At 38.0% G+C, this 288,358-nt stretch overlaps 1 protein-coding gene across 1 annotated transcript; it reads left to right on the top strand.

Annotated features, from left to right (window-relative positions):
* Positions 1-44,816: 44,816 nt before the first annotated feature.
* On the top strand, positions 44,817-282,074 carry IL13RA2 (interleukin 13 receptor subunit alpha 2). Its single transcript, XM_053700209.1, has 10 exons — positions 44,817-44,861; positions 104,108-104,248; positions 133,706-133,881; positions 152,821-152,974; positions 157,836-157,956; positions 183,886-184,067; positions 201,965-202,110; positions 243,831-243,963; positions 269,351-269,466; positions 281,451-282,074. Exons 2-10 carry the CDS (start codon positions 104,143-104,145, stop codon positions 281,466-281,468), a joined length of 1,152 nt encoding a protein of 383 aa, XP_053556184.1. The 5' UTR covers positions 44,817-44,861; positions 104,108-104,142; the 3' UTR covers positions 281,469-282,074.
* The last annotated feature ends 6,284 nt before the right edge of the window (positions 282,075-288,358 follow it).

Below are 288,358 nucleotides of genomic sequence, written 5' to 3'. Positions count from 1 at the left end.
TTTGGGCAATGTAAAAGAGCTAAATGCCCTTTTAAGGACAATGCCCATCCAAATGCCCTTTTCAGGGCAATGGGGAGCTTAGGTTTTTTAGGTACTTTTTTGGGGGGTTGATTGTGTGGGTGGTGGGTTTTACTGTTGGGGGGGTGTTTGTATTTTTTTTTACTGGAAAAAGAGCTGATTTCTTTGGGGCAATGCCCCGCAAAAGGCTCTTTTAAGGGCCATTGGCAGTTTAGTGTAAGCTAGGGTTTTTTTATTTGGGTGGGGGGGAGCTTTTTTATTTTAATAGGGCTATTAGATTAGATGTAATTAGTTTAAATATTTGATAATTCTTTTTTTTGTGTAATTTAGTGTTTGCACAAAAGGCAATCCCAATCCTGTACTCGATTGTGCAAAAGGAAGTAACCTTACCATGGGTCCCAGACCGCACGTCTAGTAATTCTCTGTCTGGGAAATTATATATCTATCAAATCTATCTATTTATCTATCAAATCTATCTAACTATCTATCGTATCTATCAAATGTATATTGCATCTATTGATCTTTGTAATCTATGTATCTATCGATCAAATCTATCTATCTCGTGGCCGGATGGTTTTGTGACAGCGACTTGTGTTTCGGCCAAATGTCCGTCGGACAAATGTCCATCGGCTAAAAGTCCGGCAACGATTGCACGCGCAGTGCCCCAAATTTGAAGTAGGAGGACCAATCAAGCATCTTTTTCCATCTCCCGGTTCCTAAAATCCATGCCATATACACGTCTCCTGGCGCCGCAACTGCCTCTGGGAACCTTACCATGGGTCCCAGACCGCACGTCTTGTAATTCTCTGTCTGGGAAATTATATATCTATCAAATCTATCTATTTATCTATCTATCAAATCTATCTAACTATCTATCGTATCTATCAAATGTATATTTCATCTATTGATCTATGTAATCTATGTATCTATCTATCAAATCTATCTATCTCGTGGCCGGACTGTTTTGTGACAGCCACTTGTGTTGCGGCCAAATGTCCGTCAGACAAATGTCCGTCGGCTAAAAGTCTGGCCACGATTGCACGCGCAGTGCCCCAAATTTGAAGTAGGAGGACCGACCAAGCATCTTTTTCCATCTCCTGGTTCCTAAAATCCATGCCATATACACCGCAACTGCCTCTGGGAACCTTACCATGGGTCCCAGACCGCACGTCTTGTAATTCTCTGTCTGGGAAATTATATATCGATCAAATCTATCTATTTATCTATAAAATCTATCTAACTATCTATCGTATCTATCCAATGTATATTGCATCTATAGATCTATGTAATCTATGTATCTATCTATCAAATCTATCTATCTCGTGGCCGGACTGTTTTGTGACAGCCACTTGTGTTTCATCCAAATGTCCGTCGGCCAAATGGCTGTTGGCTAAAAGTCCGGCCACGATTGCACGCGCAGTGCCCCAAATTTGAAGTAGGAGGACTGACCAAGCATCTTTTTCCATCTCCCGGTTCTTAAAATCCATGCCATATACACCTCCCCCGATAGGGGGAGTAACAGGTATTAAACTGATCAGAATAGTACTACTTAACACACCACTCATATCTGGTGGCACAGTAGATTGCACGCGTAGTGCCCCAAATTTGAAGTAGGAGGACCGACAAAGCATCTTTTTCCATCTCCCGGTTCCTAAAATCCATGCCATATACACGTCCCCTGGCGCCGCAACTGCCTCTGGGAACTTTACCATGGGTCCCAGACCGCACGTCTTGTAATTCTCTGTCTGGGAAATTATATATCTATCAAATCTATCTATTTATCTATCAAATCTATCTATCTATCTCTTTATCGTATCTATCAAATGTATATTGCATCTATTGATCTATCTATCTAATCTATGTATCTATCAAATCTATCTATCTCGTGGTTGTGCAAATGGACTGTTTGCGGTTGTTTGCGGTGCGTTAAACGGGGAGTTTGGTCTGTCACTGTGAAGCAGGCGTAACCCTTACACTACCTGATCGATACAACATCATACCTGATGTTTTAAAGCACGTTATTCCAAACAATTTAGGAATGTTAGGTGATTTATGCCCTTTATGGCTTAAAACCAGACTCTGCATCAACTATGTAATTTTCTGTGGGAGTTTTGCCATGGATCCCCCTCCGGCATGCCACAGTCCAGGTGTTAGTCCCCTTGAAACAACTTTTCCATCACTATTGTGGCCAGAAAGAGTCCCTGTGGGTTTTAAAATTCTCCTGCCTATTGAAGTCAATGGCGGTTCGCCCGGTTCGCCCGTTCGCGAACAGTTGCGGAAGTTTGAGTCCGCCGTTCGCGAATGGAAAATTTTAAGTTTGCGACATCACTAATGAAGACTTCTCCCAGCTGGATAAGGATGGATGTCCGATCTTCAAAAACGGTAAGTGGATCTTCGGTGGTTAGTGTTAGTTAGTTTTTTTTTAAGGGTTTATTGGGTGGGTTTTAATTTTAGATTAGGGACTTTGGGCAATGTAAAAGAGCTAAATGCCCTTTTAAGGACAATGCCCATCCAAATGCCCTTTTCAGGGCAATGGGGAGCTTAGGTTTTTTAGGTACTTTTTTGGGGGGGTTGGTTGTGTGGGTGGTGGGTTTTACTGTTGGGGGGGTGTTTGTATTTTTTTTTACTGGTAAAAGAGCTGATTTCTTTGGGGCAATGCCCCGCAAAAGGCTCTTTTAAGGGCCATTGGCAGTTTAGTGTAAGCTAGGGTTTTTTTATTTGGGTGGGGGGGAGCTTTTTTATTTTAATAGGGCTATTTGATTAGATGTAATTAGTTTAAATATTTGATAATTCTTTTTTTTGTGTAATTTAGTGTTTATTATTTTTTTGTAATTTAGATAAATGTATTTTGTTAATTTAATGTAATTAATGTTAGTGTAATGTTAGGTTTTAGTGTAAGACAGGTTAGGTTTTATTTTACAGGTAAGTTTTGTATTTATTTTAACTAGGTAGCTAGTAAATAGTTAATAACTATTTATTAACTAGTCTACCTAGTTAAAATAAATACGAACTTACCTGTAAAATAAAAATAAAACCTAAGATAGTTACAATATAACTATTAGTTATATTGTAGCTAGCTTAGGTTTTATTTTATAGGTAACTATTTAGTCTTAAATTGGTATTATTTAGGTAATAATAGTAATTTGTATTTAGATTGATTTTAAATATATTAAATTTATGGGTGTTAGGGTTAGGTTTAGGGGTTAATAACTTTAGTATAGTGGTGGCGGCGACGTTGGGGGCGGCAGATTAGGGGTTAATAAGTGTAGGTAGGTAGCGACGATGTCGGGGGCGGCAGATTAGGGGTTAATAAGTGTATGTAGGTGGCGACGATGTCGGGGGTGGCAGATTAGGGGTTAATAAGTATAATGTAGGTGGTGGCGATGTCGGGGGCGGCAGATTAGGGGTGTTTAGACTCGGGGTTTATGTTAGGTTTAAACATACATTTTCTTTCCCCACAGGAATCAATGGGGCTGCTTTACGGAGCTTTACGCTCCATTATTGCAGGTGTTAGGCTTTTTTTTAGCCGGCTATCCCCATTGATGTCTATGGGGAAATTGTGCACGAGCACGTAAAACTAGTTCAAAGCAGCACTGGTATTTGTGTGCGGTATAGAGCTCAATGCTGCCATATTGCTCGCAAACACAGGTTTTTGGAAAACCTGTAATAGCAGCGCTATTAAAGGTGAGCGGTGGAAATAACTTGCAAGTTATTACCGAGCCTCTCATAATGCAAAACTCGTAATCTAGCCGAATGTTATTTTTGAGATATTAACTTATATTTTAATTACATTATTTTAAGGTTAAATATAGGTATGTTAGGCTATGTTTAGACTTCATTAAATATTGGTATTAATCTTCATTAGGCTATATTATATAATAAGCCTGCTTTAGGTTATTAAATATAGCATAATAACCTATTTTAAGGCTTTATCATCCAATAATCCTGTATAAGGTTATTATATATGTATATTAGCCAACATTTAGGCTATATTATATGCTAAGCCTTCTTTAGGTCATTAAAGATAGTATTTTAGCCTATATTAAGGATATTTTATATAATAACCTGTGTTTACTTTATTATTTAATCTATCTATTGCGTATTTATAGACCGCAACATATCACCTGAGAGGGTCTCAAGGCACTAAGGAAAGCGGATAGGAGGAGGGGGGGAGGGGATGGGCATTCAGTCGAAGAGCCAGGCTTTGAGGTCCTTTCTGAACTTTGTAAGGGAGGTGGATTGTCTGAGGTGCAGCGGGAGGGTGTTCCATGTCTTTGCTGCCATGTGGGAGAAGGATCTTCCACCTGCTGTGGATTTGCTGATGCAGGGGATGACTGTGAGTGCTTGGTCGGCCGATCAGAGTTGTCTGGCGGGGGTGTAGAAATGTACGTGTTGGTTGATGTATTCGGGTCCGATGTTGTGTATGGCCTTGAACCCATGGGTAAGGAGCTTGAAGGTGATTCTCTTGTTGATGGGGAGCCAGTGAAAGTTCCTTAGGTGTTCGGTGATGTGGCATTGGCGAGGGATGTTGAGGATGAGTCTGGCTGAGGCGTTCTGGATATGTTGGAGTCTCTTTTGGAGTTTGATGGTGGAGCCGGTATAGAGTGCATTGCCGTAGTCCAACCAGCCCCTGACGAGGGTGTGGGTGACTGTTTTCTTGGTTTCAGTAGGGATCCACTTGAAGATTTTTCATAGCAGGTGGAGAATGTGGAAGCATGTTGAGGTGATGGCATTGATTTGTCGGTCCATGAAGAGCGAAGAGTCCAGGGTGAAGCCTAGATTTCGTGCATGGTAGGTTGGGGTTGGAGGGTGACCGAGGGCTGTGAGCCACCAGGAATCGTCCCATGCGGATTTACGGGGTCTGAGGAGGAGGACTTAATTTTTTTCTGTGTTCAGCTTGAGCCGGTTGTCATTCATCCAGGCAGTAACTGCTGTCAGGCCTTCGTGGACATTCTTTTTGTCGGCGGTGGGATCTCAGGTGAGTGAGATGATTAATTGAGTGTCGTCGGCGTAGGGGACGATGTTGAGGTCATGGCGTCGGACGATGGTGGCGAGAGGGGCCATGTAGATGTTGAAGAGGGTGGGGCTCAAGAAGAGCCTTGTGGTACACCGCAGTTGACTGCTGTGGGTTTGGAGGAGAAGGGGGGAGTCTGACTTTCTGGGTCCTGCCCATGAGGTAGGAGGTGATCCATTCCTGGGCTTTGCTGTGGATGCCAGAGTTGTGTAGGCAGGTGCGGAGGGTGTTGTGGTCAACAGTGTTGAATGCTGCTGAGAGGTCTAGGAGGATGAGGGCGGCAGTTTCTCCTCAGTCAAGCATGGCGCGGATGTCATCTGTGGCAGTGAGGATGGCAGTCTCAGTGCTGGGGTTGCTTCTGAATTGGGAGTGGTCCGGGGGGTGTGGTCAATAAGTTGCAAGTTAATAGACTTCTCTATGACTTTGGATGGAAAGGGGAGTAGAGAGATGGGGCGGTAGTTATTCGTGTTCGTGGGGTCTGCCAAGGGTTTCTTCAGCAGGGGTTTCAGTTCTGCATGCTTCCAGACATCTTGGAAGGTGCCGGTTCTGATGGAGCAGTTGATGGTGCGGCGGAGTTCAGGGGCGATGGTGTCGCTTGCTTTTTTGAATATGCGATGGGGGCATGGGTCCGAGGGTGCGCCTGAGTAGATCGATGTCATGATTCTGAGGGTGTCCTCTGTGGTGAGGGGGCTCCAGATAGTCCGTGTGGGGGGTGAATTCGGGTGGGGTGTTGGTGGGTGTAGGGTGGTGGGTGGTGGTTGAGTTATGAGGCTTGAAACTGTCATAGATGTCAAGGATCTTGCAGTGGAAGTGTGCAGCAAGGGTATTGCAGAGTTTCTGGAAGAGTGGGATGTCAGTAGTGTTGCTGTTGGGTTTAGAGAATCCCTTGATGACTGAGAATAACTCCTTGCTGTTGTGTGCGTTAAGAGTTGATTCTGTCTTGGATGGCTGTTTTTTTGGTGGTTTTTATGAGGTGGTGGTGGTGGGTGGTGATTGCTTCCTTACAGGCAGCTTTTTCCAGAAGGGTCTTGATGGATTTCCAGGTTTTTTTTCCAATCATCTGCAGTGGCATTTGGAGTCCTGGAGGGCGGGGGTGAACCAGCTGTCCTTGTTGATGGTTTGGCGGTTTTTGGAGGGGGGGCAAGGGTGTTGGAGCAGTCTATGATCCAGCGGTCGAGGTTGTGGGCAGAGGAGTTGGCATCTTTGGAGGTAGGTGGGGAGGATTTGTTTAGGGTGTGGTGCAGTTGGTCTTGGGTGATGTTGTTCCAGTTTCTGTGGGGTGGGTGGTACTGCCGGAGGTGGGTGGTGGGTTTGTTGAAGTAGAAGTGTATGCAGTGGTGATCAGTCCATAGGAGTTCAGTGATGTGATTAACCGAGATGTGGTTGCCTGCGGAGAAGATCAGTCTAATGTTGCAGCTTTTGCTTTAGACCTTTCAGATATAGCCTCAAACCTAGTCTGGTACGTTATTAGACTAGGTCAATGGTAAGTGTATAAAACCTGTATATGCTATTTCAAATATAAGTATATTCTGTAGCTGGGTGGTTCTTACAAGAGCTTATGCCAGATCTTTTTTATTTAGGTCAGAGGGAATGATCACTGTGGTGTAGTACTTCATACATTTTACTACCCTCTGTTAATCTCTCTGGGGATCTGATCACCCTCCACTAACCTTTAGAGACACTATCTTTGTCTCATTTATTGCAGATACATACTCCTTACATTGATAGGACAATAAAATATAATATCCCCTCTCTGAACAGATATATTTTTCTATATTGTTCGAGGTGGATTTAGCCCTCACGACACACTCCAGTCAAGCGGCTTTGGAAGGCCTTACGACCCTCTCCCGGGTGTCACATTTAGGGGTTCTGTTTTATCTGTTCTACCTACTGCCTTCTTTGTACTCCTCTAATCGTTTTATCTATTCTTGCCCTTATCGTTATTCGACTGACTCCTCCGGTGCTGTGCTGAGAGTTCACACGGATGCGTGCCTGAGCAGTCACTAGCTCTGGTCGGTCATGCAAGCTGCTGCTCAGCATAACACTGGTTCTCGTTGTGGGTTTTATTTTGTTATACTTGCTTAGTTTATGATTTCTTTGGAAATTTCTTTTCCTTGTGTTTCTCTCTTTCTATCCTTTTCTTTCTTTTCAGAGGTATCCTTTTATCCTATGAGACTCGCTCTAACCCTGTCACCCTGACGTCTAATCTATCTATCTATCTATCTATCTATCTATCTAGTTCAATATTAGAGTCTCTTTTTATCCGCACAATTAGCTGGGAAAGACCCTATCTCCGAGTCCCTAGTAGGGGCATATCTCAAGCCCGATGACCGCTAGCCCCTCCCCTGGACTTTTCACATAGGGGTGATTGAACCTCCTCCCCAGAGGTAAAATGAGGTTTAAAGAACCCTCCTCCCCCAGGGTTTTCGAGAAGGGCATCAGAGCTTTGATTCTGGCACATTTTTTAAAAAGTGTTTATTTTATTTGAAATTCTTTTGTAAAATGTAATGTAAAATATGAAGCCTCATGTCTTGTCATAAAATTTTGATTATTATAGCCTATGGTGACTAAATAATCTTGATTTTATTAAAGACAGAAGGAAAATATTTCCCCCCTTCTGTTCCCACCCTTGATGTGTTAATAAAGATTTTGTTTTCTAGAAATTCCAACTAATGATGTTATTGGTGTTGGTATTCCTTACTGGGATTAGTTGTTACTTTTCATTGTTTTTTTTTCTTTCAGTGACTCTGTGGATTTCATTTCCTCATTTATGTAATCTGCTGAGTTTTCCGTTCCTGGGAGTCACTGTTCTTTTCTGGTCTATGATGGATTGTCATTAAGTTGTTTTTCTTCTTGATTGCTTCCGCTGTCCTCCGTCAAAGAAAAGAGGAAGTGCTGGACTTTTTCATTACAGTTTATTAGACTGCTGTGTGCAGATTGGTGCAGCCTTGTTACTATGTTATTATTTTTGTTGTCTCTGTATGTTTTCTTTGCTGCTGTTTGTATTCAGTAAAGATTTGATGCAAAATAGCTGCCTCCTGTCTTTAATAAAATCAAGATTATTTAGTCACCATAGGCTATAATAATCCGAATTGTCACTGCCATCTTAAGTACTGGTAAAAAGTCTGCCAGTATAAAAATAAAGGTGTTTTTTTATTTATTTATTTTATTTTTGTTTTATATATTTTATATGAAGTGTAGGATTCCCTAAGATCCCCCATTACCCCCCAATCTCCCTTATCCCCTCCAAACAGCTCTCTGCCAGTACCAAGTTTACTAACAAATTTGCCTTTTTTTCTAAAAAAATATAACCCCCTATTTTCTGTAGTGTAGCTTCCCCCCTCAATAGCCTCCCCCTCCTGGATACCTTTCCAAAAAATGTTTCCCTCTCCCTTTCCCCTCTCCCTCCTTCAGCTGAACATTGATGACCCCCCTCCTCGCACGCTCACGTACAGGATCCGGAACTTGCACTGATGATGGGCCGCCCACCTGCCTCCCTGCTATGGCTCCCACCCACCAACAATCGGCACCAACGCTCTCCAATGCAGAGAGGGCCACAGAGTGGCCCTCTCTGCATCAGTAACTCTGCAAATTTATTTCTGCAGTGCCCCACTCATGGGGCATTCAGAAATAGTGCGATCTCTAGGTCGTTGGTCCTTAAGGGCATAACAACCTGCATTGTGCAGGGTTTGGCGCTGGTCGTTAAGGGGTTAAGAAAATAAGTTATTGACTTTAATGCAGTATCATGATTGATAAAATAAGCAGCTTCTATGTGCAGGAAGGTTTTTTTTTGTTTGTTTTTTTGCAGCAGGAAGTTTGAAATCGTTTTCTGTATGTTACTGTTCCTAATTGTGTTTAAATTCTGGGACTGGTAACCTGTTGCATTTCCTGAAGCCAAGCCGATCTGTGCTCACCTGAGCTTGGAACCCACTGCATCCAGATTTTTTAAGAAAACGGTATCAGCGAGCTGGAGCGCTGTGAAGACTCCAGTCTGCCTCTAATAACACAACTGGGTGCTCCTACTTTTGTGAGTATATCGAGATCGAGCGATACCTGTTGTGATTTGCCTGTTTGAATATAGCCGATACGCACAAGGAAGCGCCTCTTTTTTTCTGTCTTTCAGACTGATGTTTCTATGTGCAGGAATGGTCCAATGGGCATTGTCAATGTTAAACCATTAAATGCTATGCATTTCAGCCTTCTCTCTCATCAAGAGGTGAACCATAATCCTAAACCTAATTATTTAAAATCCTAACATGCAGACTTTACATTAGATACAGGTCAGTGGCGGCTTATGAATTATGAAGATGGAGGTGCACTTGGCCCCTCCCCTGACCACACCCCTTGAAATAAAGCCCCGCCCCTCAGATTGCTCATATATATATATATATATATATATATAAATACACACACACACACACATATATATATATATATATATATATATATATAGCAGTATCAGTTATAGTGCACTCACTGTTCCTTACGATATCCGCCGGGGTGCTGCGTGGAAGGTATGTAGTGTTACGATCAACCCCAAGTAAAGAAGAAACAGACGCTTCACTCTCCGGTCTTTTTGTATTAATTTTTAATCCTCACAAAATGTATCACAGCATTCCCAAATGTTTCAACACCAATTGGTGTCTTTTTCAATGGGTGTTTGCCAAAATTCTTTGTCCCAAGAAAAGCTCCACACACACACACATATATACACACACTAGTTCCACTTTTATTTAAAAAAATAAATAAATAAAGGGAACTTGTCATACATATTTCCAGTGATTTGCTTTTTGTTTTTTTTGCATGAGCATGCCATGATTCTGCATTAGTTGTTAAAAGAAAAATATTCCATGTGTTCATTAATTAACTAATAGAGTTATGTCTTATTTTAAACAAATATTAGTCTGAATGCCACATAACATACTGCTCTCTCTGTCTCTTTCCAGATCATACACATCTGATCTCCCTGACTACATCAAACACACTACTCTGTCTACACAGCCTATAGGGACAACCACCTATCTAACTAAAAATAAATCAGATGCTGTTTGGAGTCAGCATTTTCATGCACACAGCAGCCCTTCATGACACTAAACCAAAATCTACTCCTCCACAAGCTCCCACTTAATAGCTGCTTGCTATTCAGAATTCACAAATCCCCATTCCCTTTACATGAGATGCATCATGCTGGCAACAAAGAATAATATAATCATAGCCAAAAGCATTAGAAACCTTTTAAATAAATATACATCCTACAAAAACAAAAATACTTCAATCACCCTACCTGATTATTTGACACGCACAGCTATAGTATGTACATAGTTGTAACTGCAATAATCCAACATACCCATTTTACTATACAGAGAATGCTCCCAGATACATCTTCTCTTGTTTTTTCCCAAATAGACCTCCTGTTCTGTTGATGAGACGCCATCAGGAGGACCCGACCAGTGTAATGAGCTTGCTTCCTGTTCCTGCCTGGCTTGTGCAGTCCATTATCACAGACAGCAAAAAAAAAAAAAGAAAACTTGAAAAAAAAGTGCTCCCTCTGCTGGCCGCCCATACAAATAGCCCAATTCGCACACTAAATAGTGTGCGATTAAGAGAGGTATAGGCTCAGTTATGGGCTGCACTGCAAGCATAGAGGAAAAATACCGCACGTGCGGTAGAGAAGTATAATAGAGCATAGAGGTATATAAAAGTTTTTTTTTTTTTTAAATAAAACTTGACAGTCTAGACTAGAAAATTTTTGGCTGAATAAATATAATTTTTCCAATAGGAGAAATTATATTTATTCATCCAAATAAATTATTTTCTTTCTTTTTTCCCTTTTATTTGGGTGTTCATGTGCGGGAGTGCTCAAATAGAGGAGCCTCCACTGATACAGGTTGTTTTCAATGGAATTCTTGCACAGCAATGCCATGGGTGAGGAGATCATGGCATAATTGAGATCTGAACCGCTTCTGAATATGTCCCTGAATATCACTTCAGACTGTAGGTCCCAGCCAATGTACAAGCTTTTCTGTGCACTACTTAGAGAATACTTGTAGATTAAAGGGATACTAAAAAGATTTTTTTCTTTAATGTTCAGAAAGAGCATGCATTTTTAAGCAACATTCTAATTTACTCTTATTATCAATTTTTTCTTTGTTCTCTTGCTATATTTATTGAAAAGCAGGAATGTAAAGCTTAGGAGCTGGCATATTATTGGTTCAGAACCTGGGTTACTCTTGCTTATAGGTGGCTAAATGTAGTTACCAATAAGCCAGCGCCATCCAGGATGCTGAACCTAAAATGTGCTTGCTCCTAAACTTTACATTTAGGTAAATTTGTTAAATAAATAATTTTGGGTCGGCATATTCGTTATGTTTAATGAAATTGTTTTTCGGATCCATTCATTATTTCATATCTATTTGTTATTCATATTCATTCTATCTAAACCGCCACCCCCCCCCACATTGCCAACACTATAAATAAAGCTATTAACCCCTAAACCTGCCGTCGCCCCACATTGCCAAAACAAAATAAACTTATTAACAAGCAAGCCAAAAGTTAAAGCACACCATCCCAATGATGTTCCATATGAAAAGATAAAATCCAAATTCTTTATTGCACACATAAAATCAAACAAAGGTGTGTTCAGGTCATCTGCAAATGCGTTTCGTGTGCATGTACACTTGGTCACTGCATCTAAATAAACTTATTAACCTCTAAAATGCCATCCCCCCACATCACCAACACTAAAAGCTATTAACCCCTAAACCGCTGCCCCCCATCATCAACACTAAATAAATCTATGAACCTCTAAACCACCCCCCACATCTCCAACACTAAATAAAGCTATTAACCCCTAATCCTTCATCCCCCCACATGACACGGAGGTCCTCTTCATGCGATCATCAGGGTACCTTGCATTCAATTTTGAAATTCAAATCAGCTAATAGGATGAAAGCTGCTTACATCCTATTGGCTGATTTGATGTAATGATAGCGGGTATTTGGTTTATTTTATTGGCAAAAGAGCTGTTCTAACTCTAGGGCAATATCCTAGAAAAGACCCAAAAGGGCTATTGGTAGTTGATTTATAGAATATTTTTTTTTTTTTGTGGTGTGTTTTGTTTTGTTTTTTAAACGGGGGTATTAGAATATTTTTTATTATTTTGGATCATTTTGTTTGTTATTATTTGTAAATGTAGTTTTTTTTTTGTAATGTTAGGTTTTATTATTTTTAGTAATGTTAGGTGTATTTTAATTATGTTAAAGTTAGGGGGTGTTAGGTTTAGGGGTTAATAGTTTCATTTAGGTTGTTGCGATGTGGGGTAATGGCGCTTTAGAGGTTAATAGGTTTATTTAGTGTTGGCGATGTGGGGGGGACGGCGGTTTAGAGGTTAATACGTTTATTTAGTGTTGCGATGTGGGGGGACGGTGGTTTAGAGGTTAAAAGCTGTAGTGTTGGCGATGTGGGGGGATGGCGGATTAGAGGTTCATAGGTTCATTTAGTGTTGGCGATGTGGGAGGGATGGTGGTTTAGGGGTTAATAGCTTTATTTAGTGTTGGCTATGTGGGGGGGGGCGGTTTAGAGGCTAATAGGTTTATTTAGTGTTGGCGATGTGGGGGGACAGCGGTTTAGAGGTTAATAGGTTTATTTAGTGTTGGCAATGTGGGGGGGGGGGCGGTTTATAGGTTAATAGGTTTATTTAGAGTTGGTGATATGGGGGACAGCAGTTTAAGGGTTAATAGCTTTATTTAGTGTTGGCGACATTGGGGGATAGCGGTTTTAAGGTTAATAGGTTTATTTAGTGTTGGCGATGTTAAGGGATGACAGTTTAGGTGTTAATACTTTAATTAGGTGTTTGCGACGTGGGGGGTGACGGAATATGAGTTAATAATTTTTTTAGTGATTGCGATGTGGGGGGACGGCAGTTTAGTGGTTATTAGCATTAATTAGTGTTGGCGATGTGGGGGGAGGCAGCAGTTTAGGAGTTAATAGCTTTATTTAGTTTTGGTGATGTGGGGGATGGATGGTGGTTTGGAGGTTTATAGGTTTATTTAGTGTTGGCGATGGGGGGGCGGTTTAGATTAGAATGAATAATTATGAATATGAATAAAGAATGGATCAGAAATAACGAATAGATCATAAAATTCGGTAACTAATTAATTAGTTTTCGGTATTTTTTCTGTATTTTTTTATTATGTTGCCTATTCGGAAATTTGGATTGAACTGAATCAGCCAAAATTCAGCTGAAAAGAACCGCATGTCTACTATCTATCTATCTATCTATCTATCTATCTATCATCTGTCTATCATATATCTATCCATACATACATAAACATGTCTGTAAAAGAAAAATAAAACCAATATGAATTTCCAGAAAATTAGCACCTGTTGTGAAATCAAAAAGATAGCTCATAAATAATACAGACAATTTTAGCTAGATGGTTTGTCAGCCACTGTGAGTTGAACCAGGATTAGTGGGTTGTTGCTTTGCCAATGAGCTACAGGAGAACTTTAGGTAAAAGCTTATGGAAATTAGCCTTTATGTTTTTCTTTTTATTACTGGCACCACCTACCTGCAGCTGTGACTCCTTTTTGGAATTTAACTCATGCTCTTTAAATCCAGCTTTTTCCTGTATTACCTTACCTGCCCATTTATAGGACTAGTGTCCTGGTAGTGCTGTCTGTCTCTTTTGGAACCTTGTTGCTAACATTTGGGCTGGATCTGTTTTCCCTTTTGTCTGCTGATTTTGTGCTTTGCTGCCTGATCATGTTTGACCCTTGTCTGACTGTTCTTAGTTATTTATATATTTTGTAACTTGTTTGTCTGCCAGTTGCTGAACCTTGCCTGCTTGACATTACCCTACATTTGAACTCTCGGTCTACTACCAATGAGTTCTTTTAGCATCTTGGGGGCTCCATCACCTGACGCCACATATTGGTCAGGAATAGTGGAGGGGATAACCTAGCTGATACAGAAATATGGAGATGCCAACAAAAGTAAGCAGATAATTAGGAAGGCTAAAGGTTATGCAAAATAGAAGTTAGAACAATCAGGGCCAGATTACAAGTGGGTGTGCTAATAAAAGCATGGGCGCAATAACCAATATTGTTTGACCGTGCTACCATTGGCGCTCAACTTTGATATTACAAGTACATGATAAAGTGTGTTAATCAGAGAAGGGTTAGTGTGACTGACTTCACTGGATTGCGGCCTATAGAAGTCTATGGAGAGAAGAAGTTAAAGCCCTGAAGTTAGTGCATCAGTCTTCCCCTTGCGAGCAAACTTTTTACTTTCAATTTGCAATACGCTCTCTAACACGGCTACAATAATTTTTTACTTTGATAGCAGTTAGCGTTCAATCGAAAAAGTTATTTAGTATGCTACTTGTAATATGGCCCTCAATGAATAATGAGGACAAAACCTTCTTTAGATAAATCAGAAAAAGGAGAAAAACAAAGGTAGAGGTAGGAAGACTCAAAATACATACAGTGAAAACGGTGGAAGAAGATAAGCAAATGATGGACTATTTCAATGATTACTTCTGTTCTGTCTTCACAAAAGATTGTAAGGATAGCACAATTACATTAAGCAATACTACTAAAATTTGAAATGGGCTTAGCAATTTTTTTTTTTTTTTCACTGAGGATGAGGTTTTATAAGCATTATCAAAAATAAAAGTAAAAAAAAGTCTGTGGATTCAGATAATATTCATCCAAAGGTTTTAAAGAAACTTCGATCTGTGCCAGGTGTCCCATTAGCGGATCTATTTAATCAATGTTGACAGGGATTGTTCCAGATGATTGGACATTAGCTAATGTAGTACCTTTGCATAAATAGGGTAGTTGGGAAGATTCTGGTAAATACACGCCTGTTAGATTAAGTTCAACAGTAGGGATATTAATGAAAACTCTTTTAAAGGAAATAAATAGGACTTACATAAAGATAAACCAATTAAATTACCAAAAACAGCATGTTTTTACTTCAGGAAGATCATGCCACACTAAAATAATTGATTTATTTGACTGTTTAACTAAAGTAATAGAACAGTGTGGTACAATTGTGTGAGAGCAGGGATTGTCAATTATCGCGGTTGATGATGAGGATGATTTAACTCTTCCACCTTTGGGGTTGGAGTCAAGGCTATGTACATTTCAGGCACATTTGTGTGAGCCTGCAAAACTCCCCAAAGGTGTTTCCTCCTTTTACCATTGCCCTAATCTTAAATGTCTTCATTAACCAAAACAACTTTAACAAAGGCCACCACCACAGGCCTTTTTATGCCAGATTTAATGTTCAATCTACATATTGATTTGGCTAAAAATAAAAGCAATAATGCTCCAATTTTTTTTTTATAATCTTTATCAATTTCTATTAAAATTCCAAGATATTTTAAGTAATAAGCAAACAGATCACAATACTATCCCATTAAAGAGGTCTTACATATTTCAGTATATTTGTCTAAGTTATGTTACCTCCTTGTAATCCAGCCATTAGCTAGTCTGCTCAGTATTAGCTGAAAGTGTGTTTGATTCATGAAATAAACTTCCATTTGTTTATTTAGAAAACACTGAGGAAGACTTCAAGAATGCCCATGAAAAGCATAGAGCAATCCTATGACATAATTAATCTTATACTTAATATAGCACATTTGATGGGTTTATGGTTCTTCAAAATCTATGTTTCTGTATTTCTATAGACCTTAAATTAAAATGTAACCAGGCTGGGGGGTGGAGCCAGCTACTGAACCGGATGGTCACAACTTTTAAGAGCTCTTCACACTTGAGCTCTGATATTTGATAAAGTGGGCTTAAAGCCATCTGCAAACTTTGTATTAAAATTATCCAAATCTGGGACCAAGTGTTCTAGGACGTGAAAAGTGAACTTCAACAACCGACATTTACAGTGACCATTGTTCACCAACTAAATCAAAAGACTCGACACAGCGCATCATTGCTAACCAGCATCAATCAAGGGAACACCCGCTTACATTATCTAGACACCGGAGGGTCGGGGCCCGGCTCCGGGTCTAGTGACTACCTGTTGCTGTGGTGGGGATCTGCCTGCAGGCTGGGGTACATACTCGGATTACCTTTGCTCCATAGCCCTAAACGGAATTTGGAGCTGCTGGCCACAAAGTACCAAGAAGTTTGGAGGACCCGTTGGATTTAGCCCTGTACCATATCTGCCTACCTGCTGAGGTGGGGACTTTACGAGGAGTTGGAATTGACAATTCTCTGGTCCGGTGAGAAGAGCGCTGGGAAGACAGTGCAGGGGCGTGAATGGTGGCCATCTTGCCCAATCCTGGGGCCTGAATTCAAGACTTCAGTAAGTAACCACACACGTATTGCCACATCCCAAGTCACACCGGGTATAGCAGAGGTCACAGACCTACATAGACTTGTTAAGTCAACTTTTATTGAGACAGATCTGTTTAACCAAGTTCCCCCTTGGGTCAAACTGAAGCCGGTGTGGCCTACTGTACTGGACTACCCAAAAGTGAAACCGCACACACGCAGCTTGTAGATCTCCCTGCATAAGGGAAACCCAGTCTCCTACAAGAATTGACAAGTTATTGAGATATCCCCATACCACAACTAAGTGGATCCCCTATTTTAGGCCTATATCTAGACTACATAAACTGCCTCACGCAATATGAGAGTCCTTACACATGGCTAAGCTGCATAGCTAAGAACATTACCTTCTGGGATAAAGGAGGTCACCCATCCTTCCACAACTTGTTGCAGACCACTGAGAGTGGCTTTATTGGTGGTCACTTGTTAATGAACCATAACACCTCTATGAGACTGACACAACAAGTGCATCTAGACACCTTTGATCCCTTGAACTGCTTAAAATGTACCTCTTGTGTAAACAGGGGATATCTTGGAACACTTGCCTGAATTACCAAGCATCCTTATAGTTTGATTGCCTCAGTGTGCAGCTTATCAGCTAATGTCTCCCCTTGTCCTTTCCTGCCCTGTGAGTTAGAGCGGGTCATATCCACAATCCCTTTTCCGTCTCTGTCCAGTGGTGACAACACCCCCGAGGGGAGTCATAATTAGCAGAAGATAAACTCAGATCTCAAACCTGTCTCACTTACAACGCCTTTACTTGTGATGTCAACTGGCTTCAACTTAAGCATAGCCATGGCCTAAACTAACCTGACTATTTATACCCAGGGGGCTATCACAACATCTCAAAATCCAGCAGTATTGTGCGGATATTATGCCACAAGGGGCTAGGAAGAAACAATACTCTGCTGCGATTCCAAGAAAATCTCTCGCAGATCACTTTAAGATTGCAGTGGTGAAAGACAACAACTCTTCTAGTTTGGAGACTGATCCTCATTCGGAGTCCCTGACCACAGCTCTCTCTTCATCCGTAAATACACCTACCACAATGGATGGAACAACTGCATCAGAAATCATAGACACTTTAACAGAGCGAATGAAAACTTTGTAAGAGACTCTAATTAAAACCATCAGAGGGTCTGTTGCTGAGCTGAGGAGAGATATTTGGGCTATTAGTGAGTGCACGGAAGCCCTAAAGTGCAAGCTGGAGGACTTAGCTATTGAACAGGCTAATTTGGTAGCCCACTCTCAGCATATAGCTGATCATGTGGACATAATTGAAGCTAAAGTTGCTGACCTGGAGGACCACTCTAGGCGGAACAATCTCAGGTTTCGAGGTATTCCGGAGGAAGTAGCAAGCAGTGAATTAGAAGATTTCATCCTGGAATATTGTAAACATCTGAAACCACCTACAAGCAAATCTGAGTCCCTGATGGACAGAGTCCACAGATTACCAAGAGGAAGAAATGTTCCTAATGATAAGCCGTGCAACACTATTGTGCACTTCCACTACTAAGCCTACAAGGAACAAATACTTAAAGCAGCTTTCAACACTACTTCACTCTCAGAGGGAGTGCGGCATATACAAGTGTTCGCAGATCTCTTCCAATACACCATGAAAAAGAAAGGATTATTTTGGGACACTACGGCTATTCTGCAGAGAAAAGGAGTAAAATACTGATAGGGATACCTGACTAAGCTACTCATCCACAAAGATGGATCTTTGGTTTCATTTGACACTCCATCTAAAGGAAAGGATCTATTGGAACTATGGTTCCCAACCTCTCAAAAACTTTAAATTCTCCACTGCATGGGCCCTTTGGGATCCAGGATCTTCGAGTACCTGCCCCACAGAGAGGGGGGAGAGACTAAGCCCTACAGCTAGAGAATAGCACCCACTTCCACAAAGACCCCAGCTTCCAACTGCCAAACGGCAAAATCAAGACTTAGGTTCCAGTTCTGATGAAGTGGGCAGAAGCTGATGTGTTCAACTTGAATTTACAAACCACATCCACGTGAGAGACCAGTATCACCTCTCTGTAATGTATATACTATAATGCTTGCTTTCTTTACGTTTAAATTTTAGGCTTGTTGTGTTGAAATGTCGATCAACTTTTATGCATTAGGAAGGACCACTAACTAATGGGATTTCTCCATTTCTATAATCTGGGTCTCCGATGTCCTGGGGCACTGAGTAATCAAAATATTATCCATTCGCCTATGGTTTAACTGTTTGCTGTATGCCATGTTTGGTTAATTCTAGTTTTGTTATGTCATTGTTCTTGCATATTACTTGTATCTTCTTATATCTATACATACTGAGGTTAGCTAAGTGAACTCCCAAGTAAGGTAAACAGTGAATCATTGGTAATCCACAATTAGGACTGCGACAGACTGAAAAGACCCCCTAGCAACCAAGCCAATGTATATGACCTATATTAAACCTTAATGCAATTCTCATTCACAGTGAGGAGAAAGCAGATTCTAATACCCTACTTACTGCCAGATAAAGAATACATTTTCCTGCCATGGTAATTTATGGAGGGGCGCTAGACGAAGTAGACAATAGGCAGCTAAGGAAAGGAGGTTCCTCCACAACTTTAAGCATCTCCTATATAATTTACTACATTTAGTATCACTACTAGCCCTCAAATTCCTTATTACTATTTTGAGACATGAATTGTATACTTATGTTTATATGCTACTATTGCACACATGTTAATCTTTTATAGGTACCTACCTATTGACAAACACTTTGATGTCCTAGGGCACTGAGGAATCAAAGTATTTCTCATTAACCTGTAGTTTGACTGCTTGATGTATGCTATGTTCAGTTAACTATAGTTCTGTTATGTTATTGTTATTGCATATCATGTTTATTTTCTTATATCTGTACACATTGAGGTTAGCTAAGCAAGCACCTAAGTGAAGTAAACAGTAAATCATTGGTAATCTACAATTGGGATTGTGACAGACAGAAAAGACCCCCAACTAACCAAGCCAATGTATATAACCTATACTAATACTCCATGCAATTCCTATTCACAGTGAGGTGAGGTTTTTCCCGCCATAGTATCCTGTGGAGGGGCACTAGGCGAAGTGAATAATAGGGAGTTTAGTAGAGGAGGTTCCTTTACAACTCCAACCTCCTAAAAAATTTATTGTATTTAGTATCAATACTAGCCCGCAAATTTCTTATTATTATTTTGAGACACATAATATATTCTACCGTTTATAAGTATGTGGTACATTATTATCCCCCTGGGGGTTAGGCCCCCTACATTCTTTTCTTGTTTGATCCTATAGAACATACCCTCACCCTTCTGTTACCCACTATTATTCTCCCGGCTAGTGCTGGCTCTGCCTCCCCCCAGAAAAAACCTCTAACACATCCTCTCTGCAACAACAGTCAACTGATATCCAAAATCATGCTGATAATTTGCAGTACCTTAATGACAAGCTGGAAGATATTGATAATAGAGGCCGCAGAAATAATCTGCGTTTCCGGGGTGTCTCAGAGGCTGTCGCCCCACAAAATATTGAGGGCTATCTTCAGGCGTTGTTTAGAATTATCAAAGACTCTCCATCTCCAGAAATCCCAATTGAGAGGGCACATAGGACCCTTAGGCCCAAACCACCTAATAAAGCTCCCCCGCGGGACATTGTCAGATTTCTCAGCTTTAAGGACAAGGAGGAAATCCTTCAGGGAGCCAGGAGAAAGCATCTGATTACTCATGCAGGAGAGGAAATCCTGGTCTTCACAGACTTATCACCCATAACTTTACAAAAGCGTAGAGATCTAAGTCATATCACTTCTGTTCTGCAAAGCAATAAGATTCCTTACAGATGGGGATTCCCAGTATCCATTATTGCTTCCAACAATAATAAAACTGCCATTTTCAGGCCCGGCATGGACTACAGGATCTTTTTTGAGAACTTATCAATCCAGGTCCCTGCCTCCAATAGCTCATACACAGGAGAAGAGTCATCTTCCACTCATCCTTCCAGACATCATTCCGAGGTGGAGATAAATGGGTAAAGTATTGGTTAGCACATGGTGCCAGTGACTTTGTCTCCAACAGATCTTTAAAGACACTCATGCCCATTGTTTATGTTCTTGGACTATCGCCTCTGAATATAATATATGTTAAATTAGCACACTTTGCATTGATAGAAAATTGCTATATGCTGTTGTTCTTACCATTCTGTAATACACCCTCATAGAGTATTAGTTAAAGTTTTGTTCCATCCATGAGAGGGGCACAAAAAGAACCTTAAGCGTTAGCTTGCTCAGGGAATCCCATACAGGGGATAATGCATCAGCAAACATCATACTCACCCTATTTAAAAGACAAAAGTTATCAACAGCTATAGGAGTGTGATTTATTTTATGTTAAGCTATTATAAGTTAACTATCTGCTCACATTATTATGTTCTTGAACTATTGCCTCTGAATATAATGTATGTTTAATTAGCACACTTTGCATGGATAGTAAATTGCTGTATGCTGTAGTTCCTACCACTCTATGCTACACCCTCTTAGAGTATTAGTTAATGTTTTGTTATATCCTTAAGAGAAGCACAAAAAGAACCTTTAGCGTTAGCTTGCCCAGGGAATCCCATTCAGGTGATAAGGCATTAGCAACCATCATACTCACCTTATTTAAAAGACAAAAGTTATATACAGTTATTAGAATGTGATGTATTTTCTGTTAAGCTGTTTTAAGTTAACTATCTGCACACATTATTACTTATGTTTATTACACCAGGAGTTGAGTTGTGTTCAGACCTTACCAGTGGCAGCTGGTGACTTTTGAAGATGGGGGAGCACTAGCCCCGTCCCTCAGATGGCTCCGCCCATTTTAATGTGTGTGTGTGTGTGTGTGTGTGTATATATATATCTATATACACACACACACATACACACAATGCTATATATATTGCCTTCTTATCTATATTGCGCCCTCCATACCACACACAAATTACAGATTAAAAATGTAGTAACAAATGATTGGCGATAATTGGATTTGTGTTAATAAAAAAATGTATTATAGGTTGTCATCCATTTTTTTGACTGAGTTAATAACTTTTGATTTTTAAAATAAATGAGTTTACACAGAATACAACTTTCCTGAAGCATAAATATCCAGCATATTAAATTGAAAAACTATAAATTCCCTACATTCATTGGAGAGGCGTAACTAGAAACCACAGGGCCCAGGTGCAAGAATCCAAGCAGCAGGGCTAAAAGGTTAAACAGAGGGTGTGAATTAAAACTGCAAACAGAAGGAAACTGCTTCCAATGCAGCCCTAGAACATGCATAGCTAGACCGTCTAGCTATGCAATGTAGAGCACTATATATATATCAGGTTTCTTAATGTAAGTAGACTTTAAAGAAATGTTTCCTATTAATGTCGTCTAGATAAATATGAGCAACCATCCATCTATTAAAAAAAAACTAAATTTTATCAAACAGCCCATTGGGAGATAGTGAGCATGAAAACAAGTGCAATTTAAGCATCTTACTTAAAATTACATGAAACCCAATTTTTTTCTTTCATGATTTAGAAAGAGCATGCAATTTTAAACAACTTTCTAATTTACTTCTAGATATGCTCAGTAGCTGCCAATTGGTAGATGCACATAGATGCCTCGTGTGATTGGCTCACACATGTGCATTGCTATTTCTCCAACAAAGGATAACTAAAGAATAAAGCAAATTAGATAATAGAAGTCAATTGGTATGTTATTTGAAATTGTATTCTCTATCTGAATCATGAAAGAAAATGTTTAGGTTTAGTGTCCCTTCAAGACCTGAGAATTGTTACAATGAAAGAGCTCCTGTCTAAATAGATTTCACCCTTATTATTAACAACCTAAACAATTTAAGGGAATCATTACAAAATATATACAGAAACACACACATACTGTGAATACATATCCAAAAGGACTAACTATATGAGTGGGATGTTAACCTTATTACCAGGAACATGGGAAGAAAAAAGATCACATCTTTAACAAACAAAATAAAATAAAATCTTAGAAATACAGGGTGAAGGGAGGTAACACAACACAGTATAAATTAGAAAATCAGCTAAACTTTTCTGCAAACTTTTAATGCACTAGAGACAATTATAGTGACAAGTAAACTGCTGCCCTGTGACAGGTTAACTAGTCTCATTATTTAGTAAAACCTGCAGTGTGTTATTTTCTGTAGCTTCCCACAGTTAGCAGTGCTGATATGTTAAGTCCTCTGGCAGCTGAGGGGTTAAACTGCAGCCATTGTAGCATCTCTTTCATAACTTATAAATGAGAGATGCTACAATGGCTGCAGTTTAACCCCTCAGCTGTCAGAGGACTTAACATTATCAGCACTGCTAACTGTGGGAACTTAGCTACAGAAAATAACACACTGCAGGTTTTACTAGATAATGAGAGCAGTTGACGGCAGCCAGCCTTCTGCATGAAAAAACAAACAAACAGCCAATTATCTTCCCCAGAAAAGATAACAGCCACGTTTGCAGTTAGAGACATAATATAAACAGTTATAAACTTGCACATAAATACTACTTACTACTAGTGATTTATAATGAACTCTGAACCTCTTATCTGTACAACACCGTGTCCGGCTGAATCCTAACTCTGACATAGTGCAGACACCAGTGACTCTCCACTGCTATTGCCGGCAAAGTGTGTAATGCTACAGAGTTCTGACAGGATGGCATGTAAAGCTATAAACAACATGAGAGTCTAGCTAACTAACCCAATGCCTCTTTTAGGTCCCAGGCTCCAGCACCACAAAACTTAGTACCTTCAATTTAGCGCGCTCATTTCCCTGCCAGACTGAGACTCCTCTTACACTTTGCGTGGCTTGTGCTGTTTTAAGCCCAGCCCTGGCAGTCTTTCACACCCTACCCCTGGTAGTTTGCCATGCCGCCCCTAGAAACAACCCTGATGGAGGCATTGCGGCACCCACTTGATACCACAAAAATTTGCTTCACAGCTGGAATTTCTGGAAGTGCCACTGCCAGTATATACTCGGTTTGCTTACTGGTTTTTGCAATCCTAGGAACTAGTGGATTGCATGAACCGGTAAGCAAGCCGGTTGTATGCTGCCACTTCCAGAAAAAAATTCCAGATGTCAAGCTAATTTTTGTGGTGAGCCAGGTGGGTGCCAAGTCGCCGACCGTGCCACAATGCCTCCATATTATGTCTGTGTGTGCTCACTGCTCAGTCATGCAGCCATGCCCATTGCCCAGATGTTGACTGACTCACTGTTCACTTTACATCCGCCGGTCCGATCACGGTCACATTCAGACACAGGCAGCTCTGTTCCATTCTGACTCAGCTCTGTTCCACTCTTCCCGCGCCAGCAGTAGGATGAAGAGTGACGTAAGTCATGTCACGTGAGGTCACTGAGCAGACCTGATTGGCTGAGGGCTCCTGAGGCTGCTTGGAGAAAAGCCTCTATTGGGAGCGTATGAGACGAGACGCGAAGTTGCGAACAGCACCACTGGGTGGTGCTAGGCTCTTGCAGCATAAAACACAAATGAGCAAGGCATCCAATCCATGTTGAGCAATTGGAGGGCAGCTGAACGGCTGACTGCCAGTCTCCATTGCGCAATCGCTCGGGGGGTGTTGAATTTTTTTATTCATAAAAAAGACAATTTTTTTTATTTTTTATAAAATCATTATTAAAACTTTTTTTCCTTTCACTTAACTGTGTACACATAAAAAGGAGCTTTAGTTGGCAGGCTGGTATTTCAAGTCTCCGGCCATATTTGACATTCTTTCAACTAGTCTCTTCTCTAGTCTCTGCCTATTGCCTAAGCCTTAAGCCCGCCCCCTGCCTAAGCTTAAAGTACTAGACTACTACTAATCTACTGGACTCAGACTGTTAGACTATGGCTACTGATGTCAGTTGTCACACTGTCTGACTCACTACACTCACCCGGTCTCATTAGTCTCTAGCCGGCAGTCCGTCCTGGCTCCTCGTTCAGCTCAGCAGGCTTGCCATGCGGGCTTCTTTTACTGCTCTCTGCCCTCAAGACAATGCTCCTCCTCCCACCCCTCCTCCCAGTCCCACACACACACAGCTCTTAGTGTGCGAGTGTCACGTGACAGCTGGCTCCTGCACACTAAGAGCTGTGCTCTTTAAGAAGGCTATGGGCTGGCCTGTAGGTGGAGCTGCAGTCAATGCAGTTTTAAAGTGGAAAGAGCTTTTACCTATACTTCTATCTATCGCACTGCACAGCATGTGCGATAGATAGAAGTATTAGGCAAAAGACCATTCCACTTTCAGCCTAAGGCAGCCTAAATAATTAAAAACAGCAAATTTAAATGTTTTTAGTCAAAAATTGCAGTGTAGCCTGGAGGATTTTTTTATTTAAATAAGCACAAAAGGTTTAAAAATTTAATTATTTTTTTAAATTTTGTACTCTTTTTTTTTTTTTTTTTTCTTCATCAGTGGTCAGGGGGTTCAGGGGTTTCACACAGGGGGTTCACGTGCTCAAGTGCTCCTATAGAGGAGCCTCCACTGGACCTTACACAAACCTTACTTTATTGAATGCTATGTTGAATAATGGCCTGATGCTAGTAATGGCCAGTTTCCAAGGCTCAATATGATATAAATTCTCTTTAACTATACTCTGAGTCTTGGGTTATAGCATAGATCTCCGCTCATATTCGGTGCAATATGACAATTTAGTCCCAATTGGACAGTTTGTTAATCTAAGTATAGATTGTACCATGATGAAAATTTAAATGTAAAACGAGTATACATAAGCTTTTTTCCTTTTTTTTCTAACTTACGTCAGTATAGGGGCTTTTCCCCTAATTCAGTGTTCTCTATCTGTTATAAAATTTATATCAATTTGTTATAAATAAGTGTTCTCGGGTTCTTTTGTGACTCTAGGTAACACTTTAGTTATCCTTTTTTAGGACTAAACATCTAGTGCAGTACTTATTATCCTATAGTTTTCATCCTTCTACTTTTTCTAAGTACTCTTTCCCCTCTATTTGAACCTACCCTTTTTTTTTTTCCTCAGCCATGCAGTGTAGACCCAGTAAATTTGGGGACCATTCAATCAACCTTACTACAATCAACGCTAAGGGTCTAAACGACCCGGGCAAACGCTCCATTGCTTTTAAAGAATTGAACAAACTGCAGAGTCATGTAATTTTCTTACAGGAAACTCACTATCGGAAAGGTAGGGAACCTAGATGGCATAATACCCAGTTTCCCACTGCTTATTTTGCCTCGGGACAAAGCAAAAAAGGAGGAGTGGGCATTGTTTTCCACAAAACAGTACCATTTAATTTGACACATATTGAAAGGGATCCAGATGGGCGCTACATTATTATGGTAGGCACTCTGGGCACTATATCACATTAGCCTCAGTCTACTCTCCTAGTCAGGGTCAAGAGTCATTTTTTAATAATGTTCGCGACCTACTACTAGAACACTCTAGAGGAATCACTTATCTAGCTGGCGATTTTAATATTGTTGCCGATCCACTAGTTGACACTTCTAGGGGGGTCACCTGCACACCATCCTCTATGATAAATCATGTCAATACCTAGCAAACCTTGCTTTACATGATGTCTGGCGCACCCTACACCCCACCCTCTAGAGATTACTCATTCTACTCAATCCCACATAATAGCTACTCTAGGATTGACCACATATATACAGACTCCTGCGGTTTATCCAATACACATCACAGCGACATAGGCCACATTTCTTGGTCTGACCATGCCCCGGTCTCCTGCTCGATCCTGTGGCCAGATATCCCTATTACCCAAAACACATGGAGACTAGATGAAACCTTGTTAGACAATCCATTACTCTACTCTGACATGCAGAAGATAATTCGAGAATATTTCGAGACTAACACTTTTCCTTCCTCTTCTAAAGCTATTATCTGGGAAGCCCATAAAACAGTTATTAGGGGGGGCTCTAATAAAGCATAAGGCATTTCTTAATAGGCAATATAGGGTCAAATACCTCAATCTTCAAACTAGACTAGGTTCTCTAGAAGCTAAACATAAAGATCTCCCATCTTGCATTGAAACTACAACCCAACTAAAAAAAACAAGACTTGAATTTCAAAAACATCTAACAGAATCTCACCAAAAGAAAGCTTTGTACCTCAAACAACATTACTATGAGGGGGGCAATAAGCCGGGCAGAATCTTGGTGAGAACCCTTAAAAGGAGACAGCTCTGCACTTACATACATTCCATTAAATCCAGAGATGGACATATATTCTGCAGTAGCGATCAAATAGCGAGGGTTCCATGGCTATTATCACTCTCTGTATAATATACATGAACCTACTTTAGCGACCTCCCAGGGAGAAACTACACCATCTCAGGAAACCTTAATTAGCTCCTATCTGGAGGACATCGACCTCCCCTCCCTCTCTAGGGAGGATTCCGGTGCTCTGGACTCCCTGATATCTGTAGAAGAACTTTACGAGGCCATCAAGGGCTGCCTAGGAGGCAAGAGCCCAGGTCCCGATGGATTTTCTTCAGTATATTATAAAAAGTTTAAGGAAATCTTGGCAGGCCCTCTATTGGACCTTTTTAATGGTCTTCGTGACGATCCTAATTTATCCAGAGTCCTCCTAGAGGCTCATAAAATGGTCCTACCCAAACGGGAAAAGCTGCAGACTCTCCTAGCCACTTCAGGCCTATTTCTTAAATCAACTCTGATATAAAAATATAGGCAAAAATCCTAGCAAACAGACTCAACAAACATTTGCCTAACCTACGGCTAGATTTAGAGTTTTGTCGGTAACGACCCGCGTAGCTAACGTCGGCTTTTTTCTGGCCGCACCATAAAAATAACTCTGGTATTGAGAGTCCACATAAAGGCTGCGTTAGGCTCCAAGAAAGGAGCGTAGAGCATATTTAACGCAGCTTCAACTCTTGATACCAGAGTTGCTTACACAAGCGGCCAGCCTCAAAAACGTGCTCGTGCACGATTCCCCCATAGAAAACAATGGGGCTGTTTGAGCTGAAAAAAAACCTAACACCTGCAAAAAAGCCGGGTTCAGCTCCTAACGCAGCCCCATTGTTTGCTATGCGGAAACACTTCCTACGTCTGCACCTAACACTCTAACATGTACCCCGAGTCTAAACACCCCTAGCCTTACATTTATTAACCCCTAATCTGCCGCCCCCCCCTATCGCTGACCCCTGCATATTATTATTAACCCCTAATCTGCCGCTCCGTAAACCGCCGCTACTTACCTTATCCCTATGTACCCCTAATCTGCTGCCCTAACATCGCCGACACCTAACTTCAATTATTAACCCCTAATCTGCCGACTGGAGCTCACCGCTATTCTAATAAATGTATTAACCCCTAAAGCTAAGTCTAACCCTAACACTAACACCCCCCTAAGTTAAATATAATTTTAATCTAACGAAATTAATTAACTCTTATTAAATAAATTATTCCTATTTAAAGCTAAATACTTACCTGTAAAATAAATCCTAATATAGCTACAATATAAATTATAATTATATTATATCTATTTTAGGATTAATATTTATTTTAACCAGATACAATAGCTATTAAATAGTTAAGAACTATTTAATAGCTAAAATAGTTAAAATAATTACAAAATTACCTGTAAAATAAATCCTAACCTAAGTTACAATTAAACCTAACACTACACTATCAATAAATTAATTAAATAAAATACCTATAATTATCTACAATTAAACCTAACACTACACCATCAATAAATAAATTAAATACAATACCTACAAATAACTACAATGAAATAATCTAAAGTACAAAAAATAAAAAAGAACTAAGTTACAAAAAATAAAAAAATATTTACAAACATAAGAAAAATATTACAACAATTTTAAACTAATTACACCTACTCTAAGCCCCCTAATAAAATAACAAAGCCCCCCCCCAAAAAAAAATGCCCTACCCGATTCTAAATTACTAAAGTTCAAAGCTCTTTTACCTTACCAGCCCTGAACAGGGCCCTTTGTGGGGCATGCCCCAAGAAGTTCAGCTCTTTTGCCTGTAAAAAAAAACATACAATACCCCCCCCCAACATTACAACCCACCACCCACATACACCTAATCTAACCCAAACCCCCCCTTAAATAAACCTAACACTAAGCCCCTGAAGATCTTCCTACCTTATCTTCACTATACCAGGTTCACCGATCGATCCAGAAGAGCTCCTCCGATGTCCTGATTCAAGCCCAAGCGGGGGGCTGAAGAGGTCCATGATCCGGCTGAAGTCTTCATCCAAGCGGGGCAGAAGAGGTCTTCCATCCGATTGAAGTCTTCATCCAAGCGGGATCTTCTATGGTCATCCATCCGGAGCGGAGCGGCAGGATCCTGAAGACCTCTGACGCGGAACATCCATCCTGGCCGACGACTGAACGACGAATGACTGTTCCTTTAAATGACGTCATCCAAGCCATCCATTAGATTAGGGGTATGTGGGTGGTGGGTTGTAATGTTGGGGGGGGGGTATTGTATGTTTTTTTTTACAGGCAAAAGAGCTGAACTTCTTGGGGCATGCCCCGCAAAGGGCCCTGTTCAGGGCTGGTAAGGTAAAAGAGCTTTGAACTTTAGTAATCTAGAATAGGGTAGGGAATTTTTTTATTTTGGGGGTCTTTGTTATTTTATTAGGGGGCTTAGAGTAGGTGTAATTAGTTTAAAATTGTTGTAATATTTTTCTTATGTTTGTAAATATTTTTTTATTTTTTGTAACTTAGTTCTTTTTTATTTTTTGTACTTTAGTTAGTTTATTTCATTGTAGTTATTTGTAGGTATTTTATGTAATTAATTTATTGATAGTGTAGTGTTAGGTTTAATTGTAACTTAGGTTAGGATTTATTTTACAGGTAAATTTGTAATTATTTTAACTATTTTAGCTATTAAATAGTTCTTAACTATTTAATAGCTATTGTACCTGGTTAAAATAAATACAAAGTTACCTGTAAAATAAATATTAATCCGAAAATAGCTATAATATAATTATAATTTATATTGTAGCTATATTAGGATTTATTTTACAGGTAAGTATTTAGCTTTAAATAGGAATTATTTATTTAATAAGAGATAATTAATTTCGTTAGATGTAAATTATATTTAACTTAGGGGGGTGTTAGTGTTAGGGTTAGACTTAGCTTTAGGGGTTAATACATTTATTAGAATAGCGGTGAGCTCCAGTCGGCAGATTAGGGGTTAATAATTGAAGTTAGGTGTCGGCGATGTTAGGGAGGGCAGATTAGGGGTTAATACTATTTATTATAGGGTTAGTGAGGCGGATTAGGGGTTAATAACTTTATTATAGTAGCGCTCAGGTCCGCTCGGCAGATTAGGGGTTAATAAGTGTAGGTAGCTGGCGGCGACGTTGTGGGGGGCAGGTTAGGGGTTAATAAATATAATATAGGGGTCGGCGGTGTTAGGGGCAGCAGATTAGGGGTACATAAGTATAACGTAGGTGGCGGTCGGCAGATTAGGGGTTAAAAAAATTTAATCGAGTTGCGGCGATGTGGGGGGACCTCGGTTTAGGGGTACATAGGTAGTTTATGGGTGTTAGTGTACTTTAGAGTACAGTAGTTAAGAGCTTTATGAACCGGCGTTAGCCCAGAAAGCTCTTAACTACTGACTTTTTTCCTGCGGCTGGAGTTTTGTCGTTAGATGTCTAACGCTCACTTCAGACACGACTCTAAATACCGGAGTTAGAAAAATCCCATTGAAAACATAGGATACGCAATTGACGTAAGGGGATCTGCGGTATGGAAAAGTCGCGGCTGAAAAGTGAGCGTTAGACCCTTTTTTTAATGACTCCAAATACCGGAGGTAGCCTAAAACCAGCGTTAGGAGCCTCTAACGCTGGTTTTCACGGCTACCGCCCAACTCTAAATCTAGGCCCTAATCTGCATTGACCAGGTAGGTTTTGTCCCGGGCCGTGAGGCAAGGGACAATACTTTCAGAGTCACCCAACTAATAAATCACACCAGGGTTTCCGGATGTCCTCTAATGCTCTTCTCCACCGTCGCGGAGAAGGCCTTTGATAGGGTTAATTGGTCTTTTCTGCGTCGAGTCTTAGAGAAAATGGGGTTTGGGAAAGCCTTTGTGAACACGGTATTAGCACTTTACTCAAAGCCGAGCGCCAAAATTAGAATCAATGGAACACTATCTGATTCATTCAAAATTAGCAATGGGACTCAGCAGGGTTGCCCACTGTCCCTTCTGCTTTTCACTTTAACTATTGAAGTTTTAGCTCATAAAGTGAGACTTAACCGTAACATCAAGGGTATAGTGGCAGGTGACAGGGAGCATAAGCAGGCTTTATATGCCGCCGATGTCCTTTATACGCTAACTAACGCGTCGGAATCTATCCCAGAGCTCCTGAAGGAAATTAGGGCATACGGCGAGGTATCAAACTTCTCCCTTAATTTTAGTAAATCGGAACTCCTAAATATTAATACCAGCCCTGAGGTGGTGCAACAACTACAGCACAACTTCAATATAACCGTGGCAAATAAGAGGCTTAAATATTTAAGCATTTATTTAACTCCTGACCCCTCGGACCTCTTTAAATTTAATTATATCCCTTTGAAGAGCGACATCACGGCCGACCTCTCTTCCTGGAAGTCTAGGCCAATCTCTTGGTTGGGTAGAGTAGGTGTTATCAAGATGAACATTCTTCCCCGAATACTGTACCTCCTCCAAACTTTACCCATTGCACTTTCCAAAAGCTATATCACTCAACTGCAGAATATAATTGAACAATGCGTCTGGGCCAACATTAAACCCAGAATACCCAAACGCACCATGTATTTACCAAGAGATAGGGGGGATTGGGTCTACCAGATATCACCTCATACAAGCAGGTGATAGGCTTGCAAAGAATAGCAGAATAGGCGCAGAACTCATCAACCAAAGCGTGGATCGACTTAGATAGACAGATCTTTAAAATAAACAATATGGGAACTCTCGCCTGGCTTCTGCCCCCGCAGCGCCCCCTCGCAGTCTCTAAATATCATTTGATAGAAGAAACACTCAATGTATGGGACAAGACCATAGCCACTTCTTCACATATATCCACTAGACACTCCCCATTGACACCTATTTTGAAAATCCAGAGAGTCCATACCATAATAGAGGCATATATAAAATTGATCCATATAAAATCAAAGAGGGATCTGTTTTTGGAATAGTAGAAAATGGGAGGGTCGCACCACAGGCAGAACTAGGAAACTCACAACCCACGATTTTCTCCTCCTGGTTGCACTACCGTCAGTTGCTACATTTTATTACAAGCCACAAATATAGACAAGAGATGGGTAGAACACTCACAACTTTTGAGAAACTCTGTGTAACAGATGGGACGCCCAAGCACATGATATCTCTACTATACAAATTGACAATCCTCCAAGACACTGACTTACTGCCGACATACACAAAGCGTTGGATGGATGAGTTAGGCTTAGATTCTGAACCAGAGCCCTGGTTAAGGGTTTTTAGATTAATTAAGAAATCTTCAGTATCATCTATCATTCAAGAAACACACATTAAGTACATGAGTAGGTGGTACCTGACCCCCTTAAGACTCCATAAGATTTTTCCATCCCTGAGCCCTCTATGTTGGATGGGGTGTGGGGAGAGCAGTTCAATCTTACACATTTGGTGGCACTGCCCTTGTCTATCGTCCTTTTGGACGGGTGTTTTGAAAAAGATGAGGGAAACCCTAAACCTTGATATCCCAAACACACCTAACATTTTGTTATTTATCTCCCTACCTAAGACACAGAGCATTGCACATCTCTCCCTCTTGCTAATAATGATTACCAGTGCAAAAAAACTAATCCCAAAGAAATGGAAGTCTCAAAGCCCCCCCACTTTAGAGGAGTGGCATGCTCAGGTCAGGTGGCGGACGTTCTGCTTTTGGAAAGGTATCATTACCTTAAAAACCATAACCTCGAGCTGTATGAATTGGTATTGGCTTTATGGCATGGCACGATCTAAGGCACTCATGTTCATTTCCATCCAGACTGATCTACTGCTGAGTTTTTTTTTCTTCTTCTTCTTCTTCTTCTTCTCCTCTTTCAATCTTTTGCTCCCTACTATGGGCCCCCCTTCTCCTTACCTATTATACCTTTAGTACTGTGCTACAATGATAGAACTTAAGTTTGAAAAACTTACCTACATCTACAATTGCTCATTCCGAGGGTAAGCCCGGCGGTTTGGGCACGATATATTATGAAGTGAAAACATTTTGTATCTATCTTCTTTTGGTTTCATATACATTTACCACAGCTGTTATGAATATTTTGTCTGTTTATCTACTGTACAAGTTCGCAGCTATGTCATTTTTGTATTTATTCACTTCAATAAAGCCTTTTGAAAAAAAAAAAAAAAGATTTTCCAGACCTATTACCACTGACACATTCGCCAACTCTTCTGCCCCCAAAATTCGAGACCTTATATACCAATATCAGCTCTTTGACATATGGAGATCCATGCACCCAACGGATAGAGATTACTCATACTTATCCCCAACGCATAAATCATACTCACACTTGGATTACCTTTTTACTGACTCCTGGACTGTAAATGGAGTCCAAGGCGCCAAAATGTCCTCTGGTTTATGGTTGGATCATGACTCAGTCTCATTTATTTTTCCAGGGAACACGACTCTTTCATCTAGACCGATGTGGAAGTTCCTTCAAACGCTCTGGTCTAAACTACTCTTCCTTAGTTCGCTACAGGAGACAGTTAGGGACTATCTCTTAAACAACTCAAAAGGGGAGACTTCACACCAAATTAGAAGGGCAGCCTTAAAGTCATATATTAGGGGATTTTGTATAAATACTATGGAAAAGATTAAAAGAGAAAGGGGAGCCCCTCTAGGTAAACTAGTATGTGATTTTAGGCAAATGGACAGATTAAATAAATCAAACCCCACACCAACTTTATCTGATAAAATACTCCGCCTCAAATAAATTATTAAAGTTAGAGAACTTCAGAGAGTTCAAGAGGCCGCGACACGATTCAAACAACTAAAGTATTCTAAGAGCAATAAGGCAGATAAACTCCTAGCCAAAAAACTTAGACAGAGAGCAGCAGTCGCGATAATCCCACTTATTACACATAATGGCCAATGGCTATTTGCGGAATATTACACTAAACTTACACTAAACTTTATGACATAAAGGGAAATGAAAACCCTAGGGCATTATCGCCGCAAGAGATTTCTGCCTTTGACAGAATCAGATGGGAATATGTGTGGGAGGTCATTCATTCATTTGGGATACCTGATCCCTTCATCCTAGCTATTAAAGCACTATATTCTGCTCCATACGCTCATGTAAGAGGGTTGGGATTCTGCTCCCCTGAATTTTCAATTTTCAATGGGACAAGTCAGGGGTGTCCACTCTCACCACTTATTTTTGCCTTGGTGATGGAACTGCTTGCAAAAGCAATTAGGCAATCTACAACAATAGAGGGCATTCCTCTCACAACCCCTCATGAGAAAATAGTTTTGTTTGCCGATGATGTCACCCTCCTATTGACAGATCCGCTAAAATCCATGCCAGCAGTCTTCAATTTGATAGATTACTATAAAATGAATTACAAAAAAACTGAGTCATATCCCATTCACATAGAACAGCCCACCTTAAGAAAATTACAGTCCATATATCCATTCACCTGGTCATTACGTCATCTCAAACACTTGGGTATATTCCTAAGTGCAGAGACGGACCACACCCTGCAAAAGAACTATGAGGCCCCGATTGAAGACTTCAAATTACTATTAGAGAAGTGGCACTTCAAAGAACTATCTTGGTTGGGTAGAGTGCCAAAAGTATTATATTTATTCTGGTGCATTCTGCTTAATGTCCCACACTCTACGTTATATGAAATCCATAAATTATTTTCAAATTATATCTGGCAAAATAAAGCACATAGGATTGCTTATAATATTTTACAGAGGCCCTACTCTAAAGGGGGTATTGCGGTCCCTAACATCTTTACTTACTATGAAGCTGGACGGTTATCACATATCACGGAGTGGGGTCTCAAGGGGGATAAACCAGGGTGGTACCTTTTAGAAACTGCTCGTGTACCTGCTGATTTAGGATTAGCTGACATAATTTGGGTCCCCAATATGAAAAATCTCACATCTAATATCCATAACACAATTGTGAAACACAACCTCTTACTATGGCAAAGTCTGAGAAGCCGTTCATTGATCACCCCCCACCCTTCCCCAACCCACCATCTACCAGGCTTATTTTGGGATTTGGCTAACATCCATACAAGAGACTGGAAGCTAAAGGGATTTGAGGTTAATGCCGATTTGTAGGACCAAAGTTCAACACTCACTGCAAACCTGATAGCTCTTAGATTTGACCCAGTTCCTTCTTGGTTGCCATTCAAATGTCTCTGAGTCCTCAGTTTCTTGAAGTCCTGGGGGTTTCCCACAAACTCCACCAGGAAAGACACTCCGTGGGAGAGTCATTGGATAAGTGGATCCAAACTCTCCAATCCTCTTAATGTCCACTATAATTTTCTCTTATCAGATCTCATTCCGGGGCTACCATGGTAATATAGAACATGGAGTAAAGAAATGGGCACCACCTTCTCCAACCAAGATTGGGATAAGGCTGTTTCTCTTACTAAAAAAACTGCATTGTATTTCCATGTTGGAGGTATATCTTAAACTACTATTGAAATGGCATAGAACTCCGACCAGATTAGTTAGAATGTACCAGATGACCTCACCTCTATGTTGGCGGGGATGTGGATCTTTAGGTTCAGACTTACATATATGGTGGGGATGCCCCACACTCGGTCCATTGTGGGAAGATATTGGGAGACTGTGTGAATCCTTAGAGCTTATATCCTCAATATCGCCTTGCAACGCCCTACTACACATTATAGAAAACACGGTTCCCGATGCGTCAAAGAGGCTGTTGATTTGTATATTTACGGCTTCCAAATTATGTATAGCTCGGGTGTGGAAGAAGCCCGACCCTCCACGTCTGATTGAGATTAGTGTAATGGTTGATTACATGGCTACGATAGAAAAATACTTCTTTAACTCCATTGACCAAATGGAAAAAATATTGTCAGATTTGGGACACCTGGCTAAACAAATAGGCGACCCTAATCCTTTGTTTTTTTGGTTTTTTTTTCCCTCTCTTTCCCTCTCATCCTCTCCTGCCCCCATTTGACCCCATACACCCCCTCTCCCTTGCCTGTCGACCTATATTCAGCTTGCAGGTTTTGATTCTTCTATGTTACAGATCTTAGGACATTACTTGATGTCGCACACTTTCAATATCAAATCAGCCTAGGCATATAAAAAAGCGATTTGCCACATCATCATTTTTGGGATGCTTACTCTTTTATTATTAAACACTTAAATTCTTTTGTTGAAAATGTGACATGAGATTGATGTTCATAATATGTTTGTTTTCACTGTAATTAAAATATGTAATTTTACACAAAAAAAAAAAGAAAAAAAAAAGAATGTAACCAGACTGTAAGTTCTCATAATTAAAAGGACTACAACATAAAAATTAAACTTTCATTATTCAGACAGAGTGTGCCATTTTCTCTTTTACTCTTATTATCTAATTTGCTGTATTCTCTTGGCATCCTTTTTTCATAACCATACCCAGGTAGGCTCAGGAGCTGGTCGGTGTTAGTGCATCGATAGCTACTCCTATAACAAAAGGATACCAAAAGAATGAAGCAAATTTAAAAGTTGTTTAAAATTGTATGCACTATGTGAATCATTAAAGACAAAATTGGGTTTCATTTTCCTATAAATAACACCATTTTCTTTCCTAAGATATGGAGAGTCCATGACCTAATCAATTACTAGTGGGAATATCACTCCTGGCCAGCAGGAGGAGGCAAAGATCACCACAGCAAAGCTGTTAAGTATCACTCCCCTTCCCACAATCCCTAGTCATTCTCTTTGCCTTTGACAATGGAGGAGGTGAAGTTTTGGTGTCTGAAGAAAATTGGATTTCTTTTTGCTGCAAGCAAGATTTCTTTGGGTACAGCTGTAGTCCACGTCAATCTTTTCAGTAGAGTAGTGGTGGCTTTAAAGCAGTTAAGAACTTGTAAGGTGGGCCTTGCTGCATTTTCCTAACATTTTGCTGCCCTAGTATAGAAAGCCAGAGTAGGTTTACTCTGTTCTTTCTTTTTTCTACAGGTCTCTGTGAGGTGTATGTGTCCTCTCACACCGCGTAAGCTGTCCTCCTGCCTGATGGCTAGACGTAAGTGCTCCTTGTCTTCTAGGTATGAAGACTGCACTTAAGAAGACAGTTAGCTATATAGAGTGGAGTTCTGGGACTCCCTATAGTTAACTCTGCAAACATTTATTGGGACTTATTAATCCTTTAGGCTATAGGATTATTATGGGTAGGTGCAAGCACTTTTGTATGTGGGACTCACATTATGTAAAAGAGCTGTGTGTGTTTCTACTGGGCGCAGTAGTTATTATGATTCTCTCAAAGACAAGTTGTCAGTGATTTTTAGTGTGTCAATACGGCTGTTGATTAAGCCGTTTTTAGGAAGCCGGTCGCATGTCAGTTAGAGCAGCTGGGATGCGTACAGATGGAATGAGGGAGACTGTTTGTTTATATGACATGTATGGATTTCAGCTATGGCTCTGTGTAATTTCATTTAGACCCTTTTTCCCGGCAGAGAAACACACGTTTTATGCTATACTGTGCAGTTCCTGTTCAGTGTAGGGTTTGCGGTCACATGACACGCATCCCGAATGCTCAGAGGAGCGGCACCATTCCTCCTATCTTCTGTGTCAGTTTGCTGTGGCAAGCCTAGCTACATGTCAAATCTGGTCTTTTGGTCTCCCAGTACATCGGATCTTCTCCTAGTAGTGCCATTAGGCACCTCAGTATATCTGAGGTGTAGAGGTGCTGTAGGAGTTTTAGTTTATTGCCTATATTGCGCATATAACGTATCCATAAATTTAAAGTGAAGTGCTTTTTTTCTACAAATTTGTTTTAATTTGTGGGAAATTTGCTATTAAACTTTTGGTCAGGGAATCTGAAGATATTTCACACAAATGTGTATTGTGCCCATGCAATTTTGCGACTTGTTTAGTTTCAAAACTAAAGTATAAGAATAAAATATTGCCCTCTGAGCCAAATATTTCTCAGCGTGATGCTGTTCAGGCAATGCCACAGCTTTCTCCTTAAAGGTCCCAAGCCTTTATGGCGTCACATACAGTGCCCTGCAGTTTCTCTCAGCCTCCTGGATGAGTTTTATTTGCCTGTAGAAATTGCTGCCCTGGTATCTTCTGCAGTGAAATCTCAGATTCGGACAGTTTAATTCCTTCATCTGATGCTGAAGTAACCTTCAGATTTAAGCTTGAATACCTTTGTGTATTGTTAAAGGAGGTTTTGGCTACTTTGAATGATTCCGATACTCCTGTCGTTGTCAGCCCTAAGAAATCTAGTAAACTTAATAAATACTACGATGTTCCTTCCTCTGTGTAAGTATTTCCTGTTCCAGATCGTGCAACGGACATTTTTGCACAGGAATGGGAGGAGCCAGGGATACCTTTTTCCCCATCTCCTGTATTTAAAAAGATGTTTCCTGTCGCTGACGCCATTAAAGATCATTGTGCACGGTGCCTAAAGTAGAAGGGGCCATTTGTACTCTGGCTAAGATAACTACTGTTCCTATAGAGGATAGCTGCTCTTTTAAGGATCCAATGGACAAAAAAAAAAGCGGAGGCTTATTTGAAGAATATATAGTCTTCCAATGGCAGGTTGTGTTGTCTCTGTGTCAAGTGCGGGATCTTATTGGGGCTATGCCTTGTCTGATTAAATTTTGGTAGAGTCTCCTTTCTCAGGTTGCCCTCTCTCATAAGTCTGATGAGGAGGATACGTCTGTATCCTCTGAGGGTGAAATCTCAGATTCGGACAGTTTAATTCCTTCATCTGATGCTGAAGTAACCTTCAGATTTAAGCTTGAATACCTTTGTGTATTGTTAAGGGAGGTTTTGGCTACTTTGAACGATTCCGATACTCCTGTCGTTGTCAGCCCTAAGAAATCTAGTAAACTTAATAAATGCTACAATGTTCCTTCCTCTGTGGAAGTATTTCCTGTTCCAGATCGTGCAACGGACATTTTTGCACAGGAATGGGAGGAGCCAGGGATACCTTTTTCCCCGTCTCCTGTATTTAAAAAGATGTTTCCTGTTGCTGACGCCATTAAAGATCATGGCGCATGGTGCCTAAAGTAGAAGGGGCCATTTCTACTCTGGCTAAGATAACTACTGTTCCTATAGAGGATAGCTGCTCTTTTAAGTATCCAATGGACAAAAAAAAAAGTGGAGGCTTATTTGAAGAAGATATAGTCTTCCAATGGCAGGTTGTGTTGTCAAGTGCGGGATCTTATTGGGGCGATGCCTTGTCTGATTAAATTTTGGTACAGTCTCCTTTGGAGGAGATTCAAGCTGGATTGAGGCTCTCATACTAGCCAATTCTTTTATTTCTAATGCTCCCATGCAAGTTTTTAGACTGGGAGTCAAGATATCTGACTTCTCTGTCTTAGCCACAGGCTGGTGTGGCTAAAATCTTGTTTTTGGCACTTCCTTACAAGGGTGAGACCTTGTTTGTGTCTGGTCTGGCAGAAATAATTACAGACCTAAGGGACATCATTTTATATCCTTCGTAACTTCAAGGAAATTATTCTACCCAATAAGTCTTGAAACTAGGGGAAGCTATCTTGGGGGGCAGACTGTCTCTGTTTTATCCAGTATGGATATGAGATGTCCCAGATTCCTGGGCTGTGGACATCTCAGGGTTACAGAATAGAATTCACAACTTTTCCTCCCAGGGGCAAGTTTCACCTCTCATGTTTATCTTTAGACCAGATAAAAAGAGAGGCAACAAGTTTATCAGGGTACTATCCTTCAAAATGGAAACCATTTGTTCCATTCTTCCTTTGGTCCAAGAGGGTCAGTTCATGACGACCATAGACTTGAAGGATGTGTATCTTCATGTTCCCATACTAGGGATCATCATAAGTTCCTGAGATTCGTCTTGCTAGACAAACACTTTCAGTTTGTGGCTCTTTTGTTTGGCATTGCCACAGCTCCCAGAAGGGTTCTGGGGGCTCTCTTGGCAGTGATCAGGTCTCGAGGAATTGCAATGGCGCCCTACTAATACTTGGACGACATACTGGTTCAGATGCCATCTTTTCAACAAACAAACTCTCATACAGAGATTGTGTTGTCTTTTCTACGTTTCAAGTGAAAAAGTTATGGAGATTAGGCGCTTAATCTGCAAAGGGATACAGGTGTGTATGGAAGTCGTTAGCTAAATATGTAGAAAAAACTGGACCTTGGACAGAATAAGTGAAAAATTCTTCTACAATTTATTTTCAAAATAAAAACATGTTAATACCAAGATAAAATAAATCACAATCCCTAACTGTTGCAACACTATATCGAGCAATTCATAAAATTTCTAAAATTCAGATATACATTTGTTTCATACACCAATAAAAGGATTTATCTGTTCTTTTGTATCCTTTGTTCAAAGATTTTAGATAGAATGTATTCTTTTATTTCAACACAATTAATAATATTTGTCTCTATTCGATATTTTATATCTATATTTCATCAACTTTAAAATTACAAATATGTAGCAAAAACTAACAATTAGTTAAAACAATTTAAATGCAAGGCTGATTACAAATGGCTGTTTACTTATATTGGTTGTAATTTTGTGTATCTAAAAAGTTCATCAAAGCATTTGTAAGTAAATGGAGATAAATTACTGAGGGCTGTGTTCTTTATCCTTATATTTATGTTGTGATAAATTACGGTTTCACAGTTACCTCTTCGTATCCTCAGTGAGCTTAATTTGTAGAAAAGGAATGTTCCAAGCAGTGTTTAGGGGTGATTTTCTTACCCTCTCTTGTGAGCTATTACTACTCACGGCTTCCCGGCGGTTCCTATGTCTCCTCAGTTTGACTCTCAGACAAGGGGGTTCCGGTAGGTAATTTTCCTTTGTGTTACCTTGTCACTGGTCCTTGTAGGAAGTGTTCTGATTACAGCACCAAACTTTAGACAATCCTTTTGTTTCTGTAACTTGCGCAAGTTAGCTATTCTGTTTGTAGTTCCTCAATCTCCTGCACTTAAGTACTTCTGTACGCAGGAAAAAAACAGGCTTTTTCTTTCTTGGTGTTCACACAGATATCAACATGTTTCGCCAGCAACCCTGGCTTTATCAAGATCTTGATAAAGCCAGGGTTGCTGGCGAAACATTCTGATATCTGTGTGAACACCAAGAAAAAAAAAGCCTGTTTTTTTCCTGTGTACAGAAGTACTTAAGAACTCAGAATTCCATATTCCAGGAGTGGACAACTGTGAAGCAGATTTCCTGAGCATACAGGCATTTCATCCCGGGGAGTGGGCTCTCCATCCGGAAGTGTTCTCCAGGTTAACCCTCAAATTGGGGGTGCTGGAGTTGGATCTGATGGTGTCTCGGCAGAACCCCAAGTTTCTAAGCTATCATTCTAGGTCAAGAGATCCACAGGCCACCCTGATAGATGCTCTGGCGGTTCCTTGGGATTTTAGTCTGGCATATCTGTTTCCTCCGTTTGCTCTCCTTCCATGAGTCATTGCTTGTATCCAACAGGAGAGAGCATTGATAATTCGAATAGCTCCTGCATGGCCTTGCAGGATCTGGTATGCAGACCTAGTGAAGTTGTCTTCTCTTCCTCTTTGGAGGTTGACTCTGAGGAAGGACCTTTTAACTAGGAGACCTTTCCTTTATTCAAATCTCATTTCTCCGAAGCTGACTGCTTGAAGATTAAATGCTTAGTTCTGTCTAAGCGTCATTTTTTCTGAGTCGGTCATTGAGACCATGATTCAGGCTCGCAAGCCTGTTACCAGAAAGTTTTACCATAAGGTGAGGCATAAAACTTTTATTGGTGTGAATATAAGGGCTACTCCTGGAGTAGGATCAGGACTCCTAGGATTTTACCTTTTCTCTAGGAAGGTCTGGAGAAAGGATTATTAGCCACTTCTCTGAAGGGTCAGATTTCTGTATTATGTAATCTTTTTGTCAGGCTCTGGTCAAAATCAGGCCTGGGTTTAATTCTGTTGCTCCTCCTTGGAGCCTTAATCTTATTCTTATGTTTTGCAGTAGGCTCTGTTTGAGCCATTGCATTCCATAGATATTAAGTTGTTATCTTGGAAGTTTTTGTTTCTTATTGCTATTCCTTCTGCTCAGAGAGTATCTGAACTCTCGGCATTGCAGTGTGATTTGTGTTACCTTATATTTCATGCTGATAAGGCGGTTCTTAGTTCTAAGTTGGGTTCTCTTCCTAAAGTTGTTTTGGATAGAAATTTTAATCAGGAACTTGTTGTTCCTTCTCTATGTCCTAAGGAACGTTTGTTGGATGTTGTGCATGCTCTAAGATTTTACCTACAGGAGACTAAGAATTTTCGCCAGTCCTCTGCCCTGTTTGGTCGTTTCTCTGGAAAGTGTAAAGGTCAGAAGGCTACTGTTACTTTCTTTTCCTCTGGTTGTGAAGTATGCTTCGTTATGCATAAGGGCCGGGGCTGCTGGTCAGCAGCCTCCTGAGAGTATTACAGCTCAATCCACGAGGGCCATCTCCTCTTCTTGGGCTTTCAAATATGATGCTTCTGTGGAACAGGTTTGCAAGGCTGCAACTTGATCCTCTCTGCATACTTTTTTCAAAAATTATCAAATTTGATACTTTTGCCTTGGCTGAGTCTTCTTTTGGGAGAAAAGTTCTTCAATCGGTGGTGCCTTCTGTTTAGGTCTGCCTGTCTTGTTCTCCCTCCTCTAGCTTGGGTATTGGTTCCCACTAGTAATTGATGACGTTGTGGACTCTCCATATCTAGGAAAGAAAACAAAAATGTATGCTTACCTGATAAATGTATTTATTTCCAGATAGAGAGTCCACGACCCCACCCTTAAATTTAAGACAGTTATTTTTAACTAAACCTCAGGCACCTCTACACCTTTGTGTTATTCCTTTTTTCCATTTCCCTTCGGTCGAATGACTGTGAATTGTGGGAAGGGGAGTGATACTTAAAGGGACACTGAACCCAAATTTTTTCTTTCATGATTCAGATAGAGCATGAAATTTTAATCAACTTTCCAATGTACTACTATTATCAATTTTTCTTTGTTCTCTTGCTATCTTTATTTTAAAAGCAGGAATGTTAATCTTAGCAGCCAGCCCATTTTAGGTTCAGCACCATGGATAGCGCTTGCTTATTGGAGGCTTACATTTACCTACCAATAAGCAAGCATAACCCAGGTTCTCAACCACACATGGGCCGGCTCCTATGCATCACATTCCTGCTTTTTAAATAAAGATAGCAAAAGAGTGAAGAAAAATAATAGGAGTAAATTAGAAAGTTGCTTAAAATTGCATGCTCTATTTGAATAATGAAATAAAATATATGGGTTTAGTGTCCCTTTAACAGCTTTGCTGTGGTGCCCTTTGCCTCCTCCTGCTGGCCAGGAGTGATATTCCCACTAGTCGTGGACTCTCCATATCCAGAAAGAAATACATTTATCAGGTAAGCATAAATTTTGTTTTTTAACTCATGTAACCTGTTGATCGCCTAGAGAGACACTATATATACATATACATATATATATATATATATATATATATATATATATAAATAAAAAAAATAAAAAAATATATATATATATATATATATATATATATATATATATATAACACACAGAGAAAACCCAGCACTCACTTACAAGCTCTCAGCTAAGATTTAAGAGCAAAAATAGAAAGGTTAGTTACTGCATCTGGCCAAATGGGACAAGCCCAGGTACCTCGTCATGGTCCTTTCCAATACCTGGGACCCTAAAACAGCCACACAATGCAAGCTTTCAAATCCAAACAAACTGGGAACAAGGGAAGGGTGCACAGGCATATGCAATCACCCTAGACATATACAAAACATGGAAGGGAACTGCACTCTCATACCGGACCGGGTACACATCCCATGACCCTGCAACATGCTCAGCCCTGGGTGCCACTGGCACTCACAGGAATCTGTGCTGTCCCCAGAGTCACAAGCAGTTAACCCCAGACAGGTCTGGGTGCAAGAACCATAGGGAAAATTACACTGAGACAGCACAGCTTGCTGTGAGTGCCAGTGGCACCCAGGGCTGAGCATGTTGCAGGGTCATGGGATGTGTACCCGGTCTGGTATGAGAGTGCAGTTCCCTTCTGTGTTTTGTATATGTCTAGGGTGATTACATATGCCTGTGCACCCTTCCCTTATTCCCATTTTGTTTGAATTTGAAAGCTTGCATTGTGTGGCTGTTTTAGGATCCCAGGTATTGGAAAGGACCTTGACGAGGTACCTGGGCTTGTCCCATTTGGCCAGATGCGGTAACTAACCTTTCCATTTTTGCTTTTAAATTTTAGCTGAGAGCTTGTGAGTGCTGGGTTTTCTCTGTGTGTTGTATTAATTTGTTTTGTAATTTTCACTATGGTTCTTGCACCCAGACCTGTCTGGGGTTAACTGCTTGTGACTCTGGGGACAGCACAGCTTCCTGTGAGTGCCAGTGGCACCCAGGGCTGAGCATGTTGCAGGGTCATGGGATGTGTACCCGGTCCGGTATGAGAGTGCAGTTCCCTTCCGTGTTTTGTATATATATATATATATATATATATATATATATATATATATATATATATATATATATATATATATATATATATATATATATATATATATATATATATACACACATACATACACGCATATAGACACACACATATATATACACACACACAAACACATATATAAATGTTTCCTCTGCCTTTAGGGTGTTGTCACTAGTGATTTAGTTAATTCATAGATGATGTATGGTCAATCATGATCTTATCAACAATGTCATATGTAATATCCCATCAGTGATGTCATGCAGTTTAACTTAGTAAATCATTCAAGATTAATAGCATTTATGTTTGAATAATTTGGAAAATTTGCTCCATGAATTATGTCTGACATGCCCTGTTTGAAGGCTGAACAAAATGATGTAACCTGAAAACTTAATAAATAATCACTGACCGTTATAACCATGGCAGAACTGCATTACATCACAATTTATTGAGTAAATCACAAGGCTTCAACTAAAAAATTATAAAGGTGATAAAAATATAGATTATTTTGTAAATAACATATCAGAACAATTCTTATAATATTATTATTTTTTCAAACAATGTGTGCATTTATCCAGTGTTTATTCAGCATGGTCATTTAGCCCCTGTATAGTAATGTTTGTTGTTTATTCTTACAAAGAACTTCCCTTTTTTAGCATAGTTTAGCTCCACCTCCTCTATTTCAGACTATAAATTCAGTGAAACTTTAGTGCCGACAGAGACTGCTAGCAGATACAAGAAAGCATTTGGTAAGTGTTTATGTTTGTATTCATTTGAATAGTAAGTTGCTTTTAAGGCTTATTTAAAAGGGTAAGATAAAAATATTTTCTTAGGAATCTGCAATGTTGGTAACTTTTCATAATTTGCTACACAGTGACACAAGGATTTGTTAATGGAATCTGTGTTGTTAGAATCCTTAAAATATATTAATTTTAGCACAAGGATTTATTTTAAATAGACTATTGTACATTTTCATAGAAAATCCCTCTTTTCTCAAATATTAAAAACGTACCTGTGATAACAAAGATGTATATAACTATTAAACCTGCAAGCACTCTAAATTAGCACATATTTATTTTGTAAGCATTTTTTATTTAAAGTAATACTATATTTCCAAATGACAGGACATAGCTATGTATTAAAAAAAACACTATCATATATATATATACAGTATATATGTGTGTGTGTATATATATATATATATATATATATATATATATATATATATATATATATATATACACAGTATATGTGTGTGTGTGTGTGTATATATATATATATATATATATATATATACAGTATATATGTGTGTGTGTATATATATATATATATATATATATATACAGTATATGTGTGTGTGTGTGTGTATATATATATATATATATATATATATATATAAAATTGTTTTTATTTTTTCAAAAGACACCATGTTTATTATGACATGATTATATCTGTAGTTGCTGTTTCAAGAGGTATTATTAGGATATTTTGCTTACAGTCATCATGAATAATATTTCCATTTGTGTTTATTTCATATGGCAGCAGTGCAACATTTCCAATAAATATATTAGTGACTATACATCAAGTGATGCAGCTCCTGGCTGGAGTTGTCTGACATAGCATATTCAGTTTTACTTCAGTGGTCAGGATATTTATTTGAGAGATCTGACTTATGCATAGTGACCTGTTATGATCCAGATAGACTGAGTATCTTTCTGACCATGCCAGTGTGGATGGCTTATATAGCAGCAAAACGTGGTAAAAAAAAAGTATGTACATTGCATGCTAAGATGCTAGTTATAGGGCATTTAGAAAATTGAGAGAGGAAATCTAAAATGGAGATTACAATCAATGATACAAACATTTCACCTGTTTCTAAAAATCTAGTTCCATGTGCAATGTGATATGAAATGGAAATCTTCAGAAACTTTAAGAGTGAAAATATCTAAAGAAATACAGATCCTATCTAAATATTCCCATTAAAACAATTCTAATGTTTCTAGTCATTTATCTGAGCTCATATGCAGAGATACCCAAATATGGGAAAATGCAAAAAAAACATGAATAAAAATAAAGTAAGTTTGATGTTATCTTCAGCATACAAGCTACAAAACAGCACAAGGGTTATCTTTTCCTAAATACTTGATGTTTTGTTTTCACAATAAGCATCTGTTCAAGTTCAGTCATTTAGTAAAATAAATTTTATTATGTTTGGGCACTTTGCACCAGCTTGCATGTTTTGCAGAAAATAAGTTGGACAAAACGATCTAACTATAAACATTTTATGTATATTTTACACTATTTATTTCTGAATCTCCATATGCATGTGGGTACCTCAGCCTGCTAAAAATAATAATAAAAACAAAATCAAAATATGTGGACCAAAAATCCCCCAATACGTTTATTTCACTAAATTTCTTATTTTTACTTTCAACAAAGTCTCCATTTTTGAATACTTGGATATTATTACCTTAGAAATATAAAAATATATGAAGCCTGATATTAATACTGTAATATAAAAAAAAATGGTGCTAGTGGTTGCTGATATGTGATTGTTATTATTAGGATACTTGACAGCTATAAGGACATGACAATACTCGTTTGAATGATGGAACTTACCTTTTACAAATGAGTCTTATGAAACACTTCTATGGTGAGAGGTTTGGTAAGGGTCATACTTTTGACAATCACCTAATTGTTGGATGTACAAAGGACTACTTATTTAAAACAGGATAATTGTTATTTCATATAAGGGGTCTGCTACATCCCCCTTGTCAAATATGTCTAAAGATATATATAGAGCTAAATATCTCTCTCTCTCTCTCTCTCTCTATATATATATATATATATATATTTATAACGTGTAAATATATATATATATATATATATATATATATATATATATATATAATATTTTATATAATAGCACTATCTAATAAAAATTATTTTAAAAATGCATAAAAATGTTATAAGAGCTCAAAGATAATAAAGACATGCAAAGAGCTTTAACATATATTTTTATATATATATATATATATATATATATATATATATATATATATACACAAAAACACACACACATATATATATGTATACATATATATACACATATACACACACAATATCTCACAAAAGTGAGTACACCCTCACATTTTTGTAAATATTTTATTATATCTTTTCATGTGACAACACTGAAGAAATTACACTTTGCTGCAATGTAACGTAGTGAGTGTACAGCCTGTATAACAGTGTACATTTGCTGTCCCCTCAAAATATCTGAACACACAGCCATTAATGTCTAAACCGTTGGCAACAAAAGTGAGTACACCACTAGGTGGAAATGTCCAAATTGGGCCCAATTAGCCATTTTCCCTTCCCGGTGTCATGTGACTCGTTAGTGTTACAATGTCTCAGGTGGGAATAGGGAGCAGGTGTGTTAAAATTGGTGTTATCGCTCTCACACTCTCTCATAACGGTCACTGGAAGTTCAACATGGCACCTCATGGCAAAGAACTCTCTGAGGATCTGAAAAAAGGAATTGTTGGTCTACATAAAGATGGCCTAGGCTATAAGAAGATTGCAAAGACCCTGAAACTGAGCTGCAGCATGGTGGTCAAGACCATACAGCGGTTTCACAGGACAGGTTCCACTCAGAACAGGCACGCCATGGTCAAACAAAGAAGTTGAGTGCACGTGCTCAGCGGCGTCATATCCAGAGGTTGTCTTTGGGAAATAGACGTATGAGTGCTGCCAGCATTGCTGCAGAGGTTGAAGGGGTGGGGGGGTCATCCTGTCAGTGCTCAGACCATACGCCACACACTGCATCAAATTGGTCTGCATGGCTGTCGTCCCAGAAGGAAGCCTCTTCTAAAGATGATGCACAAGAAAGCCCGCAAACAGTTTGCTGAAGACAAGCAGACTAAGGACATGGATTATTTGGTTCAGATGGTGTCCAACGTGTGGCGGCAACCAGGTGAGGAATACAAAGACAAGTGTGTCTTGCCTACAGTCAAGCATGGTGGTAGGAGTGTCATGGTCTGGGCCTGCGTGAGTGCTGTCAGCACTGGGGAGCTACAGTTAATTTAGGGAACCATGAATGCCAACATGTACTGTGACATACTGAAGCAGAGCATAATCCCCTCCCTTCAGAGACTGTGCTGCAGGGCAGTATTCCAACATGATAAGGACCCCAAACACACCAAGACGACCACTGTCTTGCTAAAGAAGCTGAGGGTAAAGGTGATGGACTGGCCAAGCATGTCTCCAGACCTAAACCCTATTGAGCATCTGTGGGGAATCCTTAAACGGAGGGTGGGGGAGCACAAGGTTTCTAACATCCACCAGTTCCGTGATATCGTCATGGAGGAGTGGAACAGGACTCCAGTGGCAACCTGTGTAGATCTGGTGAACTCCATGCCCAAGAGGGTTAAGGCAGTGCTGGAAAATAATGGTGGCCACACAAAATATTGGCACTTTGGGCCCAATTTGGACACTTAGGGGTGCACTCACTTTTGTTGCCAATGGTTTAGACATTAATGGCTGTGTGTTGAGTTATTTTGAGGGGACAGCAAACTAACACTGTTATACAGGCTTTACATTCACTACTTCACAATGTGTTATTTCTTAAGTGTTGTCACATGGAAAGATATAATAAAATATTTACAAAAATGTGAGGGGTGTACTCACTTTTGTGAGATACTGTGTATGTGTGTATATATATATATATATATATATATATATATATATATACATACATAAATACATAAATACATACACATATACCTAATATACACATAATCATATAGTATTCTATAAGCAAGGAGCACTCTCAACTAACCAGTCTTTGAACACCAGGGTGCAGTAAGAAATAATAAACTTACAAGAAAAATAGCACTCACTGGTTTTGAAAACATACATTATTTTACTTGTGTGACGTTTTGGGTATTCTGAGGAATGGGTGAATACCCCTGAAATGTCACGTGAGTAAAATACTGTTTGTTTTCAAAACCAGTGAGTGCTATTTTTCTTGAAAGTAAGTATATATATATATATAGATACATACACACACAAACAAAAAGGTATTGGCGCACATCCATTTTCTAAAGCACAACATATTTTTTGAACTGCTGCAAAAAATTGCCTGCAAACAGCATCAAGGAACAACTATTCTTTTTAAATAAAATTGGAATCTTAGTCACACAATATGGCCATATTTTGCTTAGCCAGTCACCACTTGCAAGGTGCCCCAATATAGACTGGTCCTAACACTACAGTCCTTTGCCTTAGAGGGCTGAATCATTCCTGCTTTTACTCTTCATAATAGAATGAGACTCCTGGCTTACTATTCACAACTCTATTACACTGTCATGAGCACACCTGAGTTTGGGTGGGGGTGCTTTAACCAATGGGAGATGGTCAGACTCCCTGATTATGTTTTAATAAAAATGCAAAATTTGGTTTAGCACACCTTACAGAAAAGTTTATATACACATCTTTGGGAGTGCTGCCAATATGACCCAGTAATTACACAAACAAAAAGGTATTGGCGCACATACATTTTCTAAAGCGAAAACATCACCAAATTGACTGATTGTTTTCGCTACCAGAGCAGTTATATGACTTAGGGGTTAGCGGAGTTAGGATTGAAATATATCCCCGCTCGTTTGTTTATACTATATCTACCTGCTGCTTCTTTAAGTCCGCATTTTTACTTGCCATATGTGTTGGGGTGGGATCATGATTATGCTAAATGTTTATAAGGTATAAATTATTTGCCTCTGCTGTTGGGGACACCATATGAATAAATGTTATGCATACTTCTATCATTTTGTTTTTATTGCACTTAGAAACTGTCGAGTGGCGTCCGGTTGTCATGACAACTGATGACGCAGTGTTGCACGGCGCGGCTGTCAGACTTCCGGAACGCCACCGACAGGGCTGCACTTGGGAGCTGGTTATGAATAAAAAGGGTGAGTGTTGATTTTATCTGTAATAAGTTGTCTCAGGACGGGGGTAACCCCGAAACGTCACACATTAAATTTTGTTTTTGCTACAAGACCCGGTGAGTGCTTTTTACTTCTGGATGTATATATATATATATATATATATATATATATATGTATATAAGTCAAGAAATATACAGGAGGGACGCAACTGCTTAGAGCTAATACTAAAAGTAAAGTGAAATAGCCAATACAACTATAACAACAGTATCAAGTAAATGGTGGTGCAGACCCTTTCATAATGTGTTATGGAATTAACAACAAGAGAGAACATCCAGGAAAGTAGACCAGGGTGAAAAAAGACAGGGATTTCAACACTCTTTTGAAAAAAAAAATTTAATTGTTAGCTCAAAAAATACAATGTAGTAAGTAACCTGTAATGAGCGCGGAGAAGGCATTCTCCCCCTGCAGTGTGAACATTGAAACAGAGATAAAGTATCAATAGCAACCTATGCACGAAGTAAAAGTACCAAAATAAAAATAGTTACTGTGTCATATAATAGACAATCAAACCTGACCGGTCAGGGATATGTGCGTGTACTTTGAAGAAAAAAGCTATAGCTTATAGAGGTGAAATAGCATAGGTTGCTATTGAAACTTTATCTCTGTTTCAATGTTCACACTGCGGGGGAGAACGCCTTCTCCGCGCTCATTACAGGTTACTTACTACATTGTATTTTTTGAGCTAACAATTAAATTTATGTTTTCAAAAGAGTGCTGAAATCCCTGTCTTTTTTCATCCTGGTCTACTTTCCTGGGTGTTCTCTCTTTTTGTTAATTCCATAACATATATATATATATATATATATATATATATATATAAATATATATATAAATATATATATATATATATAGATAGATAGATAGATAGATAGATAGAAGTAACAAAAACTTGCACTCGCTGGTCTTTTCAAAACACTCTTTTTACTGTGAAAATTAGTGACATTTCAGGGACAAAATATCCCCTTCCTCAGACACAGTGTAATAACATCTCACAGAATATATAGAGCAAACAAACAAACAAACCCCTCCCTCCAATTAGGACCAAAAAAACGCCAAAAAATGGAGTCATGGTAACAACCTTGTGACAATAATAAACACATACTGCTAGATAACGAGTTGTGCGTTAGGGTAAAAAAGCAGCGTTAAGAGGTCCTAACGCTGTTTTTTATGCCCGCTGCTATTACTAGTCTTGCAGGTTTAGGGCCCTGCACACTTCTTTGGCCTTACCGCAAAACGACTTACGTAAACTTCGTAAAGTCTCTTTTCTATGGGACTTCCATAGCGCTGATATTACGAGTCTGTCCTGGGAGGCAAAAAAGTGAGCGGTACACCCTACCCTGTCAAGAGTCCTAACGCAAAAGTCAGTAGTTATGAGTTTTATGGTACAACGCTGTAACATAAAACTCATAACTAAAGTGCTAAAAAGTACACTAACACCCATAAACTACCTATTAACCCCTAAACCGAGGACCTCCCGCATCGCAAATACTAAAATAAAATTTTTAACCTCTAATCTGCTGCTCCGGACACTGCTGCCACCTACATTATATTTATGAACCCTTAATCGGCTGACCCCAACATCGCCAACACCTACATTATATTTATTAACCCCTAATCTGCCGCCCCCAATGTTGCTGCCACCTACCTACACTTATTAACCCCTAATCTGCCGTCCCCAACGTCAACGCCACTATAATAAACATATTAACCCCTAAACCGCCACACTCCCGCCTCACAAACATTAGTTACATTTTATTAACCCCTAATCTGCCGTCCCTAACATCACCGCCACCTACCTACATTTATTAACCAATAATCTGCAGCCCCAACGTCGCCGCCACTATATTAAAGTTATTAACCCCTAAACCTAAGTCTAACCCTAAACCTAACACCCCCTAACTTAAATATTATTTAAATAAATCTAAATAATATTCCTATCATTAACTAAATTATTCCTATTTAAAATTAAATACTTACCTGTAAAATAAACCCTAAGGTAGCTACAATATAACTAATAGTTACATTGTAGCCAGCTTAGGATTTATTTTTATTTTACAGGCAAGTTTATATTTATTTTAACTAGGTAGAATAGTTATTAAATAGTTATTAACTATTTAATAACTACCTAGCTAAAATAAAGACAAATTTATGTGTAAAATAAAACCTAACCTAAGTTACACTAACACCTAACACTACACTATAATTAAATAAATTAACTAAATTAAATACAATTACCTAAATTCAATTAAATTAGCTAAAGTACAAAAAACCCCCACTAAATTACAGAAAATAGTAAACAAATTACAGAAATTTAAACTAATTACACCTAATCTAATAGCCCTATTAAAATAAAAAAGCCCCCCCAAAATAAAAAAACCCTACCCTAAACTAAACTACCAATAGCCCTTAAAAGGGCCTTTTGCGAGGCATTGCCCCAAAGTAACAACCCCCCCAACAGTAAAACCCACCACCCACACAACCAATCCTCCAAATAAAATACTATCTAAAAAAACCTAAGCTCCCCATTGCCCTGAAAAGGGCATTTGGATGGGTGATTACTCACCTTTTAATAGAGATTGGCCAATCACATATTTTATTGTCTGAATTCTTGTATAAGGTTTAATTTATACCTAGGAGATTTTCATCTCATGTTATACATATTTTTATTTTTAGGTTCTTTTTGTGACATTTGTTGAAGAATAAATTATTTTTTATATAAACACTAAATTGCATGCTCTCTTTTTCTTGGGTATATTTTGCCTGTACTGGCGCTTTAGATTTTAATTGTTCTCTGCCATCTTCAAGACATCCGACACGGAGTATCCTCTTCATCCGACGACTAAAACAGAATGAAGGTACCTTTAAGTGACGTCATCCAAGATGGCATCCCTTAGATTCCGATTGGCTGATAGAATTGGCTGATAGAATTAAGGTAGAAAAAATCCTATTGGCTGATGCAATCAGCCAATAGGATTGAGCTTGCATTCTATTAGCTGATTGGAACAGCCAATAGAATGCAAGCTCAATCCTATTAGCTGATTGGATCAGCCAATAGGATTGAACTTCAATCCTATTAGCTGATTGGATCAGCCAATAGGATTGAACTTCAATCCTATTAGCTGATTGGATCAGCCAATAGGATTGAACTTCAATCCTATTAGCTGATTGGATCAGCCAATAGGATTGAACTTCAATCCTATTAGCTGATTGGATCAGCCAATAGGATTGAACTTCAATCCTATTAGCTGATTGGATCAGCCAATAGGATTGAACTTCAATCCTATTAGCTGATTGGATCAGCCAATAGGATTGAACTTCAATCCTATTAGCTGATTGGATCAGCCAATAGGATTGAACTTCAATCCTATTGGCTGATTGGATCAGCCAATAGGATTGAACTTCAATCCTATTGGCTGATTGGATCAGCCAATAGGATTGAACTTCAATCCTATTGGCTGATTGGATCAGCCAATAGGATTGAACTTCAATCCTATTGGCTGATTGGATCAGCCAATAGGATTGAACTTCAATCCTATTGGCTGATTGGATCAGCCAATAGGATTGAACTTCAATCCTATTGGCTGATTGCATCAGCCAATAGGATTGAACTTCAATCCTATTGGCTGATTGCATCAGCCAATAGGATTTTTTCTACCTTAATTCTGATTGGCTGATAGAATTCTATCAGCCAATCGGAATCTAAGGGACGCCATCTTGGATGATGTCACTTAAAGGTACCTTCATTCTGTTTTAGTCGTCGGATGAAGAGGATGCTCCGCGTCGGATGGATGAAGATAGAAGATGCCGTCTGGATGAAGACTTCTGCCCGTCTGGAGGACCACTTCACCCGGCATGGATGAAGACTTCTGCCCGTCTAGAGGACCACTTCACCCGGCTTGGATGAAGACGTCTCCCGGCAAGTCGATCTTCAGGGGGTTATATGTTAGGTTTTTTTAAGCTTGTATTGGGTGGGTTTTATTTTTTAGATTAGGGTTTGAGCAGCAAAATAGCCAACTGCCCTTTTAAGGGCAATTTCCATCCAAATGACCTTTTCAGGGCAATGGGGAGCTTAGTTTTTTTTAGATAGTATTTTATTTGGGGGGTTGGTTGTGTGGGTGGTGGGTTTTACTGTTGGGGGTTGTTTGTATTTTTTTTTACAGGTAAAAGAGCTGATTACTTATTAGTAGTTTAGTTTAGGCTAGGTTTTTTTTATTTTGGGGGGCTTTTTTTATTTTATTAGGGCTATTAGATTAGGTGTAATTAGTTTAAATTTCTGTAATTTGTTTATTATTTTCTGTAATTTTGTGGGGGTTTTTTGTACTTTAGCTAATTTATTTAATTGTTTTTAATTTATGTAATTTATTTAATTATAGTGTAGTGTTAGGTGTTAGTGTAACTTAGGTTAGCTTTTATTTTACACGTAAATTTGTCTTTATTTTAGCTAGGTAGTTATTAAATAGTTAAATAAATTCAAAGTATACACAAAACTCATAGGACTATACTTATACTAGAAATTAATAAATTCTAATAGAAATAAAAATAATAAAAATAACACAGGTGTTAAAGATTCTATAATCCTTCAAACATTTAAAAATGCATTTAGAAAATGGTTAAATAGCGACTGATAATTATACAGAGAGTATATTCAAAAATACATATCAGATGTAATAAATGGGTTGAGATAAGGATAAAAGCTGCTTATTGTTGGAGCGTTCATCAGTCCCAATCTTTCTGTATTCAATAAGCGGTCAGAACAAATATATGATCTGACAATCTAGACGCTTAAACACAATGTATCCATAAACGTAATATTTGTAATGAGTGACACTGTTGCAAAGTTTTGACAATTCTTCCATTTAACAGATCAAGGCACCATATATTAAAGTAATGCCAGATACAATAATTTATTGTCTTGCTGTAAATACTTTTTAATAATCATGGACCAATGCTGCAGGGTCTTTTTTTGAATTAAGTGCGCGCACTATGTTCCTTGATAAATCACAGCGAGAGGAGCCGTGTGAAGGATTTATCAAGGAACATAGTGCGCCCACTTAATTAAAAAAAAGGCCCTGCACCATTGGTCCATGAAACCCATGTGACCGCACAGCTGATCTACCAGCAGTTGGAACGCCAACAGAGAGGAGAGAGGTGTTTTAAGGATTACACCTAAAGGTACTGTGATCTAATTTAACTCCGGATTATTAAAAAGTATTTACAGCAAGACAAGAAATTATTGTATCTGGCATTACGTTAACATATGGTCCCTTGATCTGTTAAACAGAAGAATTGTCAAAACTTTGCAACAGTGTCACTCATTACAAAATATTACGTTTATGGATACATTGTGTTTAAGCGTCTAGATTGTCAGATCATATATTTGTTCTGAGCGCTTATTGAATACAGAAAGATTGGGACTGATAAACGCTCCAACAATAAGCAGCTTTTATCCTTATCTCAACCCAGTTATTACATCTGATATGTATTTTTGAATATACTCTCTGTATAATTATCAGTCGCTATTTAACCATTTTCTAAATGAATTTTTAAATGTTTGAAGTATTATAGAATTTTTAACACCAGTGTTATTTTTATTATTTTTATTTCTATTCGAATTTATTAATTTCTAGTATAAGTATAGACCTATGAGTTTTGTGTATACTTTGAATTTATTTATGTTTATTAAATTAGCTATTTATACCTAATCAATTTTGTATGATATCATTTGATGCCATTTCGGCTTGTTTGTGAATCTTATGAAGTACACACAGTGATAGTACGCAGTCCCAAGGGACCCCTTATTAACGACAGACCCAATATATACTTATAGGATTATCTTAGTTTATTAATTCTCAGACTATTCACTACACCATCAGATTTTAGTATACATTTCAACTTTTTCCTTATTTTTTCTTTTTTTTTTTTCTTCTTCTTTTACAATATATGTTTGAGCACCCAGATATCAATTGATTTAGAACTGGTATTAGGAATCCTATTCACATCCACTACACACCGCTATATTTTATATTTCTATTTTATTACATTTCACACACCTATCTTGATTACACCTACTTAGCTTATATATTTTTTATACTTAGCATTCCCATCCTAAATTAATTCACTATATTTTTGTTCTATTAATTAATTGTCCAACATCCACAGGATGAAACGTTCTAGGAATATTACACGTAGTAAGTTTTAAATACACCTTCACTAATAAGGAATAATATAATCTAATTATCACTTTTTGTAAATATCCAGATTGCTTTTTAGCGCCCCCTTCATACTTTTTCTATTTCTTTAGAGTAGGGTTGGGTGTGTGGGTGGTGGGTTTTAATGTTGGGGGGTATTGTACTTTTTTTCCAGGTAAAAGAGCTGATTACTTTGGGGCAATGCCCCGCAAAAGGCACTTTTAAGGGCTATTTGTAATTTAGTATAGGGTAGGGCTTTTTATTATTTTGGGGGGCTTTTATTTTATTAGGGGGATTAGATTAGGTGTAATTAGTTTAGAAAACTTGTAATTAGTTTATTATTTTCTGTAATTTAGTGGGGGGGGGGGGGGTTTCTTTGTACTTTAGATAATTTCTTTAAATTGTATTTAATTGTATTTAGTTTAGATAATTAATTTAATTATAGTGTAGTGTTAGGTGTAATTGTAACTTAGGTTAGGATTTATTTTACAGGTACATTTGAACTTATTTTAATTAGGTAGTTAATAACTATTTAATAACTATTGTAATAGTGATGTTGTGAATAGTTCGCCGGCGAATAGTTCCCGGCGAACATAGCATGTTCTCATTCGCCGCGGCGGGCGAACATATGCGGTGTTCAGTCCGCCCCCTATTCATCATCATTGAGTAGACTTTGACCCTGTACCTCACAGTCAGCAGACACATTCCAGCCAATCAGCAGCAGACCCTCCCTCCCAGACCCTCCCACCTCCTGGACAGCATCCATTTTAGATTCATTCGGAAGCTGCATTCTTAGTGAGAGGAGGGACAGTGTAGCTGCTGCTGATTTAATAGGGAAATCGATAGCTAGGCTTGTGTATTCAGTGTCCACTACAGTCCTGAAGGACTCATCTGATCTCTGCTGTAAGGACAGCACCCCAAAAAGCCCTTTTTAGGGCTAGAACATCAGTCTGCTTTTTTTTTTTTTTTTCCCTGTGTAATCTAATTGCAGTTGCCTGCCTGCCAGCGTGTGTGTCAGACTCACAGCGTATACTGTGCCCACTTGCCCAGTGCCACCACTCATATCTGGTATAACAGTAGTGTACATTTAAAAAAAAAAAACACTTTTTTGACTGTGAAATAATAGCTGTCAGTTTCCTTCACACGTGTGCATTTCAGTGCCTGCCAGGGCACAGTGTCACACAAGTGCAACTCATATCTGGTGTAACAGTAGTGTACATTAACCCCTTAATGACCACAGCACTTTTCCATTTTCTGTCCGTTTGGGACCAGGGCTATTTTTACATTTCTGCAGTGTTTGTGTTTAGCTGTAATTTTCCTCTTACTCGTTTACTGTACCCACACATATTATATACCGTTTTTTCGCCATTAAATGGAATTTCTAAAGATACCATTATTTTCATCATATCCTATAATTTACTATAAATTTTTTTATAAAATATGAGTAAAAAATGGAAAAAAACACACTTTTTCTAACTTTGACCCCCAAAATCTGTTACTCATCAACAACCACCAAAAAACACCCATGCTAAATAGTTTATAAATTTTGTCCTGAGTTTAGAAATACCCAATGTTTACATGTTCTTTGCTTTTTTTGCAAGTTATAGGTCCATAAATACAAGTAGCACTTTGCTATTTCCAAACCATTTTTTTTTTCAAAATTAGCGCTAGTTACATTGGAACACTGATATCTGTCAGGAATACCTAAATAGCCATAGACATGTATATATTTTTTTTTAGAAGACACCCCAAAGTATCGATCTAGGCCCATTTTGGTATATTTCATGCCACCATTTCACCACCAAATGCGATCAAATAAAAAAAATTGTTAACTTTTTCACACATTTTTTTCACAAACTTTAGGATTCTCACTGAAATTATTTACAAACAGCTTGTGCAATTATGGCATAAATGGTTGTACATTTTTCTCTGGGATCCCCTTTGTTCAGAAATAGCAGACATATATGACTTTGACGTTGCTTTTTGATAATTAGAAGGCCGCTAAATGCCACTGCGCACCACACGTGTATTATGTCCAGCAGTGAAGGGGTTAATTAGGGAGCCTGTAGGGAGCTTTTTGGGGTAATTTTAGCTTTAGTGTAGTGTAGTAGACAACCCAAAGTATTGATCTAGGCCCATCTTGGTATATTTCATGCCACTATTTCACCGCCAAATGCGATCAAATAAAAAAAAAACGTAACATTTTTCCAAATTTTAGGTTTCTCACTGAAATCATTTACAAACATTTTGAGCAATTATGGCACAAATGGTTGTAAATGCTTCTCTGGGATCCCCTTTTTTTCAGAAATAGCAGACATATATGGCTTTGGCATTGCTTTTTGGTAATTAGAAGGCCGCTAAATGCCGCTGCGCACCACACATGTATTATGCTCAGCAGTGCAGGGGTTAATTAGGGAGCTTGTAGGGTTAATTTTAGCTTTAGTGTAGTGTAGTAGACAATCCCAAGTATTGATCTAGGCCCATCTTGGTATATTTCATGCCACCATTTCACCGCCAAATGCGATCAAATAAAAAAAAAAAGTAACATTTTTCCAAATTTTAGGTTTCTCACTGAAATCATTTACAAACATTTTGTGCAATTATAACACAAATGGTTGTAAATGCTTCTCTGGGATCCCCTTTTTTCAGAAATAGCAGACATATATGGCTTTGGCATTGCTTTTTGGTAATTAGAAGGCCGCTAAATGGCGCTGCTCACCACACGTGTATTATGCTCAGCAGTGCAGGGGTTAATTAGGGAGCCTGTAGGGTTAATTTTAGCTTTAGTGTAGTGTAGTAGACAACCCCAAGTATTGATCTAGGCCCATCTTGGTATATTTCATGCCACCATTTCACCGCCAAATGCGATCAAATAAAAAAAAAAAGTTACATTTTTCAAAATTTTAGGTTTCTCACTGAAATCATTTACAAACATTTTGTGCAATTATGGCACAAATAGTTGTAAATGCTTCTCTGGGATCCCCTTTTTTTCAGAAATAGCAGACATATATGGCTTTGGCATTGCTTTTTGGTAGTTAGAAGGCCACTAAATGCAACTGCGCACAACACATGAATGATGCCCAGCAGTGAAGGGGTTAATTAGGTAGCTTGTAGAGAGCTTGCAGAGTTAATTTTAGCTTTAGTGTAGAGATCAGCTTCCCACCTGACACATCAGACCCCCTGATCCCTCCCAAAGAGCTCTCTTCCCTCCCCCACCCCACAATTGTCCCCACCATCTTAAGTACTGGCAGAAAGTCTGCCAGTACTAAAATAAAAGGTATCTTTTTTTTATATATATATTTTTAGCATATTTACATACTCTGTTGTGTAGGATCCCCCTTAGCCCCCAACCTCCCTGATCCCCCCAAAAACAGCTTCCTAACCCTCCCCCTCTGCCTTATTGGGGGCCATATTGGGTACTGGCAGCCGTCTGCCAGTACCCAGTTTGCAAATAAAATGTTTTGTTTTTTTTTTTGTTTTTTTTTCATTTTTCTGTAGTGTAGCTTCCCCCCCCCCCCCAAGACCAATCCACCACCTGCTCCCAGATCACTTAGATTTCCAAGTACTAAATATTTTGCACCCCTTTCTCCCACTTATAAAAACATTTTTTTCTGTAGTGTAGCGGTTCCCACCCGCTCCCTCCCCGTGCACGCGTAACCCTTACACTACCTGATCGATACAACATCATACCTGATGTTTTAAAGCACGTTATTCCAAACAATTTAGGAATGTTAGGTGATTTATGCCCTTTATGGATTAAAACCAGACTCTGCATCAACTATGTAATTTTCCATGGGAGTTTTGCCATGGATCCCCCTCTGGCATGCCACAGTCCAGGTTTTAGTCCCCTTGAAACAGCTTTTCCATCACTATTGTGGCCAGAAAGAGTCCCTGTGGGTTTAAAAATTCGCCAGCCGATTGAAGTCAATGGTGGTTCGCCCGTTCGCAAACATTTGCGGACGTTCGCCGTTCGCGAACCCAAATTTTTATGTTCGCGACATCACTACATTGTACCTAGTTAAAATAAATACAAAGTTGCCTGTAAAATAAAAATAAACCCTAAGCTAGATACAATGTAACTATTAGTTATATTGTAGCTATCTTAGGGTTTATTTTATAGGTAAGTATTTAGTTTTAAATAGGAATAATTTAGTTAATTGTAGTTATTTTATTTAGATTTATTTAAATAATATTTAAGTTAGGGTTAGGGTTAGACTTAGGTTTAGGGGTTAAGAACTTTAATATAGTGGCGGCGACATTGGGGGAGGCAGATTAGGGGTTAATAAGTGTGGATAGGTGGTGGCGACATTGGGGGCGGCAGATTAGGGGTTATTAAATATAATGTAGGTGTCAGCGATGTTGGGGGCAGCAGATTAGGGGTTAAAAAGTATAATGTAGGTGGCAGCATTGACCGGAGCGGCAGATTAGGGGTTTATAATATAATGTAGGTGTCGGCGATGTCGGGTGGCGGATTAGGGGTTAATAAGTGTAAGATTAGGGGTGTTTAGACTCAGGGTTCATGTTAGGGTGTTAGGTGTAGACATAAAATGTATTTCCCCATAGGAATCAATGGGGCTGCGTTAAGAGCTTTACGCTGCTTTTTTGCAGGTGTTAGTTTTTTTTTCAGCCGGCTCTCCCCCATTGATTCCTATGGGGAAATCGTGCACGAGCACGTTTTGCCAGCTCACCGCTACCGTAAGCAGCGCTGGTATTGAGGTGAGATGTGGAGCAAAATTTTGCTCTCCGCTCACTTTTCTGCGGCTAATGCCGGGTTTCTAAAAACCCGTAATACCAGCGTTGTCTGCAAGTGAGCGGTGAGGGAAAACTGCTCATTAGCATCGCACCCCTGTTACCGCAAAACTCGTAATCTAGGTGTCTGTTTTTAGAGCTCCATTTAATATACGATCTTGTGAGGTCTGAGCACTGCTTGATTATTGAGCTTCCACTGTTGGTTATCATGGTAACATACACGCTACTGCCTGGTGTCTTTCTTTTCTGTGCTCCTTCTCTCCACTTCTGGGTTTCTGCCGCGGTGGAGTTCAGTGTGCGGCAGGTATACTATCGATAAGGGGTGACGATGACAGCTCTACTTGCTATTTCAGGTACACATATTAGCTTGCATGGATGGCATCTTAGTGAAGTTATGGTTGTTAATTAATTAGGATAAAAGCAGGGTTCTATGTTGCTATATTGGTTATTTTAAAGTTACCTAGAGTAATCACTTCACACAGTTTTGTATACACTGTTCAGACATGTTAATATTATGATCACAATCGGCTAGATTACGAGTCTTGTGTTAGCCTTAAAAAGCAGCGGTAAGGGGTCCTAACGCTGCTTTTTAACGCCCGCTGGTATTACGAGTCAGGCAGGAGAGGGTCTACCGCTCACTTTTTTCCGCGATTTTAGCTTACCGCAAATCCCCTTACGTCAATTGCGTATCCTATCTTTTTAATGGGATTTGCCTAACGCCGGTATTACGATCGCCTGAAAAAGTGAGCGGTAGACCCTCTCCTGTCCAGACTCCTACCGCATATAAAAGTCAGTAGTTAGGAGTTTTATGGGCTAACGCCGTAACATAAAGCTCTTAACTAAAGTACTAAAAAGTACACTAACACCCATAAACTACCTATTAACCCCTAAACCGAGTCCCCCCCACATCGCAAACACTATAATAAAATTATTTAACCCCTAATCTGCCGACCGGACATCGCCGCCACTTTAATAAATGTATTAACCCCTAAACCGCCGCACTCCCGCCTCGCAAACACTAGTTAAATTTTATTAACCCCAAATCTGCCATCCCTAACATCGCCGACACCTACCTACATTTATTAGCCACTAACCTGCCGCCCCCAACGTCGCCGCTACTATATTAAATTTATTAACCCCTAAATCGAAATCTAACCCTAACTCCCCCAACTTAAATATAATTAAAATAAAACTAAATTAAATTACTACAATTAAATAAATTTAAAACTAAATACTTACCTATAAAATAATCCATAAGATAGCTACAATATAAATAATAATTACATTGTAGCCATCTTAGGGTTTATTTTTATTTTTCAGGCAACTTTGTATTTATTTTAACTAGGTAGAATAGTTATTAAAGGACCAGTAAACACAGCAGATTTGCATAATCAACAAATGCAAGATAACAAGACAATACAATAGCATTTACTCTGAATTTGAAATGAGTAGTAGATTTTATTCTAACAAGTTTCAAAGTTATGTATATTTCCACTCCCCCTGTACCATGTGATAGCAATCAGCCAATCACAAATGCATATACGTATAGTCTGTGAATTCTTGCACATGCTCAGTAGGAGTTGGTGACTCAAAAAGTGTAAATATAAAAGACTGTGCACATTTTTTTTAATGGAAGTAAATTGGAAAGTTGTTTAAAATTACATGCTGTATCTGAATCATGACAATTTAATAAAACCTGAGTGTCCCTTTAACTATTTAATAACTACCTAGCTAAAATAAGTACAAAAGTGCCTGTAAAATAAACCCTAACCTAAGTTACAATTGCACCTAACACTACACTATAATTAAACTAATTACCTAAACTACCTACAATTAATTACAATTAAATTAAATAAACTAAATTATGAAAAAAACCCACTAAATTACAAAAAATAAAAAAAGAATTACAAGAATTTTAAACTAATTACACTTAATCTAATCCCCCTAATAAAATAAAATAGCTCCCCAAAATAATAAAATTCCCTACCCTATACTAAATTACAAATAGCCCTTAAAAGGGCCTTTTGCGGGGCATTGCCCCAAAGTAATCAGCTCTTTCACCTGTAAAAAAAATACAATACCCCCCAACATTAAAACCCACCACCCACACACCCAACCCTACTCTAAAACCCACCCAATCCCCCCTTTAAAAAACCTAACACTACCACCCTGAAGATCACCCTACCTTGAGACGTCTTCACCCAGCCGGGCACAAGTGGTCCTCCAGAGGGTCCGAATTCTTCATCCTATCCGGCCAGAAGAGGACATCCAGACCAGCAGAAGGCTTCATCCAGATGGCATCTTCTATCTTCATCCTTCCAGAGCGGAGCGGGTCGATCTTCAAGACATCCAATGCGGAGCATCCTCTTCATCCGATGGCCGACGACTGAATGACTGGTCCTTTAAATGACGTCTTCCAAGATGGGTCCCTTGAATTCCGATTGGCTGATATAATCCTATCAGCCAATTGGATTTAAGGTAGGTAAAATCCTATTGGCTGATGCAATCAGCCAATAGGATTGCCCTTGCATTCTATTGGCTGATTGGAAGGATGAAGATAGAAGATGCCGCCTGGATGAAGCCTTCTGCCGGTCTGGATGTTCTCTTCTGGCCGAATAGGATGAAGACTTCGGACCCTCTGGAGGACCACTTGTGCCCGGCTGGGTGAAGATGTCTCAAGGTAGGGTGATCTTTAAGGGGGTAGTGTTACTTTTTTTTTAAGGGGGGATTGGGTGGGTTTTAGAGTAGGGTTGGGTGTGTGGGTGGTGGGTTTTAATGTTGGGGGGGTATTTTTTTTTTTTTTTTAGGTAAAAGAGCTGATTACTTTGAGGCAATGCCCCGCAAAAGGCCCTTTTAAGGGCTATTTGTAATTTAGTAAAGGGTAAGGAATTTTATTATTTTGGGGGGCTTTTTTTATTTTATTAGGGGGATTAGATTAGGTGTAATTAGTTTAAAATTCTTTTTTATTTTCTGTAATTTAGTGGGGTTTTTTTTCGTAATTTAGTTTATTTAATTTAATTGTAATTAATTGTAGGTAGTTTAGGTAATTAGTTTAATTATAGTGTAGTGTTAGGTGTAATTGTAACTTAGGTTAGGGTTTATTTTACAGGTAAATTCGTATTTATTTTAACAAGGAAGTTATTAAATAGTTAATAACTATTTAATAACTATTGTACCTAGTTAAAATAAATACAAAGTTGCCTGTAAAATAAATCTAAATCCTAAGCTAGCTACAATGTAACTATTAGTTATATTGTAGCTAGCTTAGGGTTTATTTTATAGGTAAGTATTTAGTTTTAAATAGGAATAATTTATTTAATTTTAGTTAGAGGGGTGTTAGGGTTAGCCTTAGGTTTATGGGTTAATACATTTATTATAGTGGTGGCGAAGTTGGCGGCGGCAGATTAGGGGTTAATAAATTTAATATAGTTGCGGCGACGTTGGGGGGGGGGCAGTTTAGGGGATAATAACTATAATGTAGGTGTCGGCGATGTCCGGAGCGGAACAATTAGGGTTAATAATATAATGTAGGTGTCAGCGATAGCGGGAGCGTCAGATTAGGGTTTAATAATTGTAAGATTAGGGGTGTTTAGACTCGGGGTTCATGTTAGGGTGTTAGGTGCAGACATAAAATTAATTTCCCCATAGGAAACAATGGGGCTGCATTAGGAGCTGAACGCTGCTTTTTGCAGGTGTTAGGAAACAATGGGGCTGAGCTGGCTGAAAAAAACCTATGGGGAAATCGTGCACAAGCATTTTTTGCCAGCTTACCGCTACCGTAAGCAGCGCTGGTATTGAGGTGAGATGTGGAGCTAAATTTTGCATTACGCTCACCTTTTTGTGGCTAATGCCAGGTTTAAAAAAACCTGTAATACCAGCGTTGTCTTAAGGTAGCGTTAGAAAAAAAAAGGCTCGTTAGCAACACACCCCTGTTACCGCAAAACTCGTAATCTCGCTGTATGTGTTTATTATTGTCACAAGGTTGTTACCATGACTCAATTTTTTGGCGTTTTTTGGTCCTAACTGGGGGGAGGGGTTGATTGTGTTTGTTTGCTCTATATATTGTGTGAGATGTTATTACACTGTGTGTGAGGAAGGGGATATTTTGTCCCCAAAACGTCACTAATTTTCACAGCAAAAAGTGTGTTTTGAAAATACCAGCGAGTGCAAGTTTTTGTTACTTCTATTTACCCTATACTAGCAACCTGGCAGTTAAGCTGAGAAGTGAGAGTGCTCTCCTGAGTTCTACTATATATATATATAATTTATCCAAATGTTCCCTAACAACCAAACACACCCGTTCCCTATTTATACCCTAATGTGCCTAGTGTATCCGGATCACAAAGAAAGGGATTCCCAGGCGCCAACTGACGGAGGCTAGGTGTGAATAAAAGGGGAATTTATTGATACAATAAAATGTAATAATACAATAAGCTGCAATAAATACAATATAATCTCATGGATCCATGATTAGGTAACAATACAATATAAGATAGATTAAAATAGACAAAATAATAAAACGATGTAAAGAATCTTATAAACAATAAGAGAATGGTGTACTGTGTGTAATAGTTCACAGAGCAATGTCCTCAAAAATGGTTAACTGAAGTTGATTATCCACTCGGGTGGATTATGGAGGTGAAATCCAAAAATAAAACTTCAAATTAATGGCAAACCAATGTGTGTCCTAGGTGGAGGAAATCCTAGTGATCCAAATACAACAAGTGGAAAGGTGTCTAAAAATGAAAAAATATATTGCTTAAAAAATATATAATGCTCCAAAATAAAGTGCTGAAAAATATGTGTTCAAAAAAATGTTCAAAAAATTATATTGATAAAAAATCCAAATATTGCAAAAGTGAACTGTGCAAAAAAATGATGATAAACAGTATTTAGTAAAAATCCAAAGTGTGTAAAAGGAAGTAGAAATGATACTCTATATATAGTGGGTTGTCTTAAATTGGTGAAAAATCTGCGCACAAAAATAGTTAGCTGAAAAGTAAGGTATTCCAAGTGTTAAATGTCTAGCGTTGTGTGAGGCTTGAGACAAGTGTCTCCTTGGTGCGAGGGATTCACTTCAAATATGGGAAAAAAACGCAAACAATACCTGTGGAAAAAGCAAACAAAACACAATGTGTAGCAGGTTCCAAATTATCAACCTCAAATGAAATCAGACTCACCAGTACAGGTCTACGCGTTTCGGCCCTTGTAGGCCTTTATCAAGACTGGTTTTTCATACTCACTGGCGGCCTTATATAGCGTTTTTCTGTAAGTGCGCGGATGTAGGAAATCCTCAACACTTCCGTTTTTTTTATTTTCATTACGTTATGGATTAATCTTTTCTATAAAGACTTTTAAGTATATCAACTGCTATATTGAAATCGTATGATATTCAAAAATGTTAAAATATCTTATCAATGTTATCAGAAATGGCTTAGGAATATCGATAATAATGTATGGGAATAGCCTCAGTCTGTTTAGTGACGTCACTTCCGGTCGGGTAAAAACTGCCGTAATCTGCAGCTGATTCAAATGTTCTATTTCCTAATCGCAGTACTTCACTAATGGGTACTCCTATCTTAATAAATTACCTTACTTATTCCTAAGTATCCAAAGATAAAAAAGGTTGTCATGCTTCTTTACGAGCATAACCGATTTTTTGATAAGCCCATTGGTCGTGACGTCACTTTTGGCCATAATAGTAATAAGAGTATGTTTTTTCTTAGTTTCTAGAAATGCCCATTCCTTGGAGAAAGAGGAGTTATTTGTGTATGCTCATCGATGTGTTCACTATAATAAAATCGTGAAATTCATAAGATCTGATATTTTCTAACAATACCGTTGTCAACCACATCCTATTGGAGGTGACGTCATCGTCATCCACAATCCTAATAGGCTATGTACAAAGGTGTGTGTTGCTTGATTTCTTACAGTACCTAAGGTAATAGGAGAGAGAGTATATTTCGTGTGTGTTCCATAATTTCTAGGAGTACACATTGCTTAGAAGAAGAGTAGTTATTTGCATGTTGCTATCAGTGTGTTAGATGTCATGTCGTAATAAAATACGTGAGATTTAATTAGTTCTGACAATGTCGATTTTTAACCTATCCTATTGGTCCTGACGTTATCGTCGTCCTTAGTCCTGATAGGATATAAATGGAGGTGTGAAGTCCTAGATTTATTACGGTGCCCAAAATGAGAGAAAAAGAAGTGTTAGGTGTTGTTTTCAATCCTAGGGGTGTTAAATGTTATGTGCTGTTGTCAATCCTAAAGATATTAGTGCTGACAATATATAAAAATAATCAATTCATAAACAAATGAATTAATAAATGATTTAATAAATGATTTGTATAAATTAAATAATGAATAGAACTAATTGTCATATTCGTTTACCCTGAGATGTGTTGGAAATATTATTCTGGTTTATTTTTATCATAATATCAACTAGCGAGAAATATATGAACTGTATCTGTGGATGAGTTAAGCTTGTGAGTGATTCTAGAGACTGTTCTATTATGGACTCTCTACAAATTGTTAGGAAAAACTCTTTTTTATATTGTCTCCTGGCATAGACAAAGCATAGATAAGGGACAACTATTATCAGCCAAGGCATCGGTGAATATTAATGTTGCAGATGCGTACATGACATTACTAATTATGTCATATTGAAGTATAACTCACTTTAACAGACTTAGATGTAGCCTTTAAACTTGTGGTTGATATATTTCCGGGACACATCCAACAACTACATTTCGTGGAGGTTAAACCTATAGGTGTTGCCTTTAATTGAATATTGTTTGGTATGCTTCTAACCTGAGTTCAAAAAAATGGTTTTAGCTCCATAATGGAGAGGTCTAATTAACTTACAAAACCTTTGGATCTAGAAAAGGTAGCCCCTTGCACGGGGGGGGGGGGGGGGTTAAGTGTCCATGAGATCTGATTATAGATCCTTGTGATTGTATTCCTAAGGACATAGACACTAAAAACATACTCAAAAATTTTATTGATAAGAGATGGAATAGAAAGAGGTGATACTTCGGGGAAGGAGTTTATGCTTTGATATAAAGCATTTGATTAAAGTTCTCTGGATCTAGAGATAACGGTGGGTTCTACACTTCACCATATGACTATATATACACTTCGTCATATGACTACAAATGGAGGGGGATATCAACCCTGATTACTGTATTCTACCTGGATAGGGGAGATGGTAATATATTGCTGGATCTCCTTACTAGCATTTTTTATGATTATTCGCGTGTTGGTTTTCTGGGTTTATCAAGCCTTAAAGTTCATTGTTGTGCTTGCTTTCTCATGAGATAATCTATGAGAGATGATGTAATCTGAGCCTAGATCATTTCTGTCTAGACTACCAGTGTTAGACTATAACATTTCAGAGTCGGGATACTAGGAGAGAGAATTCAGTAGGTTTTACAGGATTGGTAAGCCATATAGTTCATTCCTGGTAATTAATACCATCTGGTAATTGAAGTTCAAAGGATGGTTAAATGTAAGTACAGGAAATAGAGGCGATATTTTAGCTCTATAGCTGGTTCTTATAGGTGTCAGGTGATGTTAAATAGATGGGAGAGATCCTCTTTATTATTCAATCCTTTTGGAAAAAGGCAATCAAGATTAAAAATCCATTTAGATTCAATAATGTGCATTTTGTTGGTATAATTTCCGCCTCTCCAGCATTTCGTTACTTTTTGTATACCCATGAAGGATAGTTCTTTTATATTCCCTTGATGTTTGGTTGAGAAATGTCGGTAGAGTGCTGTATCCATGTTCAGTTTCTCAATGAGAAGTAGATGTTTGCGGATTCTATCCTTTAGGGTCCTGGACGTTTGGTCTACATACTGAAGCCCGCAGGTGCATTGTAGCAGGTAGATTACTCCGCTATCCCGGCATCTGATCAAATCGTGGATCCTATATTTTTCATTCGTATGGTGACAACTGAAGGTTGCGGATTTGGTACCATGCTTGCATGCCTTGCATGATGGGCAGGGGAAGAATCCCTTTATCTCATTCCCATGGACATCCTTGACACCTAATTTTTTCTTTCTCTGTAAACTGTGAGCTAGCTTACTTTTTAGATTCCTCGTCTTCCTATAAATTAACCTTGGTTTGGAAGGGAGTTTCTCGCCTATAATATCATCGTCCTTCAACAGTGACCAGTCTTTTTGAAATATCATCTCAATAATATTCTTATTCCCACTGTATTCGGTGATCATATTGATATTGAGGGTATCGTCCTCCAGTGGTTTCTCTTTTCTTTTATATTTTATCAACTCTGTCCTTTCGATATGGCTGATCTCCTGTACTTTTTGTTCTAGTTCATTCTCGTTATATCCTCTATCTACAAACTTATTCTTGATGAGTTGTGCTTGTTGTTCCCATTTCTCGTGGGTAGAACAATTCTTCCTTATTCTTAATAGTTGTCCTGTTGGGATATTACCCTTCCAGGACTTGTGATGACAGCTCATTCTGTGGATGAAATTATTGCTATCCACTTTCTTAAAAAACGTGGAAGTTTCTATTTTGTCATGTTTTATTTCTATTTTGAGATCCAGGAAAACCAATTCGGTCCTGCTCCAGGTGTATGTGAATTTTAGATTCTCAGTACTTCTGTTCATCACTTCAAAGGTATAATCCAGATCTTCCTGTGTCCCCTTCCATATGATGATGATGTCATCTATGTATCGGCGATAGAGGACCAGGTCCGCACTAGCTGGGCATGATTTCCAGAAGATGTGTTCCAACTTGCCCATGTACAGGTTAGCGTAACTCGGTGCGAACCTGGTCCCCATCGTCGTACCACATATCTGTTGGTAGTACTTCCCTTCATCGCAGAAGTAATTATGACTCAAAATATATCGAATCCCCTCCAGGATAAATTAAACAAAAGGAGTTTATCCTGGAGGGGATTCGATATATTTTGAGTCATAATTACTTCTGCGATGAAGGGAAGTACTACCAACAGATATGTGGTACGGCGATGGGGACCAGGTTCGCACCGAGTTATATAATATATATATATCCAGTAATAATTACCATCTCCCCTATCCAGGTAGAATACAGTAATCAGGGTTGATATCCCCCTCCATTTGTAGTCATACGACGAAGTTTATATATAGTCATATGGTGAAGTGTAGAACCCACCGTTATCTCTAGATCCAGAGAACTTTAATCAAATGCTTTATATCAAAGCATAAACTCCTTCCCCGAAGTATCACTCTTATTTTTATAAGTGTTCACCACTTTCTATTCCATCTCTTATCAATAAAATTTTTGAGTATGTTTTTAGTGTCTATGTCCTTAGGAATACAATCACAAGGATCTATAATCAGATCTCATGGACACTTAACCCCCCCGTGCAAGGGGCTACCTTTTCTAGATCCAAAGGTATTGTAAGTTAATTAGACCTCTCCATTATGGAGCTAAAACCATTTTTTTGAACTCAGGTTAGAAGCGTACCAAACAATATTCAATTAAAGGCAACACCTATAGGTTTAACCTCCACGAAATGTAGTTGTTGGATGTGTCCCGGAAATATATCAACCACAAGTTCAAAGGCTACATCTAAGTCTGTTAAAGTGAGTTATACTTCAATATGACATAATTAGTAATGCCATGTACGCATCTGCAACATTAATATTCACCGATGCCTTGGCTGATAATAGTTGTCCCTTATCTATGCTTTGTCTATGCCAGGAGACAATATAAAAAAGAGTTTTTCCTAACAATTTGTAGAGAGTCCATAATAGAACAGTCTCTAGAATCACTCACAAGCTTAACTCATCCACAGATACAGTTCATATATTTCTCGCTAGTTGATATTATGATAAAAATAAACCAGAATAATATTTCCAACACATCTCAGGGTAAACGAATATGACAATTAGTTCTATTCATTATTTAATTTATACAAATCATTTATTAAATCATTTATTAATTCATTTGTTTATGAATTGATTATTTTTATATATTGTCAGCACTAATATCTTTAGGATTGACAACAGCACATAGCATTTAACACCCCTAGGATTGAAAACAACACCTAACACTTCTTTTTCTCTCATTTTGGGCACCGTAATAAATCTAGGACTTCACACCTCCATTTATATCCTATCAGGACTAAGGACGACGATAACGTCAGGACCAATAGGATAGGTTAAAAATCGACATTGTCAGAACTAATTAAATCTCACGTATTTTATTACGACATGACATCTAACACACTGATAGCAACATGCAAATAACTACTCTTCTTCTAAGCAATGTGTACTCCTAGAAATTATGGAACACACACGAAATATACTCTCTCTCCTATTACCTTAGGTACTGTAAGAAATCAAGCAACACACACCTTTGTACATAGCCTATTAGGATTGTGGATGACGATGACGTCACCTCCAATAGGATGTGGTTGACAACGGTATTGTTAGAAAATATCAGATCTTATGAATTTCACGATTTTATTATAGTGAACACATCGATGAGCATACACAAATAACTCCTCTTTCTCCAAGGAATGGGCATTTCTAGAAACTAAGAAAAAACATACTCTTATTACTATTATGGCCAAAAGTGACGTCACGACCAATGGGCTTATCAAAAAATCGGTTATGCTCGTAAAGAAGCATGACAACCTTTTTTATCTTTGGATACTTAGGAATAAGTAAGGTAATTTATTAAGATAGGAGTACCCATTAGTGAAGTACTGCGATTAGGAAATAGAACATTTGAATCAGCTGCAGATTACGGCAGTTTTTACCCGACCGGAAGTAATGTCACTAAACAGACGGAGGCTATTCCCATACATTATTATCGATATACCTAAACCATTTCTGATAACATTGATAAGATATTTTAACATTTTTGAATATCATACGATTTCAATATAGCAGATGATATACTTAAAATCTTTATAGAAAAGATTAATCCATAACGTAATGAAAATAAAAATACCGGAAGTGTTGAGGATTTCCTACATCTGGGCACTTACAGAAAAGCGCTATATAAGGCCGCCAGTGAGTATGAAAAACCAGTCTTGATAAAGGCCTACAAGGGCCGAAACGAGTAGACCTGTACTGGCGAGTCTGATTTCATTTGAGGTTGATAATTTGGAACCTGCTACACATTGTGTTTTGTTTGCTTTTTCCACAGGTATTGTTTGCGTTTTTTTCCCATATTTGAAGTGAATCCCTCGCACCAAGGAGACACTTGTCTCAAGCCTCACACAACGCTAGACATTTAACACTTGGAATACATTGCTTTTCAGCTAACTATTTTTGTGCACAGATTTTTCACCAATTTAAGACAACCCACTATATATAGAGTATCATTTCTACTTCCTTTTACACACTTTGGATTTTTACTAAATACTGTTTATCATCATTTTTTTGCACAGTTCACTTTTGCAATATTTGGATTTTTTATCAATATAATTTTTTGAACATTTTTTTGAACACATATTTTTCAGCACTTTATTTTGGAGCATTATATATTTTTTAAGCAATATATTTTTTCATTTTTGGACACCTTTCCACTTGTTGTATTTGGATCACTAGGATTTCCTCCACCTAGGACACACATTGGTTTGCCATTAATTTGAAGTTTTATTTTTGGATTTCACCTCCATAATCCACCCGAGTAGATAATCAACTTCAGTTAACCATTTTTGAGGACATTGCTCTGTGAACTATTACACACAGTACACCATTCTCTTATTGTTTTTAGATTCTTTACATCGTTTTATTGTTTTATTGTCTATTTTAATCTATTTTATATTGTATTGTTACCTAATCATGGATCCATGAGATTATATTGTATTTATTGCAGCTTATTGTATTATTACAGCTTATTGTATCAATAAATTCCCCTTTTATTCACACCTAGCCTCCGTCAGTTGGCGCCTGGGAATCCCTTTCTTTGTAGTTCATTTTTGGTGAGAGATAGGTTTCACCTTCTCCAGGCTTATAGGTGTTCGTTGGCGCTTCGAGTAGAAACACTGTTTATAAGTGTATCCGGATCAGTCAGACCAATGTGTTAAAACTGCGCATTTCCTGCCATGAATCCTGTATACCAACGCCAAAAACACATGGCTAATTTGCATATCCTCTCCCCCTCGTGATGATTGGCTACTATGTCACTATCAGGATGATTCAGCAGTGAAACACAGAGTTGTGACTTTAGCTATACATACTAAGTACTAAAAAATATTAAAACAATACATGGTAAAAATCTGCATCACACACTAAACTGCAAAAACTTAAAACTATATTAATTGAACTAGAACCTAAGTGTCTTCGTGTCTGAGAAAGCATAAATTTATAAAGGCGGATGACACACTCATTTGTTGAGATCACAAGTACTGTTGTTTCGAAGTTATAGTGAGAGCACCTGGAAGTGGATTTATATATATATATATATATATATATATATATATATATATATATATATATATATATATATATATATATATATATATATATATATATATATATATATATATATATATATAAATAAAACACGGAAGGGAACTGCACTCTCATACTGGACCGGGTACACATCCCATGACCCTGCAACATGCTCAGCCCTGGGTGCCACTGGCACTCACAGGAAGCTGTGCTGTCCCCAGAGCCACAAGCAGTTAACCCCAGACAGGTCTGGGTGCAAGAACCATAGGGAAAATTACAAAACAAATTAATACAACACACAGAGAAAACCCAGCACTCACTTACAAGCTCTCAGCTAAGATTTAAAAGCAAAAATGGAAAGGTTAGTCACCGCATCTGGCGAAATGGGACAAGCTCAGGTATCACGTCAAGGTCCTTTCCAATACCTGAGACCCTAAAACAGCCACACAATGCAAGCTTTCAAATCCAAACAAACTGAAAACAAGGGAAGGGTGCACAGGAATATGTAATCACCCTAGACATATACAAAACACGGAAGGGAACTGCACTCTCATACCGGACCGGGTACACATCCCATGACCCTGCAACATGCTCAGCCCTGGGTGCCACTGGCACTCACAGGAAGCTGTGCTGTCCCCAGAGCCACAAGCAGTTAACCCCAGACAGGTCTGGGTGCAAGAACCATAGGGAAAATTACAAAACAAATTAATACAACACACAGAGAAAACCCAGCACTCACTTGCAAGCTCTCAGCTAAGATTTAAAAGCAAAAATGGAAAGGTTAGTCACCGCATCTGGCCAAATGGGACAAGCTCAGGTACCACGTCAAGGTCCTTTCCAATACCTGAGACCCTAAAACAGCCACACAATGCAAGCTTTAAAATCCAAACAAACTGAAAACAAGGGAAGGGTGCACAGGAATATGTAATCACCCTAGACATATACAAAACACGGAAGGGAACTGCACTCTCATACCGGGCCGGGTACACATCCCATGACCAGTGTTCCCTCTAAGGACAGTTTTGTGTGCAGCCCAGCAGTGAAACAGTTAACGAGAGAACCATACTTTGCCATCTGCATTGTGCAGCGTTTGCTAATTGCAGGGTGTGGTTACCTAATTAACTGTTTCACTGCTGGGCCGCACAGAAAACTGGCCTTAGAGGGAACACTGCCCATGACCCTGCAACATGCTCAGCCCTGGGTGCCACTGGCACTCACAGGAAGCTGTGCTGTCCCCAGAGCCACAAGCAGTTAACCCCAGACAGGTCTGGGTGCAAGAACCATAGGGAAAATTACAAAACAAATTAATACAACACACAGAGAAAACCCAGCACTCACTTACAAGCTCTCAGCTAAGATTTAAAAGCAAAAATGGAAAGGTTAATCACCGCATCTGGCCAAATGGGGCAAGCTCAGGTACCACGTCAAGGTCCTTTCCAATACCTGAGACCCTAAAACAGTCACACAATGCAAGCTTTCAAATCCAAACAAACTGCAAACAAGGGAAGGGTGCACAGGAATATGTAATCACCCTAGACATATACAAAACACGGAAGGGAACTGCACTCTCATACCGGACCGGGTACACATCCCATGACCCTGCAACATGCTCAGCCCTGGGTGCCACTGGCACTCACAGGAAGCTGTGCTGTCCCCAGAGTCACAAGCAGTTAACCCCAGACAGGTCTGGGTGCAAGAACCATAGGGAAAATTACACTGAGACAGCACAGCTTGCTGTGAGTGCCAGTGGTACCCAGGGCTGAGCATGTTGCAGGGTCATGGGATGTGTACCCGGTCCAGTATGAGAGTGCAGTTCCCTTCCGTGTTTTGTATATGTCTAGGGTGATTACATATTCCTGTGCACCCTTCCCTTGTTTTCAGTTTGTTTGGATTTGAAAGCTTGCATTGTGTGGCTGTTTTAGGGTCTCAGGTATTGGAAAGGACCTTGACGTGGTACCTGAGCTTATCCCATTTGGCCAGATGCGGTGACTAACCTTTCCATTTTTGCTTTTAAATCTTAGCTGAGAGCTTGTAAGTGAGTGCTGGGTTTTCTCTGTGTGTTATATATATATATATATATATATATATATTAAAAAAAAAACAGCAATGTGGTTGCACTCTAACCGAGAGGTCAGCATCTGCCAGGGTGTTCAAGGATACAAGATCATGAGCACAAATGAAGCACTCTCTGGGCTTTAGTCATCAGTAAATCCAAGTGAAATTTAATGAAGTGTGACGTTTCTGGGCAAAAAACAAACCTGATGGGCCCTTCTACTACAGTCTTTAAATCAGGAGACAGCGTGTGCAAAAGGTTACAACAGAGCATGTGCAAAAATTGGTAACCAAAGCAGCTTGTAAGCTGATAATAAAGTGATCTAAACATCATGTAGTACATATATTGAATATAAATCAAAATATAGTGGTTCATGAACAATGCCCCTAGAGCTACCAAATTGGAAAAACATCAAACACTGGGTATACTCACAGAAACAACCAAAACAATCAAAAGCTATGGCCGTGAAAGTCATGACCCAATTGGCCACCTAAAATACTCCCACCAGTATCACAGCGATCTGATATGAAGGACATGCCGCACACCACTAAGCAACAATCAATAGTGTGTTTAATCGTCCATCCTGATATTGAAACAAAATTACTGCCAAGAATATCATGAGCACCAACTAATAACCAAAATGCTACCTGATAGAGGGAGAACCTGATCAGATCAGATTTTATTGTCGATATATCGATGACCTGTTCCTAGTTTGGGGCGGGGATGAACAGTTTCTTGCTGCATGGGTCACTGACCTGAATTACATTGACAGCACCATTAGATTCCAACACCATGCCAACAATGAGACCATTGACTTTCTGGATGTTAGGGAGTTCAAAAATGACAATAGATTAGGCACAACACTCTACAGGAAAAGCACCAATAGAAACTCAATCCTTTGGGCTGATAGCTGCCATCCATCGTCACTAATCCATAACATTCTGAAAGCCCAGTTTCAGAGAGTGATCAGAAACAATACTGATCAACAGAAATGTACACTACAATTGGATGAGATGACTGAGAGGTTTAAACAGAGGGGCTATAAACTGACACAACTCAATATATGCAAACAAAGTGCACTCTGGGTGACTGAATCCACCAAGAGTGATGAGCAGAAATGGTTAACCTTTGTTACATCTTACACGCCCGACAAAAGTCGAATTGTTAGGGCTATCCATGATGAATGGAAACTTATCCAGTCTGACCTCAACCTACCATATACCCACTCTCGGGGGACACCAAGAGTTGCAACAGCATGATGACTGGATCCTCTTTCCAACACCCTGATAAGAAAAAGAAATACCAGATCCACATATTCCTCACTTGCACCACTGTATATATCATCTATCTTCTTCATTGGTCATGTGGCAAGTTTTATACTGCAAAAAACTTGTGATGATGCACCAGGGTCGGCTCCAGGGGGGGCATTGGGAGGCAATGCCCGCCCAAATCGAATGCTGTGCCCCCTCAAAAAATGTAAAATGTTTTAAATTTGCCAATAACAGTTAGTGAACCCAGCAGGGGGCGCCGAGAGTGGTAGGTGGATCTGCCTGGTGTGGCTGGAACCGCATGAGGGAAAATGTTGTAAATGCAATTTAATGCGGCTGCCTGTAGTACTAGTGCGCACAGCGATAATCTAATGATGACAATTTAGTTATGTGGGCATGGGGGCCTGTCCACAGATGCCGTTGGACATGTTAAAGTGTGTAGAATTGCTTGCCACTGCGCTGTCACGCAGATAAGTCCCCGCTGCTTACTTTACTACATTGGGTTATGTGGACTATGGCAAGCTTCTATTGCAAACACTATAATTGTGCATGCCATTACAGCCGCATCCACTCCGAGATTCTCAGTGCTCCCTAGAAGTGTTTGTATTTGCGCACTGTTTTCCATTCAGGTGACGTTTGTCAAATCTTAGCCAATCAGCATTGTCTGCTGGTCAGGACAATGGAGGTTAGCTGTCCAATTAGAGCAAGGGAATACTTGACAGTAACCAATCAGTGCCACTTTGGTCTGAGAGTAATGTTACAGATTGGGAGAGTGAAGAGGCTGCATATCGATCCTGTTCTCACAGTCTTGCAGTACATTGAACTCCATAGGCACAGCATTGGGTGAGTACAGCACAGTACGAAGTGTCACTGAATGTGTGTGTATAGAACAAGTGGGTGATTTTGATGACGAGGACACCAATAAGTCACTCATGAAAAAAATAAAATAATTTAAAACAATAAATTAGAAGATAAAAGCGGAGCAGCTAAAAGAAACAGGGATTACAAACAAGATATGACATTATTTACACTTGTTTTAAACAATATAAAATGTATAACTGATTATAATACAAGATGTTTTTTTAATTCCTTGTGAGTCATAGGGGGCTGCAATGCATTGCTTAGTTATGTGTGTCACAGCTCTTACTGGTAAACATGGGCTCAATACAGTAATAAGTCTTCATTTAATGTTTAATTGCTAAATTTGTATTCAACATAGTCATTTTAAAACTTTTAATTCATCATTTAGTAATGTGATGAAATGAGTGAAGTACAGTAGATCAGATGGTGCATGGTGATGGCTACACTTTCCTTGCGAATATGTAGGTCTGCTCTTATTTTGACTTTCATACATGCTTTGTAAATGCGTGCTCTCTCGTGAAAAAAAAAATGCCCCCCCCATTTCATTCGTTCTGGAGCCGACCCTGTGATGCACGCACAAGGATGGCCAATCACTGCTCTACAATACGGCAAGCATTACAATTTCAGAAAGGCAGACCAACCAGTGGCACGGCACTTCCTTAAAGTTAAACGCACCGTGAAGGATCTCAGATTTTGTATTATCGACCATGTTCCCCCTTGCGAAGAGGAAGAAACAGGGAGAAGATACTGCTTCAAAAAGAAACACAATGGATTTTCGAACTTGCCAATTTGTCACCCAAGGGACTGAATATAAATACAGGGTGGAAATGTTACTTATAATATAGAAAAAACAATGTGTACGACTTTATAACCAGTGTGGCTATCCCCTATAAAGAGGCAATATCCCCACCTCTAAAGTTAAAAATAAAAGTAAAAATAAAGAGAAGATGCTCCAAAAAAGGCAGCTGGATGCACACAAATATGATAAAAAAATTGCACAATTTTATTGATCTATATATCAAAGAAAATAAAATTAAAAAAAAAAATTAAATACCACTGCTGGTGTACAATTTTAAAAATCTAATTCATTGTAAAAATCTATAAACAATATAAATTATATCATATAAAATCCAGAGGGATGTACTAAAAAAATAAACTTTTATATTTCAAGTCTCAAGTGAGTTTATAATAAATGGAACTGAATGAAGATTATTGAAACCCTCAATAGGGTAGCTATATGTGTTGGGCACTAGTAGTCTTCTAAACTCCAATGTATCCACTATGTGAGGAGTACAGGGATCACAAATACCCCAAATAGATAAATCTCTGTGTGTGACTTAACAAGTCTGATGATATACACTGTTCAAGTGTTACGGGTGTAAAAATGACTGGATCGTCTTTCCAACACCCTAATAAGAAAAATAAATACCAGATCGACATATTCCAAACAGTCGAAAATTTCTAAAAACCCTAAAAAGTCTAATAGCCTATAAAGTCTAAAAAAAACTCCAAAAAAGTCAAAATGCTTTAGAACTGTTATTCATTATATTATACTGCTTAAGACAGGCAGGTCAGGTTCAATGATTAAACTGGTGATTCTAATAAGAATAGCAGGGGAGTTAAACAGCATTGTTGTGTAATTAATGAATCATAACATTTGTTGGTTTTTAAGTAAATACACACTCCTTTCTTAGCCCTACTTAAGGCTTACTAGTTCACATTTATATGAATATTTTTTATCCATATAGCCAGGGACCCATATACCATATTACATGAAACTGTTCAATGAAATGGTTAATACATGGATTAGTCTTGGCACAATTGTTTTTAATTATGCAATTAACTTGCATAAATAAAAACAAGTCTATTAGTACGGCTCTGCCAAGCTGAAATGTGTCAGCCATGGTTGTTTCTGCCACCACTTTTAGTTTTGGATTACCCTGGCTTGCATGCCGTTTGTTTTTACCTGGCATCAATAAACTTTTAACTTTTACTGGAATACCGTTGGGAATCTTCTCTTTCGTTTTTACTATATATGTTAGTTACCAAGGTCATGGACGATGTAAGGGAGCGTAACCCCGCTTTCATTTACCATTCTTTTTTCAGCGTGAGTCTTTTCTCTGTGCTCTTGTATATGTGCATCTCCATGGTTACGGATGACGTATAGGGGGGAGAGAGAGAGTGAGAGAGAGAGAGAGAGAGAGAGACGGTTTAGGGGTTAATAGGTTTATTTTATTAGTAGCGATACAGGTGTTAATTTTTTCTGATACATTCTCCCCATTAATGTCAGGCCTTGGGTTTTGTGCGGTATGGAGCTTATCGTTCCATACCACACAACAAGAGAAGGTTTTTCAGTAACTTGTAATGGCAGCGCTATGGAAATTGCGATACTGCAATTTTTTTTCCGTTGTTTACGCACCAGTTATAACGCAAAACTTGTAATCTTGGTGTTATTTTGGTACATTAAAAGTATTCTTCCAATACCAAATATGTGCTTAAAAGTATGGGAGGTGATGAGGAGCTTGATGATTTAACCTGCATTAAAGGGTCATAACAATGCGAAAAAAAAATGCTCTAATATATTAGAGCATTTTATAACTGCATTATTGCTTGCACCTAACCATGGCCCAGATTATGAGTTTTGCGTTAGAGGCTGTGCAGTGCTAACGAGCAGTTTTGTCTCACCGCTCACTTACCTGCAGCGCTGGTATTACGGGTTTTCAGAAACCCATCGTTAAAAGACTAGAAGTGAGCGTTGAGCAAAATTTTGCTCATTACCGCACTCCAATACCAGCACTGCTTAAGTCAGCGGTGAGCTGGTCGTACGTGCTTGTGAACAATTTCCCCATAGGAATCAACGGGGAGAGCTAGCTGAGAAAAAGTCTAACACCTGTAAAAAAGCAGCGTAAAACTCCTTAACGCAGCCCCATTGATTCCTATGGGGAAATAAAAGTTATGTCTACACCTAACACCCTAACATGAACCCAGAGTCTAAACACCCCTAATCTTACACTTATTAACCCTAATCTGCCACCCCCGACATCGCTGACAGCTACATTATAATTATTAACCCCTAATCTGCCGCTCCGGACCTTGCCGCCACCTACATTATATATATATTAACCCCTAATCTGCTGCCCCCAACATCGTCGACACCTACATACTATTTATTAATCCCTAATCTGCCGCCCCCAATGTCGCCGCAATTTACCTACATTTATTAACCCCTAATCTGCCGCCCCCAACGTCGCCGCCACTATATTAAAGTTATTAACCCCTAAACCTAAGTCTAACCCTAACCCTAAGACTCCTTAACTTAAATATAATTACAATAAATCTAAATAAAAATTCCTATCATTAACTAAATTATTCCTATTTAAAACTAAATACTTACCTGTAAAATAAACACTAAGATAGCTACAATATAACTAATAGTTACATTGTAGCTATCTTAGGGTTTATTTTTATTTGACAGGCAAGTTTGTATTTATTTTAACTAGGTAGAATAGTTATTAAATAGTTATTAACTATTTAATAACTACCTACCTAAAATAAAGACAAATTTACCTGTAAAATAAAACCTAACCTAAGTTACACTAACACTACACTATAATTAAATAAATTAACTAAATTAAATACAATTACCTAAATTAAATTTAATTAGCTAAAGTACAAACAAAACCACTAAATTACGGAAAATAATAAACAAATTACAGATATTTAAACTAATTACACCTAATCTAATAGCCTTAGTCAAAAAAGCCCCCCCCAAAATAAAAAAAATCCCTAGCCTAAACTAAACTACCAGTAACCCTTAAAATGGACTTTTGCTGGGCATTGCCCCAAAGTAATCAGCTCTTTTACCTGTAAAAAAAAAAATACAAACAACCCCCCCAACAGTAAAACCCACCACCCACACAACCAACCCCCCAAATAAAATACTATCTAAAAAAAACTAAGCTCCCCATTGCCCTGGAAAGGACATTTGGATGGGCATTGCCCTTAAAAGGGCAGTTAGCTCTATTGCAGCCCAAAGTCCCTAACCTAAAAAACCCACCCAATACACCCTTAAAAAAACCTAACACTAACCCCCTGAAGATCGACTTAACGGGAGAAGTCTTCATCCAAGCCGGGCCGAAGTCCTCAATGAAGCCGGGAGAAGTCTTCATCCAAGACGGGCGAAGTAGTCCTCCAGACGGGCAGAAGTCTTCATCCAGACGGCATCTTCTATCTTCATCCATCCAGCGCTGAGTGGGTCCATCTTCAAGACATCCAACGCAAAGCATCCTCTTCATCCGACGACTAAAGTTGAATGAAGGTACCTTTAAGTGACATCATCCAAGATGTTTTTTTAAGGGTGCATTGGGTGGGTTTTATTTTTAGGTTAGGGACTTTGGGCTGCAATAGAGCTAACTGCCCTTTTAAGGGCAATGCCTATCCAAATGCCCTTTTCAGGGCAATGGGGAGCTTAGGTTTTTTTAGATAGTATTTTATTTGGGGGGTTGGTTGTGTGGGTGGTGGGTTTTTCTGTTGGGGGGGTTGTTTGTATTTTTTTTACAGGTAAAAGAGCTGATTACTTTGGGGCAATGCCCCGCAAAAGGCCCTTTTAAGGGCTATTGGTAGTTTAGTTTAGGGTAGTTTTTTTTATTTTGGGGGGCTTTTTTATTTTAATAGGGCTATTAGAGTAGGTGTAATTAGTTTAAATATCTGTAATTTGTTTATTATGTTCTGTAATTTAGTGGGGGGTTTTGTACTTTAGCTAATTTAATTTAATTTAGGTAATTGTATTTAATTTATTTAATTATAGTGTAGTGTTAGGTGTTAGTGTAACTTAGGTTAGGTTTTATTTTACAGGTAAATTTGTCTTTATTTTAGCTAGGTAGTTATTAAATAGTTAATAACTATTTAATAACTATTCTACCTAGTTAAAATAAATACAAACTTGCCTGTAAAATAAAAATAAAGCCTAAGCAAGCTACAATGTAACTATTAATTATAGTGTAGCTATCTTAGGGTTCATTTTATAGGTAAGTATTTAGTTTTAAATAGGAATAATTTAGTTAATGATAGTAATATTTATTTAGATTTATTGTAATTATACTTAAGTTAAGGGGTATTAGGGTTAGGGTTAGACTTAGGTTTAGGGGTTAATAACTTTAATACAGTGGCGGTGACATTGGGGGGGGGGCAGATTAGGGGTTAATAAATAGTATGTAGGTGTCGGTGATGTTGGGGGCAGCAGATTAAGGGTTAATACATATCATGTAGGTGGCGGCGGTGTCTGGAGTGACAGATTAGGTGTTAATAATTATAATATAGGTATCGGCGATGTCAGGGGTGGCAGATTAGGGGTTAATAAATATAATGTAGGTGTCGGCGATGTTGGGGGCAGCAGATTAGGGGTTCATAAATATAATGTAGGTGGCGGCGTTGTCCGGAGCGGCAGATTAGGGGTTAAAATTTTTATTATAGTGTTTGCGATGCGAGAGGGCATCGGTTTAGGGGTTAATAGGTAGTTTATGGGTGTTAGTGTACTTTTTAGCACTTTAGTTATGAGTTTTATGTTACGGCGTTGTACCATAAAACTCATAACTACTGACTATTAAACGCGTTAGGACTCTTGACAGGGTAGGGTGTACCGCTCACTTTTTGGCCTCCCAGGACAGACTCGTAATACCGATGCTATGGAAGTTCCATAGGAAAAAGACTTTACAAAGTTTACGTAAGTCGTTTTGCGGTAAGGCCAAAGAAGTGTGCGGTGACCCTAAACCTTCAAGACTTGTAATACCAGTGGGCGTAAAAAAGCAGCATTCAGACCCCTTAACGCTGCTTTTTTACCCTAACGCACAACTCGTAATCTAGCCGCATATGTTTACCCCTGCCAAAGGATTACAACACATAATTGAAGGCAGTTCCAGAGCAGCAATGCTCTACCGGAAACTACCCAAAACACATCTGGTTAGACAAATGTGTGAAGCTACCAATCATCATGAGGCTCCCAGCAGTGCATTTCTGCTGCTGCGGATATGTACATATCTTTTTCAACAAAGGTACCCAATAGAACAAAGTCAAATTGATAATAGAAGTGAATTTAAAAATTATATGCTTTATCTGAATCATGAAAGTTTAATTTTGACTTTCCTATCCGTTTAAAGGGACACTGTACTCAAAAATTTTCTTTCGTGATTCAGATTGAGCATGAAATTTTAAGCAACTTTCTAATTTACTCCTATTATCAAATTTTCTTTATTCTCTTGGTATCTTTATTTGAAATGAAAGAATGTAAGTTTAGATGCCGGCCCATTTTTGGTGAACAACCTGGGTTGTCCTTGCTGATTGGTGGATAAATTCATCCAGCAATAAAAAAGTGCTGTCCAGAGTACTGAAACCAAAAAAAAGCTTAGATGCCTTCTTTTTCAAATAATGATAGCAAGAGAACGAAGAAAAAATGTTAATAGGAGTAAATTAGAAAGTTGCTTAAAATTGCATGCTCTTTCTGAATTACAAAAGAAAAAAATTGGGTTCAGTGTCCCTTTAAGCAATCAATATAACTAAATTATACTATTAATCTGTATGTGCCTATTTTGTGTAAATTGGAATGGGCGGGGCATATATGGGTGTGGCTCTGCTACAACATTTCCCTGGAAATATTTTTCAAATGTTAACAACTATGATATATATACACATCTTTGATCCTAGTCAGACACATACACACACATATATATATATATACACACACACACACATATGTATATGTGTGTGCGTAATACATCATTTTAATGTTTTTCATGTGTTTTGTAAATCTTTTATTTTAGACCTAACACACTATTACAGGACACGCTAATTCTTCTAGCACTATTTTGGGTTTTGCTTAACCCCTTAACGACCAACGACGTATGGGGTACGTCCTGCAAAAAAATGCAGTTAACCCTACACTATGGAACAAATACTCAGTGTTAAAGGACTCAGTGGGAGAGACTCAGTGGGACAAATAAATAAAATTATTAATCTGGGAGAGGGTTGGGGGTTGTGGGGGGGCAGCTACACTACAGAAAATAGTTGTTTTTTTTTAATAAAAATAACCAAAACGTTTTTAATTTGAAACTGGGTACTGGCAGACAGCTGCCAGTACCCAATATGGCGCTCAATAAGGCAGGGGGGGGGTTAGAGAGCTGTTTGGGGGGGGGATCAGGGAGGTTGGGGGCTAAGGGGGGATCCTACATAGCAGCATATGTAAATATGCTCAAAAAAAATAAAAAAAATAATAAAAGATAGCTTTTATTTTAGTACTGGCAGACTTTCTGCCAGTACTTAAGATGGCGGGGACAATTGTGGGTTTGGGGATGGAAGAGAGCTGTTTGGGAGGGATCAGGGGGTGTGATGTGTCAGGTGGGAGGCTGATCTCTACACTAAAGCTAAAATTAACCCTGCAAACTCCCTACAAGCTACCTAATTAACCCCTTCACTGCTAGCCATAATACTCGTGTGATGCGCAGCGGCATTTAGCGGCCTTCTAATTACCAAAAAGCAACGCCAAAGCCATATATGTCTGCTATTTCTGAACAAAGGGGATCCCAGAGAAGCATTTACAACCATTTGTGCCATAATTGCACAAGCTGTTTGTAAATAATTTCAGTGAGAAACCTAAAATTGTGAAAAATTTAATTTTTTTTTAATTTGATCGCATTTGGCGGTGAAATGGTGGCATGAAATATACCAAAATTGGCCTAGATCAATACTTGGGGTTGTCTACTACACTACACTAAAGCTAAAATTATCCCTAAAAGTTCCCTACATGCTCCATAATTAACCCCTTCACTGCTGGCCATAATACACGTGTAGTGCGCAGTGGCATTTAGCAGCCTTCTAATTACTAAAAAGCAACACCAAAGCCATATATGTCTGCTATTTCTGAACAAAGGGGATCCCAGAGAAGAATTTACAACCATTTGTGCCATAATTGCAGAAGCTGTTTGTAAATAATTTCAGTGAGAAACCAAAAGTTTGTGAAAAAATTAGTAAAAAAGTGAACAATTTTTTGTATTTAATCGCATTTGGCAGTGAAATGGTGGCATGAAATATACCAAAATGGGCCTAGATGAATACTTTGGGATGTCTACTAAAAAAAAATATATACATGTCAATGGATATTCAGAGATTCCTGAAAGATATTAGTGTTCTAATGTAACTAGCGCTAATTTTGAAAAATAATGGTTTGGAAATAGCAAAGTGCTACTTGTACTTATTGCCCTATAAATTACAAAAAAAGCAAAGAACATGTAAACATTGGGAATTTCTAAACTCAGGACAAAATTTAGAAACTATTTAGCACGGGTGTTTTTTGGTGGTTGTAGATGTGTAACAGATTTTGGGGGTCAAAGTTAGAAAAAGTGTGTTTTTTTTCAATTTTTTCCTCATATTTTATAATTTTTTTTATAGTAAATTATAAGATATGATGAAAATAATGGTATCTTTAGAAAGTCCATTTAATGGCGAGAAAAACGGTATATAATATGTGTGGGTACAGTAAATGAGTAAGAGGAAAATTACAGCTAAACACAAACACCGCAGAAATGTAAAAATAGCCTTGGTCCCAAACGGACAGAAAATGGAAAAGTGCTGTGGTCATTAAGGGGTTAAGCACAAACTATATCTTTTAACTTGTAATATCAGCAATATTTAGCGCAGTTGGTATCTCCATTAAAAGTATAGGGATTTTGTTGTCAAAGTGGATTACAGTGTTATCCTTCACATTAATTTTCAGCTAATATATAATTAGATGCTATCAACCATTTACTCAAGATTTAAAAAAATATATAAAAACATGACTTCAGGAAAATCATAGAGCAATATACAAAATTATTTGTTTATTAAATTTCACATACAGTACAAGATAACCGTCCAACACTCTACTAATTTTGTATTGTGCAGTCACAATAATACTTGACCATCATCTTTAAAGGACCATTAAATTATGATTGCATAATCAAAGACAATACAATAGCCCCTACTCTAAATTTCGAATTTGTTTCTGACAAATTTCAACATTCCTTTAAATTTTACTGGCAGCCACCAGCGAATCACAGACTCATATGTATATACTGTGAACCCTTGCATATGCATATTAAACACTGGTACAATTCATAACAAAGCCCAAATGGTCACACACCATTAATTATAATATTCACATTCTTTTATTGTATTCTTGTTTAGTTATTTTTTTTGCATGTTTTTTTTTCACTTAATAGCATACATACTAGTGCTTATACATGATTTGAGCTATATGTTAGTCACCTTGCCTATATGAAGATATGTAGCACCAGAAAATTGGAATAATATATGATGGGATTTGTACTCCCAACAATTTAGGGTAAAAACATATAGCGCTTTGGTTCATTTGAGCACATTTACAATGGGCAGTCTATGATACCACATGAAACAAAAAAACTAAATTTATGAAAATGTTTACATATACTATGATAAATAATTAGACAAACATATACCATAACAGATAATTAAAGTATCAGTAAACAATGTTTTTTTAACTGTAAATATACATGTATTGATGTTCAGTAATTCCAAATATGGTTATATCTTGGTAAGCTTTTCTTTGTATTAACTTTATATTTCAAGATCAATTATGCATCCGTCAGATGGCCGCCCCCAAGGCTGCACCTACTGAGTGTTTGGAGCAAACTGTCCAGCTCTTCAAAGATTGCTTATGAGCTTGTCTCGGTAGTCAAATTTCAGCTTGGCAAAGCCAGGAAAAAAAAAATGAACGTTCATAACAGGACACTGCATTTTTAACCCCTTTGCTCCTAGAGATGATGGGCTGCTTAAATGTGAGTATGGGCTAGATTTATCAAAGCTGAGACATACAGGGGCACGTATACGCGCCCCTGTACGCCTCAGCTCGCCTGTGGCGGGGCAAATTACCCACAAGTATTCACCATTGCACACGAGCGCAATTTTGTGCTCACGTGCAATCCTGCCCCCTGCCCACGCACAGCCAATCATGCGCAGGCAGGAGCTGTCAATCTCCTCAGTCGGAGATTGAATTTCGCCACCTTAGAGGTGGCAAAGAGGTTAGGGAAGCGGCGGTCTGGTGACCGCTGCTTGTTAAATTACGGCGAGGTAAGTTATTATGAGAACTTGCAGCCGTAAGGCTTTAATAAATCGAGCCCATATATGTATTCTCTGTTTTAGGCTCTGTTCAAATGTGTGACGTGGAAAAAAAATCTCTCTTTTCTTTTTTCTCCACTCTCCCTCTTTTTTTCTTTTCTCCTCCTCAATCTCATCTCTACATTATTTCACCGTCTCCACTCATTTATCTCTCCCTCCTCACTCCTGTCTATCTATCCCATTCCCCGCTTCACTCTCTATCTTCTCTCTCTATTGTTTTCCCTCTTTCTCCTTTACTTCACTCTTTCATTCTATTTTTTTTTTAAAATCAGTCTCTTTCCACTCTGCCTTCTTATCTCCTTTCTCTGATCTCCTTTCTCCTACTCTTCATTTTCACTCTGTGTCCTTTATCTATCCTCTCTCCCCCTTTTTTTCTCCCACTTTCCCTTGTCTCTCTCTCTCATCTCCTCCCTTTCGCCCCTCTCTCTTTCATCTCTCCCCCTCCTCTCTCTCCACTCTTCACCTAATTTCTCTCTTCCGCCTCTGTCTCTTCTCTTTTTCCCTCCTCTCACTCTCTCCCCCTCCTCTCTCTCTCCCCCTCCTCTCTCTATCTCTCTCTCTTCACTCTTTCCCTCATTTCTCTCTCCCGCCTCTATTTCTTCTCTTTATCCATCCTTTCACTCTCTCCCCCTCCTCTCTCTCTTCTCTATCACCCTCATATATCTTTCCTCTCTCCCCTCCTCTCCCCTCCTAAAACAAAATTATTTTGTTTTTAATTTTTGTCCTTGAGTGACCTAGTTTTATATGAAAATGTTGGTTTGAGTTATTTGCAGGCCTTAGCAATAAATAAATAAATAAATAAAATAAAAATAAAGGATTACTTATAATGTTAATTTCCTACTGACCATTTCAATATGTTTCACAATTCACATTCCCATTTCAAAACAAACAAACATCTGGTCTCAATTTGAAATGATCTGTTAATAATTATTCCCTTACTATATAAAAAAGGCTTTTCTGTGTTTTTTTCTATCTAGAATCCCCACCATACCACATTGATGCTAAAAACTGTTTTATATAAACTGATCAATTATGTCATCAACTAAAGTCAAAATAAAACCTTCATGATTTAGGTACCGAGAGAACAAACATACTTGGTAATAGAAGTAAATTGGAAACCTGTTTAAAATATCATACTCTATCCAAACCATTTCAGTTTACTTTTGACTATACTTTCGCTTTAATTATTTTGCCTGCTTTTTCTGTCATTTAAAATTATAGTGTTTCCACTCCCCCCAGAGAGACCGTAGAGTATTCTGTAGAATGCAGAACCCTGACATTTCTATATGATGCACATGATGTTATTGCAGATATCCCAACCTGCAAAAACTCATTTCAGGGAGGTGGCTTCACCCGCTACTGTGCTGCCACCCCCACCCCTCCCAGTTATATATTGGGCACCTTGAAACCCTAAATAAGATAGAGACTTATTAAAGTAGCTTCCCACTTAAGTCACATTAAAAAAAGTACCTTTATTGCACAACCACTTACAACAAACCTATTTTCCAGTGATCGTACGCTTGTTGAATGCTTAAATATTTTAAAATATGAAGTTTAATTACGTGCAGTAAATAAGGTAGTATTTGTGTTTTATTTTATTAGAATCAGTGGGGGCTTTTTGGTTACTGATGCATGCTTTGAGGGATCTATAACGTCCCAGCAACTAAAGGCATTCCTTAAAGAAACACTTTTCCGGATTTCGGCCACATTGGATCATGGTACTTGGAGTTTCAGGGAGATTGCATTCCATTTGCTGGCATCAGGGAGCCGCTATTACAATCAGGGAGACTCCCTGAACTTCAGGGAGAGTTGGGATGTCTGTTATTGATTTATATGTGCAGCAGTGTGTTTACATCTTCTAATTGGTCACATCAAAGGAAGGAAGATAAACAATTATAAAGTAGATTTCAAGGGTATATGTTATAGGACTGCAAAACAATGCATATTTTCTATTTTTATGTCTATTTAGGTAGATAACTAAATTAGAGTTTTATTCCATTTTATTCTTGTATTTGTTTTTAATTTTTCTATTTGATTTTGTTTCTGTACATAAATCATTATAAAGTTAAACATGAAATATAGCAATGAGTTAAGCCATTTGGCAACATGTTGAAAATGCACATTTATGATCAGTTTGTGGTATGGTGTATCAATATTGAATCATTAATCATTTAATTGATGAAAAATCAGTAGAAAAACCTTCAGGTAGAAATAAATTACTTACTAAGGGTCAGATTACAAACGGAGTACTAAATATCACTTTCATGAAATCGATATTAGCGCTCCACGTTGTAATACCAGCGCACGCTAATGTGCACTGTTATTTCAAGTAACCAGCAATGTGAACGTGAGCTTGCATTCACATTGCTTTGAAGCATTGCGCTCATGAGAGATTGCTTTTATAGGCTTCAATGTGAGCCTCGTTCTGATGCCGTAATAGACGGCATCAGAACCTCGCGCAGCAAAGGGGGTAAGTCGCACAGCGATGAGCAGAAAATCTAGATATATATGTATATGCTGATATACACATATATTTATGTGTATATCAGCATATACATTTTACCTTTTCTTTTTAATAAAAAACTACAATTTCCTCTATTTTGACGGCATTTGGGGCACTTTTAGAAAATTAACCAGAGATCTGATCTCCGGTTAATTTTCGGAGTGCTAATTGCTACTGCGAGCTTGCGGTAGCAATAATCAACCACTTGTAATAGATGTTAAATTATTGTGCGCTTGCAAATTTAACGCTCCACTTGTAATCTAGCCCTTAAAGGATTACTTTCTGTTATAATTTTTAAGCTAAACAACTAACATATTAAAGTTAATAAACATTAATTAAAACCTACTGACCTATATTTTCTCCAAAACGAAGTTTCATAACGTTCTAAAAGTTATATCTTTTATTTGCCGATGATGTCACTTTATCCTGCCCACTATTTTCAGCACTGCATGATCAAAATACTTAAACCAATAACTTTGTGTTTAAAGCGCCATTTTGAAACCTAGGTATTGTAAACGGATTGGTACAGAGCAAAGGATACCCAAGGAGTGGGTTTGGAAAACAATTACATTTGCAGACAAGATTTCTGATATACGGTAGAGATATGTTAATGAAATGCTATTGATAAAAAGCGTATTTGGGGTAGTTAGTTAGTAACAGGCATAGAAAATATTTACTTACAGTGGCCCTTTAAGGTTTTAAAAAAAAATGTGTGTCAGTTGGTAAGAGTGAGGAGAATTGTTTCTCATCCTGAAGCTTTTTCTGTGCTTGGCTCATATTCACCTAGATTACGAGTTTTGCTGTGCGGTGCTAACGAGCAATTTATGCTCACCGCTCACTTACAGACAGCACTGGTATTACGGGTTTTTACAAACCAGACAAGAAGTGAGCATTGAGCAAAATTTTGTTCATTACCACACTCCAATACCAGCGCTGCTTACATTAGCGGTGAGCGGGTGTAACGTGCTTGTGCACGATTTCCCCATAGAAATCAAAGTCTAACACCTGCAAAAAAGCAGCCCCATTGTTTCCTATGGGGAAATAAAATGTATGTCTACACCTAACACCCTAACATGAACCCCGAGTCTAAACACCCCTAATCTTACACTTATTTACCCCTAATCTGCCTCCCCCGACATCGTCGACACCTGCATTATATTATTAACCCCTAATCTGCCGCTCCGGACACCGCCGCCACCTACATTATACTTATGAACCCCTAATCTGCTGCCCCCAACATCGCCGACACCTACATTATATTTAATAACCCCTAATCTGCCTTCCCCAATGTCGCCACAACCTACCTACACTTCTTAACCCCTAATCTGCCACCCCCAACGTCGCCACCACTATAATAAACATATTAACCCCTAAACCGCCGCACTCCTGCCTCGCAAACATTAGTTAAATATTATTAACCCCTAATCTGCCGTCCTAACATCGCCGCCACCTACCTACATTTATTAACCCCTAATCTGCCGCACCCAACGTCGCCGCCACTATATTAACATAGTTATTAACCCCTAAACCTAAGTCTAACCCTAAACCTAACACCCACTAACTTAAATATAATTACAATAAATCTAAATAAAAATTAATATTATTAGCTAAATAATTCCTATTTAAAACTAAATACTTACCTATAAAGTAAACCCTAAGCTAGCTACAATATAACTAATAGTTACATTGTATCTAGCTTAAGGTTTATTTTTATTTTACAGGCAAGTTTGTATTTATTTTAACTAGGTAGAATAGTTATTAAATAGTTATTAACTATTTAATAACTACCTACCTAAAATAAAGACAAATTTACCTGTAAAATAAAACCTAACCTAAGTTACACTAACACCTAACACTACACTATAATTAAATAAATTAACTAAATTAAATACAATTACCTAAATTAAATTAAATTAGATAAAGTACAAACAAAACCACTAAATTACAGAAAATAATAAACCAATTACAGATATTTAAACTAATTACACCTAATCTAATAGCCCTATTAAAATAAAAAAGCCCCCCAAAATAAAAAAAAATCCCTAGCCTAAACTAAACTACCAATAACCCTTAAAATGGCCTTTTGCTGGGCATTGCCCCAAAGTAATCAGACACATTTACCTGTAAAATAAAACCTAACCTAAATTACAGTAACACCTAACACTACACTATAATTAAATTAATTCCCTAAATTAAATACAATTAAATAAAATTATCTTAAGTACAAAAAAACACTAAATTACAGAAAATAATAAACAAATTACAAGATTTTTAAACTAATTACACCAAATCTAATCCCCCTAACAAAATAAAAAAGCCCCCCCAAAATAAAAAAGCCCTACCCTACACTAAACTACAAATAGCCCTTCAAAGGGCCTTTTGCGGGGCATTGCCCCAAAGTAATCAGCTCTTTTACCTGTAAAAAAAAAAATTACAAATCCCCCACAACATTAAAACCCACCACCCACACAACCAACCCTACTCTAAAACCCACCCAATACCCCCTTAAAAAAAACCTAACACTAACCCTTTGAAGATCACCTTACCGGGAGAAGTCTTCATCCAAGCCGGGCGAAGTGGTCCTCCAGACGTGCAGAAGTCTTCATCCAGACGGCATCTTCTATCTTCATCCATACGGTGCAGAGCAGGTCCATCTTCAAGACATCCGGTGAGGAGCATCCTCTTCCAACAAAGTCTTCTTACTAAATGACTGTTCTTTTAAGTGACATCATCCAATATGGCGTCCCTTCATTTCCGATTGGCTGATAGAATTCTATCAGACAATCGGAATTAAGGTAGAAAAAATCCTATTGGCTGATGCAATCAGCCAATAGGATTGAAGTTCAATCCTATTGGCTGATCCAATCAGCCAATAGGATTGAGCTGGCATTCTATTGGCTTTTCCAATCAACCAATAGAATGCCTGCTCAATCCTATTGGCTTATTGCATCAGCCAATAGGATTTTTTCTACCTTCATTCCGATTGGCTGATAGAATTCTATCAGCCAATCGGAATTGAAGGGATGCCATCTTGGATGACTTCACTTAAAAGAACCGTCATTTAGTAAGAAGACTTCAATGGAAGAGGATGCTCCGTGCCGGATGGATGAAGATAGAAGATGCCACCTGGATGAAGACTTCTGCCCGTCTGGAGGACCACTTTGCCCGGCTTGGATGAAGACTTCTCCCAGTAAGGTAATCTTCAAGGGGTTAGTGTTAGGTTTTTTTTTAAGGGGGTATTGGGTGGGTTTTAGAGTAGGGTTGGTTGTGTGGGTGGTGGGTTTTAATGTTGGGGGGGGGGATTTGTAATTTTTTTTTTACAGGTAAAAGAGCTGATTACTTTGGGCCAATGCCAAGCAAAAGGCCCTTTTAAGGGCTATTTGTAATTTAGTGTAGGGTAGGGCTTTTTTATTTTGGGGGGTCTTTTTTATTTTGTTAGGGGGATTAGATTAGGTGTAATTAGTTTAAAAATCTTGTATTTTGTTTATTATTTTCTGTAATTTAGTGGGGTTTTTTTGTACTTTAGATCATTTTATTTAATTGTATTTAATTTAGGGAATTATTTAATCATAGTGTAGTGTTAGGTGTTAGTGTAATTTAGGTTAGGTTTCATTTTACAGGTAAATTTGTCTTTTTAACTAGGTAGTTATTAAATAGTTAATAACTATTTAGTAACTATTCTACCGAGTTAAAATAAATACAAACTTGCCTGTAAAATAAAAATAAACCATAAGCTAGATACAATGTAACTATTAGTTATATTGTAGCTAGCTTAGGGTTTATTTTATAGGTAAGTATTTCATTTTAAATAGGAATAATTTAGTTAATGATATTTATATTTATTTAGATTTATTTAAATTATAAGTTAGTGTGATATACCTTTAAGGTATATCCCGCCTACCTTTCCTCCACCCTATATCAGGCACACCTGAACAATCATTCCTTGCCTGAAAATTGTTTTCTCTTTGGAGCTTTTCTGATCGCATTCCTCATGTTGTGATTCCTATTATTGAGTATTACTAACTTGCTTCAATGTTATACTTTCTCTCAGAACATCAGTTGTAAAGTGAGGATTTCTAGCTTATCACTTAACTTTCAAAAGTATTTCATTATTTCTCCATTTCTACCGGAATCCATTATACTTCAATCCGGATCAAGGAGCCACCGGATCTACTTGCAGCGTTCCGGAAGCCGCACTCACACCAATGCCGTATACCGGTCACAGAGGTAAACTGTTCTCCTCAAATCTAAGGTAATACTTAATCCACTTTTAAAGGATCTATTACTTACCTTGTCTCTCTCTGGAAAGCATCCGCATTATCCTTGCTAATATCCTCTGCTGAATATTCTACCGGTAACTACTAAAGTCTGACTGTGTTGTATATATTTTATGTATGAGTGTGTGAGTGCGTGAAGACGTTCCTGGGAATTGTTACAATAAGGATACAACTACTGATGTTATATTAAGTATACCAAAAGACACATTTATTCTATCAGATCTCTGAACTGTTTGCTTTAAGTTTCATACCAATATTGCAACATTTGTTTCTACTCATTTATTCCTTGCTTCTGCCTGGCATCTACGAAGTTTTCTTTCAGTAAAAGTCTCACCAGTGATTTAACAGGTAGTTCAAACCATACTGCCTGTTTTATTCATTTAAAGAGCAACAAACCCTTACTTTAAAAACACTGCATAAGTTCCTGTACAAAACAGGACATCACATAATTTTCAGGCCACAGTGTTCTAAGGGTTTGTTACTGGTAAATAAAACTTTGTTATTATGGATGCAAATGAAATTAAAAATGAGTTCTCTAACATACAACGAAAATTAGATTATCTTGCACAATGCTTAACAGAAGTTCAAGCAGATAATACCGCATTAAAAGCTATTGTTAATGAATACATGTCTCCCAAAAGTACTGATGTACCTGAACCCCATATACAATACCCCCAACCTTTCACTGGTAAAAGACAGGAATTCAGAGATTTCAAGACTGCTTGTAATCTTCTTTTTTCCATGAGACCCCGCACGTATTATTCAGACCGTATCAGGGTTTGCACCACTATTTCATTTTTACAGGGAGAGCCCAGAACCTGGGCTAACAGGTTTTATGAAAATAATGACCCAATTTTGGATTCATTACAGAATTTCTTTAAGGCTATGTCTAATCTATATGAAGATACAGATACGCAAATAACTGCAGAATCTAAACTATGCACACTCAAACAGGGTAAGTGCACGGTGGAGGAGTACACAACTGAATTTCAAATGTGGGCAACAGACTCACTATGGAACCAAGTTAGCCTTAAGAATCAGTTTAGGCTGGGGTTATCTGAAAACCTTAAGGATGAACTTTCTCGCCAGGAAATACCTGATACTCTTCCAGCACTTATTAAATTAAGCACATCCATAGATAGAAGACTCAGGGAACTCGATATAGGTTATATCAATATAATGTCATGCCTTTTGGATTGAGCAATGCCCCAGCTACTTTCCAGCACTTTATTAATGAAATCTTCCGAGATCTAATGGATATCTGTGTTATAGTGTATCTAGATGATATTCTAATTTATTCCAAGACAGAACAAGAACACGAAAGACATGTACGTTGGGTCTTAATGCGCTTAAAGGAACACAAGTTATATGCCAAACAAGAAAAGTGTTTATTTCATGTAAACAGGATTAAATTCCTTGGATACATAATAACTCCTAACAGGATCCAAATGGACCCAGATAAAGTTTCATCAGTACTAGAATGGCCTACACCAAAATCGGTTCGTGCCCTACAACGTTTTATTGGTTTTGCCAATTACTATCGAAAGTTTATCAAAAACTTTTCTGATATAGTAAAGCCCTTAACTCAGTTGACTAGTAAGAAACAAAGATATAAATGGACCGAACAGGCCCAATTAGCCTTTGACTACTTAAAGGGGCAATTCTCCAAAGCCCCCATCTTACATATGCCAGATCCTAAGCTACAATATGTGTTAGAGGTAGACGCCTCAAGTTCAGGTATAGGGGCAGTTCTATCTCAACAAGCAGAAAACAAATCAGAACTATTTCCTGTGGCTTATTACTCAAGAAGATTCACACCTGCAGAAAATAATTATAGTATAGGAGATAAAGAACTCCTTGCTATAAAAGTATCCCTTGAACAATGGAGGCACTTACTGGAAGGTACACACGAACCATTTAAAATCTTCACAGATCATAAGAATCTGGAATATTTGAAGAAAAGCAAAACTCTAACTTACAGACAAGTAAGGTGGTCATTATTCTTAGATAGATTCAATTTCTTGATCACATACCGACCAGGAAGCCTGAATACCAAGGCTGATGTATTGTCCAGAGTACAGGAAATGACACCTCAAGAGACCATGACTCCAATAGTACCAATCGATAAATTTATTGGAGTATTAACACCTTTTGAGGAAGAGATTAAAAGGGCACAAGGAAAAGAAACCAATACAACAAAATCCTGTCACAAAAAACTAATTACTGGTTTAATAAACCATAAAGATCAATTATACATACCCTGTTCCTTAAGAAAACAAATATTGAAACACACTCACGATGAACCTTTATCCGGTCATACCGGAATACAAAAAACCATTGAAAAAACAAGAAGAAACTATTGGTGGCCCCAAATGAATCAAACCATCCAAGATTATGTCAATTCCTGTGACACTTGTGCTAGAAATAAAATAGATCATAAAGGGCCCATCGGATTGTTGACCCCATTGCCAGTTCCGGATAAACCCTGGTCCATGATCTCGATGGACTTTATTGTAGAGCTACCAAAATCACGAAACTTATAACACTATATTAGTTGTCATTGATCATCTAACAAAATTGGGACATTTTATACCCCTAAAAGGGTTACCCTCCGCATTCACTACAGCAAATGTTTTCCTTAACCACATAGTGAAACTCCACGGACTACCCACTGATATAATAACAGATAGAGGTACACAATTCACCTCATCATTTTGGAGATCATTATGCAAAATGTTAAAAATCACACCAAGATATTCAAAAGCCTTCCATCCCCAAACCAATGGGATGACTGAGAAACTAAACCAAACATTAGAACAATATCTTCGTTGTTACATCTCCCATTTGCAGGATGATTGGATAGATTATTTATCGATGGCGGAATTCTCTTACAATAATTCGGTGTCATCCTCAACAAAAATGACACCGTTTTATGTAACCTATGGCTATTATCCGACTACTTTGGCACTATCTAGAACTGACGTAAACTCACCAGCTGCTAAAGACTATTCTTTACAACTTGAGGCAAGACTAGCCCTAGTCAAAAAACACTTATCTGATGCAAAAAATTATCAGAAAGCTTATTATGATAAACGTCACAGACCCAGTCCAGTCTATAAGGTGGGTGACAAAGTGTTGCTATCTGTAAAGAATCTAAAACTACATGTACCCTCTAAGAAATTGGCGAACCAATACATCGGACCTTTTGTAATCAATAAAATTTTGAACCCTATGACGGTATGTTTAACTCTTCCTACAGCTTATAGGATTCACCCCACTATACATGTGTCTCTGATAAAACCTTATATTTCTTCTATGCAAACCAACCTTCAGACTCCATCTACGTTACAAATAGATGACCACGACGAGTTTGAGGTGGACCGTATTCTAGATTCTAGAATCAAGAACCGTCACCTAGAGTACTTGCTAAAATGGAAAGGTTTTGGTCCTGAGGACAATTCTTGGCATCGTAGCACTGACATTTCTGCTCCCCGTCTGATTAGATCTTTTCATCGCAGGTATCCTTTGAAGCCATCCCTCTCGTCGTTTGGGGGACCCCTTAGCGGGGGGAATATGTGTGATATACCTTTAAGGTATATCCCGCCTACCTTTCCCCCACCCTATATCAGGCACACCTGAACAATCATTCCTTGCCTGAAAATTGTTTTTCTCTTTGGAGCTTTTCTGATCGCATTCCTCATGTTGTGATTCCTATTCTTGAGTATTACTAACTTGCTTCAATGTTATACTTTCTCTCAGAACATCAGTTGTAAAGTGAGGATTTCTAGCTTATCACTTAACTTTCAAAAGTATTTCATTATTTCTCCATTTCTACCGGAATCCATTATACTTCAATCCGGATCAAGGAACCACCGGATCTACTTGCAGCGTTCCGGAAGCCGCACTCACACCAACGCTGTATACTGGTCACAGAGGTAAACTGTTCTCCTCAAATCTAAGGTAATACTTAATCCACTTTTAAAGGATCTATTACTTACCTTGTCTCTCTCTGGAAAGCATCCGCATTATCCTTGCTAATATCCTCTGCTGAATATTCTACCGTTAACTACTAAAGTCTGACTGTGTTGTATATATTTTATGTATGAGTGTGTGAGTGCGTGAAGACGTTCCTGGGAATTGTTACAATAAGGATACAACTACTGAAGTTATATTAAGTATACCAAAAGACACATTTATTCTATCAGATCTCTGAACTGTTTGCTTTAAGTTTCATACCAATATTGCAACATTTGTTTCTACTCATTTATTCCTTGCTTCTGCCTGGCATCTACGAAGTTTTCTTTCAGTAAAAGTCTCACCAGTGATTTAACAGGTAGTTCAAACCATACTGCCTGTTTTATTCATTTAAAGAGCAACAAACCCTTACTTTAAAAACACTGCATAAGTTCCTGTACGAAACAGGACATCACAGTTAGGGGGTGTTAGGGTTAGACTTAGATTTAGGGGTTAATAACTTTAATATAGTGACGGCGATGTTGGGGGCGGCAGATTAGGGGTTAATAAATGTAGGTAGGTGTCGGCGATGTTAGGGTCGGCAGATTAGGGGTTAATAATATTTAACTAGTGTTTGCGATGTGGGAGTGCGGCAGTTTAGGGGTTAATATATTTATTATAGTGGCGGCGATGTCCGGTTCGGCAGATTAGGGGTTAAACTATTTATTTTAGTGTTTGCAATGTGGGGGGGGGGGGCTCGGTTTAGGGGTTAATAGGTAGTTATGGGTGTAAGTGTACTTTATAGCACTGTAGTTAAGAGTTTTATGCTACAGTGTTGTAGTGTAAAACTCTTAACTACTTACTTTAAAATGCGGTACCAGTCTTGACAGGAGAGGGTCTACTGCTCACTTTTTGTCAGACTCGTAATACTGGCGCTATGCAAGTCCCATGAAAAAAGAGGATACATAATTTACGTAAGTGGATTTGCGGTATTTCCAAGTCTGGCCAAAAAAGTGAGCAGTACACCCGTACCTGCAAGACTCGTAATACCAACGGGCGTTAAAAAGCAGCATTAGGACCGGCCAACGCTGCTTTTTAAGCCTAACGCACAACTCGTAATCTAGCCAATTTTTTTTTAATAATATGCGTTTATCTCACTTCAGTTCACATATTAATAAACATGATCACTTTCTATCTTAATAAAATGTTACAAATATAGCTAAAATTTCACTTTTAAACCCAAATTCTCAGAATGTTTATGTTTACTTATGATTGTAATTAGGTTTTTAGATGTTTACAATATTTTATGGCTGAGGAGGGATTATCATTGGAGCTCAAGTATATAGTACATGCTCAATTATAAGGGTTAGTAACAGCTCAGAAGGAATAAGCATGATATTCGGGAGTAGTAAGAGACGGGTGTGGAGAGAGCTAAAATAATTTTTCATGCGCCGAAGACTTTGGTCTTTTTGAGAACATTGAAACTCCCTATCTATACACTTTTTTGTAATGACATCATAGTTTCTTTCTTGTGTATCTGAGATGAAACCATACAATTATTTGTGCAGAGGATATATAAACATTGTAGTTAAGCATATATAGGTATTTTGGTGTAGCATAATATTGTTTATTTAAAGAATAGATGATCTGGGACATGTTTAATTGCACCATCTTATCATGGTATTTCATTAAAATATTTGTCTAGCTGTTTATTACTGATTGTTCATCTGAGCAAAATGTTATATGAATGTAAGTCAGTATGGCCCTTGTAGTTAACCACATACATCACAATTCACAAACTGCTTATTTATATTTTATATATGATGTCTTTACTCTTAAAAAAAAAGGGGAAAAAAAAGATTACAAATAAGAGATGAGGAAGAAATGGAGCAAATATATAACTAAAATGTGTAATAAATTATTGTGTATGTACAGTTTGATACCACATAGCCTACGTGCATATTAATTGTTTTATACGGTTTTATTATGTCTAACTAATAATCTCTGTTTAAATGATGTAGCCAATATTTGTAAGGGATTTTTGTCGGTACACATTAAAGGCGAGCTAACATTTGAATTATTTAACATTAGGAATGGAACAATTTATCAAAAGTACAATCTGTTCAGTCAAATGAATAGTCCTGTGGACATTAATTTTGGACAAACAAATGTTGATAAGACAAAAAACCCTTATAATTTAACAAATGTTATTTCGGATTTTTGAATATTATTTGTGTTTACGAATGTTCATAATTAGATTGAATATCCACATTTGAAATTTTGAATGTAACATTTGATTTAACAAATACTATTCAGATTTTCAATAGTTCATGTGGGAGGGAATTTAGTAAATTGATACATAATAGATACAAATATATTGATTTAAATTTTTCTAATTCAAATATTGCATAATTTGAATATTACTTTTAAAGATGGCATTAGAATTATAATTTGATTCCAATTTACTTCCATTATCAAATTTACCAGTCTTTCAATAGTCACACTTTGTGGGGAACAAGCTTCTACTGAGCATGTGCACAAGCTTACAGTGTATATTTATACTAGTCTGATTGGCTGATGTCCGTCACACGATACAGGGGGCCGGAAAATGGGAGAAAAAATTAATTTGTCAGAAAATATCTACTGCTTATTTGTAATTAAGAGTATAGGTCGATGTATTGTCTTTTTATTATGCACTTTTTTAAATATGCAATTATACTGTATTGAGTGGTCCTTTTAGCTACCTATTATCTTAGTACACATGTGCTGTTTTTTGTTAAATTTTATTGTTATTTTATTGTTATGTATAAAACTGTAGCTGTTTCTAATTAGATACAGATGTCACTTTGCTACAAACTTCAAATTTGACATCTGGTCAGGATGACTTTCGGGAGATAACATTTTAGGATCAATGTGACAAATTTAAATAAAAGGCTAAATATTTACATTTCTACTAAAAATATCGAATGTGGTTTAGACAATTTACTCACACCTAGATTACGAGTCTTGCGTTAGCCTTAAAAAGCAGCGTTGAGAGGTCCCAACGCTGCTTTTTAACGCCCGCTGGTATTACAAGTCTGGCAGGTACAGGTGTACTGCTCACTTTTTTTCCGCGACTCGAGCATACCACAAATCCACTTAAGTCAATTGCGTATCCTATCTTTTCAATGGGATTTGCCTAACGCCGGTATTACGAGTCTTGGAAAAAGTGAGCGGTACACCCTCTCCTGTCAAGACTCGTACCGCATTTAAAAGTCAGTAGTTAAGAGTTTTATGGATTAACGCCATAACATAAAACTCTTAACTAAAGTGCTAAAAAGTACACTAACACCCATAAACTACCTATTAACCCCCCCACATCGCAAACACTTAAATAAAGTTTTTAACCCCTAATCTGCCAACCGGACATCGCCGCCACTTAAATAAATATATTAACCCCTAAACCGCTGCAATCCCGCCTCGCAAACACTAGTTAAATTTTATTAAGACCTAATCTGCCGTCCCTAACATCGCCGACACCTACCTATGTTTATTAACCCCTAATCTGCTGCCCCCAACGTCGCCGCTAATATATTAAATGTATTAACCCCTAAACCTAAGTCTAACCCTAAACCTAACCCCCCCTAACTTAAATATAATTTAAATAAAACGAAATAAAATTACTACAATTAAATAAATTATTCCTAAAACTAAATACTTACCTATAAAATAAACCCTAAGATAGCTACAATATAACTAATAGTTACATTGTAGCTAGCTTAGTATTTATTTTTATTTTACAGGCAACTTTGTATTTATTTTAACTAGGTTATTAACTATTTAATATCTACCTACCTAAAATACAGACAAATTTACCTGTAAAATAAACCCTAACCTAAGTTACAATTACACCCAACACTACACTATAATTAAATTAATTACCTAAACTAACTACAAAGAATTACAATTAAATTAAATAAACTAAAGTACGAAAAAAACCACTAAATTACAGAAAATAATAAAATAATTACAAGAATTTTAAACTAATTACACCTAATCTAATCCCCCTAATAAAATAAAAAAGCCCCCCAAAATAATAAAAATCCCTACCCTATACTAAATTACAAATAGCCCTTAAAAGGGCCTTTTGCGGGCATTGCCCCAAAGTAATCAGCTCTTTTACCTGTAAAAAAAAAAAATACAATACCCCCCAACATTAAAACCCACCACCCACACACCCAACCCTACTCTAAAACCCACCCATTCCCCCCTTAATAAAACCTAACACTACCCCCTTGAAGATCACCCTACCTTGAGACGTCTTCACCCTTGAGACGTCTTCACGTCTTCACAAGTGATCCTCCAGACGGCCAGAAGTCTTCATCCAGACAGCATCTTCTATCTTCATCCATCCGGAGCGGAGCGGGTCCATCTTCAATCCAGCTGACGCGGAGCATCCTTTTTAAACTAAGTCCAACTGAAGAATGAAGGTTCCTTTAAATGATGTCATCAAAGATGGCGTCCCTTCAATTCCGATTGGCTGATAGAATTCGATCAGCCAATCGGAATTAAGGTAGGAAAAATCCTATTGGCTGATGCAATCAGCCAATAGAATTGAGCTTGCATTCTATTGGCTGATTAGAACAGCCAATAGAATGCAAGCTTAATTCTATTGGCTGATTGCATTTTTGTATAAAAAAATAAAAAATATTTGCAAGTTTGTCATAAATTTGTTTTTCATAATAATGTAAAACTATGCAATCATTTTATCTCTTCAGTTATACTGCATGCCCTCACTCAGCTTTGTGTTATATATATATATATATATATATATATATATATATATACACACACACACACACATACATACACATATACACACCGAGAGAAGTGCACTGACAGGAACAAATAACCAGCTCAATACCATTGTTAGCCTGCTCTATGGCGATTTACCTCCTGGGTGCAATTTCTTTTAGCCCTGTAATGATTTTCACAGAGTAGAACTTTCCTGTAGTATATCAGTCTGATCCCGCCTATTACGGTCAGTCCAGCGGTAAGTCTCCCTACGGGAAAAAGGGGAAACCAGACGTGGACTCCTTTTTTTCTCAGTGTGCTTAGAGGAATATGGCTACACCTCACTGAGGAGGCCCAATGAAGGCCAAAAAGATTGTCTGGGGTTGCTGTGTTCCTTGTTCAGAGAGGAATTGCCTGGTATTTCGGCACTGGACTGACCTTAATAGGCGGGATCAGACTGATATACTACAGGAAAGTTCTACTCTGTGAAAGGCATTACTGGGCTAAAAGAAGCTGCACCCAGGTGGTAAATCTCCAGAGAACAGACTAACAATAGTATTGAGCTGGTTGTTCGCTCCAGTGAGTGTGCTTCTCTTATATATATATATATATATATATATATATATATATATATATATATATATATATATATATATATATATATATATATATATATTCATATCCAGTGTTCAGTAAATCGTTGTTTTGTCCTTAATCTAACATTTTTTATTTATTTATATTTATTTTTCTCTGCTTTCAGGTTTCTCAAAAACTTCCCTAGAGGTTAAAGATAAAATGAGGAATGCCAAATGGATCATTGGCAGTACAAGTGGTCTTCAGACTTTATACAGAGTAATTCTACAATCAACAGTGTGTCTTATATGTTTGAATGCTACAATGAGTGAGTTATTTATAATTATGTACATTGTGCATGATACTTTCTATAATGTTTTTTTTTTATATTTGTTTCAGAGTCAGCTAAAATATGTAGTTTAAAGAACAGTGATCAGTGCAAGGCTTTAAGGAGACATTTAATACAAACTGAAAGACACCATGCAATGCAGCTTTTTGCAATGGATAATAGGACTGTCTTTCCAAGAGAGAATATTTGTGCTTTAACTTGTCTTCCCAAAACTATAGCACCCTTTCTAAGAAGCCACAACCTTGAATATGTGGTATGAATGTGCATTGTTGCTCACACATGTATATTATATAAACATTCATTTGTATATGATGCATTCATAATCATATCCTTATAGGCTCACAGTCTACAGATGCTTTAACACAGCCTATTGTAAGTTATTGTATAAGCACATACTGCTGGTTTTGGTTCTATAATACCCACACATAAACTACTTAGTATCCTTACTGATATTGCAAATATTGATTTTATCTGTTCTAAGCAAAAATATTAATAATACACCAGTTGTAAGAGTTTTATTAACAAAACACTTTAGGGGGGGGATTACATTTTTTAAATGTTTAATGTCACTTACATATAAATGTATCTCCAGTGCACACAAATTGGGACCTTTGGGATATAGCTTAATTTGAGATTGTTGTTACTCGTTTACTAATACCTGTTATTGTTCAGCAAAATATAGTTATCATTTAAGTAATAATACATTTTGCTGTTTATTAGATATGTACATTCGTTCTTTTTGTTGCTTTACCGAAAACTAAAATCGTCAGAAAAAGAAAAAAATTAAAAAAGAAAAGAAAAATGCCTTATTTTCTTTTACATTTTCTGTTGGGGTATGTTGTTTTTATGACGCAAGCAATGACAGCCTGTCAGTGGAAGCCTTTGATGTTTTCTACCCAACCATCATTCTCAGGGGCAGGGAAGGAAGTGAAAGGGCAATTTTAAAATTGAAAGCAGACTGCTCAGAGGCTCAGATCGGTGATATTCTTTACTGTGTTAGCAGCATAGCAATCGCAGTTGCCAGTTACTGTGTGACTGTACCCCCCAGTTAAACGATTTTTACTTATTGGACTTAAATATAGTATACCTTAGTATAGTACATTACTTATCTTATTTGTCTGCATTAAAATACAAAGTTGTTTGTTTAAAATTATTTAAGTCAGTAGTTTTAATTTTAAAAAAATGTATTAACCCTTTTGTTGCATAGCTAAGTGGATGCTGGCTTTGCACTTAGTATATACGTTTTATTATACATTTTCATAGTATTAAAAACCAGTTGTTTACCGAGTCTGTTTGTTCTGACGCAGCACTCATTTTTTTTTTTATACAAGTACAGTTTTACTAAAAAAAGTTTACTTATTGGAGTTAAATAATAAATAAATTATAGTTTTACCAAAAATGCAGTGCACAAAAATTAGATGTATAAATTAAAGAATAAGTTTAAGAATTACACAGAATAACAAAATTAAAGCTAATATACAGCAGCTGATTACAGATTCAGATAAAGAAAAATGGCAAAAATCTGCACTGTAGCTCAAAACAAATATTTTAGTTTGAAACAAAAATTTTAAACGAAATGTGTCTGAAACTAACATGACCATGAACGAAAACGAACTAAAGCATATCTCTACTGTTTGCTTTGGTCCATTATTATTATACTTTATTTATGAAGCGCCATCATATTCCGCAGCGCTGTCCATGGATACAGATCATTTAAATAAAACAATAGTATAAAACCTCTAAGACTAAGAGACAGGACAGAATTTACAAACACATACAGGAGGAATCGAGGGCCCTATTCCCGTGGGAACTTACAATCTAGAAGGTGAGGAGGTTGGGAAACAGGAGGTGAGGACTGCAAGATTGAGAAAGATGTTAATGCAGAGTTAGAGGAGGGAAATGTTGTTAGGTAAAAGGAATATTATTGAGTTGGGTGGTAGGCTTCTCTGAACAGAAAAGTCTTCAGGGTTTATTTAAAGGAAGAAAGATTAGGGCAAAACCTGACAGCACGAGGGAGAGTGTTCCAGAGGGTAGGTGCTGCACGACAGAAGTTCTGCAGTCTAGCATGAGAAGAGGTGATAGTCGCAGAAGCAAGGAGCAGGTCATTTTTGGATCTTAGTGGAAGGGCTGGAGTATACTTGTTGATTAGAGAGGATAGGTAGAGGGGAGCAGAGTTGGTGAGTGCTTTGTATGCAAGGGTGAGAATTTTGAATTTAATTCTGCTGTGTATGGGGAGCCAATGAAGGGACTCACAGAGAGGTGCAGCAGATACAGAGTGATGGGAAAGGTGGATCAGTCTGGCAGAGGCATTTAGGATGGATTGAAGAGGGGAGAGGCGGGAAAGAGGAAGGCCAGTAAGTAGGTTATTGCAGTAGTCAAGTCGGGAAATAACAAGGGAGTGGATTATTTGCTTTGTGGTGTTAGCGCACAGAAAAGGTTGAATCTTGAAATGTTGCATAGATGGTTGCGGCAGGATGTAGAAAGCGATTGGATACAGGGGGGTGAAGGATAGATTTGAGTCAAGTGTAACTCAGAGGCAGCGGACTTGGGGCGATGGGGAAATGGTGATGCCGTCAACAGGGATAGAGAAGTCACAGGTCAGCGTAGAGCTTGAGGGGGGGATAAGAAGGAGCTCAGTCTTGGACATGTTAATCTTTAGGTGGTGAGAGGCCATCCAGGAAGAAATACCATATAAGCAGTCGCTGACATGAGAAAGGTCAGAGGGAGAGAGAGCAGGGGTGGAGAGGTAGATCTGGGTGTCATCAGCATAGAGGTGATATTTGAAGCCATAACTGTTGATAAGTTTACCCAGTGAAGAAGTATAAATGGAGAAGAGTAGAGGATCCAGAACAGATCCTTGAGGTACTCCAACAGACAGAGGCATTAGAGAGGAGGAGTCATTGGCAAATGACACAGAAAAAGACCTGTGAGAAAGATAAGAGTGAAATCAGGAAAGAGCAGTGCTACAGAGGCCAAAAGAGCTAAGGGTCTGTAGGAGGAGGGGGTGGTCAACTATGTCAAAGGCAGCTGAGAGGTCAAGTAGGATGAGTATGGAGTAGTGGCCAATATTTTTAGCAGAGAGAAGATCATTTGTAACCTTGGTAAGGGCAGTCTCAGTTGAGTGTTTGGGGCAGAATCCAGATTGCAGGGGGTCAAGCAAGGAGTTGGCGGGCAGGAAGTGGGTTAGGTGATTATAAACTAGTTTTTCAAGGAGTTTTGATGTTAGTGGGAGTAGTGATATTGGGCGGTAGCTTTCAGGAGAATTAGGGTCAAGGGAGGGTTTTTTGAGTATGGGAGTGACTATTGCATGTTTGAAAGAAGATGGGAATGAGCCGGTAGAAAGAGATAGGTTGAAGATGTGGGTAAGAGCAGGAGTGAGGGTAGAAGAGAGGGAGGGTATTAGATGGGAAGGTATAGGGTCGAGTGGGCAGGTAGTGAGGCATGAGGAAGATAGCAAGGAGGAAACTTCATTCTCAGTGGCTGGATGGAGGATGCAGAGGGTGGCAGAGGGAGTGGCAGGGCCTGCTGATGGATTATTGCAAGTTGGTGTTGGGATGTTGCTCCGGATAGAATTTGTTTTGTTTAAAAAGTAGTCTGCCAAGTCTTGAGCACTAAAGACAGATGAGGGGGGTGGAGCAGGAGGGTAGAGGAGAGAGTTAAATGTGGAGTTTGGGAAAGAGTAGATATAAGGGAGAATAAGTAGGTTTGCTTGGCTAAGTGAAGGGCACAAGTGTATGAATAAAGCATAAACTTATAGTGTATGAAGTCAGGTTCAGAGTGAGTTTTCCTCCAGACACGCTCAGCAGTACGGGAGCATTTTTGCAAATAGCGTGTTTGCTGAGAGTGCCAGGGCTGCAACTGACGACGTGATGTTTTGCGCAGCTGGGGAGGGGCAAGTGTGTCTAGTGCAGAGGAGAGAGTTTTGTTATAGTGGGATGTTGTGAGATCAGGGCAGGTTATAGTGGAAGTGTGAGGGAGGAGATCTTGAATAGTATTTGAAAATTGGAGCGGATCCACAGCATGCAGATTTCTACAGCTGCGGAGGTGGGATGGAGGAGTTGGTTTAGCTGTTGCATTAATATTATAGGTGACCAGGTGATGGTCTGAGATGGGAAAAGGGCGACAGCTCAGGTCAGATATAGAACAGAGGTAGGAAATTACCAGGTCGATGGAGTGTCCATCACGGTGGGTAGGGAATAGGGTGGATTGTGAGAGACCGAAGGAGGATGTAAGTGAAAGAAGTTTAGAGGTAGCAGGGGCAGATGGGTTAATACAGACATTTTAATGTTTATATTTTCTATATCAATAATGTATTTTGTTGCCTATGCCTATCATTTTTTTTGTGTTATTGCATTTTCTTTACAATAAAAATAAGTTAGCACAATTTGAACTTATAAAAATAGATAAGGTAAGACATAGCACTGTGCACTAAAATATACCACAGTCCTTTTTTAGGTAAAGGGATCTGTTGATAAAGTTTTTTTTTCTCTCAAATGCAAGTCTTGTATCCTAGATGTAAACAGAGTGTCAAAACAAAGCAGGGTGCTGTTACAATAACAATAAAATGATAATGTGAAACATTAGTCACACAAGTGGTAGCTTTATTACCTCAAAAGTAAGCACATAAATCTAAAAGGGAAGGATCTTCAAACATTAAGCTTATTTTCTTTGCCATAAAAAAGTATATAAAAGTCACTTGGGGTACACATAAACCTGTTACAAGATCAGAGACAGTGTTATCCACATAGTTCTCTAGATAACAGAGCAGGGAAGGACCATACACTTTTCAAACGTAGATTTTGAAACATAGTAACATCGATTTTTAAAGCCCAGTCACAAAGGCATGGTTTATTTTGAGAACCGGTCACAAAGGGCCTTTAATACTGTTGGAAAGAAGTTAAGGAATTCCAGTTGGCTACAACATGAAGATGATTGAGAGAATGCCAATAGTGTGTAAAGCTGTTGTTCAAAGGACATGAAACCCCAACAAATGTGTTCATGAATAAGATAGAGCATACAATTTAAAAAAAACAAAAACAAAATAAAAACTTTCTAATTACTTCTATTATCTAATTTGCTTTGTTCTTTTGGTATCATTTGTTTAAAAGCATACCTAGGTAGGCTCAGGAGTTGGGAAATTTCTGCTGATTGGTGGCATATATACCTAAATTAAGCTAATTTGATAATAGACATAAATTGGAAAGATTTTTTAAAATGATGTGCTCTGTCTGAATCATGAAAGAAAAATATTGGGTTTCATGTCCCTTTAAGGCAGAGGGTGGCTGCTTTGAAGAATCTAAAATATAAAATAGTTTTAATTTGTTTAACATTTTTGGGGGTCAAATTCCTCAAATTCCATTTGTGTTATTTTAAAGTTTTGTTGACTTTAATATTATTCTAAGATGTGCAAAATAGTATTAATACATTTTTTTATAAAGTATGTGTGTCCAAACATTTCATTGGTACTGCATATTTTTTTACATTTTTAAACATTTCCAATATTAATGTAAAAAGTATCATTAAAGTATACACATATATTGGTTAATCTAGTTATATTTTCCTTTTTAGTGTAGTATATTACAGAAACAATTATTTAAATAAAGGTCATTTTTCACATTACTGCACAGTTTTATTTTCTATAAATCTCAGTGTATAACGAAGATATAATAAAACACTGAGGCCTAAATTACAAGTGGAGCAATATTTTGCTCAAGATTTCGAATGTAAATCGTATTTATGTTGTAGTATTACAAGTTGAAAGTAAAGTTTTCCCATTTAACCCTGTAAATATTAACGAAAGCGGTAAAGTCATTATGACTTATCATTCACTCATGCAAAAGAGTGTAACGTGTCTTCAGATCAATAATACAAATAATTTAGTCAACTCTATAAAATTTGAAAAATATATAAAAATATAAAAATAGAGGTGCACTCAACTTATCTAATGCGTAACCTTTAGTGCTCGCAGTTCCAAGAAATGATGCAAAAAGTAGTAAAAGAATGGACAAAACACTCAATAAGTGTAAAGTCAAAATAGGACCAAAGGCTGCACAAAAGGTATAACAACGCTTTATTACTACAATAGTTGTGGTTGGCTTTAAACAGGTGGGACATCTATCCTCCACCCATTTTCCATCAGGTAAACACACTTACAAAATTGTAAATAGCCTTAAAAAACACAAAAAGCTGTGTGGTACCGCTCAGATAACATGCATAAATCTTACCAAAGATGCTATAAATAAAACGTTAGCAATGTAGTTGCAACACCTATACTTATACTTTAAGCAGAGATATAGCCTATAGGCAAATAACAAATGCTGTAAAGAGTTTAACAAGTCCAAAACTTCAGAAATTTATATGATAGCAAGATAGCTGTGAGGCCCCATGAGAAAAAAGGTAGAGACTAAAAGGTACTGGAGAGTCCATATAGTTACTTAAAGACCAGGCACTCAAGTGTTAAAAAACACACTCTGGTTTCATAGGAACAGATATCACTGGTAACAACTCCTCTGGAAATCCACTTTATGCTTCTATGTTAAGCAGCATATGGTTAGGCATGTGTATGCACAGTCCCGTATCCAACTATTGAATTAAATTGTGCGGGGTTGCAAGACTTTAAACAGCCGTATCTCACCTCTGGCTCGAGTGCCTGCTTTTCCGCTATAAGGGATTGTTCAATGCCTAATTCTTCTGCGGTTTCTAAGCACGGGTAGATCTGACCTCAGGCACAGAGTACAAATGTGTCAGCTCACACTATACATTGCCATCTGAATGAAAAGGGACACTATGGTAGGAGACCCAGGAGGACACCACTGCTGACACAGAAACATAAAAAAAAACAGATTGAAGTTTGCCAAAACTTACCTGAGGAAGACAAAATACTTTTGGGAGAATGTGCTGTGGACAGCTTTTTGGTAAAGCCCAACATTCTACTGGTTTCAGAAAAAGAAATGAGGCTTTAAAAGAAAAGAACACAGGCCCTACAATCAAACATGTTGGAGGTTCACTGATTTTTTGGTGTTGCTTTGCTACTTCAGGCACTGGATGTCTTGACTGTGTGCATAGAAGAAAAGACTGTAGCACTTCTGTATAATCAGCACACTGTCACGGTTGTGTTTGCCATGTGCTGCTGGCAGCCATTTTACTCACCTTTCTTCCTGACTATGGTGCATTGTGGGGGATGCTGCTCACTTCCTGCACTTCCTTTTATGGCCAGACTGGTGTGCATCATCCATGTGCGACAGGATGCAATCTCAGAATTGTGATGTCATCACTTATTATTTAAAGGGCCTCTGTTCAGTATGCTTTGCCTTTGCGTTGTCTCAGACCTGTTTGTGAGAGTTCATTTGTATTACCTGGCTGCCTGACGTCCTTCCTGGTTACTGATCCCTGGCTTGTTCCTGACTCTGCTGTTTTCCTTGTTCCTGATTCCGGCTCGTCTGACTATTCGCTTTGGCTTCTGACTCGGCTCATCTGACTACCAGCTCTGGTTTTGACTCCTGGCTTGTTATTTGACTTGTGGACTTTTTATTATTTTTTGCGATTATTAAAGGTGTGATTATTTTTGCACTTCTCATCTCAGTCTGATTCCTGGCTCCCTGACACACACAAATTGCTCTTTATTAGGGTGGCATCCCTAAAAGAAAACAATAACATTTTGGATCACACAAGACCCTTAATCATGCTTACAAACAGCATATGTGAGTTACCTATATAACACTCTAATACCTTTCATCTATTTTGTTGTTCATAGCAACCATTAAACAATTTTTTTCAGTATCACATCTCAAGTGTGACACCTACTGGTCACAAATTCAAAGTTATATTTTCTAATCCTAAAGCTATTGTACCTATACATAAATAAATGCATACATAACTAATGTTTTGTTTTTTTGTTTTTTGAAATATTAATTTTTATTGAACATTTTCATTACAAAACAAAAAACATAATCATCATTACAGTTGACTGAAGCGGCAATACATTTTTGCCGGGTGGAAGCTTAGAGGACGCTAAGAGAGAGAAAAGTCTAGAAAGGGGGAAAGATAACAGAGGGAGGAGAGAGGGACGGGACTGGAAAAGAGTGGGGGTATGATTAACGATGCTATGGTCTAGGTGGGTTTATGGTTTCCCAATAAAATTTAACATTGTGGTAGTGGGTTAGTTTATTATTCTTGAAATAGTAGTATTCCTCTAATTGTATTAGTTCTTGCGTTCGGGCCTTCCAAGTTTCAATTGTGGGTATAGTAGCCGTCTTCCAGGATCTAGCTATCAGTGATTTTGCTCCGTTTAAGCATATCTGGAGGAGATGCGACCGTAGTTTACAAGAATGTTTAGGTTTATCATTAAATAACACCATCAGAGGCGTAAGTTTGAATGATAGATTAAATAGTGGAGCTATAAATTGCTGTAGTGCTATCCAGAAAGGTTGCAACTTAAAGCACGACCACCAGATATGCGTCATGGTGCCAACGGCACTGCAGCCCCTCCAGCACATGGGGGTGGTATTAGGGTATATACACTTTAATCTCACCAGTGTTAGGTACCATCTGGAGATGATTTTATAGTTTATCTCCAGAATTTGGGTGGATGTGGACGAACCGTGAGTATATTGATATAATCGCTCCCATATCTCAGTAGAGATTCCAAGGTCCAACTCATTCGACCAATTCTGTGTAGATTTAGGTAGTTGTATATATAAGCAAGTGTCTAAAATTCTCTTGGACACGGCCAATGTACCCTTTAGGGCCTTCCCATGTCTACAGATGGATTAAAAATGTGTGAGGGGATGAAGGAGAGATTGTTTGTGGGGTGAAGTAGCCAGCAAGTGTCTTAATTGAGAATACTTAAGCCAATGTGTGAAAGTGCCATTTAGTATGTCTGATAGGTCGAGAGCGGGTTTTAGGGTGCCCAAGTGAAGGAACTCACAGATTGGAGAAGAAGAGCCTAATTCAGAAAGTCGAGTATACCTATCCGTTGTGTGCATGTTCTGTAGTACTGTGTTTTGAAAAATCGGGGAAATAGGTGAGAAGGGGGGCGAGATTCCCGACAAGCGTTTCAAAATAGTGTCCCACGTGTAAAAGATATGTTTATACAAGGGCAATACTTTCACTGCTAATGGTCGGTAGGCAGGTGGGAGCCAGCAGAGGGGACCAAATTGTGGGGTCTGAATCTAAGGATATCCACGCTTTATCTAAGTGTCCCGAATGCCAATCTAGAACGCGCTGCAGGGTGCTCACCTGATAATACTGAATTATACAAGGGACAGCCAAACCGACCCTTATCTTTGGACGATATAGAGTGCGCCTTGCTACCCTAGGTCTTCTACCTCCCCAAATTAATTTATTAAGAAGTGATTGGAGCTGAGCTATGTATGTTTGAGGGAGGTTGATTGGAACTGTCTGTAGTGTATACAGGATATGAGGTAAGATAGACATTGACCACTTGTATTCTGCCCCACCATGAGAATGGCTTAGACTGCCACTTTTGACTGTCAGTTTGAATTCTTTTAATTAGCAGAACATAATTGGCCCGGAAGAGTGAGCTGATCTTAGGGGTAAGTCTCTACATAGCCGGTACCCAATGTTTTTTTTATACACACATACATTGGTAATATGAAATACATTAAAATACTTTATATTTACAAAGAATCAATTCACATTATAAAAATAGATGTAAATCATATTCCCTATTCAGGCCTTTAGGGGCCAGGATACCTAGTCTGTTAATCCAACCTACTTCTTTTCAGGACAAACTCCCTATCACCTCCTCATCTTAAGACCTGATCAATCACCTGGAATCTTAGTTGGCTTATATTGTGGCCCCTTTTCAACAAAATGTTGTGACACAGGTTGAGTACAATTCATTGTCCTAATGGCTGATTAATGTACAGTTAAATGTTCTCTGACAGACCTAGTCATTTCTCCAATGCAGCAAAGCCCACATGGACACTTCAATAGATCAATGGCATATTCTGTTTTACAGGTATATAGACCAATAATTACCATCTGTCTATGTCCACACATTTGTAGAAGTTTTTTTTTTCCTTTTATCATTGCATTGCAGTGTGAGCAATTTAAGCACGTGTAACATCCTTTATTTTCATCTGTTTAATAATGTATTGTTCTCTTTTTATTAGTACCCAAATCTGCTTTTACTAGTTGGTCTATTAGATTCCTCACACGTTTAAAAGAAGCCATGGGATATGTTTCAAATTCTTTCACTAATGGATTTGATTTTTCCAATAGTTACTAATTTTTCTTAATAACTTTGAATATCTGTTCACTTAGATTACTATACTCAGACACAAATAACAACTTTTTTTGTTTTTTATTTCTAAAAAAATCCCTTAACTTGGGCAAAAAGAGAGTCCATTATTAAGCACAGCTTCCACAACCACAATGTGACTTGTTTGACGACCTCTTGAGGATTATCCTCTATAATTAGTTTCTTTTCCAGGATACTTATTACCTTCAACCTAAGGGTACAGCCATGTCGTCAAGGGTGGCCCCCTCCTACGCCAATTTATTTATGAGCACTATTGAGAACAATGTTTTGGTTTACAATGGTTTAGATTTATTGATGATATATTTGGCATATGAAGGGGACCTCTAGATACCCTATTACTGTTTACAAAGTCAATTAATGGGATTATGCCTGAATTGAAATTTACATTGACATATTCAAGGGATTATATACAGCTATTGGATACCAATGTTAAAAAAAATAGATGGTGAATTGACTACTGATCTATATGTGAAGGAGGCTGATAGTAATACATTACACTAGTTTTCACCCAGAAAGATTTTTTTTTTAATCAGTGCCTAAGAGGCAGCTAATGAGAGTAAAGAGAATAGTTAAAGGGTATTCTGACTTGAGAATACGTATTGTAGAGATGAGCAATAAGTTCTTAAAAACAAGGTTATCCATTGGATATCTTAAATGATAAAAAAGAAGAAGTATTTAATAGTAGACAATTAACAGGAACACAAATTAGAAATAAAAATTAAAAGAGGTTGGTATTTGTGTCTGAGTATAGTAAGAAAAATTGGTACCTATTGGAAAAATCAAATACATTAGTGGAAGAATTTAAAACATATCCCATGACTTCTTTTAAATGTGTGAGGAATTTGAGAGACCAACTAGTAAAAGCAGATGTGGGTACTGTAATCCTCGTGGGATACTTCTCTATCTGTCATACTCTGCAAAAGAGCAGGTTCAGGAGTAGGGAGCTGTTGTGCAGAGGTGTCAGGTTCTGGGGTTAAAGTTGTGTTTTGTTTGCGTGAGTCTTTCCTTTTCGGCATAATTAAACAGGTACAAGGTTTTAGGAAATAAAGGTGATGTTTTTATTGATAGGATATTAGCAATGCAGAGATATGCAATTTAGATAAGGCAAAGTCTATAGGCTGTAGACTGGAACTCTGTAGTATCAGGCAGGAATGCAGGTCTTTGTAATAACAGGCAGGATACTTGCATATGCTGTAAACTGGAACTATAGGCTGTAGACTGGAACCATATGGTGTAGACTGAAACTCTGTAGTAAAAGGCAGGAATGCAGATCCTTGTAATAACAGACAGGATACTTGCATATGCTGTAGACTGGAACTATATGCTGTAGACTGGAACTCTGTAGTAACAGACAGGAATGCAGATCTTTGTAATAACAGGCCGGATACTTGCATATGCTGTAGACTGGAACTCTGTAGTAACAGACAGGAATGCAGATCCTTGTAATAACAGACAGGATACTTGCATATGCTATAGACTGGAACTCTGTAATAACAGGCAGGAATGCAGGTCTTTGTAATAACAGGCAGGAAACTTGCATATGCTGTAGACTGGAACTCTGTAGTAACAGGCAGGAATGTAGATCCTTGTAATAACAGACAGGATACTTGCATATGCTGTAGACTGGAACTCTGTAGTATCAGGTAACAAGCAAGCAAAAGTACCCGAGTCAGTCCTTCGGAAATATCAGGGGATTAGCCAAGATCAATTTCCAGGTAATCAGTCCAAAACAAACATAGTGCCAAGGGAATATCAAGAAGAGTAGTCACAAAATGAAGCAGAAATCAGGCACCAGGAAATCCAACAAATCTGTATTTCACTCAGGAAACAGGACCAGAGGGTCTGTCAGAGTATAACACTCAATGTCAAGGCCCAGAACTGCAAGCAAACCTCCCAGATATAGCAGGCTGCTGATTAAATGATTTGTTTCAGCTGGTAAGCAGGTGGAGCAAGAGAGCCAAAGTTGCAGCAAACAGAAAAACCCAATATTCTTAGCCTGGGATCAAGCCATCTGGTGGCAAAGAGGTAAGACAACAGGCTGGGGAAGAACAGCAACAGAAATAGAGACAGGTCCCAGGTTCAATTCTAGGCTGGATCATGACACTATCAGACCAAACTCGACCAATAGTCTTGTTATCCCAGTGTCGAGCCGGAATAATAGGGAATATCCCAGAGCAGAGAAAGTTAGTAAGATGAGGAGGGCAGCAATCCCCACAGGCAGGACAGTCCCCAGCGGCAACAGAAGAGCAGTCCAAGGGCACACCACTAGAATGGTCAGGCAGGCAGGGTTCGGCAACAAAGAGGCAATCCAGAACAGGGGTTAATAAGCAGCGAGTCAGACAGGCAGAGTTCAGCAGCAGTATATCAATCCAGCAATTCAGGGGTATAGCAGGCAAAGTATTAGAATAATTTTTAAAAGTCAGCACCTCTCACACAATATGTTGGGGCACAGAAAAGGGGATTAGCCAGGTCCCAATATCATATTCAAAAATTCAAAAGGATTTCCAGCCTCCAAGTCATAATTTTAAAGACCTTTATTGTTTCATGCAGGGTCCATAAAAAAAAAAAAAAAAAAATGTTTCAAACCAGCAATTGGTTCTTAGTCATGTCAAAGTACCTATGTACAGGTGTGCCTTTTATACCCAACAAACAATTGTCAGCTTAATCAACACTGCCATCTTGTGGATGTTTTGCAGAACACATGTGTTAAAACACAATACAAATAAAGATATTTTTCACAGAATTTGTGTATTTTTGAAAACATATTTACTTTAAAACCATATTAAAATAGAACAAACCCATACATAAAATTAAATCTCAGAATCATGCACGGTTGATATAAAACAGGTTTACTTAAAGGAACAGTGACCAATCAAAGTCTTTGTTAAGACCTTTGGGTTGTAAAGCATTCAATTTTCTTATACAAAACATTTCTCTTCTTTTTAATATCAGTTCCCTATCACCTCCCCTCCTGGGCCTAGCAACATGTTCTATTACTTGTAATAGAACATGTTGCTAGGCCCAGAAGGGCGGTTGAAGGCGGTCTTCAATTTGTGGCCTGGAAAGATATTAATCAGATTGTATGCCCACGTAAGTCCAATTTGGTGAAAAAGCGAGAATCCTGGAGAGAGTCATACAGTTCAGTGATCAATGGTATGGGATAGCGATTCTTGATGGTTATGTTGTTCAAGGAAACCTTTAGCTAGGTTCTCTTGGATGTATTTCTCCATGGATTTGGTTTCAGGTTTGGAGAGTGGATAAGTCCTCCCTTTAGGAAGTGGGGCTCTGGGAAAGAGGTCGATCTTGCCATCATAAGGACAATGGGGTGGCAGCGCGTCAGCTATTTTTTTCTCAAACACATCCGCAAAGTCCATGTATACTGAAGGAAGGTTAGAAGGAGTCTGTATACTGGCTATGGGGATGTGGAGTGACTTTAGCAAGGCAGGAGTGGAAACAGGGGGTACCCCAGGAAGCCAGTTGTCCCTCTGCCCAGTCAAACTGTGGATTGTGTACCTGAAGCCACGGAAGAACAAGGATGACAGGCTGTGCAGGGGGATGAATTGCCTCACACTGCAGCTGTTCCGTGTGAAGGACCCCCACAGTCAGGGTCAGGGGTGCTGACTCAAAATGAATCAGGCCAGAACCAAGGGGGGTGCCATCCAGAGTAGTTATTTTGAGACTGTCTTTCTGCAGAAGAGGCAAGCCAGCTTGAATCATAAAACAGTGATCCAGGAAGTTTCCAGCTGCTCCTGAATCAATGAAGGCTTGAGTGTGGACAGTATTCTGAAGGAAGGTAAGGGTAACAGGTACCAGGATCCGAGAGCAGTAAGGGGATTTAGTAGAGATCATGCTTAGATGTACCCCTGTGTTATCCCCTAAGTATTGGCTTTTTTCCGGCCGAATGTCACAGTCCTTTAGTTGGTGGGTGTTGGACCCACAATAAAAGCATAGTCTCAATCTCCTTCTTCTCTGTCTTTAAGACTCTGAAGGTTTGAAGGAGGAGAGATCCATGGGTTCCTCCACTGAGGTAACGAGCTGCTGAAGGGGTAGTGGATGCTGCCAGACCTGGGTGAGCAGGAGGACGGGAGGGAAGGAATTTCCTTGTTCTGTTTCTCTCGGGCTTGTCTTTCCTGAAGTGAGAGTCCAGACTGATACAAAGCATTTTAAAGTCATCCAAAGAAGAAGGAATATCATGATAAGTGAGTTCATCTTTGATGCGTTCATGTAGACCCCTCCTAAAGGCTGCCTTGAGAGCACAGCCATCCCAAGTGGCTTCAAGTGCCAAGGTGTGAAACTCGATGGCAAATTGTGCCAAAGTTCTATTGGCGGAGATCCAGGAGAGAATATTCTGCGGCAGAGATACGGCCATAAGCCCCAAACACAGAAGATAAAGCAGAAATGAACTCATCAGCATCATACAGGAGTGTAGTAATCTGTTCCAAAAGGGGAGAGACCCAGGCTAGGGCCTTGTCTTTCAGTAAGGAAATGATAAAGGTTACCTTGACTGGTGAGACTGAAAGGTGTAAGGATCATTGAGGAAGTGCAGCCTGCATTAGTTTAGAAAGCCCCTGCAATCAGTAGTACCTTCATACTTGTCAGGCAATGGTATCCGGGATATACAGGGAGTGCAGAATTATTAGGCAAGTTGTATTTTTGAGGATTAATTTTATTATTGAACAACAACCATGTTCTCAATGAACCCAAAAAACTCATTAATATCAAAGCTGAATAGTTTTGGAAGTAGTTTTTATTTTGTTTTTAGTTATAGCTATTTTAGGGGGATATCTGTGTGTACAGGTGACTATTACTGTGCATAATTATTAGGCAACTTAACAAAAAACAAGTATATACCCATTTCAATTATTTATTTTTACCAGTGAATCCAATATAACACCTCAACATTCACAAATATACATTTCTGACATTCAAAAACAAAACAAAAACAAATCAGTGACCAATATAGCCACCTTTCTTTGCAAGGACACTCAAAAGCCTGCCATCCATGGATTCTGTCAGTGTTTTGATCTGTTCACCATCAACATTGCGTGCAGCAGCAACCACAGCCTCCCAGACACTGTTCAGAGAGGTGTACTGTTTTCCCTCCTTGTAAATCTCACATTTGATGATGGACCACAGGTTCTCAATGGGGTTCAGATCAGGTGAACAAGGAGGCCATGTCATTAGATTTTCTTCTTTTATACCCTTTCTTACCAGCCACGCTGTGGAGTACTTGGACGCGTGTGATGGAGCATTGTCCTGCATGAAAATCATGTTTTTCTTGAAGGATGCAGACTTCTTCCTGTACCACTGCTTGAAGAAGGTGTCTTCCAGAAACTGGCAGTAGGACTGGGAGTTGAGCTTGACTCCATCTTCAACCCGAAAAGGCCCCACAAGCTCATCTTTGATGATACCAGCCCAAACCAGTACTCCACCTCCACCTTGCTGGCGTCTGAGTCGGACTGAAGCTCTCTGCCCTTTACCAATCCAGCCACGGGCCCATCCATCTGGCCCATCAAGACTCACTCTCATTTCATCAGTCCATAAAACCTTAGAAAAATCAGTCTTGAGATATTTCTTGGCCCAGTCTTGACGTTTCAGCTTGTGTGTCTTGTTCAGTGGTGGTCGTCTTTCAGCCTTTCTTACCTTGGCCATGTCTCTGAGTATGGCACACCTTGTGCTTTTGGGCACTCCAGTGATGTTGCAGCTCTGAAATATGGCCAAACTGGTGGCAAGTGGCATCTTGGCAGCTGCACGCTTGACTTTTCTCAGTTCATGGGCAGTTATTTTGCGCCTTGGTTTTTCCACACGCTTCTTGCGACCCTGTTGACTATTTTTAATGAAACGCTTGATTGTTCAATGATCACGCTTCAGAAGCTTTGTAATTTTAAGAGTGCTGCATCCCTCTGCAAGATATCTCACTATTTTTGACTTTTCTGAGCCTGTCAAGTCCTTCTTTTGACCCATTTTGCCAAAGGAAAGGAAGTTGCCTAATAATTATGCACACCTGATATAGGGTGTTGATGTCATTAGACCACACCCCTTCTCATTACAGAGATGCACATCACCTAATATGCTTAATTGGTAGTAGGCTTTCGAGCCTATACAGCTTGGAGTAAGACAACATGCATAAAGAGGATGATGTGGTCAAAATACTCATTTGCCTAATAATTCTGCACTCCCTGTACTTCCAGAAGCAGAGGAAGAAATCCCAGTACTAGGAGTAGGGGCTAGTGGTGAAACATAAGGAGCTGTATCCCTCACTGTAACTAGTAAGGAGAGCTAAGTGGTAATAGCCTGTAGCTTGGAATCCATATTCTGCAACTGTGTTGTATGGGTTCCTAACATCCGTCCCTGAAGATAAACAGCTTGTGCCACCTCATCTGGCTGCATGACCCAAGTATAATGTAATGCTCGTGGGATACTCCTCTATCAGACCGAATTCGGCCAGTAGTCTTATTATCCTGGCGTCGCAGTAGTCTTGTTATCCTGGCATCGAGCCGGAATGATAGTGAATATCCCAAAACAAAAAGTTAGTAAGATGAGGAGGGCGGCACTCGCCACAGGCAGGACAGTGCCCAACGGCAACAAAAGAGCAGTCCAAGGGCACACCACTAGAATGGTCAGGAAGGCAGGGTTTGGCAACAGTAAAGCAGTCCAAGGGCACACCACTAGAATGGTCAGGCAGGCAGGGTTCGACAACAAAGAGGCAATTCAGAACAACAAGGGTTAATAAGCAGAGTAGTCAGACAGGCAGGGATCAGCAGCAGTATATCAGTCCAGCAATTTAGGGGTTAAACGGGCAGAGTAGACAGACAGGCAGGGTTCAAACACATTAAGGCCGTACTGCAGTAACGTTCTATCACACCCAGGAGCACACAAAGTAACACCTATACTTGGGCAGGTATAGACCGTCATAGAGGGACTTACATTGGCGCAGGATTGGCTCCACATGAATCCAGAACCAGAAACTTTAGAGAGAGGAGTGTGCAGTGATGATGGTAGCGTCACACTCATTTGGACCCAACACAGCGCCTGGCAACGAGCAGAAAAGGAAACACCGCGCCCCTATTAATGGCTAGAGCAGCACGGCGTGAGAGGTACTAATAAAAAGAGAAACATTATTTAACAACTGAAAATAAAGGATGTTACCCATGCTTAAATTGCTCACACTGCAATTCAATGATAAAAGCAAAACCTGGTACAAACGTGTGGACGCAGACAGATGTTAATTGATGGTCTATATTCCAGTAAAACAGAATATGCCATTTATTTATTGAAGTGTGCGTGTGGGCTTTGCTACATTGGAGAGACGACTAGGTCTGTCAGAGAACATTTAACTGAACTTTAATCAGCCATTAGGACAATGGATTGTACTCAACCTGTGTCACAACATTTTGTTGAAAAAGGCCACAATATAAGCCAACTAATATTCTAGGTGATTGATCATGTGCCCACCTTAAGGAGAGGAGGTGATAGGGAATTTGTCCTAAAAAGAAAATAAGTAGTTTGGATTAACAGACTAGGTACCCTGGCCCCTAAAGGCCTGAATAGGGACTATGATTTACATCTATTTTTATAATGTGAATTGATGCTTTGTAAATATAAGTATTTTAATGTATTTCATATTACTAATGTATGTGTGTATAAAAAAAAACATTGGGTATGTATTTATTTATGTATAAGTACTATAGCTTTAAGATTAGAAAATATAATTTTGAAAAAAACATGTTATTACAATTTGTGACCAATTTGTGTCACACTGAGATGTGATACTGAAAAAGTTGTTTAATGGTTGCTATGGACTACATAACTGATGAATGGTATTAAGGTGCTATAAAGGTAACTCCTATATGTTGTTTGTTAGCATGATTAAGGGTCTAGTGTCACCGGAAACATTGATTTTTTTTCTTGTGGGGATGTCACCCTAATAAAGAGCAACTTGTGCTGATTATACAGAAGTGCTGCAGTCTTTTCTTCTATGCATATTTGAGCTGGGATGAGCAGAAAGTCCTTTTCTTTTCTTTTTTATCATTGGAGATAAACAATTTAAGTAACAAATATAGTGATCAGCTGTATACAACCAGCTTAATCAGTTACTACACAAACATTTAACAAATATGGTGATGAGCTATCTATTACCTTTGTCTCAGTAAAACTAGAACATGTAAGAAAAAGTATGCGAGCATAGATGTAGAGGCCAAATCAATCCAACAAATCAGAAATGTAAGCCTTCAAATAAACATAGTAACATAGTAGATGAGGTTGAAAAAAGACCAAAGTCCATTGAGTTCAACCTATACAAATCTAAAATGTATACAAAAAGCTCCAGTTAAGATTAAATAATCCCACTAAAAGGTGACCCTTTTAATACTAGCAATCATAACCATGAATTTTGTTTATAGACAGAAATGTATCCAAATAATGTTTAAATGTATCTAGGGTATTGGCATTCACTACCTCCTTTGGTAATGAGTTTCAAAATGTTATTGCTTTTACATTGAAAAAACTTTTCCGTTGCTGGAGATTAAATCGCCTTTCCTCCAACCTTAAATTGTGACCTCTGGTCACAAACAATTTTCTTGGAATAAACAGTGCTTCTGCCATCTCTGTATATGGGCCTTGAATATATTTATATAAAGTAATAATGTCACCTCTTAAGCACCTTTTTGCTAAAGAAAACAGATCCAGTTTGGTTAGCCTCTCCTCATAGGTTAAATTCTCCAATCCCCTTATTAGCTTTGTGGCCCTTCTCTGAACTTTTTCTAGTTCTGCAATATCTTTTTTTGCAATCGGTCCCCAGAACTGCACTCCATACTCAAGTTGAAGTCTTACCAGGGCTTTATATAGTGACAGAATAATGCTTTCCTCCCTTGAGTCAATGGCTCTTTTAATACATGCTAGTATCTTATTAGCCTTTGAAGCTGCTGCCCTGCATTGTGCACCCATCTTTAGCTTGTTATCCATTACTACTCCCAAATCCCTTTCCTCCTGTGTTTGGCTTGTCTTGTCCCATTTAAATAATACGTTGCCTGCTTATTTTTACTTCCAAAATGTAGAACCTTGCATTTTCCCGTATTAAATCTCATTTTCCATTTACCTGCCCATACTTCTAATTTTTGCAGGTCCCTTTGTAATGAAAATTCATCCTGCTCTGACCTAATGACCTTACTTAACATAGTATCATCTACAAAAATAGAGATGTCGCTATTTAATCCTAGCTCCAAGTAATTTATATAAATATTAAAAAGAATAGGGCCCAGCACTGATGCCTGGGGTACTCCACTGATTACCTTTGTCCAATCTGAGTATGATCCATTTACTACTACTCATTGCTCCCTATCTTTAATCCAATTATTTATCCACAAACTAACATTTTCAGCTATTCCCAGTCCCTTTATTTTGCGCATTAATCTCTCATGTGGCACTGTATCAAACGCCTTTGCAAAATCTAAGTATATCACATCAACTGATTCCCCTTTATCTATATTTTTACTTACTTCCTCATAGAATCTAATTAGATTAGTTTGACATGATCTATTTCTCATAAAACCATGCTGATTAGAACTCATAATCTTGTTTACATGAATATGCTCATCAATATAATCCCTTATAATCCCTTCAAATATCTTCCCCACTATTGATGTCAGACTAACTGGTCTATAGCTTCCTGGATCATCCCTACTTCCCTTTTTGAAGAGTGGCACCACATCAGCTTTACGCCAATCCTTGGGTACCATGCCTGAGGATAATGAAAAATTAAGAGTAGAGGTTTGTCTATAACAGTGCTTAGTTCCCTCAACACCCTTGGGTGTATTCCATCTGGGCCTGGAGTTTTATTTACCTTAATATTATCCAATTTGTTCCTGATATCCTCTATACATAACCCAATTAATGGTATGGGCTGGCATGTTCTATTTTGTTCCAAAGTATCATCCAATGGTTCCTCTCTTGTGTATACTGAAGAAAAAAACTGGTTTAGTATCTCAGCCTTCTCCCTGTCAAGATCTTATTTTAAAAAATACATATATTGTGTAGACCCCTTTTAAAACTAAAATCCGTAGGGATCATTTTTAACAATATATAACAATATTTTAGTAAAGTTTTGGCATCCTATCAGAACTGGTAGTGATGAATGCATTAAGGCAATTCAAGAATATCTCCATTGTTCCCCTGCATAATGTATACAAAAATAACCCTGCACATGCTAGACATAGCTAGTACCTTAAAGCTCACTCGGCCCTTTGGGTAATGTGGTCAGTCTAAAAATGGTAGATTTCTAATGTGTTAGATATATGTTTAGTGTAATAAATGTGCGTGTATGAGAGGGGCTGACCCTCTCTCTAAGTTAAAATAAACCCATGTATCCATGAGATCACTTTCAAATGAGGGGTCATTTGACCGTCTAGATAAGGATTTCTGTTCCATCCCTCAAATGAACCCTAACAGGGCAGATTTCAAGTGTTCTTGAGCTGTTCAGCAGCTAAACTATTTCAACAGTCTCAGCTGCACTCAATCATGGAAATCATATAAATTTATTCTGTTAAGGTTCCATGGGACAGGATTTAAAAGGGATAGTCAAGTCAATATTAAACTTTCATGATTCAAATAGAGCATGCAATTACAAACAACTTTCAATTGTACTCTCATAATTTGCTTTGTTTTCTTGGCATTCCTTTTTTGAAAGATAATCCTAGGAGGCTCAAACTGATTTCTAAACTGTTGAAGGACGTCTCTTATCTCAGTGCATTTTGACAATTTTTCACAGTTACACAGTGTTAGTTTATGTGTGTCATAAAGATAACATTGTGCTCACTCTTGTGGAGTTATTTATGAGTCAGCACTAGGGATGGGCGAATGTTGCTAAAAATTCGAAATTTAAAATGAATTTTAATACATGTGTTCGTTCGAATCGAATTTCGAATGTTTATTTAACATTCTAACATTCTATTTTCGAATTTTCGTTTTCAAATTTTTCAATAAAATTTGAAAATATTTGTTTGAATAATAGAATGTTTAGCTATGTATTCATTCAATTTTGAAATGTAATATTCGGATTTGAATGTGACATTCGAATGTGACATTCAAATTTGAAATAGTATTTCTAGTCTACAACTGTGTTTAATAAATGTAATATTCAAATTTGAATGTCACATTCGAAATTTAAATAGTATTTCTAGTCTAATACTGTGTTTTAAATGTGATATTCAAATCAAATGTGACATTCGAATTTGAAATAGTATTTCTAGTCTAATACTGTGTTTTATAAATGTAATATTCAAATTCGAATGTGAAATTCTATTCGAATGTGATATTCGATTTGAATGTGACAATCGAAATAGTGTTTCTAGACTACAATTAAACTAGGCAAAGGGGGGGAGGGTCAATTAGAACAAAATAGAACAGAGAGATCAGTCTCTGAATATGTCACTCCCTTAATATCTCAAGGAAGGGATGACTTAAGAAATGTCACATTAGAAAGTATAGAGGAAAGTACACCAAGTATCAGCAGAAAGCACATGAAAATTAAATGTATGACAACAAATGCAAGAAGCATGACAGGTAAAATGGGGGAGCTGACACTCTTAGTTGCAGAAGAGGACTATGATGTTATCAGTATAACTGAAACTTGGTGGGATGATTCACATGACTGGGCAGTTAACTTAGAGGGGTATACATTATTTAGGAGGGACAGGAATAATAAAAGGGGTGGAGGAATTTGCATGTATATTAAACCTGACCTTAAACCTACAATAAGGGAAGATATTTATGATACAAGTGACAATGTAGAGACCCTGTGGGTTGAAATAAAGAGTGGGGGGAAAAATCCTAAAAAAATATTACTAGGAACATGCTACAAGCCTCCCAACATTAGTGACCCGGAGGAAACTCAAATACTTATCCAAATAGGTAAGGCTGCTAATAACAGTGCTGTAATTATAGGAGATTTTAACTACCCTGATATAAACTGGGCCAATGAAACTAGTAATTCAGCTAAGGGGGATAGATTTTTAAATGTTCTCAGGGATAACTTCTTGTCACAATTAATAGAGGAGCCAACTAGGAGTAAAGCTATATTGGATTTAGTGCTATCAAACAATACAGATATAATATCAAACATAGAAGTTAAAGAACATTTGGGTAACAGTGATCATAACATGGTCACATTTGAAATCTCTTTTCATATGCAGTGTTTTAAAGGCTTAACTAAGACTTTTAATTTCAAGAAAGCAAAATTCAACAATTTAAGGAAATCATTAAATAATATAAATTGGGACAATGCATTTTCTAATAAAAATACAGAGGATAAATGGATAATATTTAAAAATGTGTTAAATAAATATACATATCAATACATACCATATGGTTATAAAAATAAAAATAAAAAAACTAAGCCGTTATGGCTAAATAAAAATGTGTTAAGAGAAATTAGGAAAAAACGTAGGGCATTTAAATTATTAAAAGAAAATAGTACAGACTCAGCATACAATATTTATAAGGAATGTAACAAAGCATGCAAAAAAGCAATCAAATTAGCCAAAATTGAAAATGAAAAATTAATTGCCAAGGATTCTAAGTCTAACCCTAAAAGGTTCTTTAAGTACATAAATAGCAAAAAATCTAAGAAGGATAATATAGGTACATTAAAATGTGTGGAGGGTAGCATGATAAATAATGACAGGGAGAAGGCTGAGGTACTAAACCAGTTTTTTTCTTCAGTATACACAAGAGAGGAACCATTGAATGATACTTTGGAACAGAATAGAACATGCCAGTCCATACCACTAACTGGGTTTTGTTTAGAGGATATCAGGAAAAAACTAAAAAATATTAAGGTAAATAAAACTCCAGGCCCAGATGGAATACACCCAAGGGTGTTAAGTGAACTTAGCACTGTTATAGACAAACCTTTACTCTTAATGTTTCAAGACTCATTATCCTCAGGCATGGTACCCCAGGATTGGCGTAAAGCTGATGTGGTGCCACTCTTCAAAAAGGGAAGCAGGGATGATCCAGGAAGCTATAGACCAGTTAGTCTGACATCAATAGTGGGGAAGATATTTGAAGGGATTATAAGGGATTATATTGATGAGCATATTCGTGTAAACAAGATTATGAGTTCTAATCAGCATGGCTTTAGGAGAAATAGATCATGTCAAACTAATCTAATTAGATTCTACGAGGAAGTAAGTAAAAATATAGATAAAGGGGAATCAGTTGATGTGATATACTTAGATTTTGCAAAGGCATTTGATACAGTGCCACATGAGAGATTAATGCACAAAATTAAGGGACTGGGAATAGCTGAAAATGTTAGCTCATAGATAAATAACTGGATAAAAGATAGGGAGCAACGAGTAGTAGTAAATGGATCATACTCAGATTGGACAAAGGTAATCAGTGGCGTCCCCCAGGGATCAGTACTGGGCCCTGTTCTTTTTAATATTTTTATAAATGACTTGGAGCAAGGATTAAATAGCGACATCTCTATTTTTGCAGATGATACTAAGTTAAGTAAGGTCATTAGGTCAGAGCAGGACGAACTCTCTTTACAAAGGGATTTGCTAAAATTAGAACTATGGGCAAGTGAATGGAAAATGAGATTTAATACGGAAAAATGTAAGGTTCTACATTTTGGAAGTAAAAATAAGCAGGCTACGTATTTTTTAAATGGGACAAGACTTAGCCAAACACAGGAGGAAAGGGATTTGGGAGTAGTAATAGATAACAAGCTAAAGATGAGTGCACAATGCAGGGCAGCGGCTTCAAAGGCTAATAAGATACTAGCATGTATTAAAAGAGGCATTGATTCAAGGGAGGAAAGCATAATTCTGTCATTATATAAAGCCCTGGTAAGACCTCACCTTGAGTTTGGAGTGCAGTTCTGGGGACCGATTGCTAAAAAAGATATTGCAGAACTAGAAAAAGTTCAGAGAAGGGCCACAAAGCTAATAAGGGGATTGGAGAAATTAACCTATGAGGAGAGGCTAGCCAAACTGGGTCTGTTCTCTTTAGTAAAAAGGCGCTTGAGAGGTGACATGATTACTTTATATAAATATATTCAAGGCCCATATACAGAGATGGCAGAAGCTCTTTTTATTCCAAGAAAATTGTTTCTGATAAGAGGTCATAATTTAAGGTTGGAGGAAAGGAGATTTAATCTCCTGCAACGGAAACGTTTTTTCACTGTAAGAGCAATAAAATTGTGGAACTCATTACCAAAGGAGGTAGTGAATGACAATACCATAGATACATTTAAAAATAGTCTGGATAAATTTCTGTATATAAACAAAATTCATGGATAGGATTGCTAGTATTAAATGGGTCACATTTTAATGGGGTTATTTAAGCTTAACTGGAGCTTTTTGTAAGTATTTTAGATTTGTATAGGTTGAACTCGATGGACTTCAGTCTTTTTTCAACCTTATCTACTATGTTACTATGTATGTATGTTACAATTGTGTTTTAAAAATGTAATATTCAAATTCGAATGTGATATTCGAATGTAACATTCGAATTCGAATGTAGCATACGAATTTGAATGTGACATTCGAAAACTGTAAATAAAATTCGAAAATCGAATTTTTAAGAATAGTCGTTCTTATCAACATTCTATTATGTAAATCGAATTTCTACAATAACATTCGTTCTAACATTTGAATTTGGATATAAACACATTCGCCCATCCCTAGTCAGCACTGATTGGCTAAAATGCAAGTCTGTCGAAAGAACCGATCTAAGGGGGCAGTCCCCAGAGGCCCAGACACAAGGCAATCACAGAGGTAAAATTTGTATTAACACATGTGTTGGACATGCAAAACTGAGGAATTAGCAATAAAGGGACTAGCCATCCTTTCAAAACAACAAAAACATTCAAGTAGACTGTTTGTAGATTATGCATGGGTGTATCTTAACCCATTATACACCAGGTTTAGACTCCCTCTTCCTCAGCAATAATTTAAACCATACATACATGAAACTGATATTAAAGAGATACTCATCTCAAACAAGAGGTAACATGACCTTGTAGATATAGGATTGAGGGAAAAATTGTGAATGTTTAATTCTCTAAGTTCCAACTACAGATAGATAAAATGGATTGTTCAGAGATAAGATGCTGTATCACCCTCTCTACCAAAAATAAACTAAACACAGTAAAAGCATCACATTAAATGGAGCAGCAAATATCTGATAATAAGCGCTCTGTAGAGATTGGACCTGTAATCTGTCTGTCCCAGTCTGCCTTGTCTTTACTGCAACTGCAGAATCTGTTGGAGCATTGAAAACAAAGATTAGAATACTGTAATGATGATGCTACAATACCTAACCCTCTAATTATATGGTTGATACAAAATACCAGTGACCACTTGAATATTGAATCTCTTCTATTAAACTCACTTGACCCTTTAGTTAGCACCTGGTCTATGAGTTTCAAGGGGTACAGCTTTGATTTGCAAAACATAGCAAATTTCTATATATTTTTTTTTCTTTTTCATTTGTAAATATATCATATTTGTAATCCCACATATTATCCCATTTCCATTACAAGGTAATATGCAAAATATACAGCGCAATAACACGGGGCAAGGCATACTCTCCATTTTGTGAAACGCCATATAAAAGGTATATAATAAGATGCTTGTAATAGTGTTTAGTATATGTTGGGGGGAAAAGAAACACTGTCACTGAAATGCAAAAAACTTGAACAATATATCATATATCAACATTAAAATTAATGCTGTAAGTAAACTGTATAGCAAAGAAATACCTCTGACATCAAACTTAAAAAAGCATAATTAGAGGCTTCAATGGGCAACAAGTCGGCGTGTTATATATCTGAGGTCTGATATCTGAGACTTTGTAAGATCTATCTAAGCCTGCCGGACCCTATGCAAACCCCACAGAGAATAACAGGCCTCTAGAGTTAATCCGATGCCTACTTTAGTCCCACAAGTTGTTAGGAAACAGTCTGTTTCTTGTACCGGGTGGTTGAATGGGTAAATGAGTAGTGGCATCCGCTTTTTGTCTGGAGGTCTGACTGAATAAAGAACCCTGATGACTCGTAGCCGTGCTGGAGATGAAACCGTGGGAAGATGACATCCAAGCTGTGCAGAATTAGATCCCAATAGGATTAGTGTCTGTGGTGCTGCATGTCCAAACCTCTGAAGAGGAACTTCAACTTGGGATTTCTGTAGGTCTGGGTGGCAATTCATCTAGAGTCAACGTGAAGGAAAAGAGGCCCGCAGCTGGAGAGCTTTTTGCATCCGTTATGGACATATGAAGTCCCGCAATATTCTCTACAATCTCGGCTGCAGCCTCTCAACGTTCCACCTCAGGTTCCACCAAACCAGCCTCTGCCATGGGTCCAGTGTAGGTGAGTAGCGAACACTGGGGCACAAAGCGCCACCACTCCCCTGCTGTAATAAGGGTGATTCTATTGGAGTAGAATGGTCTGAAGCACGGCCACCGCTGCTATTAGGTTCCCTGCGCAGTGCCACTTCAAATGCGGTTAGGTAGCCATCTAACAGGCAGCGTAGTTCATCGAGAATAACTGTAGTAGTCTCCATAGCAATATTTTACAGGAGGTATAACAGCCCACGTTGGGTGCTGCGCAACAGTGGAAACCAGAAGGTAAGCCACTGGGTGTTTTGAATAGGCCTCAGCCTCGAACTAGTTCAGGAAAACAAAAGAGCTGAACGATCCTGAGGAGGACTTCAAATGAAAGACGGACCTTTGAAAGTCATGAATATGCAAATTTGAAGCCCAGATGATGGCTATATCGTGAGATATTCTGTAAATACAGCAGGAAGGTGTGAGCAGCTCACAGTTTCGCGTCCATAAATGGCCGCCGCCCGGAAGTTCCCCCCCAGAAAGCCCTTTTTGATGTGCAGGCACTCTGGTCAAATTAAACAGAACTTTTTCTTAAAATGTGCTGCACGCACTACTTTTGTTTTTGACAGTGTGCATGGCACTATGAAATCTGAAGACTGCCAAAGAATTTTGTGGTGCAATGTAAAAAATAAGGATGCACCACTTTCCTCTCACTTCCACTCCATGGGTCATAACATTAGACAACTTAGGTTCCAAGTGATTGATCATGTCAATAAAACCCAGGAGGGGAGGTGATAGGGAACTATTGCTCAAAAAGAAGTAAATGTTCTGGATAAAAAAAAAAAATTGACTCCCTTATACTAAAATGATTAAATAAAGATTTTGACTGGTCTCTGTTTATATAAATAGACTGCTACAAAAACAAATATCTGCAATATTCTGATATCATTGTAACATTTGTTTGTGTATGGGTTTGGTGTATAGGCTTGTTTTTTTATTGTATTTTAAATTGCATTTTGTATATTCTTGAGCTGCTTATGTGGTAATAATGAAGGTAAAACTGTATACATGCATACTACAAAATGACCACATGATGGCAGTACAATTTAGCTTGTAATTAATGAGAAGTGCACAGGTATAAAAGAAGCACACCTGTACATAATTGAGATGATATGACTAAGAACCCATTGCAGGCTTGAAACATTGTTGGTTTGTTTTTTATACTTATGGACCCTGCCTAAGAAAATAATGGTCTTTTTAAAAGAAATTTGTGATTGTTTGCAGTGCAATGTAGGGCCCAGTGTCAGAAAGTTGGGTCTCCATTAGAGGTCATGGGTCTTACAGCAGGGCAATTACTGTAAGCACTGGAGAGTACTGAACTGGCCAGCAATGAGTCTAGATCTCAATCCCATAGAGCACCTGTGGAGAGATCTCAAAACAACAGTTGGTAAAAGGAACCCTTCCAATCTGAGAGACCTGGAGTAGTAAGCGAAAAAAGAGAGGTCCAAAATTCCAAAAGAGAGGTGTAGGAAACTCATTGATGGTTACAGGAAGCAATTGATTTCAGTTATTTTTCCAAGGGGTGTGCTACTAAATATTAAATTGAGGGTGCCAATAATTTTGTCAAGTCCATTTTTTGAGTTTTGTGTGGAAAGTGTCAGATTTGGCTTTTTTTCTCTCTACTTTTTTGTGTCATACCAATACAAACAAAATAAATAAACATGAGAAAGCCTAAAAATTTGTAATTGTGACAATTTTCTGGTCGAAGTGGTGCATTATCTGACAAAAATGCAGGGGGGCCAAAATTTTTGGCCATGACTGTATGTGTATATATGTTTACAAATGTACGTGCACAAATCTTTGAACCCTTCCCAGCCAAACATCTTGTCATATAAAATATCAATACTTTAAATAGCTTTGTTCTTCACTTAAAAAACAACAACAAATAAATAAATAAAATTATCACACACACACACACAATTCAAAATTAGGGGGAGGTAAAAAATGGGTTTAAAATCCTCCACTACGCACAAAATATAGAGAAAATAACTCATTGTGTAGTTCATTAACAAATCTAGACAGGCCAGAAGGCTTGTTTTTTTCCACAGAAAACCTCTGAATTACATTGTTTCCAATGCAGCAAAGAATTCTGGGTAATATATGCAAATGAGGTTTACAATGACACACCAAAAAGTGCGTCATTGTGAACCTGATTTGCATATCCTACCCAGAATCCTTTGCTGCATTGTAAGCAATGTAATTCAGAGGTTTTCTATGGGAAAAACAAGCCTTTTGGCCTGTCTAGATTTGTTAATGAACTACACAATTAGTTATTTTCGATATATATATATATATATCATCTTCTTCTAAGTGACTTTGTGCTCCACTTGTAATCTAGTACAGTATGCCTAGACAAAATTTGTAGCTATTGGTAAAACAAAAACACCTCTATAATACTACAGTATACATATTGCAAGCTGGGAAAGATTTATTTTGTCACAAACAAAAAACAAGTATATTGTGAAAACACGTCCTAACTTGCTACCATACACAATGCTTTTTTAAAGGTTTGCAATATAGTGCCAAAAGGGCTTTATACAAGTTTGAAATCCTTTGTTGAAAAGGGACAACAGGGACACCACCTTACACTTTGAATTCCCCCTAAAAAAGCAACAAACAACTTTACTAGTAATCGTTTTAGTTTTACAGTTAAGAATAATACAAAGAGAAATGCATTTACTCTAATATATTGCTTTTTAATTAATATGTATTTTACTCTAATTAAAGTATTGTGCAAATAGATATCTTGTTTATTTATTTAGAAGCCTCAGCACATTCAATTTCAGTTGATCCACCATCAAATCTGACAATTAGTGATCCTGGATTTTTAGGAGTTTTGGACATAAAATGGAACCCTCCAAACACAGCAGCTACCTCAATCCAATGCAAAGTCCTGTATGAATTAGTTTACAAAAATGTTGCTACAAACCACTGGAAGGTAAGCACACATTTATTTATATCTGGTAAATCTAAATTAGAATATATTTTGGGTTACAGCAAATTAACCAGAAAAAGAAAATAATTGAAAATAAGAAACAGACCATCAATCAGTTTACTTTACAATTGTCTCCTTTTGTATGATATCTCCCTACCTTACATCAGACATCCCAACATGAAATAACTAATTTCAGGGAGGTGCCCCCCCCCAACTGCCCCCCCCCCCTGTCCCAATTCAGAATTCCTTAGTGCTTTGATTATGAAATAGTTGAAAATGTTATCACAAAAAGTATGTGGGGGGAAAAAACACTCATCTAAAGACAAGATGAACTTTGCATGTATAAATATCTATAGCTATAAAGTATGGGAGTCTGGCACAATATACAGCATGGAAGTCTGGCACAATATACAGCATGAGAGTCTGCACATCTCACCTGTATACCTGTATCAGGTCTGCTATGTCTCGCACCCAACCTGAAAGAACTCATTTCAGGGAGGTGCCCCCCCTCAACAGCCCCCCCAACTGTTCCCCCCTGTCCCAATTTAGCATTCCTCAGTGCTCTGATTATGATATAGTTGAAAATGTTATCACAAAGAGTAGGTTGGGGAAAAAACACCCATCTAAAGACAAGATGAACCTTGCATGTATAAATATCTATATAACCAGTGTATAGCTATAAAGTATGGGAGTCTGGCACAATATACAGCATGGGAGTCTGCACATTTCACCTGTATCAGGTCTGCTATGTTTCGCAACTCACTAGAGATCAGGAAGGGGGGGAGAAAGTCCAGAGATGAATGCAGTAACTATTTACTTTGAGATATAACAGAACAGTGACACCTACAGGTAGAAATGAAAAGTGCAGGCACAAATTTTATTTTCTCTGGCACTGCTCTTTCCGGGATCTTGTGTTTAATTTGCGGGTGTCAGGGAGTCACTATTTCAATGTGGGAGACTCCCAGAACTTCCAGGAGAGTTGGGATGTCTGCTTACATATTCCTCAGAGCCTCCTTATTTATTAAGATTTGTTAAAGCTGCTTACTTTGCCTGTGACACATCTCCACAGTTTAAGGCTATTGTTCATATAACAAATTTAATCGTATTCATGTTGGAAAGATATACATTTTATTCCCTAAATATCTTATTTTATGGTAATTTTCTTAATGTTTTTGTATACGACTTTTAACAGGGTATGTTTATTTCAAATATGTATGTTACATTTTTTTCATTAGCTAATTATATCCCTAAAGTTAACCCCCCCAACTATTCCTTATATTTTTTATGATCTTTCAAGTTAATTTTATAGGAGAAGAAGTCAAAGGGTGGTAGATCAGATGAAATTTGAGAGAAGTATCAGAGGAAGATGGAAGAGTTTGAAGAAAAAGGGTGTGAGGGACAGAGAGTAGTCATTGGATGGGACAGGAAGGGGTGAGAAGAAGTAACACCAGAATAAGTAAATGAGAGATGGGTCATGGCATTAAAGAGGGGTCAGAAGAAGAAAAGACAGAATAAGTAAATGAGAGATGGGTCATGGAATGCTGAGAAGGGACCAATTAGTGATAAGAGAGAGGCTAATGTATGATAAAAAAGGAACAGTGGAAGGGGAAAAGGGTCAGATGGAGAGGAGAAAAATACATTAAGAGAAAATGTGGTAGTAGCTAGGTGCAAGGATTCAGATGGAAGAACAGTAGTCCCAGAGTTAGGAAATCTAAGGTCAAATGGAAATAGAGAGAGATGTCAGTGAATGATAGAGAGATGTTGATATAGAGAGATGTTGATATAGTGAAGTGTACCCCGCGCAATTGAGGATACATCTAGCTCTCCTCAGTGAGTTCCCTAGTGAACCCCAAAAATTCTGAACAGTAAAAAGAGTGAGGGGAGCGCCAAAAAGGCTGAGGTAGATAAGTAAAATATACACTTTAATAAATAATACCTAGCACATAAAATAAAATGTAGCACTGTTATCAATAATACCTAGTACATAGATACCTAGTACATATAATCAATAATATCTAGTGCATAAATACCTAGTACAGATAATAAATAATACATTAATGTATGGCTATGGCTAAAACAGTGGTAATACAGCTAAAAACAATGATAGTACAGATTAAGGTAAACAATTGATATGAGGAAAATCGAAATATGTACAATAAAAATGCACAAAAAATAGCTGATATGAAGAAAATCGAAATATGCACAATAAAAATATGCACAATAGAAGTACACACAATAAAAATAACAGTGGGCTGGCGTAGTTCGTTCGTTATAGGGGTCAAAGTCAATCCTGGAAAAAATATGTAGTTCAATGTGTCAGTGTCAATATCACATCATCCAAGAGTATAAGTAAAAAAATCAAATGTGTTAGTGTTGATACTAGTAATTCCAAAATAACATGTGTGAAAAAAATGATGAAAAAAATATAAAAATAGGTGGATAAGTGAAAAAAGTGAAAAAATCTCTGTGTTCAAAAAATATACTCAGTGTTCAAAATAGTAATCAGTCATCATATATAAAGGTGAAGTGAGTTCCAAGTCCCTTTAGATAACCATGTAGCACCAGTGAATGGAAGAGAGTACAATAGTATAAAAACAAAATAGAAATAAAAAACCTGTGGAAAAAAAAAGAAAAAGACAAAATTGCAGAGTATATCAACTGTTAAGTAAATATATAGGTAATGTGCTTACTTTGATTCTGTCGACGCGTTTCGGCCTAAAACTAGGCCTTTATCAAGACTCTTTTTACTGTTCACAATGATAGAGAGATGATAGAGAGTGGGCCAGAAGAGGGGGGGGGCAGTACAGCTCCATCTTATTGCCTCTTACGTCCATGGGATCCCCCCACTGAATTCAGCTGATAACTTTCCCTGTGTGGAGAAGTGGGTTTACTTATTTCCATTAGTCATCTGTCCATGACATCCGTTAAGGAGAGGTAATATAACCGGCTATTGTAGCTACTGGAGGAGGTGGTAGCTCCTGCTGACAGTGACTTACTCTCCCATACTACGAACAATATACGCTCATGTGGATACCCCACACAGGGCTACAGCAAACTTTAAGTGCTTTCTTGAGTGCCTTTTCCTGCATGCACTTTAAATGACTGTCTCCTTATGTGCCTACTGTTCCACTTGCTTGTTTTGTTACATTTGTAGGACATCATCTGCTGTTCAGATTGCCATTATTATACATTTGTGACATGACAAGCACAGAGGTTATACTACACCATAACGGCATTGACTTTTTTGCTGCTTATATAGTGCACAATTAATGACTTTCCCAGCTGGCTAGGTCACTCTTTCTTGTGTGTGAGGGGCCCATGTGTTGTTTTGTGTGTCTATGTGTCGATCTATGTGCTTTATGTTTATCGATTCATTATTTTATAAATAATGTTTTACTTTGCATATTAACCGTTGTTTCCTTGTGATCATTTAATGAGAAGGTGCTTATCTCCTGGTCTTTTGGATACACCTCATACTGGCATATCCACTTTTCTATTTTACTGTGTTTAAATTAAATGTTACTGACTAGGGATTTAAATCAAATTGTTCAGGGGAGGAGAACTCTAAACACATCAACTCCAGCAAACTGTACCTAGTGCTGGCAGCTCTGGGGAAGATATAGGGAACTTACAGATCCAATAAGCCAAGTGGTTTGAAAGAGAAAAACACAAAGTACTAAGAAAAGGAAATGGAGAAACATGAAAGTAGAGAGGTAAAGCTTAGTGTTGAGACGACAACGAAAAATGGGTATGGAGGAATTGAATATTGTTGATAATTCCGTGAAATGAGTAGCAGAAAATGTGTAGTTGAGAGGCCGTGTCCTTAACTTATAAGTGGTATAAGTTAAGTAAAAAAAGTAGTTTAAAAACAAGTTGAACTACACATATGTACTACACATGTGTAGTTCAACTTGTTTTTAAACTACTTTTTTTACTTAACTTATACCACTTATAATTATTTTTGCTGCATTAACTGTTGCCTTATGCTACCCCTGGCACCTGAAGCCGACTGTTCCTGATATCGGCCTGGAATACAGGGGGGTGACATGATAGCAGCAGTGCAGTAATTGTGGTGTACCTTTAGGTAATATATCTGTGTGGGTAATGATAGGTGATGTTTATCACCTAAGTCATTAATTTTTAAATAAATTCCTTAATAAAGATTATAGGTTTTAATACCAGTATATACATTTATTATTCGCTAGCAGATATTTCATGCTGTAATTTTACAGCTTATTACAAGTGATAGGTATAAGAGTGCTTAATATCCCCTCTATACTCTCCCATTTCCATTTCCTATTTTTTGATATGCTCAGATACATCACTAGATGCAGTCTCAACTGATAGTGATGTATCTGTGGCTGCTAGCCCCCCTGCTACCCCTCTGCCAGAAGGAGGCGTGTTGCTGCCATTGCTGCTGAAGAGTGGGTAATGCCTCATCTCCAGAGGCTAGATATCCCACCCTTCACAGCAAATTCTGGCATAAATATAGATGTGACAAGTATTAGCCCCCAACAGTTTCTGGAAGTGTTTCTGGTCGATGATGTATTGGGGAACATTGTCGCCCAAACTAATTAATATGCTTATCAGTTCCGTGCTGCAAAGCCTGGAACATATTTGGCAAAGAAGCAATGGGCCCCCATCAATGTGCCAGAATTCAAAAATTTCTGGGCATTGACTATGCTGATGGGCATCATAAAGAAACCTTCTATTCGCTCCTACTGGAGCAGTAGCCCCATCTGCTCTACCCCCATTTTCTCCCAGACTATGTCGAGGAAGAGGTATGAAATGATTCTGCATTTCATGCACTTCAACTTCAACAGCCTGTGCCCCCTTAGGGAGCATCCCCAATTTGACAGGCTGTATAAAATCCGCCCCGTGATTACCCACTTTTCTGCCAGGTTTGCAGAGGCTTATACACCTGGAAGGAATATATGCGTTGATGAATCCCTAATGAAGTATAAGGGAAGGCTGGGATTCAAGCAGTATATTCCTTCCAAGCACTCCAGATATGGGGTAAAGGTGTATAAGCTCTGTGAGAGCGAGACTGGGTATACTCAGGCCTTCCGGGTGTATGAGGGAAAGGATAGCCACCTTGACCCTCCAGGTTGCCCAGAACATATGGGAACCACTGGCAAGATTGTCTGGGACCTGATATTACCCCTAATGAACAAAGGGTATCACTTGTACTTGGACAATTTTTATACAAGTGTCCTTTTGTTCAAGCTACTGTATTTCTTTGATACAGTAGCTTGCGGTACAATTAAAAAGAACCGCGCAGGTTTCCCAGGACAACTTGTACGCACCCGACTACGAAGGGGGGGCGGAGACCTCAGCTCTGCGCCAAGAGGAGCTGTTGGCACTTAAGTACAGAGACAAGAAGGATGTATACCTTCTTACCACCATCCACACAGAGAGGATGGTGGCGGTTTCTGTACGTGGCAGAGCTGAGATCATAAGGAAGCCAGTGTGCATCAAGTCTTATAACCAGCATATGGGTGGGGTTGATCTGGCAGATAAGCTGCTGCAGCCCTACCTAATTATGCGGAAGACAAGGGCCTGGTACAAAAAGGTTGCAATTTACCTAATGCAGATTGCAACCCACAACGCTTTTTTGTTGTTCAAAAAAAGCAAACCCCAGAGGGCGGTGAAGGGAGAGAGCAGAGTTGGGGCTACCCATTTTATTTTTAAAATCCCCCCTACTGCTGCAAAGCAGAAACCATAAAAAAAATGCAGAGTCTGTACCAAGAGGGGGAAGAGAAGGGACACCATATATGACTGTCCTGATTGCCCTGGACAGCCTGCACTTTGCATTGGGGACTGCTTCAAGCGGTACCATAAAATGGTCAATTTTTAAAAATAAATAAATACATTTGCTGTTATTTTATTTTTTTGGTTATGTTTACTGTTAGATGTTTTTGTACTTTTACTGTGCCAGATTTTTACATTTCACTACTACTTTTTTCTAAAATTGGGCCTGTTTTTTTTTTTTAACCAAAACCCCTGTCAAACCTATGCATGGGGGACATAGGTGTTCTCAGGGTGCCTTGCAGAAAACAACCTGAAGTATGTTTTTGTAATAACTTACAACAGTCTCTCCTAAATCATAGTCAAAAAGCAATGTGTCTGTAAAAATGAAAATTGAAAAAATTACCACCATACACTTTCTCCAATTTTTTGGGCTAAAATGGTTGTTTCAAAGGCATCAAAGCACACCATATACAATACCTTGTGGTGTCAACATTTCAAAAATATACACTTTCATGGCAATAAATAAAAGTGGGATATGCAATAGGCCCCAAACTAAAGATAGGCCTATTAGAAGAAATACTCTCATTTCTTTCATGTAATTGGCAAGAGTCCATGAGCTAGTGACCTATGGGATATACATTCCTACCAGGAGTGGCAAAGTTTCCCAAACCTCAAAATGCCTACAAATACAACCCCCACCACACCCACAATTCAGTTTTACAAACTTTGAATCCTATGGAGGTGGTGAAGTAAGTTTGTGCTAGATTTCTACGTTGATATGTGCTTCTCAGCATGCTGAAGCCTGGTTCCTCTCAGAGTGCAGTGAATGACAAAGGGATGTGAAGGGAGTATTACCTATTGAATATAATGGTCATCCTAACGGGGATCTATTTCATATGTTCTCTGTTATCGGTCGTAGAGATTCATCTCCTACCTCCCTTTTCATATTGACTATATACTCTTATATACCATTACCTCTACTGATTCTTGTTTCAGTACTGGTTTGGCTATCTACTTTATGTAGATGAGTGTCTTTTGGTAAGTATGTTTTCTTTAATTTAAGACACTCTCAGCTATGGTTTGGCACTTTATATGTAAAGTTCTAAATATATGTTTTGTACTTATATTTGCCATGATTCAGGTTAATCAGTATATTTCCTTCTTGCAGACTGTCAGTTTCATTTTGGGAAATGCCTATAAAAAAAAAAAAAAAAATTCTTACCTGAAATTTTCAAATTGACTCTCTTTTCTAAATTGCGGGCTGTTCGCGGCAGCGCAAAATGCTATAATTTATTGCATCGTTCTTGGCGTGAGACTTTTTTGGCGCGAGAATTACGTTTGTTGATGTATTTTCGGCATTTTCGGCATTTCCGGCGTCTTAGTTGGCGCCGGGAGTTTTCACGTAGTTGCATCTTCTATGACGCTCGTGTTTTTTGCAGACGTTCTTGGCGCCAAAAAATATTTTGGCAGTTGTGGGCGTCATACTTGGCGCCAGATTTTTGACATTATTTAAGTCCTTATTTCATTTTGCTTCTGGTTTCCAGAGGCTTATTTTGTTTGCATGTTTTCCCATTCCTGAAACTGTCATATATGGAAATTGATCATTTTGCTTTATATGTTATTTTTTCTATTACATATTGCAAGATGTCTCAATCTGACCCTGTCTCAGAATCTACTATTGGAATCCTGCTACCTGATGTTGGTTCTACCAAAGCTAAGTGCATTTGTTGTAAACTTGTGGTAACTGTTCCTCCGGCTGTAGTTTGTGTTAATTGTCATGATAAACTTTCAAATGAAGACAATATTTCCATTAGTAATAATCCATTACCTGTTGTTGTTCCTTCAACATCTAATGCTCAGGATATTCCTGTTAATGTGAGAGAATTTGTTTCTAATCCCATTCAGAAGGCTTTGTCTGTCATGCCACCTTCTAATAAACGTAAAAGGTCTTTTAAAACTTCTCATAAATCTATATAAGGATCTATCTGGTTTAGAAGATTTTGCCTCAGATATTGACACTGACAAATCTTCATACTTATTTAAAATGGAGTATATTCGTTCCTTATTAAAGGAGGTGTTGATTGCATTAGATATGGAGGAGACTAGTCCTCTTGATATTAAAACCAGTAAACGTTTACATTTGGTTTTTAAACCTCATGTAGTTATTCCAGAGGTTTTTCCAGTTCCTGATGCTATTTCAGATGTAATTTCTAGGAAATGGAATAGACTGGGTACTTCTTTTACTCCTTCTTCAAGGTTTAAGAAACTGTATCCTTTGCAGAATGATAGATTGGAGTTTTAGGAAAAGATCCCCAAAGTTGATGGGGCCATCTCTACTCTTGCTAAACATACTACTATTCCTACGGCAGATAGTACTTCTTTTAAAGATCCTTTAGATAGGAAACTTGAATATTATCTAAGGAAGGCTTATTTATGTTCAGGTCATCTTCTTAGGCCTGCTATTTCTTTGGCTGATGTTGCTGCTGCTTCAACTTTTTGGTTGGAAACTTTAGCACAACAAGTACCAGATCATAATGTGTATAGCATTGTTAAGCTAATTCAACATGCTAATAATTTCATTTCTGATGCCATTTTTGATATCATTAGAATTGATGTCAGATATATGTCTTTAGCTATATTAGCTAGAAGAGCTTTATGGCTTAAATCTTGGAATGCTGATATGACTTCTAAATCAGCGTTGTTATCTCTCTCTTTCCAAGGTAATAAATTATTTGGTTTTCAGTTGGATTCTATTATTTCAACTGTTACTGGAGGGAAGGGAGCTTTTTTGCCTCAGGATAAAAAATCTAAGGGTAAATTTAAGGCTGCTAACCGTTTTCGTTCCTTTCGTCAAAATAAGGAACAGAAACCCGACCCTTCCCCTAAGGGAATGGTTTCCAATTGGAAGCCTTCTCCAGTCTGGATTAAATCCAAGCCATTTAAAAGATCTAAATCAGCCCCCAAGTCCGCATGAAGGTGCGGCCCTCATTCCAGCGCAGCTGGTAGGGGGCAGACTAAGATTTTACAAGGATGTTTGGATCAATTCAATCCAAAATCATTGGATTCAGAACATTGAAACCTATTCTGTACCCTTGAGAAACAAAGTAAGACTGCCTGTGAGAAGTTTCTTTCTCTCACGCATTCCAGTGAACCCAGTAAAGGCTCAGGCTTTCCTGAAGTGTGTTTCAGACCTGGAGTTATCTGGGGTAATTGTGCCAGTTCCTTTTCAGGAACGGGGTCTGAGGTTTTATTCAAATCTGTTCATTGTTCCAAAGAAGGAGAATTCTTTCAGACCAGTTCTGGATCTAAACATTTTGAATCGTTATGTAAGAATACCTACATTCAAAATGGTGACTATAAGGACTATTCTGCCTTTTGTTCAGCAAGGGCATTATATGTCTACAATAGACTTACAGGATGCATATCTTCATATTCTGATTCATCCAGATCACTATCAGTTCCTGAGATTCTCTTTTCTAGACAAGCATTACCAGTTTGTTGCTCTTCCTTTTGGCCTAGCAACAGCTCCAAGGATCTTTTCAAAGGTTCTCGGTGCCCTACTCTCTGTAATCAGAGAGCGGGGTATTGCGGTGTGTCCTTATTTGGATTATATCTTGGTACTTGCTCTGCAGAATCTCACACAAATCAACTAGTGTTGTTTCTTCAAAGACATGGTTGGAGGTTCAATTTACCAAAAAGTTATTTGATTCTTCAGACAAGGGTAACCTTTTTTAGGTTTCCAAATAGATTCAGTATCCCTGACTTTGTCTCTAACAGACAAGAGACATCTGAAATTAGTTACAGCTTGTCGAAACCTTCAGTCTCAATCATTCCCTTCAGTAGCTATGTGCATAGAGGTTTTAGGTCTCATGACTGCAGCATCGGACGCGATCCCCTTTGCTCATTTTCACATGAGACCTCTTCATCTTTGTATGCTGAACCAATGGTGCAGGGATTATACAAATATATCACAATTAATATCCTTAAATCCCAATGTTCGACTATCTCTGACTTGGTGGTTAGAGCACCATCGTTTAGTTCAAGGGGCCTCTTTTGTTCGTCCAGCCTGGACTGTGATCTGAACAGATGCGAGTCTTTCAGGTTGGAGAGCTGTCTGGGGATCTCTGACAGCGCAGGGGGTTTGGAAATCTCAAGAGGTGAGATTACCAATCAATATTTTTGAACTCCGTGCGATTCTCAGAGCTCTTCAGTTTTGAGCTCTTCTGAAGAGAGAACCATTTATTTGTTTTCAGACAGACAATGTCACAACTGTGGCGTATGTCAATCATAAAGGTGGGACTCACAGTCCTCAAGCTATAAAAGAAGTATCTTGAATACTTGCATGGGTGGAATCCAGCTCCTGTCTAATTTCTGCGGTCCATATCCCAGGTATAGACAATTGGGAAGCGGATTATCTCAGTCGCCAGACTCTACATCCAGGAGAGTGGTCTCTTCACCCAGATGTGTTTTTTCAGATTGTTCAGATGTGGGGGCTTCCAGAAATATATCTGATGGCTTCTCATCTAAACAGGAAACATCCCAGGTATCTGTCCAGGTCCAGGGATCCTCAGGCGGAAGCAGTGGATGCGTTGACACTTCCTTGGAGTTATTAACTTGCTTATATCTTTCCGCCTCTAGTTCTTCTTCCAAGAGTGATTTCCAAAATCATAATGGAGCGTTCGTTTGTACTGCTGGTGGCCCCAGCATGGCCACACAGGTTTTGGTATGCGGATCTCGTTCCGATGTCCAGTTGCCAACCTTGGCTACTTCCATTAATGTCAGACCTCCTATCTCAAGGCCCATTTTTCCATCAGGATCTAAAATCATTATATTTGAAGGTATGGAAATTGAACGCTTAGTGCTTAGTCATAGAGGTTTCTCTGACACAGTGATTAATACTATAATAATAATACTAATAAGATGTATTACCTAGTTTGGAAGACTTACATTTCATGGTGTTCTTCTCAAATTCTCTTGGCATTCTTTTAGAATTCCTAGAATTTTACAGTTTCTTCAGGATGGTTTAGATAAGGGTTTGTCTGCAAGTTCCTTGAAAGGACAAATCTCTGCTCTTTCTGTTCTGTTCCACAGAAAAATTGCTAATCTTCCTGATATTCATTGTTTTGTACAGGATTTGGTTTGTATCAAGCCTGTCATTAAGTCAATCTGGAGTCTTAATTTGGTTTTGAGGTCTTTAAAGGCTCCTCCGTTTGAGCCTATGCATTCTCTGGACATTAAATTACTTTCTTGGAAAGTATTGTTCCTTTTGGCCATCTCTTCTGCTAGAAGAGTTTCTGAATTATCTGCTCTTTCTTGCGAGTCTCCTTTTCTGATTTTTCATCAGGATAAGGCGGTTTTGCGGACTTCATTTAAATTTTTACCTAAAGTTGTGAATTCCAACAACATTAGTAGAGAAATTGTTGTCCCTTCGTTGTGTCCTAATCCTAAGAATTCTCTGGAGAGATCTTTACATTCTTTGGATGTGGTAAGAGCTTTGAAATATTATGTTGAAGCTACTAAAGATTTCAGAAAGACTTCTAGTCTATTTGTTATCTTTTCTGGTTCTAGGAAAGGTCAGAAGGCTTCTGCCATTTCTTTGGCATCTTGGTTAAAGCTTTGATTCATCATGCTTATTTGGAGTTGGGTAAATCCCCGCCTCAGAGGATTACTACTAGGTTAGTTTCTACTTCCTGGGTTTTTAAGAATGAAGCTTCTGTTGAACAGATTTGCAAAGCAGCAACTTGGTCTTCTTTGCATACTTTTACTAAATTCTACCATTTTGATGTTTTCTCTTCTTCAGAAGTAGTTTTTGGTAGAAAAGTACTTTGGGCAGCTGTTTCAGTTTGATTCTTCTGCTTATAATTTCATTTTTTTTCATTATAAAGATTAAAACTTTTGATTTGGGTTGTGGATTAATTTTATTTTATTTTTATCCCTCCCTCTCTAGTGACTCTTGCGTGGAGTTCCACATCTTGGGTATTTGCTATCCCATACGTCACTAGCTCATGGTCTCTTGCCAATTACATGAAAGAAAACATAATTTATGTAAGAATTTACCTGATAAATTAATTTCTTTCATATTGGCAAGAGTCCATGAGACCCACCCTTTTTATGGTGGTTATGATTAGACTTGTGCATGATCGAAAAATTTGTTTCGGTTCGGATCGATTAAAATTCAGAAAAATTTGAATGAATTTGTTTCGGATTCATTCGGATTTGAATAAATTTGGCTGGGTTCGGTTCGGAAATTCGGAATTTCGGTATGTGTTGTTAGGTGGGATATGCTGTGTATTAGACTAGTATTATGTACTGTATATTAGGTGTAATCCATAGCAGAGTGATATAACCTAATATACTGTACATTACTAGTGTAATCCATTGCCATCCGAATCTACCGAATAAATCTGAACTAATTCAGATTTATTCGTAGATTCTGCAGTATTTTAATTTGGAAATTCTAATCGATCCGAATCTCTGAATTTACCGAATTTGGCCGAATTGATCCGAAACAAATCGCACATTTCTAGTTATGATTTTTTTTGTTTAAAGCACAATTATTCCAATTCCTTGTTGATGCTTTCGCTCCTTTCTTATCACCCCACTTCTTGGCTATTCGTTAAACTGAATTGTGGGTGTGGTGGGGGATGTATTTGTAGGCATTTTGAGGTTTGGGAAACTTTGCCCCTCCTGGTAGGAATGTATATCCCATACATCACTAGCTCATGGACTCTTGCCAATATGAAAGAAATGAATTTATCAGGTAAATTCTTACATAAATTATGTTTTTTTTAAAAATCACAAGTCATAAAATTGTAACATAACCTTCCCAAAATCCTGGCAAACCTATGCATGGGGGGCATAGGTGTACTCAGGTGCCTTGCAGAAAACAACCTGAAGTATTCTTTTGCAATAACTTACAACAGTCTCTCCTAAATCATAGTCAAAAAGCAATGTGTCTGTAAAAATGAAAATTTAAAAATTACCACCATACACTTTCTCCAATTTTTTGGGCTAAAAACGGTTGCTTCAAAGGCATCAAAGCACACCATATACAATACCTTGGGGTGTCAACATTTAAAAAATATACACTTTCATGGCAATAAATAAAAGTGGGGTATGCGATAGGCCCCAAACTAAAGATAGGCCTATCAGAAGAAATACTCTCATTTGTAATAACTAAAATCACAAGTCATAAAATTGTAACTGAACCTTCCCAAAATCCTGGCAAACCTATGTATGGGGGGCATAGGTGTACTCGGGGTACCTTGCAGAAAACAACCTGAAGTATTCTTTTGCAAAAACTTACAACAGTCTCTCCTAAATCATAGTAAAAAAGCAATGTGTCTGTAAAAATGAAAATTGAAAAATTACCACCATACACTTTCTCCAATTTTCTTGAGCTAAAACAGTTGCTTCAAAGGCATCAAAGCACACCATATACAATCGGAATTGGGGGGACGCCATCTTGGATGACGTCCCTTAAAGGAGCCTTCATTCGTCGTAGTCCGTCGGTGAAGAAGGAGGTTCCGCGTCGGCGGGAGGAAGATTCAAGACCCGGCTTGGAAGATGACATCGCCCGGATAGAAGACCTCTTCAGCGCCTCTTTGAAGATGACATCGCCCGGATCGAAGACTTCTTCATCGCCGCCTGGATGATGACTTCATTGGATGGAAGATTTCTTCAGCGCCGCTTGGAGGATTAACTTCTTCCGCTCCGGATGTCCACTTCGGTTCCATCGCTGCTCGGCTGAGTGAAGACGACTAAAGGTAGGATGATCTTCAGGGGATTAGTGTTAGGTTTTTGGAAGGGGGGTTTGGGTTAGATTAGGGGTATGTGGTTGGTGGGTTTTAATGTTGGGGGGGGTTGTATTTTTCTTTTACAGGCAAAAGAGTTGAACTTTTTGGGGCATGCCCCCACAAATGGCCCTTTTAAGGGCTGGTAAGGTAAAAGAGCTTTGAACTTTATTTAATTTAGAATAGGGTAGGGCATTTTTTTATTTTGGGGGGTTTGTTATTTTATTAGGGGGCTTAGATTAGGTGTAATTAGCTTAAAATTGTTGTAATATTTTTAAAATGTTTGTAACTTATTTTTTTATTTTTTGTACTTTAGTTAGTTTATGTAATTGTATTTAATTGTAGTTATTTGTAGGTAGTTTATTTAATTAATTTAATGATAGTGTAGTATTAGGTTTAATTGTAACTTAGGTTAGGATTTATTTTACAGGTAATTTTGTATTTCTTTTAGCTAGGTAGTTATTAAATAGTTAATAACTATTTAATAACTATTCTACCTAGCTAAAATAAATACAAAGTTACCTGTAAAATAAATATAAATCCTAAGATAGCTACAATATAATTATTATTTATATTGTAGCTATCTTAGGGTTTATTTTACAGGTAAGTATTTAGTTTTAAATAGGATTAATTTAGTTAATAATAGAAATATTATTTAGATTTATTTAATTAATATTTAAGTTAGGGGGGCGTTAGGGTTAGACTTAGGTTTAGGGGTTAACAATTTTATTACAGTGGCGGCGGTGTAGTGGGGGGCAGGATAGGGGTTAATAAATTTATTATAGGTGACGACGGTGTAGGGGGGGCAGGATAGGGGTTAATAAATTTATTATAGGTGACGACAGTGTAGGGGGGGCAGGATAGGGGTTAATAGGTTTAATATAGGTTGCGGCGGGTTCAGGGAGCAGCGATTTAGGGGTTAAACTATTTATTTAGTTGCGGCGAGGTGCGGGATCAGCAGGATAGGGGTTAATAATTTTATTATAGAGGGCGACGGTGTAGGGGGGGCAGGATAGGGGTTACTAGGTATACTGTAGGTGGCAGCGGTGTCCGGGAGCGGCGGTTTAGGGGTTAATACATTTATAAGAGTTGCGGCGGGGTCTAGGAGCGGCGGTTTAGGGGTTAATACATTTATCAGAGTTGCGGCAGGGTCTAGGAGCGGCGGTTTAGGGGTTAGTAACTTTATTGAGTTGCGGGAGGCTCCGGGGGCGCCGGTATAGGGATAGAACAGTGTAGTTTAGTGTGGGTGCTTAGTGACAGGCTAGCAATAAAGCTGGGAAAAAGCCGAAGGGCAGCGAGATTGGACGAGTGATAACTCTCACAGTCCGCTGCTCATCGCCCCTCGGCTTTTTGACAGCTTTTTTTGATAACTTAGGCGAACGTATTCAAGGTCCGCGGCGGCGAAGGTAGGCGAGCTTAGGCGGGCGTATTGTGCCGGCGAAGTCAGAAAAGTAGACGGCTTGATAACTACCCCCCAAAGACTGGTGGTTGAATTAGTGCATGGAAAGTGTTAAAATACCACCATTTGAAATACCCTAGGGTGTCTACTTTTCAAAAATATATGGTTTGATGGGGGTAAATTCCATTGGCCAGCTTCAGAAATGTCCCAAATAGGACATGGGTGCATGATGACCAATGTGAAAATTCCAAGTTGAAAAACTGGAATGCACTTCCTAAAAATAAGGCCTTTTAGCCCCCAGAGAACCTGACACACCTATACATGGGTGGTATCACTGTACTCAGTAGATGTTGAACACATATTGAGGTGTTTTTTGGCAGTAACACATAACAGGAACTGAGAATCCATGCCTAAAATACAATGTGCGTGAAAAATAACACAAAAAAATGACTACCCAAAAGTTTGACAAAGACTGGTGGTTGAATTAGTGCATGGAAAGTGTTAAAATACCTCCATTTGAAATACCCTAGGGTGTCTATTTTCAAAAATATATGGTTTGATGGGGGTAAATTTCTTTGGCCGGCTTCAGAAATGTCCCAAATAGGACATGGGTGCATGAGGACAGATGTGAAAATTCCAAGTTGAAAAACTGGAATGCGCTTCCTAAAAATAAGGCCTTTTAGCCCCCAGAGAACCCGACACACCTATACATGGGTGGTATCACTGTACCCAGGAGATGCTGCTGAAGACATATTAGGGTGTTATTTGGCAGCAGGGCCGCCATCAGGGGGTGACAGGGGTGACTACTGTCAGGGGCCCAATGAGCCAGGGGGCCCCATGAGTCAAGAGCTAAAAAAAAAAAAAAAAAATTTTTTTTTTTTTTTTTTTTTTTTAATTTTGGCAACCACCAGTGGGTACTACAGCAGAGTGCTAATTGAGCATGGGAAATGTTATTACAAGGAGTAAAGTATTAGCATTTGAGAGGATTTCTTAGTGTGCACTAAACCACTATGCGCAGTGTGAGACAGACTTGGCACTTTGTTTGTAGAGTGTGTGCCTGAGTCAGACGGCAGATCACTTTCATTTGCAGAGGAGGTAGGACTTACTTAGCAAATGTTTTTTATTTCTTTGTGCAATTTTGGATTGTAACTTCAGTGTGGTAGTAGTTGTTTGGTGGGGCTAGGGGTCCATAAAAACACATTTTTTTTTAGCAGCAGTGTATTTATGATTATTTGACAATGCTGTAGAAATTCTATATTTAAAACCATGCAGAAATGTTTCCTCCTTAATACACAAATGGTAGATGCCCTTTTGGCAGATATGCATTTTATATATATATATATATATATATATATATATATATATATATATATATATATATATATATATATATATATATATATATATATATATATATATATATACACACATATATATATATATATATATATATTACATTCCAGTTTACTGCCCCTTTATGCAAGGACTTTCCAGATGCAAGGAGGCATTTTATCTAAGATTTTTACATCTGCATAAAATGTTATACTCTTAGACTAAGATTGCTCAGTGTTTGAAATGAGACAGGTTAACTTAAAACTGTTCAGTTTACACTACAGATTACTTAATTTTGAAATACATACCAACAAGCCTAAATCCTGCATTTAACCAGATCTAATGGTATGAGTACCACAGCTTATGGTCCCACCAAGACCATATAGAGTACAGCATTTTCAAAATCCATAAGTACAGCTGACAGCTGGGAAAATTTGTACACTATATTTGAAGTGGTGCTCTTGGTTGGGGAAAATGGGGACAAAACAAACAAACAAACATATGTCAACCTTTTATGGTACTTTTCTTCATCTATCCATCTACCCAGCTCATTAATGTACAATTTTGAATTCACAGAATTATTTTTGTTTGCACATTTACAAATATGATTCTTTAAAAAGTGATCTCTTAATTTCTAAAATATTTTTTATCATGCATGTCACACACTGTTGATTTAGGTGATGCAAGGTGCATAAATGTTTCCTCCTGTGAGTGTTTCTGTGGGTTTCTGTGTTTATGTCTTTGTGCTTTGGTTTGTGTCTCTATGAGTGTGTATGTATTTTTTATCTGTGGGTCTCTCTGTGGGGGTGGGTGTGTATGTCTTTGAGCTTTTTCTGTGGGTGTCTCTGTGAGGGTGTGTGTATGTTTGTCTTTGTGTATTTTCTCTGGATGCCTCTGTGAGGGTGGGTGTGTATGTCTGTGTTTTCTGTGGATGTCTCTGTGAGGGTGTGTGTGGGTATGTATGTATGTATGTCTGTGTTTTCTGTGGATGTCTCTGTGAGGGTGTGTGTTTTATGTGGGTGTCTCTGTGAGGGTGTGTGTATGTCTTTGTGTGTTTTCTGTGGATGTCTCAGTGAGAGTGTGTGTATGTATGTCTTTCTGTGTTTTTTATGTGGTTGTCTCTCTGTGTGTGTGTTTTTCTGTGTGTTCTGTGGGTGTCTCTGTGTGTGGGTGTATGTCTCTGTGTGTTTTCTGAGGCTGTCTCTGTTGGTGTGTCCTTGTGTGTATGTGCAAGTTTGAGTTTGTGTGTGTGTGTCCATTGTCTGTTCCTTTTTAGGACATTTTGACCTTACTACTAATTATTCACATCTTTCTACAGACTTTGAGACTAACAAGACCTTTCCGGAAGTAACCGATCCACCATTTAACCTTTAAATTATTGTTTAGGCAGGTCAGGGCCCTTCCTTTCAGCCATTGCATGCTGTTGTCATAATTTAGTTGTCATCTTCCTTTACAAAAAGATAATCAGAACTCCATATTTTGTTTTCTAAATCTCCTTTTTTTTATTTACAAAACTATAGTTTACCTCATTACTTGTCAGGTCAATGTAAACAAGTGCTAAGTGTCTGTTTGGGTGTCTGTGTCTGAGTGTGTTTCTTTGCGTGTCTGCTAGAGTGTCTATATGTGAATCCTTATGTGTGAGTTTGCTTGTGTGTTTCAGTGTATGAGTGTGTCTGTGTGTGTGTGTATGTTACTACATTTACAACATTTCCAAGTTTAAATAGACAATTAAGAATAAAGTTCATATACGTTTTAGTCACTTGGTCAAAAATTGCACATGTCAAAAGCGGGGGGGGCCCTGATCAATGGATGAGTCAGGGGCCCCGAAATTCCTAGGCGGCCCTGTTTGGCAGTATCCCTTAACATTATCAGTAAATGTATTCTTAAATTGCTATTTTGTCAAAAAAACAAATTTTTTTCTCTCCAAATTTGGCATAGATTGGTGGTAAAATGGTTGCATGAAAAAAGTCAAAATACCCCAAGTTTAATACCTTAGGTTGTCTTCTTTTAAAAGATATATACATTTGAAGGGTTATTCAAGGATTCCTGACAGATATTGGTGTTACAATGTAACTATCGCTAATAGTGTAAAAAAAAAATGGTTTTGAAATAGCAAAGTGCTACTTGTACTTATTGCCCTACAACTTGCAAAAAAAGCAAAGAACACGTAAACATTGGGTATTTCTAAACTCAAGACAAAATTTAGAAACTATTTAGCATTGGTATTTTATGGTGGTTGTAGATGTGTAAAAGATTTTGAGGGTCAAAGTTAGAAAAAGTGCGTTTTTTCAATTTTTTCCTCATATTTTATAAAAAAAAATTATAATAAATTATAAGGTATGATGAAAATAATGGTATCTTTAGAAAGTCCATTTAATGGCGAGAAAAACAGTATATAATATGTGTGGGTACAGTAAATGAGTAAGAGGAAAATTACAGTTAAACACAAACATCGCAGAAATGCAAAAATAGCCTTGGTCCCAGATGGTCAACAACTTGAAAAGTGGTCTGGTCACTAAGGGCTTAATAGCAAAATTATAATTATAATGTTTAAAATCAATGACTCTTGAACCCTTTGAAATGCAGCCAAATATTTTATACATTTCATTACCTCGAGAATACATTTGTTGAAAAATATGTGAATTGTATTTCTGTTTTTCATTAAAGGTAATTCAAACAAGGACAATCAACCACAGAGCTGCATTCAATCTTAGTGAAGTCATTGAAGTAAAAATTAGATCTTTTTTAAAAGGACCTTGTACAAATGGTTCTCAGGTGTGGAGTGAGTGGGTAAAAACTCAGTATTCAGTTCCTTTACAAGGTAAGGAATTCCTGCCGATATTTATTTAATAGTATAAATGGAACCATTTGTTTTATTTTTCCATTCTAATTATGCTATGGTTTTGTCACCCTGCTCTAGAGCGAGTGGTGATATGCACCTCATTATAATAGAATTGCCTTCTCTTTAAGAAATATCACTATTCATTTTATTTTCTTGTTGTATCATTTCAATTTATGCCCATATATGTGCCTGATTATTTCCTTTTATTTGATGAATACATTATTTCATATGTACCTTCCACTATTATCCACAGACAGGGTTATATAGACTGTAAGGAGGTGGTAATATACCCAGCAGTTTATCTATTCAGAATTAAATTTGTTCTTATAGGCGTAAAAAAATATATATTTAAAGGGGTACTATAGTCAAAATGAAAGTACCATATCTGAAAAAAGTTGTTATAATTAAGAGTGAGCTTGATTTCTGCATTTTTCCTTCCTCACACAGCTCAGTATTTTTCTACACTCCCTAGCAAGCTGTACACACGTGCAAAGCCTGCTAGCCAACAGCCAGAAATCTCTGACTGGCTGTTATAGTACTGATAATGTACTAGGTTTGGATAGTATGCTGCATACAGCAAAGATGGAAACGATTTTCTGTTTTACATTAGCAGAAAATAAAGTTTAGGGACACAAGAACAGGAAGCAGAAGCTGCCTCCATGCCCCTGATACACCTGCTCTGTAGTAGATTATTATTCCTGTAAAGGTTTACTTCAGCAACAACTTAGTCTCTGTAGTTAGTTGACAGCTGAAACTTTCACATAGCCGCCTAAACTAGCAGTTCAGTAAGCAGTGTACATTTTAGCTGCCACTCACTGTATAGACTAGTTTGATGCTGAGGTAACCATGGTTCAGGAATAATAATCTACCACAAAGCAGATCTATCAGGAGCAGAGAGGTGCTTTTGCATCATTATTATTAGACATGTGCAGCACAGAAAAATGTGTTTTGGATGCATCATTTGGGGGGTTAAACTATATGGTTATGATATTGCCGCTTTAAACAGGAAGTTGGACACATGAAAAATACATATGTCAGGGTTCTTATAAAAAACATTTCTTTAAACAGCACTGAAAAATACCCTGACATATGTATTTTTCATATGTGTCCCTGTTTAAAGCGGCGATATGGTAACCCTTTCTACCTCAGATCTGCATTGTTGCCCTTAAGCAGGAAATAGCCAGTGAGTTAATCAGAAGCAGAATATGCATGTAACAACCAATCACCAACCGTGTCCTGCTCAGGACAAGCTCAGCCGTGTGACTGCTGCAGGACTATAACTTGTGTTGCAAGGTGTTAAAGTAAATGTAAATTTCGATGCTTAAGTGCCCATTTTTTAAAAATTCAATTAAAAACAGGGGCACTTTAATTCATCAAAATTTACATTTCATTCCTGTTGTGAAAAAAAAAAAACTTACCTTTTAAACTTAACAGCAGCTCCAGCTTCCTCCTCCCATTGTAAAGCCTCTTCCTGGGTCTAAAATGATTCCACCAATCACGGTGTTGAATCAGACACTGATTCCCCTGGGGGTAAGCTGTGATTGGAGGATGACCTATCCATCATTTCTGACATCAGAAATGGCTTGCAACGACCGGAGGAAGCTGGAGCGGCTGTCAAGGTACGTTTTTTTTTTTTCACAGCAGGAGTGAAATGTACATTATGATGAATTAAAGTGCCACTGTTTTTAATCAAATTTTTAAAAACCGGGCACTTTAGCATCAAAATTTACATTCACTTTAAATACTATGTTACAGGCAAGCAATAATGCAAAAACATTACATCATTACATTTTTAGAACTATTATGTATCTTTAAATGGGCATACAAGATCAGCATTATGCTGGGGCTGTACCAAGCAGCAGCTTCTACAATACAATATTTAAAAAGGCTGGTTTTGTCTTTATTTAAAGGGACACTGTATCCAAAATTTTTCTTGATTCAGATCGAGCATGACATTTTAAGCAACTTTCTAATTTACTCCTATTATCAAATTTTCTTCATTCTCTTGGTATCTTTATTTGAAATGCAAGAATGTAAGTTTAGATGCCGGCTCATTTTTGGTGAACAACCTGGGTTGTCCTTGCTGATTGGTGGATAAATTCATCCACCAATAAAAAAGTGCTATCCAGAGTACTGAAACCAAAAAAAGCTTAGATGCCTTCTTTTTTAAATAATGATAGCAAGAGAACAAAGAAAAAATGATAATAGGAGTAAATTAGAAAGTTGCTTAAAATTGCATGCTCTTTCTGAATTACAAAAGAGAAAATTTGGGTTCAGTGTCCCTTTAAATGTTAACAAAGATGCTGATTGATTAGTACCTACATACCATCAGATCACCTGGCACCAATATAAGGATAAAAAAGGCTATCACAGCCTTACATTGCATTATGCTTTGCAATAGTATGCTGGTGTTATACAGCCATAGCATACTATTTACTTCCATATATCTTTAACACCATTTTTAAGCTCTTTTTTTTTAATCAATAAATTTTCAGGACTTTTTATAAGAACAAATTAGATTATTCTCTTAATTGAGATTAGCAGACACAATTGATTACTTTACTGTGCCCTACAGTCCTAAGTGTAAAGGGGTTAAATATCTGCTGTGATAATAGTGAATGAGTTGATCCTCTACTGTTCAAATTAAAACTCTCAGCTGCCCCATTAATGTTTTGACATGATACGTTTGGAATTAGACTGCACTTGAGTCTTTTTCTTTAAATGCACCTATGGCTTTACCTCCAATACTGACACAACATAGCACTTAGGATTATACTGAGATTTATTTAATTGAATTTTTCTACATACCTCCCAGCTCCAGGGTCTTTACACTGTCAAACATTAACTGTTCCAAGTCTCAGCAGTTCATTGAGATCCTTATCACTCACAGTGTGCAGCAGAGAAAGGGGATGTACAGCCAGTGACTGGAAGGTAAACCTCCTCCAATAGATGCTCAGGAGGGGGTGTCTGAGTTTGTATTGACTTGCTTTAGAGGCTGGAAGTTAGAACTTGTTTATTGGGGGGGTAACTGGAGAAAGGCAGAGTCACTTCACTATTTAGCAGTGACATCCTCCTCTACACATGAATTAGTTTTGCTGGTATTTGGGATATTATTCGTTTTAAAAAAAAAAAGCACATTGTTTTTGTAATGAATAGGCTTCTCTGCCTCATGCAGGTGCCGTGTTTGGGGTGCGGTCCTTTGTTGAAGGTGTAGCAATGCACTACTGGGAGCTAGCTAATGTACATGGGGTTATTATGAAAATTATAGATATAACCCCTGTTGAAAATGCAAAACTAATAAGTAGATTGATGACATTTTCAGGGTTTAATCATCAGACTGTCAGTGTAAAAATATCATGTTAACCAAAACAAATAGTGAAATAACGGTTTATATATGTAACTGAGCTCATGATAAAACATTAGCACATACTTCAGTGTATGTCTATGGTATTCAATATTCAAAAGTAATATTTCAGTGTTGCATTTCAACATATGAAAGTTAATGCATAAGGCTATATTTACCAAAGGCAGGGCTGACAAGAATGGACAGCTCCACCCCTCAGGGCTGGACTGGGAATAAAAAGCAGCTTTGGAAATATTGAAGACCAGTCCTATTTTGTATTGAGTCCGTAGAATGCATATACTCCTATCAATATTTTTTATCAGAATTAAATTATATTAGTATTAAAAAATGCTGTTATGTAGGCACCCTACAACCTAATTTTATCCATGACTCCTTCACATTGTGAAAGTGATTATCCATAGAGTGATTTGTAGAAGATACTCAAAACAGTGTGTCACTCTGTCTCACAGTGTGACGTGACTAAACATTAGACATGCTGTCCGCATTTATCATTGCACAAGCTGGTGCTTGTGCAATGCCGCTGGTTGGCTACATGTGAGCAGGACTGTCAACCTCCCCAGTTGGTCAATGTCTGGAGGGGAGACTGAAAAACAACAATTTAGAGTTGGCATAGTAGGTTAAAAAGCAGCTTCTCAAATGGAGACCATAATGCATACTATTTAAATGCTACTAACAATTCTGTAGAAGAAAAATCAAATAGACGAATAACTTTAAGGGAAGTATCTTACTGTATTAATGGCAGAAAGCAGTCATTTACATAGTGCTAATTTACATCTGTTATGGGAAAGTGTTTCTTAGACACTTAAAGGGGCTGTACTGTAAATTGTTTTCTTTAATGTTTTCCAAATGGTCCACTTTACCTGCTAGAGTGTATTATGTTGTTTACCAATAATTTATTTACCTTTATTTTGTCATTTGAAATAGCTGATTTTGACTGTTAAAACCAACACCTATAGTGCAGCATTGATTGTAGAAAAGCTATGAAAACAAGAGGCAACAACAGAGTTAATCCCCCAGTGGAGGTAGGAGAGATATAACCCAGCCCATTGGAAAAAGGCTTTAAATATAATGAACTCTTATCAGCCTATTGCCTGGGTACATTGTCCCTTTCATGAGTCAAACATCTTCAGTTAATCTTGTCTATAGTATTTGCAAATTATCTTAAAACTAAAATAGAGGAACATTCTAATACTTAAGGTATTATTTGATTTATTTACATATTCACTTTTAACAATTAAAATAGATAATTAAACTGAAAAATAACCTATACAAAGGTATTGTTCTTGGAATATGTCTGTGTATTCATAGCTGCTATCTATACAGACCAATATGACACACTAGCCTAGACAAATACTTTTTAATCATTTCAATAATTATATTAAGATGAGTGAAATATTCAGAAAATGTATTCATGTACAGTCACTTTTAGAATAGGCTTCTGACTATGATGCTAATAAAATCTTATAATATTTCTAGGAAATCCTGAGTCACAGATTGAGAGCTTCCGATGTGTATATTACAACTGGGAAAACTTAACCTGTTTCTGGGTTCCAGGGAAGCTGTTTGACCACCACAGTAATTATGAATTGCACTATTGGTATGTAGCACTTTATCGTCTTGAGTATGTACTAGAAGTTTCAAAGCAATGCTTGTGTGCTTTGAAAAGAAATTGCTAGATTTTTGCAGTAAATACTTGCATATTTGTGTGTGTGCTTGTTTTCTGTAAATAAAAACAGAGAAGCACTCAACCTGGGAAAGAACAACAGCATAGCATAGCTTGTTCTATGGCTAATTACCATCCAAGAAGCAGCCTCTTTTTGCTCAACATGTGTCTTTCACAAAAAATAACTTTCCTGAAGCATATCAATCTGATCCTGACTTAACAGTACAGTCAAGCCCTGAAATACTCTCTGAACGAGAGAAACGGCAAAACCCCAGATGTACGTTTCGGCCTATTGTGGGCCTCATCAGTGAGGGGCAGCCATATCACTCTAGGAACACTGAGCAACGGGTCTACGTCTGGCTTCCCGCATCACCCTTAGGGAGACTTCCCTCAGGGTCATAATTTGCATCTGATTTAAATCTGATTGGCTGATTCAATCAGCTAATCAGATTTTTCCTACCTTAATTCCGATTGGCTGATAGAATCCTATCAGCCAATCGGAATTGAAGGGACGCCATCTTGGACGACGTCCCTTAAAGGAGCCTTCATTCGTCGGTAGTCCGTCGGTAAAGAAGGATGTTCCGCGTCGGCGGGATGAAGATTGAAGACCCGGCTTGGAAGATGACATCGCCCGGATAGAAGACTTCTTCAGCGCCTCTTGGAAGATGACATCGCCCGGATGGAAGACTTCTTCAGCGCCGCTTGGAGGATCACTTCATCGGATGGAAGATTTCTTCAGCGCCCCTTGGATGATCACTTCTGCCGCTCCGGATGTCCTCTTCGGTTCCATCGCTGCTCGGCTGAGTGAAGACGACTCAAGGTAGGATGATCTTCAGGGGATTAGTGTTAGGTTATTTTAAGGGGGGTTTGGGTTAGATTAGGGGTATGTGGGTGGTGGGTTTTAATGTTGGGGGGGTGTATTTTTCTTTTACAGGCAAAAGAGCTGAATTCTTTGGGGCATGCCCCACAAAAGGTCCTTTTAAGGGCTGGTAAGGTAAAAGAGCTTTGAACTTTTTTAATTTAGAATAGGGTAGGGCATTTTTTTATTTTGGGGGGCTTTGTTATTTTATTAGGGGGCTTAGATTAGGTGTAATTAGCTTAAAATTGTTGTAATATTTTTAAAATGTTTGTAACTTATTTTTTTTTATTTTTTGTAACTTAGCTTTTTTTATTTTTTGTAACTTAGCTTTTTTTATTTTTTGTACTTTAGTTAGTTTATGTAATTGTATTTAATTGCAGTTATTTGTAGTTAATTTATTTAATTAATTAATGTAATGATAGTGTAGTGTTAGGTTTAATTGTAACTTAGGTTAGGATTTATTTTACATGTAATTTTGTATTTCTTTTAGCTAGGTAGTTATTAAATAGTTAATAACTATTTAATAACTATTCTAACTAGCTAAAATAAATACAAAGTTACCTGTAAAATAAATATAAATCCTAAGATAGCTACAATGTAATTATTAATTATATTGTAGCTATCGTAGGGTTTATTTTACAGGTAAGTATTTAGTTTTAAATAGGAATAATTTATTTAAGTATAGTGTAGTGTTAGGTGTAATTGTAACTTAGGTTAGTTTTTAGTTTACAGGTACATTTCTCTTTATTTTAGCTAGGTAAGCTATTAAATAGTTAAAAACTATTTAATAGCTATTGTACCTAGTTAAAATAAATTGAAAGTTACCTGTAAAATAAAAATAAATCCTAAGATAGCTACAATATAATTATTATTTATATTGTAGCTATATTAGGGTTTATTTTAAAGGTAAGTATTTAGTTTTAAATAGGATTAACTTAGTTAATAAGAGAAATATTATTTAGATTTATTTAATATTTAAGTTAGGGGGGTGTTAGGGTTAGTGTTAGACTTAGGTTTAGGGGTTAATAAATTTATTACAGTGGCGGCAGTGTAGTGGGGGGCAGGATAGGGGTTATTAAATTTATTACAGGTGTCGACGGTGTAGGAGGGGCAGGATAGGGGTTAATAAATTTATTATAGGTGGCGACGGTGTAGGGGGGGCAGGATAGGGGTTAATAAATTTAATATAGGTTTGCACCAGGGTCCGGGAGCGGCGGTTTAGGGGTTAAACTATTTAGTTGCGGCGAGGTGCGGGATCGGCAGGATAGGGGTTAATAACTTTATTATAGAGGGCGGCGGTATAGGGGGGGCAGGATAGGGGTTAATAACTTTATTATAGAGGGCGGCGGTATAGGGGGGGCAGGATAGGGGTTACTAGGTATAATGTAGGTGGCAGCGGTGTCCGGGAGCGGCGGTTTAGGGGTTAATACATTTATAAGAGTTGCGGCGGGGTCTAGGAGTGGCGGTTTAGGGATTAGTAACTTTATTTAGTTGCGGGGTGCTCCGGGGGCACCGGTATAGGGGATAGAACAGTGTAGTTTAGTGTGAGTGCTTAGTGACAGGCTAGCAAGAAAGCTGTAAAAAAGCCGAAGAGCAGCGAGATCAGATGAGTGATAACTCTCACAGTCCGCTGCTCATCGCCCCGTACTTGGTGCGCAGCTTTTTGACAGCTTTTTTGATAACTTAGGCGAATTTTGGCAGGTCCGCGGCGGCGATGTGAGGCGAGCTTAGGCGGGCGTATTGGGCCGGCGAAGGCAGGAAAAGTAGACACGTTGATAACTAGGCCCCACAGTCTCAAATACACAGTTACAAACAGCGAACACACTGCAGAGCATACAAGTAAACATGCAGACACACTACACAGCATACACACGTATACACACAGTCTCAAATACACAGTAACAAACGGCAAATACACACACACACTGCAGAGCATAGAAGTAAACTTGCAGACACACAATATACACACAAACTACACAGCATATACACATAGTTTCAAATACACAGTAACAAACAGCAAACACACTGCAGAGCATACAAGTAAACATGCCCACACACAGAAACACATATTAACCTTTTAAAGCCGTTATGCCGTTCCATTCCGTCATAATTAGACTGGGCTTTAAAGCCGTTATGACGGAATGGAACGTCATAACTAACGGCTGTCCTGAAGCCTTCTGTGCTTCAGGGATTTAATCGCGGTCTGGAGGGCGTTCCTAGGATTGTAGGGACGCCCCCCAGATGCGATCCAATAATTGAAATCTCGCGATCGTATGCACGATCGCGTAGTTTCAATTTGTCTACATCGGAACAGTTGTTCCGATGTAGGCACTTTAACCCTGTCACGAAAGGGTTAAACAGCACACAAACATGTATACACAGTCTCAAGTACACAACAACAAACAGCAAACACACTGCAGAGCATACAAGTAAACATGCCCACACACAGAAACACATACTAAACAGCACACAAACATGTATACACAGTCTCAAGTACACAACAACAAACAGCAAACACACTGCAGAGCATACAAGTAAACATGCCCACACACAGAAACACATACTAAACAGCACACAAACATGTAAACACAGTCTCAAGTACACAACAACAAACAACATGCACACACACTGCAGAGCATTCAAATAATCATGCACACACACAGCATGCCAGTCAGTATACACATGAGGCTGTGACACACTGCAAGCGGAGTGGCGCACAGCGTGTACATTCGGCTGTGCGCGCTCAGTGTGCCCTGCCTTTTTATCTCTGATCACTCTGCTTTGTTTGATTGTTGTATCATGTTTAGTGCCCTAAACCATTTGCTTAGCCATACAGTAGCTGGCTATAATATTATAAAACTGACTGGAGTAATAGATTGGGGTTACATCCTAATTAGCTCTGCAACATCTATTCATTTAGAAATTCCAGCAAACAATTCTGACAACCTTTCTTCAAGAAGTCATAATTACAATTTAATACAAAACATTTTATTCAGCAACATGTGCATTTTATAGTAAAAGACCTCTTGATGGAATTAACAAATAACTAACCCGATCATGTATTTTCTAATAGGATTAGATTTCACAAATGGAACAGCACATTTTGTGATAATGTAAGAAATTACAAAATGAATAAGAAAAATATATAGATAATTATAAAGTAATGTTGAGATATGGTGGCCCATTTATCAAGCTCCAAACGGAGCTTGTGTGCCCATGTTTCTGGCGAGTCTTCAGACTCACCAGAAACAGCAGTTATGAAGCAGCGGTCTAAAGACCGCTGCTCCATAACCCTGTCCGCCTGTTCTGAGCAGGCGGACAGGAATCGCCGGAAATCAACCCGATCAAGTATGATCGGTTTGATTGACCCCTCCCTGCTGGCCGCCCATTAGCCACGAGTCTGCAGGGGGTGGCGTTGCACCAGCAGCTCTTGTGAGATCATACAGTATCCGGGTGATCTTGATATGTGACAGTACTTTTTCATCAGACACATTTTTACGTTTACTCTTAAACTAAGGAATGCAAGGAAACATTATTCTGTTTGTGCAGATGACTCGTGCTTCTCTGCATGAGATTACTGCTCGTGTACAGCCCTCAGCTCAGACAAAATGACAACAGAGCTGCCAGTAACAAGCAGTAAATGACCCAAAAGCACAGAGAGTGTTGTAATGCTCTGCTGCTCACAGCCGCCGCTAGCACCAACAAACTGTCATGTCCGGGACACTGTGTAAGCACCCACCTCACTGTGACACCTGAGTTCTGCTTTTCGAGTTTCTCCCTGCAGACTGAGACAGCACTGACAGTTCATTTGAGCGCCATGCAATTCTAGCAAGTCATTATGTTTTTTTTTTGTTAATTCCAGTGCAGCGTCCCCAGGGGCAATACAGGACTGAGGCTCTCTATGCATGACCATGGGATAGACCGATAAATTCTGGACTGTGCAAATCGTGACAGTTGAGAGGCATGTTTTTATTGAGGTTTCATATTTTGCGTATAGATTATACAAGACGATAAGAAATGCAAATTACAGGATGCATAAATCAAAGCCACAGCAAATATATCAAAAGCAAAGTCTAAACTCATTAACAATCTAAAAACCTAATTTTCCTGTTTTGTATAGAGACTGTATACCTTCTGTATTATGCACAAGGACACTTTTGGACCCCTTGAACATTAAAATAAATTATAACTAAAGGATACTGAAAAACGAGACCACTCTTGAGTCTCACAATTAAATAGAACATAAGTGAGAATCGGTAACACAAATATAAACTCTTCATTAGCTAAAAGAAATGTAGGTCACTTTCAAACCATACCTTCAATATAGCTGGAATGGAAGGGATAAATCTCCAGTATAGGGGAGGCCATTCTTGAACCTAAGGGTTATAGCTGTCTGATATGTAGGAGCAAATGAACATCAGAATTACAGAAAATCCACAAAAGGTTGTTACTGTCATAGAAGTCACTATAACCAAACTAAATATGGGTTACAAATATAAGGTGAGGAAAAGTCCAGCTAATTACTTAAAAAAATTAGGATCATGCTTATTTTATAGTAATACTAATATATACTAAAATATAGACAAAAACAAGTTAAATTGTAGCGAAAACATTTCAGTTTAATTTGGAATTGTTGTAAATGGTGCCTTTATATCAGCCCCAGGGGTTCTCAAATTTAATTTGAAGTGTAAAGTGATATAAAATAGAAAGCACAACGTGTAAATGCAGCAGGGCTGTCATGTCATGCAGTGCTATATTGCACTGGGTTTGTCTCTCTTTTACATCCAGAAATGCAGGGAAATCCCCTTGTAGAAGTAAAGAGAAATCTGCCATTTGAATATTTCACTAGGGATCTTGCAGTGCTGGAGGATCATTTTAGAATGTCACCTGAACAGAAAGGTTTTGAGTATCAGGGCCATAGTATCGTCTCCCCTCCTTGGCTGACATCTGACTTAAAGCCAGGTGCAGGGGAGCTCTCCCAAGTTGCGCAGCAGCCGGTCCCAATTCCCATAGGTATATATCCTCCATGATCTCTGGAACATAGTCAAGCCAGGACTCTATGAAAACCAGCCACCATACCGCAAGACAATGCCCTGCTGCTTTGACATTGGAAAACAAGGTTGCCCTCACATACCTCCGGCTTTGCTACAATGCTGACATCTGGTGCTTTGGGTCTCTCAACAGACTGCACGGGAAGTATTGGGAAAGGCCCACTAGAAGCATAATCGCTTTCAGCATCAGGAATACTTTCCAATACTATGGAGGGCACTGATCCCTTATAGGTGTATTTCTGAGGATCCCATATTTTTTCTAAAATTGCTTCCATGCAAACTGTTAAGCAGTGAAAATGTTCTTCTAGTATCTTTGACAGTGTCTGTAGAAGTCTTGATGGGTTCAGGGATGTAACTGCCGAGGGGGTTAAGTTTAGGCAATCTCCGAAAGAGGGCCTATGCAATAGATCCGGATTACTGGCACACAGCATAAAAAGTAAGAACAGTACATCTGTAGAAGATCATAGAGAAGCACATGTTGCAAAGTAAAAGAGTGGATGTCCTGTATATTAAATTATAAACTGCAAGGTATTTCCAGTCTTTCAGAAGCACTCAGTAATTCAACAAAACACGTCCACTGCCCGGAAGTCCCCCCCTTTTAACTTAAATGTTTGACTAACACCTAGTGTTATAAAAAACTAAGGCCTAGATCAGGGGTGTTAAACCTTGGTTTTCAAGAGGTTTTGGAATTACTGCTCAGTTGCTGAGAATCATGCGAAATGTAGTTCCAAAACCTTGAATATAATTGGAGCTCTATTGATATATGTGTATGTATATATGTGTATGTATGTGTGCATATATATGTGCACACATACATACATACATACATACATACATACATACATACACATATAAACATACACATAAGAATATGCGCACATAAGGCTACCAAACCTTTTTCGTGGACTCATACAACTCAATAAATTAACACTATTAATACATCATTTAAAACACCTGATTGGTTGCTAATGTTGCACATTGTTCTAAACTTGTACCCCTTCATAAGATACAGTATGGTTATACTTTTCAATTCATAATAGAGACATGCTGTTTTAAACATGAAGGGCCAGAATACAAGTAGAGCTAGGGTTGCCAGCTGTCTTCCACAAAAATACCGGACACTCTGACAATGACTGGGCACTCCCCCCCAATTTTTTTTATTATTATTAATCCCGCCATCTATAGATGTTCAAAAGTGAGCAGTCATTCTACACCTTGGCTACCAGTAACAAATACATAATTTTACCTGTGACTGACATGAACACATGCAAACAGAAATTATTTGACCCCCTCCATTGCCCCTCACCATAACCATTTAAATGAATATCCTTTTTTTAAAAAAAAATACAACACGCATTTCCCTTTATGGCTTTGGATTTGTTATATAGAGTGATCAAGTGTACAGAACACTGGGATAAAAAGCAGTGACTTGCAGCTGCTAACGTTTCTTTTAGAACATGGCTTTTAAAGGGACATGAAACACAAATTTTTTTCTTTCATGATTTAGGTAGAACATACACTTTTAAATAGCTTTCCAGTTTGATTCTATTATCTAATTTACTTAATTCTCTTGGTATCATTTGTAGAAGTAGCAGCAATGCACTACTGGTTGCTGACTGAACACATGGGTGAGCCAATGACAATCATTATATATATATATGCAGCCACCAATCAGCAGCTAGAACCTAGGTTGTTTGCTACTCCTGAGATTACCTAGCTAAACCTTTCAGCAAAGTATAACAATAGAAGGAAGAAAATGAAATAAAAGTAAAGTGTAAAGATGTGTAAAATTGTATGTTCTGTCTAAATCATAAGTCTAATTATTACTTTACTGTCCCTTTAATTTATATCTTTATATATTGTTTGATGGAAAATAGAAGGCTGGCAGCTTTTTACTAGATCATTTAAGATGATTATTGTTTATAGGATTGATAGCAGTGTACTCCTAAAGAGTCTTGCAATACTTTATTAACCCATGTATTAAAAATCATTTTGCACTGTTAAGTCAGTTGCAGCTACCTCACAGTCCATTAATTTGAAGTGTAAAGTCTAAAATGAAAGTATGTCACTTTATTCACACTCATGTAATTCCCCATCATTCTTCTAAAAGTTGTAAAGGAAAGGACAGAGAATTAAAACTAGTACTGGGATGCAGTTTCTTGCTGTCACTAGAACCAAATAGCATAGATGCAGCTAGACATACTGTTAAACATCCTTTACAGTAATGTTGGAATGGTTCACCTGTATATGATTCTATTTTTTTCCATTAAAAATTAACAAAAATCAAAGTGATAATTTGCTGCTCCATGTACATACCTTACATGCTGTTCACACAGCCCCTGTCTGCTACACAACCTGATCTGTGTTTGATTGCAAGTGGCTGGCAGTGTAAAGTGCAATCAGAACTTGCCTTCTTCACCTAACTAGCATCTCTTCTGCTATGAGTGACACCTAGCGGCAGCTTTTGGAACTGCAATGTCTACTTAATAAAAAAAAAAAGTGTCCGTTTTTTTTCTTCAGATTTTAACGGACAGCTGGTGAAAAAAATGGACTGTCCGGTCAGATACCGGACACCTGGCAACCCTAAGTAGAGCAGAATTAAACGCATATTACAAGTTGAAAGTAGACAGTTTTCGCTTGCGCGCTAACCCGATGCACGCCAAAAAATGAACTTTGAATATCACAATCACTTTAATGTATCCCCCCATATAAGTCAATGAAGCAAAAAAAGTGGAAAAATCTAACTCCCTACTCACGAGTAAACCTGATTGCATATTCTCAAGTGCACTAACCCAACATACAGTAGATTGATTTTGTAGTAAGAGATCATCATAATTTGACATATCTCTTATTTGCTGATTCTTAAAAATGTTTATTCAAATATTGAAAATGAGCAGGTGACCACAGGTGTTAATGTGGTCACCTTACTACATTGTGAACAGGAATAGAGAAGTGTTAAAATAGGGTACCATGCAAGCTAGAGGGACCCCTTTGTGCCAGTACAAATACTAAAGCACTTTCCTTTCCAGTAATGTGAAAACTGTTACTACAGTGATCACTTGATTATACAGAGAAATTTCAGATATTTATTTAAGAAAGGGACTTACTTGTCCACTATAAAATAAAAGGTATTAGTAGTATCTAAAATTAAGTTTTTTTTTATTGGACCTATAAAGTCCCATTCCCCACTACATGTAAAAAAAAAATTGTAGGTTTGTGGCTTTCAATGACCACTTCTTCCCCAATTAGCTCCCTTTACTGCCTGTCATTTCCTGGTCCAGTCCCCTCTGGGATGTCACCACACTATATATACTCTTAGAAAGAAAGGCTGTAAAAAATTTCAGAAATAAAAACAAGATCACATCAAGCTGACGTACATGGGCAAATCAGTGTTGATCACGAAAGTGCAGGATTATGTGGCAGAAGGCAACCGGCAATTCGCTAATACAAAAAAGCAGGACCATGACCCACCCAGTTAAACACAAATAAACTCAAGAAATTCAAATAATTTCCACAAAATATCCAAAGAGAATTGTAAAATATGATCCCCCTCTCCTTAAAGGAACATAAAAACCAATTTTTTGCTTTTGTGGTTTAGAAAGAGCATGCAATTTTAAACAACTTTCTAATTTACTTCTTTTATCTAATTGGCTTCATTCTTTTGATATCCTTTTCTGAAAAGCATATCTAGATAGGCACAGTAGCTGCTGATTGGTGGCTGCACATATTTTTTTTCGTGTGATTGGCTCATCAATGTGCATTGCTATTTCTTCAACAAAGGCTATCTAAAGAATAAAGCAAATTAGATAATAGAAGTAAAATTAAATGTTGTTTAAAATTGTGTTCTCTATCTGAATAATGAAAGAAAAATGTTGGGTTTAATGTCCCTTTAAGCTGGTACTTTCTACATGTTGTCAAAAATCCATAAACCAGGGAAATCAATTATAACAGGTATGAATAAAATTGAACAGATATCTGGCCTAGTGGAAAATACCCTAAAGCAACTAGTTACTAACACTAAAAGCTTCATAAAAGACACAACTGACTTTATAAATACATTTAGCTAGATCTAAGAATTAAGATTCAGGTTTAAGACTAAAGAAAAAAACCTTTGTTTTCTGCTGAGAAACGCGTTGTTGTTATTTTTAATAAACACATACTCTTTTAATACACTTGCATCTATTTTAGCTGGTACTCAACATCGCTGGAGTGACTCATGTTATTGCCAGGGTGTACAGTCAGCTAGGCGACTGCGAAGCCCCAGCTTGCTTGTAAGTTTTCCTTTTCCTATACTATCACCACTTCAAGTTGCTGTGCTGGGCCATGTTGTTTTGTGTTTCCCTTTATAAGAGTGTACAAAAAAAACCCTCACGTTGGATATTACTTATCCCCTGGACTTATATATACCGGATACAGTTAGCTGGACAACAGCTCCAGCTTGCCATAAATGCACCTGATAGGTGCCCTATATATCTGAGTTAAACATAATTCACCCTCTCCCCCTTTTTTCCCCTGAGCTGTATTGCGCCATTTGGCACCTTTGTGTTTTCTATTTTTTTTTGCATAGATCCAAGAATTACCTACCAATACCATACTGGTCACCATCAGGGGTCAAGTCAAGCGGGAACTCATGGGAATGGAGTTCCTGAACTATTTTTGCAGGAGGAACTAAGAGAACAGAAACACTTCAGTAAACACTGCTGCTGCTGATGGTGGGAGGAACTGTAGCATAGTCTGAGGCACTATGAGCAGTAACACTTTTTACAATACACTAAATGCAAGTCTGTCATTGGGCCTGCTGTGTGATCACCCTACACATGGTGCTTACATTTCTTTGTAGCTTGCTCTGGGGTTATTTAGCTCCCCTCAGCAGAAAAAGGACTATTGCACCTTAAGTGGGTGAGACTTTGTGACAGAGAAGTAGTCTCAGGCCAAAAAGGCAACCATTCAACCCTTCATTGGATCTAATTTACTTTCATTAACCAAAGTGTATAGATTATATACATTTAAGTACAGTGTTTGTGTGTGTGTGTGTTTATAAAACAATATTAATTGTTTGAGGGTGGAAGTCTTAGTGAGTTCCCACACTTTTTTTATAGGACTTGACCCCTTCACAATGGATGTAGAATCCTTGCATATCAACATCCCCCAATAAAGATGGTATTGAAGCCTGTTCCAAATTTCTCTCATCCCAAAGACACAATCAAAAATACAATACTAAAATAGTCACTAAATGTATGTAATTCATCCTCAACCACAATTATTTTAGTTTCCATAATGACATCTACTTTAAAATGACCGGAACTGCCATGGGCACAAAATGGCCCCATTCAAACCAATTTACAGCTGTCCTTGAACAGAGTTTCCTAACCACTCACCCCTATAAACATTAGAGGGAACAGTGGTTGTGGACGCTTTCTTTTATGAGATATTAATTTGATGCTCTGTTCATCTTGATTGTAGAGCAAAATCTTTTGAACCTGGAAAATCAATTAGTAATAATCAAATGTGAAACTTTCACCTTTAGGGGCCGATTTAACAATGTGCGGACGGACATGATATACTATAACGGATCATGTCTGCCCCACATTGATAAATGCCGACAGCATACCCTGTCGGCATTTATGCATTTATCATTGCACAATCATGTGAAATGCTTGTGCAATGCCGCCCCCTGCAGATTCGTGGTCAATCTGCCGCTAGCAGGGAGTGTCAATCATCCCGATTGTATCCGATAAGTTAAGGAGTAGCAATCTAAAGACCACTGCTTCTAAACTTTTGTTTCCAGCGAGCCTGAGAGCTCGCCCGGAAACGGCTGCATTCGCAGCTTAATTATTCGTCCCTTTACAGTATTATTAATAAAAATTAGTCATCTAACTCAAATGTCCACTATACGCAGAATGCTGCTGGTGAATTAGCTTTATTATTAATTACCACATATTGCTATGGTTTAGGAACACAGAAAGTTCATTTTAAAATATCAGTTATTATTTTGTTATACATGTAATATGTAGATATGTCAAATGCCCATTGTATATGCAAGTTTGCTTTTCAATCTTGATATTTTGCAGTGTAGGCTTTTTATTCGCGGATGCAATATGGAATTGTGATCACTCAAAAAACACTGACAATATTATCTGAAACCTTCATATTGGGAGCTGATATCGGAAAGACTATGATCAGGCCAATATTAATCCTAGAATTAAACTCTCTTTAAACTCTTCAATTATATTTAGAATCATTATTTTAAACATGTTGTTATTTAAAGAGAAGGTCCCATTTAAATAGGTTTTCCAAACTCTAAATACACAGATACACGCGCATGTATTTATTATAAATGTAATTAATTTCATTTTTTTTCTTTTTTTTAACATTTTAAAATACAAAATACTAATTTTTATTTCTATAAATATTTGTTTTAGCTATTTCCTTTTCCTTTTAAAGTTTTACCCACAGAGAGAGATTACCACATTGTGTTTAATCTTTTTGAATTCAAACAAACATTTCCAATTATTTTGGCACAAGCTATAAGGAATTCAAATTTTCCAGCACTGGTGATTATATGTGAGTGAAAAGCATATATTAATTTGCAACAATATTTCTCTTACGTTGGTGTATCCAGTCCACGGATTCATCCTTACTTGTGGGATATTCTCAATCCCTACAGGAAGTGGCAAAGAGAGCACACAGCAGAGATGTCCATATAGCTCCCCTCAGGCTCCGCCCCCCAGTCATTCTCTTTGCCGCTCTAACAAGTAGCATCTCCACGGGAGTGTAAAGGGAATGTGGTGTTAGTTTGTACTTTTTTATTTCTTCAATCAAAAGATTGTTATTTTAAAATAGTGCCGGTTTGTACTATTTACTCTGAGGCAGAAAATGATGAAGATTCTGCTGAGAGGAAAATGATTTTAGCACCTTGTAACTAAAATCCATTGCTGTTCCCACACAGGACTGTTGAATACAGGAAAGCTTCATTTGGGGGGAACAGTTTGCAGGCTTAACTGCTTTAAGGTATGTTTCAGTCATTTTTTCTAGTCAAGACTTAGTAATGCTAGAAGACTGACAGAATCCCCATGTGGGAAAGGTAAGCCATATTCTGAGACTTAGTATAGAAGGAAGGCTTATTTGTAAGGGCTCAAAACACTGGTGGACACTGTTAAGGGGCAATCGATTATTTTTTTAAGATAATCTGACATTATACAAGTTTTATATTGCATTTAAAACACTTTTTGGGGTTTTATTCCGCATGGCATATATTTAGACAGCTATTTTGGCTTGGGAAGGCCCCACAAACTCCTGAGGGAAGATGGAGGAGGCCTGAGTATCGCGCCTCAGTTGCGCAGTTGATTTTACAAACAGCTTCATGCAGATACATGTGAAGGGTCCAAAGATTACTTGAGGACTTCAGAGAGGTTTATTTTCGATCAAAACTAATCCCCAAGGAAGGTAGGACACAGCAAAGGCTGTGGCATGGTTAATTTGCTCCGGTTATGGCAGTAGGGGGTTAATTGACTTGAAATTTACTGTGCAATAATTTCAAAGCATTAGGATCATATGGTGAAAATTTCATAAAGATTGGATGATTTTTGGAGGTTTAGTAAAAAAGTATGCGCTTTTTATTATTTAAAGGCACAGTACTGTTTTTTTTAAAAATTGTATTTTACTGTATTTGAGTGCTGTCTAAGTCTGTTTAACATGTCTGAGCCTACAGATAGACCTTGTTTTATGTGTTTAAAAGCCATGGCGGTCCCCCCCTTTTACATTTGTGTTTAAAGTGTGCTAACATATCAAAACAATTTAAAGACCATGCAGTGACAGTGAAAAATGTGGCCCAAGATGATTCTTTAACGGAAGGTAATGAGGATAGCCCTCCTTCCTCTCCCCATGTGTCGAGACCAGTTACGCCCGCGCAAGCGATGCCTAGTATCTCTAGCGCATTGGCCCCTATTACATTGCAACAATTAGCAACAGTCATGGATAATTCCCTTGCAGCATTTCTATCCAAACTGGCTGTTTTTCCTAAAAAGCGTGATAGCTCAGTTTTAAGAACAGAGGATGAGCAATCAGAAGTTTTGGATAATTTATCTGTTGTACCCTCACAACCCTCTGACGTGGCGGTGAGGGATGTACTGTCTGAGGGAGAAATTTGTGACGCAGGTAAAATTTCTCAGCGGGCAGAATCAGATTTCTTAGCGTTTAAATTTAAGCTAGAACACCTCCGCGTACTGCTTAAGGAGGTTTTAGCTACGCTGGTTGATTGTGACCCTATGGTGGTCCCAGAAAAATTGTGTAAAATGGACAAGTTTTTAGAAGTCCCTGTATACACTGATGCGTTTCCGATCCCTAAGAGGGTGGCGGATATTGTGACTAGGGAGTGGGAGAGACCAGGCGTACCTTTTGTTCCCCCCCTATCTTTAAGAAAATGTTCCCCATAACTGACCCCAGGCGGGACGCGTGGCAGGCGGTCCCTAAGGTAGAGGGAGCAGTTTCAACAATAGCTAAGCGCACAACTATACCAATAGAAGACAGTTGTGTTTTCAAAGATCCTATGGATAACAAATTAGAAGGGTTACTAAAGAAAATATTTGTTCAACAAGGTATCCTTCTTCAACCAATTGCCTGCATTATTCCTGTAACTACTGCAGCGGCTTTTTGGTTGAGGCGCTGGAGGAGTTGCTCCAGAGGGAGACTTCATATGACGAAGTCATGGATAGAATTCATGCTCTAAAGCTGGTTAATTCTTCATTACAGATGCCGCTTTACAATTAACTAAATTAGCGGCGAAAAATTCTGGTTTTGCCATTGTGGCGAAGAGCGCTCTGGCTCAAATCATGGTCGGCTGACGGGTCGTCCAAAACAAAATTACTTAATATCAGGAAAGGGCCATGCCCTTCCACAAGATAGACCTTTTAAGGCTAATTTGCGCTCCTTTCGCAACTTCAGGAGCGGACCTGCTTCAACCTCTGCAACCGCAAAGCAAGAGGGTAACGTTTTTCAGCCCAAAGAAACATAAAAGCCTTTGCAGGGCTGGAACAAGGGTAAACAGGCCAAGAAGCCTGCTGCTGCTACCAAGACAGCATGAAAGGGTAGCCCCCACTCTGGGACCGGATCTAGTAGGGGGCAGACTTTCTCTCTTGCTCACGCTTGGGCAAGAGATGTTCCAGATCCCTGGGCATTAGAAATTGTTGCTCAAGGGTATCTTCTAGAATTCGAAGACTCTCCCCCAAGGGGAAGGTTCCACATTTCTCGTTTGTCTTCAGACCAGACAAAGAAACAGGCGTTCTTATGCTGTGTAGAAGATCTTCTAAAGATGGGAGTGATACACCCAGTTCCAACTGCAGAGCAAGGACTGGGTTTTTACTCAAACCTGTTTGTAGTTCCCAAAAAGGAAGGAACTTTCAGGCCAATCCTGGATTTAAAAATTCTAAACAAATTCCTCAGAGTTCCATCATTCAAAATGGTAACCATTCGGACAATCTTACCATTGATCCAGGAAGATCAATATATGACTACCGTGGATTTAAAGGATGCGTACCTACATATTCTTATCCACAAAGATCACCATCAGTTCCTAAGGTTTACCTTTCTGGACAAGAATTTTCACAAAGGTGCTAGGCTCCATTCTAGCTGTACTAAGACCGCGGGGCATTGCAGTAGCACCTTATCTGGACGACATATTAATTCTGGCGTCGTCTTTTCAAAGAGCCAAGGCTCATACAGAAATAGTTCTGGCTTTTCTAAGGTCTCACGGGTGGAAGGTGAACGTCGAAAAAAGTTTTCTGTCCCCGCTCACAAGGGTTCCCTTCCTGGGAACGCTAATAGACTCTGTAGAGATGAGAATATTTCTGACCGAGGTCAGGAAGTTAAAACTTTTAACTACTTGCCATGTTCTTTTTTCTGTTCCTCTGCCTTCTGTGGCTCAGTGCATGGAGGTAATCGGATGGTTGCGGCAATGGACGTTGTTCCCTTTGCCAGAATTCATCTCAGACCACTGCAGCTGTGCATGCTCAAACTGTGGAATGGGGATTATGCAGATTGTCTCCTTAGATACAAATGGACGAGAAAACCAGAGATTATCTTCTCTGGTGGTTGTTCACCTGTCTTAGGGAATGTGCTTCCGCAGACCAGAGTGGATCATTGTCACGACCGATTCCAGTCTGTTAGGCTGGGGTGCGGTCTGGGACTCCCTGAAAGCTCAGGGCCTATGGTCTCGGGAAGAGTCTCTTCTCCCGATAAACATTTTGGAACTGAGAGCGATATTCAACACGCTCCAGACATAGCCTCAACTAGCGGAGGCCAGGTTCATCAGGTTTCAGTCAGACAACATCACGACTGTAGCGTACATCAATCATCAGGGAGGAACAAAGAGTTCCCTAGCGATGAAGGAAGTATCCAGGATCATTAAATGGGCGGAGGATCACTCCTGCCACCTATCTGCAATTCACATCCCAGGAATAGATAACTGGGAGGCGGATTTTCTGAGTCATCAGACCTTTCTCCCGGGGGAGTGGGAACTCCTTCCGGAGGTTTTTGCTCGGCTTAACCAGCTATGGGGTATTCCAGAGTTGGATCGGATGGCGTCCCGTCAGAATTCCAAACTTTCTCTTTACGGATCCAGGTCCAGGGACCCCAAGGCGGCATTGATAGATGCTCTAGTAGCGCCGTGGTCCTTCAATCTGGCTTATGTTTTTTCCACCATTTCCCCTTCTCCCTCGTCTGGTAGCCAGAATCAAACAGGAGAAGGCTTCAGTAATTTTGATAGTGCCTGCGTGGCCACACAGGACTTGGTATGCAGACCTAGTGGACATGTCATCTGTTCCACCATGGACACTGCCATCGAGGCAGGATCTTCTAATTCAAGGTCCATTCAAGCATACAAATCTAGTTCTCTGCAGCTGACTGCTTGGAGATTGAACGCTTAATTCTATCTAAGCATGGGTTCTCTGGATCAGTTATAGATACTTTGATCCAGGCTACAAAACCTGTCACCAGGAACATTTCTATAAGATATGGCGGAAATATCTTTGTTGGTGTGAATCCAAGGGTTACTCGTGGAGTAAGATTAGTATTCCTAGGATTTTGTCATTTCTCCAAGAAGAATTGGAGAAAGGATTGTCAGCTAGTCCCTTAAAGGGACAGATATCTGCTCTATCTATTCTGTTTCACAAAAGTAGTAAATGAGTACAGCACCTGTTGGTTCCTTAAAGCAGGTTTTAGTTCTGTGTGATGCCCGTGGAGAAAGGGTTACTGCCACCCTTACAGCAACATAGACAAATGGAATCCACAGCACCAATTAGGTAAAAGAAAATACCTTTATTTTCACATTACATGCGACGTTTCGGCCTTCACAGCCTTAATCATGCATACAAAAAACTTCAGCCTCTGTCCACAGTATATAGGCTGATCAATTAAAACATTAATTACAAACAGATTTGACAAAATGTTTCACACAGAGCAATTACTCCCTCTAGTGTTAGTCATATTTTACTACATCCTATAAAATTTAACTCTCAAGTTACCAAAAATACAATTACTAGAGGAGTTTCCACTGAATGTACAAGTGTCATTAAAAACAAGAAAATATATAGGAACAAGTCTTACTGCAATCTTATATTTCTATAGTAACACTACTAAAGTATATTACTGACACATTTTACCAATCTTACTGTTAAACTTTACCTATGTGTTTAAGTGAACAAGTGACTTTACCTATGTGTTTAACTAAACCAAAACTAACTAAAAAATTTTTTTGAAGAAAATGTTTTTTGTTTTGAATTTTTACTTTGTTACATTTAGAGAAAGACAGAGAAATCTATTTCTCTATTTAACCCTTTAGGGTACATACAATCTAATTTATGGATCCAGTAAGTTTCTTTTTGTTTAAGGATCCTCTCCCTGTCACCCCCTCCTCTTAATGTGCCTACATGGTCAATAATCTGCCACCTAATTTGACTTATGTTGTGGCCTGCCTGGATAAAATGATTAGAAACAGGAGCTTCTTTATTACCACATCTCAAGTTGGACTTATGCTGATTAATTCTTTCCCTGCCTTTTCTAGTCGATTCTCCAATGTAAATAAGAGAACATGGGCATTTAATAAGATAGATTACGTAGGATGTCTCACATGTATAATAACCATTAATTTTATATTTATGCCCTGTTCTTGGATGGGAAAATTCTTTCCCTTTTATCATTGCATGGCAATTAGAGCACCCTAGACAGGGATAAGAACCATAAGATTTCTGACCCATATGGCTTTGTTTAAGACTTTTGGAGGGTCCCAAATCATTTTTAATCAGTGTGTCTCTCAAATTTCTAACCCTCTTAAAGGCCATAATGGGATTATTTTGGAATATCTCCATATCTCTATTACAATTTTTAATAATATTCCAATGCTTTCTTATGATTTTAGTAACTTCAGTACTGTATGAATTATATTGTGAAGTAAATACCATCCTCCTACTTTTATTTTTACCATTTTTATTATTATCTTTAGGGGCATTATTATCCCTGTACATTTTCTTCTCTCTCTGAAGCCTTGAGATCTCTTCCTTAATGAGGTTTTCAGGATAACCTCTGCTAACAAATCTGTTGCCCATTTCCATCATTCTGGTAGATAATATTTCTTCATCCTTCACTATTCTACAGACCCTAAGGAGTTGACTCCTAGGGAGTGAGTCTTTTAACCTAGTTGGATGGAAACTATCATAGGCAAGCATAGTATTCCTATCAGTGGATTTTCTAAAAAGATCTGTTTTAAGGGTCCCATTATCTTTATAAACCCTAGTGTCTAAGAATTCCACTGAAACCTCACTATGTATAAGGGTAAATTCTATCCCTGGGATAGCGGAGTTTAAGTCACATACAAAGGATTCTAGGGATCCAACGTCACCCCACCACACGCCAAACACGTCATCTATAAAACGCCACCAGGCTGCACCATATTCCAAGAACATCTTATTAGTATATACAAAATTCTCTTCAAAGCTGTTCATGAACAGGTTGGCGTATGCTGGGGCAACGTTGGATCCCATTGCAGTCCCCCTGACCTGTACATACCAGTTGTCTCGAAATAAAAAATAGTTCCAGTACAGGATAAGAGTTAATAAATCACAAATAAATTCTATTTGAGGAGAATTATATGTACCAGTACCACTTAAAAGTTTCCTAATAACTCCTATACCTGTCTCATGCTTAATGGCAGTATAAAGACTTTTTACATCAAGTGTGAAGAGTATATATTTCTTACTGGGTAGATGTAAACTGTATAATTTATCAAGGAAATCACTAGTATCTTTGATGTAGGCCGACATTTTAATTACTTCATGTTGTAAAATTTTATCAAGGAAAATGGCTATGTTAGTGAAGATAGAATCTACACTGGAGACTATGGGCCTCCCTGGGGGGCATTTAGCATTTTTATGCACTTTTGGCACAGTATAGAATATGGGTGTCCTAGGATGTTCTTTGTACAAATAATCAGATAATTTAGTATCAATAATATCATTCTTAACTGCCTTGGCAAGTATGTGTTTAATTTCCTTTTGTATTTTAAATACTGGATCCCCTGCAAGTGGATGATATGTAGTATTATCTTGTAATTGTGACAGTATTTCCTCTACATAATATTGTTTATCAAGAACAATGGTGGCACCACCCTTATCTGCTGCCCTCACTAAAATATCTTTCTGTTTTTCTTTTAAAGATTTAAAAGCCTGTTTTTCCTCTAAAGTCAGATTGTCATTTCTCTTATTTTTACCACCTTGTTTGGAGATTTTTTCTTTTAAGTTACACCAATCATTGTTTACCATTTTGATAAATGTTTCCACACTGTTGTTACTAAAATTGGGCACAAATGTAGATTTGTTTCTAAGACCCATCTCCTTAGCCCTAAAACATTTGCTGGTATCTAAAGCATTTTGTGCACTAGGTGTTACTACATCTCCTTTATTAAACATTATTTGCAACCTTAAAGATCTGTAAAATAATTGCAAATTTTTTTCAATTTCAAATACATTTACATTACCAATAGGGCAAAAGGACAGTCCTTTGTTGAGCAGTTTGTACTCATTGTCCGTGAGCTCAATGGAGGAAATGTTTAGAACCGTCTGTTCCTTTGGCTCCGTTGATTCCTCATGTTTCCTCTGCCTCTCCTGCTCCTTGTGCTCCGGGTGTCCATGGCGGTGCTTGTGTTTTCTACCGCCTCTATGCTGCCTTCGTCGCTGGATAAAAAAGCTGGTGAAGCCTTCCCTGCAGAGGATTCCTGTGAAGTCTCGCTGACATCATCTCTATACGCCTGGTTCTCGCGAGATCCTCCTCTGTTGCGAGTATTACCGTGGAAACGTCGGCCTCTCATGAAGCTCCCTCTGTCTGAAAACGATCCTCTCCATCTATACACTCTCCCACTGAGGTAATCCTGTTCATCCCTCAGGAACTTGGATCGCTTGGTTTCCTTAATCTCAGTCTCCATGATTTTGATCTTCATATCTACCTCTTTGATCATCTTATCCAGCTCATCAACGGTAAGTATTTTGCTCAGTTCACTTGTTGTTTTCAGTACTTGCTCTCTTTGTATTTCAATTTCTTTTAGCAAGTATTCCACTGTCAGGATTAGCAGATCGTATGAGCATTTGTTTAAAATAGCCTCAAACTTGTTGCAATATTCTTCATTATTTCTCAATAGAGTAGGCCTGGTATTCATCCTCAGGCCTCTGGGGATACGTCTGACTTTATGATACTCAGCCAGCGTTGTAGCGTGTAAGTCCCAGGCTGTAATCCTCCTCCTTGTTTTCTCATATTCTTTGCTGAGCTCATCCGTTGCAGCATTACTTAGGAACTCCCTTGAGCCCCTCACCAAAGTGGTAATCCTTATTGCTTCTTGTTCACTATACATAAAGATTTTGGTTCCATCTGTTTTCACTTTGTCTGCCATTCTAGGCAGAATTTCAGATGCTCAGTACTCTGCAGTAATACAGTCCACAAAAGTAGTAAATGAGTACAGCACCTGTTGGTTCCTTAAAGCAGGTTTTAGTTCTGTGTGATGCGTGGACTTACACGCTACAACGCTGGCTGAGTATCATAAAGTCAGACGTATCCCCAGAGGCCTGAGGATGAATACCAGGCCTACTCTATTGAGAAATAATGAAGAATATTGCAACAAGTTTGAGGCTATTTTAAACAAATGCTCATACGATCTGCTAATCCTGACAGTGGAATACTTGCTAAAAGAAATTGAAATACAAAGAGAGCAAGTACTGAAAACAACAAGTGAACTGAGCAAAATACTTACCGTTGATGAGCTGGATAAGATGATCAAAGAGGTAGATATGAAGATCAAAATCATGGAGACTGAGATTAAGGAAACCAAGCGATCCAAGTTCCTGAGGGATGAACAGGATTACCTCAGTGGGAGAGTGTATAGATGGAGAGGATCGTTTTCAGACAGAGGGAGCTTCATGAGAGGCCGACGTTTCCACGGTAATACTCGCAACAGAGGAGGATCTCGCGAGAACCAGGCGTATAGAGATGATGTCAGCGAGACTTCACAGGAATCCTCTGCAGGGAAGGCTTCACCAGCTTTTTTATCCAGCGACGAAGGCAGCATAGAGGCGGTAGAAAACACAAGCACCGCCATGGACACCCGGAGCACGAGGAGCAGGAGAGGCAGAGGAAACATGAGGAATCAACGGAGCCAAAGGAACAGACGGTTCTAAACATTTCCTCCATTGAGCTCACGGACAATGAGTACAAACTGCTCAACAAAGGACTGTCCTTTTGCCCTATTGGTAATGTAAATGTATTTGAAATTGAAAAAAATTTGCAATTATTTTACAGATCTTTAAGGTTGCAAATAATGTTTAATAAAGGAGATGTAGTAACACCTAGTGCACAAAATGCTTTAGATACCAGCAAATGTTTTAGGGCTAAGGAGATGGGTCTTAGAAACAAATCTACATTTGTGCCCAATTTTAGTAACAACAGTGTGGAAACATTTATCAAAATGGTAAACAATGATTGGTGTAACTTAAAAGAAAAAATCTCCAAACAAGGTGGTAAAAATAAGAGAAATGACAATCTGACTTTAGAGGAAAAACAGGCTTTTAAATCTTTAAAAGAAAAACAGAAAGATATTTTAGTGAGGGCAGCAGATAAGGGTGGTGCCACCATTGTTCTTGATAAACAATATTATGTAGAGGAAATACTGTCACAATTACAAGATAATACTACATATCATCCACTTGCAGGGGATCCAGTATTTAAAATACAAAAGGAAATTAAACACATACTTGCCAAGGCAGTTAAGAATGATATTATTGATACTAAATTATCTGATTATTTGTACAAAGAACATCCTAGGACACCCATATTCTATACTGTGCCAAAAGTGCATAAAAATGCTAAATGCCCCCCAGGGAGGCCCATAGTCTCCAGTGTAGATTCTATCTTCACTAACATAGCCATTTTCCTTGATAAAATTTTACAACATGAAGTAATTAAAATGTCGGCCTACATCAAAGATACTAGTGATTTCCTTGATAAATTATACAGTTTACATCTACCCAGTAAGAAATATATACTCTTCACACTTGATGTAGAAAGTCTTTATACTGCCATTAAGCATGAGACAGGTATAGGAGTTATTAGGAAACTTTTAAGTGGTACTGGTACATATAATTCTCCTCAAATAGAATTTATTTGTGATTTATTAACTCTTATCCTGTACTGGAACTATTTTTTATTTCGAGACAACTGGTATGCACAGGTCAGGGGGACTGCAATGGGATCCAACGTTGCCCCAGCATACGCCAACCTGTTCATGAACAGCTTTGAAGAGAATTTTGTATATACTAATAAGATGTTCTTGGAATATGGTGCAGCCTGGTGGCGTTTTATAGATGACGTGTTTGGCGTGTGGTGGGGTGACGTTGGATCCCTAGAATCCTTTGTATGTGACTTAAACTCCGCTATCCCAGGGATAGAATTTACCCTTATACATAGTGAGGTTTCAGTGGAATTCTTAGACACTAGGGTTTATAAAGATAATGGGACCCTTAAAACAGATCTTTTTAGAAAATCCACTGATAGGAATACTATGCTTGCCTATGATAGTTTCCATCCAACTAGGTTAAAAGACTCACTCCCTAGGAGTCAACTCCTTAGGGTCTGTAGAATAGTGAAGGATGAAGAAATATTATCTACCAGAATGATGGAAATGGGCAACAGATTTGTTAGCAGAGGTTATCCTGAAAACCTCATTAAGGAAGAGATCTCAAGGCTTCAGAGAGAGAAGAAAATGTACAGGGATAATAATGCCCCTAAAGATAATAATAAAAATGGTAAAAATAAAAGTAGGAGGATGGTATTTACTTCACAATATAATTCATACAGTACTGAAGTTACTAAAATCATAAGAAAGCATTGGAATATTATTAAAAATTGTAATAGAGATATGGAGATATTCCAAAATAATCCCATTATGGCCTTTAAGAGGGTTAGAAATTTGAGAGACACACTGATTAAAAATGATTTGGGACCCTCCAAAAGTCTTAAACAAAGCCATATGGGTCAGAAATCTTATGGTTCTTATCCCTGTCTAGGGTGCTCTAATTGCCATGCAATGATAAAAGGGAAAGAATTTTCCCATCCAAGAACAGGGCATAAATATAAAATTAATGGTTATTATACATGTGAGACATCCTACGTAATCTATCTTATTAAATGCCCATGTTCTCTTATTTACATTGGAGAATCGACTAGAAAAGGCAGGGAAAGAATTAATCAGCATAAGTCCAACTTGAGATGTGGTAATAAAGAAGCTCCTGTTTCTAATCATTTTATCCAGGCAGGCCACAACATAAGTCAAATTAGGTGGCAGATTATTGACCATGTAGGCACATTAAGAGGAGGGGGTGACAGGGAGAGGATCCTTAAACAAAAAGAAACTTACTGGATCCATAAATTAGATTGTATGTACCCTAAAGGGTTAAATAGAGAAATAGATTTCTCTGTCTTTCTCTAAATGTAACAAAGTAAAAATTCAAAACAAAAAACATTTTCTTCAAAAAAATTTTTTAGTTAGTTTTGGTTTAGTTAAACACATAGGTAAAGTCACTTGTTCACTTAAACACATAGGTAAAGTTTATCAGTAAGATTGGTAAAATGTGTCAGTAATATACTTTAGTAGTGTTACTATAGAAATATAAGATTGCAGTAAGACTTGTTCCTATATATTTTCTTGTTTTTAATGACACTTGTACATTCAGTGGAAACTCCTCTAGTAATTGTATTTTTGGTAACTTGAGAGTTAAATTTTATAGGATGTAGTAAAATATGACTAACACTAGAGGGAGTAATTGCTCTGTGTGAAACATTTTGTCAAATCTGTTTGTAATTAATGTTTTAATTGATCAGCCTATATACTGTGGACAGAGGCTGAAGTTTTTTGTATGCATGATTAAGGCTGTGAAGGCCGAAACGTCGCATGTAATGTGAAAATAAAGGTATTTTCTTTTACCTAATTGGTGCTGTGGATTCCATTTGTCTATTCTGTTTCACAGGCGTCTGGCGGAAGTACCAGATGTTCAAGCGTTTGCATAGGCTTTAGTCAGAATCAAGCCTGTCTATAAACCTGTGGCTCCTCCATGGAGTCTAAATTTAGTTCTTTCTGTCCTTCAAGGGGTTCCGTTTGAACCTTTACATTCCATAGATATTAAGTGATTATCTTGGAAAGTTTTGTTTTTGGTAACTATTTCTTCTGCTCGAACAGTTACAGAATTGTCTGCTTTGCAGTGTAATTCACCCTATCTGGTGTTTCATGCAGATAAGGTTGTTTTGCGTACAAAACCTGGTTTCCTTCCGAAAGTGGTTTCTAATAAGAATATTAACCAGGAAATCATTGTTCCTTCTCTGTGTCCTAATTCAGTTTCTAAGAAGGAAAGGCTGTTACACAATCTTGATGTGGTTCGTGCTTTAAAATTCTATTTAAAAGCAACTAAAGATTTCAGACACATGTCATCCTTGTTTGTTGTCTATTCTAGTAAGAGGAGAGGTCATAAAGCTATCGCTTCCTCTCTTTCCTTTTTTCTGAAAAGCATTATCCGATTGACTTATAAGACTGCTGGACAGCAGCCTCCTGAACGAATTACAGCTCTTTCCACCAGAGCTGTGGCTTCCACATGGGCTTTCAAGAATGAGGCTTCTGTTGAACAGATTTGTAAAGCAGCGACTTGGTCTTCACTGCATACTTTTGCCAAATTTTACAAATTTGATACTTTTGCTTCTTTGGAGGTTATTTTTTTGGGAGAAAGGTTTTGCAAGTAGTGGTGCCTTCCGTTTAGGTTACCTGACTTGTTCCCTCCCTTCATCCGTGTCCAAAAGCTTTGGTATTGGTTCCCACAAGTAAGGATGAATCCGTGGACTGGATACACCAATGTAAGAGAAAACAGAATTTATGCTTACCTGATAAATTTCTTTCTCTTACGGTGTATCCAGTCCACGGCCCGCCCTGGCAATTAAGTCAGGTTCAAATTTATTTTTTGTAAAACTACAGTCACCACTGCACACTATGGTTCTCCTTTTTCTCCTAACCGTCGGTCGAATGACTGGGGGGGCGGAGCCTGAGGGGAGCTATATGGACAGCTCTGCTGTGTGCTCTCTTTGCCACTTCCTGTAGGGATTGAGAATATCCCACAAGTAAGGATGAATCCGTGGACTGGATACACCGTAAGAGAAAGAAATTTATCAGGTAAGCATAAATTCTGTTTTTCACCAACTCCTTATATATTAAGATCCAGAGAGCTCTCTCGTGCTTTAGTGGACCAACTCATTAGAATAACATAGGCTTTACAAATGTAAAACTCACTTGACATTGATAGATCATTTATTTCTTTGTAAATGTGTCCAAATGGAAGCAATAAATAAGGCTGATATAATTTGCTATATTTTGTTTTCTAGGCATGAAGGGTTGTCCCACATAAAATCCTGTCCTACCTATCTCAAACATAACAGGATTCACACCGGATGTGTTTTTAAAGATCAGCTGAAAAGTTACACAAATGTATTTTTAAGAGTTATTGGAATTCCAAGTTTGAGTCCAATAAGATCATCATACTTTATACTTCAGATTCAAGATATAGGTAATACATCTGCTTCATTACTAATGCTATCACTTTTATTTATATTGGATTGCATATTCTAGAGGATGTGAAACATCCTGAGCTCATTTGTTTGGAATACAGGTGGCCCTCGGTTTACAACGGTTCAATTTGCACCGTTTCAGAATAACAACCTTTTTTTCCAGTCGTGTGACTGCTATTAAAAAGCATTGAAAAGCAGTGCATTGATTAAAATATCCAGTAGGTGGAGCTATCCGCTTGTGTTGCAGCAAAGCAAAGCAAGCTGAAATTAATCAGTTTAACCAGACCTGAGCTATCGAGCAGATTTCAAAGGAACAAGATCTTCCTGTCTATAAATCAGTCCAGATTGGAATGTATAGAAAGAACAGTTTGCTGAAAAATGCAAGTGAAGTCTGTGTTGTGTGATTATTTTATTAGGGTTATAATGCTGTTTAGCAAATGTTTTTGTTCATTTAAACTTAGTTTAATTATATATTCTGTGTTGTGTGATTATTTTATTAGGTTTATAATGCTGTTTAACATTTAAAGTCTTCATTTCAAAGCTTTAAAAATAATGTATTAGGTGTTACTTATGACAATTTTGAGAGGGGCCTGGAACCTAACTCCCTCACTTCCCATTGACTTACATTATAAACTGGGTTTCAATTTACAACAGTTTCAATTTACAACCATTCCTTCTGGAACCTAACCCCGGCGTAAACTGAGGGCTACCTGTAATTGGCAAACTGTGCGCTATCACAGATAGTGACCTGAGAGCAGGCAGGCTAAGCTACACAAAAAATATCTTGTGCAATGTTAAAGGGACATGAAACCCACATTTTGCAATTTTAAACAACTTTCTAATTTACTTCTATTATCTAATTTGCTTCATTCTCTTGATATTCTTTGCTGAAAAGCATATCTAGATATGCTTAGTAGCTGCTGATTGGTAGATGCACATAGATGCCTCGTGTGAGCAAATTAGATACTAAATGTCAATTGGAATGTTATTTAAAATGGTATTCTCTATCTGAATCATGAAATAATATTTTGCGGTTTAGTGTCCCTTTAAAGTCTGACAGTAGAATCTACATTAGAGGCCCTAAGAGTGGGCGGACAGGATCATTCCCTGCAAACCTAGACATACATTTTTATTTACTTGTGGTTGTTGCCTATATAGATTAAATATAATTGGAACTAAGCATTTACTAATGGTATTTGTAACAAGTATATTTGGGTTTTAATTAATTATAAGCATTTTTTTTACTGTTCCTTTAAGCATGAACAATGAGTATTTACCTGATGAAACAGCCATGCTGTGATAGAGCTTTGAAATGTTGTTAAAGGAACAGTAAACTCATAATAAGACATTCATGATTTAGACAGAGAATAACATTTTTAACATTTTTCCAATTTACTTCTATTATTTAATTTGATTCCGTCTCTTGTTATCCTTTGTTGAAAGGTTTATCTAAGAAAGCTCAGGAGCAGCAAAGAACCTAGGTTCTAGCTGCTGATTGGTAGCTGCATCTATATACCGATTGTCATTGGCTCACCCATGTGGTCAGTTAGAAACCAGTAGTGCATTGCTGCTCCTTCAACAAATGATACCAAGCGAATGAAGCAAATTATATAATAGAAGTAAACGGAAAAGTTGTTTAAAATTGTATGATCTATCTAAATCATGAAAGAAATAATCTGGGTTTCATGTCCCTTTAAGCAGCATTTTAAAGGGACGTTCCAGTCAAAATGTAAATGCACATATATTTATTACATCTTTGAATAGAAACATATTTGCAATATACATGTATTAGTAAAAATGCTTCTAGTAAAACTTATCACTGTTTTAGTGTTAATATTTTTCTCTGCACGTGAAGCATAGCTAGATATTGTCACTGCATCACCATTTTAAATAATGCAGCTGCTCAGATCATTAGTGGGGCTTGTATCATGTCAGCAATTAACAAATGAAATCATTTCCAGTAGGTACAAGCACCTTCGGCTGTCTGAGCAAGTGCTGTGCTTAAAATGCTGGTGCACGGTGCATACTTAAATACACTTTTGAAACAGCTATAGTTTTTATTAGAAGCATTTTTGCTAATGCATGTATATTACAAAATTGCTTCTGTTCATTACCAAAATGCATTCCTGTGGTTAAAAATTTTGACTGGAATATGCCTTTAAGATTAAAAGTTATCCTCGTTTTAATTTCAGCAAGTGAGCAGTTTGTTTTTGTTAACTTCATACATTTGACGTTGTTGATCCTGCACTGGGTTGGTGGAAAGCAGTTCTGTCTACAAATGAGCCTGTGAATAAGTCTGAGAAGCTTGTGCTACCAGGTGCTTGTGAGGGCATTTATTCTACATACACAATTTTGGTGCACTTCTGTAGGCTTAATTTCTTAAGCATTTTCATAAATGTGGGCCTTAAAGAGACAGTAAAGAGACTTTTATGACTCAGAAATATGCATTTTTAAAAATAAATTGATTTTCCAATTAACTTCTATTATCTAATTTGCTTCATTCTCTTGGCATCCTTTACTGAAAAGCACACCTAGGTAGGCTGATTGGTGAGTGCGCATACAGTATATGTCTCTTAAAAAAAATATTTGTTTCATAAGAATATGTTTCTACTTGAAAAAAAGACATATAGTCAGTTTTTAATTTCAGAGTGAATTGTATACAGAGCTTCATATACTGTATTACTGCTTCTATAGTTGAATCTGTATATATGTGTGTACGTGTTTATACAGTATATATTCTTAAAATTCGTAGGGCTAGATTGCTGCGGAATTTATTTTTTTTCGTTAGCCAGGGCCGTCACTAGAAATTTTGGGGCCCCTGACTTAAGCATTTATAAGCCCCCCCCCCCCCCCCTTTGACATGGGCAATTTTTGACCAAGTGACTAAAACGTATATTCACTTTATTCTTAAGTGTAGTCAAACTTGGAAATGTTGTAAAGGTAGTAACACACAAACACAGAAACACACAGACGCACTCATACACTGAAACACATACTCACACATAAGGATTCACATATAGACACTCTAGCAGACATGCAAAGAAACACACAAACCCACTCAGACACAGACACCCAAACAAACACTTGGCACTTGTTTACATTGACCTGACAAGTAATGAGGAAGACTACAGTTTTGTCAAAAAAGTAGTAAGGTCAAAATGTCCTAAAAAGAAACAGACAATGGACACACACACAAACTCAAACACAAACTTGCACATACACCCAAGGAAACACCGACAGAGTCAGCCTCAGAAAACAGACAAAGACACAAACACACACACCCTCACTGAGACATCCACAGAAAACACACAAAGACATACACACACTCCCACAGAGACACCCACAGAAAATGCACAGACATACACACACCCTCACAGAGACACCCACCGAAAACACAGACATACATACATACACACACACCCTCACAGAGACATTCACAATAACACACAAATATATACATACACGCCCACCCTCACAGAGACACCCATAGAAAAATCACAAAGACATACGCACACACCCTCATAGACATCCACAGAAAATGCAGAAAGACATACACACCCACCCTCACAGAGAGACCCACAGAAAAAAAATACATACACACTCATAGAGACACAAACCAAAAGCACAAAGACATAAACACAGACACCCACAGAAACACTCACAGGAGGTAAAATTTCTGCACATTGCATCCCCTAAATCAACAGTGTGTGACATGCATGATAAAAATAATTCTGTGAAATTGTACATTAATGATCTGGGTAGATGGCTAGATGAAGAAATTGTCATGGTGCTAGGAATCCGACTGAGACGAGAAGTGCAAAAATAATCACACCTTTATTAATAGCAAAAAATAATAAAAAGTCCACAAGTCAAATAACAAGCCAGGAGTCAAAACCAAAGCTGGTAGTCAGACGAGCCGAGCCAGGAGCCAAAGCGAATAGTCAGACGAGCCGGAATCAGGAATAAGGAAAACAGCAGAGTCAGGAACAAGCCAGGGATCAGGAACCAGGAAGGATGTCAGGCAGCCAGGTAATACACAGGAGCTCTCACAAACAGGTCTGAGACAACGCAAAGGCAAAGCATACTGAACAGAAGCCCTTTAAATATTAAATGATGACATCACAATTCTGAGACTGCATCCTGTCTCACATGGATGCTGCACACCAGTCTGGCCATAAAAGGAAGTGCAGTAAATGAGCAGCATCCCCCACAATGCACCATAGTCAGGAAGAGAGGTGAGTAAAATGGCTGCCAGCAGCACATGGCAAACAAAACTGGGAAAAACCCTGACAGAAATGTACTTTTGAAAGGTTGACATATGTTTGGGTTTTTTTCCCCATTTTCCCCAACCAAGAGCACCACTTCAAATATGGTGTACAAATGTTCCCATCTGTCAGCTGTACTTATGGATTTTGAAAATGCTATACTCTATATGGTCTTGGTGGAAACATAAGCTGTGGTACTCAGTCTCATACCATTAGATCTGGTTAAATGCAGGATTTAGGCTTGTTTGTATATATTTCTAAATTAAGTCAGCTGTTGTGTAAACTTAACAGTGTTAAGTGAACCTGTCTCATTTCAAACACTGATCAATCTTAGTCTGAAAGCATACTATTTTATGCAGATGTAAAAATCTTAGATACAATGCCGCATTGCATCTGGAAAGTCCTTGCATAAAGGGGCAGTACACTGGAATGTAATTAAAATATATATAATAATAATATAAAAACTCATATCTGCCAAAATGGTACCTACCATTTGTGTATTGAGGAGAAACATTTCTGCATGGCTTTAAATATAGAATTTCGACATAATTGTCAAATAATCATAAATACACTGTGGCATATTGCTAAAAAAAATGTGTTTTTATGGACCCCTGGCCCCACCATACAACTACTACCACACTGACATTACAATCCGAAATTGCACAAAGAAATTAAAAACAATTACTAAGTAAGTCCTACCTCCTCTCCAAATGAAAGTGATCTGCCGTATGACTCAGGCATACACTGTACAAACTTACACTGTGCATAGTGTGCATAGTGGTTTAGTGCACACTCTGAAATCCTCTCAAATGCTAATGCTTTACACCTTGTAATAACATTTCCCACTCTCAATAGCACTGTGCTGTAGTACCCTCAGGCCCATTGGGCCCCTGACAGGAGTTACCTCTGTCACCCCCCTTCACTAGCATTAGGCTTTTTGCGCTTGTCAGGTTCCGCTGGTATTAAAAGTAAAAAAATAACAACTTATTTTGCACTAGTGGTAACCTGAAAAGAACAAAAAACCTAAGCAGAGTTTTCATGTGCACGTGCATGTGTTAACCCATAGAAATCAATGGAAACAAAATAGTAGAAAAAAACTAACACCCTACTCGCACAAACAACCTTTTATTTTAGCATTCTCCATAGATGTCAATTTACAAAAAAGTGAAAAGAAACCTAACACCCTACCTAGCCTAGTAACCACTAATCTGTCACCCTCCCACATAGCAAACAACTAATTAAAACTATTAATACCTAAACCGCCATCCCCCGAAATTGCAAAGTATTTAAACACACTATTGACGATCCCCCACATTGCCATAAATAAATAATACTTCTAACCCCTAAACTGCCATCCCCCCACATCGAAAAGTACCTAAATTAACTGTTAACCCCTAAAACGCCACCCCCCGACATCACAAAGTACCAAAATTAAATGTTAACCCCAAAAAAAGTCAACCCACCACAACGCTGTTATAAACTAACATCTAAACCACTAACCTAACACCCCCTAACTTAACCCAAATTAAAATACCCCTACATTTACTAAAACTACCTTAAAAAAATACTTCTAAAATTAAATAAAAACCTTATCTTGCCTTTAAAAATAAAACCCTAACATTACAATAAATAAAAAATCCTAACATTACAATAAATAAAAAATCCTAACATTGCAAAAAAATAGAAAATAATGAAGTCTAGATTTACAGAAAATAAAAAATGTAAATATTGAAAAAAAATTTAATCCCATTCTAACCCCTTAAAAAAAACATATTCTAAAAATAAACTACAAATAACCCTTAAAAGGTCGTTTTGTAGAGCGTTGCCCTAAAGCAAACAACTCTTTAGTTTAAGAAAAAAAAAATCACTAACCCCTCTAACATTACAAACCCCCCAAATTAAAAAAAAACTTAATTATCCATTGCCCGAAAAGGGCATTTGGATGCGCATTGCCCTTAAAAGGGCATTCAGCTATTTTGCTGCCCAAACCCCCCAATCTATAAAAAACCCCAACAAAATTAAAAAAACAAACAAACTAACACTAACCCCAAAGTTGGCATCATCACCGATGATGATGGACGGTGCTCCATCTTTATCCATCTTCATTGTGGCGCTCCATCCTTATCCATCTTCATCCTGACGGTCCATCTTCTAACTTGATCCCGGAGGTCATGGCAATGACAGCGGCAAGGTTGGTCCTTCTCTTCAGACCTTCAACGTGGAGGTCCTGATCATGTGGCCTCCAATCGAACCCTGAATAATGAATGCGAGGTACACTTTTTATATAGGGATGAAGAATGAGCACCGCCCATCATCAGCGGTGAGTACCAACTTTATGTTTAGTGTTAGTTTTTTTTAGTTTTTTTTTTAGAGTGTTTTTTTTTTTTTTATAGATTAAGGCCTTTTTTGAGGTGGGGGGGAGAAAAAGAGCTGAATGCCATTTAAGGGCAATGCCCTTTTCAGGGCAATAGGTAATTTAGGATTCTTTTAGGTAGGTTTCATGTTCCAGTATCATGTTTTAACTTTTATATAATTTAAAAAACAGATGGATGCCCATATTGTTTTTATTACCATTTACAGCGCTATTTTTACTAAGAATTTCCTTTGTGTGCCTTCACTTGATTGAAATCTAAATTGTTAGAGGGTAAATCTACTCAACATGTTTTCCCTTGACGTCTGTTGTGTAACATCAGTGAATAAAGAAAACAATATAATCCTCAACATATGATGATTAATTCCCTTTGCAAGGTCATATTCACATCCATATTCATTCTGTTTTCTATCTAGCTTTTATAAGAGACACTGAAATTAAAGGGACATGAAACCCACATTTTTTCTTTTGTGATTCAGATAGAGAATACAATTTTAAACAACATTCCAGTTTACTTCTTTTATCTAATTTGCTTCATTCTTAAGATACCCTTTGTTGAAGAAATACACAATGCACAGGGATGAGCCAGTCACACAAGGCATCTATGTGCAGTCACCAATCATCAGCCATTGAGGCTATTTAGATATGCTTTTAAACAAGGGATATCAAGAGAATAAAGAAAATTAGATAATACAACTAAATTTAAAAGTTGTTTAAAATTGGATGCTCTTTCTAAATCATGAATAAAAAAAAGTTGTGTTTTATGTCCCTCTAAACCAGTTCTTTCCAAACTGTGTGTCGTGACATGTTAGTGTGTCGGCTGCAGTATGTAGGTGTGTCCCTGCTTCAGCACTAATTTCTTTTAATTTCCACCTGCCTGCTACGCATATCACATGGTTGACACGTGATTGATACCTACTGGGTCACAGATCATCTTAACCTATTGGCGCAGCTCAGTGGGAACTGAAACTATTGCCAGTGGTGGCACATTGGCTCCTGACTGCACTTGTAGTCTCCTCAATCGGCTTGTGACTGCATGTGTAGTCAGTGAGTGGGACAGCAGTGTGTTTGCAGCCTGGGCAGTAGCCAGTCGGACTCGCAGAGCTCTGAGGACAGCAGCTTAAATGAGAGAAATCTCAATGTATCCTTCCTGGTAAAATATTTTTTAAATACATAAACAAACGCTGAGCTGAAGTCAGAAGTCAGTGGTTTTTGATATATGAATAGGAAGTGGAAGCTTAAAATGCTTGATGATAAAATGCGAGTGTCTTTATCTAATATTCCACCAAATATTCAGAAACTGTGTTCATTCCATCAACTTCATACATCCCAATAAAATAGTAAGAAGATATTGGTGTTATTATTATTATTTTTTTTTTTTTAAATCTTGCACATACATAATATTACTTGTAAATACATTTCGTTATTATATAATTTATGTATGTGTTCGTATCTCTAAAAACAAGTTAGTTTAACCTCCTGTTTGCTAGTACAACTGAATTTCTGTGTCGCAAAATGATGTAGGTCTAAAAAGTGCGTCACCAACATGAAAGTTTAGAAAGCTCTGCTCTAAACTTTTATAAATCAGATCTGCAATTTATAAAAGAAAATCCAATTTCTGTTATAAAAGTGTGTGCAGTCTTTGTATACGCACATGTTTAGAGGCACCAGCTTCTACTGAGCATATGCAAGAGTTCACAGTATTTACGTAAATTAGTCTGTGATTGGCTGATGAATGTCACATGATACGGGGCAAGGATATTTGGCAGAAAAAAAAATCAAAGTAAATCTTGCTGCATTGTCTTTTATTATTATGCATTACTTGATTATGCATTTCTTCTTTATTTAAAAGGGACATAAAACCCAAACATTTTCTTTTAAAATTCAGAGAGATCATTCAATTTTAAACAACTTTTCAATTTTCTTCTATTATTAATTTTTCTTCATTTTCTTGTTATCCTTTAATGAAAAACAGTAAGGTAAGTTCAGGAGTGTGCATGTATCTGTAGCATTATATGGCAGCAGTTTTGCAACAATGTTATACATTATCAACAGCCCTAGATAGCAGCACTATTTCTTATCATGCAGAGCTCCAGACATGTGCACGCTACCTATCTCTTCAAAAATAAATAAAAAAAATTGTATGCTCTATCTGAATCATGAAAGATAAAAAATTGGGTTTCGAGAGGGGGCAGAGCTGACTGTCTGAGGAATAACTGCACTTTAAGTGTGCTCTTGAGGATAGCCCCAGATTTCTGCCAAAAAATATAGGTAGATGACCTACAATTCCGGCCAAAACCGAGATGTGCCCCTCCTGAAGTAGGATCTCCATCCTTGACTATTTCCAGAACTATAAAAATGTTCGGGATCGCACACCCATGACGCGTTCGGCCATCACCACCTACTTTAGCCCCCGGCTTCATCCGGGGCTACTTCAGAACTACCGGAAAACGGATTATCTCAGCCAACTATCCCATAAACACCAACTGGAGAAGGACCACTACCCCCCTACAACAACAATCGCAGCTACATGAAAGATCCGGATGTCACTTACTAACCTAGGCCCCGGGTTCATTCCAGCCTACTGCGGCCTACACCAGATTCGGATCACATCAACATGATCATTGATAGGAGATACAAGAACAGCAACCTATGCATTGTAGGAGGTAATTCACCACTACTACAATTAATATTAAAGCCATATCAACTTGCCACTTTTGAAGCTTCAAATTAAGGACCTGGATCAAGAGGCCTACTCGGCAACTACACCCAAGAGACATACAAGTTTTATGTGCAGAGACTTTATGCTTTAACATAAGGTAATCTGCAACCTATTTAGGTATATAACATACCTATATCTACAATACTAAAACAGTACCCCCAGGTCAGACTAATATGCAGTTAACGTTGCTTCCGCATAACATACTCTTGTATAAAGCACCCTTTGAGGGTCATACACATCAAAAAGCATCTTATCTTATGACTACAGCAGGGCGACCACCACAACACTGAGGCTTATTAACAGGATATATATTGAAGAATATAGGTCTACCTATAATTATTAAACCTCTGATGAAGTAATATCACATCTAAAGAAGATGTCACCAAAGAAACACACCAAGCAAGACAGAACGACTGGGAACCATCATAGTACCACCAACTCAATGAACAATTTCTTCAAGCCTCTTTAAAACCCTGCACCCCAAATGGAAAGTCAGGACCCAACTGTAATATACCTTTAAGGACTGATCCCTCCTACCAACAGCCAAACCCTATTTAAACCTCACATTGCCATATTCAAACTGCCTGTTAATTGATGTACTTTGTTTAAAGCCTGCTCTGAGAAGAGTTTAGCTCTAATTTCATAGTTCTTAAGACCAGGTCACTGTTAATTTAACCTTTGTATTATTCAGCTTGTTATAACCTTTATTAGGTTTTACACTTTGAGGTTTATTCAAATCAAACCTTTATCACTATCAGCTATTCAGCCTTTTTGCAGCCGCAATATTTAGCTCAGTGTGAGATTCCAGCATCAGCTGTGTATCGGATCATCCTAACCGCAACCGGAAGTAAGTCACACTCTCACCGGCTTCTCATTTCTCCACACGCTGTCGGACAAAACAACCCTCCGGATCTTTCTCACATCAGGTACTTTCCTTCCAAGACAAAGGTACTGTGATCGCTTACTTAGAGACTGAAGTGGTAAGATTATATGCCGATAAATCCTCTAAGAACCCGTAAGCACTATTCATACTAACCTGTGACTGAACAACCAGTTATATTCATATATGCTTCCAAAAGGATGTGAAAGAATGTGTGGGACTTGTAAATATTTTAATTCCAGTGAGAGTGTGTGAAGATTGTTTGCGATAATATTGAAACACCTGTAACAACTTGTTGAAGTGATTATTCCTGCTGAACATTATACCTCTAACCAAGTCATTAAGCAGAAACTTGAGACTGCTATTCTAACACTGCTCATAGGAAACCTGTGTTATAATGAACACACGTTGTTTCTTTTCCAGTGTCATTCATTACTGTATTTGTTACTAATAAGCTCTCAGTTTCTGATCTTAGTAAATATAACCATTTTGCTGAGACTTAAAACACAAGAGCAACAAAACCAATTTTATATTGGTCAGGAGTATTACACCAACAGAAGATATCCCTCAACTTCAATCAACTACAGATATCCTAATCCCTGACACCATGCAAGTTTCACAAGCTTTCCTAGAAACACTGCCATAAAAGAAGTGTTTCTAACCTAATCACACAGGTTAAATCCTGCATTAAGGAGGAGATCTCTGAACTCATGAAATAGGAGATAGGGTGGAATTCCTTGAAGAGGAATCGGAATCGCATCAATCAGAAATAGTGAATTTAGAACAAAATGCGCAGGCACAAAACAATGTAATCTCCCAACTCCAGGACAAGCTGGAGGATACTGAAAATAGAAGCCGGCGACAAAACTTACGAATCCGGGGAATTCCAATAAACATAATTACAGAAATACGCCATGCATACCTACAAGACCTATTTAAATACTTAAAAGGCACATCATACTCAACGCCGATAGCTCTGGACAGAAACCATAGAGCCTTGAGACCCAGACCAAAAGAGGGATTACCGCCAAGCGATGGGATAATAAAATTCCAAGACTACCAACAGAAAGAGGATATCATGAAGCAAGCAAGATCAACATCACCTCTAAGCTTCAAGGGAACAGCACTTTCTATATATGCTGACTTATCAACAAGAACTCTATAAAGGAGAAGGTGATTTGCACCCCTCACCATAATTTTCAGAAAACAAAACATCTCCTATAGATGGGGCTTCCATTGTCAGTTACAGCTCACATGGGAAGGCCAGAGGAAAACATGTTCTGACCCTTAGGACATAGAGGAATTCTGCAAGGAGTTGAACCTGCACCCTCCAGAAAGCAACAATTCATCAACCCCCTCAACCAGTCAGAAGGGCAAGTCCTCTCATACAGCACTCAGACCTCAGAGAACATCATGGCAAACTGCAGAATCTAAAAGACTACTTCTAATACAGAAAACGGGTGAGATCAATCCTTTTTCTTTGTCTTATATTTCTCCTTCCACTCATAGTGAGACTCTCAATACCTAGGGTTCATGAATCATATGCACCCTTTGATTAACACCTTTGATGACATGTAGTTATCTTTTAGCTATTGCGTCTTTAATGATCATATCTATGGCAGACTCTGGGGCTCCGTTAGCCCCCTATTAAAAACCCAAAAGCTAACAGATTTATTCTATGACTATGTTACTAATTGATTATGAAACACCCTTCCCTACAGTTTTAGGAAGGATCCACTTGTTAGCCCACCATTGTTTGAAAAATGTTATGTTTAAAAATGTTTTGTTTATAAATGTTCTGTTTATATTGTTAATATTCCATGTACTGCTCTCAAGAAAGACAACTTGACACTATTGCTCCTATCAATGTAAAACTCAAATAGGGACCTCTCTTACACTTTCACGACCACAAACAATATGACTACGCAAAATAGAGATCAATTGTTTACCATTATAACCATTAACGCTAAGGGCCTAAACTCACCCTTTGAAAGGTTGAAAGCATTTCATGACCTCAACCACAAAAACAGCAGTATCTTGATTGTACAAGAAACCCACTTTAAACAGGGCAAGGAACCCAGGTACTTCTCATCCAACTATCCCACCCACTTCCACAGCAGCAACCCTAAAAAGAAATTAAATGGAGTGAGTATACTCTTCCACAAATCAACCCCATTTGAACTCCTTCACAAGGAACAAGATAAAGAAGGCAGATATTTAGGTTTATTCGCCCTCCTATACAGGAAACCAATAACATTAGTTAATATTTATGCCCCAAACACAAATCAGGCATCCTTCTTCCAACAAACAAGCAACTCCATACTTGAGTATTCAAAAGGACCACTAGTGCTTGCAGGAGACTTTAACCTCTGTCTGAATCCCACCATAGACCATACTAACCCACACTAAAAACTCCCTAACAACACGCTACACACTGTCTGGAATAACCTATCACTACTAACTCTTCACGACACTTGGATACATCTTTACCCCCATAAACAAGATTACACCTTTTTTTCAAACCCAAACAAATCCAACTCTAGAATTGATTACATAATGGCTGATAATGTCTCCCTACTAAATCTCAGATTTTCACTTATTATTATCCCTATTAGTTTGTCAAATCACTCAGCAGTCAGCAGTTCAATTGCCTGGCCCTCAATACCACTACGCCCATTCCAATGGAGGCTAGACAAAACACTACTAACATCCAAAATAGACATAGACCGCGCACTACAAGAGTATTTTACTCTTAATACCACAGAAGATACAACACCTATTACTACTTGGGAAGCTCATAAATGCGTTATAAGGGTCATCCTGATGAAACATAAAAAACAAACAAGCAAGACAAAAATATCTCACACTGACACAGGAAATAGCAAATCTGGACTACACTCACAAGAGACACCCAGCAGACTAGGAAACACAAAAATAAAATTATAACAGGCCAGACTGCAACTTAACGACTTCCTAGATATTAAAGCTCAAAACACTGCTTTCTTTATGCACCAGACATATCACATACAAGGTAATAAACCGGGTAGATTGTTGGCGAGAGCCCTAAGCGCAAACTCACTTCAACATATATACACTCATTGACAACCAACAACTAACTAAAACAACAAATTCCCAAAAGATAGTTAATGAGTTTTGTCAGTACTACACTCAATTATACAACTTATTTCCCAATCGCAATACAGAGGAGGATAAAAAGAAATGCAATGAATACCTTGAACAGCTACAACCACCCCAAGTCCATCCCGACCAACTCCAAACCTTAAGCCAAACTATCACTCACCAAGAGCTAGAGATAGCTATCAAGTCACTCAAAAAAGGGAAGAGCCCGGGCCGGGACCAGACGGGTATAGTAATTTTTACTACAAACAATTCAAACAACTCCTTTTACCACATCTCTTAAAATTATTTAACTTTAAAGAACCAGACCACCCATTCCCATCAAGCATGTTAGAAGCAAACATAACCGTCCTACCTAAACCTGGCAAACCGACTGACCTTCCCTACAATTTTAGACCTATCTCCCTACTCAATGTTGACATAAAACTCTATTCTAAGATATTAACCAACCGACTTAACATCTCTCTCCTGCATCTGATACGCAATGACCAAACAGGACTTGTGCCACAAAGAGAAGCAAAGGATAATACGGTTACACTTACTACAATATACCTCCCAACATAAAATCCCAACACTTTTCATATCAACAGATGCCGAAAAGGCTTTCGACCGCTTAAACTGGACCTTCTTGACCTGTACCCTCCAAAAATTTGGCCTACCCCGAGAATTTATATCCAGAATCTCTGCGCTTTACACTACACCTTCTGCCAAGATCAAAGTAAATGGCCTCCTGTCAGACCCCTTTTTAATACGTAATGGAGCCCCCTTTCACCCCTGTTTTTTGTTCTCTCTATGGAAGTGCTTGCCACTATCCTACATGCATCTTGACAAGTTGAAGGCATAAAAATCAAAACTTCTGAATATAAATTAGCGCTATTTGCCGACGACCTTCTTATGACCCTCACAACCCCTCTAAGCTTTCTCACAGCAGCATACTCCATTCTCACAACATACGGTATCATGTCAAATTTCTCTATAAACTTTGAAAAATCTGATCTACTCCCAGTACATATCATAGATTGGTGATCATATAAGGAACACCACCACAAGCAATGGGTCAAACATGAGCATGATCTCTCAAACTACCCACACTACTCTCAGAAACATATAGAATAGGGGTGAACATAGTTAAATCCCACCCTAACCTCTCCACGATCCCTTCCCCACTTACACCCACTTTACAAAACATTAATTTTCCACCAGGCCTCTCATTCACTCCCACTGGCATTAAAGACATACATCTTCTTCTGCCCACATATACCCTAGTGAAAGAAAACAGACTACTAACCAAACAATCCATTAAGCACTTAAGGGATGGATTCTTTGCACATTGGTTTAGATACCTACAACTCAATAATTTTCTTCAAACCACACAAAAATACAATTTAACAAGACAACGAACCCTGTTTGAAAAACTATGTAGTTCCTCTTTGCCTATCCACTACTCCATCTCACTGACCTATAAACTCCTGACCACACCAAAAGAAGATGATTTACAGACCTATACTAAATCATGGGATAGATACCTTTTTTAATTCCGTCAGCAGTATGGTGCTCAATCTTCACCTCCATAAAAAATCAGCATACTCAGCTAAATTATAAGAGACCAATATCAAATTGCTAACAAGATGGTACCTTACACCACAAAGACTTAAATATATCTTCCCTAATTCCTCAAACCGATGTTGGAGACTTTGCTCAAACGAAGGAACCCTGTTTCACATCTGGTCAGCATGTCCCAAAATGCAATAATTTTGGGCCTCAATCATACCATACATATAACGCACTCTGGAAGCCCCTATAGCTTCAGACCCAACAATCTTCCTGTTTCATAGATACCTCAAACTCAAATCAAAATTACATGCTAAACCGCTACAAATCATGATAAATAGCGCCCATCAACTCATCCCATGAATGTGGAAAAAAGAAAAGGTCCCCACACTACAAATGTTGATACAGGAAACGAAAACCAAACTCAAACTAGAAACATACCACTACCTGTTATCAAACACACTTGACACATATGCAGACATACTGTTCCTATGGGACACCAGACCCACTTAGTTTTCTTAATTACCTCTGCATCAAACTCCTTTACCCACCATACCAAACAAAGGGCCACTACACCTCTACTATAACATTAAACACTTACAAAAGATTTGGGGATATACCACCCCCTCCCTCTATCCTTTATATAAGTTTCACCAAAAAGGTTTACTCAGCGTTTACAAATCTGTATAGGTCAAGAGCAGTACCTACTATTATACATTGTTTGTTACATGGAATCCATTGTTTATTGTTTATAGTTTTAATTGTTTACCAATAAAGGAAGAAAAAAGTTAGAAATAACCAAGCTCTATGGGGGATCAAAACTAACACAACTTTGGACGCTGAAATTAACAAGGTTTGCAAAGACGACCCCCAAAATTATCCCATATTAATATTTGGGTTACAATGTACCAAGGACATTTGCAAGGACTTAAACACCTAAAACAGAAAGTTCAATGTCAATAACGATAAACTCTTGTATTTTGTTTACAATATGTTTCTTTTTATAATTGTACACTTGCTATTTTTGCTCAATAAAGCTTGATTTAAAAAAAAAAAAATAATTGGGTTTCATGTCCCTTTTAATGTTCAAAGCTTTTTTGTATCGTAGTGTAACCCAATTTCCAAGTAAAACTAAAATTAAGATACATTTTATATTTTATGCTGTGGTTATAGTGTGGATTCTGGTGTATTTTTATTAATTCATTGCTATATGACTCTGATCAAGCTTACTGGTAAATTGGTGTAATATTTAAATATTAAAACTCTATAAAGTTCGATATCTTTTAATTAATAAAATATATCTGAAAACAGTCTTTTGTCTCACTAAATTTTCTGTCTAGGCTTGGGTGCCGATTTAATATCGGCCGTTTCGGCGCGAGCCTTCAGGCTCGCCGGAAACAGAAGAGTTAAGAAGCAGCGGTCTTAAGACTTTCTTTCATGATTCAGATAGAGAATACAATTTTAAACAACATTCAAATGGACTTATAGTATCTAATTTGCTTCATTGTTTAGATATCCTTTGTTAAAGAAATAGCCATGCACATGTGTGAGCCAATCACACAAGGTATCTATGTGCAGTCACCAATCAGCAACTACTGATCCTATTTAGATATGTTTTTTAACAAATTATATCAAGAGAATGAAGCACATTACATAATAGAAGCAAATTGGAAAGCTATTTAAAATTGCTGCTCTTTCTATATCATGAAAGAAAAAATTTGGGCTTCATGTCCCTTTAACTAGTCCGTCGCCTCTGAGGCTGGGGATATCAATCTGCCAGATCCTATACGATCGGGTTGATTGACACCCCTGCTAGCAGCTGATTGGCCGCAAATCTGCAGGGGTTGGCATTGCACAAACAGTTCACCACAATTGCTTGTGCAATGTAAAATGACGACAGCGTATGCTGTCGCCATTTAGCGATGTCGGGCAGATATGATTGTTACATTGTATCATGTCTGTCCGACAGATGGTAAATCGGCCCCTTGGCCTAAATTATGTAATTTAAGTTAATGGATAATAAAAATGAAAAAAAAAAAAGTTATAATGTGTATAATTATAATAATAATAATGTTATTATTGCACTATTGGTTGCATATAATTATTTATTTAATCCCTACAAATGGGGTTAACATATATTTAAAGGTACATGAAACTCAAATGTTATCTTTCATGATTCAGACAGAGCATACAATAAAAAAAAGTTTACTTCTATTATCAAATTTGCTTCTTTCTCATAGTAACCTTTGTTGAAGAGATATGTAGGTAGGAGGCGTGAACATGTTTGGAATACTACATGACAGGAAAAAGTGCTGCTATCTAGTGTTCTTGCAAATGTATAATATTCTTGCAAAAGTACTGCCATATAATTCTGCAGACACATGCACACTCCTGAGCTTACCTCCCTCCTTTCAACAAAGGATACCAAGATATCGAAGAGAATTTGATAATAGAAGTAAACTGGAAATTTATTTAATATTCTATATTCTATCTGAATTAGAAAAGTAAAGTTTAGGGTTTTGTGTTCCTTTAAAATTAGCTCCAGAGACGCCATGCACTAGTGAACCTATCCGATGAGAGTTTATGTGCAGCCACTGATCACCACTGATCACCAGTAGTGCAGTGTTGCTCCTGAGCCTACCTAGGCATGCTTTTTAACCAAGGAGAACAAAGTAATTTGACTGTATAAGTAAATTGGAAAGTTTCTTAAAATTGCATGGTTTGTATGAAATTTTAATTTTGACTTTCATGTCCCTTTAAGCAGACATTTGATCATTTAAATGTGTTGAATGTGTTGAAAATTCTACTAATTAATCCCGGGTAGTAAAATATGCTTATTTTTCTAATAGAAATAATATTGTTGCATTATATGTATTTAACTATATTAAAAAAAAGTGAAAATGTTATTCAATATTTTACTTTTTTCTTTCTAAATATATAGTGAAACTTGTATTCTCTTTGCTTAATAGTAAAACCTGCACCTCCAGAGATGTTGTCGGTCTCCAAAATAAATGCAGATTTTATACAAATAGAATGGAAGCCCCCTCAAGGGAAAGTTCCCCCAGGATGTTTAAAATATGAAATCCAATATCAGGATCACCATGGTGCTTGGAAGGTCAGTTTGTAGTTCATAACAGTTTTTTTTTTTTTACCAAAATATTAGGTCATACTAATAAAAATCCTAAATTGCAACATGCAACTATTTCACTTACTAAGAACTGAGAGACTTATTGGGTTGATGAAAGCTTGTCTCACACCCTGTCTTACACAAATTAACACAACTTTCAGGAAAAAAATAATTTGTACAAATGTTGTGTAAGAAGACGAAGGAAAACAAAATACTTGTCTAATTCTAACAATTTGCTTATTGTTTCTACCTAATGAGGCTTAGTTATCAACGTGTCTACTTACCTGCCATCGCCGGCCCCAATACGCCCGCCTGAGCTCGCCTCACATCACCGCGGACCTGAATACACTCGCCAAAGTTATCAATAAAGCTGTCAAAAAGCCGCGCACCAAGTACTGGGGGGGTTGAGCATCGGACTGTGATAGTTATCACTCATCCGATCTCGCTGCTCTTCGGCTTTTTCCCAGCTTTATTGATACCCCTGTCACTAAGCACTCACATTAAACTACACTGTTCTACCCCCTATACCGGCGCCCCCGGACCCACCCCCCAACTAAATAAAGTTATTAACCCCTAAACCACCGCTCCTAGACCCCGCCGCAACTATAATAAATATATTAACCCCTAAACCGCCGCTCACGGACCCATCCGTCACCTACATAATACCTATTAACCCCTATTATGCCTCCCCGAAAACCGCCGCCACCTATAATAAATTTATTAACCCCTATCCTGCCGATCCCGGACCCCGCCGCAACTACATTGTTTAAAGCTTAAACCGCCGCTCCCGGACCCCGCCGCCACCTATATTAAACTTATTAACTCCTAATCTGCCTCCCCCTACACCGTCGCCACCTATAATACATTTATTAACCCCTATCCCGGCCCCCCTACACCGCCGCCACAACCTATAATACATTTATTAACCCCTATCCTGCCCCCCCACACCGCCGCAACTATAATAAATATGTTAACCCCTAAACCTAAGTCTAACCCTAACCCTAACACCCACCTAACCTAAATATTAATTAAATACATCTAAATATTATAACTCTTATTAACTAAATTAATCCTATTTAAAACTAAATACTTACCTTTAAAATAAACCCTAATATAGCTACAATATATTGTATCTATCTTAGGATTTATTTTTATTTTACAGGCAAATTTCAATTTATTTTAACTAGGTACAATAGATATTAAATAGTTAATAACTATTTAATAGCTACCTAGCAAAAATAAAGAGAAATGTACCTGTAAAATAAAAAAATAACCTAAGTTACAATTACACCTACACTATCATTAAATAAATTATTCCTATTTAAAACTAAATACTTACCTGTAAAATAAACCCTAAGATAGCTACAATGTAATTACTAATTACATTGTAGCTATTTTAGGATTTATATTATTTTAAGGTAACTTTGTATTTATTTTAGCTAGTTAGAATAGTTATTAAATAGTTATTAACTATTTAATATCTAACTAGCTAAAAGAAATACAAAATTACCTGTAAAATAAATCCTAACCTAAGTTACAATTAAACCTAACACTACACTATCATTCAATAAATTAAATTAATTAACTAAAAATAACTACAATTAAATACAATTAAATAAACTAACTAAAGTACAAAAAAATAAAAAAAATAAGTTACAAAAAATAAAAAAAATAAGTTACAAACATTTAAAAAATATTACAACAATTTTAAGCTACTTACACCTAATCTAAGCCCCCTAACAAAATAACAAAGCCCCCCAAAATAAAAAAATGCCCTACCCTATTCTACATTAAAAAGTTAACAGCTCTATTACCTTACCAGCCCTTAAAAGGGCTTTTTGTGGGGCATGCCCCAAAGAAATCAGCTCTTTTGCCTGTAAAAAAAAATTACAACCCCCCAACATTAAAACCCACCACCCACACACCCCTACTCTAACCCAAACCCCCCTTAAATAAACCTAACACTACCCCCCTGAAGATCATCCTACCTTTAGCCGTCTTCAGCCAGCCGACCACCGATTGAACAGAAGAGGAGTAGAGGACATCCGCAGTCATCATCCAAGGGGCGCTGAAGAAGTCTTCCATCCGATTGAAGTCATCATCCAAGGGGCGCTGAAGAGTTCTTCCATCCGATTGAAGTCTTCATCCAGGCGGGAGCGGAGCGGAGCCATCTTCAGACGAGCCAACGCGGAGCCATCTTCTTCCACCGACAACTTCCCGATGAATGACGGTTCCTTTAAGTGACATCATCCAAGATGGCGTCCCTTGAATTCCGATTGGCTGATAGGATTCTATCAGCCAATCGGAATTAAGGTAGGAAAAATCTGATTGGCTGATTGAATCAGCCAATCAGATTGAGCTTGCATTCTATTGGCTGTTCCGATCAGCCAATAGAATGCAAGCTCAATCTGGTTGGCTGATTGGATCAGCCAATCGGATTGAACTTCAATCTGATTGGCTGATTCAATCAGCCAATCAGATTTTTCCTACCTTAATTCCAATTAGCTGCTAGAATCCTATCAGCCAATCGGAATTCGAGGGACGCCATCTTGGATGACGTCACTTAAAGGAACCATCATTCGTCGGGAAGTCGTCGGTGGAAGAAGATGGCTCCGCGTCGGCTCGTCTGAAGATGGCTCCGCTCCGCTCTGGATGGATGAAGATTGAAGACACCACCTGGATGAAGACTTCAGTCGGATGGAAGACCTCTTCAGCGCCCCTTGGATGATGACTTCAATCGGATGGAAGACTTCTTCAGCGCCCCTTGGATGATAACTTCGGCTGCTGTGGATGTCCTCTTCTGTTCCATCGGTGGTTGGCTGGCTGAAGACGGCTAAAGGTAGGATGATCTTCAGGGGGGTAGTGTTAGGTTTATTTAAGTGGGTTTGAGTTAGAGTAGGGGTGTGTGGGTGGTGGGTTTTAATGTTGGGGGGGTTGTAATTTTTTTTTTACAGGCAAAATAGCTGATTTCTTTGGGGCATGCCCCGCAAAAGGCCCTTTTAAGGGCTGGTAAGGTAATAGAGCTGTTAACTTTTTAATGTAGAATAGGGTAGGGCATTTTTTTATTTTGGGGGGCTTTGTTATTTTATTAGGGGGCTTAGATTAGGTGTAAGTAGCTTAAAATTGTTGTAATATTTTTTAAATGTTTGTAACTTATTTTTTTTAATTTTTTGTAACTTAGTTTTTTTATTTTTTGTACTTTAGTTAGTTTATTTCATTGTATTTAATTGTAGTTATTTGTAGTTAATTAATTTAATTTATTTAATGATATTGTAGTGTTAGGTTTAATTGTAACTTAGGTTAGGATTTATTTTACAGGTAATTTTGTATTTCTTTTAGCTAGGTAGATATTAAATAGTTAATAACTATTTAATAACTATTCTAACTAGCTAAAATAAATACAAAGTTACCTGTAAAATAAATATAAATCCTAAAATAGCTACAATGTAATTATTAATTACATTGTAGCTATCTTAGGGTTTATTTTACAGGTAAGTATTTAGTTTTAAATAGGAATAATTTATTTAATGATATTGTAGTGTTAGGTGTAATTGTCACTTAGGTTAGTTTTTATTTTACAGGTAAATGTCTCTTTATTTTAGCTAGGTAGCTATTAACCTCTTAAGGACATATGACGGAATTTTTCCGTCATAAAACAATTGAGCAAACTGAAAGCTGTGTCGTTAAAGGGTTGAATAGTTATTAACTATTTAATAGCTATTGTACCTAGTTAAAATAAATGGAAATTTGCCTGTAAAATAAAAATAAATCCTAAGATAGATACAATATAATTATTATTTATATTGTAGCTATATTAGGGTTTATTTTAAAGGTAAGTATTTAGTTTTAAATAGGATTAATTTAGTTAATAAGAGTTATAATATTTAGATGTATTTAATTAATATTTAAGTTAGGTGGGTGTTAGGGTTAGGGTTAGACTTAGGTTTAGGGGTTAATAATTTTATTATAGTGGTGGCGGTGTAGGGGGGGCAGGATAGGGGTTAATAAATTTATTATAGGTTGCGGCAGTATAGGGGGGCAGGATAGGGGTTAATAAATTTATTATAGGTGGCAACAGTGTAGGGGGGGCAGATTAGGGGTTATTAAGTTTAATATAGGTGGCGACAGGGTCCGGGAGTTGCGGTTTAGGGGGTTAAACAATTTATTTAGTTGCGGCGGGGTCTGGCATCGGCAGGATAGGGGTTAATAAATTTATTATAGGTGGTGGCGGTGTAGTGGGGGCAGGATGGGGATTAATAGGTAGTATGTAGGTGGCGGCGGGGTCCGGGAGCGGCGGTTTAGGGGTTAACATATTTATTATAGTTGCGGCGGGGTCCGGGAGCGTCGGTTTAGGGGGTAATAACTTTATTTAGTTGCAGCAGTATAGGGGGCGGCAGATTAGGGTTTAATATGTATAATGTAGGTTGTGGAGGGGTCCGGGAGCGGCGGTTTAGGGGGTAATACATTTATTTAGTTGCGGCGGTGTAGGGGGGGGCAGATTAGGGGTGTTTAGAGTCGGGTTACATGTTAGGTGTACACATTTCCCATAGGAATCAATGGGATGTCGGGCAGCAACTTTCGCTATGGTCAGACTCCCATTGATTCCAATGGGATCCGCCGCCTCCTCCAGGGCAGCGGATTGTCAACCAGGTACGCTGGGCCGGAAAAGTGCCGAGCGTACCTGCTAGTTTTTTCATAACTAGCAAAAGTAGTCAGATTGTGCCGAACTTGTGTTCGGAACATCTGGAGTGACGTAAGAATCGATCTGTGTCAGACTGAGTCCGGCGGATCGAAGCTTACGTCACTAAATTCTACTTTTGCAGGGCAGCAGGGCTTGATAACTAAGGCGAATCAGCCTCGCCACAAATACGCTGCGGAATTCAAGTGTATTTGAGGTTGACGGCTTGATAACTAGGGGCCAATGTGTTTCATGACAACATAATTTAGAAATTCCGCCCATGGTTTGTTTAGGCTCCGAGGTAGTGTTTCAAAGTAATTTTTAAATAACCCTTTTTTGCAGCTGTATATAATTTATAAGTTATATTCTTGCCATGAATATGTTTTGTAATAGTGTGGTTTCCTAGAAATATCTATTCTGAAAGAACTGTATCAGTGAATACACTTGAACTAGTGATTTTTTTTTCCACAATAAATCATTATTATTATTTATTATTATTCATTTTATGCACTTTCACTATTACATAATCACAGTAAGAGTTGGTCTAATGAGTTCTTTTAATTTCTATCTATCATATCACAGTCAAATTTATATTTATAATTCAAAACTTGGGTTTTATAAAAGGAGAAAATGGTGGGCTTGAAATTAAGAATATACATGCGATCTTGTTTAAAGTATGTAAATTGTTAACTATAATACATTACATTAAATTTAGGTAAAATTGGAATCAAAGGTCTACTATTGCATAAAATTATAAGCTTAAGACTTCTCATCCTCTAAAGAAGGGACAACAGTGTTATATGTAATCAAAACAACGGCTCAAAATTGATGGGGGGTGTTGAAGGTACAGAGTACTGTAAAATAGTTTTCCCCTAATGTATTTCAATTACATATTATACCAACTGCAGAGTATAAAATGTATCAAACAGTGCTCTTTTATGTTTATTGTAAATAGCTGTCTCTGCAACTCATAAAGTCTAGCATGGGAAAAGGTGATAATAGAAGTTACAAGGAGCAGGTTATTGTTGGATCATAGTGAGTGGGCTAGAGTATATTTGTTGATTAGTGAGGACAGGTAGTGGGGAGTGGTGTTGGTAAGGGCTTTGTAGGTCAGGGTGAGAATTTTGTAATTCTTCTGTCAATGGGGAGCCATGAAGGGACTTGCAAAGAGGTGCAGCAGTTATAGAGCAAAAGGTGGATTAGCCTGGCAGAAGCATTTAGGATGGATTGAAGGGGGGGGGGGGGGAGTGGCATGAGAGAGAGGAAAGCTAGTGAGTAGGTAATTGTAGTAGTTAAGTTAGGAAATTACAAGAGAAATGAGTTGCTTTGTGGTGGCAGCACTCAGAAACAAATTAATTTTGGAAATAGTGCGTAGGTGGTTGCGGCAGTATAAAGGGAGCGATTGGATGTGAGGGATGAACAGATTGGAGTCAAGTGTAACTCAGAGGCAGTGGAGTTGTGGGGATAGAAAGATGCTGATGCTGTTGACTGTGATAGAAAAATCAGAAATCTGAGTAGTGCTAGAGGGGAAATTAGAAGGAGCTCAATCTTGGACATGTTAATCTTTAGGTGGTGAGAGGATAGCCAGGAAGAAATGCCGGATAAGCAGTTGCTGACATGAGAAAGGACAGAGGTAGAGAGAACAGGGGTGGAGAGGTAGATCTGAGTGTCATCAGCATAGAGGTGATATTTGAAGCCATAGTTGTTGATAAGTTTACCCAGTGAAGCAGTATAAATTGAGAAGCATAGAGGACCCAGGACAGAGAGGCATTACAGAGAAGTCACCAGCAGGAGTCAGACAGAAAAGTCCTGTCACTAAGATAAGAGTGGATCCAAGATAGAACAGTGTCACGTAGAAAATAAAGCTGAGGGTCTTAGGAGGAAGGGGTGAAACTGTGTCGAAGGAAGGTGGGATGTCAAGTAAGATAAGAATAGTAGTGACCAATACTTTTAGCAGAAAGTAGATGGTTAGTAACCTTGGTTAGGCAGTTGTAAATTCGTCTTTCCAGGAGTTTTGATGTTAGTGGTAGCAATTATATGGGGCAGTAGTTTGCAGGAGAATTAGGGTCAAGGGAGGTTTTTTTAAGTTTGGGAGTGATCTTAAAATGTTTTAAAGAAGATTGGAATGAACTGGTAGAAAGGGATAGGTTAAAGATTTGAGTAAAAGCAGGAGTGAGGGTGGAATACAGATTAGGTATTTGATGTGAAGGGATAAGTTCAAGTGGGCAGGTACTGCGTGAGGAAGAATGTAAAGAACACACTTAATTCTTGGTGGCTGGGGAAGGAAAATGCAGAGAGTGGCAGAGAGGGTGACTGGGGTGGAATTGGAAGGCTAGTGTCGGGATGTTGCTTTGGATAGTATGTACTTTGTTTAAAAAGTAGTCTGCGAGGACTTGCGCACTATAGACTGACAAAGGGGGTGGTACAGGTGGGTAGAGGAGAGTTGAAAGTAGGGAACAGTCATTTAGGGTTGGTGGAAAGAGTAGATATGAGAAGTAGGTTTGCTTAGCTAAGTGGAGGAAATCAGGTTCAGAACGAGATTTCCACCCAGGCAAACTCCGCAGTACGGGAGCCTTTTTGCAAGTGGCATATTTGGAGTGTGCCAGGGTGCAACTGACAGCATTGGGTTTTGCACAGTTGGGGAGGAGCAAGAGTATCTAGCACAGAGAAGAGTAATGTTATAGTGGGCAGCAAGATCAGGGCAGGTTTTGGAAGTGTGATGGAGGAGATGATGAAGTCTAGAAATTGGAGCAGATCAATAGCATGCAGATTTCTACAATGTGTGGGGGCAAGATGGAGAATTGGGTTTAGTCAATACATTAAGATTATATGTGAGCAGGTGGTGGTCTGAAATGTCAAAAGGGTGAAAGGTGAAGTTAGATATACAATATGTGTAAGTGTGTTCTACTGCAGCGCCGAAAATACCCTAACAGCTCGGGGGTGGTGATCCCTAGCTATCACTGTGGAAACAGATAAATTAGAAAATGGAAAGAACCCAGGCGCCAAACCTAAAGGAGGCTAGGGTAAAATAGGTATTTAATACAACAAGTAAATTTTAAATACAAAATTATAACATTTACTCAGTGCAGGTTAATAATTAGAACAACATGGATCCATGTATAGGTACAATTGATAAAATGGTACACTTAGAATAAACAGCTAAAATTACAATAAAATAGCAATGGAATATGCAATTAAAAACAAATAAGAACAAATGGTAGGCAGACTATCTCAATGGAATTCTCCTGCAGGAGAATTGTTTTTATTTAAGATATTTATTTTTGTTTTTCATCACTTCATTACATCGCTTTAGCTTGTGTATTGTGCGTTTCTGATATAGGATAACCATCAGCACCTCATTCTCCTGCAGGAGAATTCCATTGAGATAGTCTGCCTACCATTTGTTCTTATTTGTTTTTAATCGCATATTCCATTGCTATTTTATTGTAATTTTAGCTGTTTATTCTAAGTGTACCATTTTATCAATTGTACCTATACATGGATCCATGTTGTTCTAATTATTAACCTGCACTGAGTAAATGTTATAATTTTGTATTTTAAATTTACTTGTTGTATTAAATACCTATTTTACCCTAGCCTCCGTTAGGTTTGGTGCCTGGGTTCTTTCCATTTTCTAATTTATCTGTTTCCACAGTGATAGCTAGGGATCACCACCCCCGGACTGTTAGGGTATTTTCGGCGCTGCAGTAGAACACACTTACACATATTGTATATCTAACTTCACCTTTCACCCTTTTGACATTTCAGACCACCACCTGCTCACATATAATCTTAATGTATTGACTAAACCCAATTCTCCATCTTGCCCCCACACATTGTAGAAATCTGCAATTTGTATTTTAAATTTACTTGTTGTATTAAATACCTATTTTACCCTAGCCTCCGTTAGGTTTGGCGCCTGGGTTCTTTCCATTTTCGAAGTTAGATATACAGCAGAGGCAGGACATGGTGGGTAGGGAATAGGGTGGATTGTGAGAGACTGAAGGAGGCAGCAGGGGTTAACAATAGTGATGTTGAAGTTTTTAAGTATTAGAGTTGGTATATTTGGAGAGAGAAAGTGGGGAAGCCAAGTGGCAAATTTGTCAAGGTATTGGGAGGTTGGTCCAGGAGGGTGATTAGATGACTGAATATGCAAATGTAGTGAACTTCAAAGGAAGAGAAGGAGAGAGATGGGAGCGGAGGCAGGAGGGGGAGAGCAGGATCCCAACAGCGCCACCATGCCTCTCACCTTATGACTAAAGTGGAAACCACCATGTGTGAGAGCAGCAATGGAAAAAAGAGGCTAGCCAGGTTTTGGTAATTGCTAAAAGGTTGAAAGCTTTAGATAGTAGCTTCTTGTATAATTCTTAGTAAAATCACATAAACGATGGGAGCTTATAAATATGGAATTCCCTGCAAATGCTCTCTCCTAGCTGATCTTAAATTTATAGGCCTCTGCAGCCAGATGACTTTACTTAATTAGTTGATTGCAGACTAGGAGATAAATGAGGCCCAGGTAAAAAAAAGTTAAATTTAGGCCAAGATCAGAGGGATTGGTACAAGTAAACTAATTTAAGGTGGGGGTAATCAATTTAGCAAAGTTAGCAGATTAAAGAACACATGCTGGGAACAGGATTTGAGCACATAACTCACATATCAAAACAGATATTAAACATGTGAAATGCATGTATATGAAAGTAAATTAGAAAGAGCAGGGTTTGTTTCAGCAGATGCTAATGCTCACCCCCTGCACTACAATACAGTTCACTTTTTGATTTGGCTGAAGTTCATAATGTACATATTTAAGAAGAAACTGATCCAGTTACAAATTCACATAAATATGTGTATGTTTCCAAAGCAATCAGAGAAAAATATGCATTATAATTAATTGAAGATACACAGTGTAATGTTGATTATAAATAGAATGATCATGGGTGTCCACAGATATTTTTCCATGGGGGCAAAAAAAAAAAAATAGGCTTAGACAATTAAACAGCTCCCTGAAATGTTTCCAGGGAAGGGCAAAAATGTAAATAAATAGAAATTAATATAATAAGTTCAAAAGGTATATGGACATAAAGCAGACAAATTTACATATTTCAAATGGCAAAATAAAGATAAATAACTAATTTGTAAATAATTGAATACTCTCCAAAAGGTAAAATAGTTAATTGGCAACACATCAAGAGAGAATTATTTAATCATATTAAAAAACTAAAAAGAAGAGAGAATATTTTAATGTGTTGACATTAAAAATGAATAGCAATATAAAACAGAAGTATAAAAATCTTTCTTTTAGTAATTAAGAGCATTTTTTATCACATTACAAGATTGAAACTTTTCCCTAATTGTATAAAGAAATGTAAGCCCTGACGATGTGCCGAGGACAAGGCTTGGACTCTCTGTTTGTTGACCTACAAGTGACTGCTTGAATGGCATTTTTTATCTCTCAATATCTTTTAATGTACAATATAGATTCAATCTTTATCTTAATTGCATCAATAATACAATTTAAGAAAAAACTAAACTCCATAATATAGGAAAGTGGTTCTATTTTAGTGACAAATTAGCTTATTTGATAGATTGAAGGGACACTCAGGTCAAGATTAAACGTACATGATTCAGATAAAGCAGCAATTTTAAACAACTTTCAAATTTACTTCCATTAACAAAATGTGCACAGTCTTTTTATATTTACACCTTTTGAATTACCAGCAAAAATGTAAATAAATAGAAATTAATATAAGTTCAAAAGGTATATGGACATAAAGCAGACAAATTCACATATTTCAAATGTCAAAATAAAGATAAATAACTAATTTGTAAATAATTGAATACTCTCCAAAAGGTAAAATAGCTAATTGGCAACACATCACGAGACAATGAGTGAATTGAATTATTTAATCATATTAAAAAACTAAAAAGAAGAGAGAATATTTTAATGTGTTGACATTAAAAATGAATAGCAATATAAAACAGAAGTATAAAAATCTTTCTTTTAGTAATTAAGAGCATTTTTTTATCACATTACAAGATTGAAACTTTTTCCTAATTGTATAAAGAAATGTAAGCCCTGACGATGTGCCGAGGACATGGCACAAAACGCGTAGGCTTGGACTCTCTGTTTGTTGACCTACAAGTGACTGCTTGAATGGCATTTTTAATCTCTCAATCTTTTAATGTACAATATAGATTCAATCTTTATCTTAATTGCAACAATAATACAATTTAAGAAAAAAATAAACTCCATAATATAGGAAAGTGGTTCTACTTTAGTGACAAATGGGCTTATTTGATAGATTAAAGGGACACTCAGGTCAAGATTAAACGTACATGATTCAGATAAAGCAGCAATTTTAAACAACTTCAGATTTACTTCCATTAACAAAATGTGCACAGTCTTTTTATATTTACACCTTTTGAATCACCAACTCCTACTGAGTATGTGCAAGAATTCACAGAATAGAAGTATGCATTTGTGATTGGCTAATGGCTGTCATATGATACAGGAGCGTTGGAAATAGACATAACTTTGACATTTTTCAGAAAAGTAATCTACTACTCATTTAAAGTTCAGACTAAATGCTATTGCATTGTCTTTTTATCATGCATTTGTTGATTATGCAACTCTACTACTTTATTTAATGGTCATTTAAAAATGTTTTTCTTTCTATGGTTTAAAAAGTTAAAGGGATATTAAATAGTTCACCTTCGGTAAAAAAAAATATGCTAAATCAAGGTAAACTTAAAAAGAAACAGATTTTGTAAATAACAGCAAACTACTTACTTGCTTTCTTGCATAATGAGCCTAAGTTAGTTAGGCTCATCAAATCTTTGAAACTTAGGTTACATTCTGACTGACCTAGGCATTAGCAAGTCTGACTCCCTGTTATCTAGTCTATTAATTTAATAGTGACCAGCCTATATATTTTATGACATCAGGCTAAGATAAACCTTCCTGCAGACGCCCTTCCTTCTTGTAAGACTGTTACAGGAAGTAAAGGACAGTGTACACATGTAGGGAAAAACAATAAAATAAAAGGCAAAATCCATTAAAGTAGCAATCCACAATCATCTGAAATGCCCAGTCTGCCAGGCACCAGTCTCCCAGTTGGATGGCATGTCTGCTGAGGTAATCTGCTTCTATGTTCTCTGTACCCAGAAGATAGACAGCCGATAGACCCCTCAAGCTGGATTGCGCCCATCGCATCAGAGGAACCATAATTCTCATTATGTCCTGACTGTGTGTGCCTCCCTGATGGTTCAAGTATGCCACCACAGTCCTGTTGTCCTTCTGAATCTTGACCTAATGATGACAGATTACACTTTCCAACTGAATCAGAGCCTTGAATACTGCCCTCAGTTCTAACACGTTTGATGGAGTCTTCTTCAAGGTGATAGGCCATGTTCCCTGAACACGGTAATTGTCCATATGAGCTCCCCATCCCGACTGGCTTGCGTCCGTTGTCACTATCTTCCAGTCGATATCTCCCAGGGGAAACCCCCACAGAAGATGTTGATCCTATAGCCCACCACATCAGCTCTTTCCTGACCATCCCGGAGACTAGAATGGGTTGTTGTTGTGAATGATCATGGCCTGGGAGCAATGGGCTTCCAAAGATAACTTGTCTTTCCCCTGGATAAGAATATCATCCAGATAGCGGTAGATATGTATCCCTTTCTTATGAATCCCCGCAAATTAATTCTACCAGAACCTCAGAGAATATTCAGGAAGCAGAACTTAGATCGAAGGGGAGGGCCTGAAACTGCAAATGTTTGTTGTCCAGAAAAAACTTCAGATATTTTTTTTATGGGAAATGACCATAGGTATGTGCAAATAGGCATCCTTTAGATCCACCGATGCTGTCCATACTTTTGGAGAGACCACCTTTATGATGGACTGCAAGGATTAAATCTTAAATTTTCTTGCATGCAAGTAGGTATTCAGCTGTAAGAGATCCAGAATCGGCCTCCAATTGTCAGGACTCTTCAGAGCCAGAAACAGTCTGGAATAAAAACCCTTGAAGGGCTCTCCCTGTGGAACTAGACAGATAACCCTGTCCTGCAGAATGGATTCCACAAACTGCCTCAGTGCTGCCTTCATTTTCTGGTCTTACGGGAAACTGGACTGAAAAAACTTTGGAGGAGGAGGAGTGTCTTCAAACTCCAGATGACACCCTTTCGACACGAAACTGCAGACCCAAGCATCTTCTATGGATCGGCACCAGATCCCAGAGAACCTGAGTAATCTTGCTACTACCTCTGGAAACTGGGACGGTAACCCATCAGAACTTCTGTCCCTGATGGGAGGAGTCACCTCTGCCTCTTCCAAATTTGTTGGAAAATTAGCCACCTCTCTAGGGCTGATTCCAGAAATCTTGTCTCCCTGGTCTAAATTGCCTTGTTCCTGAAAGGAACTGTGATCCCTGCCAGATGCAGGACCTTCTCCTCTGTCTGATGGCAAAATGGCCTTCTGCCACTTTCTTAATACAGTCATCCAGTTTCTGACCAAACAACATCTCGCCCTGGAAGGGAAGGGCACACAAGCTGTTCTTGGAAGCTGTATCAGCTTTCCATGCCTTCAACCATAAAGCACTCCTGCTTGCCACATTTAACACCATTGATCGTGCCGTTAATCTGACAAGATCCACTGAGGCTTCAGTACAAAAATCTGCTGCCAGTTGTATGTCTGCAATTGTATTCAGAAGATGAGATCTATGGACCCCATCCTTAATGTCTTCTTTTAGGTAATCTGCCCATTGCTTGAGGGCATGCAAATTAGGCGACACAACAAAGTTGCTACTACTGCTGATCTCTAGTGATAAAAAAGTACTCCCAAATGCTGATTGATATAATAAAATAGTATTTATTTTACAGAATGCCTCTGAAAATAATAAAACATATATATATATATATATATATATATATATATATATATATATATATATATATATATATATATATATATATATATATATATATATATATATATATATATATATATATATATATATACAGGGAGTGCAGAATTATTAGGCAAGTTGTATTTTTGAGGATTAATTTTATTATTGAACAACAACCATGTTCTCAATCCCAAAAAACTCATTAATATCAAAGCTGAATATTTTTGGAAGTAGTTTTTCTGACATTCAAAAACAAAACAAAAACAAATCAGTGACCAATATAGCCACCTTTCTTTGCAAGGACACTCAAAAGCCTGCCATCCATGGATTCTGTCAGTGTTTTGATCTGTTCACCATCAACATTGCGTGCAGCAGCAACCACAGCCTCCCAGACACTGTTCAGAGAGGTGTACTGTTTTCCCTCCTTGTAAATCTCACATTTGATGATGGACCACAGGTTCTCAATGGGGTTCAGATCAGGGGAACACGGAGGCCATGTCATTAGAATTTCTTCTTTTATACCCTTTCTTGCCAGCCACGCTGTGTAGTACTTGGACGCGTGTGATAGAGCATTGTCCTGAATGAAAATCATGTTTTTCTTGAAGGATGCAGACTTCTTCCTGTACCACTGCTTGAAGAAGGTGTCTTCCAGAAACTGGCAGTAGGACTGGGAGTTGAGCTTGACTCCATCCTCAACCCGAAAAGGCCCCACAAGCTCATCTTTGATGATACCAGCCCAAACCAGTACTCCACCTCCACCTTGCTGGCGTCTGAGTCGGACTGGAGCTCTCTGCCCTTTACCAATCCAGCCACGGGCCCATCCATCTGGCCCATCAAGACTCACTCTCATTTCATCAGTCCATAAAACCTTAGAAAAATCAGTCTTGAGATATTTCTTGGCCCAGTCTTGACATTTCAGCTTGTGTGTCTTGTTCAGTGGTGGTCGTCTTTCAGCCTTTCTTACCTTGGCCATGTCTCTGAGTATTGCACACCTTGTGCTTTTGGGCACTCCAGTGATGTTGCAGCTCTGAAATATGGCCAAACTGGTGGCAAGTGGCATCTTGGCAGCTGCACGCTTGACTTTTCTCAGTTCATGGGCAGTTATTTTGCGCTTTGGTTTTTCCACACGCTTCTTGCGACCCTGTTGACTATTTTGAATGAAACGCTTGATTGTTTGATGATCACGCTTCAGAAGCTTTGCAATTTTAAGAGTGCTGCATCCCTCTGCAAGATATCTCACTATTTTTGACTTTTCTGAGCCTGTCAAGTCTTTCTTTTGACCCATTTTGCCAAAGGAAAGGAAGTTGCCTAATAATTATGCACACCTGATATAGGGTGTTGATGTCATTAGACCACACCCCTTCTCATTACAGAGATGCACATCACCTAATATGCTTAATTGGTAGTAGGCTTTCGAGCCTATACAGCTTGGAGTAAGACAACATGCATAAAGAGGATGATGTGGTCAAAATACTCATTTGCCTAATAATTCTGCACTCCCTGTATATATATATATATATATATATATAAAATTCTATGAGTGACCCTAAATAGTGTCTAAAATAGTTTAAATGATTCTGCTGAAATAAAATGATACAAATATATCAATTGTAGCTAAAAAATCCTAATACAATTATGCAGTATATCAGATATACATCTAGGAGGAAATAGTATTTATACAAGTATATAAATTGTAGAGATAGAATTCTAATACAATTATTATGCAGTATATCAGATATACGTCTAGGAGGAAATAGTGTTTATAGTGTCAGAATAGTGGATGATGGTCTGTATTGGCAGATAATTATTGTCGATCTTGTGTACACATAGGCCTAGATTTAGAGTTTTGTTGGTAACGACCCGTGTAGCTAACGCTGGCTTTTTTCTGGCCGCACCTTTTAAATACCTCTGGCATTGAGAGTTCACAGAATGGCTGCGTTAGGCTCCAAAAAGGGAGCGTACAGGCATATTTACCGCCACTGCAACTCTCGATACCAGAGTTGCTTACGGACGCGGCCAGCTTCAAAAACGTGCTCGTGCACGATTCCCCCATAGAAAACAATGGGGCTGTTTGAGCTGAAAAAAAACCTAACACCTGCAAAAAAGCCGCGTTCAGCTCCTAACGCAGCCCCATTGTTTGCTATGGGGAAACACTTCCTACGTCTGCACCTAACACTCTAACATGTACCCCGAGTCTAAACACCCCTAACCTTACACTTATTAAACCCTAATCTGCCACCCCCGCTATCGCTGACCCCTACATATTATTTTTAACCCCTAATCTGCCGCTCCGTACACCCCCGCCACCTACATTATCCCTATGTACCCCTAATCTGCTGCCCTAACATCGCCGACCCCTATATTATATTTATTAACCCCTAATCTGCCGCCCCCAACGTCGCCTCCACCTAACTACATTTATTAACCCCTAATCTACCGACCGGACCTGAGCGCTACTATAATAAATGTATTAACCCCTAATCCGCCTCACTCCCGCCTCAATAACCCTATAATAAATAGTATTAACCCCTAATCTGCCCTCCCTAACATTGCCGACACCTAACTTCAAACATTAACCCCTAATCTGCCGACTGGAGCTCGCTGCTATTCTAATAAATGTATTAACCCCTAAAGCTAAGTCTAACCCTAACACCCCCTAAGTTAAATATAATTTAAATCTAACGAAATTAATTAACTATTATTAAATAAATTATTCCTATTTAAATCTAAATACTTACCTGTAAAATAAATCCTAATATAGCTACAATATAAATTATAATTATATCTTAGCTATTTTAGGATTAATATTTATTTTACAGGCAACTTTGTAATTATTTTAATGAGGTACAATAGCTATTAAATAGTTAATAACTATTTAATAGCTACCTAGTTAAAATAATTACAAAATTACCTGTAAAATAAATCCTAACCTAAGTTACAATTAAACCTAACACTACACTATCAATAAATTAATTAGATAAAATACCTACAATTATCTACAATTAAACCTGACACTACACTATCAATAAATAAATAAAATACAATTCATACAAATAAATACAATTAAATAAACTAACTAAAGTACAAAAAATAAAAAAGAACTAAGTTACAAAAAATAAAAAAATATTTACAAACATTAGAAAAAAATTACAACAATTTTAAACTTACACCCCTAAGCCCCCTAATAAAATAACAAAGATCCCCAAAATAAAAAAAATGCCCTACCCTATTCTAAATTACAAAAGTTCAAAGCTCTTTTACCTTACCAGCCCTGAACAGGGCCCTTTGCGGGGCATGCCCCAAAGAATTCAGCTCTTTTGCCTGTAAAAAAAACATATACAATACCCCCCCCCCCAACATTACAACCCACCACCCACATACCCCTAATCTAACCCAAACCCCCCTTAAATAAACCTAACACTAAGCCCCTGAAGATCTTCCTACCTTATCTTCACCATACCAGGTTCACCGATTGATCCAGAAGAGCTCCTCCGATGTCTTGATCCAAGCCCAAGCGGGGGGCTGAAGAGGTCCATGATCCGGCTGAAGTCTTCATCCAAGCGGGAGCTGAAGAGGTCCATGATCCGGCTGAAGTCTTCTATCAACGGCATCTTCAATCTTCTTTCTTCAGGATCCGTGTTCATCCCGCCGACGCGGAACATCCATCTTCACCGACGACTTCCCGACGAATGACAGTTCCTTTAAGGGACGTCATCCAAGATGGCGTCCCTCGAATTCCGATTGGCTGATAGGATTCTATCAGCCAATCGGAATTAAGGTTGGAATATTCTGATTGGCTGATGGAATCAACCAATCAGAATCAAGTTCAATCCAATTGGCCGATCCGATCAGCCAATAAGATTGAGCTCTCATTCTATTGGCTGTTCCGATCAGCCAATAGAATGCAAGCTCAATCTGATTGGCTGATCGGATCAGCCAATCGGATTGAACTTGATTCTGATTGGCTGGAGGTCTTCTGGATCGATCGGTGAACCTGGTATGGTGAAGATAAGGTAGGAAGATCTTCAGGGGCTTAGTGTTAGGTTTATTTAAGGGGGGTTTGGGTTAGATTAGGGGTATGTGGGTGGTGGGTTGTAATGTTGGGGGGGGTATTGTATGTGTTTTTTTTACAGGCAAAAGAGCTGAATTCTTTGGGGCATGCCCCGCAAAGGGCCCTGTTCAGGGCTGGTAAGGTAAAAGAGCTTTGAACTTTTGTAATTTAGAATAGGGTAGGGCATTATTTTATTTTGGGGGTCTTTGTTATTTTATTAGGGGGCTTAGAGTAGGTGTAATTAGTTTAAAATTGTTGTAATTTTTTTATAATGTTTGTAAATATTTTTTTATTTTTTGTAACTTAGTTCTTTTTTATTTTTTGTACTTTAGTTAGTTTATTTAATTGTATTTATTTGTAGGAATTGTATTTTATTTATTTATTGATAGTGTAGTGTTAGGTTTAATTGTAGATAATTGTAGGTATTTTATTTAATTAATTTATTGATAGTGTAGTGTTAGGTTTAATTGTAACTTAAGTTAGGATTTATTTTACAGGTAATTTTGTAATTATTTTAACTAGGTAGCTATTAAATAGTTATTAACTATTTAATAGCTATTGTACCTGGTTAAAATAATTACAAAGTTGCCTGTAAAATAAATATTAATCCTAAAATAGCTAAGATATAATTATAATTTATATTGTAGCTATATTAGGATTTATTTTACAGGTAAGTATTTAGATTTAAATAGGAATAATTTATTTAATAAGACTTAATTTATTTCGTTAGATAAAAATTATATTTAACTTAGGGGGGTGTTAGTGTTAGGGTTAGACTTAGCTTTAGGGGTTAATACATTTATTAGAATAGCGGTGAGCCCCAGTCGGCAGATTAGGGGTTAATGTTTGAAGTTAGGTGTCGGCGATGTTAGGGAGGGCAGATTAGGGGTTAATACTATTTATTATAGGGTTATTGAGGCGGGAGTGAGGCGGATTAGGGGTTAATAACTTTATTATAATATCGGTGCGGTCCGCTCGGCAGATTAGGGGTTAATAAGTGTAGGCAGGTGGAGGCGACGTTGTGGGGGGCAGATTAGGGGTTAATAAATATAATATAGGGGTCGGCGGTGTTAGGGGCAGCAGATTAGGGGTACATAAGTATAACGTAGGTGGCGGTCGGCAGATTAGGGGTTAATTATTGTAGGTAGCTGGCGGCGACGTTGTGGGGGGGAAGTTAGGGGTTAATAAATATAATATAGGGGTCGGCGGTGTTAGGGGCAGCAGATTAGGGGTACATAAGTATAACGTAGGTGGCGGTCGGCAGATTAGGGGTTAAAAAAATTTAATCGAGTGGCGGCGATGTGGGGGGCCCTCGGTTTAGGGGTACATAGGTAGTTTATGGGTGTTAGTGTACCTTAGAGCACAGTAGTTAAGAGCTTTATGAACCGGCGTTAGCCCAGAAAGCTCTTAACTACTGACTTTTTTCTGCGGCTGGAGTTTTGTCGTTAGATTTCTAACGCTCACTTCAGACACGACTCTAAATACTGGAGTTAGAAAGATCCCATTGAAAAGATAGCATACGTAATTTACGTAAGGGGATCTGCGGTATGGAAAAGTCACGACTGAAAAGTGAGCGTTAGACTCTTTCCTGACTGACTCCAAATACCGGCGGTAGCCTAAAACCAGCGTTAGGAGCCTCTAACGCTTGTTTTCACGGCTACCGCCAAACTCTAAATCTAGGCCATAGTCTGTTGATATGAATAGATTCAAAATATAGTCTCCTAGTCTCCTTATTGAGATTTGGATCTTCCGTGGTAAGAATCTTTTACTCACGTGAAAGACCCGTTTTTTCCATTTGTGAATCTTCTGCCGGCAAGCTGTTTTTCCAATCATTTACAGAAACTGGAGCAATGTTCTCTATTTCTTTCCAAGCAGTCACAAAAACTACAAGGATGTTCTCTACTTCTTCTATCCGTATGCTGCTAAAAACAAATTCCAACTTGTAATCCTTAATGCGGCTGGTGGATTAACCTAAGGTGCTATCGAAATACACCTCCCTCTCTCATTAGGGACCTCCGTTGCAACCAGTCGTTTCTCCTTCTGATTACAATCCAGTACTCAGGTTTCTACACGTTTCGGTTTTCCAGCCTTTATCAAGATACAATCTAGTAGTACAGTTAACAGTCACTAAGGGTCAGACTTGAGCGTAGTCAAAGACAATCCAGGTCAGCAACAGTAAGGCAAACAATCCAGTGAGGTACAAGGGGTTAAAGCAAAGCATAGTCAAAATCCAGTTCTAAGATCAAAGAAAACAGCTGATCCAATGAAGTACCAAGGGGCAGAGAAAAAGGCAGAGTCCAGAATCCAAATCCAAGTTTCTAATCACCTCAGGCTCTTCTGAGACAGCTGATATTGTCCTATTGCAGCTGTGGATAGCTTCTCTCACCCCTTCTGCCACAGCCTGACGTATAAAGGATATTACATCTGTTGAAGGAGCCTGGGGGGTTGAGGGTCCTGCCACCATGATAATACACCCAACGCAGAGTTTTTTCCCTTCGACTGCTGGTTCATCACATGCCATTCAGCGGGAGGGTCTTGGACTCCTATCCGTGGGATGAGCCATGGATCTACCGGGAGACCTGAGGGAACTGAAAAGGATAAAATCAAAACATGCTTTCTTTTTTCCTTTTTCTTTTTTTTTACCCATAACTGAGCATTGCTTACCTTGAACCTCTTGAGTGTGACCTATTTTTGCTATGCGTGGGGGAAGCCATGAAAACCTGGGCAAATAACAGTAAAAAAACACAAACTAAGTAAAAAGAAAAACATGAATGCCTAAAAGGAGAGCGGCAGAACTCCCCCAGGCATGAGGCTAAACAGCGACCAGTGAGCAATTAAATAAAATATCCATAAAGGAGACAACAAAGTCCTAGGGAGTGTGGACAGGAAAAAGAACAGGGGCTATACAGTACTTATAGTATTATTTAATTAAATTTCCTGTCCTAAAGGGGTGAGGGGAGGAGCTAACCCTGGCGTATTGCTGTCATGGCCAGGGAAATATATATATAATAAAATATTTTCTCATCATATTGCAAATTTCGTTTTTAGACTGGCTCCTAGATTTTCAAATCATCAAGCCCTTCTTATAAGCACTCACTTTAGTCACTCTTTTGGCACTGATAAGCCTTGTCTAAAATGATGTGCTGCTCATGCCTAAGACAAGCAACTCTGTCTTCTTCACATCTTGCTGGAGCTATTATTATGCTTCAATGAATAGTCTAGTCAAAATTAAACTTCATGATTCAGCTAGAGCATGCAATTTAATCAACTTTCTATTTTACTCCTATTATCAAATTTTCTTCATTCTCTTGGTATCTTTATTTAAAAACGCAAGAATGAAAGCATAGGAGCTGGCCCATTTTTGGTTCAGCATCTTAGTAGCACTTTGTGATTGGTGTCTAAATGTAGTCACCAATCAGCAAGCGCTACCCAGGTGCTGAACCAAAAATGGGCCAGCTCCTAACCTTATATTCCTGCTTTTTCAAATAAAGATAGCAAGATAACAAAGAAAAATTGACAATAGGGGTAAATTAGAAAGTTACTTAAAATTGCATGCTCTAAAATGTGGGTTTAGTATCCCTTTAAGGTATTTTATTTGTTTGCCCCCCTGGAAAAAATTCTGTGGAAACTCATAGTTAAAAGTGTTAACATAATAATTCATATTGATTCTTATAAATTTGATTTTACACTTATTTGGAGTTGTGACATTAGAAAGAAATAGGCTTGGGGTGTACACTATTGTTTTGCACATGTATCTAAACTTCTAACTTCCCAGCTACAGAAAACTATCGCCTAGATTTAGAGTTCTGCGTTAGCCGTCAAAACCAGCGTTAAGGGGTCCTAACCCTGCTTTGGCCGCCCGCTGGTATTTAGAGTCAGCCAGGAAAGGGACTAACGCTCAGTTTCCAGCCGTGACTTTTCCATACCACAGATCCCTTTACGCCAATTGCGTATCCTATCTTTTCAATGGGATCTTCCTAACGCTGGTATTTAGAGTCTTGGCTGGAGTGAACGTTAGAACTCTAACGACAAGACTCCAGCCGCAGAAAAAAGTCAGGAGTTAAGAGCTTTATGGGCTAACACCGGTTTATAAAGCTCTTAACTACTGTGCTCTAAAGTACACTAACACCCATAAGCTACCTATGTACCCCTAAACCGAGGTCCCCCCACATCGCCACCACTCTAATAATTTTTTTAACCCCTAATCTGCCTACCGCACACCGCTGCCACCTACATTATCCCTATGTACCCCTAATCTGCTGCCCCTAACATCGCCGACCCCTACATAATATTTATTAACCCCTAATCTGCCCCTCCAACGTCACCGCTACCTTACCTACACTTATTAACCCCTAATCTTCTGACCGGACCTCGTCGCCACTCTAATAAATGTATTAACCTCTAAACCGCCTCACTCCCGCCTCGCAAACCCTATAATAAATTTTATTAACCCCTAATCTGCCCTCCCTAACATCGCTGACACCTAACTTCAAGTATTTACCCCTAATCTGCCGACCGGACCTCGCCGCTACTCTAATAAATGTATTAACCCCTAAAGCTAAGTCTAACCCTAACACCCCCTAAGTTAAATATAATTTTATTCTAACGAAATAAATTATTTCTTATTAAATAAATTAATCCTATTCAAAGCTAAATACTTACCTGTAAAATAAACCCTAATATAGATACAATATAACGAATAATTATATTGTAGCTATTTTAGGATTTATATTTATTTTACAGGCAACTTTGTATTTATTTTAACTAGGTAAAATAGCTAGTAAATAGTTAATAACTATTTAATTGCTACCTAGTTAAAATAATTACAAAATTACCTGTAAAATAAATCCTAACCTAAGTTACTTCCTTTAAACCTAACACTAAACTATCAATAAATAAATTAAATAAATTAACTACAATTACCTACAATTAAATCAACTAAACTAAATTACAAAAAAACCCCACTAAATTACAAAAAATAAAAAAAGATTACAAGAATTTTAAACTAATTACACCTACTCTAAGCCCCCTAAAAAAATAACAAAGCCCCCCCAAAATAAAAAAAATGCCCTACCCTATTCTAAAATAAAAAGTTAACAGCTCTATTACCTTACCAGCCCTTAAAAGGGCCTTTTGCGGGGCATGCCCCAAAGAAATCAGCTCTTTTGTCTGAAAAAAATATACAATACCCCCCCAGCATTACAACCCACCACCCACATACCCCTAATCTAACCCAAACCCCCCTTAAAAAACCTAACACTAAGCCCCTGAAGATCTCCCTACCTTGTCTTCACCCAGCCGGGTATCACCGATCCGTCCAGAAGAGGGTCCGAAGTCTTCATCCTATCCGGCCAGAAGAGGTCCTCCAGAGGGTCCAAAGTCTTCATCCTATACAGCCAGAAGAGCTCGCATTCTATTGGCTGATCGGAACAGCCAATAGAATGCAAGATCACTCTGATTGGCTGATCTAATCAGCCAATCGGATTGAACTTGAATCTGATTGGCTGATTCAATCAGCCATTCAGATTTTTCCTACATTAATTCCGATTGGCTGATAGAATCCTATCAGCCAATCGGAATTCAAGGGATGCCATCTTGGATGACGTCATTTAAAGGAACCTTCATTCATCTTTAGTCCGTCAGTGAGGAAGGATAGATCCGCGTCGGCTGCTTCAAGATGGACCCGCTCCGCTCCGGATGGAAGAAGATAGAAGATGCCATCTGGATGAAGACTTCCGACCCTCTGGAGGACCTCTTCTGGCTGGATAGGATGAAGACTTCGGACCCTCTGGAGGACCTCTTCTGGCCGGATAGGATGAAGACTTCGGACCCTCTTCTGGACGGATCGGTGATACCCGGCTGGGTGAAGACAAGGTAGGAAGATCTTCAGGGGCTTAGTGTTAGGTTTTTTAAGGGGGGTTTGGGTTAGATTAGGGGTATGTGGTTGGTGGGTTGTAATGTTGGGGGGTATTGTATGTTTTTTTTTTTCAGGCAAAAGAGCTGATTTCTTTGGGGCATGCCCCACAAAAGCCCTTTTAAGGGCTGGTAAGGTAATAGAGCTGTTAACTTTTTATTTTAGAATAGAGTAGGGCATTTTTTTTTTATTTTGGGGGGCTTTGTTATTTTTTTAGGGGGCTTAGAGTAGGTGTAATTAGTTTAAAATTCTTGTAATCTTTTTTTATTTTTTGTAATTTAGTGTTTTTTTTTGTAATTTAGTTTAGTTTATTTAATTGTAGGTAATTGTAGTTTATTTAATTTATTTATTGATAGTGTAGTGTTAGGTTTAATTGTAACAGGTTAGGATTTATTTTATAGGTAATTTTGTAATTATTTTAACTAGGTAGCAATTAAATAGTTATTAACTATTTAATAGCTATTGTACCTAGTTAAAATAAATACAAGTTTCCTGTAAAATAAATATAAATCCTAAAATAGCTACAATATAATTATTCGTTATATTGTAGCTATATTAGGGTTTATTTTACAGGTAAGTATTTAGCTTTAAATAGGATTAATTTATTTAATAAGAAATAATTAATTTCGTTAGAATAAAATTATATTTAAGTTTGGGGGGTGTTAGGATTAGGGTTAGACTTAGCTTTAGGGGTTAATACATTTATTAGAGTAGCGGCGAGGGGGGTTAATACTTGAAGTTAGGTGTCGGCGATGTTAGGGAGGGCAGATTAGGGGTTAATACTATTTATTATAGGGTTTGCGAGGCAGGAGTGAGGCAGTTTAGGGGTTAATACATTTATTATAGTGGAGGCGAGGTCCGGTCGGCAGATTAGGGGTTAATAAGTGTAGGTAAGGTAGCGGCGACACTGGGGGGGGGGAGATTAGGGGTTAATAAATATAATATAGGGGTCGGCAGTGTTTGGGGCAGCAGATTAGGGGTTCATAAGTGTAATGTAGGTAGCGGCGGTGTACGGAGCGGCAGATTAGGGGTTAATAATATGCAGGGGTTAGCGATAGCGGGGGAGGCAGATTAGGGGTTAATAAGTTTAAGTTTAGGGGTGTTTAGATTCGGGGTTCATGTTAGGGTGTTAGGTGCAGACTTAGGAAGTGTTTCCTCATAGGAAACAATGGTGCTGCGTTAGGAGCTGAACGCTGCTTTTTTGCAGGTGTTAGGTTTTCTTGCAGCTCAAACTGCCCCATTGTTTCCTATGGGGGAATCGTGCACGAGCACGTTTTTCAAGCTGGCCGCTACCGTAAGCAACGCTGTTATTTAGAGTTGAAGTGGCGGTAAATTATGTTCTACGCTCCCTTTTTGGAGCCTAACGCAGCCCTTCAGAGAACTCTAAATACCAGCGTTATTTAAAGGGGGGGGTGGAAAAAAAACACGCGTAGCTAACGCACCCCTTTGGCCGCAAAACTCTAAATCTAGGTGTATATTTATTATGCATGCTGTGTTTTGCAGAAAATGTATTTAGTAGGGTTGCACCGATACTAGTATCGGTATCAGTGCCGATACCAAGTATTTGCATGAGTACTTGTACTTGTGCTAAAGCACCGATACTTAAACCGATACCTCCAATTCCTACCCATATTCCTGTTCTGCCAATACAATTTGCTGTTATTTGTATTATTGTACGTCAGAGCAGTGCTCCAAAAGCTGCTACTAAACAACTGAAAGCCTACCTGGGAGAGATCACTGTACCTCATTCAGACAAACCCCTGAAGTAATGGGCAGTTAATAAACTGAGATTTAATGGCCCAAAAATATCTTTCTGACCCATGCAGTAGTGTAAAAAGTGAAAGACTGTTCAGCTTAGCGTCAAACGTCCTTACTGATAGCAGAAACAGACTTATAGCTGAACATGCAGAGAGGCTTCTGTTCTGTTCCTTAATAAGAACTTGCCACTAACTTTTAAAAAAATATTCTAATTGCTAGATTGCCTGTTATATACTGCTAGTTCTCATTTTGCGCAATTATGCTCAAAATATACTGTACTCTGAGGAACATCATTAGCCAGGGCTGGACTGGCAATAAAAAGCAGCCCTAGGAAAATATAAAGAGCAGCCCTATTTTCTGTTGAGTCAGTAGGATGCAAATGCCCCATTTGTCTCAAAGGTGATTACTGGGATACTCCTTCTCCAATATAATTTTCAGAATTAAATTATATTACTTTGTATTAAGTACAAGTGTCAGATTAATGAGTCATATAAGCACTCTACAACCCAATCGCATCCAGTAATCACCCCTTTAAATTGTAGCTTTCCAGCCCCAGCTGCTGCAGCTGTTATTTATTGTTGTTATTATTAATATATGTTATTGTAATATATTTATTTATAAACATGTTCTGTGAACTTTGTGAGAACAAACACATAAAACTGTTTTATTATTTCAAAATGTCTTGAGATACAGTTCATAATTCTAAAGAAGTGATCTTAAATCAATAGTCTGTATTGTGCTTGGTAAACTGTCATGACATTAAAAAAAAGTATCGGTAATTGGTATCGGTGAGAATTTGAAAAAAGTATTGGTACTTGTACTTGGTCTTAAAAAAAAATGGTATCGGTGCAACCCTAGTATTTAGAATATATTCAAAAATATATAATTTATGCTTACCTGATAAATTATTTTCTTTCCTGGCATGGAGAATCCACAAATCCATTCAATTGCTAGTGGGAACACCTGGCCACCAGGTGGAGGCAAAAAACATCACAGCAAAGCTTCAAGTATCCTCCCACTTCCCAGAATCCCAAGTCATTCAGCCAAGGAATCATGGAAAGAGAAGAAGACACAAAGGGTATAGAGGTCCTTGACGTTTAGAAAATTACAAAAAGCCGTCTTAAAATAAGTGCTGGTCGTGGACTCTCCATGCCAGGAAAGAAAACAATTTATCAGGTAAGCATAAATTATATTTTCTTTCCAATGGCATGGATAGTCAACAAAATCTATTCAATTACTAGAGGGAACCAATACCAAAGCTAGAGTCCACAGAATGGAAGGGAGGGATACACAAGATAGGTGAGCCTAAATAGAAGGCACCACCGCTTGAAGAACATTCCTCCCAAAGGAAGCCTAAACTGAGGCAAAATCATCAAATGTGGAAAATTTGGAAAAAGTATACAATGATGACCAAGTGGCCGCCTTGCAAATCTGTTCCATAGAAGCATAATTTTTAAAGGCCCAAGAGGAAGCGACAGCCCTATTGGAGTAAGCCATAATTTTCTCTGGGGGCTGCTGTCCAGCTGTCTCATAAGCCAATCGAATAACACTTGTCAACTAGAAGGAGAGAGTAGAAGAAGTGGCCTTCTGACCTCTCCATTTACCAGAAAAGACAACTAAAAGAGCAGCAGACTGACGAAAATCTTTCGTAGCCTGCAAATAGAACTTGAAAGGACGCACATCCAGATTGTGCAACAACCGCTCCTTCTTAGAGGAAGGATTAGGATAAAATGAAGGAACAACAATTTCTTGATTCATATTGCGTTCCGAAACCACCTTAGGTAGGAATCCTAATTTAGTAAGGAGGACCGCCTTATACGCATGAAGAATAATATGAGGAGAGTCGCACTGTAGACCCGAAAGCTCCGAAACTCTACGGGCAGAAGAAATTGCCAGCAGAAACAAAACCTTCCAGGACAATAACTTAATATCAACAGAATGCATAGGCTCAAATGGAGCCTGCTGCAGAACTTTGAGAACCAGATTAAGACTCCAAGGAAGAGCAATTGACTTAAACACAGGCCTGATTCTAACCAAAGCCTGAACAAAAGATGGAACATCTGGCAAAATTGCCAAACGCTTCTGCAGAAGAATCGACAGAGCCAAGATCTGACCCTTTAGGGTACTAACTGATAAACCCTTCTCCAGGCCCTCCTGAAGAAAGGACAGAATACAGGGAATTCTCACCTGACTCCAAGAAAAACCTCTAGAACTGCACCAATGAAGGTATTTACCCCATATCTTATAATAAATCTTGCGTGTAACAGGCTTACGAGCCTGAATCATAGTCTTAATAAGCTTCACAGAAAAACCTAGTCTGGACAAGACTAAGTGTTCAGTCTCCAAGCAGTCAGCTTTAGAGAGACTAAGTTCAGATGGACGAAGGGACCCGGAAGTAGAAGATCCTTCCTCAGAGGAAATTTCCATGGGGGAAATGACGACATCTTCACTAGGTCTGCAAACAAGTTCTGTGAGGCCACACTGGAGCTCTTAGAATCACCAAAGCCTGCTCCTGTTTGATACAAGCTATCACCTGAGGAAGGAGGGCAACCGGAGGAAACAGATAAATTAGACCGAAATCCCATGGAACTGCCCGGGCATTTACCAGAGTTGGTTGAGGATCTCTTGATCTTGCTCTGTATTTTGGAAGCTTGGCATTTTAGACAAGATGCCATCAGATCCAGCTCTGGAACTCCCCATTTGAGGGTTAACATCGAGAAAACTTCCAAATGGAGAGCCCATTCCCCTGGATGAAAGGTCTTTCCTGCTTAGATAATCTGCTTCCCAGTTGTCCACCCCTAGGATATTAATTGCAGAGAGATGACAATTGTGAGATTCTGCCCACTGAAGAATGATTCACCTCCTTCAAAGCTAACATGCTCTGAGTTCCTTTTTGGTGGTTGATATACGCCACCGAAATTATGTTGTTCGATTGAAATCTGATAAACCGGACTAAACTCAGTTGAGGCCAAGCTGTTAGTGCATTAAGAATTGCTCTCAATTCTAGGATATTATAGGAAGGGCAGACTCTTCCTGAGTCCAAAGTCCCTGAGCTCTTAGGGACCCCCAAATTGCTCTCCAGTCTAACAGGCTGGCATCTGTTGTCACAATCTCCCAAGAAGGTCTCAGGAAACAAGTGCCCTGAGACAAATGGTCCTGGGAAATCCACCAAGACAGAGAAATCCTTGTCTGAGAGTCTAAAACTATCCTCTAAGAGAGATCCGAGTGGTCTCCGTTCCATTGACCTAGTATACATAACTGTAAAGGTCTCAGATATAAGTGAGATTTGAATACTATCCTGTATCCCTGGGGGACCACATTCACTGCCCAAGGATCTGGAACATCGCAAATTCAAGCCTGCTGAAAGAAGCATGGCCCCTACCTGATCCAGCACTGGATTGGGGACGGCCCCTTTATACTGACTTAGCATCAGCAGGAAAGGCTTTCTGGATTGCTTACCCTTATTCCAGGGCTAACTAACTCTCCAAGCAGTCTATGCTTGCTCAGATTTAGAAGAGGAGTAAGATTTATGTCCCTTGAAGTTACGAAAAGGAACAGAAATTAGAAATCTGATGACTCTTGGGTCTATTCTTCTTACCCTGTAGTAAAAAGACTCCTTTCCCACCAGTAACCGTGGAAATGATCTCTGCCATACCAAGACCAAATAAAGACTTACCCTTAAAAGGTAGAAACAGAAGCTTGGATTTGGAAGTCACATCCGCAGACCAAGACTTTAACCAAAGGGCTCTGCAGGCTAGTATCGCAAAACTAGAAAACTTGGCTCCCAGTCTGACAACTTGCATATTGGCATCACAGATTAAATTATTAGCCAGCTTTAGATCCTTGATCCTATCTTGGATCTCCTCTATCGTAGTCTCCTCTGAAACTGCCACAACAAACCCTGATGAAGAAACATCTTTCTTAAACAACCTTCCAGTATCTTATCCATAGGGTCTCTAAAAGAGGAACTATCCTCGCACTGAATCAGCCACAGGAAACATCTTTTTAAAAACAGGAGACGGGTTAAAAGGAACACCCGGCTTCTCCCATTCCTGAGATATAATGTCAGACATGCGATCTGGAACAGTAAAAACCTCCACAGATTTAGGTTTGACATCAAAAACTTTATTTAGTTTATTTGCTTTTTTAGGAGCCTCTGTAATTGTTTCAGAGTAATACAAAGTAGCTAAAAGCTCCTTCAAAAGTAAACAGAGATCCTCCAGTTTAAATCTAAAATTAACCTCCTCAAAATCTACTGTACTAGGAACCACAGATTCCGAATCAGAGATCTTGCCCTCAGAAGCTGAAGAGGAATGATCCTCGCTAGATAACTGAGAAAGACTAATCAATCAGTCTTGGTGGAAACAGAACCCATAGAAATGTTCTTAGATTTCCTCTTCCTTTTACCAGAACTAGGTAAAGCACATAGGACTGCAGAAACTGCAAAAGTCAACTGTGCAGCAAAATCTTTAGACAAACAAACACTCCTGAGACTGACTGAGAGGAACCGCAGGGCACTGCATGTAAAACTTTCAAAGGCTAAATATGTTAGAAGAAGGCTGAGACAACCCCTGAACAGCATTATCCTGAGAAAAAGAATGCTCAGATAAGGAATCCTTATCCTTAGATAATAAACTCTTATTAAGGCAAGGGGAACAAAATTGCACAGGAGGTATAACCTGGGCATCTGCACAATAAAGACATTTATCAAATGACAGAGAAATCTTGGGATCGGCATTCATAGAAAATAAAAAGTCCGTTTATATCCCCTATACTAAAAATAATTAGAATAAAAAACGTTAGGCATAGATAACAAATAATTTATTAAAACCGGCACTTCTACACCCCAGCCACGTTGGAGAGACTCAACCAACTGGTAACCAGGAATCCAATCCACACCAGCAGATAAAACAATCCTGTTCAAACTGCAGAGCCTAGAAAGCTGCAAACATCAGAGAGAAGCAACAGGCAGAAAAAAATATCTAATGCCAGAAAATCCGCTCTGTCCCCTTTAAAATCTGGCTTTCAAACAGCCGGCTAGAAACAAACCATTCAGCACTCAGGAAGTAACTGAGCAGTCACATGATCCAAATTCAAAAGTGAGATGCAATAAAAAGAACCACCAACAACCTCCTTAAAGAGATATTACCCAAATAAAATAAAAGGTAAACTTGTGCAAAAATAAATCCCCGTAGCCAAAATAAAAAAAGCCTTCACATGACAGACCAGTGCCCTGAACTGCTGCCCAATAAATCCCCAATCTTTAAAAGGGATATTTAGTCCCATAAGAATCCACCTTGTTCTCTAAGTATCCTTTTTTTCTTTTTTTTTAAAACAAGGAACTCCTAAGTGCTGCAACTTACCTGTGGATCCGCTGTAGGGCAGGTACAGCAAACAGATGGGACAGAATCCTCACTGACATAGATCTGTAGATAAAGAAAAAACAGAGTAACCAACCTTGGTTTTATATATAGGGGTAGCATAAATGTTGGAAGGTAGGCAAAGACCACCTCGCCGTCTTCCACCTGCTAAAAGCCACCATTACTCTTACTAAAGAGACTTACATGGACACAGCATAACCCCAATCCTTGCTTGCAGGGAAAGATACCCATTAAAGGATTAACAACTTGATTTCTTCAGACACCTTCTTCGCACATCACCTACAATGTTACACAGGCAAAGAATGACTGGGGATTGTTGGAAATGGGAGGATACTTGAAGCTTTGCTGGGGTGTTCTTTGCCTCCACCTGGTGACCAGGAGTTGAATACCCACTAGTAATTAAATGGATTTTTGGACTTTCCATGTCATTGGCAATAAATAATTTATCTACAAAAAAATCCTGTAATACTAACCTCCCCCTCCAAAGATGGAGCCAAGTAGTATAAGTAAGGGAATTATTTTTTTAAAGGCTTGATATGTGAAAGGTGAATAATAATAATAATAAATACAAATATAAGGATATATGTGATGCTCATGATTTTCTTCAATTTGTGATTCAAGTGGTTCCTTGCCTTAAATAAAACAAAAACAAGAAAATATATTGTAATCAATTTTAAACAGGTGATGATTTCCCACAGGTGATCCCGCCGAGGAGTTACCCACACTTTTCAGAGCCACCCTGGCTCTGGAGTAGACACACACCTGGTTTTATACTGCCAGGTACCCAGTATAACACCAATCGCTGGCCGCTGCTTGGATAAATAATATTTATTTTAAAACCATATAAAAAGGTGTAAAAAGCCACAAATAAACCCTCTTACATAAAGTCACTCGGGTATTTGTCCACATGAGATTTAAAGTGGGAGTGAAATCACAACACCCTTCTTGGATGAAAGCAGGTGGCATGCTGAATAGCTATGCTCAGAGCCCCCCGGGTTAGTGATATACTCAATACCTTACCTGGTGACTGATCGTAGGAGCATGGCAGTGAAGTTCCGATGTACATTTTGCCATAAGCGTACAGCTTTTTCAAGGAAGTAAGATGGTGTGCGTCCTCTCCTCTGAATTTTATGTGTGGTGGCTGATCCTCCTATTGGCCATTAGTAATTGTGTCATTTGTCGAGATATCACTGTTCCGTCCTTCATTTTTTTTAAATGGCAAAACCTCAATATGTCCTTATTAATATGCCTGGACTCCATTTTGGAAGAGGGCAGACATTTTGGGGAAACATCTTTCCTTTATATAATATAAATATCTGAATTAATGTATAGTGAGTAAGTATAACAAGTAAATACTTCGTAAAAAACATCATATTGTTCTACAATTTACTGAACTTCAAAAATAAACAAGTACTAATACATATTTTTATCTTGCTCCTGTTTTTCAAAGGTAGGTATGTGTATAATCGTAGATGAATATACATTAGTGTATATCTTTCCCACTAAAAATGTAACAGATTAGAAAGATATTATGACCCCTGGTTCTTTTACAATAATACAGTAATATCAATATATATGTAGTTGGAAATAGACATCTATTTATGCAGGTATGCCTCAGTTTTATGTCACAATATTAAACTTAAAAGAACTATAATGAAGGAAGAATTGTAAAAACTATAGAGGAGATTGATAAAATGGAAAGAAGTGACCTTTTAAAGTATAAAGGCAAAATACATACAAACATTGGAAGATATTATTCAGAGACCCATTTCTGGAAACCATTTTAGATTAAAATCCCACCATTGTATATAGGAAAGTTCCCAATATCAAAGAACAACTAAATTACAGTTATATCAAAGACAGAAACACAAATGGGCTAAATACAACACAAACTGGGTTTGTGAAATGTCAATCATGTAGTGCATGTCAGAATACAAAAAAAAAAAAAAAAAACAAGTAGGGTTATAATTTTTTCTCTAAGGAAGACAAAAATTTCTATATAAAAGATTTGATAACTTGTAACAGCAAATATGTTGTATACATGTTTTTCATGTAATTTGTTCTATATAGGAAGAACTATTAGATTATTAAGAACAAGAATAAATTAACATGTATACAACATTAAGACTGGTTTCCAGAAACATACAGTATCAGTCCATTTTGATAAAATTCACAATAGAAATCCCAAGCATTTAGAATTTATAGGGATTAGCAAAGGCACCCAATATTGGAGAGGGGGTGATAGATTAAATAGTCTAGGTCAATTAGAAATGAAGTGGATCTATATTTTAGATACCCTTGTCCCTAATGGCTTAAACAAATACTTCAAATTACAGCATTTTTTTTAATTGACTGATTTTCCCCCTTTCTATATGTTATTCTGTATAAGTCTGTATATCACATGTTAGTGATTTCCAATTGGTCCTTTTACTATTTTCTCTCAACCAATTTACTTTTGAGCTTTTACGCGTTGAGCTTAAATTTATTATTGTGACATAATAGTGAGGCATACCCGCATAAATAGATGCCTATTTCCAACTATATATATTGATATTATTGTAAAAGAACTGGGGGTCATCATAATATGTTTCTAATCTGTTACATTTTTAGTGGGAAAGATATATACTAATGTATATTCATCTACGATTATACACATACCTACCTTTGCAAAACAGAAGCAAGATAAAAATATGTATTAGTACTTGTTTATTTTTGAAGTTCAGTAAAATGTAGAACAATATGATGTTTTTACAAAGTATTTACTTGTTCTGCTTACTCACTATACATTAATTCAGATATAAATATCATATAAAGGAAAGATGTTTCCCCAAAATTTCTGCTCTTTTCCAAAATGAAGTCCGGGCATATTAATAAGGACATATTGAGGTTTTGGCATTTTTAAAAATGAAGGATGGAACAGTTGAATCTCGACAAAGGATGCAATTACCATTGGCCAATAGTAGGATCAGCCACCACACATAAACATCAGAGGAGAGGACGCACACCATCTTACTTCCTTAAAAAAGCTGTACGCTTACGGGAAACGTACATCGGAATGTCACAGCCATGCCCCAACGTGTTGTGATTTCACTCCCATTTTGAATCTCATGTGGACAGATACACAAGTGACTTTATGTAAGAGGGTTTATTTGTGGCTTTTTACCCCTTTTTATATAATAAATAATAATAATAAATATTATTTATCGAAGCAGCGGCCTGCGATTGGTGTTATACTGGGTACCTGGCAGTATAAAACCAGGTGTGCGTCTACTCCAGAGCATGGGTGGCTCTGAAAAGTGTGAGTAACCCCTTAGCTGGATCACCGGTGCGAAATCATCACCTGTTTAAAGTTTATTACACTATATTTTCTTGTTTTTGTTTTATTTGAGGCAAGGAACAACTTGAATCCAAATTGAAGAAAATCCTGCGGATCACATATATCCTTATATTTGTATTTATTATTATTATTTTTTACCTTTCACTTTTTATTTTACCATTACCATTGCATTAAGTGAATTTTGTACTTATCTGTTTATTAAAAGCTTGATATGTGCCAACACCCTAAAATCAATATATACTACTGAGGAGCCAAAATAGACAATTCAGCCCACCATGTCCTCTATTAAGGGTGTCAAGTATAATTTCATTTATGAAAGCAGCATAATATACAGTATATGTGTATATATATTATTGCATCACTGGCAGTTCTTAACCCATTTGTACCTGATGTAAGGAAATTTAATTGACAGGTCTCTCAATATACAGTTCTTTATAACAACAATGATGGGCTAGTTTTCATTGAGCCGTAATTAGGTTTGTTTGCGCTCGCAAAATGATAAATATGGTGTCGGAAGCAATTTTGTTCACCAACTGCTTCCAATGGCCCATTATACCTCGAACTCTGGCTGCTGAAAACATTTTCGTGTCCCATAGAAAGTATCAGAAGCCGCTAATCTAGAAATAATACCAGGTTTCCAATGAAAGCACAAAACGTTAATATACTGTTGGAGGCCGTCGATACATTGAGAAAAATTACACCTAGATAGGTGTGAAAGAGGAAAACTGAGCTTTTTGAGACCTATTTCCTACTGAAATCCAACCCGCTTCCCAAAAATAAACCTGCACATCAAAACCCCTCTATCCGCCATCCCCCTACATCGCAACTAATAATAAATGTATTAATGTCTAAACTTCCATCCCCCCACATTGCAACTAACAATAAAATGTATTAACCTCTAAACCGCCATCCCCCCACATTGCAACTAACAATAAAATGTATTAACCTCTAAACCTCCACCCCTCCCCACATTACAAAGTACCTATTTAACCTATTAACTCCTAAACCGCCATCTCCCCACAACGCAAAGAACCTACTTAACCTATTAACCCCTAAACGGTCATCCCCCCACAATGCAAAGTACCTATTTAACCTAATTACCCCTAAACCGCCATCCCCCCATAATGCAAAGTATTAATGTAATCACTAAGCCCCCTTACCTAACACCCCCTAAGTTAACCCCAATTACATAAAATAAAAAAGACTATTAAACTAATAAATTAATTAAAATACCAAAATTTAAAATCCTAATCTAAAATTAAAATAAAAAATCCTAATATTACATAAAAAAATAAAACATAAGATTTAATTTAAATACAAAATCTAAGATTACGTAAAATAAAAAAATCTAAGATCACAAAAATAAAAAAATCTAAGATTACATAAAAAAAATAAACAAAATTATCAAAAATATTTATTTTTAAACCTAATCAAATACCCTAATAAAAACAAAAAAGCCACCCAAAATAAAAACACCCCCTAATCTAAGATTAAACTACCAATAGCCCTTAAAAGGAACTTTTGTAGGGTATTGCCCTGAAGCAATCAGCTGTTTTACCTAAGAAGAAATACAAATTAACCCTTAACAGTAAAAACCCCCACCCACCCACCCAAAAATAAAAAAGACCTAACTCTATAAAAATCTAATCTACCCATTGTCCCTGAAGGGGCATTTGTATGGGCAATCAGCTCTTTTGTTGCCCCTTAAAAATTCCCTAATCTAAAAAAAAAACCTCACCCCAAAAAAACCTAACACTAACCCCAAAAAATGTACTCACCGTTCCTGAAGTCCGGACATCCATCTTCATTCAGGCGACGACATCTTCATCCAGCGAGGGGACATCTTCTATCTTTTTCCTGGAGGTGAGGAGCGGTCTTCTGATGCGCGGAGCGGTCTTCGGCGGTGGCGCAGTCATCCGACGTGGAGGCTCTCTTTATACGATCGCCCACCGCACACTGAAGCTTGAATGCAAAGTACTGCCTGTCTACCTAAACGGAGAGGCTGTCAGTCCCGCACGCGGGCAGAGAGGAGGAGGGGGAGACTGCACTGGAAGAATTCACGCCATGCATTGTAACAACACAATCAATCAGGCTGCTGTTGGGGGCAGGTCCCACTACTGTCACAGCTCAATCAGTTTTAAAGAAAGCTGCAGTTCTTTTACAGCGCACGCAGGGGGTTTGCAGGGAGATCATGCCATGTTATCCATCTGGCAGCCATACGCTCTGTAACGTCCTGCTTTAGGGGATTACCTACAACTCAGCCACAATGCCATGTGGCCCTCTCTACTGCGGCCCACCAGAAAATGTCCCAGCATCCTGGTAGCCCAATCCGGCCCTGCGGAGCAGGGGGAGTGCAGTTTAGGCATGATGTAGTTATAGGGGGGACTTAGAGGGCATGCTCATTGGAGTTACCTGAACTTTGATTTGGACATCGACACAAGATCAATATGTTCGAATTAGCAAAGTGCAGGTTGTGAGGAGGGTAGCGGCCATGTTTGTCATGACAGCTATTAGCTGTCGAGACTATATTGCCTAAGGTATTTAGTATAGCTGTAATTAAACTTAGGTTCCTACGGCAATATTTGGAGTGTGCCTACACTGTCTGCACCATGTAGGCACACTTCAAATAGGGTCCCCCTGGTAGCAGCAATATGCTGACGAGAGGAGATGTCGGTGATGCGGGTGGTGATGTCATGCTCCCATTGACTTCTATAGAAGAGATAAAGCCGCTCACCGGCATTGCTCGGACACGCCCCATTTCTTTAATTATCGATGCTTTGAATATCGGGGCCTTCATGTCAAATTGAGCACACTTGGTAAATGCACTTGGTAAATGTGATAATTAATTATAGATATTAATCTAGCTCATAACACTGAGGTCAAGAATTAACATGGCTAGTAATACCTCACCTAATGTAGTTAAATGGAGATAATAGTGAAGGGCTGCAGTGCTTAGGTTTTACGTCTTAGGTCACATAATGGAGTCTTACTCACAATAGAATTGAATTATTTGAAATATATATAGTAGTGGTTTTGATGTATCTGTAAAAAAGGAATCTCTGGCTTTCTGGGTTGCTGATCTGTGTCAGTTACTGTAATTGTGTTTCCAATTAGGCTGGATGTCACTCTCCCCTTATAATAACAGTGTGTGAGACACGAGTTCTGCCACTATCTCTCTTAGTAATAAGATTTAAGAATACAGATTGCAACCTGATATGCGCTGTAATAGGCTTCCAAGGTAATAAAAGTAAATCTAGTCGGTGTATCTGAAAAAAGCTGGCCAATGTAATGAAATGAAAATAAATCTTGTTGTCACTCTTTATTTCTATATATTCATTATACAGTTACCAGATTCTGAATTAGTTTGCATCTTAAATAAGTTTGCACATTATATTAGAGTGTTAGATCATAAATTAATACAACTTACATATCGTACCTTATTTTGTGACTAGTTACCCCTAGTACTAATGGTTTATTTAGTGCTGATCAGAGGTCAAAAGAGGTATCGTATATATCAAATTACAAATGTTCTTATTTGGGTATTCAATACTCTTACTTGTCTATCAGTATTCCTATATTTGGACTAAAAAAGTCCAAATTGAAATGTTACCAGTCTATACCAGTATGTGAGTAAAGCTGTAGGAAGATATCTCCGGTATTTGGTGATCTCCGGTCACTTCAGAATATTTTTCTCAGCTAAAAAGTTACCGGCCTATACCTATATACAAGTAAAGCTATTAGAAGGTATCAACGGTATTAAGTGATCACCGGTTGTGTAGCTGTAGTCACCGGTTAGGGTTTATTATATCAGTATATACTTATGATTCACTCGCTCAGTATAGTATTCATACTGTGGGACTAGTGTATGGACATAGAGCCGTTGTCATCCACTTACTGTTATTAAATCAACTTATAAGTATATTTATGTCCCTTACCAGAGCATCAATATTAGATGTTAGAACAAGGATATTATTGAAATATAATTAAGTGGGCATGAGTTTACCGGCCTATACCATCAATGTCACTATAATATCTCTATAATATTAATAGCCCTGCGAGGTGCTTATATCATCACTGTAATAGTTCCAGATGATCGGTACTTGAGTCTAAAGCCGATATCACCCTCTTAATATCGTAAGATTATCGTGATGCTGTATTGATGTCACTTTAGCATAACATCGAAAATAGATGTTAGTGCAGGGATATTATTTGGATATAATATAGTGGGCAAAAGTTTACCTGCCTATACCTTAAAATAACCGTAATAATTTTGACAGCCCAGTGAAGTGCCTGGATCACCGCTGCAGGAGTTAATAATGAAAGGTACTGAAGTCTAAATGAGTTATACCGGCCTATACCTTCCAAGTGGTTTGGGCTCTGGCAGTCCTGATATGTACCTTATTCAACACCACTAAAATTACTAAAAATATTACACTAAGGTTGTAATTACTTTTACCGACCTATACCTTTAAGTCTAAATAAATTGTACCGGCCTATACCTTTAAGTCCAAATAAATAGTAGCGGACTATACCTTTAAATCTATATAAATTGTACCGGGCTATACCTTCGAGTCTAAATAAATTGTACCGGCCTATACCTTCTGAGTCATATGGGTTCAGACAGCACAACTATGTGCCTAATTCACAACCGCTATAATTATTAAAATGTAAGGCTGAGGTTCTAAATAACTATTACCGGCCTATACCTTAAATATCAACCCGACACTGGTAACCCAGTGCTGTACCTGGTTAACCACCCAGTAGTTGCAAATATATATGCGCTACATTCAGTGTCACATAATTATAGTTAAATACACTATTTTAAGTTGGAGCGCAAATAATGCCGATATGATATCTAACAGTTTAAAATAAAGCACAACCACTATCCCCTAACATGTTTCGCCAGTAACCTGGCAAAAGCAATATGTAAGTTGTATTAACTTATGATCTAACACTCTAATATAATGTGCAAACTTATTTAAGATGCCAAACTAATTCAGAATCTGGTAACTGTATAACGAATATATAGAAATAAAGAGTGACAACAAGATTTATTTTCATTTCGTTACATTGGCCAGCTTTTTTCAGATACACCGACTAGATTTACTTTTATTACCTTGGGAGCCTATTACAGCGCATATCAGGTTGCAATCTGTATTCTTAAATCTTATTACTAAGAGAGATAGTGGCAGAACTCGTGTCTCAAACACTGTTATTATAAGGGGAGAGTGACATCCAGCCTAATTGGAAACACAATTACAGTAACTGACACAGATCAGCAACCCAGAAAGCCAGAGATTCCTGTTTTACCGATACATCAAAACCACTACTATATATATTTCGAATAATTCAATTCTATTGTAAGACTCCATTATGTGACCTAAGATGTAAAACCTAAGCACTGCAGCCCTCCACTATTATCTCCATTTAACTACATTAGGTGAGGCATTACTAGCCATGTTAATTCTTGACCTCAGTGTTATGAGGTAGATTAATATCTATAATTAATTATCACATAAGCTCATACCAGTGGAGAATATATAGTGCCTTATTATCAAACCTGAAGGTTACCCCCAAGGGGCGTTAGTTCATTGAGTATATATACGGATATGATACTAACGTTGTTTTTAAATGTGTGTCCTTTTGTAAATATAATATTTCTATTAAAAGTTATATTTTAATTTCAGTGCTTTACACTCCATCCATCAGTCCTAAACATATCTATCTCATTAATTTAATGAGCAGGAATGTGAGTGCTATCCAGGTGTACCTCAACATCAGTTGTTTACTGATTTTTTCTATCCATTATAGGTCGTGAATAGTTCTTATTAGTTAATCTGCTTTTATCTAAAGACCACTTATAGACAAACACGCACTTCCTTTTAATTTAAAGGGACACACATTTTCTTTCATGATTTGCTTCATTCTCTTGTATCTCTTTGTTAAAGTAGCAGCAATGTACTACTAAGCACTAGATGAAGAAATCAGGTTAGCCAATGATAAGAGGCATATATTTGCAGCCACCAATCAGCAGCTTGCTACCAGTAGTGCACTACTGCTCCTGAGCCTATCTAGTTATGCTTTTCAACAAGGGATACTAGGAGAACAAAGCAAATAAAATAAAAGAAGCTAATTTGAATGTTGTTTAAAATTGCATGCTCTATCTGAATCAAGTTTAATTTTAACTTTGCTGCAAATTAAAAATCAGTTTAAACTTCTTATGATTCAGATAGAGCATATACATTTAAGACACTTTTAAATTCACTTCTATTTTTAAATGTACTCTGTTCTCTTGGTATTTTTGAAAATGAATATGCACATATCATACACTGTGGGAGCTGCTGCTGATTGGTGCCTGCACACATTTGTCTCTTGTGATTGGCTAACTAGATGTGTTCAACTTCCTGTCAGTAGTGCAATGTTGTCCCTTCAGCAATGGATAACAAGAGAATGAAGCAAATTTGATATTATAAGTAAATTGGAAAGTTGTTTAAATTTCTAGGTTCTATCCATATTATGGAAGAAAATGTTAGGGTTTCCATTCCCTTTAAGCTATTTTTCATAAAAAAATTAAATGTTCATGTTATAATTTCCCATTAGCAGATCTCAGATGAATTAAATTAGATTTTATTGATCTGTTTGTTAAGTGACTTACAGCGTACTTCAAATGTCTTACTCAACAAAACTCCTATAATATTCTTAAATTTGTTTGACATTTCAATGACTTGAGATCACAGTTTTTCCCATTTAAATACAAATAGAAATAGTGTTAGTCAGATGCTGAGATTAAAGGAAACAAAAACACACTAATTATAAGGACAGGTTCATAATTCTGAGATAAATGTAACACTTAAAAAATATAAAATGAAGGGACTACTCCAATAACCTACTCGCTGGCCTTCCTCTTTACCGCCTCTCCCCTCTTCAATCCATCCAAAATGCCTCTGCCAGGCTGATCCACCTTTCCCGTCGATCTGTATCTGCTGCACCTCTCTGCAAGTCCCTTCATTGGCTCCCCATTCACAGCAGAATTAAATTAAAAATTCTCACCCTTACATACAAAGCTCTCACCAACGCCGCTCCCCTCTACCTATCCTCTCTAATACACAAGTATACTCAAGCCCGTCCACTAAGATCCAACAATGACCTGCTCCTTGCATCCGAAACTATCACCTCCGCTCATGCTAGACTGCAGGACTTCTGTCGTGCAGCACCTACCCTCTGGAACACTCTCCCTCGTGCTGTCAGGCTTTGCCCTAATCTGTCTTCCTTTAAATATTCCCTGAAGACTGAAGACCACCCAACTCAATAATAAATTAACTTCACTTACCTAACATTTCCCTCATCTAACTCTGTATGAACATCTTTCCCAATCTTGCAGTCCTCACCTCCTGTTTCTCAACCTCCCAACCTTCTAGATTGTAAGTTCCCATGGGAATAGGGCCCTCAATCCCTCCTGAATGTGTTTGCAAATTTTGTCCTGTATCTTACAAGTCTTGTATTGTTTTATTTAAATGAATTGTATCCATGGACAGCTCTGCGGAATATGTTGGCGCTTCATAAATAAAGTATAATAATAATAATAATAATAATAATAATAATAATAATAATAAAAGGTAATGCAGCCATTGGTGTAAATTACAATAAATACTATAGAAATGTTTAAAAAATATATTCTTTTTCTAGTCTGCTGAAGAGCAAAGAGAAACTTCCAGGAACATCAGTTCTGACAGCACATGTGCACAAGTCAAAGGAAAAGTTAATATGTATTGTGCAAAAGATGGGTTTTGGAGTGAATGGAACACTCACTGTTGGAAAGGTAATATATTACATATACTGTATTACAACTTTGTGTTTAGCTAGAGGTGAGCTTATTGCTTAATGTATTTGTAAAAAATAATATTCTGAAAATGTCCTAAAGAAAAAAAAAGCTCAAATCTATCATGTTTTGATCAGGTCTAAATGGAAAAAGAAATATGTCTACATGTTAATTCTCCTGCTGTTTTTTTTTTTTTTTTATCATTGTTATGCTTTAATCCTTTAACTGCCCTGGCAATAGATAGTTATCCACAAAATGCATTTAGGTCAAAGTACTGCCAAGTGACATCACCATATGGGGGGGGGGTATTAATGGAGCTGATTATGGCCCTTCTACACTAGAGCTTATAAGATGATGAAAAAGTTCAAGATCCCACTGATATCACCAAGCCCCAGAACCCAAAAGTGCTGCTGCAGGTAGAAGAAGTGAGCTGGAGAGATCCCCTCTCTTGTATCTTTCCCGGCTCTAATCTGGTTCTACACCCTAAGGCCTAGATTTAGAGTTCGGCGGTAAAAGGGCTGTTAACGCTCCGCAGGTTTTTTTCTGGCCGCACCATAAATTTAACTCTGGTATCGAGAGTTCAAACAAATGCTGCGTTAGGCTCCAAAAAAGGAGCGTAGAGCATTTTTACCGCAAATGCAACTCTCGATACCAGAGCTGCTTACGGACGCGGCCAGCCTCAAAAACGTGCTCGTGCACGATTCCCCCATAGGAAACAATGGGGCTGTTTGAGCTGAAAAAAAACCTAACACCTGCAAAAAAGCAGCGTTCAGCTCCTAACGCAGCCCCATTGTTTCCTATGGGGAAACACTTCCTACGTCTGTACCTAACACTCTAACATGTACCCCGAGTCTAAACACCCCTAACCTTACACTTATTAACCCCTAATCTGCCGCCCACGCTATCGCTGACCCCTGCATTACACTTTTAACCCCTAATCTGCCGCTCCGTAAAACGCCGCCACCTACGTTATCCCTATGTACCCCTAATCTGCTGCCCTAACATCGCCGACCCCTATGTTATATTTATTAACCCCTAATCTGCCCCCCACAACGTCGCCGACACCTGCCTACACTTATTAACCCCTAATCTGCCGAGCGGACCTGAGCGCTACTATAATAAAGTTATTAACCCCTAATCCGCCTCACTAACCCTATCATAAATAGTATTAACCCCTAATCTGCCCTCCCTAACATCGCCGACACCTACCTTCAATTATTAACCCCTAAACTTCCGATCGGAGCTCACCGCTATTCTAATAAATGGATTAACCCCTAAAGCTAAGTCTAACCCTAACACTAACACCCCCCTAAGTTAAATATAATTTTTATCTAACGAAATAAATTAACTCTTATTAAATAACTTATTCCTATTTAAAGCTAAATACTTACCTGTAAAATAAATCCTAATATAGCTACAATATAAATTATAATTATATTATAGCTATTTTAGGATTAATATTTATTTTACAGGCAACTTTGTAATTATTTTAACCAGGTACAATAGCTATTAAATAGTTAAGAACTATTTAATAGTTACCTAGTTAAAATAATAACAAATTTACCTGTAAAATAAATCCTAACCTAAGTTATAATTAAACCTAACACTACCCTATCAATAAAATAATTAAATAAACTACCTACAATTACCTACAATTAACCTAACACTACACTATCAATAAATAAATTAAACACAATTGCTACAAATAAATACAATTAAATAAACTAGCTAAAGTACAAAAAATAAAAAAGAACTAAGTTACAGAAAATAAAAAAATATTTACCAACATAAGAAAAATATTACAACAATTTTAAACTAATTACACCTACTCTAAGCCCCCTAATAAAATAACAAAGCCCCCCAAAATAAAAAATTCCCTACCCTATTCTAAATTAAAAAAGTTACAAGCTCTTTTACCTTACCAGCCCTGAACAGGGCCCTTTGCGGGGCATGCCCCAAGAATTTCAGCTCTTTTGCCTGTAAAAGAATAAATACAATACCCCCCCCCCCCAACATTACAACCCACCACCCACATACCCCTAATCTAACCCAAACCCCCCTTAAAGAAACCTAACACTAAGCCCCTGAAGATCTTCCTACCTTGTCTTCACCATCCAGGTATCACCGATCCGTCCTGGCTCCAAGATCTTCATCCAACCCAAGCGGGGGTTGGCGATCCATAATCCGGTGCTCCAAAGTCTTCCTCCTATCCGGCAAGAAGAGGACATCCGGACCGGCAAACATCTTCTCCAAGCGGCATCTTCGATCTTCTTCCATCCGGTGCGGAGCGGGTCCATCTTGAAGCAGGCGACGCGGATCCATCCTCTTCTTCCGATGTCTCCCGACTAATGACGGTTCCTTTAAGGGACGTCATCCAAGATGGCGTCCCTCGAATTCCGATTGGCTGATAGGATTCTATCAGCCAATCGGAATTAAGGTAGGAATTTTCTGATTGGCTGATGGAATCAGCCAATCAGAATCAAGTTCAATCCGATTGGCCGATCCCATCAGCCAATCAGATTGAGCTCGCATTCTATTGGCTGATCGGAACAGCCAATAGAATGCGAGCTCAATCTGATTGGCTGATTGGATCAGCCAATCGGATTGAACTTGATTCTGATTGGCTGATTCCATCAGCCAATCAGAAAATTCCTACCTTAATTCCGATTGGCTGATAGAATCCTATCAGCCAATCGGAATTCGAGGGACGCCATCTTGGATGACGTCCCTTAAAGGAACCGTCATTAGTCGGGAGACATCGGAAGAAGAGGATGGATCCGCGTCGCCTGCTTCAAGATGGACCCGCTCCGCACCGGATGGAAGAAGATCGAAGATGCCGCTTGGAGAAGATGTTTGCCGGTCCGGATGTCCTCTTCTTGCCGGATAGGAGGAAGACTTTGGAGCACCGGATTATGGATCGCCAACCCCCGCTTGGGTTGGATGAAGATCTTGGAGCCAGGACGGATCGGTGATACCTGGATGGTGAAGACAAGGTAGGAAGATCTTCAGGGGCTTAGTGTTAGGTTTCTTTAAGGGGGGTTTGAGTTAGATTAGGGGTATGTGGGTGGTGGGTTGTAATGTTGGGGGGGGGGGGTATTGTATTTATTCTTTTACAGGCAAAAGAGCTGAAATTCTTGGGGCATGCCCCGCAAAGGGCCCTGTTCAGGGCTGGTAAGGTAAAAGAGCTTGTAACTTTTTTAATTTAGAATAGGGTAGGGAATTTTTTATTTTGGGGGGCTTTGTTATTTTATTAGGGGGCTTAGAGTAGGTGTAATTAGTTTAAAATTGTTGTAATATTTTTCTTATGTTGGTAAATATTTTTTTATTTTCTGTAACTTAGTTCTTTTTTATTTTTTGTACTTTAGCTAGTTTATTTAATTGTATTTATTTGTAGCAATTGTGTTTAATTTATTTATTGATAGTGTAGTGTTAGGTTAATTGTAGGTAATTGTAGGTAGTTTATTTAATTATTTTATTGATAGGGTAGTGTTAGGTTTAATTATAACTTAGGTTAGGATTTATTTTACAGGTAAATTTGTTATTATTTTAACTAGGTAACTATTAAATAGTTCTTAACTATTTAATAGCTATTGTACCTGGTTAAAATAATTACAAAGTTGCCTGTAAAATAAATATTAATCCTAAAATAGCTACAATGTAATTATAATTTATATTGTAGCTATATTAGGATGTATTTTACAGGTAAGTATTTAGCTTTAAATAGGAATAAGTTATTTAATAAGAGTTAATTTATTTCGTTAGATAAAAATTATATTTAACTTAGGGGGGTGTTAGTGTTAGGGTTAGACTTAGCTTTAGGGGTTAATCCATTTATTAGAATAGCGGTGAGCTCCGATCGGAAGTTTAGGGGTTAATAATTGAAGGTAGGTGTCGGCGATGTTAGGGAGGGCAGATTAGGGGTTAATACTATTTATGATAGGGTTAGTGAGGCGGATTAGGGGTTAATAACTTTATTATAGTAGCGCTCAGGTCCGCTCGGCAGATTAGGGGTTAATAAGTGTAGGCAGGTGTCGGCGACGTTGAGGGGGGCAGATTAGGGGTTAATAAATATAATATAGGGGTCGGCGATGTTAGGGGCAGCAGATTAGGGGTACATAGGGATAACGTAGGTGGCGGCGATTTGCGGTCGGAAGATTAGGGGTTAATTATTGTAAGTAGCTGGCGGCGACGTTGTGGGGGGCAGGTTAGGGGTTAATAAATATAATATAGGGGTCGGCGGGGTTAGGGGCAGCAGATTAGGGGTACATAAGTATAACGTAGGTGGCGGTCGGCAGATTAGGGGTTAAAAATTTTAATCGAGTGGCGGCGATGTGGGGGGACCTCGGTTTAGGGGTACATAGGTAGTTTATGGGTGTTAGTGTACTTTAGGGTACAGTAGTTAAGAGCTTTATAAACCGGCGTTAGCCAGAAAGCTCTTAACTCCTGCTATTTTCAGGCGGCTGGAGTTTTGTCGTTAGAGCTCTAACGCTCACTGCAGAAACGACTCTAAATACCGGCGTTAGAAAGATCCCATTGAAAAGATAGGCTACGCAAATGGCGTAGGGGGATCTGCGGTATGGAAAAGTCGCGGCTGAAAAGTGAGCGTTAGACCCTTTAATCACTGACTCCAAATACCAGCGGGCGCCCAAAACCAGCGTTAGGAGCCTCTAACGCTGGTTTTGACGGCTCCCGCCGAACTCTAAATCTAGGCCTGTGTAATTTGGAAGCCTTACCTATATACTGTTATTTCCAGCCCTGGAAATCAGACTTTCTGCCTAAGTCAAACTGTGGAAACAGGTGGGATCTAATCAGAGTGATTTGCACCCTTAAGCTATCCATTTCTGCCTGATCCAGGGAAACCCGGGTGTGTGGTTTGCGTTGTCTTGGTGGCACAGAGAGACCCCCTCTCTAGGAACTCTTTCAGTTCTAAGTCAGAACTATATTCCAAGCAGTCTGGAACGCCTACCTTTATATGGATAGTTTTGGTTCCAAAGGATAGTCTTTCCACTTCAACTTACACCTTACAACCAGGTTGGATCTAACCTGAGTGACTGTTACTAAGCTATTCAAATGTGTATATGGTTAGACCTGACAATACCATGAAGCTTGCCTGATATAATATTACAATATGGTGAAGGACCTTCTGTATTACACAGAACATTGATCAAATGTGTATTGGATAACAAATGTTTATATTACCTTTTTTTTTTTTTTTTTTTTAAATTTCTTTATTTCATAATCAACACCATACAACAATATGGATAAAAAAATAAATAAGCTCTTCTATGGCAGATATTCATTTTACCTGGCCATAGCTATACATAATGCCTTACATTGCACACAACATAAATCAAAAGAACATCAACCTGTTATACACAATAAAACAAACGCAGGTCCTTCGCCTTAGTTTTTCAATAGTAAATTAATAATAAGGCACAATAACTAAAAATTACCTTCATAATTTCGCTTATAATGCTTGGATTCATTCCAGCTACTTCAATCCAGCCTTGCTCTTTATTGAAATATATCGCTTTAATCTTATAACTTACTTCCTTCTTGCTAGACTGCGAGAAAAGGAGGGAGGGGGAAAACCGGAGGGGAGGCCATGAAGAGGAAGAAGAGAAAAAAAAGAGAGAAAAAAAGGGGGGACCCTAATCTTTAGTAAATCAATTCATCGATAGCAGCCCTTGTTCTAATTGGTTTTGGACCCAGCTAGAGTTTTTAAAGGGTAGAGAGAGCTGGCATTGTGTTCTTTTAGGCAAGGAGCAAATGTAACACTTCAATTTACTATAGAACCTAGCAATGTGTTTAGAATTAGGATTTTTCAAATTAAACTGTTCCATGACACTATGATACTGGACATTGTTAAGAAACTCTGTAAAGTTTGGTCCTTTCTTGCCCTTCCACGATTTTAGTATTAAGTTCCTACCAATCAATATAAGTAAATTTATAAATCTTACATTTGTCAACTCCAATGAATATTTACAAAGAAAAAAAATCTGCGCCAGATTCAATTTAAATCGTATTCCTAAAGTCTTACAACCCCAAAATGTAACTTTTTGCCAAAATTGGTATATTTTAGGACATAACCAGAAACAATGTACAATATCTGCTCCCACAAAGCCACATCTAGAGCAGTTTCCTTGCACCTGTGTCCACCTTGCCACTCTGACTGGAGTCAGATAAGCCAGATTTAATATTTTCAAATGTGATTCTTTAAAACTATTTAGGACCGTTGCTTTTGAAGCCAGCCTCATACTGTGGCTTAATATTTCACTGTCTACATTAACTTTTACTCTTCCACTTTTCTTTAACATCCCTAATGTCACTTTCTCCAACTAGTTTCATTAGTGTCTTATACGTCTGAGAGATGGTTCCCACCCCCTCCTGATACTCCATGATCACAGCCCTCAATTCTCTGATATCTAGGTCTGAGCCTGTTTTCTGTTTTAACTCCCCAATCCAATGTCTGACCTGAAGATAAGCATAGAAATGAACTCTAGGGAGATTATATTCCTGTGCCAAAGTTAAGTAGCTTTTTGTTATCAAGGTTTTCTCGTTGCACATTTGTGCTACATACTTTAATCCCTTCTCTGCCCAAATTCCATACACTGAAGCACCCACTCCAGGAGCAAAATCCGGATTATCTATTATCGGAAGAAACTCTGATTTGGCATAATTTAATTTCATTTCCCCACACATTTGTTGCCACGCACGTATAATATCTTTAAAAGTGTACAACTGAGCAATGTTAGCCACCGGATAGTGTAAAATTGCTTGTGTCGCAAAGGGTGCTATCATACTAGTTTCTATTTCATAAAATGTAACCCTCTCTTTGTCAACAATCCAATCTAAGGCATATTTACAGAGAGCAGCGTAATTGTAAAACAACATTCGGGCAGGCCAGACCGCCATATCTCTTTGGTAAGGTTAGTTTGTAAATAGATATACGCGGCTTTTTACCCCTCCATAGAAATTGATTGAAAATCCTATTAAGATATCTAATATCTTTTTTTATACAAAAGTAAAGAAAGGTTTTGAAGAAAATACAGTAACTTTGGGAATAAGACCACCTTGATTAACATAATACGCGACGTCAGCGAAAGGGGGAGATCAGCCTATATCTGAAGTTTATCTGCCATTGCTCTGAAACACTGCACATAGTTTAAACTGTACCATAGATTCATTGCTCTAGTTTTTACTGCCATGTCTGTGTACTTTTTTAAGTTGTCCAATAAATTTTGATTTTATAGTATTTGGTCTTGAGAGCCTGCCACTTTTTTCTGTTTTAAACTGTACCATCGTTTAGGGTTCCGGGCCAATGTAATCCCTAAATATCTAATCTGCTCAACTTCCTGAAAGGGATGTGCTATGGGGTTAATGGGCTATCATATGCTGAGAATCATTAATAAAGTAAATAAACTATTCTCATAAAAATGAGGTTTTGTAGCTTGAGTAGGAATTTCCAGCATATATTCATTTGCTTGATATGTGGATATTCAAACTAGTAAGCAATTCAATGAATAATGAAAATAAATCTATCCTTCTTTCACAACTGAATGATGTTCAATTGCAGGAGTCTTAATAATTAGAAAACAATTTTAGGATATAACAGAATTTAGATCCAGGTATGAGGATATTCAGATAAGTAACATCCTGGTAATTAGTACTGTGTTGTATTAAATCAGTACACAGGTTAGTGAGGATTTTGATTAGTATACAAGTAGAAACTGAGAGTCAATATTCTAGCATCAAGTAACAGTTCAATCTCAATCAGGTCATGTATTATTGTAGCAAGTGATATTAAGAAAGTAACATAATATAAAGTGACTTTGTTACAAATACTTGCGGATATGAATAGGCTCTTCTGAGGCAAACCGAAGGTGTGCTGATTGCCTGTCAGCTGTTCAGTGAGGAGCTGTAGATCTGTGCTGCAGAGAGGAGGAGAGAACCGGCAGCGTGAGAAGGAAGGCGCTCTGTGTATTGACAGAGAGCGGATGACGTCAGCTGAACAGCGTTCCGATTTCAGTAGTGCAGAGTTAAAGTTTTGAAGAAAATAAACTTTTCCTGTAGTGCTTTTAATCCGAAGTGAATACAGAGGTAATTCCTATAAGTTTGTCTTAATTCCAAGAACAAAATAGTTCAGAGTAAGAGCTTTCAGGATTGGTTACCGGTAACGATTCACCTTAGAAGTTAGGTCTGTCTGGCTTGAAAGTAGTCAGCAAATGTGATTCAATAAACAAGCAACTACAGGTGTTCTGATCAAGCTATTTAAGGGGAGTGAACTTAGAGCAGGTAATGGATCTTCTTAAAGAGACAGTATCGTGACAGATCCCCCCTTTCAGGAAGGGGCATACCGTTTTTTTCGGAGCCGGTTTGGAAGGATAAGTACTATGAAATTCAGTAAGTAAACGGGGAGCATGTATATCTTTCAGTGGTATCCAAGAATCTTCCTCAACTCCGTACCCAGTCCAATGAACCAAATATTCCAATTTATTATGTCTCAGACGAGAGTCAAGAATCTTTTCAACCTCGTATTCAATTTGATCATCAACTATTGAGGTGGTATCAGTTTGAGATAAGGAATCTGTTGATCCAAGATAAGGTTTTAGCAGGGAAACGTGGAAGGAGGGATGGATTCTTAATGTTGATGGTAAACGTAAAGTTAAAGCATTACTATTTATGATCTTTATAACCTTAAATGGTCCAATGTATTGGTTTGCTAATTTCTTTGCTGGCACTTTGAGTTTGAGATTTTTCGTAGAGAGCCACACTAGATCTCCTAATTTATAGGAAGGAGGTGCTTTATGTTTTTTATCAAAATACAGTTTCTGGTGATCTTTTGCGTCTTGGAGATGTTTTCTCAATGTCAACATGGATGTCTTGATATTGGTAAGATGATCCTCTACATAAGGAGTAGATGATGTGGTAGAAGTTTTGGGTAATGTCAAAGGATGGAATCCATACGTGGCAAAAAAGGGAGACATTTTAATGGATGAATTGTAGGTGTTATTATATGAGAACTCAGCCATGGGTAACCAGTCTACCCAGTCATCCTGAATATGTGATACATAACAACGTAAGTATTGTTCCAAGGTCTGATTAAGACGTTCCGTTAGGCCATTTGACTGAGGGTGAAAAGCTGTTGACATTCTAGGAGTTATCTTGAGTAGGTGACAGAGTTCTTTCCAAAACCTGGAAGTAAACTGTGTTCCTCGGTCGGTTACAATGGATGAGGGTAAACCGTGTAGTTTAACGATATTTGAGAAAAACACATTTGCAGTTGTTATGGCATTAGGGGTCTTTTTCAGAGGTATGAAATGTGCCAATCGAGTTAAATGATCAACCACTACCAAGATGGTTGTGAAATTTTGTGAGTTAGGTAAATCTACGATAAAATCCATGCCAATCATGGACCATGGAACTTCTGGTACAGGTAGAGGGTTTAATAAGCCAAAAGGTTTATGATGTGCCTTTTTGTTTCTTGCGCAAACATTGCAATTTCGTATGTAAGAAATTACATCTTCCTTCATGTGAGGCCACCAGTATTGTCTATTTAATAAGTCGTGGGTTTTATTCATTCCTGGATGTCCAGACATCGGGGAGTCATGAATATGTTGAAGAAGTTCCTTGCGTAAAGATGAGGGTATGTATATGAGTTCTTTAAAGCAGAACAACCCAGAAACAGGATCTTTCGAGCATGAAGTTGGTATGGAGTTGTCCATATCTTGGGCAGTGTGTAGGTCTGATAGAAAGGTGCTTGCTGTTGCTAGGATCTTGTGTGAAGGGATGATAGATCTGACTTCCTCTGACTCATAGTGTGGAATTAAGGATCTTGATAGAGCATCGGCCTGGATATTTCTGGACCCGGGTCTGTAACTTAGCTGAAAGTTAAAGCGGTCAAAAAACAGTGACCAGCGTACTTGTCTTGAAGAAAGTGTCTTGTTTCTTTTTAGATATTGTAAGTTCTTGTGGTCAGTTAATACCTGGAAAGGTTCTTCAGTTCCTTCTAGTAGGTGCCTCCAATGCTCAAGGGCACTCTTTATTGCTAATAACTCCAGATCTCCAATAGAATAATTCTTTTCAGCAGTGGTAAGTAATCGAGAATAGTAGGCAACAGGATGACGGTCTTGAGTTCCTTTGCGTTGTTGAGACAGAATGGCACCAAGACCTATATTTGAAGCATCTACTTCCAAGGTGAACTGAGAGTCCGGGTTTGGTAACTGCAAAACTGGTGCTGTAGAAAAACTTTTCTTTAATAGGTCAAATGCTTCCTGAGCTGAGTCTGTCCATTTGAATTTTTGTTTGCCAGTGAGCTTAGTTAATGGTTGAACTATTGTTGAAAATCCTTGTATGAATTTTCTATAGAAATTCGAGAAGCCTAAAAATCTTTGTAAAGATTTAAGCGTTGTGGGTGTTGGCATGTTAAGCACGTACGTTGGGTCCTTACAAGATTATTATCAATGAACATTCCATAAGCACCGGAGTCAATCATAGCCACGTTCTTGAGAAGATGTTGATCCCACTGCAAAGACAACGGTATTGTTATGCATGTATCACAACTAAATACAGTCTTAGGGTTAACTGATAAAATCTTACCCCGTTTTTGTCGATTCAAGATAGGACAATTAGAAACTGTATGATCCTTTTGACCACAATACATGCACAAATTTGCTTGTCTTCGTCTAAACTTTTCCTCTTGAGAAAGTGGACCTTTGATAGTGCCGATCTCCATAGGGACTGATGTAATGTTCCCTCTGTCAGGATGATTAGTTGTATATTTCTTTGGATAAGGTTCAGTGTTTTGTTTCTCAGAGCGTCTTTCTCTGTATCTGCGGTCCATCTGAATACATATTTTAATAAGAGCATCTAAGGACTCGGGAAAATCAATTCGAGACAATTCATCTTTTAAATGTTCTGAGAGTCCCAATCTAAATTGGTTTCTTAGACTCACAGAATTCCACTGTGAGTCTGTGGCCCATAATTGGAACTCTGCTACATAATCTTCTACTGGTCTTTTTCCTTGTCTCAGAGTCCTTAGATTGTTCTCGGCAGTGATTTGAGTATTACTGTCTTCATATAGAATAAACAAGCCTAAAATAAAGATGGATCCAGCTACTATGGCTACCGAAATAACTACTTTAAATCAAAAAGTAGAAATTCTGGCACAAGGTCTAAATGAGTTAAAAAATGAAAACAACACACTCAAGAGGTTAATGAATGACTATTTTTCACAGAAAACAACAGAGCATCCAGAACCTCATATTAACCCTCCTCCTATTTTCTCTGGTATACGTTCACGTTTCCGTGAGTTTAAAAACGCTTGTATATTAATGTTCACCATGAAACCAAAAACATATCATACTGACAGAATAAGAGTATGTACTGTTATTTCGTTACTCAATGGAGAGCCCAGATCATGGGCAGACAGGTTTTTCGAAACCTCTGATCCTATCTTGGAGTCTTTAGATGATTTCTTTAAGGCAATGTCTGTTCTATATGAAGACAGTAATACTCAAATCACTGCCGAGAACAATCTAAGGACTCTGAGACAAGGAAAAAGACCAGTAGAAGATTATGTAGCAGAGTTCCAATTATGGGCCACAGACTCACAGTGGAATTCTGTGAGTCTAAGAAACCAATTTAGATTGGGACTCTCAGAACATTTAAAAGATGAATTGTCTCGAATTGATTTTCCCGAGTCCTTAGATGCTCTTATTAAAATATGTATTCAGATGGACCGCAGATACAGAGAAAGACGCTCTGAGAAACAAAACACTGAACCTTATCCAAAGAAATATACAACTAATCATCCTGACAGAGGGAACATTACATCAGTCCCTATGGAGATCGGCACTATCAAAGGTCCACTTTCTCAAGAGGAAAAGTTTAGACGAAGACAAGCAAATTTGTGCATGTATTGTGGTCAAAAGGATCATACAGTTTCTAATTGTCCTATCTTGAATCGACAAAAACGGGGTAAGATTTTATCAGTTAACCCTAAGACTGTATTTAGTTGTGATACATGCATAACAATACCGTTGTCTTTGCAGTGGGATCAACATCTTCTCAAGAACGTGGCTATGATTGACTCCGGTGCTTATGGAATGTTCATTGATAATAATCTTGTAAATAAAAATAAAATACCTTGTGTGCTCAAGCAAAATCCTGTGTATGTGAAGGTAATTGATGGTTCCACTTATTTAAAAGGGCCTATTACACACCATACAATACCCCTCTTAGTTACAACTGACAAAAATCACAAGGAATACATCACCTTTGATGTAATTCCTAGTTCTCTACATCCCATTATATTGGGATTCCCATGGTTGCAAAAACACAACCCTATGATAGATTGGTGCAAAAACTCTTTCATCTTTAACTCATCCTTTTGTTCCAATACCTGTTACCCATATGTAGAAATTAATCATGTTCAAAAACAGATACCCTTGGAATATTCTGATTTTTCAGATGTGTTTAATCTCAAGGAAGCAGAAAATTTGCCCCCTCACCGTCCATACGACTGTCCTATTGAGACTAAACCAGGTACCACTATCCCTTTTGGTCGTATTTTCCCTTTGTCCCAAAAGGAATTAAAATATCTCAGAGATTATCTTGACGATAATTTAAGAAAGGGATTTATCTCTACCTCAACCTCACCCGCTGCTGCGGGGATATTTTTTGTAACTAACAAAGATGGCACCCTTAGGCCTATTATTGACTATAGAGGTCTAAATGCAATTACAATTAAAAACAGGTATCCCCTGCCTCTTATCCCTGAATTGCTGGAAAGGCTCACAGACGCTACTGTTTTTACCAAATTAGACCTCAAGGGGGCGTATAATCTTATTAGAATGCGAAAAGGGGATGAATGGAAAACAGCCTTCAGGACCCGTTATGGCCTATTCCAGTATAACGTCATGCCTTTTGGCTTAACAAATGCCCCCGCCACATTCCAATTCTTTATCAACGATATATTCAAAGATCTTATGGATGTGTGCGTAGTTATATATCTAGATGATATATTGATTTTTTCTAAAAATATCACTGAATCTATCATATGCTGAGAATCATTAATAAAGTAAATAAACTATTCTCATAAAAATGAGGTTTTGTAGCTTGAGTAGGAATTTCCAGCATATATTCATTTGCTTGATATGTGGATATTCAAACTAGTAAGCAATTCAATGAATAATGAAAATAAATCTATCCTTCTTTCACAACTGAATGATGTTCAATTGCAGGAGTCTTAATAATTAGAAAACAATTTTAGGATATAACAGAATTTAGATCCAGGTATGAGGATATTCAGATAAGTAACATCCTGGTAATTAGTACTGTGTTGTATTAAATCAGTACACAGGTTAGTGAGGATTTTGATTAGTATACAAGTAGAAACTGAGAGTCAATATTCTAGCATCAAGTAACAGTTCAATCTCAATCAGGTCATGTATTATTGTAGCAAGTGATATTAAGAAAGTAACATAATATAAAGTGACTTTGTTACAAATACTTGCGGATATGAATAGGCTCTTCTGAGGCAAACCGAAGGTGTGCTGATTGCCTGTCAGCTGTTCAGTGAGGAGCTGTAGATCTGTGCTGCAGAGAGGAGGAGAGAACCGGCAGCGTGAGAAGGAAGGCGCTCTGTGTATTGACAGAGAGCGGATGACGTCAGCTGAACAGCGTTCCGATTTCAGTAGTGCAGAGTTAAAGTTTTGAAGAAAATAAACTTTTCCTGTAGTGCTTTTAATCCGAAGTGAATACAGAGGTAATTCCTATAAGTTTGTCTTAATTCCAAGAACAAAATAGTTCAGAGTAAGAGCTTTCAGGATTGGTTACCGGTAACGATTCACCTTAGAAGTTAGGTCTGTCTGGCTTGAAAGTAGTCAGCAAATGTGATTCAATAAACAAGCAACTACAGGTGTTCTGATCAAGCTATTTAAGGGGAGTGAACTTAGAGCAGGTAATGGATCTTCTTAAAGAGACAGTATCGTGACATGGGCTTACATATCCATAGAAGTTCCGATTTCTCGTAGTTTATTTTATACCCTGAAAAAGAGCTAAACAGATTAAAAAAGTCTAATACCCTGGGAACCGACGCTGCAATATTACTCATATAAAGAAGTAAGTCATCTGCAAACAAGGACAGCACTAGCTTTTGCCTACCTATATAAATACCTTGTAATTCTTGCCTAAAGAGGATCGCTAAAGGCTCCAACGCTATATTAAAGAGTAGTGGTGAAAGCAGACAGCCTTGTCGCGTACCCCTTTGTAAAGGGAACCTTTCTGTGGTATGTCCATTCACTATAATTGCTGAAAACGATAGAGTTGCCCGATAGAGTTGAAAAATAAACTGGTGAATGACTCCCGTAAGGCCGAACCTTTCCAAAGATGTAAAAAGATGGTCCCATATAATGGAGTCAAACGCTTTTTCAGCGTCCACCGTGAGAATAGCGAGGTCCGGCCCAACATAAGAGCTCCTATCCTTTATTTTGTTCCAGAAGGTATCCAACACCAACTGGGCCTTGCGAAGGTTTTTGACTGGGTTCCTACCTATCATAAAGCCTGCTTGATCTATATGTATAATATTACCTAAGCAGGATTTCAGCCTATTTGCAATGATAGTCATAAGAATTTTATAATCCTGATTAAGTAAGGATATTGGCCTGTATGAAGCTGGTAACTCTGGATCTTTACCCTTCTTATGGATCAATACTATGTTAGATTCCGCGAACATTGCTGACTGTGGGTGATTCTTAATATAATAATCGTTAAAAAGTGCAGAAAGATTAGGAGGGTTCAAGTCAATGAGTAATTTATAAAATTAAGCTGGGAGTGCATTGGGTCCAGGGGATTTTCCCAATTTAAGTTTTTTAATTGTATTAACTATTTCTAGGATCGTAATAGGCTCACTTATCCTCTGCAGATCATTCTTCTCTATATGGGGGAGTTTTATCTTCTGCCAAAACTTTTCTTTACTTGAGTAATCAATCTGTTTGGCTGAATATAACTCCTGAAAAAACTCTAAAAAAGCTGCCTTAATTTCTGCAGTCCCTGTGTTTCTATTATTTTTATACTTCAGGGCTGCAATATAATTTTTAGACTGCCTGATTTTCGATATTCTAGCCAGATATTTGGCCGAGGTCCCTTGTAACCCAGCAAAAAATGCTTTCTGTTTTTGATCATCTAAAATTGAATGTTGTTTAAGATATATCTCACGTGCAGTCTTGCTATCTTTGTATTTATTCCATGAAATCACGGAAGGCCCTCCATATATCCTGGAGTGCAAGCTTCTGACATAGCTTCCGTAATATTCTTGATTCTCTAGCTTTCCTAGTAGTTTTTTTAACTTTAGATCTATCTAGGGTATGTGAAAAGGCCATATTAAAGTCACCTACAATTACTATATCCTTCCCTATATGGGGAAACAACTTCAGGATAATATTCTCCCAAAACTTTGTCTCCACATGGTTGGGTCCATATACGTTACAAAAAACAAAGTTACTCCCATTTATATTAACTTCTATAATTTGATATCTCCCATTAGTGTCTATTGAAACTATGTGATACTTCAAATGTTTACGGAAAGAGTAGCCAAACCCCATTTCGCCTTGTCATAGGGAGTGAAAACCACCTCTCCGACCCATTTACATTTCAATTTAACAGCTTCTGAGGGTTTCAGATGCGTCTCTTGGATAAAGGCTATATCTGGGTTTTTCGCTCCAAGATGTCTAATCATTAACTTCCTCTTCCTAGGGGTTGATATCCCGCCTATATTCCAAGACACTAGACTTAACTTAACCATTCAAACGTCACGAAGGGTGAGAAGAGAAAAAAAAAAAAAAAAAAAAAGGGGAAAGAAAGAAAGGGGGTGGGGAGAAAAATATTGTACTCCTCTCTCTTTCCCCCTCCCCCCCTTGAGTAAAGCCTTGTCTATTAGCAGGAATAGGCCTAACCTGAAGTGTTTCAAACAATAGATCAGCAATATTCTTTTATATACAACATGAGAGCAACTGTTCCCTAAAATCCATTATAATAAATAAACTTTCAAACTTTCATACATAAACTGAAAAATACTCGATCTGGTGTAACATTGCAGGTAATCATTTTAACCTCCATATTAAGTACCACATAGCTGAGCCTTCTACCTTAAAATCTGATTCGACCCCTTGATTCTGGCAAAAGGCCTGAATTTCTTCAGGTCTACTAAAGATATTAATTTCACCTTCCCTATCAACAATAATCTTGGCCAGATAGACCAGTCTTGCCTTGTAGTTAGCTTTGATAAATTTAGAACAAAATGGGGCCATTTCCCTACGTTTGTTCTGGGTTTCTACAGAAAAATCCTGAAATAGGAGAATTTTATGTGGCCCAACCATGATCTTGTTGTTTTTGCGGTAAAGTCTCAAAACATGAAACTTATCTTGATAGTTCAAGAATCTTATAATCACTACTCTTGGTTTGACTGATCCATCAGGGTTCTTTCTTGCTGTTCCAAATCTATGGGCTCTTTCTACTGGTAATCTTATATTGTCAGCATTACTGCCGACCAACTGGGGTAGTCTATTGGAAGCAAAACAAATTAGGTCCTGGAATTCCCCAGTCTCCGGTAGCCCAATCACCCTAAGATTATTACGTCGGGACCTATCTTCTAGTTCTTCCAATTTCCTAAATTAAACTAAGCTTATTCTCCTGGGAATTCACTACTTGGTCCATAGCAATTGACTTATCCTCAAGGTCAGAAACCCTAGTTTCTAGTTAATTCATTTGGGCGGAAAACTGTTTAACTTCACTAGTTAGTAGGACCATCTCCTGTCTCAATGAATCAAACTGTGGGGTTATAAGTGCTGAGATTTGTTGAATTTGCCATACCTATTTCAGTATGTACTTCTAGGGAACTATCATTAGGTTTCAATTTCTTGTCTCTCTGTTTTGGTGGCATAGTGGGTGAATTGGTTTTGGGATGCAAAATAAATCTTTCCATAAACAGTCAGTAGTGAAAAAATCAGTAGTGAAAAAAAGCACAACAAAGAAAAAAATGAGAAAAAAGGGAATCAAAAAGGGTGATACCTAGTGGATCGCGCCACTGATTACTCTATGTGTTTGTGATAAAATCAAATAATCTACTCATAAAAATGTGGTGTGAAAGAAAAAGATTTTTTTTTTTTTTATATTTATTTATAAGGATAAATGTGATATATGTGTTCCTGTTTCAGTGACAAGATGTAAGAGCCTAAATAGGATTTCCTTTAGGCTAGTGACTCAGTGAAAATCACCCTGATAGGGAAGCATATTACTTAGCTTCCCATTCAGGAAAATAGGTGTAATTAGTGAGTGAAGATAGGAGACCAAAATGGGACTTACCACAAAATCCCTTCAGTACTAGTTACTCTACAGAGATCAAAAAATGGTATGTACTAACCGCCTCAGTAGCTATAAACGTTGTATATAATAGTCTTAATATCAAGACAGACCTTAACTAACCAGCCCTTTATCTTTATCCTTCCCTAGAATCGACAAAAATGAAATGACTTAAACCAAGAATACGTTCTAACTTTTGCCCCTAATAGCGACCCACCTCGCGGGGGTCTTTGCCTATGTCTCTAAGTGAACAGTCAAAAAATTATTGTAGCTTTCATTTAACCTCAGTTCAGATATAAGCATAATATAACCTTGCAAGACTACTACATAGGCCGTGGGCCTTATACAAAAATAAGGAGAGAAAACAACAACCATTGACACTTTCAAATGTTACAATACTAGGCATCTAATTTTGGGAATAGAATGTGTCCATAGTCCAGCTAAAAATAAAAAGGTAAAAGAAACTTTTTTGTAGCAGGGTCAATATTAGAAGTAGTACAATTGTAACAACCACTTGCTATTTAATTGACTTCTCCTGCCACTGTTAAAGTTTAACTGGAAAGTTAACTTGAGAAAGGCTTCCAAATGTTAAAGCAATTATAGCCTCTGTTCAGAAAATAATGCTGTATTGTTTTCTGTTATAGCGTTTATCTTGTTTTGTACAGACTTCTATTACTAGCCTTCTTCAAATATGGATACAGCTCTTATTCTTTAAATTGAGTTGTTACATTGCGCTCTCCTTTTAATGTCTGTATGCGCAAGCCAGTATTAATAAAGCAACCCAAAGCAAAGTTTGTTAATGGAAAGCAGCAAAGCCAATCTTTCAAAGGTTACATATCGCTTCAAACTCTCTTATAAATGCCTGTAACCGTCAATCAGGTGTTAGTATAGCAGTCCAAAGCAGAAATCATTATTTAGGTAGCAAGCAGCAAAGTGGGGCATGCAGGGATTGAGTGTCGACTTAATCTTTCCAGTCACCCTCTTTCAGACTGTTGTGGCCTCCATTCTTAAAAAAACATACTTTAATGAGTCTTCCTATTGTTGTCCAATACGTTCTTAATAAGGACCCCCAACTCTCCGGATCTGGTTAATCACAGTTATTTTTCAGCTTGCATACCCCTCGGTCTTTTTTGCGTATATTAGTCCAGAACAATTCCATGCAGCCTTACACACTATAGAGTTCTGTATTTAGGCAAAAATCACATACCCAGCTCATAATTTGTTTTATGCACAACTCCCCCTGCTCATCCCTACAGCCAACACAGCCAGCACTATAATTCCCACAAACACGGGTACCTTAATGGGGTATATGCCCTCTCCGTTGCTTCCCGGTTATTCCTCCATCTCTCTCCTCAGCATTGAGCTGCCAGGTGTATGCCAGAGTACGGTACACGATACCTGTGACTGTGTGCTTGTCTTGTTAGCAGCGGTACTTCGGCTCCTTCACCGTGCACTGGTTCTTTGTGTCCCAGGACCCTCCTCCCCTCTGAGGGTGGATTACAGCATCTATCTGGCCCTTGGCTGCCGCTCGTCGGGAGGCTTACACTTACGCCAGCAGGGGAATCAGCAATAGGGCTGGGTATGGAATAGAACGCCAACGGGCGTAGTGACTCAGCACCTGAGCCAAATTGCTGTATTGCAACTTCCGGAACTGTAAAAGAATGGGTCCAGACCACACACACTCGGTATCGGCCAAGGACAAAAACAGCATGGGGAGATCGAAAATGCCCTTCACAGTAGAGCCTTACGCTAGCACTCCACACCACAGTAAGCTCCACCCCTGGAAGTGGTAATGTTTATATTACCTAATGATAGTGCCTTAGAATTAGTGTGTTGTGTTAATCAAGCTATATAAAATTGGGCCCTTAAGGTTGTGCTAAGCTACTGGGTCTTTGATTTGACTCTATCATTTAGAATCAAGGTTAAAAAAAATAATTTGAGGCTCCTTGTAGTTTTGTGGGGGGTCTATATGTTGAGCCTGGGTTAAGGCTCTAGTTTGGAGATATTCACGTTCTTCCAGCAAGCAATTACACTCTGTTTATTCTTAATTTTATCGGACATTAGTAAACCTATTTAGGGCGTTTCTTTAAAGTGGTGTATTTGCCTTATTCCCCCACTAGGGGGCCACCCACTGTTTTTCCTAGAATCTGACTTAGTAGTCTTATTTATTGTATTGTTTTCTTTTTGGGTCTTTTTTCCTTTTTCTCTCCTCACAATCCACAGTCTAGGGGTGGTTCACTTTTTTTTCATTATTTTTTTTCACTTCCTTTCTTGGATTTTGGTTTCACCTATTTCACATAGTGTTGAAAGTTCGGTCTTTTCCTTTTCCTTTTTTCTATACACTTCGTGGGTATCGCATACACTTATTCTCTTTTAATGGATAAGTATATTGCACACTTTAAGTCTCCCGAATGCCCCCAAAAATTAAAGAAAAAAGAAATGCGTCCAAAATTGCAGATGCTAGCCTGGTGACGGAGGAAAGTCAGAACAATGCGGGTGAAAACAGACAACTATTGCAACAGATGGCGGAATTGTTTTCTCCTCAATTTGAGGCAATCAAGACCGAAATCTCAGACTTAAAGGGACACTGAACCCAATTTTTCTTTTGTGATTCAGTTAGAGCAGGAAATTTTAAGCAACTTTCTAATTCACTCCATTATCAAATTTTCTTCATTCTCTTGGTATCTTTATTTGAAATGCAAGAATTTAAGTTTAGATGCCGGCCCATTTTTGGTGAACAACCTGGGTTGTCCTTGCTGATTGGTGGATGAATTCATCCATCAATAAAAAAGTGCTCTCCAGAGTACTGAACCAAAAAAAAAAAAAAAAGCTTAGATGCCTTCTTTTTCAAATAAAGATAGCATGAAAATGAAGAAAAATTGAGAACAGGAGTAAATTGGAAAGTTCCTTAAAATTGCATGCTCTATCTGTATCACAAAAGAAAAAATTGGGTTCAGTGTCCCTTTAACCGTAGAAATGAGGACATTTGCAAATAGAATTGCAGAAGCAGAGCTTAGGGTATCCAATATGGAAGACCAGATGAATATTGTGGAATGCTCTGTAGCCTCTCAGGGGAAGATTATAACTGCACTGCAGGCAAGGATAGAGGATCTGGAGGACAGATCTAGATGAAACATCATAAAAGTGATAGGTTTACCAGAATCTATCAAGTTCAAGGATCTTCTGTCATTTGCAGCAGTCCAGTTATCTCAGAGTTTGGGTATTGCAGGTAGTTCGCCACTAGCTGTGGAGAGAGCTTATAGAATTGGATTGGTTAGACAAGACCTGGAACCTAAAAATAAAGGAAGACCTATTATGATTAGGTATTTAAACTTCCAGGATAAGGTTAACATTTCAGCCAGTACCGTAAACTAAAAGAATGTATAATTAATCAAAATAAAGTTTTATTGTTTCAAGACTTCTCAGCAGAGACCGCTGCAAAATGATGGAAATGACCCCCTACTGTACCAAGCTAATACATGCAAACTATAATGCTAAATTAATTTATCCTGCAAAACTTTTATTAGAAGTCAATGGTAATACACAAATGTTAAAGGATCCTAAAGATGCTGCTGCAATATGTACAGAGTTACGACTTAGATAATGAATAGATTCTGTTGTTGATTTTGTTTTACTGGAGTATGGGTCTGTGGGACAGCAGAAGGATGTCTTTTGGTGGATTAATTATGGTTAATGAGAAGTTGAACGTCCTATCGTGGAATGTAGGAGGAATAAATTCCCAGATTAAAAGGAAGATGATATTGAAACACCTTAATACTTTTAATCCTCAAATAGTCTTTCTACAGGAAACACACCTAAAACCCACTGAGGCAAAAAAAATAAAGTCCAAATGGGTAGGGGTATCATTTCCTCTCCCTATTGTGGTCAGAAATAGGGGGTCTCAATATTATTCCTTAAAAACATTGATTATGATATTTTAACTCAAGAAGTTAATCCAAATGGGTAGATTTTTAATAATAGAAGTTAAGGATTTTGACATTGAGTTAATATTATGTAATGTATATGGTCCTAATAAGGAGGATAAATCCTTATGGGATAGTCTGAAGATAAAATTAATGAAATATGCTGGGAAACAGCTGGTCATAGCGGGAAATTTCAATATGACAGCTTTGGTAAATCTACATAGATTTTCTAGTGCTCAAAGCAGAAACAGGAATAGAGCAGCCAAGATTATTAAATACTTTATCTCTGATTTAAATGTTTATGATATATGGAGGGTACAAAACCCAGACAAAAGGTGCTTCTCATGCGAATCCAAAGCTTACGGTTTATTCTCTAGATAGATTTATTTTTGGTAACTAATTCAATGTTACGGTATAATATTGAGTCAGACATTAAGTACATACAACTCAGTGCCTACTCTAAAACAAGATTCCAGAGATTTTTCTTTCCTAGGTATTTACTAAATAATTTCCATTTTTCTAACTGGTTAGTAGATAGATGGAGACTTTGAGGCCCATTTATCAAGCTCCGTACGGAGCTTGTGTGTCCATGTTTCCGGCGAGTCTTCAGACTCGCCAGAAATACAAGTTATGGAGCAGCGGTCTCGAGAGGTAGGGAGCTTGGTCAGTAGAGTGTTTATCTCCTTTTTTCCCTTTTTTCTTTCTCTCCCCCTCATTTCTAATGGTATCTGGAAGTTATGGTAGTGATAGGAGTGAAGAGATTGATGTATGAATATGTTTGTAATTGGGGCGGTTTTCTTTAGTTTGGTTTAATCCCATCCCATCCCTTTAGAATAATCTGATTAATATTTTAGGTTGATTATAAGGTTAAAGAAAGTTTTTTTTTATTTTTATATTACCCGATTGTCTTAAGAAAAAAATGTACTACGATTACATGAATTAATGTATCGATGTTTTGGATGTATCTACACATTTGGAAAATAAAAACTATTAACAAAAGGGGAAAAAAAAGAAGGCAGCTGGATTGGGGGATAAGTGTACAAAGCCCTTCATCTCAGCTTTCTTAAGGCTTAGAAACCCCTAAAACCCACCATTTAAAAGGCAATTGCCTGCTTGAGGGTGTGTGTATATGTATATATATATATATATATATATATATATATAGTGTAATGCTTTATTTTAGTATGTTTACATGTGTTTTGTGGTACTTTTATTCAAGCCTTAACACTTTACTTCAGGTCTCAAGTTGCACTAACTTTTTTAGCGCTATTATGTGTTGTGCTCGAGTGCAAAATCTAACTTTCAGCTTGTAATACGAGTAATGTTTAGTGCAGCCACCATATCCGTTGAATGTATAGTGCAGTCTAAAGGGATGACATCCATACTAATCATTTTCTAGTTATTCAGTTTTACCATAGTTTGCCTGCTAATCTTAGCTTGATCCAGTGATATCAATAGTGCACCCTGCGCTATCAATAGTTCTCCACTTGTAATCTAGGCCTTAATACTTTGATTAAAATAAATGAATGCAGACAATATTTGCTGTATTAATCATATCCTTTGAAACATTCACCATAAAAAATGGTATCCAAAATGCTTATAATTGTGGCGATATGGTGTGCTATTACCATTTTGTACTCTATGGGGCTGATTTATTAAAGTGCAAATGGACATGATACACTGTAGCGATTATGTCAACCGCACATCGATAAATCCCGACAGCATATGATGTTAGCATTTATCATTGCACAAGCATTTCAATAGAAATTCTTGTGAAATACCACCCCCTGCACAGTACCAGGGGGTGTCAATCAACCCAACCGCTGCTTCTTAAGTCCTGTTTCCGGGAAGCCTGAAGGTTCGCGCGGAAACAGATGTATACAGCCCCATTTGGGCCGTGATAAATTAGCCCCATTGAGACAACAGTACTCAGATGAGCCCTGTAGGTTGTTGTTTAGTAGATCTACAGAGGGTAATAATAGAATAATGACAAATATTGTACTGCATTTCTAAATGAATAAATATACTTTGATACAATACTCAGACTAACAATGAGGAAGATCTGCCCTAAGACCAAAGTGTATCCTCCTTTGAGTACCAATTGACACCTACCTCTTGATGAGGAAAATGCTACTTTGATGCTACTTTGGCTTGAAGAAAAATAATAGTGCGGGCTTCACAGGGATTGAACATACTGAATGCTATTAAAAAAAGGGTGGAACCCTCCAGCACTGCAAGATCTCTCACAAGATTCTAGACAGACAAATTTTGCTATACATGTCTAAGGGGCATATTTCTGTGTGTAAAGGAAAGACAAGTCCAGTGCACTGCAATAAATGGGAGTTTTGTTACACTTGCACATTTATTTTTACTTTACACTTAATATTAGGTTCTTTCAGTACTATTGCATTTAAGCTTTGCACTTTCTGTTTTATCTTTTAATACATTTAGATCCAGCAGTGATTTTACAAATTCTGATTATATTTCGAAAGTTAATATTATACTTTAACAAATTAGGATCATGTTTTTTATATTTCTATGTATCTTTAACAATTCACTTTGAATTTTGTAGTTTCTCTATTGTAAAATAAAACAGAGCTTCCGAAAATGAGAGGAACAGGGTAGTTCCCTGGACTTAACAGTGGAGTTCCCGGGGCATATCTAAAGATCTCTCACAATTCTTGTGAAATGTTATAAGAATTTTAAACAAGCTGGTCTCATTGAATTATCTTTACCGATGCATGCAGGTGACGTTTACTCTAAATTGAAAATACACTTATTTACAGTAACTGACAGAAAAGTAAAATATTCTAAACTCATGGGGAAAAAATTAAATTGCAGGGAGAGATTTTCAGTTTTTTTTGTACTTGCTGCAAACTGAGACTTGATATCAGCCCCAGGTGTTCTCCTGTTAACTTCTCTCTCCCCTGGGAAATTCTGTACCCTAGAGAGCTTCATTACTTTCTCTGAAAAACAACTCTCATCCCTCTGGGACTTTTTTTTTTTATAGAATTCAGTGAATTCAGCCCCTGTGAAGTGTGCACTGTAATTTATTTCTAAACTAGACAATCTTTGCTTATCAGACCAATAGAGAGTAATAAAGCTCTTGGGGAAGCTGTCACATTTTCAGTTTTATTTTAAATAGAAGAAATACAAAGTGTAATGTACTTTGTAAATGATACACATAAATATACAAAGTATGAGCCATATTTGTTAGTTACACATAAACTGCTAAAGCATAACCAGAATTTGTAAAATCATAATCCTAAATACACTGCTGTATACAAAATAAAATACAAAATAGAAAGTGCAAAGTTTAAATATAATAAAACAGTCTGAAGTAATATAAAATACAAAGCTGTAAATGCAGCAGAACTTTCATGTCAAGCAGTGCTATATTGCAGTGGGTCTGGCTCTCCTTCAGATACAGAAATGCAAGGAATGCCCTTTGAAGAAGTATAGCAAAATCTGCCCTATTAGAATTTCACTAGGGATCTCATAGTGCTAGAGGATCATTTTATATAATCTCATCTGAGCAGAGAGGTTTATATTATCAGGCCCTTAGACTTAATTATCATGAAACAAAGATTTATGTGAGGGATTTAGTGCACCCAAACTATGTTAGCACACACTAAGTTATCACTCTCTCAACAAAAAATAACTATGGGCTTGTAATATGAACGCAAACTAGAAGCAGTATTTATTGAGCTTGAGTGATGTTAACGCACACTAGTGCAATCAATCACTGGTCATGTTAATGCTCAGGAGTGGAAGTACATTACTGCTCTTGAACTAACTTTAATTATGTGTTTAACAACTTTACAGAAGTTAAATACATAGGTAAGCAATAGTGTAATAAGAAATGCTCTAATATTTTAGCATATTTTACTACTTTTGTTTTAAAGATGACTCTAAAGAGATGACTTTAAAGATGATGCTTTCTTACTTTTTTAAACATAATAACGTTTTACTTTTAATGTGCTCAAAATATACTTTTAGAATGCTACAAAATAATATAGGGAAAATTATATATAATTATATAATTGTATATAATATGTAATTGTCTAGACTGCTTTTCATTTTGACACTTATTTATCTTTTAGAAAAAATACCTGTAGAGATCCCATACATGCAGTACTTCTTGGTTGGTGGGAGCATCTTAATACTGGTGTTTTTAAGCATTGGAATACTATTTTGGGCATACAGAACAAAAATAAAGGTAAATATATCAATTACAGAAATTTAAAGATTTGCAAAATTGAATTTAACTATGAGATAATTGATGCAGACCTCCAAAATGTCATAGACCGTTAAAAAAAAAACTATCAGTCATGTGATCCATATTTTGTTCCTCTTTGTCTTGTTTTTTATATTATTTATATTATTACAGTAAATATCCTGTGTAATCCATTCTTATTCTATCCCATACCTACCAAACCCCACACTTTTTGACTCGAGTCTAACAAAGTCCTCACCCTATTAAATCAAGTAACTTTACCCAAACTATATATCTTTCAAAAAATACCAATTCTGCACCTTCTGTTCACAATATATGGGGTTTTTACTTTTTATTCCATGCCTTTTTTAATAGCACTTTAAATGTATGAATTATTTATCTTTGTACAATTTTTTTTTATATAGGTTTTAGTTTGTCCTATAGTTTTAAGTTGATTTCAAGATATTATAAACCGTATAATAAAACAAATTAGCATTTCTTACTTGTATGAATGAAGGAGAATATGTTGCAAAATATTCTCCCACTACAGGATTCCATGTATGGCTACCAAAATCTAAACTACTTTTAAATAATGAAGGTTTAATAGTGTTATGTTCTGCAGATATCCAGTAAACTCAATATTTGCCAGTAACATTCATGGTGCAGGTATTTAAAGGGGCAGTAAACTTACAAACTAATGTTATATAATTCTGTACATAGTGCAGAATTATATAACATTAGCTTACCGGCACATTTATACTTTAAAGGATTGCAGAGAAATTGTAACTAAAACCTCCTTATACCAGAACGCCGCTCCTTGCTCTACTGAGCGGGTCTGTTTTTTACACAGCGCATCTTGGCAACACTGTGTGTCGAGCCATTAAAATGAATGTAGTTCGCTCCCACTCTGGTCTAGTAGCAGGAGCGAGCTACATTCATTTTAATGGCACGACCGGGCACACAATATTGCTGCGATGCGCTGTGTAAAAACCAGACCCGCTCAGTAGAGCAAGGAGCGGCGTTCTGGTAAAAGAAGGTTTTAGTTACAATTTCTCTGCAATCCTTTAAAGTATAAATGTTCCGGTAAGCTAATGTTATATAATTCTGCACTATGTGCAGAATTATATAACATTAGTTTGTAAGTTTACTGCCCCTTTAAACTCCATTTTTCCAGTCAAATAAATATTGCAATGAATGCCCACTTTATAACTAGTAGCACATTTGGGTCTAGATTATAAGTGGAGCAGTAATTACTGCTTCTGCTCGCATGCTAACACTGATCAACTTCTGGTAGCGCTTGTACTACAAGTTAAAAGTAAATGTTTATCGAATGAGTGCTAGCCCAACTCGCGCAAAAAGCAGAACTTTGAATATCGCGTTAACTTACTCTCCTATTGACTTCAATGAAGATAGAAAAGTGGGGGAAAAAACTAATACCCATACTCCCCACACTAACACAAATTGCCATACGATCCCTAAACTGTGGTAACGCCTATTGTAAAGTAATTGACTACACTATTAACCCATAAACCACCACACCCCCACATAGTAAACTACCCCTCTACACTATTAACCCCTAAACTGCCAGAACCCCCACATCACAAACCACCCCTCTATCCTATTAATTCCTAAACTGCCACACCTCCACATTGCAAAATACCCCTTTACAATATTAAACCCTAAACCGTCACCCACCCCCACAGCAAAGTAACCCACTAACATCAAAACCTGTAACCTAACACCCCCTAAGTTATCCCAAAACAGACTAACCTTACCTTTAGAAAAAAAACTATTAACAACCTTTAAAAAAAAAACCTACCCTAAAAAGTAAAAAGAACTAAATACCTTTAAAAAAAAACTTACCTAAAAAATTAAATAAAAATAACCTTACCTTTACAAAAAAAAACTTACATTACTTAATAAAAAATGAAAAACCTACCATTACTTTAAAAAAAAAACTACCATTACTTAAAAACAAAAAACAAACCTACCATTACTTAAAAACAAAAAACAAACCTACCATTACTTAAAAAAATTAATATTCTATAACCCCACTAAAAAAAACCACAAAATAAAAAAACATATTCTAACACTAAACTACAAATATAGCCCTTAACATGGCCTTTTGTAAGACATTGCCCTAAAGTGTCTTAGCACTTTTTCTTAAAAATACAATACAAATCTCTACCATTAACCCTCCACCCCCCCCAATAAAATAAAAAAGTATATCTAGAAAATGACCCTAAAAGGTGAAATTAGCTCTTTGCTGCCCAAGAAAAAATATAAAAAATAAAACCCATACGGTTAGATTACAAGTTTTTGTCGGTAATGGTGTGCGGTGCTAATGCACAGTTTTCCTTACCACTCACCACAAACAGCGCTGATATTACGGGTCTTTAGAAACCCAGCGTTAGCCGCAAAAAAGTGAGCGTAGAGCAGAATTTAGCTCCACATCTCATCTCAATACCAGCGCTGCTTACGGTAGCGGTAAGCTGGAAAAACGTGCTTGTGCACGATTTCCCCATAGGAATCAATGGGGCTGATTCGGCTGAAAAAAGTCTAACACTTGCAAAAAAGCAGCGTTCAGCTCCTAATACAGCCCATTGATTCCTATGGGGAAACAAAAGTTATCTCTACACCTAACACCCTAACATGAACCCCGAGTCTAAACACCCCTAATCTTACACTTATTAACCCCTAATCTGCCGCCCCCATATGCGCTCCACTCGGAATCTAGTCTTTAGTGCAATTACTTAAAGGGCCACTAAACCCAAAATCTTTCTTTCATGATTCAGATAGAGAATAGAAATTTAAACAGCATTACAATTTACTTCCATTATTTATTTTGCTTCATTTTTTAAATATCCTTAGTTGAAGAAAAAGAAATGCACATGGTGAGCCAATCACACGAGGCTTCTATGTGCAGCAACCAATCAGCAGCTAGTGAGCATATCTAGATATGCTTTTCATCAAAGAATATCAAGAGAATACAACAAATTAGATAATATAAGTAAATTAGAAAGATGTTTAAAATTGCATTCTCTTTATAAATCATAAAAGAAAAAATGTGGGTGGCATGTCCCTTTAAGCCCATATTGAAACTAACACACATAGTCCAATAATTCAACCTCCTTATATCTGTAACACTCATCGTACAGGAATCTAAACCTTGTATTGTCAGTAACACACAATGCAAAAATTTAACATATTGCTATCAAAAGCTGCTTAAAGGGACAGTGTACTGTAATTTTCTTTCCTAAGATATGGTGAGTCCATGGCAACATCAATTACTAGTGGAAATATCACTTCTGACCAGCAGGAGGAGGCAAGGAGCACCACAGCAAAGCTGTTAAATATCACTTCCCTTACCCATAACCCCCAGTCATTCTCTTTGCCTTTGGTGCAAGGAGAAGGTGAAGTTTTTGGTGTCTGATACTTCAATCAAGATTTTATTATTTTGAAAGCCAGAGTAGGTTTGCTCTGATCTTTCCTTTCAAGATTGGGTCTAGCCGTACTCCACGCTAGTCTCTTCAGTAGGGCAATGGTGGCTTTTAAGCAGTTAGGAACTAGTGAGGTGGGCCTCACTGCAATTTTCTAACATGATTGCTGCCCTGTTAAAAAGCCTGCGTTAGTTTACTCTGTCTTTTGTCTCTCCACAGGCCTCTGTAAGGAGTGGCTTCCTTTCATGCTGAACTGAGTGGTCCTCCTGCTGGACAGCTAGAGGTGCAGGTAAGTGCCATTTGTTTGTCTTATAGGATAACTAAGAGACTGAATGGGCACTGAAGAATTTATTCCGCATTTTTATTGGGACTTCATCCTGAACTTTAGTCAGGATTTATTTTGGCAGTGAGCAGGCACTATGATTGTGGCTAAGAGATGTATTTATTTCTTCTTTGATGGCTCAGTGTTTTAAACAGTGTGTTTAACGCTGTGCGCGTGACATTTTTTATTTTCTTCCGGTTATACTGTCAAGCAGTCTTGTGTTAAATTTTATTGGCTGTTGGGTCCGTCCATGTCAGTTTTTCTGTGGGCGGATTTTCGTGCAGCTCTTCAAAGTCGCAGTTTCTATCCCGGAATATAGAGGGGAAGGTAGGTGCCTCAGCTATACAGCTGAGGTATACAGGTATTTTTGGTACGCTTTTTTTTTATTATTTGTCCTGATAGTAAATCCTCTTCCTGGTTGTTACACACACAGGTATATTTTTTTTGTCTTACTCACAAGTCAATTTGTTTTATTTTTTATTTTTTTTTATTCCTCCTGCTGGGGACACTGGTGTTTATGTGTTTTTTTCTTAAAGGAACAGTATTAAAATTAAAAAAAAAAATAATAATTTTTTTGTATTATTATTTTTGATTATGGACCAAGAGCTTTTGCCTTTTTGTTCCTCCTGTATTGATGGAGTCACAGGCAGTCCCCTGTGGTTCCTCTCATTCTCCTTGGGGAGTATATTTGCAAGCAGAAATCACTGCCCAGGTATCTTCTGTGGTATCTGAGACATTAGCTGCTATTCCCATGCTTCAGGGAAAACGCAAGAGGAAATTTAGAGATTTAAATAGTAAGGTTTTTGATCCTACTCCGACTATCCGAATTGTTTTTTCTCATAAATCTGAAGAGGAAGATATGTCTGTAGCCTCTGAGGGTGAAATCTCAGATTTGAAAAGTGTAATTCCTTCTTCTGATGTTGAAGTTGTATCCTTCAGATTTAAACTCGGACATCTCCGTGTCTGGTTAAAGGAGGTTTTAGCTACTTTAGATGACTTCGATACTTCTGTTGTTGCCAACCCTAAGAAATCTAGTAAACAATAAATATTTTGATGTTCCTTACCTTGTGGAGGTGTTTCTTGTGCTGGACCGTGCTATGGAAATTATTACACGGGAATGGGAGAGACCTGGGATCCCTTTTTCCCCGTCTTTTATTTTTAAGATGTTTCCTGTGACTGACTCCATGAAGGAGTCATGGCAGATGGTGCCTAAAGAAGACAGGGCGATTTCCACTCTGGCTAAGAGAACTACTATTCCTATTGAGGATAGCTGCTCTTTTAAAGATCCAATGTACAAGAAGCTGGAGGCTTATTTAAAGAAGATGTATGTTCAGTAGGGTCTCCAATGGCAACCTGCAGTGTGTATTGCCACTCTGACTAGTGCGGCAGCCTATTGGTTTGACACATTATCTGAGTCTCTTTAAGCAGAAACTTCTTTTGAGGAGCTCCAAGATAGGATTAAAGCTCTTAAATTAGCTAATTCTTGTATTACTGACGCTTCTTTACAGGTTATTAAGTTGGAAGATAAAAATTCTGGTTTTGGAGTTCTAGCACGCAGAGCTTTATGGTTAAAATCTTGGTCAGCAGATGTTTCTTCTAAGACCAAGCATTCCTTTCAAAGGGAAGACCTTGTTTGGACCTGGTCTTGCAGAAATTATTTCTTATATCACGGAAGGTAAAGGGTCTTTTCTGTCGCAAGATGAAAAGAATAGACCGAAATGGCATTAGAGTAATTTTTGTTCCTTTCGTGACTTCAGAGTTAAGCCTTTCTCTTCCTTTTCCAAGCAGGAGCAACCCAAGTCTTCTTGGAAACACAATCAGTCTTGGAACAAGGGGAAGCATTCAATGAAACCCACAGCTGATTGCAAATCAGCATGAAGGGTTTGCCCCCGATCCGGGATTGGATCAGGTAGAGGGCAGACTTTCTCAATTCGCTCTAGCATGGATTTGGGATGTTCCAGATTCTAGGGCCTTGGACATAGCATCCCAGGGTTACAAATTCGAGTTCAAAACTGTTCCTCCCAGGGGCAGGTTCCATCTCTCAAGATTATCTGCAGATCAGATAAAAGAGAGGCATTCTTGAAATGTGTTCAGGACCTTTCTGACCTGGGAGTGATCGTTCCAATTCAGGAACGGGGTCTAGGTTTTTACTCCAATCTGTTCATGGTTCCCAAAATAGAGGGAACTTTCCAACCGATTCTGGATTTAAAGTGTCTAAACAAGTTTCTCAGAGTACCGTCTTTCAAGATGGAGACTATACGTTCCATTCTACCTTTGGTTCTAGAGGGTCAGTTCATGACGACCATAGACTTGAAGGATGCATACCTTCATGTTCCAATTATCAGGGATCATCACAAGTTTCTGAGATTCGCCATTCTATACAAGCACTTTCAGTTTTAGCTCTTCCATTTGGCCTTGCCACAGCTCCCAGAATTATCTCAAAGATTCTGGGGGCTCTCTTGGCAGTGATACGGTCTCTGGGTATTGCTATTGCACCCTATCTGGACGGCATTCTGGTTCAGGCACCATCTTTTCAACAAGCAAACTCTCATACAGAGATCTTGTTGTCTTTTCTACGTTCCCACGGATGGAAAGTGAATCTGGGAAAGAATTCCCTTGTTCCAGCTACAAGGGTAGTTTTCCTAGGGACCATAATAGATTCCCTATCAATGAAAATATTTCTGATGGAGGTCAGAAAAGCCAAGATTCTTTCCGCTTGCCTCTCTCTTCAGTCTACTGTTCGGCCATCAGTGGCTCAATGTATGGAGGTAATTGGTCTCATGGTTGCTTTCATGGACATCATTCTTTTTGCTCGGTTCCATTTGAGAGCTCTGCAGTTATGCATCCTCTGACAATGGAACGGGCACCATGCGGATCTGTCTCAGAGGATAGTTCTGGATCAGCAAACAAGAGATTCTCAGGAACATCTATCGCAGGGAACAGCTTGCTGGGTTGGGGAGCAGTCTGGGACATGCTAAAGTCACAGGGATTCTGGACTCAGGGGAGTCAGCTCTTCCCATAAACATCTTGGAGTTGAGGGTGATTTTCAATGCACTGATGGCTTGGTCTCAGTTAGCTTTAGCCCGGTTTATCAGGTTCCAGTCGGACAAGATAACCTTGGTGGCTTACATCAACCACCAGGGAGGAACTCTGAGTTGCTTAGCCATGAAAGAAGTAGCTCGGATTATTCAGTGGAAGGAAGTTCACAACTGTTGTGTATCTGCCATCCACATTCCAGGAGTGGACAATTGGGAACCAGATTTTCTGAGCAGACTTTTCATCCCGGGGAGTGGGAGCTCCATCCGGAGGTATTTTCCAGTTTGACCCTCAAATGGGGGGTGACGGAGCTGAATCTGATGGCATCTCATCAGAACACCAAGCTTCCAAAGTACGGTTCAAGGTCAAGTGATCCTCAGGTCTTTCTGATAGATGCTCTTGCAGTTCCTTGGAACTTCAGGTTGGCATACCTTTTTCCTCCATTTGCTCTCCTTCCACGATTCATTGCTCGCATCAAGCAGGATAGAGCATTGGTGATTCTCATTGCCCCTGCATGGCCTCGCAGGATCTGGTTTGCAGTTCTAATGGAGATGTCATCTCTTCCACCTTGGAGACTGCCTCTGAGGAAGGACCTTCTACTTTAGGGTCATTTCCTTAATCCAAATCTCATTTCTCTGAAGCTGACTGCTTTGAGATTGAATGCTTAGATCTTTCTAAGTGTGGTTTTTCTGAGTCAGTCATTGAGACCATGATTCAGGCTTGTAAGCCAGTTACTAGGAAGATTTACCATAAGATATGGCGTAAATATCTTTATTGGTGTGAATGCAAGGGTTATTGTTGGAGTAGGGTCAGGATACCTAGGATTTTATCTTTTCTCCAGGAGGATATGGAGAAGGGTTTGGCAGTGAGTACTTTGAAGGGTCAGATCTCTATTTTGCTACATAAGCGTCTGGCGGATGTGCCTGATGTGCAGTCTGTGTTTAAGTTGGTTACTCCTCCTTGGAGTCTGAACCATGTTCTTAAAGTTTTGCAACAGAGTCCATTTGAGCCAATGCATTCAATGGATATTAAGTTAATTATCTTAGAAGGTTATGTTTCTTGTTGCTATTTCTTCCTCTCAGAGAGTCTCGGATGTCTCAGCTTTGCGGTATGATTCACCTTACCTTATTTTTCATTCCGATAAGGTGGTTCTTTGTAATAAGTTAGGTTTCCTTCCTAAAGTTGTTTCGAATAGAAATATTAGTCTGGAAATTGTTGTTCCTTCTCTATGTCCTAATCCTGCTGGTCATAAGGAACGTTTGTTGCACAATCTGGATTTTGTGCGTGTTCTGAAATTCTACCTTCCGGCAACTAAGGATTTTTGCCAGTCTTCTGCTCTGTTTGTTTGTTACTCGGGGAAACATAAAGGTTAGAAAGCTACAGCTACTTAACTTTCTTTGTGGTTGAGAAGTGTTATTCATTTGGCCTATGAGACTGCTGGACAGCAGCCTCCTGAGAGAATTACAGCTCATTCCACTAGGGCTGTCTCTTCTTCTTGGGCTTTCAAGAATGAAGCTTCTGTGTAACATATTTGCAAGGCTCCAACTTGGTTTTCTCTGCATGCTTTTTCCAAATTTTCCAAATTTGATACTTTTGCCTAAGCTGAGGCTTCTTTTGGGAGAAAGGTTCTTCAAGCAGTGGTGCCTTCTGTTTAGGTTACCTGTCTTGTCAGTCCCTAATCATCTGTGTCCTCTAGCTTGGGTATTGGTTTCCACTAGTAATTGATGATGCAGTGGACTTACCATATCTTAGGAAAGAAAACATAATGTATGCCTACCTGATAAATGTATTTATTTCTGGATATGTTGAGTCCACGGCCCTGCTGTTTATTTAAAGACAGTTATTTTTTACTAACGCATCAGGCACCTCTACACCTTTATGTTATCTTCTTTTTCCATTTCCCTTCGGCTGAATGACTGGGGGTTATGGGTAAGGAAAGTGATATTTAACAGCTTTGCTGTGGTGCTCTTTGCCTCCTCCTGCTGGTCAGGAGTGATATTCCCACTAGTAATTGATGAAAGAAATACATTTATCAGGCAAGCATAAATTATGTTTTTTTTCTTCTCTTTAATGTATTACCAAAGATCTGCTTTACCAGTTCTTAAGTACTAGTTTTTGAAAATTTTATAAACAAGAAGGTTTAGATGAAATCATGGTCTCAGTGGGGTGTGTGACAGATTGATACTAAAATGTCTTTCCATAGTTCTGTCTAAGGACCTGATGTTTTAGGTATCATCACAATAGCGCTATGTCATAAGGGTATCTGCATCGAGATTGCCAGTGAAATGTTCTAAAGGTATGAAGTCACTGAAAGCAATCTCTGCAAGAGGCATTTTACTATATTTCACTGTGGGAAGTGAAGCTTTTCTGACACTGGTAGAATATTAAAAGCTGTATCGCCTAAGTAAATGGCCCCCTTAGACTGTAAGACGGGCAATACAATTCACACCTGTCATTGGGTTTACTTCTAATATTGCATGGAATACTAAATATACTGGTGCAAATATCTTGCTGGAGTTTAAAAACTCAATCACAATTTACTAAAACTTACAATTTAAAATACAATGTTTATTAAATAGCCATAAACAATTATTAAGCTCTAGATAATAAACTGTTAAAACATGTGCTTATATTATTCAGACTCTAGGAAAGCATAGATAAAATTAGCAGATATAAAACTTTCCCTTAATGCTGCAAATAAAACTAGATTTGGGACATCCCATACATTTAAAAAAAAAAAATATTTAACAGGTTAGAAATGTCCTGCCCTTTTGGGTGTACAAAACCAGATTAGTGTAAATACTGCTCGGTCAGTATTGCAGTGTTTCATATATGGAGTATAGGGTATAATCGTGATAACCCCATGATAGTCTTCGTTGTCCAGCACACTTACTTGATAGACCAGCCTCTAGAAGTGGATACAGGTAATCTCCTGTCGAAAGCTTAAACCAAAGCCAATGTGGGGCTGTGAGATCCCAGTCTTATGGTTTTTATCTTAACCGTTGATGTCACTCAGGGATAGAATTCTCTGCTATGCTTTTGCAGAGTGAGAGAGATGTTCAAGTGCAGCTTCTCTTGCAGTTCTCTTCTGTCAAGCTCAAAGGGAGATTTCCTTATCTCCACCTACTGCCAGTTATGTCACTGAAAACATGTATTGCAGTCAGCTGGGAGTCTTCAAAGTTAACTTTATAGCACTAGTGTGCTGAGCTCCTAAGGGTTATATGGTGTTGTCCACATCCAATGAAAAGTTTAAAATGAAGAGTACCAAAAAACACCTTTACTCTGTAGAATATCAGAATATCAGGAGTAAATATGTCAGTTTACAGGGCACCCAATCAACGCGTTTCACCCAAACAGGGTTTACTCAAGATAGGGTATAGCCTCTTTTTGGTTCCTTAGATACGCTCTAAATTAGGTTTGAGGCTTGTGCTTGGGAGAACACATAGGCTCAACATAAATTGCCTTTAAATGGGCACTAAACACTAAATACATTTCAAGTCCCTCCCTCTAATCTTGGGTGTCACCTTTATGGAACCTTGGGTACACTGCAGGTATCTGAAGGAGAATTACTGCACATGTGCAAACAAGGCTTTTCTATTTAAGGTGGTATATCCTTACTTAAAAGATTTCCTCCAGGTTTCGCATCTGTCACTTAAGATGTTTGTTTTTATTGCAGCCAGATTACCACTGGAGCATTAACATTGCTAGAAGTTAAAGGGACATGAAACCCAAATTTTTTCTATCATGATTTAGAAAGAGCATACAATTATAAACAAATTTCTAATTTACTTATATTATCTATTTTGCTTCATTCTCTTGAGATTCTTTGCTGAAAAGCATATCTAGATATGCTTAGTAGCTGCTAATTGGTAGCTGCACATAGATGCCTCCTGTGATTGGTTCACCTTGTGCATTGCTATTTCTTCATTAAAGTATATCTAAAGAATGAAGCAAATTAGGTAATAAAAGTAAATTGGAATATTGTTTAAAGTTGTATTCTCTACCTTAATCATGAAAGAAAATGTTTGGGTATAGTGTCCCTTTAACTTTTTGAGCGTGTCGGGTGGAGCTAGTATTACAAGTTGAAAGTAAAAGTTTTGTGCATGCACCAAACCTGACCCATGCAAAAAGCAGAGGATATTGTGTTTACGATATAAGAGTAACCCTGCATGAAGTATTCAGCTCTTTTGCATTAAAAAAACCTTTACTAATACTAACGTAACCCCCTTCCCCCCAAAAATCTTTAAAAAAAACTAACATAAATATTGCCCTGGGAAGAGCATATGTTGGCCTTTGCCTTGGAGTCATCACATCTCTTTTGCTCAAACATTAAACATTGACCTAAATTAGCTAAGTTCCAATAGACATGCATTTTACATGGTGGATTTATTATTACAGTAGAATATCTTCATCAAGAGCCCCCCTTTGACTTTGAGATAGGTTTAAGGCTTGTGCTTGGGAGAATCTAAAGGCTCAAAATAGACTGCCTTTAAAGAGGCACTAAATACTAGGCGAAGTAATCAGCTCCTTTGCATTAAAAAGACCCTAAACTAAAACCAATGTAACACCCCCAAAAAAACTAACATAAAATTGCCCTGAGAAGGGCATATGTTGGGCATTTCCCTGAAGTAATCACAGCTCTTTTGCTCAGACTTTAAACATTGACCTACATTGGATATGCCCCCAATATACATGCATTTTACATGGTGGATTAATTATTACAGTAGAATATCTTCATCAAGAGCCCCCCCTTTGATTTTGAGATTGGTTTGAGGCTTGTGCTTGGGAGAACATATATAGGCTCAACAAAAATTGCCTTTAAATGGGCACTAAACACTAAATACATTTCAAGTCCCTCCCTCTAATCTTGGGTGTCACCTTTATGGAACCTTGGGTACACTGCAGGTATCTGAAGGAGAATTACTGCACATGTACAAACAGGTCAGCACTGGAATATAGTGAAAGACAGATTTCAACATGGTGGCACCCATGACTAGAAGGAGGCGTGAAAAAACCTCAGTACTATGTTTATAAAATGTATTAGTTCTGTGACCCTAGGTATGGTCGGGTGTGTCAAGGGATAAATTCTATTCTAATGCTTCTAATTTCTTCTTAATTTGTGATGACACAACTCAAAACAAACAAATTAATATATTATTAAAATATAACAAATGCTTTTCTAATTATAGGTATTACCGAAGAAATAGGTCTACAATGTAAACCAGGTGCATTCAGTTCAGTATACATCATTCAAACTGGGAAAATCATTTCTCATTCTGTGGAAGGATGATTCACAGCACTGACGGGTTGTCCCTATGTTAGGCTCTAGAAAGTATACTGTAAGACTAACATAAATTTAATTTGAAAGAAATATGTAGAGAGCAGATTACATTTGTGAACCTTAATGTCCATATCATTGTCTTTGTAAACCATTTCATAATCTCTAATTATTAAGCACTGAGAAGTAGGAAATATACTACTGAGTACTGTACTGTATGCAAATATGCCTCTGATAATCTATCCATTTACGTCAAAGTAACTTTTTATAGCTATTGATCTAAGTAGATTTATAAATTTATTTCTAAAATATTGATTGTAAAGGAGTATATGAATATATAAAATATATGTCTGAGCTGCTGGAAAAATTGGACTCAAATATACTACATAATATTTAAATCAAGTGAAATTGCATTCTCCTTGGCACCATCTTAATCAACATTTTACATACAAAGAAGAGCAATACCATTTTTTTTATTATGTTGTTTTATAAAGAAAATATGAGATTATTTAAAAAAAAAAAAAAAAAAAGGACTATCTATGCAGAAAATTGACAATTTAATAAAATGTAAACCATAAACCAAGTTTGTGTCATGTTTTATTGTGAATTTGGTTATATTGATAGGATCATTCCTGCAGCATACTATATGTAGGGACTACTTTTTAATTACAAAGGAACATTTTTAGTATTACACAACTATTTTTCACATACAGTATTTTACATGTCTTTTTTTAGAAATAGCTTTTAGTTAAATCTATCTATCGATGAATCTATCTATCTATCTGTAACGTTTATCACTTCTTCTTGTGTAATCCACCCTGTCTCTTTAATTATGGGCTGGTTCAATTTCTCCCTCAACCTATTTAGCCTCTAACTGGCATTAGATCGTTGCTTGGTAATATGATCTGTTATTCCTATTGCCTGGTTACTTACTCATATCAAGTGCTCAACTTTCTAACCACCTGGAGTTGTTTCTGTCAACCTGCAAGTCCGCTCTGCTTACTCGCTCTCTGGACTTTGAACATTGCGGTGACGTCATCCACCATAGGAGGATTCCATCTCAGCCGCTCGTGGGCAAACACTCCCGCCTCACACGCTGTACACACAGCTCCTGCTTGCAACGGCTTGCCTTCCATCACAAACATCTGGATTCTCCACTCCTCCACCGCTCTCCAACTTACCCGTTTAAGGGACTTTATGTAATACCTTTTGCTGGCCTGTTATTATGGTTACAACTTGCTTACTATACTGTCAGGTGTTCCAGTCCTTAGATTTTTTTTGTCTCTCTCGCTTCCAGCTGCAACTCTGTTACAGATTTCCTCTCCACTTCTGTTCCGATATATTGTTGCATACAATATGTTCTAGAACCTATCTCTGGTTTCTACCTATGCTCCAATACTTCTACAGTACTGTATTTACCATACAATATTCACTACAAATTTAAAGTTTAACAGTTTGTCGTAAATATATATGTACGGTAAAATAACACTCTCATTAACAACTGCTTACAACTAGCAATGTGGATGCAGTTGTAAATATTCAGCCACACATATCTTATATATTATTACGATTTAATCATATTGCAGAGCTGATCCCAATCACACTGCAAGTAAATCTTATTCAATATCCTCTTCCACAGTTTGGAAACCTTCGCAGACTCTTACATATTACCAAGCCTTAAAACAAGAAGCAAACTAATCCTTACCCTACTATGGATACATCTGCTGACCTACCTAACCGTGTGTTAAACATACACTAACAACTTGAGAATCTCAATAAAGCAGTAATTGATCTCCATACTGATAATCAGAATTTGCACATCTATATTAAACTCAGTTTGATAGAATATGCTTCTGAACCCCAAGTATGCCCCCAGATAAATTCTCTGGTGACAGGTCCCACTTCCGTGAGTTTCCTAACTCCTGTAACCTTATATTTGCACTAAAGCCTAGCACATACTCTGATCGACAAAAGGTGTTAACTGTAATTTCATATCTACGTAATGAACCCAAAGCTTGAGCTACCACTTTTTTTTAAAACCAATTACCCAATTCTTGACTCACTAGATTAATTCTTACAGGCAATGGCAGCCTTATACGAAGACCCGAGTACACAGCTCACTGCTGAAAACCCCCTAAGAGCTCTTAAACAAGCCAAACACCTAGTAGAAGACTACATTGTCAAATTCCAAATCTGGGCAAAAGATTGTATGTGGAATGACATCTCCATACTTAACCAATTCAGATTGGGTCTCACCAAAGCTCTAAAAGATGAATTAGCCAGAGTACAACTTCCTTCCACATTAGACAGTCTTATGTCCCTCGCTATAAATATAGATAGAATTTTGAGAGAAAGACGTCAAGAAAACATAATTTATGTAAGAACTTACCTGATAAATTAATTTCTTTCATATTGGCAAGAGTCCATGAGCTAGTGACATATGGGATATACAATCCCACCAGGAGGGGCAAAGTTTCCCAAACCTCAAAATGCCTATAAATACACCCCTCACCACACCCACAATTCAGTTTAACAAATAACCAAGTAGTGGGGTGATAAAGAAAGGAGTAAAAAGCATCAACAAAGGTATTTGGAAGTAATTGTGCTTTATACAAAAAATCATAACCACCATAAAAAGGGTGGGTCTCATGGACTCTTGCCAATATGAAAGAAATTAATTCATCAGGTAAGTTCTTACATAAATTAAGTTTTCTTTCATGTAATTGGCAAGAGTCCATGAGCTAGTGACATATGGGATAGTAATACCCAAGATGTGGAACTCCACAGAAGAGTCACTATAGAGGGAGGGATAAAATAATAACAGCCATTTTCCGCTGAAAAACTTTAATCCACAACCCAAATTATAAGTTTATTTTCATAATTAAAAGAAAAAACTTAAACATAAGCAGAGGAATCAAACTGAAACAGCTGCCTAAAAAACTTTTCTACCAAGAACTGCTTCCCGAAGAAGTGAATACATCAAAATGGTAGAATTTAGTAAATGTATGCAAAGAAGACCAAGTTGCTGCTTTGCAAATTGGATCAACTGAAGCTTCATTCTTAAAAGCCCACGAAGTGGAGACTGATCTAGTAGAATGAGCTGTAATTCTCTGAGGCGGGGCCTGATCTGACTCCAAATAAGCCTGATGAATCAAAAGCTTTATCCAAGATGCCAAGGAAATGGCAGAAGCCTTCTGACCTTTCCCCGAACCAGAAAAGATAGCAAAAAGACTAGAAGTCTTCCTGAAATCTTTAGTAGCTTCAACATAATATTTCAAAGCTCTTACCACATCCAAAGAATGTAAGGATCTCTCCAAATAATTCTTATGATTTGGACACAAAGAAGGGACAACAATTTCTCTATTAATGTTGTTAGAATTCAAAACCTTAGGTAGAAAATTAAATGAAGTCTGCAAAAATGCCTTATCCTGATGGAAAATCAGAAAAGGAGATTCACAAGAAAGAGCAGATAATTCAGAAACTCTTCTAGCAGAAGAGATGGCCAAAAGGAACAACACTTTCCAAGAAAGTAGTTTAATGTCCAAAGAATGCATAGGCTCAAACGGAGGAGCCTGTAAAGCCTTCAAAACCAAAGTAAGACTCCAAGGAGGAGAAATGTATTTAATGACAGGCTTGATACGGACCAAAGCCTGTAAAAAACAGTGAATTTCAGGAAGCTTAGCAATCTTTTTGTGAAACAAAACAGAAAGAGCAGAGATTTGTCCCTTCAAGGAACTTGCAGACAAACCCTTATCCAAACCATCCTGAAGAAACTGTAAAATTCCTGGAATTCTAAAAGAATGCCAGGAGAATTTATGAGAAGAGCACCATGAAATATAAGACTTCCAAACTTGATAATAAATCTTCCTAGAAGCAGATTTACGAGCCTGTAACATAGTATTCATCACTGAGTCAGAGAAACCTCTACGACTAAGCACTAGGCGTTCAATTTCCATACCTTCCAATTTAATGATTTGAGATCCTGATGGAAAAACGGACCTTGAGACAGAAGGTCTGGCCTTAATGGAAGTGGCCAAGGTTGGCAACTGGACATCCGAACAAGATCCGCATACCAAAACCTGTGAGGCCATGCTGGAGCTACCAGCAACACAAACGATTGTTCCATGATGATCTTGGAAATAACTCTTGGAAGAAGAACCAGAGGCGGGAAGATATAAGCAGGTTGGTAACACCAAGGAACTGCTAATGCATCCACCACTTCTGCCTGATGATCCCTGGACCTGGACAGGTACCTGGGTAGTTTCTTGTTTAGATGAAAAGCCATCAGATCTATTTCTGGAAGACCCCACATCTGAACAATCTGAGAAAACACATCTGGATGGAGCGACCACTCCCCCGGATGTAAAGTCTGGAGGCTGAGATAATCTGCTTCCCAATTGTCTATACCTGGCATATGAACAGCAGCAATTAGACAGAAGATGTATTTCACCCAAGCAAGTATCTGAGATACTTCTTTCATAGCTTGGGGACTGTGAGTCCCATGCTGATGATTGACATATGCCACAGTTGTGATATTGTCAGTCTGAAAACAAATGAATGGTTCTCTCTTCAACAGAGGCCAAACCTGAAGAGCCCTGAAAATAGCACAGAGATCTAAAATATTGATTGGTAACCTCACCTCTTGAGGTTTCCAAACCACTTGTGCTGTCAGAGATCCCCAGACTGCTCCCCAACCTGAAAGACTTGCATCGGTCATGATCACAGTCCAGGTTGGATGAACAAAAGAGGCCCCTTGAACTATACGATGGTGATCTAACCACCAAGTCAGAGAGAGTCGAACATTGGGATTTAAGGATATTAATTGTTATATCTTTGTATAATCCCTGCACCATTGGTTCATCATGCAAAGCTGGAGAGGTCTCATATGAAAACGAGCAAAGGGGATCACGTCTGATGTTGCAGTCATGAGACCTAAAACTTCCATGCACATAGCTACTGAAGGGAATGATTGAGACTGAAGGTTCTGACAAGCTGAAACCAATTTTATTTGTCTCTTTTCTGTTAGTGTAATGGGCACTGAATCTATCTGGAAACCTAAAAAGGTGACCCTTGTCTGAGAATCAAGGAACTTTTTGGTAAATTGATCCTCCAACCATGTCTTTGAAGAAACAACACTAGTTGATTTGTGTGAGATTATGCAGAATGAAAAGACTGAGCTAGTACCAAGATATCATCCAAATAAGGAAACACTGCAATACCCTGTTCTCTGATTACAGAGAGTAGGGCACGAGAACCTTTGAAAAGATTCTTGGAGCTGTCGCTAGGCCAAATGGAAGAGCAACAAATTGGTAATGCTTGTCTAGAAAAGAGAATCTCAGAAACTGATAATGATCTGGATGAATCGGAATATGAAGATATGCATCCTGTAAGTCTATTGTGGACATATAATTCTCTTGCTGAACAAAAGGCAGAATAGTCCTTATAGTTACCATTTTGAAAGTTGGCACTCTTACATAACGATTCAAACTGGCCTGAATGAATTTTCTTTCTTTGGGACAATGAATAGATTTGAATGAAACCCCAGACCCTTTTCTTGAAACGGAACTGGTATGATTACCCCTGAAAACTCCAGGTCTGAAACACACTTCAGAAAAGCCTGAGCCTTTACTGGATGTGCTGGGATGCATGAGAGAAAAAATCTTCTCACAGGAGGTCTTACTCTGAATCCTATTCGGCACCCTTCAGAGACAATACTCTGAATCCATTCATTCTGGACAGAATCTGCCCAAATGTTTTGGAAGAATCTTAATCTGCCCCCCTACCAGCTGAGCTGGAATGAGGGCTGCACCTTCATGCAGACTTGGGGGCTGGCTTTGGTTTCTTAAACAGTCTGGATTTATTCCAACTTGAAGAAGGTTTCTAATTGGAACCAGATTATTTGGGGGAAGGATTAGGTTTAGAAGCTTTAGATTTACCCTTAGGTCTTTTATCCTGAGGCAAAAAAACATAGATTTAACATCAATTTTGATGATATCAAAAATGGCATCACAGATAAAATGATTAGCATGTTGAAGCAAGCGAACAATGCTAGACAAATCAGGATCCATTTCCTGTTGCACTAGACTTTCCAACCAAAAAGTTGATGCAGCTGCAACATCAGCCATAGAAATGGCAGGCCTGAGAAGATAGCCAGAATATAAATAAACTTTCCTTTGATAAGATTCAAGTTTCCTATCTAAAGGGTCTTTAAAAGAAGTACTATCTTCCATAGAAATAGTAGTACGTTTAGCACGAGTAGAAATAGCCCCATCAACTTTGGGGATCTTTTCCCAAAACTCCAATCTAACTGATGGCAAAGGATACGAAAGTACCAGGCCTATTCCATTCCTTAGAAATCATATCAGAAATAGCATCAGGAACTGGAAAAACCTCTGGAGTAACCACAGGAGGTTTATAAACAGAATTTAAACATTTACTAGTTTTAATATCAAGAGGACTAGTTTCCTCAATATCCAATGTAATTAACACCTCTTTTAACAAGGAAAAAATATACTACATTTTAAATAAATAAGTAGATTTGTCAGTGTCAATATCTGAGGAAGGATCTTCTGAATCAGATAGATCCTCATCAGAGGAGGATGATTCAGTATGTTGTCGGTCATTTGAAATTTCAACAACTTTATGAGAAGTTTTAAAAGACCTTTTACATTTATTAGAAGGCGGGATAGCAGACAAAGTCTTCTGAATCACATCAGCAATAACATCTTTTATATTTACAGGTATATCATGTACATTAGATGTTGAAGGAACAACAGGCATTGTACTTTTACTGATGGACACATTCTCTGCATGTAAAAG

Source organism: Bombina bombina, chromosome 1 (genome assembly GCF_027579735.1).
Source record: "Bombina bombina isolate aBomBom1 chromosome 1, aBomBom1.pri, whole genome shotgun sequence".
In the NCBI taxonomy this organism is placed as follows: Eukaryota; Metazoa; Chordata; class Amphibia; order Anura; family Bombinatoridae; genus Bombina; species Bombina bombina.
Note: the sequence above shows the minus strand (reverse complement) of the source record. Positions and strands in the feature narration are given on the sequence as shown.

Coding starts and splice junctions, on each gene's coding strand:
- IL13RA2 (XM_053700209.1), top strand. CDS start 104,143: ATGAGGAATGCCAAATGGATCATTGGCAGTACAAGTGGTCTTCAGACT. Junction 104,249..133,705: donor ATGTTTGAATGCTACAATGA/GTGAGTTATTTA, acceptor TTATTTATTTAG/AAGCCTCAGCACATTCAATT. Junction 243,964..269,350: donor GAACACTCACTGTTGGAAAG/GTAATATATTAC, acceptor TTTATCTTTTAG/AAAAAATACCTGTAGAGATC.